A 256,870-nucleotide genomic window follows, 5' to 3' on the forward strand; every position below is an offset into this window, starting at 1 on the left:
AAAGAAAGAAATTTCCCTGGCGAGGAGGTATAGAGAGGTTCAAGAACTTGCCTGACATCATAGCAAATCAGGGCCAGAGCTCGGGCAATAATTCAGTGTTTCCAATTAGCAGGCCTCTGCTTAGAGTCAAGGCACATTGATTCCTAGGCTGCAAATATCACTTAATAATGTTTTCAATTACTCTGAAAGGCCCAGGAGGAAATAAAGAAATAGCACTTACCTTTGACAATTTGCTTTGCACACGCATTGTAAACCTGCTCTTGGGTCGTGCTGGGAGGCAGCACTCTATCGAAGACATATGGCTTCCCTTGCTAAAAAACACGAAAGGAAAGGGCAGAGAAAACACATTAGAAGTTTAGGTATAAAAAGCACTAATAGTAGTTAGACCACAGGCACTAAATCACAAACCCCATCCTTGAAGGCAGTTCCATACCAAGACTAGGGAATTATTGCAGTGCGAACACACATGTATGATGGGCATATATGTTTTGCATGTTGAGAATCTCAGAAAGAAAAAAAAGGTTTCTTTTGTTTTTACTTGAAACACTTTTTCTGATGAAAAGTAGGCTGCGGCTTCATCCATTCATTTATTTTTTGAGAGCTTCTGAACCAGAGACTAGACTAGAGGCTAAACAAATCAGAAAACAGTCCGGCCTATAAAGCATTCACTCAAGTGTGGCAGAAAGCTACTAAACAAGAAAGCAAACACCCGGGGAACTACAAAATGCCTAGGTATAAAATAATGAGACAGAGGGGATGATGGAGAGAGCAAAGCAGGCGTCCCTGAGGAAATGCCAGTTAAGTGGATCTTTAAAGGATCAGAAAGACTGAGGCAAGTGAAGAGCCATGGAAGAACACAGAAGACAGCGCAGAGGGTAGAGCACACAGGAAGAGGTCTGGAGTGTTTAAGGAACTAGAGGTGGCACAAAAGGAGGTGAGAAAGGAAATCAGGAGGCACTTAATGCAAGGCACTGTTAGCCAAGAGAATGTGCTTGGATTTTATTCAATGGGAAGATGCCATGATCAAATTTAAGAAGCTGCTCTTCACAGCAAGATATTACTGCTTTGAATCCTAGTGTTGTCTTCATATGTATAAGTGATGCCTTAACTGGATGGAGGCCTCCAAATCACAGAGGGCTCTTCTGAAGAATAAATCAAGTGATTGCCCCATGTGTAGGATCTTAGGGTTTGGTCTGACACTGGGCCATGTGCCATTCAAGGAAGTAACTGTCAGAAGGGAAGGGAAGAAGCTCTGCCCTGGTCTATATGAGCCCTGACCCCCAACCACTCAACGTTCACCAAGGAGCTACTGGGCATTTACGTGCCAGGCACAGTCCTGAGGACCATGGAAGGTGGTGGCTGAGACAGACACAGCCTCTTCCAAAGGAGAACCCACCCCACCAACAGTGCCTTCTTCCCACCATCACCACCCAGACAAGGGGTGGCCCTCCCCCTGCCCTTTCCCACAGCCCGATCCACCCAAGCAGCCCTTCATCTTCGTTTTCCCCTAGTGGTTAGAGGGGATGGCAGGAGAGGAAAGAGGAGAGCCCAGAGTCTCCTTCACCCCCATCCTGCACCTCCTACGTGTGGCTTGGACACCAGGACCCTTTACCCCAGGACAGTCCTGCCAATGCCTCAAAAAGATAACTGCTCATGAGGGACCCAAGGACAAGGCTTGTTACATCCTATAACTTTCACGCAAAAGTACCCAGCTGTCAGACTGGCGTGGCGTTGTACTCATTCATTACTGTGGGCAGTGCTGCACATAGGTAAGGTCCTATGCTTCAGGTGTTATGTTTGAGCTTTGAGTCTTTGAAAATGGGATTGAGCCAACCAGGTAAATGAGCTACTTCCACAGTTTGGTCTTAGAAGAAATGGAGAATTTTGAGGTACCATAAAAAAACTTTTTAAGTAGGCTCTACACCCAGCATGGAGCCCAACATGGGGCTTGAACTCACGACCCCAAGATCAAGACCTGAGTCAAAATCAAGAGTTGGATGCTTAACTGACTGAGCCACCCAGGCGCCCCAAGATTTTATTTCTATACAAAGCAGCAGAGTCAGTCATTTTGTTAAACTTATGGAAAGGGGTTATTTTCTGCTGTTTTGTTCCCAGCAGTCTCATTCAATTAGTGAACCAAGTATTTGGTTGAATAACCAAGAGAACATTTCTCACCACTATCTATTGCCAACTATCAGCCCACTACACTCTTATTAGCTTTATCTATTCATAAAATTAACTAAATGTCAATAAGGTAAAAGGTTAGAATAAACATTTACAGAGTTTGCATAAGTATTTGTCATCCATTGAACCTTCTTAAAAGAAACTGTAGCTTTGCTTAATTTCCAACAAATCCATTATTTCTCCAAACTTGGTAAGAATCACCAAAATAAACCATCTTGTTTCCAGAACAATCATGCTTTGGGTTTTGGAGAACATGCACCTAACTACAGCAGGAAAAATGGCCTATTATAGTAAATTGTACAAAAAAAAACAGAGGACTCCCCAACTTTGCCCTTCAACCTAAATTGTTTGTTGGAGTACATTATAGGTTCACTTGAAGAGAGGCAGAAAGCAAGAAATCTCTACTACTCATTTAAATAATATCATTTATCAAGTGACAAACAGATAATACAACAATTTTCCATAAGCTGAAGTTAACTCCCAAACAGAAACTGCCTTCAAGAAAAGATAAAATTTAGAAAATGATTTGTTTTGAAACTTCTCATCAGGACTGGACTATAAGCAAGTTAAAAAGTGTTTTTGTCTTTTCATACACTGAGTTGGCTATATAGGCTTTTATTTTAAGTGAACCTTCGACTCTTGAAATTAAAATTGAGAATTAAAATTTAGTTACAGATTATTTTCCAAGAACTGATTTGTGGCCTAGCCATGCGAGCTATATATACAATGGCCATTTAACAATGACAACAACAAATTACTCTTTGCTACTTTGGTAATGGTATGAAGATCTCACAAACCCTGAGAGACTTCGGCAAACCCCCCTCCCCTGGCCCCCAGGAGACAAGAGTCTCCCTGTTTCTGATCCCACTGTGGCTGAGGGTTTCTGTGGACAAGCATTGGGCCCAGCATGCTCTAGCTGTCACTAAATGTGCAGCTACGGAATACATCTTTCAACTAACATTTTAATACGGGTGCAGGGTGCTAACACTTGAAACTGAATGATGAGGGCACCAATTACTCCTGGAGACACTTTACTTTCCAGGCACCTATTCAACACATGGTTCTCTGATCTCTCTGGCTCCTCTCTGTCAGAGTCCTTTGCTGGTGTCTCTTTCCGACTTCTAAACGACGGTGTATCCCAGACTCAGACACCTCAGCCTCCTCTCTGTCTACATTCTTGACCTTCACATAATTTAAATGAACATTTCAGACTTCAAATCTCATCCAAGCTCCAGATTCAGATACTCAATCACCCGCTGGACATTGCCACTTGGATTCCATTAGCCATCTAAAACTTAACTGGCCAAAAATGAATCATCCAGTGCTCCATATCTGAGTAAGAGACGAAAATCATCAGGTATGTCCCATAAATTCCATATCCCAAACATATCCCAGACTGATCGTTTCTCATCATCTATACCACACCACCTTAGCCCACACCGCCATGGTTTCTCATCTGGACAACAGCTATAGTCTCCTCACTGGCCTCCTTGACACCATTCTTGCTCCTAACAATCCAGTTTCCACTTAGCAGCCAGAGTGAGCTTTCTAGAACTATAAATCAAATGATATCAAATCCTCCCTTAAAAACCTCCACTGGCTTCTGTTAGACTAGACCCTCTTCACCCCCACCTCCCTGCATTCTCCTCTGCCTCACTACAATGTAGCCCACTGGACTCCTTTATTCCTCAGCTTATTCCTCAGTGTATTCCATGGCTCGGGGCCTTTGCTCTTCACTTCCTTCCCCTTCAAATTCTCTCACTGCAGATCTTCGTTTGGTTCACCAGACATCTTCATTTGGCTGTCTCTTTATCACCCTTTAGATGTCAACTCCAATTTCTCCTCCTCTGAGGGCTTCCATGCTCCTAACTAAAGCAGCCCCACCCCCATCCTGGCATCACTCTCTATCACATTACCCTATTCGGTTTGCTCCATAGCAATTAGTGTGTGATGTATTCTCAACCAATCGAATGGACCACTACAATTAAAGCATTTATGCAGCTAAGACAGAAGCCATATAAATCCCAAGAGCTCACTGCATGGAGGCAAACCTGCTGCAGTTTATGAAAGGAATCTGGACGGGACCCGCACACTCCATATACATTACAACTGGAAACAAAATAGCCCAGCTTTGCCACAAAAGCCTCCACAGAGAGCAGCTAATTGCATAGGAGCAGTCTAACTAAATAACTTACCAGGATCACAGGCAAAAAATAACAGCAGATGTTTCTTACATTTTTATAGTTAAAATTAAAAAAAAAAAAAAATTCAAACCACTTCCTATCAAGTTGTTGAGAGCAAAGTGTCCATGAACCATACAACCTGCCTCTTAATTCATCTGATCTGACCCATTACCCAACAACCGTTCCCCAGCCTGGAAGGAATATTACTCTGGGAGATGGAGGAAAGCGAAAGACCCACTTCAACATTTAGAAGATGGGCACCAGGAGGGATGTTAAGGAAACTGAAATTAATTACCCAAGAAGAGGTCACGGAGAAGTAATCTAATAATAATCTCTAAGACCAACCAAGGGCTGGGACCAAAGGTGCCCAATTATTTGAATGATTTTTCTCTATCATTACTAAGAAAGAAAGACACAGGGGTAAAAAACAAAAACAAAAAAAACCCTTAAATTTCCACAGCAAGATTTAAACTCGCTCTGTGGAATTATCTTTAGACACTGAGGAGTATTAGGAAGAGGAACAGATTTCTGAGAACAATCATTCAGTCTCTGTGCCAGGTGTCCTGAAAGTACAAAAGATGACAAATTCTTTCAGGCTCTCCTGGCCACCTTCTCAGTGCCATCTACCCACACTGTCACCAACCACTACCCACACCGTCACCAACCACTACCCACACCGTCACCAACCATGATGATCCAAACCCTTTTCTGTTTTATCTCATTTCATTTTCACAGTAGCTCCATGAGGTACATGTCACTATTCCCACGCCACAGACTGGAAAACTGAGGCCCTTTGGGGAAATAACTTGAAGTCTCTGATTTCAAGTGTTCTTCCTTTACACCAGGCTGTTTCCCTAAGCAGCTTATGATTTACTGGAAAAGTAGGAGATACACCAACAGCAGATGCTTAGGACTAATATGATAGATTGAAGCGAAGTGATTCATGAGGTGACAAGAGTCAGAGACCCCTACTATAGCCTACAGTAGTCGAGGAAGTGTTGACCATGAAGGTGGGACTGACATGGAACCACCGAGGAAAGAAGGGCATGAGATCAGAGAAGGGCAAGACTGGCAAGAAAACTAGTGGGCACGCATGTGGCAACAGAAGAAATTAAAAACAGGAGCCCGTGAGAAACAGCAGTCATGGCTCTGTGCCACCCTACAGCTGTGGGTCTCAACAAGGGTCACAAGGTGACCACGAATGTGAACAAGCCAAGGCACAGCCACAGGGGCCTCACCAAGCACACAAAATTCATGCGAGACACAATCTGAGAGGTGTGCGGCTTCGCCCAATGCAAGCGGTGGGTCATGGCGCTACTCGAGGTCTCCAAGGACAAGCACGCCCTCAAGTTCATCAAGAAAAGGATGGGGACGCACATTTGTGCCAAGACGAAGAGAGACGAGCTGGGCAACGTCTTGCAGCCATGAGGAAAGCGGCAGCCAAGAAGGGCTGAACCCCTCCCCTCTGTATGTAATAAGCCTTTCGTGGAAGTTGGGGCTTTTGTGCTGGTCTTGGGAAAGAGGGAGACCCCCTCCTGCCAACATCCTTCCTGAGGCACAGTGGTGAGGGGCATGGTGGTGCACACAGAGACGCAAGCAACCAAGCAGTACTGGACGTGGTTTTCAATCATAATTAAATAGTTCATATATGCGAGGAAAAAACAAAACAAAACAGGCAAAGGACAAACAGAGCCTAGGAAAAGGCATGAGTGAGCATGTGTGAGACTTGGCTATGAAAAGTTGGAGGTTATTAAGAAAAATTCTAGAATTTTTCAGAGCCTAGAAGTCCTTCAAGGTCAGCCCAACCCAACATCGTGTTTTACAAATAAACAAACTTGAGGTCAGGAGAGGGTAGATGGCTTGCAGAAAGTCACCCAGCCAATTAGGTAGGTGCCTCGAATCCAGACCTCCTGGCTCCCTATCTAGTGTTCTAAAAGTTCTGGCTTTAGAATCAGTTTCTCTCCCTGAACATCAAAGAAACAACATGCATGAGCCTCTGGTCTTTGTTTTTCCTGCTTTCCTCCCAATCAATTCTAATTTCCAAGCACACAGTTGATTAGTTCGTTGCACAAAGGGTCATTGCTGTGAGAACCGGAGCAGTAAAGCAAGGGAACGAGAATCACGGCCTCTCGGAGTTAATATGGACCCTACAAGTCAGCCCTTCCAGCCTCCTCTCGATGCGCAACTCCCATCTCCACAAGCCCTCACCAGCGACGATGAGCTCTCGAAACTCAACTGGCTCCAACTGTTGGAATGCTGTGTCCTTATATTGATTTAAATCTGCCTCCCTGAAGCATTAGACCTGGCACCGTCCTCCAGAACCAGACAGACCCATGCCCAAGAGACCTGCCTGCGTCAACATCATAGCTTTGTTTCATTTTGGGAGCTGTGTTCATTGTCTAAATCTTTTTTCTCTCATCTCAGAGAGAAAGAGAAAGACAGAGGTGCTTCCTTCCTAAAAGTTGTGCGCATTTGTCCTGACTTGAAGGACTCCAAAGGTATCCAAGGTTAAGACATCACTAAAACATTATATTAGTTTGCACAAGGAGAAATTAAATAAACTCACGGACTCTGAAGGGCTTTGGTAACAACCTGAAAGAATGTTTCCAAAACATTAACTAAAAAGCAGGAAGTCCTTGGTTAATGTTGATACTCATTTTTTATCAACACAAATATCATGCCAAAACAAGTTTTGTTTTGTTTTATTATATTGAAATGTAATTCACATACCACAAAATTCACCCCTTTAATAAAAGGGTACGTACGTTCTGTGGTTGCTGGAATCTTCACAAGATCGGACAACCATCACCACTATCTAATTTCAGAACATGTTCATCACCCCAAAAAGAAACTCTGTACCCCTTAGCAGTCACTCCCCATCTTCCTAATCTACTTTGTCTTTATAGCTTTGCCTGTTTTAGACATTTCATATAAATAGAAGCATATAACATGTGGCTTTTGTGACTAACATTTTCTTTCACTTAGTATGTTTTTAAGGTTCATCCATATTGTAGCTTTCACTTTCATGACTGAATAATATTCCATTGCACAGATTAACCACATTTTATGTATCCATTCATCAGCAGGATGGACATTTGGGTTGTTTCCGCTTTTTGGCAATTATGAATGCTGCTATGAACATTCATATACAAGTTTTTATGTGGACATCTGTTCTCATTTCTCCTTTCATTTCATATACCCAGGAGTGGAATTTCTGGGTCATGTAGTAACTCTATAGGAATTAACTTTTTGAAGAACTGACTGTTTTCCAAAGCAGCTGCACCATTTTACATTCCCACCAGCACTGTAAGAGAGTTCCAACTTCTCCACATCCTTGTTACTGTCTTCATTATAACCATCCTAGTGAGTACGACGTGGCATTTTTTTGTGATGTTGATTTTTATCTCAGGAGAAGTTGGTTTTGTTTGTTTGTTTGTTTTGAGAGAGAGAGAGTGGGAGGGAAGGAGGGAAGAGGGAGAGAGAGAATCTTAAGCAGGCTCCATGCCCAGCGCTAAGCCTGACTTAGGGCTGGATCCCACAACCCTGAGATCATGACCTGAGCCAAAATCAAGAGTCGGACGCTTAGGGCGCCTAGGTGGCTCAGTCGTTAAGCGTCTGCCTTCGGCTCAGGTCATGATCCCAGGGTCCTGGGATCGAGCCCCACATCGGGCTCCCTGCTCAGCGGGAAGCCTGCTTCTCCCTCTCCCACTCCCCCTGCTTGTGTTCCCTCTCTCACTGTGTCTCTCTCTGTCAAATAAATAAATAAAATCTTTAAAAAAAAAAAAAAGAGAGTCAGATGCTTAACCGACTGAGCCACCCAGGCGCCCCTCATGAGTTTTTATAATTGACACTTAACACATCATAAAACTTATTTCAACATATATCATGGATACAGAGATGTTTCTAGGCATTGTAAGACACCATTGTACTGCTGTCTTAACATGTACAAAGTGGTCCAGATGAGGGAATAATCTCATGGAAACGATAAATTATACATACCCATGTGCTTTAGGAAAGGGAACGGTGGACTAGAAGGAAAGGACGTATAAAGGGATTTATGATAGGGTTTCTGTGCTCCTCACTCCAGTAGCTAATACTGAGTATTGTCCAGGAAGGCAGCATACCAACATATGGTGTAAATGAATTCACATAAACATGGGTGTAACTCCCACCTCTCTGAGGCTCAGTTTCCTCATCTGTAAAATGGAGCCAATAAGATCCACAATTCAGTATTGTGAAAATTAGGTATGTTCAGGCAAAAAAGGGATCTACTATAGTGCCCAGCATTCTAGAAGATGCTTAAGTCATGGTCAGTGTTATTCTGTAATAAAAAGTTTAGACCAATTTATACCAAGTTTACACCAAACTCAGCAAGCAGTGACCCCTTAAAGGAAAGGATACTAATAAGTGACAATCCCTCACAATGTGCCAGCTCAGAGACTTGGCATCCTGAAGCCCGTACAACACCCTAATGCCAAATCACACCTCAAGCATCTCCAGGGCCCTAGGTCTGCAACTCATAAGCTCAGCTCCATGAGGCCTTTAATTTCTGAGGGTCCTAGCAAAACTAACTGTTCCAAGGTTATCTTCTGTACTCTAAAAATAAATAAAATTTTAATGTGCAGCCATAAATAGTTTTTAAGAAAGGTGAGGAGCTATGTCTTGTGCAGGTACTCACTGACTCACCAACTCTGCTATTACAGCTTTGGAGCCTTCCAGAAACTGCTGTGATAACACCAACTGTAAACATGAAGCAGATGTCCTCTCAATCTTCACCATTTCCATGCAGGCTGGCCTGACCTCCAGCACCTGCATGCATCTCTTTGCCGGCGGGCTTCTCTGGCTGCGAGAGCCCTGTCACCTGATGCAGGCCAGAAGGACAGACATCCCAGGTGGGGGATGAGAATGGCCAGCAACAAGTCAAGTTTCGAGACACTGAAGAAATACAGTGAATAATGGTTTCCTTCCCCCCTCCCCCCGCCAGCCCCCAGCACTGTTTCATGGTGTCTTGCCACCCCAACCTCCTTGGTGCTCATCTGGCAGGCCTTAATCAGCAGCAGCAGCAGCAGACTCTGACTGAGCACCTACTCGGTACCATTATGTACAAGGCACTCTGCTCGGCCAGGGCCTTCAGGAGCCTGTAGCAGCCTCATGCAATGACTGATCAGAGTGGGGGTAAAAACCCTAGCTCCCTTTGAGGCATGTATTCCAAACTGGTTCCAGAGCTCCCCGCTGGGCTGAAACCCGGTTGCCCATGGTGGTAACTTTCATGAGGACACACGCTATATTGGTTTCCTGTACTTCCCTGCCTCATTTCTCCACTCTTCTTCAGTGTTTCTTGGATTCATCTCCCCGAGAAACCTGCACTTGAATCCTTGCCTCAGTGCCTGCTTCTGGCGAAGCCCAAAGTAAGACAAAATCCTAGACATTTTGCTCTTTCATTCAGTAGTTCCTTAGGGAGTCTGGATGTGTTGAATCACTGTCAAATACGGAGCCATCACACTTGGTTGATATCCAGACAAGGGGGTGAATGGAAATTGAAATCCTTGTTAAAAGTCCACAAGCTGGGGGTCTAGGACACTGATGTGGAAAAAAGAGTGCCTTTTTCTCCATAAAAGGGTGCTGATCACTTGCCAAGTCTTGGGCCCATGGGGCCACTTCTGCCCGGATGATTACCAATTTCCGATTTACACAAAGGAGCACTACAGCCTCCTGAAGGCCCTGACCGAGCAGAGTGCCTTGTACATAATGGTACCGAGTAGGTGCTCAGTCAAAGTCTGCTGCTGCTGATGATGATTAAGTCCTGCCAGATGAGCACCAAGGAGGTTAGGGTGGCAAGACACCATGAAACAGTGCTGGGGGCTGGGGGGAGAGGAAACCATTATTCACTGTATTTCTTCAGTGTCTCAGAAACTTTACTTGTTGCTGACCATTCTCATCCCCCACCTCCAAGATTTCAGCAGTCATGGAGTCGCATCGTGTCTTTCTGTGTCCCTTCACTCCTTTTTACCCCACCACCCACCTTCCCATTTATCTGAGGCTGGGCTGCAAATTCCCAAAGCAGAAAAAAACTCCACTGTGCACAACCCATACCTGGCAGTGACCATCCGTTTTTTCCCAACACTGTTATATCTTGTCCCGCGTCCATGAATCTGCCAATGTACAGATGTAGTCTCAGGATGAAGACCTCCACATTCTCCTCCCCGCTCTGCTGCCTGCCCTCACCTCTGCCGGGATGACTCTGTGACTGAGGATATAAACCCTAAGCCAGCGCCAGCCCCAGACATTCCCATCCCCCTCCCCACACTGGCTCTGTGCCCCAAGGAAGGCAGCTGGTGCCAGTTCTGGCCAAAGCCAAGGCTGCTCCCAGGAGAGGCTATAATGAAACCGACGAAGCAACGATTGGCTTCTACTGAGTTGCCATGGTGATGCCAACCATGTCTCAAGAATGAACAAAGGCAACACAAGAGAATGAATCTTGTAAGCCTTCTTCCTGCAGGAAACCAGGCTAAAATTCTTTCTTTTCTGCCAAATGTCCCGCTGCGTGGACACACAAGCACCATCAGGACCGCAGACAGCCATGAAAAAAACACTCTGGGAAAGCGAACTGCCCAAGTGATAATGAAGAAATTCAGAATTATTGCCTGGCTAACAGGCAAAATGAAGACAGAAGTGTTACTTCTGTTCAAGAAATTAATGGAATCTGTGTTGCAAAAATAAGGTGCTTATTTATAGGTGATTTTCATGTCATATCAAAATATAATGACCTCCCCCACCCCCCCAGTCTTCTCCATTTAACTGCTCTGTGTCCTAATTTGCCAAGATGCAGGGATTAGTAGATTGAGTCAGGGGAACTGGTTCTAGTCCAGCACCTCGCCCCTCACATACTTTGTCACCTTAAACAATTTGTCTATTTTTCTGGGCCTCCTCCTCTCTATAAAGTGAAAGACTGGATCTTTCCGGCTCTAACATGCAATAATAATGTTCTGAGATTTTCCCCATAAGAACAGCTCCAGCCTTGACCACATATCAAACAAGAGAAGGTAAACTTTAAACTGGCGTGAGCTCGATGTTTTACATACTTAGGAGAAATGAGTAAAAATTGCTGCTGTAGTTTTTTCAGCAGATCTGGTTTTCTGCCAAGTCAAGTCTGAAAAAAAAAATCAAACTTTCCTCACTAGAAAGAGAGTGTAAAGCCGTTCCACGGAAGGTAGAATGTAGGACTTAGTTTGCCAAGTGGAAGATAGCACAGAAAACTCCAAGCCCTCTTTCTGGGATGCATCGCCCTGGGGGCAGCTTCCTAGCACAGCCCTGTGTCATCCAGTCAAATTGTCATCCTGCCAACCTCTCCCAGTTAGGCCGAGACGCACAGTGGCATCTCCAAGATGGAAGCCACATGGTGGCACAGGCAAAGTGTCTTCCCTTTAGTTAAAAGGTGAAATATAAAACTTTTGCCCAGGCTTTCACTTGGCTAGGTATGGTGCATAAGAGGCTTCTGATAAACGTGCACTGCAAATATTTACTACAAATAGAACTAATATTCCATTAATTTTTTTTCCACTCTTCAGAAACAGCTTATAGAATTCTAATTTTCCCATGTATTAGACCACAGTTTTGCTCTTATGGTATGTCCAGACCCCTTGTCTCCATTTGTACCTCATGATTTTACAGGCTGGGTGGGAAAATTAGCTTCCCTTTCTGGGAATGGAGAATCACTTCCCATGAGCATGTAGAAGGCAACAATTTGAGCTGACAGTAGGATGCAGAATTTCTGGTTCCCAGCCAAGCCTTCTACCCATAACACCATATTGCATCTTGTCATTGATCCTCCAAGAACATATTTTAACTCTCAACCATAGATTTTCTAAGAATTCCATGCATTTGGGTTTAAAACCTGATGCGGTATAACCCAGAGTGCAATGGTGTGCTTTTACTTATTACTAATAAAATAACTCCCATAAAACACAGGACAAAAAATGTTCCATAGAGTAGAATAATTACATTAGTGCAAACCAGCAACAGTCATCAAGTTCAGTGCAAACCAGCAACAGTCATCAAGTTCAGCATAGCTATGTCACGTTTGGTGTTCAAAGTGTCACCCCCATTGCATGAGACTACACCAGCACCAAAAAGGGCTACCGATACAAACCCTAAATAGGCCTTCACCAGCCAGCTAAGTCTAGGATGGCTAGGCTGGAACTCGGAATACACAGACGCAAGCATCCCAGTCCAATGGGCCTCTGTCCTCATCCAGGAGAACCAAATTTTGGTCCACAGAGGCAGAGGCAGATCACTCAACTGATAGATGAAGTACTTGGGGCACCAAAAAACAATTTTTATTAAGATTTGTTGTTGTTGAATTCAGCCACAATTGTGTAATCAGAAAATCTAGAAGAAGCTTTCTTAAGTGTAGCTGGCATAGAAGCTTTGCATCTTTTAAAAGATTTTAAATTTTACTTGGAGGACCGGGCACCATATTTTTCAGTGCTTAAGGTACTAGAAGGGCTGGGTGGGCACAAACAAGGTAAGAGTGGACGAGCAAAATCTCCCCACACTTCTGCCTGCCCTGCCTGTCCTTCCTGACTTGAAGTTCCACCCTGTGAAACTTTAATGGCTAAGACAACAAAAGAGACTCTGGCTCTAGAAGGCTAACTGTCATCAGAAATAGCTCTTGTCTGTTGCCAGGAGCAGCACTTAGCTTATCAGATTCATTAGTTAATAGAACCCAGATAAACCAATTATTCATTTCAGTGAAGAGTGTGTGTGTGTGTGTGTGTGTGTGTGTGTGTGTGTGTGTGGTATGTGTGTTGGAGGAGTTCCCCGGGCCAGCAGGGAAAATCAGGGTGGCAGGGAGACGGCAGCAAAGCCAAATGCCACCTCCTTCACATCCAGCCTAGGAGGGACCAGCAAAAAAACTGTTTAAACCAATTACTCCAAACAGCTATTGCTCAACTATCCAGGGTAATAACTGTTTAATAGACACCCACAACTCAGTTAGCTGAAGGGCTGCTTCCTGATACCTTCTCCCTTGAGAAGGGAACCCTGTGTTCATCAATTCTCACTCTGTTTCCTTTCAATATCTCCCTCTTTATAAGCATGTTTTAGGAAAAGGAAGGAGCCTGTGTTTTCTTCTTCTATGAATTTTTTCCTGTGTCCTCCCTCAGACTATTGCCCCTCTCTGCCTTCTTTGTCAAACTACCCAGAAGTCGGTCTTGTCCCTACTTCCTCGCCCCTCCACCCCACATTCTGCCATGCCTAACTCATTCCTTTTGCTAAACTGGTGGCAGCAAAGACCCCACTGTGGTCCATCCAGCAATGCCAACAGCCCCCACCCCCCGTGCCCCCCCCTTCACTGCTATACTGTCCTCTCTACAGCATCCGCCCCTCCTGCCCGCCTCCCCCTTCCAGGAGGCTCTGTCCTACAGCTCTGCCTTCTCCTGGGGGCTGCTGCCGGCTCTTACTCTCTTCTTTCTGAACGCTGGCCTTCCCTGGGGAAAAGCTTTTGTTGCCTGTCGCTCTCTCAACCACTGCATCCCCACCACAATTTTTGCCATCACCCTGGACCGTCCACAAACTCTTGCTTTAGCATTTTTCTTTAAGTCAATTCATTTTTCCTTAAATATACTTTCAATAAAACTTCCGCATTACTATGATCGATGAAAAGTTAGCATCACATGCTCTAAGAGAAGGCACGAAAAATACATACAACAAAAACAAAGCAATAGGAATGCATTCTAGCTAGACACCACTGCCTGCCAAGGGCTCCAAACCTAAGACCCGCTCTTTCCTTTTGTTAAAAGGGAAATTCCAAAGTATTAGAGATTAAAGACTAGCACCAAATGGAGGCTTTCTCTGTGACAGAAAAAGAAGGACTGAAAAGGGAATAAAAAGGAAATAACTTGTCACTATGTAATTCAATGTCACCCAAGGCCATGTTTGTGTGCTGCCTAAAATTGTCAACAACCAAGACAATTTTCCAACTAAATAAAGGATTAGCTCTTACTCCTCTGTGGTTCTCTTCAGGCGACTCACAGTTACGACTTCTTCAATGGTTGACCATGTTTCTTAGCTCCATTCTACCTGTCCTTAGAAAATGAGATCATAGACGTTAAATTGAAACCAGGTAGACACAAAAACACCTGAAATGGCAGAATTAGTACAGAACGCAGCAATTCACAAAGGCTAGAGCCCAGATCCACCCTGGATAGGGCTACCCATCAGCGCTCGAGCCTGGAATGTGTCCAGAGACTGCCCATCAGTAACATCTAATCAATCAGTAATACACAATATGACAGCCAACACCTGAAAAGTTTACATGCCAAATGCTGCACTACATACCCCGTGTATATGCCCTGTGCTCTTCACAATACCCTCATGAGGTTGAGGCTGTTATTATTTCCGATGTGAGGAAACCAACGTTTAGAGAAGTTAAGGAACGGGCCACCAATTTCTAGTAAGCAGCAGATCCAGGATCTGCACCAAGTGTATCTGAGTCCAGAGCCCGTGCTCTTAACTCTTCTGTGCCCCCAATGCTGAGAACAAAAAGCAATTTTAAGCCTCACAGACCTCAAAATAATAGCCTGCTGCTCTTAAGCACAATTAAGACAATGGGTTGACACAACAGGAAAACTGTTCAATATGTAATCAAACATAATTACTAGTGTCCTCTAATTGTTTGGGAAAATAAGTTTCTCCCCCTTGACAAGCTATAATTCTGGTATGTGCTGAGAGAAGGTTCAAGTCTTTGCTTCAATCTGTGTATCTGTGGCACATGCATAGATTACTGGTCAAATTTCATGGTGGGTACTAGAGTCGTTTAAAAATATCTTCAATATGTAACTTAGAGTCAAATAAGCTAGGACTCAGAAGGATCTTAACCATCCTGCCCAACCCTTTATTTGGAGAAATCAGGGCCCAGAGAAGGAACTTCCCAATGACATGCAAGTTTCTGCCTTTTACTCAAGGGCTCAATGAACCTCACTAATTAGACAGGTTAAGGTCAGACTGCCAAGAGCTGAAAACCTGGCTTCACCACTTAGCAGCTGTGTGACCTTGGGCAAGATATTTAACCTCTCTGAGCTTGAGCCATGAAGACAATAACAGTAACCACTGCGCTGGGTTTGTGAGAATTAAATGAGCTAATATATGTAAACAGTTGGAACACTACCTGGATACGTAATCATTAAAACTGCTTTAAACAGTAAGCCACCTTTGTATAACAGGCCTTGGAAATACTCCAGTGTACTCATCAGGGCTGCTAAGAACAATAATAAAGATGTGTTCTCATTTGCTGAGGAGCCATCAGAGGAGATCTCCCACATCTACTGCACAGAGCTCGAACTATGAAGCAAAGAAGCTTAGCCAAGGTTCTTTTAAGGATGGAGAGAGCACAGAAATTAAACCTTAGTGCACTTCATTGTGCTATGTAAACTCTGCAACGTTTGGGGGGCACCTGGGTGGCTCAGTCATTAAGCGTCTGCCTTCGGCTCAGGTCATGGTCCCAGGGTCCTGGGATCAAGCCCCGCATCGGGCTCCCTGCTCAGTGGGGAGTCTGCTTCTCCCTCTCCCACTCCCCCTACTTGTGTTCCCTCTCTCACTGTGTCTCTCTCTGTCAAATAAATAAAATCTTTAAAAATATATATATAAATAAATAAATTCTGCAAAGTTTGGGACACCTGGGTGGCTCAGTCAGTTAAGCATCTGACTCTTGATTTCAGCTCAGGTCAGGTCTCTGGGTCCTGAGATCAAGCCCAATGTCGGGATCCAAGCTGATCATGGAGCCTGCTTAAGATTCTCTCTCTCCCTCTGCCTCTGCCCCTCCCCACCGTGCTCTCAAGCTCTCTCTCAAATAAATAAATAAATAAGCTCTGCAAAAATAAGCTGCAGTGCCAGTAGCCATACTCTTGTGGGTATACTTGTTTATTTGAATAATCATGTTTCCAGATGAGAAAGAGAGAGAGAGAAAGAAAGAAAGAAAGAAAAAGAAAAAAAAGTGCAACATGAGCAAATATTTATTGAGCATATACTTAGTTAAAAAGCACTCGGCACTATATGAGATACAAAGAAATTTAGAGTAGGGTTATCTAAGGCAAGTCTGGCAGCTATCTACCACCATGCCCCACTTCCTTCTCACACCCCGTGGCAGATATCACTAATGGATCACAACACACTTGCGCACACAGCCCAAGGACAGCTTAAATACGGCCTTAAAATTCTCAACACAGTGCTCCAAGGAGCTACTTCCAGTCTGTACGCACTGTGCTTCAGGGGATAACGGTATAAGCAGGCAACCCAAGAGGAAGGCATGGGATTCAAACTCAGCAGGAGCCAAGAATTATTTTTACTTAGGTTCTTTTGACAAGACATTTGCATTTAAACAGCTAAGAATATAATACAAAATACATCTTGTGTGTGTTGTAGGGGAGAGATTGAAAGCATGCAAGTAACAATACACGTAAGCAATGTGAGATGTTCCTTTTGTAAGGCTCTTTGCTGGAATACACAAGCACTCCGAAACCATTTTCATTCTCCCCAGACTCCCATAAAAAAATTTCGTAGCATATTCATTTGAAAGGTAAGAAATGTAAAGGGAAGAGGTAAGAAATGTGAAGGAACAGAGACTGCAAGGTACTTATTAAAGATGTCCTGCAGCTCGCAGCCATCTCAGCCTTGCTCCTTGTAAGACCAGTCAGAGGAGAACCCGGGACTCAGAGAAATGAAAAAACCTGAGGAGGAAGAGGAATCCAAGAAGACAAGCAGTGCTTCTGCTGGCCTACCAACCACGAAAGGCACTGCCCAGTCTGCATATAGAAAGGAGGCATTGAAATGAGGGGAAAGAGGGCCAGGATTTGTGTCATGCGCAATCCTGACTTTTAGAAAGCCCTGGTGAGTTCAGCGAAGAGGTCGTCTCCTTGCACAGCCCACCCCCAAGAGAGGCAAGAAGTAACAGATCCTACTTAATTCAAATCAGAAATGTTTACAAAGTATCCCTTGCTTACATTTGTTCCAAGTATTCTAGTCTCTAGAGAGGATGCTGACCCTTTAAGAAAAGGCTATAACTGAGGCCATTATCCAGATGGCATATGATGCTTCCTCTGAAGTACCGAAGAGATTGTTGGGGAGAGGTTTCCAGAAGCAAGGAGGTGGCAAGCCGGGAGGGAAGGAGAGCGATGCTGGCTGCCAGGAGCCTGCTATGGGTGTCCCCAGCATGGGGGTGTCTTAACCTAAAACCTCCTTAGTACTGTTTCAAAGTGTTGCCTTTTTACTTAATTTTTGAATAAGAAATATGTTTACATGGTTCAAACACCAAAAAGCATAAAAGGGTATACAGTGAGAAATCTCCCTCCCTGCCCTCCATTCCATTCCTCCCCAGCTCATAGGCCAACTACTGCTACCAGTTTCTCACCTGTCTTTCCAGAGTTCTCTGTACATACAGAAGCAGAGATTCTTAGTTTTCTCCCTTTATGCCATAAAAGATGACATGATATATACCTGTCTTCCACCTTGCTTTTTTCACTTAGTATATCTTGAAGATCTTTCCATATATTAGTACAAAGAGAGCTTTCTCACAATAAATCTTATTTTTTACTTGCACATAATAAATGCAATCTGAAGTATTCCTCTAGATGATTTTGACAATCATGTATCCTCATGTAACAGTCCCCTAAAACAAGCTAGAGGACATTTGCATGGTGTCCCTTTCCAAGCAACCCCACCTCAGCAACCATCACTTTTGGTTTCCACCATGACAGTGCCATGTTTTTTATATGTGCTATAGTGATATAAAGATATCCTGTTCTGTTAGACTGGTAACGAATTTCATGGGGTATTTCACCCCTCTGTGAAGCTTCCTCCAACACAGCTGCCCCACCCCATCTGCCCCATGTCTGCCAGATGTCCTCCCTCTGCTCCCACCCCGTACCTGCCCTCCCATAATGCACCATGATAGCCTCTGAAGTGATCTCTTTCTCCCCCTAGACTCTAAGCCTGGGCTCCATTCTTGGTCACCAATGTATCCATAGTATCTACTGACAAAGCAACAACTAAATAGCTGTTAAACCCTTTCTAAAAGTTTGTAATTAGAAAGTAAAAGTATCAATTCCCTGATTGATGTTGCCATAGAAGTGGCTAGGCACAAACTTCATTTCATGATTCAAGCAACTGTCAGAAAGGAGACGGGAAGCTTGCAAAGCAGCCGAGGCGGGCCAGCCCTGTGATGGGGAAGAGCTGTTCTCAGGATTCTCCTGGCAGACAGGGAGGGGCCTCTGTATCAGTTTCTGCCTTTGTTGATGGAAGAAAAGGATGAGGGCCGTTTTAAGTGTTGATTTCCAAGGCTCTTAAAACAGATCAGAGGACCGTCTTGCGCTTAGCTTGACACATTCACAGATAAGGCACTGCTGCCCACGTCACCAGATCACTGGACTGTAAGCTTTAAATAGAAAATGGCAAGACTGCGCAGGTTATCAGACAAAGGGTGTCCACAACGATGTGGGTTTAAGAATGAGGAGACATAAATTATCAGGAAAACCATCTCCTTTGCAGTCTGAGAAATACAAAGTATTGTCAAAATAAAAAAGACATCTTTGGGGAATGCTGAAAATTGAGCTGCAGAGAAGGCAAATGGGAAAAATCACAAAATCAGCAGAGTAGCTTTCCAAGGAACACTCAAATGAGGGACCCGAAGAGTAGGAAATGGCTCAATAAAGCCGACCAAGCAGCCAGATTCTGGGGCAGCTACCAACCTTAATTGTCTCTGTATTGGTTTGAGCCAAGCCTGAAGTAGGGCAGGATGAAGCCACTGTGCTCCCTCCCACTTGTTTTCCACAGGATCTGCAATCATTCTGCTGCCTCAATGCCCCAGGACCATCCTACATTCAGCCATGAAAGCAGGGGCTACGCACGGGGTACAGGGGCGAAGGGGAGACCCAAAATTCCCATTACTTGGTGTAGGAAATCTGTTGAACTCATTTTTAAGGAACCTATAGGTAAGTGAGGGGTATTAAGTATCCATTCTTTTTGGGCAAAATGCAAACATGTCTAGGATGTTCTCATTCAAGAGAATACAATAATCCCTTTAATTTATTTTACTGCCTCTGGTTTCCATTTTTGATTATCCAAAAGCTGAACCTGACACAGATTTCCAACAATAAAAGCAGCAACTAGTCTTGAAACATGAATAAAAGGGAACAGTGGGATATAACTGTATGTGCTTTGTCACTGAATCTTTATTTTAAAAGATTAAAAAGTCTTTTCTGCCAAAAGAATTATATAGGTCAAAAATTCTGAATTCTGAAAAAAATACTAAGCAAGCACCTAATTCTTTTATTTTAGAAGCAAGGACTATATACATAATGTCTCCATTTCATATAAAATTTTCATTTGAATTTTGGATATTTGGTTGTAAATGTGAAAATGAGCCCTTCAAACATTACTGTTTTTCTCATCCTATATTCATTTGCAGCAAATACATGTGTTTTTTCTTTGTAAAAAATTAAATAATACCCGGATACTTGCAATTATGTTCCATGTTGGGCATTCTGCTGCAAAACCATAAAAATGGGACACAGAAAAAAAAATTAAATAATAGTGGGATGATGTATTAGGTATTAGTTTCCTGTTGCTGCTATTAACAAATTACCATAAATTTAATGGCTTAAAACGACACAACTTTATTATCTTACAGCTCTGTGAGTCAGAGGTCTTCAGTGGGTCTCAGTGGGCTAAGGTCAAGGTGTTACCAGCACTGCATTTCTTTCCTGGAGTCTCTGGGGGGAATCGTTTTCTTGCCTTCACCAGCTTTTAGAGGCCAGGTTCCCTGGTTCATGTTCTCCTTCCACCCTCAAAGCAGCAGTGGACAGACATGTCTGGTTGAGTCTTTCTCAGGTCTGGTTCTGACTCTTCTGCCTCCTTCTTCCCCATTTAAGGGCGCTTGTGATTGCACTGGACCCAGGGGGATAATCCAGGATAATCTCCTTATTTTAAGGTCAACTGATTAACAACCTTAATTCCCTCTTGTCATATAACATATTCAGGTTCCAGGGATTAGGAAGTGGGCATCTTTCTGCCTACCACAGATGGGGTGGGAACTGTCTCATGGATATGCATTTGAGGGTCCTGTGACCTTGTGTATCTACTAAATGATTTAATGGTGAGCTTAACACTCATTGAAGTCACTGCAGAAATAGTCTGCCTATTCGACTGCAGGGGAGTTCGCAAATTTGGCTTTTTCCAACTGTAAAGAACTATTCAGTCTAGGATTTTCCACCCCCTAGATGCCTGAAGGTCTCCATTCCTACGTGGACTGAACAGGACATAGGGCAGAAGAGAGGTCTAGGAGAGAGGGAGGACTTCACACAATGGTCTACACGCAGAAGGTGCTGGGGATGGGTACAGTGTGCAGACTGCTTTGCAGATAGGATCTCATTTCATCTTCACTCTCACTCCACCAGCCAGTGCTTAGCCTCTCCATTTCATTGCAGACATGTTAAATTGGTTGACTTGCCTGGGATCATACCGTCAGGAGAGATAAAATCAGGGCCTGAGTCATCTCTACTGATCCAAACTACAGTCTCTCCCCACTAGTCCATGCCTCCCCCAGAGCACACAGGACAGAGAGCCTAGGACTGGGACTTCGGAGACACCAAAGATAAACATTCACATCATCGGAGTCAGTTGCGGGAAAAGAAGCAGAGTGCCAAACAGACTCTTTTGGACTAAGTAAGGGTAAGATTAAAAATACCAAATGTAAATTGTGTTCTATATACTTTTTAAAGATTTTACTATTTATTTATTTGAAAGAGAGAGCATGAGTTGGGGGTGGAGAGTGGGGAGAGGCAGAGGAAGAGGGAGAAGCAGACTCCCCACTGAGCAGGGAGACCGATGCAGGGCTCAATCCCAGGACCCTGGGATCATGACCTGAGCCGAAGGCAGATGCTTAACCGACTGAGCCACCCAGGCGTCCCATGTTCTGCATACTTTTAACATACATGCCACCAGTCTAGAAAATTTATTCACTAGTGCCTCTCACAGTATCTGGCATAGGGCTGGCGCTTTTGCACAAATAAACATCACATACTCTTATAGTATCTTTCGGGGGGAGTTTCGAGCTGACCAGAACATAAGAATGGTAAAGAGTGAGATTCTGGTGTCCTCCAGCTCTCCCTGAATTCATCACAGAGAATTCATTTTTCAAATGAACCCCCCCCAAAAAACCCTACTAGAGAAACACTAGTCTACTGTGTGCTGGTTCACAAATTAATTAGATCATAACTAGCATGTAAAAAAATAAAATGCGATTGAGTAGAATAGAAAATATCAGACTGTGGGGCACTTGAGTGGCTCAGTCATTTAAGTGTCCGACTCTTGATCTCAGCTCAGGTCTTGATCTCAGGGTTGTGAGTTTAAGCCCCATGTTGGGCTCCATGCTGGGTGTAGAGCCTACTTAATAAAAAAAATTAAAAATTTAAAAAAAATTTAAAAAAGAAAATATCAGAGCAAATCACACATATTTAAACATATTGTTTCATAAATCTATTATTTCAGAGTTATGATGTCAAGGGTATATCTTGGATTTCTTGGTAAAGTGCATCTTGGTGTCATAGTTAAAAAAAAAAATTTGAAAACTGCTGCTATAGTAAAAGCATTTCCGTCACAGAATTCTGGAATAGGCTAGCTTTCCATAGGGTGACAATTATCAATAATTCAGTCCCAAATGGTTGTTAATTTTTAGCTTCCTGGGTTCCTACTGTCTCTTCTCATGACTACGTACAAGAACTTGGAGTCCCTGACAGTTCCAACAAGACAAGATGACAATGATGCCAAGAGAATCACCTCGCAGTTCTCTCTTTGAGGACACTCTCAATCCCTTACCAAAACGTTTGTCTGGAATTCTCTTTCCTCTTTGACTGAAACAGGAGAGATGTCAGCACTGTGAGTTCCTAAAGGGGGGATGTCTATAAAAATGATCTGACTGCTGTAGATTTCTTTTATTCAGCCATCTACCCTATTGTTAACAACAGGGAAGCCACTTCTAATACTCAGGATTTAAACTCCAGGAGTGCCCCCCACAACCACCAACACAGGGGAAAGCTGACATGCCTCTTACCTGCCCCTCTACTCCCTGTTTTGAAGGCTCAGCTCCGCATGCTCACAAAGTTACTCTCTGGGAGGGCTCCCCAAGAGCTCTCTTCTGGGGAATCTTAGTCTTATTATCAGGAAAAAGCCAGGAAACCCACATGGGGTATAACCTCCAGAAGAAAGGTGTGAGTTTTATCATCTCTGAACTCTCTGCAGTGTATAGTGGACCTTGGTACAAACTACCTGTTACAGACTAAATCATGTCCCCACAAAATTCCTATGTTGAAGCCCTAACCTCCAATGACTGACTGTATTTGGACATAGGGCCTTTAAAGAGGTAAACAGAGTCAAATGAAGTCATGAGGATAGGGCCCTAATCCAGTAGGATTGGTGTCTTTCTTTGTAAGAAGAGGAGAGCCACCAGAGATTTCTCTGGATCTGAACAGGCTATTATTTTCTACCTTCAGAACTCACAGCAATTTAAAGTAGCTATTTTGAAACATAAATGTTAAGAGAAAAGATCAGGTCACAGGAAAATATACACAATATTTTTATAAATATTTCACTGATTCAATACGAAGCAAAATTAAGCAAACCAAAAAAATGTCTGCAGTAAAACCATAAAGAATACTACGTGGAAGACAAAAGCAAAATTTAAGAGGATGGTTTCTTCTAGAATGAGGGGACAGCAGCCGTGACCAAGGGAACTTTACACATTGGTAAAGTGCCATTAGGGGAATGGTGACCTCATGGGTGTTCATTTTATTAGAATGTCTCATCACCAATTTCGTTATATGCATTATTATATGTATTAAATATTTAACAATTAAATTTATAAAGATGTTGGAATAATATAACATCCATCAGTTAACAGTAGTTATTCTGGAGAGGGGATATGGTACATTTCTACTTCTCAATTTTTAACTCCCTGTATCTTTTTAATTGTCCTAAAGTGCTTATATAATATTTATATTTCAAATAAGAAGTCAAGAAAATTAAAGTAAAAAGCTATTGAACACTTGTGATTACTTTCTTTGTTTTATTTTCTTTCAAGATTTTATTTAAATTCTAGTTAGTTAACATATAGTGTAGTATTAGTTTCAGGGGTAGAATTTAGTGATTCATCACTTGCTTATAAGACCCAGTGCTCATCACAACAAGTGTCCTCCTTAATGCCCATCACCCATTTATCTCATTCCCCCCACCCACCTCCTCTCCAGCAACCCTCAGTTTCTCCCTATTGTTAAGAGTCTCTTATGGTTTGCCTCCCTCTCTGTTTTTATCTTATTTTATTTTTCCTTCCCTTCCCCTATGTTCATCTGTTCTGTTTCTTAAATTCCACATATGAGTGAAACCATCTGATATTTGTCTTTCTCTGACTGATTTATTTCGCTTAGCATAATACACTTTAGTTCCATCCACATTGTTGCAAATGGCAAGATTTCATTCTTTTGATGGCTGAGTAATATTCCATTGTACATATATACCACATCTTCTTTATCCATTCATCAGTCAATAGACATTTGGGCTCTTTCTATAATTTGGCTATTGTTGATAGTGCTGCTATAAACATTGAGGCGCATGTGCCCCTTCGAATCACTATTTCTGTATCCTTTGGATAAATACCTAGTAGTGCTATTGCTGGGTTGTAGGGTAGCTCTATTTTTAATTTTCTGAGGAAACTCCATACTGTTTTCCAGAGTGCATTCCCACCAACAGTGTAAAAGGGTTCCCCTTTCTCCACATCCTCACCAACATCTGTTGTTTCCAGATTGTGATTATTTTCATAGTTTCTTTTATCTTCCCTCCCCCTTCTATTTTCCTGAGTAATATGTTAGGATGAACAATTGACCATATTTAGGAAAAACAAACTGGTTGGTCTAAAATAATTTTGATCCTCAGACCCTATGGCTCAGTATTGATTTATTACATATATTACACAAAAACTCATTTGAAATATAAGCTTCAGCTGGAATTAACCCACATTCTTGAAATGAAAATAATAGCTATGGGGTTATAATAATAATTCAATCACTCTATAGCCAGGTTATTAGGAAAATGCCAGACATCCAAAAAAGAAATTCTCTTATTTCTTTTCCTTTCAAGACAATTTAGGTAAATTACAGATATTTCCCAGAGCTGAGGACCATCAATAGAATTTTAAGTGTGATTCATTTATTTTAATGTCTTCAATTTAAAATTTCTTGGACCTTCTTTCTTTATGATGCTAGTTGTCAGTTCAAATTAAAATAATTTTCTAACTCTAATAAGTTGCAAATCAAGAGAAGAGTGTTTTGTGTGTGGCTTCTATGTTTTAGTAGAAGAGGAAATCATTTGAAATCAATCATTTCTGTACTTAATGAATTTCTAATTTCTTTCCTTTTTGGCTCTGCCAACTGAAGAGCTGAATAGAACAAAACAGAGTTTGGAATTCAACACAAACATTTTTATTCTTTGGAAAATTGAACCATTTTGCAAAATCTGCCTCAAACCTTAAAGGTGTTTATTGCTCAATAAACCTTGAGTACTGGTCACTTGGTTGCATTGGCATTGTGTGTGTGTATGTGTGCACATGCACACTCATGTGTCTGTCTCTCTTACTAGACAGTGAGTTGGTGGAGGGTAGTGCCTGTACATAGTTTGGTCCAATTATGGTGTATTTCTCAAAAGAAACACATTAGCAGCTCCTTTCGTGGTCAGGAAGGACTTATGGGGGCAGGGAGAGAGGGACAATCAGACCAAATATAATCATAAAAATGAGATAATAAGTACCAGAAGAAATACTCCTTCAGTTAGTCATTTATTCATTCACTCATTATTTTAGATCATCCTGGAGGTCCTATCTGATGCAGTGAAACAAGAAAAAAGGAATAAAAAGTATGCTGTGGAAAGAAGGAAACGAAACTGTCATTCCTTGAAGATGAGAAAAGTTATCTTCATGATGCACCTTTTAAAAGACCCATTATGACTCATGTGCTGAGAATATGAAAATAAATCAAACCATGTTATTCAATTATACTTCTTTTTTAAAAAAGAAAGGAAATAAATCGAACAAACCCCAGTACTCTGAATGGGGTAATTCCAAGAAGGGAGGGACTAAAGAAACAAGGAAATGAATCCAGTGAGCTTGTGGGGTAAGAAAGAATTAAGAGGCACAGATATAAGGGAACCTCATGGACAAAGGCACAAAAGAGTGAAAGTGCAGACTGAGATGGGGCTATAGTGCATGGTTAGGTTTGAGAAAGGCAGAGTCCTGGAATGAAGTGGTCATGGCAAAAGGCTGAAGGAAACACATTGTGGAGGGTTTGCTGAATCACAGGAACCAAGGTGAGGAGTTCAAATTTACTTTAGTAAGCAAAGGAGTGTCTTAAATGTTTCCGAGCAGAGAGTTGACAAATTCTGAGCAGTACTTCAGAAAGAAGATTTTAGCTACAGTGTTCAAGAGACTAGAGGGAATGGACAGCAAGCAGGGAACTGGTTTCCAAGACTATTACAATCCAGGCAAAAAGCAATCAAGGTCTTTAAGACCTATTCATGATTATTGCCTATATATATATATATATATATATATATATATATATATATACACACACACACACACACACACACATACAAGTGTGTTTTATTTTATTCCCACTGCCTTAGTCTGAATCCTAGGTCCACAAATCACTTATACTTGTGTGACCCTGAGCAAGTGACTTAACCTCTCTGTGCTACAGATTCCTCATCTGTGGAATGCAGAGAGGGGTATGACAATAGTTACCTCTTAGGGTGGTACTGGGGATTAAAGTAAATGGATGAACATACGGTAAAGCGTTTACATAAGTGTGTGTTAAGTAAAACAGATTTTGCTATACCCTGTCACTACTCTGTTAGAATTAAAATCATTTGCAAGCAATTGGGGATGAGTATAACTTCATTTGTCTAAGAAGAAAATTACTCCATCAAATAGATGTGTAAAGGTCTGTGAGAAGAGCAGTAACACATATGTTGTCTGTAGTTCTGCTGATCGAGATACTCTATTAATAACCTCATATTTATATTGAACACACTGTTGTCTAGGGTTGTGTTTGGGATAGGGTGGAGTGAGGACAATGGAAGATAAAAAAAAGAGGCTATCCTTAACTTTAAAAATGTTGAGGAATTTTCTCTAAATACAGTCCTAAACATCCAAGTTGGAAAGCACATTCTCTCCAACATCCCATACTCACTTTCCAAATAAATTACATCTTCTGGAAGGAAATTTAGTGCTGAAGAAATTCTGCCAGAATTAAGCCACTTTAGAGGGTTGTTTTCCATCATCTCTTCCCTCAATATAGGCAAGACCAACATACAGGAGACGACTGTTGTACACTGAGGAGCCCTTGACATGTGCAATATCCCAAATTAAACAGTCCTCACCTACAATGCCAAAGTCTTCCCGGCAACTTCCATACCATCAGAAACACATTATGTTAAATATGGCTTCAGGTGTGTATACTTTCCATCAAAAATGAATTCATTGCCAAATAGGACACGCATATCCCTGGAAGCTGTAGGAATTGGTCTCTGCAGAAAGCAGTGGGATAATATTTAATAAGATCAAGTAAAGTGTTCACTGCATTGGGTCCAGTAAATCCACTTCTGGAGAATGCATCCTCTAGAAACAACTCAACAAAAGAAAACAGCTCTGTGCATAGGGATGTTCACTAAACCATCACCCAGAGTAAGGGGAAGCTTACAACACCAGAGGGGTTAGCAAACTGATCAGCCCAACGGGCACTTATATCGTCACTGAATATTACAACCCTGAAGACACTACATAATGTGGGAAATCATTTATGGAGTAGGCTCAGGTAAAAAGGAAAAAACAAAAGGCAGAACTGTATATCCAGGGTCGGAAGTACATTTTTTGAAATGTTAAGTGTCAGTGAGGAGAGGGAAAAGGAGGATATAAAACGTAAGCTGGATGATGCAGGGTGGTGAGATTATGGCTGGTGCTGTGTTATTGTGCTTTCAATTTACCATCATGGCGTCTCTGCCATTTACAAAGGAGGAAAAACTAATTGTGTCAACCCAGACAAAAAGGGACACGAGGCGGGTGGGAAAGAGAGATCTTCCCCACACAGAACCAGCTCCCTCTCCAAAGAGCTGTGTGGCCTTCACCTGCAAGGCGACCTCTCCTGCACAGATGCCAGGACAAAGACGCACCTGCGAGCGACCAGGGCGGCGTTTCCAGGTGTTCCCACAACAGAGCTTCCTCCCACCAGCGGGCCTCCTAATGCGTGCTTTTGTTCCGCAGGGTGGAAGGACCTCATTAGGAGGCGCCCGTGCTAAAGGGAAATGCATTTCCAGGACAAGAGGTTTCGTCATTCCTAGCATTAGCCACAGAATGCCGACCGAAGGTAAGTGGCAGATTTGCGGTGGACATAAAAAAACCTGCCTGCCTGGGAGGCCGACCCCAGTGGCGTGGTCCCCAGGACAGCTGCGGTGGGAGCTGGGCAGCAGAGCAGCATCCTCACATTCTTCAAAGACAATGCGCCGTGTCACCTCTTGGGTGTTCCCAACGTCACCCCCTGCAAGCGCATCACAGCCTGCTGTTGTTAATGGCCAGTACTTCATTATAGGACGCCGGGTGGGCAGTTCTTCCTGCAGCTCTGGGGGCACACTCAATGTCACAAGACTCGTGGGGGAGCGGGGAGCGATAGCAGAGAGATGGACTGGGCTACATCACACATTCCTTCTCAGATCTTTTCCCAACACTGTTCAAAACGGAAATCTCTAAAGCAGCTATGTAGAACTGCAAAATAACTCAAAGAAGCAAATTTTACATGTGCAAAGTAGATCCTGCCCCAGCGTCGAGGTAATGATCAATGAATGGTCCCTCTGCAGAGGTTTCCCTGAAAGCAACTGCATGTGCTTTCTCTCTTTTTAACTCCAGCAAGGCTGTTTCCTCTTCTCTTTGGACACTCCCAGCACAGCATACTAATCTTTTTTTTTTTAACTTGCCTTCTTTTCTTGGATTATAGATATGGTTATGGATGGCAGGAATCTTGACTTATTTAGCTTAGCACACAATAAGCCGTCAATACACCAAAGTGGAACTAAAATTAATAAATGCAGAAACAGTATGTCGGCAACAAAATGTTAGTGCAACGCTGTTAACAGAAATGCAATGCCAACAAAAAATGCAAGCCACATGCGTAACTTTAAATTTCCTACTAGTCATATTTCAAAAAGTAAAAATAAAAAGGGGAAAATCATGTTATTAATGTTATTTAACCTAATTTAACCATTTCAAAATGTAATGAATACACAAAAATGAGATATTTTACATTCCCTTTTTTTTTTGTACTGTCTTTAAAAGCCAGTGTAAATGTTACCTCTACTGCACACCCCAAGTTGGACCAGCCACCCTGAGAGAGCTCACTAGCTGCATGAGGCTAGCGGCTTCCATACTAGACAGCACAGTATTACAGTGAAGTCCAAAAACTTTACTTTTACTCTTTAGAAAAGGAAACACTTCATAGTAATAAAGAACTCACTTAATTTCAAGTTTTCCATGAATGTATATATTACCTCTTTATATTTGCTTTTTAATAGAACAAAAGAAGTATTAAATAGGTATATATTTTCCACTTTATAGGCTCTTTTGAATAAATGTCTAGACCAGAAAATACAGTTTAAAACAGATCCTCAAGCCAATCTTTATAAGAGCCATATTTATTAAGAAACATTTAACAAACAAATGAACAATCAAGTGTTGTTACTCTAGGATATAGTACTTTGGGTGTTCTTTTCCCACTTGTTTGAACACATAATTAGTAGGTTGTGTTGTTTAGTAATTATTACCAAAGAGCTAAACACTTCCTTTCTAAAGTCTACTTTCCACAAATTTTATATAAATAAACTATTAGTTAGGAAGTTTTGATGCTATAGGATGACAACAGTACAAAGGACCCAAAAAAGCCAGAATGCTCCCCTAACAGTCAGCCCCTCCTACCCGCTGGGTGGGTGAGTTTGCTAAAGTATCCAGGCACCACTTGGGTAGGGCACCGGTACCCATCATCCCAATACCAAACCTGGCCAAGCTACTTTCCTTACCTCGCCACCCCTCCATCCTGCAACCCAACCTCTTCCGGACCTTGAGACCAGCCCACCTGGGCCTGAATCTGTGGGCCCAGCCTAACTTACCCACTCAGCAGCATGCAGAGAGGAGACAGAAAAATAGCTCCTGGAAGCCAGCCCAGGAAGCCAGACCCCGCAGAAGGCAGCTCACCACAAAGGCCAGATACAGGAAAGAACTGACCGCCTCTCATGGGATCCTGCCTACCAGTGACCAGGACCAAGACAGGTCTGGACACTCACCAGGCAGAATGGAATTTGTTCCTCTCTATGAGGCAGGAGGCAGCTATGACAGAGGAGCGGAAGTCCCTTCCCCCAAGACTATCCAAAGTTTCTGATGTCACATGAGTTGTTATTTAACCAGGTTCCCAGATGAAAATCAATAATCTCTGAGGAGTGAGGTGCCAGACAGTTGCTCAGAAAAAAACTATGATATAACCTCCTCAAAGAATTGAAGCAGACTGCTCTTCGTTTCCTCATGAGGCAAAACGAAACCTGGAAATGGGAGAGATTGCTCTATGAGAGGGCCTGAGAAAGGACAAGTCCCCGAGATTTGTCAGTCCAGAACTGTGTTGCCAAGATCTTTAAATAAATAGCTTCTAAAACAGTATTATTGATTGGCAGCTCTTACAACCGTACACCACAGTCTAAGAAGTTAAAACATAAATTACTGGGATTTTTTTTTAAATTTGTACTTTTCCTCCAACTCCATCTCCCTTCAAAGCTTTTTTTTCTTTTTTTTTTTTTAATTTGACAGAGAGAGAGCACAAGCAGAGGGAGCAGCGGGCAGAGGGAGAGGCAGGCTCCCCGCTGAGCAAGGAGCCCGATGCAGGACTCAATCCCAGGACCCTGGGATCATGACCTGAGCTGAAGGCAGATGCTGCACCGACTGAGGCACCCAGGTGCCTCCAAAGCTTTTTTTTTAAAGTGAGAAAAGGAACAAGAAACAAAAAGACAACTTCAAACCTTTTTCCTCAAAATATTATGTTGCAGTGAATTCTGTCCTCACATAAATATTTTTTTCCCTTCAGCTCTGTTGGATTTATTTTCCAATATTCAATTCACATCAAGGACAGGTATTCATTGACTGAAAAGGTAATAAATACTAATACACCTAGAAACACCGAAAACAATTGCTGTGGATGTAGTTGGCAACAACCTGGTAAGGGTGGTACTAAGCTCCGAGGACAACTGCGTGATACATCAGCCTGCTTTCCTGATGTTTATACAAGCCAACTAAAGCCAGAGGGAAAGCAGCAGGGGGAAGCCATAACGCACAAAGCTCTTTAAATCGCTTTTCTGGGTGACCCTGCACTGCTGGCACTGGTTTATTAGAAAGGATAAGTGGGACGTGACCACTGTTAAGCGAGATAGGCTGGAAATCCTGATTAGCCTGATTGCCCTGTGTGTGTTTTCTACTGTCCCACATGACTCCATAGCAAAAGCCTCCTTCTCTTGCTTCAAGGTCGATTATGTATGAGCATTTCTTTTTCTCCTCACTTATAATCAATAGCACCTAGTATTCTGATTTGAGCAAACCAGCTGCAGAAGAAATTTATGAAGCAAGGGGGGAAATCTGAGTATTTGACATTAAGGAATTGCTCATATTTTAGTTGTGATAATATTATTGAGGTTTTAAAAGAGAACTGATCAAATATGTATGTGTATATATACACGTGTGTGTGTGTGTGTGTGTGTGTATGTGTATGATAGGTTAGGGATAAAATAATGTGAGATTTCACTTTAAAACAATCAGGTGACTCTGGGAGGAGGAAAGTTTAGGAGAGTATACAAAAAATAAAATTGGCCATTTGCTGATGGTTAAAACGGGTTGATAGGTTCGTGGGGGTACACTTTGTTATTCTTTCTACTTTGGTGCATGTTTGGAATTTTATACAATAAGTTTCTTTAAAAAGTACCTAATAATTAGAGGGGAAATGGGGGGGGGTGCTTTCTAGGGCTTTTTTGAAAGGGCTATGTTATCCCTTTTCAACTACCACTGCCCAGAAGGTATCACAGGCCGTTCAGTATTAGCACCAAGAAGAAAGGGCGCATCCACCCTATTTTTCTTTAAGACTACAATCTTGGCCTCTATCTTTCTCTGCCTCAAGAGAGTTAGCTTTTGACCACCTCCAAAAAATAACATCCTTTAGGATATTGAATCTGACAAGAGACAGCCTACAAAATCGTATGGTTTACATTAGAAGTCTGAAGGCATTGCCGTGTTCTGGATCTACGGCTTAACAGTGCATGACAGAGCACATACTCTTGGTAAGAATTTAATTTAGTTCAGGTATGAAGGGATGCCTTATGAGACAAACTGGCAGCAAATCCAGCTGGTAGGCAAAGAAGTGAGAGTATAAAACAGGACAATTTACCATCTCTGAATTGCTCTCTCTCAAAAACTATGGCTGCCTTAAAATCATCTCTACCCTGTTACGCAGCAATCCCAATTCTGGAGATGTATGCTGAAACAACAATCGGCCAAGTGAACAAAAAGATGTGTGCACCAATGTTTATCACACCTTTGTTTATAACAGAAAGAAAAACAAGCAGAAAAATCCAAATGTCTAATACTAGGAAATGATTAAAGTATTGATTAGATATATAATAGAATTATATGCAACCTTTAAAAATGCTGATGTCTGAAGTATACCATTAAGCAAAACAGTGGGTTTCAAAACAGATTTTTACAAAATCCTATCTTTGTTTGAAAACAAAGTATGGTGTTTTATAGAATGGAAAAGTGCTGGGATATACAATGAATGTTAACAATGGTATTTTCTGGTTCATAAAATTAAAAGTGTTTTTTATACCTTCTTCATGCTTTTCTGCATGGTCTGAGTATCTCTGCAATGAGCATGGAATATGTCAGGACACTGAAAAGGCTATTTCATTCGAGACAGTAACAATAAAACCATGAAGATGTCCAAAGTAGGAAAAACAAGTTACCAGAGCTGGAGAGAGGTCAAGGTAAAAATCCAAGCAAATAACTCCAGGCTCTAACATCTAACAGCTTAGGATGGTCAGCATTCTTCTATTTCTTTCAAAAGACATCTGGTCCTGAGCATCTACTCTGTTCCAGGCACTGTTCCAGGCCTTGGAGATGTTAAAAAAAAAAATCCTGTTAGGTCAGTTTACAAGAATTCCCCTCCCCTTGATGTCCTTTTAGTAGCGGTCCACTCACCCACCCACCCACCCCGGCAACCTGCTCCCCTTGTATTTGGAGTTGAGCCTCACTTCTCTCCCCTATTGTGATAGTATTGACACCTATCACAATCATCTTCCCTCCTATTTTTGCAAGTGTCAGAACAATTTTTTTCTTTTACACAACATGAGGGTACCAGGGAAGCTGTGAAGGGTCTGGGCCTTCCCAAGATTAGCCAGTCTGACAAGAGCAGGGAGAAATAACCCCTAGTGGGTCTTATAAAGTGGACAGTTTCCGAATGTCCGCTCTACTCCAGGCACTGTGCGCAGCACCCCGTGTGCATTCGCTCTTGTGATCATCACAATAACCCTACAAGGTGGAGGGTGATATTAGCCCTATTTCATAAGCCAGAGGCTGGAACTTTAGCAGTTTGTCCAAGTCCATGCAGCTAAGAAGGTGCAGAGCTGGGAGCTGGTCCTGGGCTGTCTGACTCATGCCAGGTCTGCTGCTGGGAAGTACTGTGAGGGATCTAAAACTCCACGTTCTCCCACGCTCTCTGCACTACTGGCAGATAACCACACATGCAACAAGTCAATCCCTCCTGAAAGGAACTTGGTTGGTGTGCAGCAAATGGGTTAAGGGAGGAGCTTTCTCAGCCATAAAAAGAGGACCTGGTAAAAAAAAAAAAAAAAAAAAAAAAACCCAAGATAAATAAGGTGAAATTGGATCTGTCAGTGGGGCTATTTTTTTCTTAACTCAAGAAAAACCATTAGGGAGCAGGTAGTTCTGTTTTTGCTTGTTTAATAAGTAGACACAGGTGAGAAATCTGAGGCAGGGAGTAAAGGGAACCCAAAGGTGGGGGAGGTTTCCTATTTTAAATGGGGGAGAAAAGCCAAGAATGGAAAACATTGTCATTAAATAGGGGAGCGGGCCAGACAAGCACAGGTGGAGCAGAGGGACATCCCCAGGGATACCCAAGTTATTTAAGGCAGTGCAGAAATTGGCATTTATGGAGACCTGATTCCACACAGGGAACAAGGGAAGAAGGAAGCCGCAATCAAGGTACACTTACTAAGCAACTAGACGACTATGGGGAAGGAGGCAGAGACCCGTAAAACACACACACACATACACACTCTCTTTCCTATATATGATCACTGCAAATAAAAGGATCAGCTGATATAGTCTATAAATAAACGGACCGTGAGCTCGGCCTTCACAGATGGTTAGGTATTTCACAAATAAGATGAAAAAAAGAGGCTCTTCCAAGCAGGAGAAGGGAGTGAGCAAATGCCTAAGAAACAGGCGTGCAAGAAGGGTTTTCAGGGGATAGAGTTAAGGGCAGTAATTTTGGGAGGCAAAGCTAATTCTCAAAATTGAGAAAATTACAAGGCAAATAGGAAACATGGGAAATAATTAGCATTTATTGAGCATTTTCTCTGTGCTAGATGTCCTTTTGACCACTTCATTTCATTTCATTCTAGCGGCCCTGTGAGATAATTATATCTCTGTTTTAAATATGATCAAACCGAGGCCCAAAAAAGCTAAGCGACTTGAAAAACAGCCCCATAGCTAGCTAGTGAAACTGCACGCAGTTCTGACTCTCCCTGCTGCCTCTACCAACCCCATTCATTTAAGAAGTACCGACTGCGTGCTCACCTTGAACAGAGAGTGGCCTCAGCGGCCCATGTGAGATTATAGCTACTCTCTTGTGTTCACTCATCCCAGGGTTTCAGAGGGTACGTTTACTGGAAGCCACTAATTCATTTTCAAGTAATGTAAACATCTCTGAATTTAGGGCACAGAAGAACGAAGGACTGATCTATCTCGACACTACTGAACACTACTGTTGGTGTCCACTTAGACAAAGTGACCGAATAAACTCTTAAAAATCCTGGCTTAAAATATTACTTTTAGGAAGGAATACAAAATGATAGAACCACTCTGAAAAACAGTTTGGCAGTTTCTTAGAGTTAAACATATAGTTAAATATGATTGATATAATCTTGGGTATTTATCCAAGAGAAATAAAAATCTACCCTCATACAAAAACCGAAATGCAAAGGCTTATAGCAGCTTTATTCATCATCATTCCAAACTGGAAACAACCCAAATGTCCTTCAATGGGAGGAATGGATAAACAAACTGTGTTATACCCATATAATGGACTACCACTAAGTAATAAAAAGGAATACACTGTTGATACATGCAACAACATAAATCTCAAAGAGTTCTTAAGTAAAAGAACCCAGGCTCAAATATATCCTTAATATGTGATTCTATTTTTATGACAGTCTGGAAAAAGCAAAATTATAGAGAGGAAGAGGAAGTGGTTGTCGGGGGTTAAGAGAGAGGAGAAGGTTTGACTACAAAGGGGTAGCATGAGGGCTTTTGGGGAGAGGGCGTAAACGAAACTGTTTTATATCTTGAGTATGCTGGTGTGTGGTAGGCAGAATAATGGCCTCAAAAGATGTTCACACTCTAATTCCTCGAATCTGTGAATACGTGAATGTTACAGGGTAAAAGGGACTTTGCAGATGTAATAAAGTTTGCTAATCAGCTGACCTTAAAATGGAGAGAGGGTGCCGGATTATCTAGGTGGGCTCACTATAACCAGATGGGCCCTTAAAAGGGGAAGGGGGAGGCAGAAGAGTCAGTAAGAGACATGCCATGGAAGTTGCAAGGGAGATATGAACCATGAGAGGGACCAGCCTACTGCTGGTTTTTAAGATGGAGAAGGGGGCCAGGTGACTAGGACCTGGGAGTGGGCTCTAGAAGCTGAGAACCGTCAGGCCTGACAGCCAGCAAGGAAACAGGACCTCACTCCTACAACCATAAGGATTCTGCCACCAACCTGAATGAGCAAAGAAATGGATTTTCCCCTGGAACAGAACATGGCCCTATCAATAGCTTGGTCTTGACCTTATGAGACTCTAGACAGAGAAACCAGCTGATCTGATGGATTTCTGACCTATGGAAACTGTGTGATAATTAACTTGTGTAGTTTTAAGCCTTTAATTTGTAGTTGTCTGTTACAGCAGCAAAAGAAAACTAATACAGCATTGCCACACAACTCTGTACTTGTCAAAGCTGCTAGGATAGAACTATATCCCCAAAAAAGTGATTTTACTGTATATAAATTTAAAATGAAAATTGTTTAACGTTCTTACTTTTAAAGACCATTACCAATGACAAAAAGAAAAATTTTAACCATATTTCTTCACTTCTTTAGTCCTTAATCTCCACAGTAACTCCAACTTGGAATTTGCTCTCTGTCCTGGTCCTTTCTTGCCCATCCACTGCCCACAACTAATCTAAGTTCCTGCAGAGTAAGGCCACTTTCTATGCCACTGACCAGCTCAGAGCTCATGGCTGATGTCAAATAGGTCAGAACTTACTGCTTTCCTAGGACTTTGAACAAGAGGAAAGCCCCAAATGAGGAAACTGAAATGTCAAAGTCCATTTCAAAGAACCTTACTGGGAATTCTCCAAGACAGAGAGTTTCTATCAATACAGATACATCAAAACCAATAGTCAGAGCCCAGAGTATTGGCTGACTCACCAGGCCTTTTAGCAGCTAATGGAGGAGTACTTCGAGAAATGCTATAAATCCAATATTTTTCCTCTGAAGCATTAATTTATGTGGAGTCCCTTTTCTAATCACTAGACCATCCCCACCCTCTACTTCCAGCTCACCACCACTGTCAACAGCTTTCCTAATTTTTAACAAAGCTGAAGGTAGTACTTTCCCAATTTTCTTATGGTATTCTGCTGTCTTACCAGGCCTGCTCAAAGGAATAGCATTTCTCTTTAAAACTGGTTTTTTAACTACTCTCTGCAGCCTACAGCCAATTAAGAGCCCACGAAGTAAGTTAAATATACCAAAGTGAAGATTTCTAAATTCAACAAAGAGATCAATAAATACTTATTAAGTGCTTTCTGTGGGCAAAGCCCTGGGAAGTATAAAGAAGCAAAACACAGATGGTCCTTATCTCTGCACATGGCTTACAATGTCATTAGACAATGATAAAACTAATAGCAATCTAAGACAACAAAGTTACAAGATCATATACAAAATAATGCTACAGGGGTTCAGGTGCCTGGGTGGCTCAGTCGTTAAGCGTCTGCCTTGGGCTCAGGTCATGATCCCAGGGTCCTGGGATGGAGTCCCACATCGGGCTCCCTGCTCGGTGGGAAGCCTGCTTCTCCCTCTCCTGCTCCCCCGCTTGTGTTCCTGCTCTCGCTATCTCTCTCTCTGTCAAATAAATAAATAAAATCTTTAAAAAAAAATAATAATGCTACAGGGGTTCAAAGTGGGGAGAGTGTGGCTGGGGTGCTCAGAGAAAGAAAGCTTTGCCAGGAGCTGGAAAAAAAATGCAAGAGTGGTGCAGAGGATTCCTCCAAGACAGGACATTTTCTTAAAAAGACAAATCTAGAAACCCCACCTGCAAAATCTCCCTGTTAGCATACATCTCCATAAAAATTGAACAGAACTTCAAAGAAAAAAAATGACCCCGGCTTCAAAAAAAAAAAAAAAGAATTTCGGGGTTCTGAATTATTTAGACTAATAGCTAACTTCACAGAAATTCATTTTTTACATGTATCTGTTGGGAGTGAAGATGACTGACATTTCTGGATGGTTCTGGCCTTCTTTGGTCATCCCTGCAATCTGCACCTCTACAAGCAAGGAAAGAAATGCCCACCTAAGGCAGTCTCCACCTGCAACGGAACCATATGGGCTCGTTGCAACTGAATTGACACGGGAGCCCTTCCGCTCAGTGTACAAAATATGATACAGGCTGCTAGAATGGTCATTTCCTTTAGTTACACATTATTAGTCAGAAATAGGAATGGTCCTAGCACATGCCAACCCCAGTCGCAACATCTTCAGCATCTGACAGTCTTCTGTTCTGTACGCACTCTCACCAAAAGATGTGTAGTGTAAAACAATGTTCACAGCAGCTCTGTCCATATTAACCCCAAAGTGGAAACTAACCAAAGGTCTGCCAGCAGTTGATGGATTAATAAATTGTGGTACATTCATACAATGGGATACTACAGAACAAAGAGGATGAACAAACTGCGGCTACACACTACAACGTGGGTGAATTTGACAAGCATGATGTTGACTGCAAGAAGCCACACACAAAAGCAAACATACTATAGGGTTTTATGTACATAAAGTTTATTTAAAAAAAAAATAAGCTAATCTATGGCATTAGAAGTCAGAAGAGTGGTTACTCTAAGGCAAAGGGAGCTAGTGACTGGGAGGGACCCTAATGGGACTTCTGGGGTCCCCAAAATGTCTGTTTCTTAGTCTGACAAGTGGTTATAAGGGAGTGGTTACTTAATAAAAGCTTTATTAAGCTGTACCCTATGATAACACTTTTCTATATGAATGCTTTATTTTAATTAAAAAAAAACTAATCTTAAAGAAAATTCAAAGCTGTTGTATTAGATTATAGTAAGATAATCAAAATTTTCAGTTACAGTTGAAGAGTTACATGCGTATTCACATCCACCATTTTTTTGTTTAAATTACTTATTTTATATAGTGACTTTGTTTTAATGTATACTTAGGTGGGAAATATAGTTCTTAGGATCTCTGCCTTGACACAGATCAAAGAGGATGATTTATTACTCTATTTCATTAGTCTTGGTGTATTACTCTTAGAAGACTGAGAAAGAATAGGAAGAGGAGGAGGAGAGAAAGGGGGAGGAGGAGGAAGAGGAAGAGGAAAGGAGGAGGAAGAGGACAAGGAAAAGGAGGAAGAAGGAGGAGGAGGGGAAGGGAAAGAAGGAGGGGGAGGGAAAGGGACAGCGGCAGGGGAAGGAGAAGGAGAGGAAGAAGAAAGAAGAAAGAAGAAGGAAGAAGGAAGAAGGAAGAAAGAAGAAGAAAAAGAAGAAGAAGAAGAAACAACCTCCCTAGTCTTTTCTTTAAAACCTCTGGAGGGGGAAAAAAAAATAGGGTCACCAGAACATGTTCTAGTGCTGCATAACTATTTGTTTAAAAAATTGTTACAAGGTAAGGGGCAGGGACTAGATGTCCCCAGTAACTCCCACTCTATCTAAACCACAGCCTGCCTCAGGAAATAGCAAATCAGACTGTAGGCTGATCCCAGCTGAGAGGTGTAACCCAAACAAGCTACTATCTGCCCCATGTGCTGGCTGCTGATCCCATATCTGCCATTAGGTAGAGAATTTTCCTCCTCATCAATAATTGTAGCATACATCTTCTCGTCAAATTAACACTAAGCAGAGAGAAAAGCCCTCTGCCCTGCCCTCATAGGTCAGCTCTTAGAATAAACACCAATCCACATAGCATTTGGAGGTCACGGTTTCCCCGATGACTGTGAAAATGGGGAGGGGAGAAGAGGTCGTCAAGGGGAGCTGCCTTTCTAAGGCGGGTACGAGATGAAGCCCCTGAGCAAAGGCCAGAGCCTTGCCTCTGTTACCCTTTCGCGGAGAGCACCCGCCTACCATTCTGCTAGCACCTGCTAGTCCCCCGGGCCCTTCGCAGAGACTGCGGCACAACCTTGGTGAAGGAAGATGCCGGGGGCTGCTTGGGCCGGCAAACGTCAGCCTCTGGCGCTTGGCAGACACCGGCAGAGACCCTCGATAAACTGTCACCTGTCAATCACTTGACCTAAATACTCTAGCCACTGGGGGAATCGGAGGGAGGGGGTTAGCCGGAGCATGCTCAGTAATCGGGATGACATCACTTAATCAATGCCGGGGACGGGAAGGCTGCATCAGCAGCCTCGAGCGGGCTGCCAGGAATATGTCAGCGGCGATCGGGAGGCTCCCATTAACTCGGTCCCTCCCCACGCGGCTCGCATACAAAGAGGGCACCGTCAGCTACACACGCTGGGGACAACGGAGGGTGAAAGGGCGGGGGGAAAGGCTGGTTTATTTCATTGACATACCGCTTTAAGAACTAAAACCCAATGGTATTCCCTGCCCCCACCGGCAGCCGGGCTGCAGAAAGGGAGCCAAGTGGGGGGGAGGGGAAGAAGGGTGGAGGGGAAAGGTAGGAAGGGAGGGGGGGGAAGCGAGGGGGGGGGACCGGGGGGGGGGGGGTTGACCCGACCACACAAAGTAACTTCTACTCCTGGCAGAGAGGGAGTATTTGGCTGCGCTCTGGGCCCTTAGCCCCACAGATGTGGGCACACATCTCCACCCAGGGCGAAGCACATCCGACGGTCTGTGGACACCAGGTGGGAGGTCGCTTCACTGGGGAGGGGTCAGACCCGGAGACCACAACCAGGGCAGCCTGGGTTGAGAGGAATCAGGAGACACACCAGGCCTTCCCGGGGACACCAAGGCCACCAGGGTTCCCCACACCCCCCGCCTTCTGCAAGCAGGGCAAGGTGAAACGCCGCGGGGAGCCGCGTCTACACGGGGTGGGAGCTCCCAGCCGAGGCTAGGATTTTTCCAGTACCTCTTTTTTTCTTTTCCTTTTGCTAAGGTCGTGAGAAGAACAGGTAAAGTGTTCGATAAATCGAACTGATGCCTGGAATCATTTGTGGGCTACAGAGATCATACTCTAAGGGGAGCCTGGGCACCCCGCTTGAGGGTAACGCGAGCACTCTACCCACGCGGCGTGGCCAAGGCGGGGAACAATAGGCCCACGACGGCCCCCACCCCGAGAACAATGGCGGCGCCGAACCCTTCCTCGCCCCCCACCTCTACTCTCGCCACCTGGGCCCGCCCCGCCGCCCCCAGTCGCCTCTCCACCGCCCGGGAGCGAACTATAGGGAGTGGGGGAGGGGGTTTCTCTTCTAGTCTACGCGAGAGGGCAGCCCTGTGGGGGATGTCCGAAGGGGCGGCCGAACACCCCTGCGGTCTGGGGCGTTCGGGCGCCCGGCTGTGGCGCGAAGCAGCAGGGGAAGCCACACGTCCCGGACACTTACCCCAATCACCACGGTCTCATCGCCTTTAAATTTGGGGATGAATTTGTCCCCTCGGAGAATCTCCGCTTCGTTGAGGGGCCGGAACCGGCACATCACTTTGATGCTGCATTCAGCTGGATCCGCCATCTCGGCCGGCGGCAGGGAGGGGGCGCGGGGATGGGTGGGGGGCCGGGGCTCAGCAGGACGAGGGAGGAGGCCACGAACCGCACCGCCTGCAGCGAGGCCGCCTCCTGCAGCCTCCGACGAAGCTTCTCAGCAGGTCATCGCGAACTCGGCGGGCTGGGCAGCTCGGGCCGCTCCCAGACCGGGTAGGTTTCTATCAGCCTCCGGCCCCTCCGGCTGCAGACCTGCCTTCCCTGGCCTTGCCCTGACCCGGCGCGGCGCTCCGGGCCCACCTGCCCGCGACCACGCGGCCGGCGGACGAGGCGATGCGCAGGGAGCGAGCCTCGCCCGGCTCAGACCTCCCGGGCTCCTGCGCGCTCAGCCATCCTGCATCAGCACCAGCGCGCTCGACCGCCTCCCCGGCCCGCCCCTTCGCCCCGCCCACCTCCGGCTCGCCCCGGGACGGTGACGTCACTGCGGAGATCCGCCCCGCCCTCGCCCCGGCTCGAGAGTGGAGCATCCCGGGACTTGTAGTCTCTGCCTGCCCGTGGAAGGACAAGGATACCACTTACAGTTGGCTTTTGGGGACAGCGGTGGTACCCCAGGTGCCACCTCCGAAAGCCTGCAGTTCTGGTCTAGCTGTCCAGGTCAAGAACAGGGTGGAGGTCATATCCAGCATTCCCAGTTAAAATCTCTATATAAACCAGATCTATATCATCTCTTTACAGCTTTTCATGATCTCCAAGGAGAAGCCCTTAAGACAATGTCCAGCAGAAACGTTATGGAGCATTTTCTCTGTGCTGAACGGTTTTGTAAGAGTTGTGAGGAAATCAAGGGGAAAATGAGATTTGCATGAATATTTGAAGCCATCATTCCCCAAAATGCCTGCACAAACCAGTTCACAACATATTTTAGGTCAGGGACTGCTTTAATATCTGATGAAAGCTGAGAACATTTTCCATAACAAAAACCAAAAACAAATAAACTATACACGCCCATAGATTTTTCACACTATTTCACTGGATTTGGGGACAACTGAAGCCTGCCTGTGGCTGCCAGGTTAGGAACCTCTTAATTACTATTAATAATAATGAGGTTTACAGAACCTCTGCCTAATGCCTACTTAGAACCTATAGAATGAACAGAATATATATAGGATCAAGTTCTAAAGTCCTTTGCATAATATAGGCCCCATGATCAGATTTTTGCCTACTTATTGGTCTCATTTCCTACACTTCTTGTCTTAATGTTTACACATTGACAAATACCAAACTACTTGTGGCTTCCTCCACCTCTTGCTCTGCTTGTTCTGATACTTTGTTTAAGCCATTTGCTCTCTAGGGGTCACCCATTCATGCCTATTACTAAGTAAGTATATTAAATAAGGCTCACAGAGTAAAAAGTAATAGAAACCCAACTGAAGCCACTGTGGCAAAAGGAGAATTTATCAGAAGAATCCAGATTATCTTGCTTATTCTAAAAAATGATTAAACAATGGAGTCAGGGAACAGGCAGGCTACCAAGACACTCTCTCTCTCTCTTGTCCCTGTTTCCTGTTTGTATTGGCCTCATTCTTTCTCACTCCAGATCATCCCTCCCAAATGTCAGGAAACCCAGCTGCCAAGAGTCCCTGGGATTCACCCTTCAATTTCTACCACTAGATAAGGTTAGATGTTTGCTTGGAGTTTTGGTTTGGAAAAAAAAAAAACAAAAACAACTAGTCTATGATTGGCATGGACTTAGGTGTCCAGCCCTAGACCACTCAATCAGAGTCAGGAACTTTGTAAGATCTTTGAGGAATACCATGGTGGGAAGGTTCCCAAAAGAAGAGGGATGCTATTCCCAGAAAAAGAACATGATGCTGGGCTGGCCAAACAATTAGATGTCCACTCTCCCTTTCCAGTGCTACATTTTCCTTTTTGACTCAACTCAACCCTCCCTCCTAGGAAGGCTTCCCTGACTTACTAAACATCCACAAAGGGTAGGTGTCCTCCTTGTGGTCCTCATAATCTTCTATGCACATCTCTATCACTACACTCTCATGGGCAATGATATCTGCCTCATCTTTATGTCTCTAGCATCTAGCGCATAGTAGGCAGCATGTTGAATAAGGAAGCCAACCTAGAAGGAAGCTCCACTTGAGTAAGAATCCCAGCCCTGCCACTTCCTAGATGTGGGAGCCACAGCAAGGTATTTAATTTCCTTAAGACTCAATTTTATCTCTGTCATTGGAATAATCATCATCTCATAGAGGTTTTGAGGAAATTAGAAGAAATAATACTTTTAAAGCACCTAGCATGGTACCTGACATGCTAGGCATGTTTAACATAGTCTAAACACTTGAATTTTAGTTGTTGTTGTTGTTGTTGTTCTGTGCTGAACAAATGGTGGTAAAACAAATGCAGTACTTAGTTAATTTAAGGAATACATCTGTTGCTTTAATGCAAGTGCACCTGGAAATACAGTTTTTCTGCCTAGCTAAGAAGACAGACCTACCAAAATAAACTTTCATAAGCCATTATAAGCAGCACCAATTTGATTTCCTGTCCTCAGATGCAGGGAAAGTAAGTTAAAAAAAAAAAAGGCCCAAGCACCACATTGCCATCATTTTAATAGTTCTCAGGCTCTGACTCAGACACCCACCATCTTTAGCGGTCACCTTCACAATATACTGGAGAGGTCAGCCCAATCTCCAGTTTCCCTGAGCCCACTGAAGATTACCAGAACCTCACACATACTGAGAAGATCTGAGAAAGTCAACACATGCATTACCTGGGGTGGAGAGACCTGTGTGTCCCAGGGTTCATTCTTCATTTATTCAGTCATCTATCAATTCATCGACTATTAACTGAGCAAATGACATTTGCTGCCACTATATGTATAAATTTAGGTTTATTAAATGAACTCTTTACCAGAGGGTTAACAAAGGGGGTGCCTGAGTAGCTCCGTTGGTTGAGCATCCAAACGCAGCTCTTGCTTTCAGTTCAGGTCATGACCTCAGGTATGTGAGATGGAGCCTGGCATCAGGCTCCACACTCAGCAGGGAGCCTGCTTGAGATTCTCTCTCTCCCTCTCCCTCTGCTCCTCCCCCTGCTCACTCTCTCTCTCTCTCAAAGTAAATTAATTAATTTTAAAAAAGAGGTTTAATAAAGACTTCCCCCCTTCCCTCCTGCCCACTTGCAACTTGAGGGGAAGTTACAAAATAAGTCATTACCCTCAAGAAACTTAGAAACAAGTTAGATACCCTGGGTAGGCTGCTCAATGGTGGCTAAGAAGGCTTAATCAAAGGGATGGAGGAAAAAAAAAAGGAGATGGACTAGGTAGGGTTGAAAAATCTTAGAGAAAGTTTACGATTGGCCTGGGCTTAAAAAAATTGAAGAGATGCCCACAGAAAACAAAAGAGAAAATAGACAAACTGAACCACATCAAAATGATACACTTTTGTGTATCAAAGGACACTATTAACAGAGTGAAAAGGCAACTCACAGAATGGAAGAAAATACTTGTAAATCACATATTGTAAATCATATTAAGCGGTATCTAGACTATATAAAGAACTACTACAAATCAACAATAAAAGAAAATCTGATTTTAAAATGGGCAAAGGACTTTAATAGGTATTTAATAGGTATTTCTCCAAAGAAGATTAGCCAATAAGCACAGGAAATGATGCTCAATATCACTAATCTTACAGAAATGTAAATCAAAACCACAATGAGATACCACGTCACATCCATTAGAAAGGTTGTTATAGAACACCACCAACAAAAACAGAAAATAAGTGTTAAAGACGATGTGGGGAAATTGAAACCCTTGTGCACTGTTGGTGGGAACATAAAATGGTGCAGACACTACGGAACACAGTTTAACAGCTCCTCAAAAAATTTAAAATAGGGGCACCTGGGTGGCTCAGTCGTTAAGCATCTGCCTTCGGCTCAGGTCATGATCCCAGGGTCCTGGGATCGAGCCCCGCATTGGGCTCCCTGCTCGGCGGGGAGCCTGCTTCTCCCTCTCCCGCTCCCCCTGCTTGTGTTCCCTCTCTCACTGTCTCTCTCTCTCTCTGTCAAATAAATAAATAAAATCTTTAAAAAAAAATTAAAAATAGATTAGCATATGATCCAGCAATTCTACTTCTGCATATATATATTCCAAAGAATTGAAATCAGGGACTCAGATATTTGTACACCCATGTTCATAGCAGTATTATTCTCAATAACTATTGGGGTATATTTTACCATAATTTTAAAAAGATAGAAACCCCTGTGTACTGTAGGTATGAAGGCAAACTGGTGCAACCACTATGGAAAACAGTATAGAGGTCCTTCAAAAAAAATTAAAAATAGAACTACCATATGATTCAGCAATCCCACTTCTGGGTATTTATCCGAAGGAAATGAAATCACTGTCTCAAAAAGATATATGTATTCCTATGCTCATTGCAGCATTATTTACAATAGCGAAGATATGGAAACAACTCAAGTGCCCATCAACAAATAAATGAGTAAAGAACACACACACACACACACACACACACACACACGCACGTGAATATTATTCAGCCATAAAAAGGAAATACTGCCATTTGCAACAACATGAATGGACCTTAATGGCATTATGTTAAGTGAGATAAGTGAGACAGAGAAAGATAGCTACTATATGATCTCACTTACATGTGGAATCTAAACAAACAAAAACGAACTCATTGACACAGTGAACAGGCTGGTGGTTGCCAGAGGCATGGGGTGGGGGTGGGGGAATCAGAAGAAGGGGATCAAAAGTACAAACTTCCAGTTATAAGATAAATAAGTCCTAGGGATGTAATGTACAACATGGTAATGAGAGTTAACAATACTGTATTGCCTATCTAAAAGTTGCTAAGAGAATAAAGCTCTCGTCACAAGAAAAAAAAATTGTCACTATGTATGGGGACAGATGTTAACTAAACTTATTGTGGTGATCACTTCACAATATGTACATATATCAAATCATTATGTTGTGTACCTGAAATTAATACAACGTGTCAATTGTATCTCAATTTCTAAAAATATATAACATCAAAGGAACAAGAAATTGACCTTTGAAAACCTTCCTGAACAGCTCTAGCCCACAGGGCTCTCTGCTTCGGCACCCGAGCACTTGCTGCCTTGCAATGACATTCCTATTATTGTCTGGTACCATTCTCTAGTGCTTTCCATTTCACAATTCTTTCTGTTAAATGTCTTGTGTGTGTCTTGCTCCTGCATCTATGTTGTGGGGATCATGCATTATTTACATGCTTGATAGGTATTTTCTGAATGATCAATCCATGTCCATCATGATCATGATAATGGCAAGGACAAATGAATAAATATATGAACCTGAAAATAAGTTGCATTGTAGATGAAGCCTTGGGCTCAGGACCTACATTTTTCATTCCTGTTCTTCTGCTAATGAGTTCTATAACTTTGGAAAATGTATTCAGCTTCTCTGAATGATTTTTTTTAACCCCATCTGTTGAAATGGCACTAAAAATATTATCTATTCTAGATAAGTGAGAATTAAAAGAGAGATCTGTGAGAAAATGGTTTGGAAGTAAAGTCTGGGAGAGATTGTGCAGAGATTGGGGGAATCACCCCTCCTGAGAAAATGTGAGAAAAAGAAAAAAAAAAAGAGATCTATTAATATAAAGTTAATTATTCCAAGGCTTGGCATGATGCCAGGCACAAAGTAGCAACTCAATAAATGTCTTTCACGCATTCATACATCATTCATTCATTCATTCAAAAATATGAATTTTCCATTACAGAAATGAATTCCCCAAGGACCCTAGTGGATGAATCATTTCCCTGAGGGAATGATTAAGTCCTGCTGCCCTGATGTTGGTTCCTGCTTAAATTAACAGGTGTGGTATGCTCTTCCAGGACAGTTACCCACTCCATTCCTCTCTTTCCTGCCCCGGCAAGGTCTTCCCCAAGCAGGGATTTACGGGTCCTTGGAAGGTAGTTAGCCAACTCACTGGGTAGCACAGGGTAAGGGCCTCAAACAGACTCAAAGTTCCCTAGCCACAATTTCATCCAACACCTCCACCAGCAACACCGGCATGACCCTCAAGCATCACTGCTGAGATGAAACAGAAAGTGGAGAATTATCTGGATCATTCAGGCAACGATGAACAGTCTCACTTTGACTTGCTTGAGCCCGGCAGAAATCAAGGCCAAAGACTTGAGTTCTCCCCCACACCCCCATTCTCTCCTGAGTTATCAGAATCATTTTGTGAGCACACTGCTTCTCTCTATTCAGCTCACTCCTAGAGAGCAGTTTCTGTCCCAGTCTCTACTGCCAGTAAGAAGTGTAAATTGAAGCAATTATCTGGATTGTTCAAGGAAAAAAAGCTTCAGAAATTCTGCCTGAGTGATCTAGGTAATCGCTTCAATTTTCACATCAGCTCCCTGTCTTCCGCAGTCACTGGGATGGCCATTTAACTCAGACCCTGGGGTCTGCAGGTCCCTGTGTGGGTTTCATCATTTCTGATTGCCCAGGCCCAGCTTCATTCCTATAAGTACAAAAAAAACCTGGCCGCAGTGAAGATTAAAACCCAAATGAACAGATAAAAATATTTTTAAAGATATTGGAAAAATCCCCTGAAAACCTGCAAAACTTGCCTATTGCCACGGAATAGAAAATTTGGATGTCTTTTAAGATACAGTGCCTCAGCTCAAGATGTCCAGGTAACCCAGCTCAGTGGGGAAGAAGCAGAGATCACCTCCCTTTAACATGACATTAGCTGATCTGAGGGAGAAAGCCTGTTCTCTGTCTAGCCGACACAGCAACTGAGATCCATTGTACTAGATGAGACCTTTAGTATTAATTCTTATAGAAAAAAATTCAGGGTTTTGGACGAATAAGAGGCAAAACCACTTACTGTAAGGAGGGAGAGGAGATGAGAGAGAAAAGCCAAACTCTGTGTCTCGGGGGTGGGAGTGGGGGCACCATGACTGGGCGCTGGCAATCCCAGGGCGGAATGCAGACAGCAGGCACCAAGCCCTGGTTAGGAGCCGAGCCTCAGGAGGTGAGGGGCAGGGACGTCCTGCCCTTTTGAGAGCCACCTCAGCACAATCCCAATGTGGCCTGTGGATTGGCAACTCCCTCATCTTCCAGCAACTGTGCTTAAGTCCATTCAGACCCCATCTGGAGAGAGAATTCCACATTGGAAGTTCCTCTCAAACATCCACTCCCAGGAAAGGATGAAGAAGTAATGTAAACTTTACTTAAAATGTCCCAGGAATCATAGATGAGGGATTTCTATTGCACACCCCACAGTGAACTACTTAAAAATCACTAGAAACTTCATATCTTCAAAATACCATCTCCACTGTGTACCACAGAAGGTCCCTTTCCCTCCTGACACCCACTTGACTCTTCTCTCCTGGTCCTGACTTCCCCTGCCCAGTTCATCCCCAATGCAGAGCCAATAATCCATGGTGTCCCAGCTCTGTCCCAGGCTTGTAACCCCAAACTCATCGCAATGTTCAGCAAAGTCCAGGGGGCTCCTCTAGTCAGCATCTCCATCCTCCTCAGACACTATGGGAAAGAGGAATAAATATAAACATGTTCTATGACCCACAATGAAGAAACACAGCAGCACCCTCAGCAATCAATGTCTTGGAAATATGTTAAAGACACCTGAGATTTCCAAGGTTGATGTGGTTCCCTATAGGGGTCCTCCTTTACTTTTTGAGTTAGTAAATGAGATGGGGGGGAGGGTCAATAAAAGTCAAAGAAAAAGTATCCAAAGAGAAGAAGCTTTTTTTTTCAACAATTGTGTTAGTTATCACTGTGTAACAAATTACCCCAACACACAGAAGCTTAAAACATTTGTTATTTCACAGTGAGTCAGGGATCTGGGCATCACTTAGCTGAGCTCTGTGGCCCAGGTTCTCTCTCTAATACAGCCAGGGCTATAACCATCTCAAGGCTCAACTAGGGAAGGATCCACTTCCAAGCTTGCTCTTGTGGTTTTTGGTAGGACTCCATTCCTTACTGACCATTGGCTACTCCTTGTCATGTAAACCTCCCAAGAGCAATATGCATCAACAGAACAAGTGAGAGAGAATAAACAAGACAGCTCTCAGTTTTTGTTTTTGTTTTTTTTAAGATCTACTTATCTATTTCAAAGAGAGAGTGTACTCCCTCCTGAGCAGGGGGAGGGGCAGAGGGAGAGGGGAGGCAGACTCCCCACTGAGTGCAGAGCCCTGCTCTGGGGCTGGATCCCACCACCTGGAGATCACGACCTGAGCTCCTGAGCTCCTGAGCTGAAACCAAGAGTGGGATGCTCAACCAACTACGCCACCCAGGCACCCCAAATATCACAGTTTTTTATAGCTTAATCTTATCCATTCTGTCACACTCCATTGATTAGATGCAAATCACTGGTCCAGCACACTTTCAAAAGGAGGGTATTCCACTTAGGTGTGAATATCAGGAGGCACAGATCACTGGGGCCATCTTAGAAGGCTTAACAACCAATAAATGAATTAACTGTCACTTACTGATCACATAAACTGAAATATGGCAGAGAGTAGAATTAAGCAATATAACTTTGGAAACAGACCCTTCTCTCAAAGAGTTTCAGTCTAGTTGGGAGATAAGATATACAGTGATAAAAGAAAAACAACAACCATTCTAAGCCAAAAATAAATAAATAAATAAAAACCCCACAAAAAAACACTTAAGATATCTATCATGAAAGGATAAAAGCAATATATTAAACTTCGCAAAAATACAAAATCCTAGGGGTACCTGGGTGGTTCAGTCAGTTAAGCGTCTGCCTTCAGCTCAGGTCATGATCCCAGGGTTCTGGGATCGAGCCCTGCCTCAGGTTTCCTGCTCAGGGGGAAGCCTCCTTCTCTCTCTCTCCCTGCTGCTCCCCCTGCTTGTGCTCACTTGCTCACTCTCACTCACTCTCTCTCTGTGTCAAATAAATAAATAAAATCTCTAAAAAAAAATACAAAATCCTATACATCAAAAGTCATACACAATAATAAAATAAAACAATCCACTAAGGAAGGTTTTTGCAACATATATGACAAAGAGTCAATATCGTTAATAAAGAATTCTCATATATCAATATGTCAGTTGTAATGCATAATAGAAAAACTAACCCAGAGCATAAAAACTCAATATACAAAAGAATTACAAATTATTCTTAAATGCATGAAAAACTATTCCACCTCATTAGTAACCAAAGTAATGTCTATTACATTGGCAAAGTTACAAAGAATAATAACCTGCAATATTGTACTATGTACAGGGAAGGCAACCTTCCCTTACCCTACTGGTATGAAGGTAGGTGTGTATAATTTTTCTGGGAGGTCAACATGAACCAAACTCTGAAAAGTGTACAGGTACAGACTTCCCACTAAAGTAACAGAAATACCAGACAGGCAAGCACTTGTACCTTCAGGGAACAGGAAGTGCAAAGTGGAATGGAGATATCTGGGGACTAAAATTGGAAAGTGAGTTTATGCCAAATCATTGAGAGCCTTGGACAACAGATCATGGTGTCTGGGTGGTGTTCAACTGGTAGTGGGAAGTCACTGGAAGTTTTTAAGTAGGAAAGTAATGTGATGAAAGAAGAGTTCTAAGCCCAGTTAGAAACATCAGTGAGATAGGAATCCAGGGATAGAGTTAGATAGACTCATCACCCTCTCCACAGGATCTCTGATCCTCCCCCTCTGGCTTCACTGTCCAGCAGATCCAAACAGATAGCCCTTTTTAATGAATGGAAACTTGGATGAATATCTCCAGCCTTTTAGGTTCCTTTGATCTCTGACATTTGAAGCCTATCAGCATGAGCCAGAGGGAGGGAGATATCACCTCCCATCAGGCATGGAACTGGACATACCACAAACGGTAGCAAAGAAAGTACATAATCCAGGGTGTGTCACTTAGGATTTCTTGGGTTGCAAGCAACAGAAGTCTACTTAAGCTAGCTCAAGCAAAAGCAGAAAGGGAGTTAATTGTAATTCTTGATGAAATAAGGCTGGACTGCTACTGGGCTCAGAAATAAACTAGAATCAAGGACTTGAATATTTCAAGTTTTGTCTTGTCTTTGCTTCTTTCTGGGCACAAGCTTTCTTCCTTTTCTCTTTGCCTGTTGGGTTCTTTGGCTTCTCTAGGCTATATCACAGAACAGTCAGCTCTGCCAGCTCAAAAGTTTGTATATCCAACAAGCTGGAGAATTACGAAAGCTCTGTCTCTCTCAGCCCCAATATCAGTCTCTGGGGAAGGACTCTGATGGGCTCAGCTCAGGTAAAGTTCCTCTGTTGGACAAATCAACTAAGCCGAAGGGCAACATCATGTTCAACAATCATGGTTGTCAGAAGTAATCCCTTAACCAAGTGGACTGTGGTGGGGGAGGGTGAGTGGGCAGGTCCCAGGAAGGGGGAAGCACTGGAAAAACACCATGGTGTTGGTATCAATGGAACTTGGAGAGTAACAGAGGCCATAAGAGAGTCATCATCTTTCCCCTACAGAATTCTTCCCCAAATTGTTGCTGATACAGCGGTATTCAATACTGTATGCCCTCCATAATACCCTTCATTTCAGATTCAATTCTACCAGCCAAACGTCCCCGCTTTCTGTTCCTCTCTGCCAACTTCTCTCTCTCTCTCTCTCTCTCTCTCTCACACACACACACACACACACACACACTCACAGAGGCAGAGACAGAGATTACCTAATGACAGTCAGTAAAATCCAGAGCTAACAGAGTCCTGATATGGCCACCAGTCAGCCTGCCACCATTAGCCTCTGCTTTGGGAAGCCAACTGACTCACTTGGTCCAACTGCCCTGTAGACAGCTTGAAGGTGACTCTATTTTTTCCTTAAGTGACCCATTTCCTTTTGAGAGAAGATAAATTGAACTATAAAGAATTAACTGGAGAAGATACTTTAAACTGACCCAGAAAAGATACGAATTTGATATAGTACTTAAAAAACCCAACCCTGAAAACACTTAGTGAAGCTTCCAGGCTCTGCTAGCTTGAACCCATTTGGCAAATGATTCCCCAGCCTCTACTCCTACAATACACATGTTGGCAATATTCAGCTTTTTAATTCTGATTAATGAAAATTAATTGAGTTTATGTTGTTTCTTTGTCCACTTTTACTGGTATTCATCTGTCCACCTCAGCAAAATACCAGCATCAAAATGTGAACTCTAGGGCCCATTTTTTTCTACTTAATCCATACTATAAGCACTCAGTTATATATGTGTATATTTATGTTCATACATACACGTATATATTACATATATGTGATGGAGATCTTTGTTCTAGTGTTTTGAAAAATTTATTCATTGACTCATTTATTCCCAGCTATCCACAGACATTCATTCACTCTGCAAATATTTATAAAATACTCACTAAATGCCAGATACTGTTCTGGGTGCTGGGGATGCAATAGTGACAGGATAGACATAATCCAAGCCCTCATCATCCTACATCCTACTGGAAGAGGTAGACGATAAACAAATAATAAGTACGTGCCATGATACATCACACAGTAATACAAGCACTGAAGAAAAAAGTAAAGGGTAAAAGCCTAGTGAAGAATGGTGGTTTCTATTCCAGTTCAGGTGATCAGGAATCACAAGAAATCTGGAGATATGCTTCAATCCTTAAACTCTAACACAAGAAGAAATGTAAGGGAAGACACACAAACAAGTACACAAAAAAAAACAAATACAAGAGAAAGAATGAAGGGAAGGATTTAGGAACAGAGGGATGATACTAGTTAGCTACTGCTGAGTAACAAACCACTCCAAAATGCAGTGGCATAAAACAAGAACCATTCATTATTTCTCAGCAGACTCAGGGCCCCTGACAGTTCTGCTAAACTAGGCTGGGCCCTGCTGACCTCGGCTGGGCTCCCTCATATTTCAGGGGATCAGCTGGTTGTCAGTGGGCTCTAAGATGCTCATGGCTCTTCTCCAAATGTCTCTCGCATCACTCAGGGAGGAGGCCAGGCATGGTGTCAGGGCAAGAGAGAGGTGTGAGAGTGAGCAGGCCCAATCATGTAAGGGATTAAGTGCAATTGTGCATGTATTTTTCAAGCCTCTGCTTGCCTCACATTCGCTAACATCAGTCACACCAAACCACATGGCTGAGACCAGAGACACAGTGAGAGGTGACTGCAAAGTTACAGGGCCAAGGGTGTAAATAAGGACTGCATTGTGTTCCCCTCAAATCCATACGTTGGAGTCCTAACCTCCAATGTGACTGGATCTGGAGATACAGGATCTTTAGGAAGGTAATTAAATTAAACGAGGTCATAAGAGTGGGGTTCTAATCTGATAGGACTGTGGCCTTCTAACAAGAGGGAGAAATCCCTTTCTCCTTCTCTACCATGTGAGGAACACAGTGAGAAGACAGCTATCAGAGGCCAGGAAGAAAGCTCTCACCAGAACCTGACCCTGCCGGCACTTGACCTTGGACTTCTCAGCCTCCAGAACTGTGAGAAAATCGATTTCTGTTGTTTAGACCCCAGGCTATGGTATTTTGTGATGGCTGCCCGAGCTGACTAGGACAGGTCTGGACACATCAAGGCCATTGACTACCACGAGGAGGGAAGAAGGTAGGCAGGGAGAAAGAGAGGTCTGCTTCTTTTAAAATGCGCGTCATTGAAAAGATGAACATATTTCACTCTCCTTCGGAAAGTGGGTCGTGTGCTCTGTGACCATCTGCAACCCCCATCTGTAAGCAGAAGGCAGTGAGAAGGTGAAGAGGATTGGGACCAGGCAGAGTGGGACCAGGACTGGCTCACTTAATTCCAAAACATTTAGAAATGGTTCGGGGATTTTCCATGCTTGGAACAAAGCAAAGTGTTGTGTGAAAGGTTTTCATTCCACCTGGACAGCTCTTATCACAGCCTATTCTCTTCCTATCTTCAAAATGTCAGGTAAGCCTTAGGATTAGATTTAAAAAACAAAAGATGTCTTCCTACTTAATAGACTTTGAGGACAACTATAGGCATCCCTACTTTAAAATATAAATATAAGGAGCCTGGGTGGCTCAGTCAGTTAAGTCTCCAACTTGGTTTCAGCTCAGGTCATGATCTCAAGGTCATGGGATCAAGCCCGGTGTCAGGCTCCACGCTGAGCTGGGAGTCTGCTGGAGATTCTCTCCCTCTCCCTCTGCTCCTCCTGCTTATGTTCTCTTGCTCTCTCTCTAAAATAAATAAATAAATCTTTAAAAAATATATATAAATATAACATTGCCTTTAGCTAGCAAACCCACCTTAATATACTTTGGGTTGAGTTACTGCAAAATCCTAATCAAAAGAGAATAAAAATTTATTCATTCATTTGATGAGATTGATCACAAGACTCTGTCCTAGGAGTTCTAAGGCCTCCTCTAACTCAAAAATGAAATGTATCTTCTTGCTAGCACAGGAGCTACGAAGAGAAGCAAGAGAAGCAAGACATGGTTCCTGTGTTCCCAGGGGAGGAACAAAAATGTGGAAAATAACCGTGTGAATGTTGGGCTTGCCTTCGTACATTTGGAAGAGTGGACCTGTGGCATTTACAGAGGAAAGCCATGTCCTTGTGGGAGAGATACAGGGTCTCCCCTGGGGGGAGGGGTGGGCAGATACGCCACTGTCACTACCCGAAGAGGGAGGCAGGCCTCAGGCAGATGGGAGACGGTTCTAGGTTCTCATGGGGACTCTCTGTTTGGAGCCTAGACATCAAGGGGTGCAGAGGTGGTGGGACCTGAGAGTGTGGGGCCACATCATTGCAAGCTCCTGTATATAACCCAAAGATGCCCCTTCCTCTGTTTTCAGGCATGAGGAGTGGGAGAAGAAAGTTGAAGGAGTGACTATTGCTTCTCTTCCACCAGGAGGGCCAACTCACCAAGTCACGCGCCTCAGTGACTCAGGGAAGGTCCTTTCCTGGCTTCTCATCTCTGGACATTGGCAGAATGGCCTCCATAAATACTGACTCTGTAGAGATCCCACCATACCTGCCAGCCTGCTGGGACCCCTGGCTCCAGGGTGCCTCCTTCCAGGCAGAGGAAGATTTCCTCTGGTGGAGAAGCTCTGTAGAGTGAAGAGAGCTGTGTAAGGTGGACAAAGCAGCTGTCTTGGGTTGAGCTTCCTAGAGGCAGAGCCTGAGATGGGCGTCCCCGGGGAAGCGGGTTCTGGAAGAGTGAGGGAAGCAGGGAGTGAGGCATAAGACAGCGGTTCCACAGGAGACTGGCTTCAGCCTGGTCCTACCAGAAAATTTTGGCATGCAAACTGTCCCACCTTGAGGCAAGGGGGTAGTGTTGTCAGTCACTGGCTGTGTACTGCACCCTCCTGGCTGGGAACTGTTCCCAGCTAACACTCCTGGAGGCCGCGGAGGGGAGCACAACTGGTAAGAGGGTCTGGCTGGGGCAAAGTGGTGTCCACAATGTGGGGACATACTCAGCAGAGAGAAGGACCCACGTGTGTAAAGAGCATATTGTGTTGGGAGATCAGTTCTGCGCGGGTGTAAATTATGACTGTGGAGGGGCGCCTGGGTGGCTCAGTCGGTTAAGCGTCTGCCTTCGGCTCAGGTCATGATCCCAGGGTCCTGGGATCGAGCCCTGCATCGGGCTTCCTGCTCCGCAGGAAGCCTGCTTCTCCCTCTCCCACTCTCCCTGCTTGTGTTCCCTCTCTCGCTGTGTCTCTCTCTGTCAAATAAATAAATAAAAATATTTAAAAAAAAAAAAATTATGACCGTGGAAACAAACACTGCATGAAATCATGCAGGTGAGAGGACAGGCTGCCTGTAAGGTGCCAGTAAAATGTCCCATATCTGTAGTTCTCACAGGCTTGCTGTGAAGACCAGTGGGACCCAACAGACAAAATGTTACTCCAGAAACTGGAAAAGCTCTAGACATGTGTCAATAATTTAAGATACATTTAATAAGCATTAGGATTGTGTCCCATATGCCAGGCACTGTGCTAGGCACTAGGGATACAGCAGGAACAAACACAGCCTTGGTTCATGGCCTCACAGAGCTGATGCGTTCGTGCGGGAAGCGGATATCACAGACCTACAAATACCTATTGAATCGCAACTGTGGCAAATACTTTGGAAAGAAAAAGTGCAGGATGCGTGGTGGTATGGGTTGGAGGACTGAGGTGATTGGGGGAGGGCTCACTGAGCAAATGCCATTTAAACTAAGGTGGTGGAAGAATAGGGAATAGAATGTGTGAAAAATGAGAGGGTAAGGATAATGGTGGTTTTGAGGGGAAAAAAGAAGCTTGTGGGTCTGGAGCAGACAGACAAGCAATGGGGCAGATAGTTCAAGGATCGAAGGTTGAACCACGGAGATTTGATTTTCAAAATTAGATCAATAGACAGGTCTATCCATAGATGGATAGATCCGTAGATATATAGATAGATGATGGATAGATATAGAATAGACTCTCTCTCTCTCATCTATCTATCTATCATCTATCTACCTGCTAAAGCTGTCATACACTGAGACTCGTGATTCATTTCCTTCCTCTTACCTCCTTTTATTTATTTTTCATTTTTTTAAACTAGGCTCCATACTGGGTATGGAGCCCAATGAGGGGCTTGAACTCATGACCCTGAGATGAAGACCTGAGCTGAGATCAAGAGTTGGATGCTTAACCTACTGAGCCACCAAGGCATCCCTCTCCTAGCTCCTTTTAGGTGTTTTCAGACATATGTTTTCAATAGATACTAACATCCGTTACAAATTGTCACCATCAGGTAGAGCACTAGACTTCAGGTAAGATGTATTTATTTACTGCTCACCCACATCACTAAATCCAGCAAATTCTTTATCTAAAATGTCTTTCCTATATATCCCTTCCTTTTATGTCCTTAACAATCATCCCAGACTAAGCCGTTATGACATCACACCAAAATTACTGCAGTAGCTTCCTCACTGCTCATTCTGCCCCTAGACACGCTGCTCTCATATTTATTCTTCCAATACCACTCTACAATGTAATCCCACTTGTATTAGTCCATAAACTATAGGCAGTGTGGTAAGGCAACAAACAGAAATGAGAGGTACAGCTGTAGAAAAACGGGAGGCAAAATTATACATAATTGCAGGAAAGATGATTATTCACCCCTCCCCCATTATAAGAGTTAGCTAAAAAGCTAATAGACCTAATATAAGAGTTCAATAAAGTGGCCAGAAGAAAAATAAATATATGCAATCACCCATTTTTCTATTCATCAGAAATATTCAGCTTCATAAGGGAGATGAAATGCCATTGATAAGAGCTCAGGGTTTCCCGTAGGGGTGGAGACAAATGGACACTTTCCTTCCGCGGAGAGTAAGGAGAGTAAGACCCAGGCTCTGGAACTAGATGGCATGGATTTCTATCATAACTCCACTTCTTCCTAGCTGAGTGATTTTGGGCAAGCTACCTAACCTCTCTGTGCCTCCATAGCCTCATCTGTAAAATGGGGATGATAATCATGTTACTTCAGAGGTTATTATGAAGATTAATGAGATAATGCACATTAAGCATTAGAGCACTGCCTGGCATAGAATAAGCCCAGTAAAAATGTTTACTATTATTATTTTTTAATTATTAACTCTCAGCCACACTTTGTCACCTGCCCTGAAATTTTGCATTAAGCCCAGAGTCCCACAAATTCTTCCATTAAAACAATTCTTTTATCTCTTAACCTCCATCCCTTTGATTAATATACAGAGATTCAGTGCAAGTCCAAGACCCAGGCACTGTCCTAGTTCTCCATCATTATTATTGCTCCCTCCTTAGTTAAGGGAATTCTCTCCAAAAGCAATGAAAGCATGTAGGAATACAACTCAGCATCCACAGGGACAAAATCTTATTATCTTAAATTCTAAGAAAGTTTAGCTCCTTGGAACTAGTCTCAAACAACTTCGTTTAGAAGAGGATACTTACATTACCAAAATTTCTACTTGAATGTAATTCTAGGTCCAAAAGAATTAACTCTATAAGTAAATGACTCATGCCTTTTAATGACAGAAGCTCTTTATTTTTTATCCTCTTAATTATCAAGGTTTCAAAAAATATTAGGAGCCAGGTCTCAGCTTGGACATGCCAGATACAGATGTGTACTACCTTCATATTCCAAAGGCTTTAAAATAATGTAATGGCTGCATCTGGATAGTTTTGCCTTTGGAATCTAAAGATGACAAGTCATCGAAGTGATGTCTATTTGGAGGCAACACAACACGCAATAGGGACCTCAAGCTAAAGATGAGTAAAACAGATTATCTAAAGTTATTTTGTTGTCTTTGTTTATTTCCCCTTTGTTACCCTGGGCGCTCAATAATCTTTAAAGAAATCTCCTAGCCTATTCTCAGCTGTGCCAAATGGACTTAAGGGAAGAGCTGTATGTTGCGTGTCCTCATACTTGGACTGAACCCTCAAAATGAAAGTAGAGACCCCTGAGACCAACCTATAGGTGGTAGGAGCAATTAGTGAGAGAGCCCCCGGAGAGAAGTGAATCTCGGAGCAGGAATGAGAGCTTTGAGGTCCAGCCAGCACTCCTCTCTTGGTGATTCCTCCCCCACAGTCAGCCTTGAAGAATCTGGGCTAGATTTTATTAGGCTAGCCATCTGGTTCCTTTCAGCATAAACCTAAATAATGTTATTACAAGGGGGGATGTTATATCATGTATCAATACCACAGGGAGTTAGAGGTAAGTGTTATGAGAATTAAAAAAAAAAAGAGAAAACATTTCTAGCTGTCAAGAAGTCAGACAAGACTTCAGAGGAAGTGACATTTGAGCAAAATAGTGGCTTAAACACACAAGGATTTATATTCTTTATAAGAAGGCAATCCAGGACTGATTTGGCAGTTCCAGGATATGACAAAGAACTCTGTCATCAAAGCAAAAAAGTTTTCTATGTTTCTACTATGTCATCCTCACCATGTAATTTCCACACGCAAGACTGCCTCATTGACCGAGATGACTCCCAGTGCACCAGCCATCAACACCATGTTCTAGTCAACAAGAAAAGGCAAAGGGTCACAATCCTGAATGAACAGCTTCTTACAGCAGCTTTTCTCAGACAGAGGCAACATTTCTACTTACGACTCATTGACCAGAACTCATTCACATGACCACACCTAACTGCTATAATCTTTTAGCTGGGTGCGTTGCTACCCCAAATAATGCTGGGGTTCTGTGCTTGAGGAGCAAGGGTGAAGGGATATTAAATCACTACTAGTCCCTGGCACTAGTTGTGAAATTTTGACAATTGCTAAACAAAGTAATGATATCAATCAAAATATTCCAAAGAAAATCACTTCATCAGCAGAGTATAAAATGGACTGGATGGGAATTTCACTGCCAGGGTGGTAGCCATGAGGAGCTGAGCAGAGTCATTCCCCAGCAAAACAAGCAAAGCTCTTGGAAACTATTTTTTATTTATTTTTTAAAGATTTTATTTATTCATTTTGACAGAAAGAGAGAGCACTCAAGTAGGCAGAGCAGCAGGTAGAGGGAGAGGAAGAAGCAGACTCCCCACTGAGCAGGGAGCCCAATGTGGGGCTCCATTCCAGGACCCTGGGATCATGACCTGAGCTGAAGGCAGACGCTTAACCAACTGAGCCACTCAGGCACCCCTGGAAACTATTTTTTAAAACAACCATTTGAATTCTGTGGAAATTGTCCTAAGGGTATACAACACATAAAGAAACATTTATTCAAGAAATCTATTAAACTTGATAAGAGCAGTGAGTGTGTGGCATTTGAGTCACAACTGTCTACCTCTCACTCCCTACCCCATCGCCCCTTAATGGAAGCCCCACTCCAAGTAGGTATGGTCAAGAAGACAGAGTTCTCTTTCCCCTCACCTCTCAATCAATGGTTACCATATCTCACCGAGGCAGGTAAGCCACCAGCATTTCTCATCCCTTCCAACTTCAAGTTAAAGAGGCTAAACTCCTCTCTTCTTTCATCCAGCCTTAACCCATAGGATGGAGATTCTCTAACAGGCCTAACAAACCAAGAACACTGGGGCCTCATCCCCATCTGAGCTTGCTCACTCGTAGGGTGGAGGCTAAGCCAAGAAGACCAGAGGCCACCACACCAACCAGGGCTTGGAGTAGTGGCTCAGAGATTTTGCCCAAGGGGAGAGGCAGTCCATAAGAAAAGAGAGGTATAGTGGCACCTGGGTGGCTCAGTTGGTTAAGCATCTGCCTTGCGCTCAGGTCACGATCACAGCATCCTGGGATCAAGCCCCACATCAGGCTCCCCACTTAGGAACCTACTTGTCCCTTTGCCCCTCCCCCTGCTCATGCTCTCTTTCAAATAAATACAATCTTTTTTTTTTTTAAAGGAACTGATTATTTGAAGTAGTGTGCAGTAGTTCAAGCTTAAGAGTGCTCTAGAAAACAATAGCTCCTTTTAATTAAGAGCAATAAAGCTAAACCATATGCTCACAAGTCCACCAGAGAGAACTAGGGAAAGAGACTGCTAAAAACAGCCCACCTGGCATCAGAACAAACCTCAATGACTGGCCTAAAAAACTAGCCTTGGGAGGATTCTGAGAAGAGGGCAGAGTAGGAAGCACTGGAAATCTTTCTCCCCACCTAGACAATTGCAGTGGCAGAAACAGTCTAGTGTAACTACTTTGGAATTGCAGTAATTTTAGTCAATTTCAGCACTTAGCACAATAGCAGTTACCCCCGCCCCCAGCCCCAGCCCCGTGGCATACAGCTGCGCATATGTTCCTGGAGCAGCTTGCATACTGCTTGCAAAAGCCAGGGTTGGCAAAAAGGACACTGCCCTCCAAATATCAGAGATCTGTTCTCTGATCACTGATTACTGCTTCTGATCACAGATGTACAGACAAAGAGTTGGTGGCCATTGTCATATTTCCCTACATTGTTGTAAGCCCCTCCCTCTCTGGGTAAAGTGACTGCTAGGTGATTTAAAGGACCAGTGATTTTCTTCCCCTTTCATTTTTCAGTTTTTCTCATTTTGGGAGCCAGACATTGAAGACTAGGACATTCAAAAGCAAACTCATATATGGGGGAAATTAGAAAGTCACTGTGCATAGCCAGGGAAAAGCATAGGCTCAGAAAAGACCTGAGAAGAACTAAAGTTTACACCTCAACCTGATCTTCAGCATGGAGAACAGCTAAAAAACAAAAACAAAACCAAAACCCAGAAAACTCTGAGAAAGGGGAAGAATTTGAGTTCCAGACTTACTACATTATTTTTTAAAATTTATTTTTTTTTAGGATTCTCTATACCCAACGTGGGGCTCAAACTTACAACCCTGAGATCAAGAGTTGCATGCTCTTCCAACCGAGCCAGTCAGGCACCCCAGACTTACTACATTATTAAATTCAAATGTCCAGTTTTCAACAACAACAACAAATCACAGTGCATACAAAAACAAGAAAGTATGGCCCATTCAAAGGGAAAATATAAACCAACAGAAATTGCTCCTAAAAGGCAGATCTATTAGAAAAAGACTTTAAAATAACTGTCCTAAAGATGCTCAAAAAACTAAAAGAAGTTATGGAGAAAGTCAAGAAAAACAATGTATGAACAAAATAGAAAACCTAAAAAGAAACCAAAAAGAAATTCTGGAGCTGGAAAATCACAATAATTGACATGAAAACTTCACTAGGGGGATTCAATGGCAGATTTGAACAGGCCAAAGAAAAAATCAGCAAACTCAGAGATAGGAAAATGGAAATTATTGAGTCTGAGGTATAGAAAGAAAAAAGGGTTAAAGAAAACTGAACAGAGCCTAAGGGAGGCTAAGGATCAAGCAGGCCAATATACACATTGTGGAAGTCTCAGATGGAGAAGATAAAGGGTAGAGAGAATTATTGAAGAAATAATGGCTGAAAATTACCCAAATTTATGAACTACATGAATATAAACATCCAAGAAGCTCAATAAGACACATTATAATCAAACTGCCAAATGACAAAGATAAAGAGAGAGCACCAAGAAGGAAGTGACTTGTCACATACAAAGGATCCATAATAAGACTATGAGCAGATTTCTCCCTAGAAACATTGGAGGTCAGCAGGCAGTGGGCTGATATATGTGAAGTGCTACAAGAAAAAAACCTATCAACCAAGAATCCTATACCCAGCAAAACTGTCCTTCAAAAGTGAGGGAGAAATTAAGTTGCCCCCAAATGAACAAAAGCTGAGGGAGTCTGTTGCCAACAGGTCTGCCCTGAAGGCGGTCCTGCAGCCTGAAATGAAAGGACACTAGACAGTAGCTTGAAGCTGTATGAAGGGCCTTAGTAAAGGTAAATACATGAGCAGTTATAAAAGCTATATTATTGTCACAATGGTCACTCCACTTCTTTTTTCTACACAATTTAAGAGACTAATGCATTTAAAAATATTATTAGTTTATCTATTTGGACATACAGTGTATAAAGATGTAACTCTGTAACATTGACAACTGAAAAGGGTAAGGGCTGAGCTATTAAAGGAGCAGAGTTGTTTTTTTTTATTAGTTTCAGAGGTGGAATTCAATGATTTATCAGTTACATATAACACCCAGCACTCATTACATCCAATGCTTTCCTTAATGCCCATCACCCTGTTACCCCTTCCCCCACCCAAGCACCTCCCCTCCAGCAACCCTCAGTTTGTTTCCTAGAGTTCAGCATCTCTTATGATTTGCCTCCCTCTCAATTTTCATCTTATTTTATTTTTCCTTCCCTTCCCCATGTTCATCTGTTTTGTTTCTTAAATTCCACATATGAGTGAAATCATATGGTATTTGTTTGTCTTTCTCTGACTGACTTATTTCGCTTAGCATAATACCCTCTAGTTCCAGGTCATTGCAAATGGCAAGATTTCATTCTTTTTGATGGCCGAGTAATATTCCTGTGTGTGTGTGTACCACATCTTCTTTCTCCATTCATCTGTCAATAGATATATGGCCTCTTCCCATATTTTGGCTATTGTGGACACTGCTGCCATAAACATTGGGATGCAAGTGCCCCTTCAAATCACTATGTTTATATCCTTTGGCTAAATACATAGTAGTGTAATTGCTGGGTCATAGGTAGCTCTATTTTTAACTTTTTGAGGAACCAAGGAGCAGAGTTTCTGTATGTTTTTGAAAATCAAGCTGATATAAATTCAAATTAGAGTGCAATCACCTTAGAATGTTAATGCAATCACCATGGTAATAACAAAGAAAATAGCTAAAGAATATACACAAAAGGAAAGGAGAAAGGAACTTAAATGTTTCACTCTGAAAAATAAACACAAAAGAAGATAGTAATGTTAAGTTATAAGGCACATAGGAAAAAAAATAGCAAAATGACAGAAGTCTCTCTTTATCAATAATTAGTTTAAATGTAGATGAGTTTCAATGTAAATGTCAATAATTAGTTTAAATGTCAATAATCAGCCAAAAGACAGAGATTGGCAGAATGGGTTTTTATTTTTATTTATTTATTTTTATTTTATTTATTTATTTTTTTTAAGATTTTATTTATTTGACAGAGAAAGACACAGTGAGAGAGGGATCACAAGCAGGGGGAGTGGGAGAGGGAGAAGCAGGCTCCTGACTGAGCAGGGAGCCCAATGCAGGGCTCGGTCCCAGGACCCTGGGATCATGACCTGAGCCAAAGGCAGACGCTTAATGACTGAGCCACCCAGGCGCCCCTTTATTTATTTTTTTAAAGTTCTATTTACCTAACTAATCTCTACACCCAACGTGGGGCTCAAACTTACAACCCCAAGAGTAAGAGTCATGTGCTGTTCTGACTGAGCCAGCCAGGTGCTCCAGCAGAATGGGTTTTTAAAAAATGATCTAACTATATACTGTCTGCAAGAGAATCACTTTAGATCCAAAGACACAAATAGATTGAAAGTGAAATTATGGAAAAGGGAATTCCATGGAAACAGTAACCAAAAGACAGCAGGGGTGGCTATGCTATGCTAGTATCAGACAAAATAAACATTAAATTAGAAGAGTTAGAAGAGACAAAGAAGGATATCATAGATAATAAAAAGTTCAATACAGCAAGAAGATATGAAAATTATAAACATTTATGCACCTATTAACAGACCAGCAAAATATATGAGGCAGAAATTGACAGAAGGTAAGGGAGAAATAGACAGCTCTGTAATACTAGATGGAGACTTTAATACCCTATTTTCATAATGGACAGAACAACCAGACAGAAGATGAGTATGGAAACAGATGTAAACAACAGAACACACCAACTGGAGCTAAGGGGCACATACAAAACATTCTACCCAACAGCAGAATACATTCTTCTGAAGTGCACATGAGACATTTTTCAGGATAGACCACATGTTGGTTCACAAAGTCTCAACAGACTTTAAAAGATAGATATCATATAAAGTATCTTCTCTGATTACGAAGGGATAAAGTTAGAAATCAGGAACAGAGGAAAATTGGAAAATTCACAAATCTATGAAAATGAACAGTACACTCTTAAACAACCAACGACAAGGGAAATTAGAAAATACTTTGACATGAAAGAACTTAAAGACACAACATACTAGAACTTATGGGATGCAGCCAATGCAGTGGTTCGAGGGAAATTTATACCCAAAAAAACTTATACCAAGAAAGAATAAAGATCTTCAATCAACAACCTAACCTTCCACCTTAAGACACTGGAAAAAAGAAGAGCAATTAAACTTAAAGATAGCAGAAGGAAGGAAATAATAAGGATTAGAGCAGAGATAAACAAAATAGAGAATAGAAAAATAAGAGAGAGATTCAGTAAAACCAATAGCTGGTTCTTCAAAAAGATCAACCAAATTGACAAAACTTTACCTAGACGGATCAAGAAAACCAAAGAGAAGACTCAAGTTGCTAAAATCAGAAATGAAAGAAGAGAAGCAAAAAGAATATAAAGGAATACCAAGAACCACATGCCAACAGATTAGATAACTTAGATGAAATGGACACATTTCTATAAAAACACAAACTACCTAATCTGACCCAAGAAGAAATTTTATTTTAAAAATTTTTTTAAAGATTTTATTTTTTTTAAGTAATCTCTACACCCAATGTGGGGCTTGAACTTACAAACCCAAGATCAAGAGTCACATGCTCTTCCAAATAAGCAGCAGGAACCCCAAAAAGAAATTTTTTAAAAATACATTGCACATCCACACAATGGAAAATTATTCAGCAACTAAAAGAAATGAAGTACTCACCAGTTGAGGCAGTGTTGGCTGAGCATCTGCCATGATCTGAGCCGAGTGGCTACCCTGAGAGTTGGAACACCAGCCGGAAGACAGGGTGGCTGGGGTGCAGTAAGCTGGGGCAGACAGCGTGCGGTCAGCAGGCCCGGGTCACACCTCAGGTTTTAGGCCATGGTAAGAAGTATTCAGTGAGAGTGTTGAGTTTATTTTCAGTAGAATGGGAAGCCGTGGGAAGATTTTAAACAAGGAAGTGACTCAATCTGATTGGTATTATAGAAAGATGTGTGGAAAACGAAGGGGTATTGGTAAATGTGGAAGCAGAATGTTATGAGATGAATTGTTGGATTTGCCCCCCCCCCGAAGATATGTAGACATCCCAACCTGCAATACTTGTGTCTATGACTTTATTTGGAAATAAGGTCATTGCAGATACAATGAAGTAAGATGAAGTCATGAGGGTGGGCCTCGATCCAACGTGACTCATGTCCTTGCAAAAAGAGGGAAATTTGTACATAGACAGAACACACACAGAGAAGATGCCAAGGGAAGACATCGGTGTGAAGACAGAGAGAGAGAATGGAATCATGCTGCCCGATCCACAATCCACATTCGGGGCTACCAGGAGCTGAACTTGACAAGGAAGGAACCTCCCCCAGACCTTTCAGAAGGAGCAGGGCTGATACCTAAGTTTTAGACTTCTAGCCTCGGGCCCGTGAGAGAATACATTTCTGTTGTTTAAGCTATTCAGTTTAGAAACTAAAGCACAGGTAAACCAATTAGGCAGTTACTGCAGGTGTCCAAACCAGAGAAGTAGGTCCTCAGACTGGGAGGTGTGGGAAGGGGTCTGATTCCTGACTTAATCTGAAAGCAGAGCTGACAGAAATTTGCTGATACGTTGTGTTTTGCGGACAGATGCAATATAAGAATTAGTTGGCCAGGAACGCATTTGAAGAGCACTTTGCCAGGAACTCCAAGACCAATAAGTTTTTAAATTCTGGATCTCAAAGGGAAGAGATCAATGAAATCTCTTGACAGTTACAGGGACTGGGGAATACACCCAAGAATAAACAAGTTAGGGGTCCCTGAGGCCACAAATGCTTTGCCTGTTTCTGTGAGGCAGCATTAAGAAATGGGTCAGGCTAGAGTATGTTTAAACCAAAGTGACATGTTAGCGTCAGATACATCACTGCATATGGTGTACCTACAAGTCTTGAGAGACTGGCGCAAGGAATGAGGCCCCTGCAAGGAGGAGGATGTTGCCCCATTTTAAAGATGAGGCTTACAGAAGTTAAGAAAGCTATTCAAGACTGCATAGGAACAGCACTGCACTTGGAACCCAGGGCCATTTGACGAGAAGCCTTGGGTCTTCTGGTTATATCACGCAACCTGATCTTCTTTTTTGCTACTCAAAGTGTAGCCCATGGACCAGCAGCAGCAGCATTACCTGGGAACTGAATTGTTCAAAATGTAGGCTCTCGGGCCCCACCGGGACCTACCGAACCAGACTCTGCATGTTAACAGGATCCACTGGTGAGCCATATGCACGTAAGAGCGTAAGAAGCACGGCTCTACATAGTCTTTAAAGGGCCTTTGATCAGGGGTGCCCAGCTGGCTCAGTCGGTGGAGCATGAGACTCTTGATCTCCTGGTTGTGAGTTGGAGGCCCTTGTTAGGTGTAGAGATTTCTTTAAAAAAAAATCTTAAAAAAAAAAAAAAGGCCTTTGATTAAAAAAAAAATGTCCACTCCAAATCCAACTGCCTCACTTTACAGATAAGGAAACTGAGGGTCTAGCAAGCGCCCAGTGTTCCTGACTCGATGCTTGTAACAACATTGTGGACCAATGGATTGTGCTCAATCCATGTTTGACGGTGTCACTTAAGACAGTGGGTAGGAAAGACACAAGGAATGAGACCCCAGCAAGAAGGGGTGAACTAGGACAAAGCCTGCACACTTGCCTGGGCAGCCCCACCAGTCCCCACTCCCCATTCACCTTCTTCTAATATTTATCACTAAGTCGTAAGCTGCTTCAGCAACTCTTAGGCTTTTCCACGTTCTTTAACGAGAGTGCCAGCACTTCACTTCTTGCATTGACCCCATTTCCTCCTCAATACCATTACTGCTGCTCAAACTGCCAAGGTGCTTGGGCTCTGAGCTCTAATGGACAGGGGCTGCTGAGTCCTAGGGGATCAGCAAAAACTCTGCACAGCTGGGCACGGGCGCCCAGCCCTCCGCAGCCCCTGACCCGCCGGCCCTGGCTCACCTGCTGCTCGCACCTCCCCCTGCCTCCTGACAACAGCGTGACCAGCAGACAGTGAGCCACCCAGAGGAGCTTCCCCGCCGCAGGGGGTTTGAGGAGTGGCGAAGAAGCCAAGAAGACCCAGAAGGCCTGCAGAGCCTCAGGCCCAGCCCACCGCCCCTCTGCTGGAGTCAAGAATGTCCCCGGGGCTCCTGGCCCTCCGGCTGCAGGCGCATGCGGGCCAGCCTTCCGTGCCCCTGCAGGGGAGGGCCGTGGCGAGGGGGTCCCCCGGGCCTGGGCCTGGGCCGCCAGCCGCCTTCCCTACCGGCTGGCGGTGGCTGCCTCTAGGCCTTCTGGATTCTGAATCCTGCTGCCGCTGCTCCCCGTGGTCCATTTCTGTCACCTCCTTCCTGAGCTCAGATTCTGGACTCAGCTCCGCGGACTCACAGAGATTCTACGGCATTCTCTAAGTATCTGGTTGTAAAGACTAAAGGAGATAATCTATGTAAAGCTCTGGGAAAAGAAACAAAGCGCCCGAGTAGCAGAGAAAAGCAGCCCCTGACCCCGGTGCTCTAGTCTGCCCCTCAGGGCAGGCCCCCTTGTTGTTAGAAGCTCTTCTGTCGCTCCCAGCTAGACTATGTTCTCCTGTTGGACGGAAATGATCTCAGAGAACATCGCCAGACCCTGGCCCTCTGATACTCTGATAGACTGAGACAAAAACACGGCCACTCGGCAACCCACGAAATACCAACACCCCGCCCCCTCCCCTCCACCCTCCCCCACTTTCTTTCTGTCTCTCTCTCTCTTCTAAAAGGATTGACTCCTGCTTTGTTACTGATTACAGCTTTAGCCTCACTCTAGCCTGCCTTCCCTATAGATAGTTTATTAAGATGATGCCCAATCATAGAATTGTCCCACTTCCCACAGCATCCAATCCAGAGCAAAGCCCCCATTCTTGACCGTCCCAGGAATAAACCCGTGAAAGCCTGCACCCTATCCTGGCTCTTTCTCACCGTCTTCCTGAGACGTCCCTGCCAGCAGAGCTGTGCCTGACAGCACAGGGAGGTGAGGCCAGGAGCCTGGTCCTCCCTGGTCCCAGACTCCTAGTTTAGCACCTGTTCAGCTATTGGCGTGCATGTATTGGCACCTCCCTTGTGGAGTACTGAGCAGTGGAGGGTGGTGCCGAGTGAGTGCAAACAGATCCATCTGAAAACATTGTCCCCTCACTGGAGGATTTTGTGACTTAATCGGGAGAAGAGAACACGCACTTGTAAGCAGGTGGGTCAGTCTGGGTAGTTTAAGGGGCATAGTTCCCCGCCCCCCAATCAGTCCGTTGCTGTTGTTCCTACTGTCTTTAACCAGGTCTGGTGGAGCCACAAAGCCTTTGTGACCACATCATACTTCATGGAATATTTGTAATTTAGTTTCTCTTATTTAAAAAAAAAAAAGACCCTACACACTGCTAAGAAACATGTTGATGACACAGAAACAGACACATAGGTCAATGGAACAGAATAGAGAACCCAGAAGTGGATCCACAACTCTATGGTCAGCTCGTCTTCAACAAAGCAGGAAAGAATATCCAATGGAAAAAAGTCTCTTCAACAAATGGTGCTGGGAAAACTGGACAGCCACATGCAGAATAATGAAACCGGACCACTTTCTTACATCATACACAAAAATAAATTCAAAATGGATGGAAGACCTAAATGTGGGACGGGAAACCATCAAAATCCTAGAGGAGAACATAGGCAGCAACCTCTTTGACCTTGGCCACAGCAACATTTTACTAGACACTGAGGGAGGCAAAGGAAACAAACGCAAACATGAACTATCGGGACCGCATCAAGATAAAAAGCTTCTGCACAGTGAAGGAATCAATCAACAAAACTAAAAGGCAGGGGCACCTGGGTGGCTCAGTAATTAAGCATCTGCCTTTGGCTCAGGTCATGATCCCAGGTGCTGGGATCGAGCCCCACCCACATCGGGCTCCCTGTTCCACAGAGAACCTGCTTCTCCCTCTCCCTCTGCTGCTCCCCCTGCTTCTGCCCTCTCTCTCTCTGTCAAATAAATAAATAAAATCTTAAAAAAAAAAAACTAAACTAAAAGGCAGCCTACAGAATGGGAGAAGATAATTGCAAACGACATATCTGATAAAGGGTTAGTATCCAAAATCTATAAAGAACTTACCCAACTCAACACCCAAAACCAAAAAAATCCAGATAAGAAATGGGCAGAAGACATGAATAGACATTTTCCCAAAGAAGACATCCAGATGGCTAACAGGCACATGAAAAGATGCTCAACATTGGGGCACCTGAGTGGCTCAGTCAGTTAAGCATCAGCCTTCGGCTCAGGTCATGCTCCCGGGTCCACTCTTGCTCAGGAGGAAGCCTGCTTCTCCCTCTCCCTCTGTCTGCCGCTCCCCCTCCTTGTGCTCTCTCTCCCTCTCTCAAATAAATAAATAAAATCTTAAAAAAAAAAGATGCTCAACATCACTCCTCATCAGGGAAATACAAATCAAAACCATAATGAGATGCTCCCTCACACCAGTCAGAATGGCTAAAATGAAAAACTCAGGAAACAATAGGTGTTGGTGAGGATGCAGAGAAAGGGGCACCCTCCTACCCTGTTGGTGGGAATGCAAGCTGGTGCAGCCACTCTGGAGAACAGTATGGAGGTTCCTCAAAAAGTTGAAAATAGAACTACCCCGTGACCCTGCAATTGCACTACTAGGTATTTACCCAAAGGATACAAAAATACAGACTTGAAGGGGCACATACACCCTGATGTTTATAGCAGCACTATCAACAATAGCCACACTATGGAAAGAGCCCAGGTGTCCATCACCTGATGAATGGATAAAGATGTGGCGCATATATATATATATATACACACACACACACACACACAGGAATATTACTCAGCCATCAAAAACAATGAAATCTTGCCATTTGCAATGACATGGATGGAGCTAGAGTGTACTATACTAGTGAAATAAGTCAGAGAAAGACAAATACCATCTGATTTCACTCATGTGGAATTTAAGAAGCAAAACAGGTGAACTTATGGGAAGGGGGAAAAAGAGAGAGAAAGAGAGAGGGAAATAACTCATGAGAGACTCTTAACTATAGAGAACAAACTGAGGGTTGATGGAGGGAGGTGGGTGGGGGATGAGCTAGATGGGTGATGGGTAGTAAGGAGAGCACTTGTGATGAGCACTGGGTGTTACATGCAAATGATGAATCACTAAATTCTACTCCTGAAGCCAATATTACACTATATGTTAACTAACTAGAATTTAAATAAATTAGAAAATAAAAAAATAAAAACATTGGAAAGAAAACACTACCAACAAAAATATGTTTAAGAGTCTCTCTGAAAATCTATTCTGGACAATTTTATCTGTTATAAAACACCTCTGATAATCAAGTTTGACATCATCAGTAGTAAATCATTCTGAAAGTTTAGACTCTGGGTGTGATGTGATAAGAATGTCACTGAACCTGTGATCTTCCTCTCAAAAGCCCATAATCCAGTCTAATCATGATAAATACATCAAACAAGCCCAAATTGAGGGATATTTTACCTAATATGTGATCAATACTCCTCAAAACTGTCAAGGCCAACAAGAACAAGGAGAGGCTGAGAAATTGTCACAGCCAAGAGGAGTCTATGGAAACATGATGACAAAATGTCTTGCAGTCTCCTGGATGGGTCCTGAAACAGGAAAAGGACTGGAGGTAAAAACTAAGGAAATCTGGATAAACTTTAGACTTTAGTTAATAATAGCTGAATTGGTTCATTAATCGTGAGGACTATACCACAGTAAGGTAAGATGTTGACAATAGAGGACACAGAAATTCTCACACTGTCTTTGCATCTTTTCTGTAAATCTAAAACTGTTGTAAAATAAAAAACTTTGTAACAATGAAACAAGCAAACCAATGAACTTCCAGTGTTGCATGTTCTATGTACTATTTCCCTAAAGATAAATTCTGATCAGGTTAGTCCTTCCTACCATATGAAAACATCGGAGTAGGGGCGCCTGGGTGGCTCAGTCGTTAAGCTTCCTTCGGCTTAGGTCATTATCTCAGGGTCCTGGGATCGAGCCCTCCATCGGGCTCCCTGCTTGGGTGGGAAGCCTGCTTCTCCCTCTCCCACTCCCCCTGCTTGTGTTCCCTCTCTCGCTGTGTCTCTGTCAAATAAATAAATAAAATCTTTAAAAAAAATTGGAGTATGTGTGCATTACATGTGTGTGTTTAAAGGGACAATTACTGCACTTTGATTTAAAAAAAAAAATCAGCCCAGCTATGGTGATGGTTTCACGGATATATACATATGTTAAAATGTACCAAACTGTACACTTGAAACATTTAAACAGTCTAAATTTTGATGCCAGAACAAACACACACCGGAGGGGTCAAACTCAATTACTTATGACCTGAGAATTTTTCTTTAAAGGGAAAAACAAACAAACAAACCTTAGCACCTTGTGGATCTTCCTCAAGACAACGCCAAATTGGCCATCTAAGGAGTATGAGCCTCAACTTCCAAATTACAGGTTTCAGCAAATCTCCATAATCTTAATTAATTCAACCACTGAAGGAATGATCCAGAGTCAGAAGAATTTTGATTCTTTGTGTCACTGAGAATCAGATACTGGTGATAAAGAAGGACGGGATGAAGGGAATTGTTCCTATGTTTTTCCAAAGCATTGACTCCACCTTGACACTCTAACCAGCCTCTGACGTTGCCCGAATGCTCTGAAGGGGTGTTCTTCCATGGCAAGTTTCTGGGGCTGGCAGGTGGGTGGCCTTCTCCTGACCTTGCCTTGAGGCTTCCAGACCTTCACTGTCTACAGGCTTTATTTAAAAGTCCTCACCAGGGGTGCCTGGGTGGCCGGTTGGTTGAGCGCCCGACTCTGGGTTTCAGCTCAGGTCATGATCTCATCAGGGTCGTGAGATCAAGCCCCGTGTGGGACTCCATGCTGGGCATGGAGCTTGCTTAAGAGTCTCTCTCTTCCTTTCTCTCTGCCCCTCCCCCAACACCCTCTTGCTCTTAAAAAAAATAAATACCTGTTGAACACCTACAAAGCTCCAGGCTGGGGCAGGAGTGGCAGGAGACACAAAAAGCCCCCCATCCAGCCACCTTTGCTGCTCCCTCATTCACACTAAGCCTTCTCCTCAGCCTCATCAGACTCAAGTTTCTCCAAGTGTGATCCCTGGACTACCTCCATGGAATCACCTGGGGTAGAGGTAAAAAGGTGGTACCTGGGCTCTGCCCCAGGAAATTGAGTTAGAAATTCAAGGCCAGGGGCGCCTGGGTGGCTTAGTAGGTGAAGCCTCTGCCTTCGGCTCCGGTCATGATCTCAGGATCCTGGGATTGAGCCTGGCATCGGGCTCCCTGCTCAGTGGGGAGCCCGCTTCTGCCTCTCCCACTCCCCCTGCTGCTCTCACTTCTTGTTCTCTCTCGCTCTCTGTTAAATAAATAAATAAAATCTTTAAAAAAAGGAAATTCAAGGCCTACCAGTCCCTATGTGTAGCTGAAATATGTCATCTCTTTTTGATATTTTAATAAAGTTCCCTAAACTAATACCTTTATATTAAAAATTCAAATAATATCAAGTAAATGAAATAAGATGAAACTCTGCCTTTATTCCCACTGAAATCCTGCTCCTCTCCTTGGAGTTATGAACCCAGGCTTCCATTTTACTTGCATTTACAAACAGTCTTCTTTACACAAATGGAATCACCTGGAATCAACTAGCCACAAGAAGGTTCTCTCACTGTGTTGTTCTTTTATTTCCCTCGGCCTCTTACTGGACTTTCAAGGATCTTATATCTTTTCCCTCCCTTAGTTATTTGAAAATTACTTATTTTATTTCTACTTATCTGATGTTACACTTACATTTTGACAAAGATATTTAAGCATTTTTTTCTATCAATGTTGAGACTTAATCAGCATCCATAACAACCATAATCAGGGGCGCCTGGGTGGCTCAGCTGGTTAAGCATCTGCCTTTGGCTCAGGTCATGATCCCAGGGTCCTGGGATCCCTGCATTGGGCTACCCGCTCAGTGGGGAACATGCTTCTCCCTCTGCCTCCCCCACTGCTCATTCTCTCTCTGTCTCTCTCTCAAACGAATAAATTAAATCCTTTAAAAAATCCATAATCAAAGAGGATAATGCTGTTACCAAAATTTTGTCCCAGTCTCCCTTTCTAAAAGCATGAATTATGGAAAATTTCAAATACAGACAAGAGTAGACCAAAGAGGATGAGTTCCTCTGTAAACGTAATCAGCTTAACCATGAAGAGTATGTACCCACCTGTGACCAATTTTATTTAATCTGTGTCCCATCCACTTGCTTTTCGCATATTATTTTAAAGCATATCCTAGGTGTCATTATTTCACCTGTGAAGTTTTCAGTATCTATTTCAAAAGGCACAGACTCTTTTTTTATTTATAACTATATTATCAGTATCACACCTAAGAATCGATCAATAATGTCATCAAAAATCTTAGTAAATATTCAGAATTCCAATTGCCTCTTAAATGTCAGTAATTTTTTTTTTATTGCTTGGTTGAGTTGAAAGCCACACATTGCAACTGGTTGATGCGTTTACACTGTCTTTTAATCTATAGGTTTCCTTTCCACCTTTTTTTCCTTACCTTTAATTTGTTGTAAAAAAAAAAAAAAAAATGCTTTGTCCTATAGTTTCCCGAGTCTGAATTTTGCTCACTGGATCCCACGGGTGCTGTTTAACAAGCTCCTCTGTTCTCTGTATTGGGAGTTACATCTATGGGCTTGATCAGATTCAGGATGGATATTTTTGGTAAGAACACTTGCTGGATGGTGGTGTGTGCTTCCATCAGGAGGCACATCATGTCTGGTTGTCTTTCTTTTTGCGATGTTAATAGCTAACAATCCTCCTACATCCAAAATTATGATATTCAAAATCTACTTTTCTTTCTTCATTTATTAGCTGGGATACTTCTGTAAAATAAATGTCTCCTTGTGTACTAATGCTTTACCAGATGGTACCATTAGTAAAGAGAAAGCAAGCTCCATGCTTAATTCTTTCCTTTCATTTACAGCTTTCAGAATAATGGTTCGGTTCCCCAGCATCTTCCAATGGTGACCAATTAGATTTACCTTTGTTGTCATCGCTGGCTTAATATTATTACACACTCATGCATTTGCGTGTCTGATATACTTCCGTTCACTGCAATCATCATCCTCAGCAATGTTCATACTGTCCCCTCTCCGGCCAGTTGGAACCTCTTCAGCTCTGCTCCTGAGCACTGGCTGGATTAAGACATCACACCACAATATCACATTCGGGGATTAGTCTCTGGTAAATATACAAGTTGAAAACCCACTTGGAATGGTTTTATTCTATCATAAGATTTTATGTGTACAAATCTCGGGGAATGCAAAGCTTCTCAACCTGGCAAGAGAACTACATGAGTAGAGAGAAGATGATACTCCTCTGCAGAGGGCACACATCCTTGATGAATATTCCATGTAAATCTGCTGTCCACCTCCTTTTAGGCACCGACACTTTCTCCGATCCTGGCAAAAACAGCTGGTGGTGAACTTGGCAGCCGCACACTGAGTCATCCTCCAGGATCTGTTCTTTCACCCACCACTTAGAATCTCTGCTGCGAGATTTTATTATCTATTTTCCCCAAACCTTTTCTTACTGAATTCATCCGATTACAATAAAATGCACAGGTTTAATTGTGAGGTTCGGTTTTGACAAATGCACACACTGTGTATCTATCATCTCTAACAAGAAATGGAACATTTCTATCTCCAAGAAAGTTTTCAGGCCTCTTTTGAGTCGATCTTGTCCACCCTTTGTTTTCTGTCACTGTTTTGTTTGCTGTCACTGTAGATTAGATTTGTTTTGAACTTCACTTGAACAGAATCACACAGATACGCTCTTCAGTGTCTGGCTTCTTTCTCACTATTTTTGAGGTTTATCTCTACTGTCGTATTAGCAGTTCATTCATTTCTAATGCTGAGTAACACACTCCAATTTGTTGATCTTTTCACCAATTGATGGGCATTTGGGTTGTTTCCAGTATTTGCCTATAAATGAAGCAACTGTAAACATTCATGTATAAGTCTTTCGTGGACATGTGTTCATTTCTTCTGGGCTGGGATTGTTTTGTATTGTAAATAGATGTTTAACTTTATGAGAAACTACCAAACAGATTTGCAAAAGAATCATACCATGTTATGCTCCTACCCACAATGTAGGAGCCTTCCAATTGATCCACATCCTCACCAACATTGAGTATTATCAATCTTTTGAATTCCAGCTATTGCAATGGATGTGAAGTGATCTCTCGTGGAGATTTTAATCTGCATTTCCCTAATGACTATATTGAACATATGTTTATGCATTTATGCATTTATTGGCCAATCTTTTATCTTCTTTTGTGAGGTGTCTGTTGAAGTCTTTTGCTCTTTTGTTATTGGGTTCTTTATCTTTTTATCACAGATTTGTAGGCATCTTTCTATATTCTGGGTACGAGTCCTTCATCATTTATTTGTGTATTGCGAATATTTTCTCCTAACCCTTGGCTTGCCATTTCATTTCCTTAGATTTTGTTTTTAATTTTATTTCTCACTTCATTTCTACATTTCAGGATCTTCCCTCAGTTGCCAACCTGAGCTCAAAATAGAATATAGCATTTATTGAGGACTTAGGGTAGACCTTTTGCTGCGCTAAGCTCTCGATACCCGTTGCCTGCCCCTGCTACTCAGCACAATCTGGGAAGTAAATAACATCCACCGCACTGAGTCAGCAGGGAACCCAAAGTTGAGCAACCTCCCAATATCACCCAGCCAGTAAGTGGCAGGCAGGCTTTAAGGCGGGGGTGTTCAATGCTGGCTGTGCACTGAGTGCACACTGAGTGGAGGAGGGGTAAAAATGACTGATGCCCTGGCCCCAACCTCAGAGATGCTGATTTCATTGGTCTGGGGAGGAGCTCAGGCGTGGGTATTTTTTAAAAGCTCCCCAAGTGCCTCCAGTGTTCAGAGCCTCTGATTCCAAACGTGCTCTGTGTTCCTTGCTGCCGCTCAGAGCTTGGCTCCTGAAGATTGGCCTGCCCACCAGTGCAAAAAGAGTTAAGTGACAGGGCTTCCCGGGGGCCATCTCTCCGCATCATTTATGGGCTGTGCAAAGAGAAAGCACGCCTGGCTGAAGCAGTTCTCACTGTGCAGACTGGAGAGGATTTGGGTTTCAATTTAAGGAGCTCTTTAAAATCTGTTCTCTCCTCCACCCCCTCCTCCCCAGGAGGCAGCATATCCAGACATCAGCTCACAAAACCGGGTCCAATTTTGGAGGCTGCAGCAATCTGGGGAACCTTCCAAGGTGTCCTCATAGACAGGCAGTCACAAGTCGGAAATGACGAGTGCATGGGGGTTTCAGTGTTGCATGCAAATCACCTCTCTCGCCGACAGTTTTCAACTTGCTGTCATTTAATGAGGCTTCCTGCTCTCCAAGGGAAGCTGGTACCAAGTGGGGGAGGATACGGCTTTTCTTTTCAGCATCCTACTTATGCTGCTATGGCTTTCGGAAGCTGAGCTGGGGTTCCTGAAAAGCCAACATCTTCGTTAAGTGGGAAAGGAGAGCGAGCCAGGAAGAGATAGGCTTCTCTAAAATAAGATCCATCTTGATTTTTCTCCCTGTGAGGTTTATAGCTCATAGCAACAAGCCCAGAAAATCCTTATTTGTTCTGGAATCAGAACCTCAGTGTCACTCAGCTGAGGGTGAATAAGAGGAGAAATTTAATGTAATACTTCTGTGGAGCTTTAAAAATTACTGTCATCACTTGGGTGTCAAAAACACACAGAGTGTGCAATACAATATTGGATATTTTTTCCTGGCCCACAAGTTTTCACAGAGAGAATATGTAAGACTTGCTGAAGGGAAACAAAATGATCCACCTCAGGACAGAATCTCTCCCCAGAGAGCTCAGATGCCATATTCTGCAAAACAGGGACACCTAAGTTTCAGGAGTGGAGACTAGGGTCACCACTTCAGGTGGTGGCTGATGCCTAAAGCACGACATGGAGAGCAGTGGTTTTCAAAGTGTGGTCCCAGGGCCAAAGGCGTCGACATCACCTGGGAACAACATGGTAGAAATGCAGATTCCTGGGTCCCATCCCAGACCTACTGCGCCAGAAACTCCAGGGCTGGAGCCCGTTGATCTGTGTTTTTCTGAGCCCTCCAGTGATCCTGATGGTCCTCAGTTTGGGAAAAAGTGATCTAGCCTAGACTCTCAGGAATCATGCTTGGAAACTTGAGCCCCACTGAATTACAGGCAGGAGGCAGGTGAGAAAGGGCCTGCTTCGCACCGTTGTCAGCATTTCCTCCCTGGTGTCAATGGGAGGCGGGTCGGGTGGGTGAAGGTGGGAACTCCGTCCAGAAGCAGAAGCCAAGTGACTGAGGAGGCAAAGGAGCATCTTTTCTGCCTTCGTACTGCTGCCCCAGGCAGCTCAGGCCACCTTCCTGCAGCCAGCCTTTGTTTGCGGCAGGAGGATACATTCCAGTGCAATAACAAAGCAGCTCCACAAGTAGGACCCCACCTTCTCTTTCAGGGGCACAAGGTCTGCAAACATATCAAGAAGGGCTCCGTGAAGGGTTGAAGTTAGGGAGGTGGGATGGTAGGAAGGAGGAACAGTTTTGCCAGCCCATGGAGAAAGGGGCTTCCTCCAGCCAACCCGGTGCAGGCTGGATATCAGCCCTAATTGGTTACTGTAGACAACCTGCCCAACCATACATGACGGGCCTGCTCAGGAAATAGGAGCTTCACCAAGCAGGAACCTCATTCGCAGAATGAAGAAAAGTTAAGAGGGAGGATGCCAGGGTTGGGCAGGAGGTTGCTGAAAGGGAAGATGAGCCCAGGAACAGCGTGGTTTAAGGATACCGGGGATTTGTTTAAAACGGCATGGTGAGACATGCAGACACGGAAATGACGGTCACGAAGGAAGAAGCTTGATGTACTCACGGTTTGTTAGAAACGGGCAGCACGCCACGCCGTGCAGGGTCCGCAGCCGGAAGCACTGGAGTTGGTCAGGAGGCCGAGGGTGGAGGAAACATGAACCGGAGCCTTTATTGTGGTTTCCACAAGAAGGAACAGGGAGGCCGGGTGAGCAGGCTTAGAATTGTCTAGTTAGAATCGTTTCAGTGGGCCCTGCGGCACTCCCCGGTTGTGTGGGCGGCGGCAGGTGATCACGGCAGGTGGGTAGTGGCCCCGGGGTTCGAGAGCCCCACACAGGCGGTCAGGTGTGGACTCTGGATTGCTGGGACTGTCTGTAAAACGCACACTTACAAGTGGGTTAGCTGTCTGCGCTCTTTGGGAATTGGGAGGGACAGTCCCTCCCAAAGAGGGAAAAGGAAAGATGTGGTTAATACACAGGGATACTGAAGTAAGAGCCTGAAAGCGTGCCTGCTGAATTGAGCTACCACTCGGTTCCCGACAGTCCACGCCTGCGCCGCCCCGCACGGCAGCCCCGGCTACACGTGGCCGTCACACCCTTGAAATGGGACCGGTGCAACTTAAGAACTGCATTTTACGTTTTTATTAAATTTTAATCAATATAAATATTAAGAACTGAAGCCGTATAAGATACCCTCCCATGAAACTTAGAGTGTAAAAGAACTCAATTATTTTTATATTGATTTCCTGTTAAAATTATAATATTTTGGATACTTTGGGTTAAGTTAAATATACTACTAAAATTCATTCCAGCTGTGTCTTTTTACATCTTTTAAACGTGGCTACTAGGAAATTTAAAATTACAGATGTGGTTTGCATTGCATTTTTGTTGGACAGTGCTGGCCCGTGCACTTACCAGTGACTGGAAGGGAAGTCCTAAACAGCAGGAGGAGACAGGGCTGCCCTGAGAGGCGGGTGCTGACAAGGTAAACACGGAGCATGCCTTCCTCTTGTTGGAGGATGCCGCTCTGCTTACCGGGGACTGGCACATGCTCATCGGGATCTAGGAGAGCGTGGTGGGGTAACCAGAGATGTTGACATGGCTGAAAAAAAATCATGCCCAGGCAATTTCTTGAGAGGGAGAAAATGACCTTAGAGACTGCAGCTCAGCAACAGCCATAAGACCCAGAAGCAATTTGTAATATTCCCAGCGGCCGCAGTCCATGAGGGCTGCCAAAGTCCTCCCAAGACCCCCGGCTCCTCTTTCCTGCTCTGGACTGACCATTCCCTGGATGGCCAGGTCTGGTGGAGACAAGGAACAGCAAAGAAGGGCAAGTGGAGGGGCCAGATGAAGGATTCCAAATGGCCTAGTGCCCCTGTGCTGACTGCCGGCTCCCAAGCAGCCCTCTACCCTGGGTGTTCTTGTGTGGCTGCCAGCCCTGGGAGGTGTGTATGACTCACAGACATCCTCAAGGTTAGAATTTTAGGGCACTGTGGTTATAAATTAGCACAAGAGGTTTCCTGGCACTGGATGGATCCAGGAGCCCTGGCCCTGTGTCAGCTGCAAGAGAGCTTCTCAGCGAACAGGGGAGGATGTTGGTTGGACGGTGGGGGCAGGATATAAAGGGCCAAGGCTCCCTGGGTCAAGGGCAGAGGCAAAGCTGCCACCAGGCTCACTAATGGGAACCCAGACAGTCTAGGCAGCAGGGGTGGGGCCATGTATAAAAGGGCAAACTGGCATAGCTCCAGAGGATGGAGCTTTAATTAATACCTGCCTAGACCAAAACCACAGCTGGTGGCCATCTGCACCCGCACCTTTTTGTTAAGGGGAGAGGAGTACTGGTTTCCATGCTTATGTCATCTGAAGTCCTGGGTCACATCCTCTAGTGAGCTGGGGGGGGGACCCCGTAGTGGAGGGCTCTCTTAAGACAGGAAAGAGAACACTCTACATGGTCCAGAAGAACTGTTTTGAAAAAGGGAACAGCTCTCTCTTCCCTTTGATGGAAGCAATCCGATTCATTCTGTCCAACAAGTTATATTTTGGTGCCTAGTATGCGCCAGGCCCTGCTTACAAGGCACTGAGGTCCCTCCCTGGCCTCAAAGAGCTTAGACGCAGATGAGTTTACTGATGAAAGTGCAAGTGTTGTGGGCGCCTGGCTGGCTCAGTCCGTAGAGCATGTGACTCTTGATCTCAGGGTCATGAGTTCAAGCCTGATGTTGGGCATAGAGCTTATTTAAAAAAAAAAATAGGGTTCCTTGCTGACTCAGTTAGAAAGAACATGCAACTCTTGATCTCATGGGTTGTGCTTTTGAGCCCCACATTGGTTATAGAGATTACTAAAAAAATAAAATAAACTTTAGGAAGGAAGGAAGGAAGGAAGGAAGGAAGGGGCTCGTCAGAGAAGGTCTCCTCGAGGAGTGTAAATGTTAGCAACCCAAGGAGGGGCTGAGGGCAGAGGACAGTTTTTCTAGCTGAGAAATTTGCACACACAAAGGCCTAGAGGCAAGAGAGAGCCTGGCCTGCCATGGATTCAACACATTCAGCTCTAATGTATGGTTTATTAGCCACACTAGTGCCAAATATGTTTTGGGCATAATTGTACAATCTTGACCTGTCCTAGAGGTTACAAAGACATTAACATGCAATAGTCGTCATTCATTTGGTCACATAGCATTCATGGGGCATCCACAGTGTATCAGGCATAGGATCTCATTGTTAGAAGGCAGCAAACAGCCAGAGAACCCAAGGGATGTTGGGACTGTCAATGCAGAACAGGGTGGAGTTGGAGAGCTGTGGGAAGGACAGGGAATTGAGGGAGACAGTGTTACCTTCTGAAGTGAGTTTTTGGCCTTCCTACCTTGAGAGCATGAAGTGGAAAGCAAAAGCCCTCTGGTACACAACCCCAAGAGTCTGAAGGAAGAGGAAAATCATAGTGCTTCTCCCTTCCTTGCTTCCTACGTTTCACCATTTGTCATGGGCTGGAAGTTCTCCTTCAATATTGTTTCATGTCTTGACCCCATCTCCACTGCCAGCTCAGGGTTCCATTAATACCTGCCTAGACCAAACCACAGCCTAAAACAGGGGCACTTATTAAAACATGAGGATCAGAAGAGACTGAAAAGTATAACCTTGGCCCTAAAAACAGATTGGTTAGTGTGAGGACTGGCCAGCATTGAGAGGGCGAGTGTTCATATGATGAGATATATGGTGCCTGTGGCATTTAGTGTGTGAGCTACACCGAGGGGACAGGGCATAGGTAACCACTTGGAGGTAAGTGCAGAGTGGAGCAAGGAGAGCAAGTGAAGGTCAGGGTATCTGTTGATGTTATGGAAAAAATACACAATAGATTAATGGAGAGATCATGGTTTTCTAAGTAATTTACAATAGCAACAAAAACCATACCTAGTGGTAAGACTAACAACAAATATGCAAAAATATATGTGGGTAGATTCCAGCCAATTTATCCAAGATTCAATACAATTCCAAGCAACTTGCCTACAGAGTTCTTAGAACCTAAGAAACTGATTCTAAAATTCGTATGGAAAGAAAATTTGCAAGAATAACTAAGGTTACTTAGAAAATGTTATCTTAAATCTACAAAATACTAAAAAGTATTAAAAAACTATAATAATTAAAACAAAGGTGGGAATAGAGGTTAATGTTATGCGTTCCAACAATGTTTAAATGATAAAACTAGCAAAAATGGGAGTTAAAGTGGGGAGTAAAATAAGCATAGTGACAGTCTCATGTGAAATAGCTGGGAACAAAGGACATCATTTATAGTAATGTAAGCTTAAGTATTTTTAGTATAAAAAGGTAAAAACAAAGAAATGTATTACTGATTAAACTGGGTGTTGGAGAAGAGAGGGTCAGCAGGGCAACGATGACACAAGCTAATTAAATTGTTATTCCTAGTAGGGAACCAAAAAGAAAGAACTAAGGGTATTACATAAAGATATGCATGCAGGGGCGCCTGGGTGGCTCAGCTGGTTAAGTAGCTGCCTTAGGCTCAGGTCATGATCCCGGGGTCGTGGGCTCGAGCCCCGCATCGGACTCCCTGCTCAGCGGAGAGCCTGCTTCTCCCTCTCCCTCTGCCTGCATCTCTGCCTACTTGTGCTCTATCTCTATCTCTCTGTCAAATAAATAAATAAAATCTTTAAAAAAAAAAAGATATGCATGCAAAGGGAACAAGATATGGAAGCCTTCCTAAACACAAAGAGAACCACCGCAACAAAATGAACAAAGAAAGCAGACCACATAATGAAATGAACATATACACAAATATGCATACACACACATAGGATTCATACAAACATTAAACATAAAGTAATATAAAATAACTGAGATAAAACAGATCTCTCATATCAAAACATGGAAATGGGCTCAAATGACTATTAAAAGCAACACACAACTCTATGCTGTGGCAAGAGTTGTACCCACAACAATGTGAATGATGAAGATTATATATAAAGAGGTGGGCAAAAGTATAGCTGCCACATGTCAGTGGAAATCGTGGACTAGGCAGCTCCAAGGACCCAGTGCTCCACAGAGACATCAGAAAATTAAGCAAAAAATTTTAGAATCAACTTTGTTAACTCTGGAAAGCAAAGATTTACAGGATCCAAGTGAACCTTATATCAAGAAAAAGGTAACCTCATGACAGATGCTGCTGCGTCCTTCGCCAAGGACTTCCTGGCAGGTGGAGTGGCCAAGGCCATCTCCAAGACGGCGGTAGCGCCCATCGAGCGGGTCAAGCTGCTGGTGCAGGTGCAGCATGCCAGCAAGCAAATCACCGCAGATAAGCAATACAAGGGCATTATAGACTGTGTGGTTTGCATCCTCAAGGAGCAGGGAGTCCCGTCCTTCTGGCGCGGTAACCTGGCCAATGTCATCAGATACTTCCCCACCCAGGCTCTCAACTTCTCCTTCAAAGATAAAGACAAGCAGATCTTCCTGGGTGGTGTGGACAAGAGAACCCAGTTTTGGCGCTACTTTGCTGGGAATCTGGCATCAGGTGGTGCCACTGGGGCCACGTCCTTGTGTTTTGTGTATCCTCTTGATTTTGCCCATACCCGGCTAGCAGCCGATGTGGGCAAAGCTGGAGCTGAAAGGGAATTCAGAGGCCTTGGTGATTGCCTGGTTAAGATCTACAAATCTCACGGGATTAAGGGCCTGTACCAAGGCTTTAATGTGTCTGTGCAGGGCATTATCATCTACCGAGCTGCCTACTTTGGTATCTATGACACCGCAAAGGGGATGCTTCCAGATCCCAAGAATACTCACATCTTCATCAGCTGGATGATCGCACAATCCGTCACAGCGGTTGCTGGGTTGATGTCCTACCCATTTGACACTGTTCGCTGCCGAATGATGATGCAGTCAGGGCGCAAAGGAACTGACATCACGTACACAGGCACAGTGGACTGCTGGAGGAAGATCGCTCGTGATGAAGGAGCCAAAGCGTTTTTCAAGGGGGCATGGTCCAGTGTTCTCAGGGTGTGGGTGGTGCTTTTGTGCTGGTCTTGTATGATGAAATCAAGAAGTTACCATAAGTTATTTCCTAGTCCCCCCCCCCCCCCCCCCCCCCCCCCCCCGTGAACAGGCATGTTGTATTATATAACATATCCTGAGCATTCTTGACAGACTGTTGGCTGTCTATTTATCAATGGCAACTATTCCACTGGTTGAAAACGGGAAGCAATAATATTCATCTGACCAGTTTTCTCTTAAAGCCATTTCCATGATGACGGGACTCAATTATCTTTTTTATTTCAGTCACTCCTGATAAATTTGAAGAAATAAAAAATATCTGAAATAAAAAAAAAGAAAAAGGTAACCTCAAATTGGTAGAAAAGATTTGTGATGTTTTCATTTGCCCTTGTCTCACCCACCTCTGTGGTATATCTATAGGCTTGAAGATTGTACGTCATGTTCCCAGTGTAGGACTCTAGTCCCTGGTTCCAGAAGGACTAAAACAAACCTTACTTGCAAAGAATTGTGTTTGTCTGGTCTAACCTGTCTGAAGGACTGACACAGGTTCTTTGTTTTTGTTTTGCCTAACCTGTAACTTGCTCAGGTTGGAAAAGTGGTGGACATTTCATCGAGGTGGGGCAAATGACTATGGTTGAAGTATACTATACAGGGCCAAAATCTGAAGTGGAAAACCTGGGGAGAGAGTTTCTTTGGGAAATTAAGGGCATTCAAAAGGACCCTTGCATACTGGGAATTTAGAAAGTCACGTACATGACCAGGGCAGAACACATGCCAGAAAAGACCTGAGAAGACTTTAAGCTTTTGTCTCTGGCTGATCTCTTGGTTAACACAAAGAAGAAGTGAAGGCTTAAAGCAGAGATGTAAATGGTCTGGCTAAACATTTAGGAAATGCCCCAACACAGAGTATATTGCAAAAACTGGGAGATAATTTTTTTCTTTTATTTGTTCGTTCTCTCCTCTTTCTGCTTTGTTTTGTTTTTCCCTGGGGGTGGGGGTAGGGCTCCTGGCATTCAAAGAAATCTCTGTTAAAACACTAATTGAACGCAAGATAAAGAAACAGACTTCAGACGCCATACATGACTAAGAATACAGACTTTACAAAAATAGCTTAGAAAAGTCACCAAACAGCTACATCCTATGGCAAGCAAGAAATGTTCCCAGAGTAGGACTCTAGTCCCTGGTTCCAGAAGGAGTAGAACAAACCTTACTTGCAAAGAATTTCTCCTCTCCGAGGAGAGCAAAAAAAATTCTGATTTCCAGAGTTACCACATTATAAAATTCAAAGTGTAGCTTTCAACAAAAAATGATGAAGCATGTAAAGGAACAAGAAAATATATCCCACTCATAGAATTAACAGAAACTCTCCCTGAAAAACAGAAAGAAAAAAGAATAAAAATAAACAAATAGAGCCTAAGAGATGTGGGGTACCATAAAGTATGCCAACATGCACTTAACGGGAATTGCAGGAGAGGAGAGAGAGAGAAAGAAACAGAAAGAATATTTGGATAAATAATGGCTGAAAACTTACCAAATTTGATAAAAGATACAAATCTACACATTCAGGAAGCTCAATGAACTACATGAAGGATACATGCAAAAAGTTCCATTACAAGAAACATCATAGTCAAGTTGTCAAAAGGCAAACACAAAGGGGGAATCTTGAGAATGGCAAGAGAAAAGTGACTTGTCACATACAAGGAATACTCAGTGAGTCAATAGCAGATGTATCACCAGAAATTGTGGAGGCCAGAGAAAAGTGCTGAAAGGAAAAAAATGTCAACCGAGACTTCCATATCTGACAAAATTATCCTTCAAAGATGGAGAAATTAAGACATTCCCAGATAAACAAAAGCTATGGGAATATGTTGTTAGCAGAGCTGCCCTACAAGAAATGCTAAAGAGAGTCCTTCCGGGCCGAAATGAAAAGACACTAGATAGTAACTCAAAGCCATACAAAGAAATAAAAAACTTCAGGTACCTACATGGGAAAATATAAAAGCTAGTCCTATGTCTTTTTTGTTGTAGTCTCTCTCTTTTTTTTTTTTTGTTTCCTACAGAATTTAAAAGACAAATGTATAAAACAATACTTACAAATCTATCTTAATGGGCACGCCACATATAAAGATGTCATTCATGGCAACAGAAGAGGGGAGGTTGGAGCTTATAGGAACAGAGTTCTTATATGCTGTTGGACCTAAGTTGGTACCAATTCAAACTAGACTGTTATAAATTTAGGATGTTAATTGTAGCCCCCACGGTAAACACTAAGACAATATTCAAAAATATATACACAAAAAATAAATGAAAAGGGAATCAAAATGGTATGCTACAAAAATATCTTATACACATAAGAAGTCAGTAATGGAAAAAATTGGAGGGGAAAAAGGTGTAAGACATACAGAAAACAAACAAAAAAATGGTGTAGGTTAGGCCTTCCTTATCAGTAACTACTGTGAATGTAAATAGATTAAGCTCTCTAATTGTTAGAAGGCGAAGAGAGTCGGTAATGTATCCTCCAGACCGAGAAGGCACTTTTACACTGAAAATTGCAGCAAGCCTCTCCATACCACTTGTACGGTTTTGTTCAGGGTGACTGCCTGCCAGGGGAGGTCTGGAGGGCAGACGCTCCAGGCAGTACCACGCAGCCATCCCTGGCCCATTTCCCCCTCCTTCTCTGGACCTTAATCTGCAGCTTTTATGGAGTAAGGGACATGGTGGTGAGGCCCCAGGGTAGTTACCTAAAGGGGCACCCGCTGTGCACCAGCGGGGAGAACACATGGAGGCCAGACATGAAGGCACGTTGGCAGCGCTTGTACACCAATCAAAAGGCAGAAATTGGCAGAATGCTTTAAAACATGTAATCTACTATATGCTATTTACAAAAGACTCACTTTAGATTCAAAGACACAAATTGGTTGAAAGTGAAAGGAAAAAAAAATATTTCAGCAAACGGTAGCCAAAAGAGAGCTGGCTGGCTATATCAGAAATATCTGAAAAATATCAGATAATATCAGAAAAAAAATGGACTTTAAGTCAAAAATTGTTACAAGAAATAAAGATGAGTATTTTTTTTTTTTTAAAGATTTTGTTTATTTACTTGACAGAGAGAGAGAGAGAGAGCACAAGTAGGCAGAGTGGCAGGCAGAGGAAGAAGCAGGCTCTCCGCTGAGCAGGGAGCCGGACGTGGGGCTTGATCCCAGGACCCCAGGATCATGACCTGAGCTGAAGGCAGCCGCTTAACCAACTGAGCCATCCAGGCGCCCCAAAGATGAGTATTATATACTGATAAGAGGGTCAATTCATAAAGAAAATATCACATTACAAACAGACACACCAAACAAGAGCACCCCAAAATGTATGAAACGAACATTGATAGAATTTATGGGAGAAACAGTCAGTTTTATAATAATAGTTGGAGACTTTGATAACCACTTTCAATAACAGATAGAACATCTAGAAAGAGTAAAGCAGTAAAGGACTGTAACAGTCTATAAACCAACTAGACTTAACAGACACCTGTAGAACACTCCACCCAGCAACAGCAGAATACACATTTTTCTCAAGTGCACAGGGAACATTCACCATAATAGACCATATGTTAAGCCACAAAACACATTTTAATAAATTTAAAAGAGTGAAATTATACAAAGTGTCTTCTCTAACCACAATTGAGTGAAAGTAGAAATCAATAACAGAAAGGAAAGTGAAAAACTAACAAATACTTGGAAATTGAACAACACACTTTGGAACAATCAATGGGTCAAAAAAGCAATCACCAGAGAGTTTAGAAAATACTTGTGATTAATGAAAATGAGAAAACAACACACCAAAACTTATGGGTATTATGAAAGTAGTGCTCACAGGGAAATTTATATCAGTAAATGTCTACATTAAAAGAGAATAAAGATCTCAAATCAATAACCTAACTTGGCATCTTAAGAAACTAGGGAAAGGGGCGCCTGGGTGGCTCAGTCGTTAAGCGTCTGCCTTCAGCACAGGTCATGGTCCCAGGGTCCTGGGATCGAGCCCCGCATCGGGCTCCCGGCTCAGCGGGAAGCCTGCTTCTCTCTCTCCCACTCCCCCTGCTTGTGTTCCCTGTCTCACTGTGTCTCTCTCTGTCAAATAAATAAATAAAATCTTTAAAAAAAAAAAAAGAAACTAGGGAAAGAAGACCAAACTAGGGGCTCCTGGGTGGCTCAGTAGGTTAAGTGGCTGCCTTTGGCCAGGTCATGATCTCATGGGTCCTGGAATTGAGCCTCACATCCAGCTCCTTGCTAGATGGGCAACTTGCTTATGCTCTCTTGCACGTGCTCTCTCTCTCTCTCAAATAAATAAATAAATAAAATATTTTTTAAAAAGTCAATCAACATAATAAACAACATTAATAAAATTACAGAAAAAAAACCCCAACATATGATCATCTCAGTTGACATAGAAAAGGCATTTGACAAAAGCCAACACATTTTCATGATAGAAACACTTGGAAAACTAGGAGTAAGAGGGAACTTCATCAATATCATAAAGGGCATTTATGGAAAATCTACAGTTAACACCATACTCAGTGCTGAAAGTCTGAAAGCTTTTCCTTTAAGATCAGGAACAAGACAAGGATGCCCACTTTCACCACTGTTATCCAACATTGCGCTGGAAGTTCCAGCAAGAGTAATTAGGTAAGGAAAAGGAGTACAAGGCGTCTTAACTGGAGAGAAAGTAAAACTATCTCTGTTCACAGAAGATAGGATCCTACATGTAGAAAATCTGAAAGAATCTACAAAAATGACTACTAGAGCTAATAAATATATTCAGCAAAGTTGCAGGATCCAAAATGAACCTGCAAAATCAGTTGTATTTCTGTACACCAGCAATGAACAACCCATAAAGGAAAGTAAGAGAATTCCTCTTATCACAGCATATTAAAGAATAAAATTTAAAGAAGAAATTTAACCAAGAAAGTGAAAGACTTGAATACTGAAAACTACAAAACAGTGTGAAAGAAATTAAATACCTAAATAAATGGAAAGACAATCCATGTTCACAGACTGGAAAACTTAATATTGTTAAGATTGTAGGGGCATCCGGGTGGCTCAGTCAGTTAAGCGTCTGCTTTCGGCTCAGGTCATGATCCCGGAGTCCTGGGATCGAGCCCTGGGTCGGGCTCCCTGCTCAGTGGGGAGTCTGCTTCTGCCTCTCCTCCTTGCTCTTGTTCTCTCTCTCAAATAAATAAACAAAATAAAATAAAAAAAGATTGTAATACTACCCACAAAAATCTCCAGGTTCAGTGCAGTTCTTATAAAAATTCCAATCAGTGTTTTTGCAGATTTGGAAATGCCAATCCTCAAATTTATATGGAATTGTAAGGACCCCAAATAGTCAAAACAGTCTTGAAAAAGAAAAAGAAAATTGGAAAGCTCATTTCCCAGTTTCAAACCATATTGCAAAGCAATGGTAATGACATTCTGGTAGTCGTACAAGGGTATATCTATATATAGATAGATAGATCAGTGGAATAGAATTAAGAATGCAGAAATTAACCCATACACCTATGGCCAGTTGATTTCTACAAGAGTGCCAAGACCACTCACCAGGGAAACAAGAGTCTTTTCAAGTAATGGGGCAGGGACAACTGGATATCACATACAGAAGAGTAAAGTTTGGCCCTGAACTCACAGCTTATATAAAAATCAATTCAAAATGGATCAATGATCTAAGTATAAGAGCTCAAAACCAAAAAAATCTTATAAAAAGGCACAGGAGTAAGTCTTCATGATCTTATCTTGAATTTGGCAATGGATTTTTAGATAATACTAAAAGCACAGGTAACAAAAGAAAAACTAGATAAATTGGACTTTGTCAAAATTAAAAGCTTTGTGCATCAAAGAACATTATCAAGAAAATGAAAAGATAAGCTATAGCATTGGAGAAAATCTTTGCAAATCCTATAAGGGTTTGCTATCCAAAATATATTAAGACCCTTGAAATTCAAAACAAAAAGGTGGACAACCCAATTTAAAAATGAGTAAAGGACTTGAATAGACCCTTCTCCAGAGAAGATATACAAATGGCCGACAAGCACACAAAGATGTTTAGCTTCATTAGTCATTAGGGAAAAGCAAAATCAAAATAATGAGATACCAATTCACAAAAACTAGGATGGATATCATTTAAAAAAAAGGGGGGGGAATAAAGTGTTGGTGAGGATGTGGAGAAACTGGAACTCTTGTACTCAAAAAGTTCAACACAGAATTACCGTATGATGCAGCAGTTCCTCTCCTGGCTATATACTCAAAAACATTGAAAATAGGTACTTAAACCAATAGAGGTACATATATGTTCATAGCAGTGTAAGTCCAGAGATAGGAAAAACCCAAAATAAACACATCGAAAAATGAATAGATAAGTAAATTGTGGTATATACATACAATGCAATATTATGCAGCTCTAAAAGGGAATGAAGTACTGGTATATACTACAACAGTAGATAACTTTAAAAACATTATGCTAGGGACGCCTGGGCAACTTTGGCTCAGGTCATGATCCTGGAGTCCTGGGCACCTGCTCAGTGGGGAGTCTGCTTTGACTCTGACCCTCTGACTCTCCCCCGCTGCTCGTGCTCTCTCTCTCTTTCTCTCAAATGAATTTAAAAAACAAAGAACAAAAAAACATTATGCTAAGTGAAAGAAGCCAGGCACAAAAGGTCATGTGTGGTTTTATTTATATAAAATATCCAGAATAAGAAAACCATAGCGACAGAAAACAGATTGATGGTTGTCAGGGGCTAGAGGGAGAAGGAAATGGATGAGTAACTGCTTAATGGCTAAGGGGTTTCTTTTAGGGGTGTTGAAATGGATCTCCTGGGATTTTTTCCAATAGAAAAATTGGTGAAGGGACATAAAAGTGGACCTTAAATATATGAAAAAATACCCAGTCTCTTTCATTATAAGAATTCTAAGCTAAACTTACACTGAGATACTATTTTTCACCTTTCAGATTAACAAAAATTCCAAAGTTTAAAAACACACTGTATTGGGGGGCACCTGGGTGGCACAGTCGGTTGGGTATCCAACTTTTGGTTTTGGCTCAGGTCATGATCTCAGGGTGGTGAGATCAAGCCCAGAGTTGGGCTCCACACTCAGAGCGCAGTCCCCTCGACTTTCTCTCTCTCTCTGCCCGCCCCCATCCCGCACTTGGCGTGCGAGTGCTCTCTCTCTAAAACAAATAAATCAATCTTTAAAACAAAACAAAACAAAAAAACACTGTACTGGTAAGACTGGGTGGGAATGGAAACTCAAATATTACTGGTGAGAGGGCAAAATCCTACAACCTCCATCCTGTTAATACATTCCATTTCTTGGATGTACTTTTAAATGAAAAAAGGTACAAAATAATGTATGTAGTTTGCTCCATTTTGTGTAAGAAAGAAGGAAGATAAGAATTTGAGTGGTTTTGTTTGTTTCCTTGTCTTTGCATTGAGAAACACTGAATGCACAAACCAAAAGCTAATAAATGTGGAAATACAGCTAACTATAGAGGTGGATTAGGCAGTGGGAGACTTCTTAGGGCAATGTTTAATTGCTGAATCCCTGCACCTCAACAACACTGGTATATGGTAGGTCTTTAATGAATATTGAATGAATGAATGAATGAATGAATGATGTGATATATGGCCTTCAAGAGTAGAGCTTGGACCAGTGGGTTGGGAAGTAGATGAAGATTCTATCTCAGCATCAGGAAGATCTCTCTATCTCTTCCTTCCTTCCTTCCTTCCTTCCTTCCTTCCTTCCTTCCTTCCTTCCTTCCTTCCTTCCTTCCTTCCTTTCAAGTAGGCTCTACACCCAACACAAGGCTCAAACTCATGACTCTGAGATCAAGAGCTGAGTGCTCTACCCACTGAGCCAACCAGGAGCCCCAGGAAGATCTTTCTAATAAAACAGTCAGGGAGGAAATAGGCTGCACTGGGAGGTGAAAGAACCCAAGGAATCACTTGGTGTTAGTACATTGGGTCCTAAAGCTGGGTATAAGTAAGAATTTTGGGTGGGGTGTGGGCAGAATTTAAAACCAGATTCTCAAGACTCATAGAATGAATCAGGATCCCTGGAGGTATAGCCCACAAATTTGTTTTTAAAGCTTCTCAAGAAATCCTGGTGTAATCAGACTAGCACCAATCATTCATTTATTTATTCAGGAACTACATACTGAGCCCTTACTACATTCCAGGCTGCTGTGCGAGGTGATGAGGATAGAGCCAGGAATAAGACAGACATTGTTTCAGCTCTAATGAGACTGACAGTCTAGAAGGAGGAGACACAGGCAACAAATAAATGGACAAATAAACCAGACAATTCAGGTAGTAACACATGCTATGACGAAGATGAAATAGGGTGAAGGGATAGAGAGTTTAGCTACAGAATGTAACAGGTGGTTGGTACTTCAGCTGGAAACTATGAAGAAGGAGCTATAGTCATGTGACGATGTGAACAAAGTGCTCTAGACAGAGGGAGCAGAGCGCAAAGGCTCTGTGGCCACCAGAGAGGACACTGATTAATCAGATCTAAGAGGTGGGCAGGGAGCAGGTCAGCAAGGGCCTGTAGACCAGGGGAGGGAGCTGGATTTTTATTTTAGGAGTGATGTGAAGTCTTGGAGCTTGGGAACCATGTCAGGGGGATTCAAACAGTCCAGGATTTGGAACCAAGACCCAGGTCAGCTAATTTCAGTTCCCATCCTCCTCCATTGGTACAGGTATGTGTCTTTCTCCAGAGGGCCAAGATTCTTAAAATTTTATATCCCCAACAGTGCCCAAGGGTGTCTTAAACACAGTGAGTGGTCAATGGTTGCTGAATAAGATGATAAATTCAGATATTCTGAAAAATCAGTAAATAAAATCAAAAGAAGGCATCTTGTCCAGATTTCCACACAATCTCTAATGGATTTCTTGAATGCCGTTAGTAGGAGCTCACTACCCCAGTAATTTACCACTTTCTAGTGAAATTGCTAGTTTGAAAGATATATCTAATTTAAATACATGCAAATAATTATCTTTAATCCAATAAAATTAGGCCAAATTAGTGAATATATGCAACACTTTTGAAAAGTTGGCTTGCAATTTTAAAAAACTTGTGTAATTTATTTTATTTTTTTAATATTTTATTTATTTATTTGAGAGAGAGAGAGAGAGAGAGAGCACAGGAGCGGGGGAGAGGGGCAGAGGGAGAGGGAGAAGCAGACTCCCTACTGAGCAGGGAGCTCCATCCGAGGACCCCTATATCATGACCTGAGCTGAAGGCAGATGCTTAACAGCTTGAGCCACCCAGGCACCCCAAAACTTGTGTAATTTAATGAACGTCTACTTGTCTGTAATACTCTTAAGTATTACCTTAAAGGCAAATGGACATTTTAAATACTAATTCCAAAGCATGCCATTTTTAAGGGTCCCTAACCTATACAATGTGTATGATAAACCATTTAAATGTTCATTAGTAACATGGCCATCTAACATTTTCAAACTTAGATCTAATTGCTGAAAACCACTGAAACAAGCATTTGTTGGACCAAGGTCATGAATGTTCAAAAGTACACAGGAATTGGCAAACTTGTAGGGTCAGTCCTAGATTGGGCACCACCTAGCTGTGGACAGGCTTCTTCACCTGTCTGTGTCCCCGTTTCTTCATATGTAAAATCATCAGTAGGGCTTTTTAGTGATAAAAAATCTATGCAGTATATTGCCTAAGACAAAATGGAAAAAAGTAAAGCCCTTGAAACAAGGGTTGTTCATCATTCATGAACATAGAAAGAAATTTCACCGGTGGTATTGGAAGTTGGGGAGAACGGCAACTTTCCAAAGCAGCCAGGACAGAATGGTTTACAGGTGAAAAATTAAGCCCAAGGCGAGCCACCTCTGGAGGAGAACGGGTGTCAAAGATCAACAGTTGGGTACGAGTGTTATTTGCATTTTTGGGCAAACATCTGATGTGGCTTTGGTGTGAGCAAGCATCCTCCCTCCAAAATAGCTTCAGTGGAAAGCTTTAATAATTCATTACATTCCTGGTAAGTGTGTTGAAATCTGATTTTTTGATAAAAATATACCCAGAAATCATAATGCATGAGGAAACATTGATTAGTCACAAAACCAAATATGAGTCTTACAGTAATCATTGATGAAGAAATATTTCTAGGTCACAAACACAATGATGAAACCAGCAGCTATCCAGTCTGTTCCCAGATTTTCTTATACTTGAGCATGACTGCTAATTCTGTATAAATATAAGTAGAAAAATAGCTTTTGGGACTCTTAAATCAAAGCCTATTTTCTGCCACTACCCACCTACAACCATCTGCTAGACTACGGATTAAAGAAGATGACAGCAACCCTCTAAGGATGCTTCACAAAGAAAACCAGTTTCAGAAGCCACAGGTCAAGCATATTAAGCATAATTAAACTATTTTAGACTTCAAGTCTGTTTGGCTAATAAGTCCAAGAGAAATGAAATTATATTTAGTGAACACCATGTTTCGGTTTAAAATAACCATAAAAAGAATAAAAAATAAGAAGGAAATCTCTTGATTCTTATTTGATGGCACTAATTGTTATTCATTCACTTATTTGTTCAACAAATATTTCAACAAATATCATGTACCAGGCTCTGTGCCAAGTGCAGGAGATAAAACAGAGAGCAAATCCCTGTCATCATGAGGCTCATGAGGCAGATGAAGGGACTAGTAAGAAGACAAATAATATAATTAAAAGTATTTCCGTTGTATCATTCATAGATAAGAAACTGGGACGGAGAACACCAGAGGATGGCCGAAGAGCATCTCTCTGAGGAGGGGACCCTCCAAGCCCAAAAGATGAGAAGAAGCTAATAGTCAGAGAGAAGTATTCTAGACAGGAGTGTCCATGTGCAAAGGCACTGAGGCAGGAAATCATTTGTTAAAGTCAGGATTGGATCTACCAGTGGGGGCTTGAGTGTGGTGCAGCAAAAAAGTAATTATGAGATGAGTTTGGAGAAGAAGGCAGAACAAGACACAGAAGATCTTAGAATCATGGTAAGTATTTGGATTTTGACTGTGTAGAGAGCAAAATGGAGGCTCTCATGTCAAGCAGTCTCTCATGTCAGCCTGGGTCAAGCAATGACGCAAGCAGTTCAGGTACCGCAGCTAGGAGATACCGCGGGACCAACGTCAGCTGACTCCCCAGAACTGATGACGAGGAGAACCAGAGGGGGTCTGCAGACACCCAAAACTGATGAATCCCTTAATACAAAGGGAAGGATTTTGGCAGCAAACTGTCACTCTTCAGACCTGACCCAGTGTCTGACCACTTAAAAAAAGGCAACCACCGCGGAAGGCTCTGCCCGATGGATCTCCCAACAGAACCGAGATCCTTCCCTGCTGGAACATCAGAAGCAGTGAGTGCTGAGAGCGGACCTGGACCAGACCGAGGCCTTACCTCAACTGCGCGCCCCCAGACTGATTTCGCGTTTGGTTCATTCATTGCCCGCAAGCTTCTGTTGTCTTGTTCGTTGTGTGGCTTGTCTTCTGTCCTGCTCTGTGTGCTGTGGAAGAAGCCAAGTTTAATCCCATGGTGAACTGTCATTGAGTTTGGAATCCTGAACCCGCTTTATCATTGTGATTTATCTTTGCTTTATGATTGGATAAAGCTGACATTGTGGAAAGACACAACTCCTGCGTGTGCCTTCATAGTGTGCTCCTGACAAACTGTAATGGAAGCAATGGGGAGCTTTTAGAAGACACCTGAGATCATATGATTTTTAAAGGATCATATTTGCTGCGAGTGAACTGATTGGAAATGAGCAAGAATCGAAGTGGGGAGAAGGGTCATAAGGCTGCTGCAGCGCAGGAGATGGTGGTGCTCTGGACAAGGTAGTGGCAATCTTAACAAGGAGAAAAATGGATGGACGCCATATGTATTGGGGAGCTCATGTCAAAAGACTTGTGGATGGATTCGAACAGGGGTGGGAGGAGGAAAGGGAGGAATCGAAATGGTTAGGTGCGTGGAGGTGCCATGGCTGAGAGGGTGGAGCCTGGGGGGTGTGGAGGTGACCTGCAGAGGTGGTGGTAGCTGATGTGGGAGTACACAGGCAAGACATGTTTGGGCATGTCTGTGAGACTTGCGAGTGCTGGTGTCAACAAAGCCTTGGATGTAGAAGAGTGGAATTCGCAGAGCAGAGTTCTGTGCTAAAGATTAACATTTTAAAGTCACTGGGATAAAAATGGTATTCAAATCATGGCAGAAAGGAGTACAGAGAAGCAAAGAAGTCCTGGGAAAGAGAAGCTCCAGTGCTGTGTAAATGTTATGCAAGCAAAATTCTCCTGAACAGCTTCTTGAAGACAGTAACTTTGTTCTTGTAGTCAAATACCTGAATAGTAGTATACAGTTGGAAAGGGGATACTGACAGCCGCGGTCTAGAAAGCCTGAAGACCTCTAACACTGGAGTGAATGAGCATTTGAAAAGAGGTTATTAGATCATCATGGGGGAATAATTGTCTTTGAGCACAGTGACGTTCTGGAGGTGATTAGATTAGAACTTAGATTGCTTGGAAGGGGAAACTGTGAGGCATATTTACGAATTGCTGTAGAGAATCTAAATAACCACAATTTTAATTCATGAACTAAACATGAATTATTTTTTTAAAGCATACAATCTCGAAACCTTAGAAGAGTGGGGGAATGGCATTTGTTACAAGGAATGCTTCATATTCAGCAGTATTTCTAGTGGCCATGGAGCTTGCTCAGTGAGAGGCATTCTTTGTATTAGGGACTAGGGAAATTATTAACCCCCGCCTCTTATTTGACAGCTAAGGAAATCCCTTCTGAGCTTTTTAGTAAACTTACTTGTCCATGGTTAAACTAGTAAACAGAAAGATTAGACCAGTCATCCCTAACTTCACCTCTAACCAACAGACACCATCTGTTGAACTTACAAACAAAAAAACCAGTCAACTAATCGATCACATGAACAGACAAAAGAACTAAAACAAAAAATACTGGTATCCCGACCCACATTTGGAGATCTTGATTCAACCAGCCTGGGATGAGACCCCACATGTATGTACTTCTCAAAGCTCTCTGAGGTGCTTGTGATGGCTAGATGTGCTGGAGGGGACTTGAACTCAGGCTTTCTCATCGTGTCATTACTTGACTTTTTATCCCCCTGCTAAACTCTCACCACCTCTATTTCCTTACCAACCACACCTCTCACATCTACCCTCTTGTACTCTATCTCTGCATGGTTCTTCCAAAGGAAATTAGACGCCCTTGGCTCACGGTTCCTCCTCCCTGATGGCTACCCCGTCTCTTCTGCCCCTCCCCACTCCTCTGCCACATGGGTGCTGAGGTTCGGCTGTTCACTCTTCTGCTATTCCTCCTCCTTTTCTACCTGATCTCATCCCCTCCAGTTCCCACAAGGCTTTCATGCCAATGATGGCCAGGCTTATGGCCAGACTGAACCTGACCTCCTGCCTAACACCCAGGACTGTGGAATTTATGATTTATAAAATAGCAAAATGTTTGCACTACAGAGTACCTTAAATGTTTATCTATTAAAAATATGTTGTTCTTTTGAAGTTAATCCAAAATACTGAGGTGGGGGAAGGCAGGGCGAGCAGTCAGTGGACCAGAGCTAATCCAATTACACAGATGTGACAGTTACACCTACGGGTGGCCCTGTAATTCCCATCTCCTAGTATCTATGTCTTTGTGTAACTCCCTCCCCTTGAGTGGGAGTGAGATCTGTGACTTGCTTCGAACAGAGTAGAGCAAATGAAAGGATTTTACAAATGTGATTAAGGTTAGCTAAGTTAAAGCTGACCAGGCTGCATGGGCCTGAGCTAATCAGATGAGCCTGTCAAGAAGGCCTAGGCTTCTCCGAAGCAGAGGCTTCACATAGCAGAAACACTCTTCCATTGCTACCTTCAAAGAAGCAAATTGCTAAGAGTGCTATAGCCACAAGGAAGTGAAATGTCTACAACCTGAGGGAGCTTAGAAGTGAACCCTCCCCTACTTGAGCCTCCAGATGTGAACACAGAGCAACTGCCACCTTGATTTCTAGCTTGGTGCTAGACTCTTAACCCACATATATGGTTTGTTTATAATAGTTTATTCCTCAGCAGATTGCACAGACACCATGTTGAAAGCAGAGATCCTGCATCTTGGTTACCCCTGATTTGGGCTCATGTGGTCACTGACCAAAAGCTACTTACGGCAGTGAGTGGGCCACATTTAACCCTTCACCAAGTTTGTTAAGCGGCCTCCTTTCTGGAGTTTTGGGAATTTGCTCATCTTACAGATGAGGAAACCAAGGTCCAGAAGGGGCTAAAACTCAGGCAAGTCCAGGCCCAGATCTAGGTCCCTGGCTCTGCGCTGACTGAGAACTGTAAGCACTTACTGGCTAGGTCTGGCCGACAGAGGAGGATGAACGGATTGGTTTGGGTTGCTTGGCGGATGGCTAGAAGCCAAAGTTAGATCTAATGCATTCAGTCTGGGAAGCACAAAACAAAACACTGATTGCCTGGTGGTGTGAGAGTGGGGGAGGTTGTTTTCTAAATAAGGTTGAGGCTCTGCTTGCTACAGATGCTGCGAAGAAGTGCACCGAGAAGTACAAGAAGTAATTCCTTGAAGATAACTTCTTCCACTTTAAAGATGGGAAGCAGTGGTTACAAGTGTGGTGACTACCTAAATTTAATTCCTGGCTCAGTAACTTACCAGCTATGTGACGTAGGGCAAGTACTCAGTTTCTCCAAGCTTCACTTCCCTGATCTGTAAAATGGGGATAATACTGGTACTTACATAATTGTTAGGACAAAATGAAAAAGTCACTAAGAGAACACTACATGTTCCATGATGTTAGACATGAGTATATTCCAATTAATAATGAAAAAAAACCTGTCTTACATGATATAATAGTGAATTACTTGAAATACACTTAACCTTTTGGAATTTAATAGTTTGCCTAGTTAAGGAATGAAACATTTCTGTCAAAAGTATATATTATTGATCAAGAAAATCTGTTCAAAATATAGCATTATATTCAAATATAGCAGTATATACTAGGGATAAGTTTCTAAAATGCTAGTCTTCTTTACTTCTCTCCTTCCCACAAAAAAACAACCTCGGTAATAAACACTAAGCACTAAGCACAGGTGCAAATACTGTATTCCCTATTTTTAAAAAAGAATGTATGTGTGTGTGTGGGGGTATGAGTGTGTGTGTGATGTAATTTTTTAATGTGCCCTCCAGATATTTTTATTTTTCCTTTGGTCTTTTACAAAAGAAAGATATGCAAAACATCCTCAAATATACTTAGAGCCACATCATAATAACTGGTCATGATGATGATCTTCAAAGTTTATATAAATATTTCTGTTTCGAATTACAAGATACCCCAGGACATGAGAGTTACTCTTTTGTTTAAAAACAAAAAAGCACCAAAAACCCAACCTACTCTTGATCCCATCGAAAACAAAAAACCCACATTCTCCAAGGTCTCTGGAAGGTTACTGAACTACAAGTACCAACATTAGTTTCCTCAGAAAACCAAGATATGGTGGTACTGCTCAGTGGAGGGCCAGTGCAAAGACAAAGGGTTCTTTTTAATAAAATGAAAGTATTTTGTCACTTAAAAGTTTTTGAAAAGCACTGGGAAAATGTGTGTGCAAGTAACTGAAATGCCATCTGTGAAAGTTACAACCACCAAAATAAGGAAGGCTTATTTTTCTATTTTACTTCAAAAGGAACAAATAAATTGGTCACCAGTCTTTGATAAGTTCTGGATTTGCCACATCTCCAGAAACCGTACAAATGGATAGTTCTTTTGTTTTACTTCAATTATTTATAACATGTATATCACATAAGGCAAATTCACTTCATGCTTTACTTAGTAAAATGGAAAAAAAAGCTTTCTCCAAAATTGGCACTAAAGTTGTTAAGTTCTTAATAGCAAGGAGATACATCCAACTAAACGCAGAATGAACACAGTCATAATACAAATCAAATCAAAATTATTTCCTTTATATCATCAGCAATGAGTAACTCCAGAGGTAGTATGGCAGAAACGAGCATGGATCCTATCAGGTCACAACCAATGAAGAAATTAAATTTATTTTTTTCTGTGGTTTTGACCATAAATTGCTTTACACATTTAGGACCTGAATAAAAACCACTCTCAGCAGAAACCTTGGCCCATTAATTCAACTGACATATCAATTTACAACTTTCAGGACTGCAGATATAAAAAATGTAAAGTATAAAATTATGTAAGTTTGAAATGGTTTTAATCATATTCATTAAAAATATTTACATTTCCCAGTACTTACTTGACAAAACCCCCTTGCAATATATTTCTACTCTAAACTTTTATTTATAAAATGAGGCTCATTTATGAGATTTCAATGAATGTTATACTGCAAATTGCTTACATTCCGTAAAATATTTTAAGAACTTTTCATATCAAAGGTAGTTTATATTGGATTATCTGAAACCCAATAGTGCCCACAGATGAGCTTCTTATAATTCTTTTCATTAATGCTTGGAAAGCACTGTGAAAATGAAAAGTGCTGTTAAGTGCTATCATCTCCCTTAAGTTTTCACTTACGCTGTGTGCACATTGTGAAATAAACACATATGCAGCATGTCCATGTTTTGATATGTATTTTTATTTCCCTGCAGTTTTCACTTATCAAGAACAAGTAACAGGGAAAGTTGTCTGAACTAGTGCATAAACAAACATTCTGAAACACCACTACACGTATCTAATTTACAAGAACCGTATAAAAAAAGTCACTAAAACACTACACTATGAAGGTGTCCAACGCTTACAGTCAGACTTTTTCCAACCCGTTACTTGCCTTGTAGCCACAGGAAAACTCTCCAAAATTGAAAAGACAATCTTGCCACAACCCTCCCCCCCTCCCAACACCTGGGATGGCTCGATATCTAGACTTCCAATAATTATTGCAATGATATGATGCAATATATACCTGGTAAAATATCCTTTATGTGGTGTGTTACAGTTTTAAAGCCAGTTAAAATATGCAGTCTTCAGATAAAATGTAATCCTTGAAAAATTTTCTTATCTGCACAGTTTAAATGTGCTAGATGCATAATTTTTCCTAGTCCGTTTTTCCTGTGTAATTATTTTTTATAAACTGGTATTATAAATAGAAATATACATTCAAAATATATGGAAAAGTGAGTTACTACATTAAATTTGCATGTATCGATCCATCCCTTTCCCCTGCACAGTAATAGAAAATACTATTTTGCCTTGAACTTCATATTTGACAGTGAAATGCCACTAGTATTTACCAAAAAGTCCATCTAGTCAAATTGTGAAACAAAATGAACCAAGTGAAAACTTTACAGTTCCTTTAGAAAAAAATTACAAGAATTTCATTTCCTAGCTATGAATCTTTAACTTTTTAGACACAAAGTTGGATTTATTTTTACAAGATACAAAATGTAAACATGGCAAAATAAATAGTTAAAACAAGTGATGCAGGATCCCATTTCATGCTCATGATCCCATTAAAGAATTATTTTTTAAAATCCATTCAGTTGCAAATTCAAGTGCAAAAGCATGATGATGAATATCTACTATTCAAGTAACAGAAATAATATTGATGATACAAATAAACTATTTTACAAGGTAGTGATTTTCCCAATTTTACAAAATATACATCATATACCGATTTAATATCCGATATACTGTAGTCCATTTAGGTCCATTGTTACGCTCCGTGATCCACAGAGTGTCGCCTTTTGCATTCAGCTGGAATATGAATGACTGCACACCATCAGCACAGGTCAAAAGCCACATGTTTTTAGGTTATGTCACCTCCATAGCTACTGTTGTCTCTGCTATTCCATTTAAGCCCAATCTTTCAGGTTCATGGTTCTCTCTAAAAAAAGGCAAAGAGTAAAAATAAACATTAATGCTCTCTAGAATATGATATTATCAGTATTTACAGACACTTTTTATGTAACTACAACACGTATTTCACAAGAATATTTCCCATTTTTATCATTTCTATACAGGAATGAGGACAAGTTTTTTCCAGGTAAGAAATCCTATTAATTCCTAATTACTTGATTATAACTGTTTACTTAGGAAACAGTAATTTGACATAATATTTCAGTAGAAAGAAGCCAATGACAAACTACTCATGAAATGTAACACAAGACCATCCAAGTTTTTTACAACAGATGAAGCATATAATGCTCAAAAAGAATAATCATTAGAAGCACAGTATTACCTACTTTCCACTATAGTTTAATTTTATAGGTTTAAGGTCATGTAGTTATTAATTCATGCACTTCAACTGTTTTCTGATTCACCGTTCTCATGTATTAGTATCACAGAAAGAAATATAAAAACATACCCTGAAATATATTATCACAGATTTAGCTAATCCCAGAATATTCTCAGTTTTAACATACACATAGAATAACTTACTTTCCCTTTGTGTATAATACTGAAGGGAACACAATAACTCCTCTAACCTTCCCAACTGTCTATGCTACAAAAAACTAACAGAAGACTGAAGCTTCTAAAATATTTTTTGATGTATTTTTGGGGGGGTCTGATGGTTTTCAATTTGATGTTTTTTCCCCCCGTTTTTTATACTTCTGGTTGGCATTTAAACATCCTACTAGTGACCTCAAGCAAAATAGTCTAAGTCATAGAGCTCTACATTAAGCAGATCTCAGTATGTGTTAAAAAAGCAAGTCAATAAAAGGACATCTATTGCCTGGGCAGTAAAAAAAAAAAAAAAGTCCTTTTCCTCCTACAGTAGAGCCAGCAGAGAGGGACGGGACGGTACAGGAAACACACACACACACACCTCGCTATGCTGCTGATGGCACTGCTAGGAGTAACCTTTGGCACTCTGTCCATACTGGCAGCAACTGTGGCAAGTTTTAAGGCTGTTGGCGATGGTGCTGAAGTCCGTGTATTGATATGCACATTGACTGGAGAAACAACACTGACATTATTGAGGTGCACTGCATTTGTCAGGCAGGAATTGTTCATGGGAAGTGTCTGAGGACTGCTTGTGCACAATGCTGGGATTAAGTGGTTTGTAGTGGTGTGGCCAACTGTCCTTACAAGTTGTACAGCGGAAATCCCTGGGCTGGATGATAAAGCCATATTGGTGGAGTATAACGTTTTAGAGGTTCCTGAAGGAGGAAAAGAAAATAATTCAATTCATATCATGAGACATTAATTAAACTCTCAAAAAATCAGGAGTTTAATAAAAAGTGCAAACACTGGTATACTAATTAAATACCAAGTTAATTTTCCACATATTGGCCTCTCCAAAGAGAGTTCCTGATCACAACATACTTACCTGTTACCACCCCAAAGATAGATCTTTCTATTGGCCTGCATAAAAGGGCTTTACAAAGTATTCTGCTGCATTCCTATTTGGAAAGTAGGAAATCGCGGGGCAGAGAGGTCCTCTCTGGAGGTTGAGAGCATGTGGAAATGATAGTTGAATTCTATCAGAATTTACACATGCAAGAAGAAATCAGTAAGGAGAGGCAATGAGGATCATACGTAGATCTAAAAGCAAGTGGAAAAGCCTAGGGTCTGAGTAGTAGTTGAAGACTGATAGGAACAGCAAGTCATTGAGGACTCGGGGTAGTAAGAAGCAGACAAGGTTCCAGAGTAATACTGTATTTCAAGGGGAGGAGTCAGAGGAAGCAGTCTGATGAGTATGTGCTAGTGGGATGGTAAACCCAATTTCAAACCCTGGATCAACCTGGATTGCATTTTGCCTTTTCATCACTGCATGGATTAATTCCATGGTGATGGTTAGCAATTAGCTCAATATGTTTCCTAAGATGTGAGGCAACTGATAGTACATGAATAAAACTAGGCAGGGTGGAAGTGCTACACAGGAATGTATCTAGTGGGTGCAGGAGGACAGGGAAGCAGGCTCTATGTGAATTCTAGAAAACATTCAGCTATTCCACGACACCTATCCATAGAAATTCTGAAGAGTCCTGACTGACTTCTTGTACAATGCTTTCCCTTTGCATTTAAATAATAAAAACCATATCTCAAATCAGTGAGTTACAATTTTGAGCTAATAAAGTACCACACGAAACCACAGGCTTACCTGAAGGCTGGACAACACCATTTATGTTGTTGTGGCCAGTGTTCTGTTCCTTGGCTACCTCACCGCGACTTGGAACAGGTGCGCTGACCACTGCGGATGCAGCAAAGTGGGCGCTGGCTGAGTCAAGTGTTTTAGACATACAGTCAGAGGTGCTTGAGCCCTGTAAGATAAACGAAATTAAACTCTCAATTTTTCAGATGTGATTTCATGAACGTGACTATTTAAAGAAATGGGCAAACCAAAAGGCAGTTGCCTTTTTCATCTTGAATAGTTAGAGGTGTTTAGATTAAGAGATCTAGGACTCCACAGACTATTTTTGGCATATGAAAGCAGGGAAATAAATGACTAAAAACTGGGAAGAAGCAACTATTTTGGAGAACTAGGGAATTAAAAACCTCAAACCTTTAATACTCTACTAATTTCTCCAGTAAGTGTTAATGAAAGCCTTTAAAAATACTTGACAATCTAGATACTATGGAAAACATGAAATCAAAGGAACTAACCATCATTTTTGTCACAATGTAAGAACATGTCTGGCCTAAACCTGCAGCAGGCTAGCGACCCAAGAGATTCAGAAAAAGCAAACAAAGTTTAATGGCCATTCCTCTTGATTCTGTATGAAACTGGTCAGCTGTTAATAACAGCCAATAGCTCTAAATTTGTGGGACAGTCCCAAATCTACCTGGATGCTAGAGGAGTGCTGAGGGGTCCTGATGTCACTGAGATTTTCATGTTGTTGGATTCAGGATTTCCAAGGTTAGCGTATTTAGTGATCCCCTGAGAATGAATTGAACTCCCATCAGCAGACGCTGGCCTAAGAGCTCTCACAGAATAAAACGAAGACTGAGCTCATCTCCGTTATTCCTTCAGAATTACTTTTGGAATTATGAAGCAACAAACCTTAAGACCTAAAACACGAGATGTCTTTCTTTCAGATGGCTCAAATTTGAAACATACTTTTCAATTAGTTTTGTTTTTAGTGGCTTAAACAATAGAACCTTATTCTCATACAGTTCTGGAGGCCACGAGTTCAAAGTAAGTCTTACAGGGCTCATATCAAGGTGTTTGCAGGGCTACTTTCTTTTGGCAATTACAGTATCATAAGGTATTTTTATTCTTATCCCTAGTGTATTCATTTAATCATGCCTATGGAAAACTTCACCTGGTGGCAATTTTTTTCTTCAGGGGAATGTGATTCAAAGAGACAAGGGGCTATGTTGTTTATTTACTGCACAATTCAAGGGAATTACCTCTTAGCCCACGGGGCACATCCATATGGCACTTAAACACACAGTTTAAGAAGGGGGTGGGAAAGTTATATTCTTGGGAAAAAAAAAAAAAAAATAGGGCGCCTGGGGGGCTCACTGGTTAAGCGTCTGCCTTCGGCTCAGGTAATGAACCCAGGGTCCTGGGATCGAGCCCCTGCACTAAGCTCCCTGCTCAGTGGGGAGTCTTCTTCTCCCTCTCCCTCTGCCCCTCCCCCCAACTCGTGCTTTCTAATAAATAAAAAAAGAAAAAACTAAGTTTTGGGGGCTGTAGGGGTGGGGATGATAGTTCTAAGAGTATATAACTCCTTCTACAAATTCTCAATAACCCTTTAAAACAACATAGTTTCTTTCCTAAATTACAAATACCATATTTGACTCTAGTACTTCCTTTATTTTATCAAGGTTATCCTCTGTGACTTGACTAAAATTGAACATAACTATGTAATTATGAAAGGAAAAAAAAAAAAAGAAACATAATCATGATGAAAAGACAAGCTTACCTGTGCTTTTGGATGTGTCTGTTGCGAGGAATGCTGAGACTGCTGTTTCTGCTGAAGCTGAGCAAGCTGCTGCCTTTGCATCTGAACTAACTGCTGTTGATGTGTCTGAAACTGCTCTTCTGTGATACCCCCTGTTACTGGTAAAGGACACTCATTTCAGAAATAAGTATGTTTTAAACTACTTTTAACAACACAAGTAGAATACAATATAAAGTGATTGCATAATTAAGATGAAAAGCAACTGCAAATCATGTATCTGCAAGAACCCAATAAAAAGCCAAAGTGGTTTATGCTAATATCCATGATCTTCTAATGTCACATGCTAAAAAAGTTCCTATATGTAGTGTTTACTGTATAACATGGTTCTAACATGAAGATTCTAACCATTTATTCAGACTTAGTGTCTCTGAGATCACTCTTCGTTCACTATATTGTGGTAACTATATAATGAGAAAAACTTTGCTTTTTATTACTACAAACAATAATAATGATTAAGTGATAGTCTTAAGTAAGAAAGCAGGACCATCTGGAAGACTATAAATGATCCTTATTGCTGGTTTCCATTTAGGACATTTTCTCTGATTACAAATCAGAGTAGAGGACAAAGATGTTCATCTAGTATAACCATTAACTGAGTTTTAAGCCAAAAGATTTGATGCTAAAATGCCTTAAGTTAAACCCAAAATATAAAAATAAAAATTTTAAGTTAAACCCAAATACAAATATGGGCTAGAAATCAGAGAACTGTTCAGAAAATTAAAGGCAGACTGTATCCTCCGATGTAATCAATTATGCTCTGTTAACAGAAGTTAGTAGATTTCAAGTAAAAATAAGACATCGAAAACTTTTGTTTACAAGATTAGCTAAGAAAAAGTTATACTAAGAAACATTTTTCTTCACTTTCATTCACTAATTTTCAAGTAGATCACTGATAAATTGACTTGAGGACGCAAAACTATTTCCAAAGAAGTTAGTACATTATCAAAATCAAGAAATATTAAGTCCCATCAGAATACATCTACTACTAGAGTAATTTTGCTCTATTTTTCTTCATTGCTTTCTTTGCTCTCTCCCAACTATTTCTTTCAGTCAGCAAGTATTTACTATATACGATGATGCAGAGTGCTACCTTAAGAGTTAAGAGAATACAGGGCAAAATAAACCAAAAGGGTCCCCGCTATAAAGTCCTGCTGTGTAGCTGGAAAGAAAAGATACATAAAAAGAAATACCAACTAATATGAGTCAACCTTTAAATGCAATTGAGCAATCAAATCAACAGGACCTAAAGGGGTTTGGCTAGAAGACTACACCCTCAACCTAGGTTACTTAACTAGCCCCCCACCCCCAAGTTTTCCATTTGGTACAATTACAAATCAGAAATTTTTAAAAATGTGATGGTAATACAGCCTATTTTCTATGAAAAGGGAGTTAGGCCCCAGAGATGGACAAAGCATTAGATATGTCTTCATTTCTGTTCTGCAACATTACCATTAAAATTTGTACTGGACTATGAAGGAAAAACAGTTCTTAGCAATTTTATTTTTAGAAGAGTAAAAGACCTGGGGCTACGACAGTGCTCACTCTAAAATTTTAATATTACCTGTATTTTTGAAGTACACATTAGTTATCTTACTGAATTACCAACAAAATCAAATGTTTTTCTTTGTTTGCACATGTTAAATTCACTGCAAGTGTTCTATTTTTAAATGAAAAAAATATTTTTAATTCTAAATTTACAATCTTCAAAATCAAATGAAAATGTGAAGTATTCATGAATTTCCAGCTGTTTGAAAACCTTGGGAAAGAGATGAAAAATAGTTTATTAGATAAAACGCAGGAAGGAAAAATCTTAAGCTAAACCCAAATAAATCTGTTTAAAGTCTTATGTGTATAGTGTGCCAATTCAAATGAAATGGACTTGGAATCTGGTGTTAGCATGGTCTACTCCCTCAAATCCAGCATTATGTTCATCTACAGCTAAGTTTTTTTGTTGTGGTGAAAAGGTGGGAGGTTACAGTGATTAAGTGAGGAATAAACCAAATTAAGTGAATATACTTTTAATGGCTATTTCAAAACTGAGAGAGAAATGAGAACATTGAGAATCTTCTTCTCCAAAATCTTTTAATTCAGAAAATCATGAGTGAGATAGAAATCTAATTCAGAATAACTATGTACCTAAATTAGTAGAAAGTTCAAAAGCACTTTTTAATTAAAAAAATTACTTTTGGTTGGTAATCCATGACTAACAAAGTATTGCCAACTATAGGTGTTCTACTTGCTTTTTATGAATGGATGATCATTTACATATAAATTAAAAAGGAATGCTGGTAAGATTGCCTCTTTTGGGGAGGAGAGGATATGTCTACTTATTGCCCTGTCCTGTTGAGACCATTAATTTGCTCAGGAACCCCATCCTTTTCCCCATAGAAAACTCATTAAAACCCCAACAAGACTCAATCCAAATTACTCAAATTAATGGTCAGTGTTTCCTAACCTTTTTAAACCTAGGCTAATTTTGATGCCAAAAATTTCATCCCTGATCCCATTACTGGTTGGGAATGACTGATATAAACTCAATTTAATTCTACAATATGGTAATGCTTTAAAAATGACATTTATTTTTTTTCTCTTCCCCTCAACTCAATCTTAGCATGTTATATTCATTCTTGACATCTAATTCTTTCTTTACTATTAAGTTTTGTGCTTGAAAAGAAGCTGATGCTCCTCATTCAGAATTTTCTAGAGCATTGTTTAGTATTATTTTAACTCTTTAGACAAAAAGAGCAATTAGTAATTGTGGCACAGAATTGGTACACATACAAAACACCCTTTCATTTTGTTAGGGTGAACAGAAAGTGGTAAGAACTGTACTATTTTAATGGCACAGGCACAGTAGTGAATTTTCATTCTTAGGGTTGACTTAATGGTAGGTAGGGGTAAGTAACTTGGTAGGTAATTTGACTGAAAGCTCTTTCTCTACTGATTATTCTTCCTTTCATAAATTACTCAAATACTTTCACAAGAAATTTATTTTGTACACTGACTTGCAGTCATCAAAAGGCAAACGTTAAAACACATCAGGAAAAGGTTGCAGTTATAGTGTGAAGAAATCTGTTTAGAAATGAGATAGAGAAGAGGGGGCCCAGCCTTGGGGGGGGCGGGGCTGTAGAGACAAAAAGGGTAATTGGGAACATACAAAACAGAAACCAATCTGCTTCTCCTGCTTAGGGCCAAGCCAAGTTCTTTCCACTAGTTGCTCCTAAGTTGCTAGCATAAAACTGAAATTTATGTTGGTCATAAATCTACGCTCTCCCACCCCTACAAGTCCTGTCAGTTTAAAAGTAGCCACAAATCCGACTGTTTTGTGAAGGGAGCAATAATTCACTAATCTAGATAGATGGGAAATGTCCTTTTACCGGAGTAAGAAGTTTTCCAAATCTCTGTGGTTAATACATGATAAAATATAGATACACATATTATAGAATTTTCCTCTTTATATATGCAAATACATCATTCTATACATTAGTGGTGTACTCGCATTTCTAAATATTTTGTGTATATAACCAATAGTCTGTTTTTCACTAAAGCCCCTAAACTTTCTGGCTTTTTTTTTTTTTTTTTGTATCTGGCTCATTACCCATCTTAGATTTATCAGCTGCTTTACTCACCAGATGAATCCATGTATTTTTTGTTAGAATACTTGTCACCATCCTTAGAATGTTGATTCTGATTTCAAAAGTCCTAGGCATTCCTCATTTCATCTTTCACCTTTCAGGTATGTGGTTCCTGTATGGTGGTCTGTTAGGCTGATTCCTTATTAGCTTTCCCTCTCATATTCTGACAGTGATCCATCAAAAATATACTCAAGGTATCTCCACTATATTTTACACTGGTTTAATAATTCTAAACCCCTAGATCACTGTTTCTTAAACTTGGGCCCACAGAAGTATTCTTGAGTATGTGGGAAATCTTTACATGTATTTGCTAACTTTTGTTTTGTTGATAAACTAAGAAGAAAAATCTAATAGAAACACATTCTGGATCTTCTGGATGACCATCTCACAATAGAGTATGAACATATGATTTTTTGTGCTTGTGTGTGCCTTTTTAAAATTATTTTTAATGCAGTGTTTCTCTAAGTGGGCTAGTACAATCTGTATTCTTGGGAAGCTATGGATTTTTTTAAACACTAGCCTAGACCAAGTTTTCATAGTTTAATGAAGAACATCTAATATGGTAGTAAAGATTATTTAAAAGTCAAAATGAATATATATTATCCAGTATATCTTCATCTACAGGGTAGGTCTTTGTTACAAAAGTCTTAATATATGCTTTATTGAAGCAAGGCTGACTATATGCATTTTTGTTTTAAAAGACAGATCTGGGGCTGATGGGGGTGGGGAAGACAGACAACCTATTTTAAACTTTGTAGGTCTTACAGAGGAGTCAGGTGAAAGTTCACATAAACCACTGGAGCTACTGTGAGGATAAATCTTTCAATCCTTGAAAGTTGACATTATTTGTCTAGGACTATACATATCCTATAATGTAACTCTCACAGTTAAAGGCAAACTAATGAATAGACTGCAAAACTGTGGGGGTACAAAGCGTGAAGATGGGAGGTGAAGTCAGGGATGAAGGGTGAGGGGATGAAGAATGAGGAACAAATGAAATGTGAAAATAAAGACCCATTTAGGGGGTGCCTGGCTGGCTCAGTTGGTAGAACATGTGATTCTTGATGTAGGGGTTATAGGTTCGAGCCCCACACTGGGTGTAGAGATTGCTTAAAAATAAAATCTTTAAAGACCCATTTAAACTTCTGATACCCAACCTAAATAGTTACAACTGAAATTTCAGTATTATTTCCTTTAGTAGTCAAACTAAAGTATTTTAATTCCTGAAATCTGAATCTATTTCTCACACCTCTGGAAGCAACCCTAAATCAAAAATGAATCCTTGTAAGTACCTTAGCCAGTTGTGAAAATGTAGTTTTACCTATTCAAAAATTTTCACACTTGCAAACATTTTATGGCAATTTAAGGAAGAATGGGAAAAGAAACTGAAAAAATTAAAAAATCAGGAATTTCTCTTGGAAAACTGTCCAAAATGCTGATGTTCTTACAAATTGGTAATGTTAAGATATTTGCAGCTGGTCAAAAAGGCTGCTGGTATCTATTCAATATATGAAGACAAATGAGGGGGAAAAAATGCTCATTGCAACCATGCATTAGTCAAAACCAAGGTTAAATGTAAATTAATCCAGCTCTTCAAGTCTGAACAAGCAAAGCTTCCTTCCTTCCTTCTTTTCTTCATATTAAAAGTAATCTCTACACCCAACGTTGGGCTTGAACTCACAACCCTGAGATCAACAGTCACATGCTCTACCAAACTGAGCCTGCCAGGTGCCCCAAGCAAAGCTACTTTTAGATGTGCAATACATTTTCTTAAGTTCTGGTTTTAAGAACAATAGCTCAAAAGAATAAATAAATCTGCAGTTTCAAATGACTAAAAACTTTATCATCTAGTTATATAAAGAATGTAATACTTGCCATGTGCTGTAAACTCCTTGAAAGGATTATTGTCTTGTAAAATTGCAACTCTTAAACACTTAACATAGTGCTTTGCATATAATAATTCCAAATAATTATGTGTGAAATTAGTTTTCCTTGGTTATTCACTTGCCACATTCAGCACAACTATCTTTCCTTTCTCTGCCCTGCTTCTATTCTTTGAGAAGACTATTCCAACTAAGAAAACAGATCTTACTTAATAGTTAATAAGACATGTGTCTTTGCTTTAAAATGAAGTCTTCAGTTTTAGTTCTTCTAATACCTAGGACATACATTTCAATTTAAGTCCTTTAAGTATGATATCAAAAGTAACCATTAGAATATATTTAGGACACAGGGATTATGACTTGAAAAATATTAACTAGGTTATTAACAACATAAAATTCTTTGCCACTAGCCCTCAAGTTCCCGTGTTTTTAAGAACTAAAAAACTTGTGATATAAATAAACATTACTGTCAAGTGTATCAGATTTCTATTTCTGATTAAACCCTTTCTTTGTTCCGATTTCCCAGCTGTGAAAGAGAAAATTCAGTACTTATAATTTGTCTAGCTCAGTGATATACTCTGTAAGGTAAAAATATGGTCCTGTGTCAGTCTTGTTACTCTTAAAGACAAACACACTCTCAACTCCACAAAGAATAAGCAGAAGGCAAGAGTACTAATAAAGGCATAAAGATTAAAAGAAATAAAACAGATGAGGGTTCAATTCTGTTATCTATGTCCATCAAACATAAAACTACCAACTTTCTAAAAACTCCTACATCCTTCTCTTTAAGTTGATGAAGGAATTCCTATCAATATTTACTGAACTGTAATGGAATTCACTGAAATTATCTAACCAGAACTAAAAGGACTATGTAATGAATAGAACTGGTACAAATGGGTACTTAAAATTGTCACAGCTTTTCAACTGTTTACAAAAATGCTGTTAAAAGACGTGTTCCATTATGCATTTATATACCTGTGCCTAGTATTTTGAAACAAAACAAATGTATTTAAAAAAAACAAAACAAAACCAAAAACCCTGTGGCCTCAATGATTAGAGGATCACAGCTGAGAAGGAAAATGTCAAACAAAATCCTTTAGCAACAGAATTAAACATATATTTGAAAATTTCTATTTAAAAACTGATTCTAGGGGTGCCTGGGTAACTCAGTCGATTAAGCACCTAGATGGCTCAGTCGGTTAAGTGACCTTCGACTCAGGTCATGAACCCAGGGTCCTGGGATTGAGCCCCACACATCAGGCTCCTTGCTCAGCGGGAAGCCTGCTTCTCCCTCTGCCTGCCGCTCCCCCTGCTTGTGCTGTCAAATAAGTAAATAAAATCTTTAAAAAAACAAAACACTGATTCTAATGTAGCTTAGTTGTTGCTTAAATCTTGAAATTTGTCAAAGAAAGAAGGAAATGGCACTATGTTGAGAATACTAAAAAACTGAGACAGGATATATTATACAGACCAAAAAGACTATTTTTTTTTATCTTAGGGGAAAGGTAAAAATTAAAAAACTTTACTGTCTATGATGTTAACATCACATATTTGTCACTTAAGTTACCTGAAAAGTGCCTGTGTGCCTAAGATACTTTAAATGCTTATTTTATGCTGATGTATTATGATAGTGTCAAAATTCTAGAGCTAATTATTATAGAATTATTTAAGTTATAGTAAGTTATATTCTGGATCAATACATCTAGAGTAATGATGACATAACAACATACACAACTTATGCATATTTTCTGGAAGAGTCAAGTCAAATCCTTTTGGAGTTTACTGGGAATGTACAATAGAAAGCTGGCCATGTTCAAGTTGAGATGAAATGTAAAATCATTTTTTTGGTATGGTACACATTGTTAGAGAAGTAATTCAATCTACTATCAAATCTAATTATAAATGCCTACACTGAGATGTTTTTAAACTCCCCTTTTGGCAAAAATTATTTTGAGTAATTTTTGATACAGAAATTCCAATTCAGCTAAGTAATTTGAACAGTGTCACGGGGTTGGCAGAAAAAAAAAATCTGACTTAATATTTGTCAACTTCCTACCTTTAGATTTCTAATAAGCTTGCCACCACAAATCATATTTGGTATTTATCTATTTCAGCTTCAAAAGCTCATTAAACTTCACAGATTCATGAACTTTATATAATGGGATATCATTTTCCTTATCTAAGTTTGCTCAGGAAAAAATTAACCAACTAATTTGGAGGAACAACATGTCAACTTCTAATCATTCAAACAAATCCAATTTTCTACTATAATCTTTAAACAGATAAATGTCTAGGTCAAGTTTAAAAATAAGCAGTCCAGTAACAAAAAAAGACTGAACATGACTAAGACCAAATTTCAAACTAAAATGATTTGAAACCACTTTAAAGATGTTTAACATAATTTTGCATAGTAAAATGCACCATTCAGGAAATAATTTAGAAATACTGATGTTTTCTAGAAAGGAAGGATATCAACAGTGTAAGTCAAGTCATATCTAGTTTTGTCTCTGGATACCATGCACTGCTTGTATATATCATAAGGATATTAAAAATTATACCTACTTGTATACATGTGATAGAGAGAAGACTATCCGCAGAGGAAAACAAATCAAAATTAGATTTTAGATTGTCTAGATATTATACATTATTTACAATGTACATGTCATAAAAATATTACATTAATTTGGGCACAGTGTTTCTTAAAGTGAAAAATGCTCTCCAATCTCAATCAGAGGTAAGCTACCAAACAAAATTACAACTATTCATGGGGAGCTTCTTAAAAAAATCATTTTTCAGAAAGAAAGCGTTCAATGGTACTCTTGAAGAGCCAATGCCTACATCTGAGCAAAGCTAATATACAAAAAAGGGAAACTTTGTTTAAGAAGTGCACACTATGGCCATGAAGATCTGGTAGCAGCTTATAACCACTTTGCCCATAGGGAACTCCCTATGCATTCTGCCTACACATTCACCATACCAGGCACACATATTCAAAATATAAGTCAGGTTTTAGAGGTATTAGGACATTGTTTAAAATGTGAACCACAATAATGGGGTTTAGGCTGGAAAAAAACTGTAGTAGGTTAAGGTAAAAAATTCCTTTCTTCAGTGGGATTATGAAAATAAACTTTCAAGGGGCACCTGGGTGGCTCGGTTAAGCATCTGCCTTCGGCTCAGGTCATGATCCCAGGGTCCTGGAATCGAGCCCCACGTCCGGCTCCCTGCTCAGTGGGGACCCTGCTTCTCCCTCTCCCTCCCGCTCTGCCTACTTGTGCTCTGTCAAATAAATAAATAAAATCTTTAAAAAAAATAAACTTTCAAAATTTACCCTGAGCACTTAGCACTTATTTAGTGGATAATGAAAATTAAGGAGAAAAAAAGAGCATGATATACTTTTAACAAAGTGACAGCTTACCTGATATGCCATTCTTGCTGGTGTTCAATAAAGCTACAGATGCTGCAGAAACTCTTTTATTGTTCACAGTCTGCCCTGATTTTCTTGAGGTACATTCTTCACTATCACTGTCCTGTAAATTTAGTAGCCTTGGCTGGAAACACTGTAGTCGACATGATCTGATATTGCTTAATATTTCAGAAAGGGACAGTCTATTTTCACAATGTTTACTGGAAGCATTGGTCCGAGTGAAATTAGAAGAAAAGTCTATAGTTTGGGAAGAGCTTGTAAAACCATTCAGCATTTCAGGGTCTATCTGTTTCAGGACTGGGTCATGTTCTGTGGATATTCGGTCCATTATGACCCTGAAAAAACAATATAAAACCAAATATTATCTGGAAGAACTTAGTAACATTTTCTTTATATCGTCCCCTCTAGTTTATAAACAAAAACCAGGCCAAAACAAATTGTTTACCTTCCACCTCTGCCAATTCGCCTCCTTGCAAATCCTATGCATCTTCTTGGGACTGTGAGCGTTGTAAGGCAATGCCTGTACCTCAACTTATCCAAATCTGCCAATTCTGAATTTTCAAATGAGTGGTTAGCTTGGTCCAAACGAGGCTGCAAAGAAAGAAATAAAATGAAAACTCATGGAGTAAATCTGAAATGAAGAGAAGTTACATCATGATAAAAATAAAGTACAGCATTAGCAGGGCAATTAAAATTTAGATATAAAACTGTAAAATTGGGGTTTAAATGACATTAACAAGATAAACTTTATAAAACTGAATCAAAAGTTCAACTCACCAAAATAACTGAAATTGAATTTAATATTTTAGGGTATAATATATATTAGAAGAAATGTATCTTTAAAGAAAAATATGTATGTAGAAACATCTATGTAGAAAAGTAGAGATAGTAAAGTTAGTAATGCATAGGCTTCCTATTGATATAAACCAGAAGGAAAATTGTTTTTGAACCAAAAATTATACTTTAAGCATGTATGTATGGGTCAGGCTGACACTTCTTTATTTCTCTGGGCCTTAACATTTCTCTACCTTTTTATAATAATTTTCTCTTTTTCTCATTAGCATAACTCGTAAATAAATAACTTTCTACCTCTTCTATGCTAAACACACACACACACAAACCCTGAAATGTTGGAAGTGTAGATGTTTACCATAATGCAGCAAGACAAATGGTCTCTGCAAGTTATATCTGAAAGCTATCCTCATAACTCTATAGCTATACCTTATCTGAAACCTGAGCATCTGGGAGTGAGGGTCACTCCTGATATAATGCTGCACCAGAACTTGACTTAATAGCACAAAGCAATTTCTAAGTGTGTCAAAAAGTTTGAGTATTATTATTATATAACATATCACCATGAAGAAAGTCTATGTTTGATCCTTACTTGGTATGTACGCACAAGATGGACTTCCCTAAATTTTAATAAGCAGCAACAATCAAAATTTTGGGGCACCTGGGTGGCTCAGTTGGTTAAGCGGCTAACTCTTGATTTCGGCTCAGATCATGATCTCAGGGTCATGGGATCGAGGCCCTCGTCGGGCTCCGTGCTGAGTGGGGAGTCTGCTTCAGGATTCTCTCTTCCTCTGCCCCTCCCCCACTGCCCGTGCGTGCACTCTCTCTCAAATAAATAAATAAATCTTTAAAAAAAAATTTCAATTAGAGATTCTGGGCTTACCTAACTCTAGCAGTGACAGTAATTTTCATAACTGCTAAACGAGGCTACAGTTAAAGCCCAAAGTACAACTAAATTTCTAAAATTTAGAATTTTAAATTATCAATTTCCAAGTAAAGGATTCTGATATCTTTTAATAATCTCTGAAAGGACTCAGTACCTTTGAGCATCTTTTACTGGTGTGTGTATAGGGGATAGTAACTAAAAAATGCCAGTGGACTTCCCATTTTTAGATTAAGACTAAGTTACCTTGACAAAAAATATCTATTAATTCCAGTTTACAAAAACACTATAAAAACCAAGTTCTTACAGCATAATACTGGCATCCTGCTCGCCTCCTGAAAGCACAGGGACCATCAGGATCATTTTCTTCTTCAGGTTCTGATACTGGGGATGGTACCTAGAAAAAAGAGGCACGGGACATTCCATTTAGGAGTTACCAAAAGCCAACAGATCAATCTTTGTAATGGTCTAAAATCAGAATCTGATCACAAACAGTACATCACTCCTATATTCCATACAGTAGGCAGTAAATTCCCCCAAAGAGTTAAAGACTAGCACAGATTTTCTACAGTTAAACATGATTATTTGGGATGGATTAGTTTCTTGCAGGAGAGTCAACAAGGTTTTGTCTAATTCCTTCTGAACATGTAAGTACCTAAGAATTAGTAGAGTTTTTATATATCCCACTTATATTTTGTAAATAATGTATGTGGCCATAAACACTTTTATTTTGATAGTTATGCTTCATCTACAGATGTATTTTTATGCAATAACTTTCTTTCTCTGTAATGAAGCCAAAAACTAGAAGTAAAAAAGGCATATGAAGAGTGCTCCCCCAAGTCATTATAGGTCATACATTTTTCTCAAAGGAGTTCCTTATTTCCCTACGCATTTTTAAAAAATCACTTTAAAAAAAAAGTTTTTATTTAAATTCCAGTTAGTTAATATACAGTGTAGTATTAGTTTCAGGCATACAGTTTAATAAAATCACTTTTTAAACTTAGCAGATCAGAAGCAGAAAATTAGAAGAGGAAAGAAGACTTGCAGACTGGCTGCAGAGAGAAGTGATAAGCCCACAACCTGACAGCAAAAGAAAAAATAAAGACTTTCAAAAAGCTGTTATTACATAATTAAAAAGTATTCTGCCTAGAACCATGTGATCTTAGATGAAACATCCCTATATAACGTGAGTGGACCCCTGGGGCAACACTGATCCATTAGAGCAAACTTTATAAATGTCATAAAAAATGGATTAAATGATATACAAATATACTCTGATACAGCAGAGAAATAATATGGTTTAGATAAATTTCTACCCATAATGGTTAAAATTAAAAAAAAAAAAAAAAAGTTTTGGTACTTAAGTTTCAGTAGTCTCGTAATTTCACTTTGGAGTACATCTCTTTTTCTGACAACGCTGGCTCAACCATATTTACTTGCAAATTTTGAACCTCACAAATCCCTCTCTTCCTATTTTGAGAGGAAAAATGTGTTCTCCACATTATTTCCAAACTGTGGTAATTACCACTGAGCAGGGTCATCCAGGGGAGAAAGGCATTTGTTTGAGGTTCCAATATACCTCCACCAACCCTATGGGGGAGACATAGAAACAGTAAGCTGGGGCTGATTCTTCTTCTCGGGGAACCAAGCCCCAAACCTGAAATTTGAAAGGAAATCCCAAATGTGAATTGTATACTTTGGTTCCTTTGCAAATCATCTACCTCTTCTAAAATACACACAGGGAAGTGTTACAAAGTCTTAGAAATTCTTTGCATAAAGTATACCACCCCTCTGTCCCGACCACCATTCCCCAGGAGTGGATTCCAGGATTTAGTATGAGACATAGGAAGAGAGAGTTGATATTAGGAGAATCAGAAGCATGATCAAGAAAAGACAGGGTTTTTAATTCTGCTCTGCTGCAAATCAGTTGGGTAAGTCTGAAGTTAAAATGTTTGTTCTCTTAAGGGTCCCTATTCCTTCGTTCCTTGTTTACTGGACAAAGAAGAAACATGTTATTTTAATGATCTTTTCAGCAAGAAAGTCCTGATTTCGTAAGAGCTACATCCTAAATTGCTGCCTCACTGAATGACGCCCAACTATATAGGTAAATACTTATTTTTTAGCAACAAGGGGATATCATTATAAAAATTAATGAGGGTTTTTAAAGACCTAGTAAAAGGACTCAGAGGAACCTAAAAGTTTCAAAATACAATTCGAAATTTTGAAATTTTCATGTGGGTTTATGGGCTGGGGACTATATGAATAAACACAAGAATTCAGAACAGAAACAAAGGTCCTTAATGCATGAGGGATGTATGATTAGCATGTGAGTGTGCCCTACCATCAAGGTGATGGACTGATTTCAGCAAGAAAGGAAAAGTTTCTACAGGTCATAATATCCCATGTGTCATTCTTAAAGGGCTGGGGGTGTAAAGCAAAACTTTGTAAGCTATTCTGAGTACTACCAACATAAGACTATTATTGATATATAATAAACCATGTCATATTCTTACTTAAAATTCTTTAATAATGTACCAGTATATATAATGTAGTAGAAGCCATTTGCCACCTGGCTACTACTCCAAGCATCATTCTGTTCAACCTCACTTCCCCTTTGCATTTTATGTTCCAGCAATGCCAAACTGCTAGCAGTTCTCCCTCATTTGCTGTTTCCTCTGCCTAGAGCCCCTCCCTACTCTTTCTATATGGAAAACTACTATTTGTTAGGACATTATTTCCTCATTCCTTCAAAATGGCCATGTCCCATGGCTCTTCAAAGCACTGAGTCTAACTGGATAATCCTTTGACAAAAACGTAATGAATTATTTCATTAAGTGCTTTTCAAGAGTGTATAAATTAAACATACCTTTGTGCATTTGTTATAACCCAGATAAATACTAAAATATTATCTATAAATTAGTGATAGAAGAGTAAAAAAAATAACATAATCTAGTCAAAGGGAACACATTTTACGCTTTTATGTAAACTCTAGATTTTAAACAGTTACAACCATAAACTGTTTTATAGACAGTCTTGCTTCTAGACATATCTGTAATGTTGGTTTAAAAAAGTTTTTTTCTTTTAAAGCAATGAAGCAAAAATGTTACAATATAATAATACATATTTGTTATATAGCATTCTCTTTAGGTTGCCTATACCATATAGAAAGGAAAAAAAAAAGGGTATTGCTAGACGAGTTACTAAACTATAAATATATCTTTTAAAATTGATCCTTTAATATACAAAGGTCTTATTTTAAAAATAGCACGTGTGAAAGTAAAATTAAGATTTTAAAATTGCAAACATTTTGCTATAAACTGTTGCAATATAAACCAAAGAACTGTCTTCACAATTTACAACTTGAATCAGTTCTTCTAAATCTTTAAAATTAAATGGTTATCACTGAACAAAGTAGCAAAATTTACATTAAAGTTATAAAATAAATGCTGGTGGAATATAGTAAAAAAAAAAAAAAAGGAATTATTATTGGGTGAATACTTACAATTATGTATTAACTATCTTAAAAGATTGATAATCCATTTCTAATAGTCTACTTTAAATACAGAGGGGAATAATAATAATGTTCATTTTTATAAAAGGGAAAACTGAAAACCACCTAAGTGCTCCACAGAGAATAAATTCTACCCAACTGATAGAAAATAATGGAAAGTAAATACCATTTCAGTGGCTACATAAATAATGTGGAAAATGTATATATGCTATATAACATTAGGTGAAGAGAGTCAGAATCAAAACTAAGAGGTCAATTATGTTTTAAAATATAGCAATATAAAAGACTAAAAGGAAATGTCTTCAAAATAGTTTTAAAATAAGCACCTGTGGAAATTCATCTTCATCTGAGCTGTGAAAGTCATATTGCTTAATATCACTCTTATTGATCACAGGCAATGTCTCAGGAGTGGGTTGCTGAGATGTTATCAAAGCCTCTGCTTTAGGCTTCTTTGGGTACTTCTTCTTTTGACGAACCACATCAGAAGCCTCTTCTTTCAAAGACAAATGATGAGGGTGCTGTTTACATGACGATTTTTCCCCCAAAAGGAAGAAATGAAAATCATTTTAGAAATCATGAAAAACTATACTGCTCTTTGAAAAACATACATTTTTACCCAGGAGGTGATTTTATTTACTGTTTTTAATATGCAAAAATTATGTGATCATAAATTGAAAGATGTTTTACTTTTTGTAAGTTATGATTAAAAATCATAATGGTACTTAATTTGCTTTTTATATTGTTATTTATACTTTAAGATGTTAGTGATTTTTAATAATTGCTCTATTATTATACAATCCAGCATTTAGAAGTACTTAAATTCAATTTTATTTAAATCCACTGTATTAATGATAACTTTATTTTTAAAATAACTTGAATTAGATTATAAATTCATTAGTGTTCCAATTTTTAAAAATTTCTACAGCTGGTAATTTTTTGAGAAAAATAAGTTTATTAACTAGAAAAAAACTTTTACTTTTTTAGAATGCATAATTACTGCCTCAACTGAACAATAATCAAACTGTTCTCAAGTACCCCAGAACTCTATGACAGCACTTGAGAGGCTACCTGGCAAGAGACTGACTGATGGGGTGGGTTTCCAGCCCCCCTTGCTCTCCACTCCTCAGTTGAGAAGCTCTGTTTCAACATAACAGTATTCCTTTTAGTAAGTAGGGATTTACTGCCTAAAAAGTTTGAAAATGATTGTTCTAAGCATCAAAGTACAAGCAATATGAAAGTGAAAATATATTTAGGAAGTTCTGTATTTTCCCATGTAGTCCACATTTTTGTTAAAACTACTGCAGCGTCAAAAATGGTACATACAATGAAAATGTTGCTTAAATGGCAAAGTATTTAGTGATATAGCTAGGTTTCATACAATGGATATAGCTATGACATCAAAAAGAAAACTCCTACCTCTTAGGAACTACCTATATTTTAAGGTGGGATGTGTGGCCAAGTAAATAAACTATGCATAATGGGGTAGAGCAACAATGGATGCAACCATATCTCTAAAACTAGTAAACAGGGTGAATGTTTATTCTTACAGATGATCAAAAATAAGAATATATAACAAAAGCTGATTCTACCAGTAATTTCAGGTTGAGATTTCATATTCTATGCCTACCAATCATATACTTGAAAAAAGCACTGGTTTATATAAAATGGATTTTAAAAAATAACTTAGAAAATTACATTTATTGCACTGGTAAATTTTTGGCTATAGAGGCAAGTGGGATTTAAAAAGAATCAGGTAGGTGGGCTAGATGCCTGTGATGAATAAGAAAGAACTTTGGTGTTTAAATTGACATCAGTTGAATAAAAGGAGGAGTCTTCCTGCTCCAAATTCTTCTTTGACCTTTAAGAGCAAACCCATGAAAAATAAGAATTGTGTACATTTTTAAAAGATGAATTTTCCACAAACACCCTATGTTGCTTTTTAAATCTTGCTACAGAGTAAAGCTCTACTATCTAAATACTCAGTCAATACCTATTTCTTATTTAAAACTAAGCTCCTTAAAGTTTTATTAATTTTTATTTCTCAATTGAATAATTAATGTACCACATGAATACTGAATAAACACAATTCCTTTAAGTCTAAGAGACTAAAATAATCATGGAGTCTAGCTCTTTCTATTAGGAAGAAAATAGGATCTGGAACTTATAGGACTTCTTCAAATCACTCCAAGTAGATAGCAGTTGATAAATGCTGGTTCTGGAAGTAATGATGAAAATAAGAATAACTTTCAATAGTCCCAATGAAGAAAGCTTTAATCTTAAGATTTTGATGCCTGCCACTACAACACAGGATGTGCTAAGGCTAGTGATAATAAGTAAACTTTAATTTACCCATATTCTTTAGAGAAGCAGATGTCATAGTGAAAAGCACATGGTTTTTGGTTGTTAGACCTGGACCTAAATCTTGAATCAGCCCCTTATCAGCTATATGATCTAGAAGTCATACAGGAGTAAAATCTATGTCAAAGGGCTGCTGTAAGGATTAATGAGTTAATATGTATGTAAAAATTCCTACCAAGTGCTTGGCAAATAGTAAAAACAATACATTAAATTACGTTTTTCCTTAACCAAACTATACTAAGATAACTGATGAAATTAGTAATTGTCTGATCAATATTACCATATGTGTTGCACCCCAGAGGATATTCACCTTAGTTTTACATTCTTGGACTTTGTGATGATTTCCATTATGAAGAGTTGCTGGAGTGGCATATAACTCTTTGTCTGATCTATTGATTTTCACTTCATTAAGGATTTCACCACCATAGTCTCCCAAATGATATCTTGGAAAAGTAATAAAATATAAGAAAATGTTTTATAGTTTAAAAAATAAAAACGATATTGCAATGAACTGGAATACAATTAATCAAACAGAATCAACAATTAATCAGATTATTCTTTAAAAATTTACAGGAATAAAGAAGTTCATATTTGGGATTTAGTAAAAACCAACCAACCAAAAAAAAAAAAAACCCCCAAAATCTCTAAGGGACACAGAAGACAAATTTCTCATATATTTAATATTTTCAAACACTGGGAAATGATGTTTAGAATGCTTACCTTAGGAATCACATAAAATTCTGTTAGGCTTAGTATAGTTTATTTAATTATACAGGAAAATGACTATTACATTAGAGAACACATTTTTAAAAAAATATTTATTTATCCATTCTAGAGACAGAGTCCATGCAGAAGGGGGTGCACAGAGGGACAGGGAGAGAGAGAATCTCCAGCAGACTTCCCATTGAGCATGAAGTCCTCTACTGAGGGGGGCTTGACCCCAGGACCCTGAGATTATGACCTGAGCTGAAATTAAGAGTTGGATGCTTAACTGCCTGAGCCACCCAGGTGCCCCATAGAGAACACATTGTTAAAATGCACTGAAACAAAAAAATGCTTTCTACCTAGTCAGAAAATAAAATCATTTAAATATTCATTTCCCTCAAATTTTAATGGAAACTTAAATAAAAAGAACAGTCAAAATGATCCCCAGGTTCTTTTCTAAATAAAATCCAATGATTCTGGAAAAAAAAAAAAAAAATTAAGTGTATTAGAGGATCTATACATATTACACACAAAAATATTCCCCAAATTTGCAATCCAAACTGATAACCTAATTTTTAAAAAAAAATAGTAACATAAGAATTCTTTAAAAAATGTAGATTTTGTTTGAGAATCTATTTCAGTTGTTTTAAAGCTAGGCAAAAAACAAAACAAAACATACCATTTGGTTATATTTTGCCCATCATTTGCCTAAAGCTGTGATTAGTACATAACAGTAGCAATGTTACCTTTTTTCCACAACTTCTAAGGTTAAGTGCAATAATTCTCGTTTTGTTTTCTCTCTTCTCTTAATCATTTCCAAAATTGTTATGGCTCTACTAAACTCCCGTCTCAATTTCAACATCTTTTCATAAGAGGCTTCATCATTCTTACGATTCTATTGAAAATAATTTTAGAATAAACAATTAATCTAATTATCCACATTTCCATTTTCATTCAACAAAATCTTTTGAGACCCAAGTATGTTCCATAAAAGCAAAATATTAAAAATGTTAAATGTAGAAAATCATCTTAAACAGCAACTACATAAGAGAACCTATGTATTTAACTCTGAAAATAGAAGTGAAAGGAAATAGCTCTCAAATAAAAAAAAAAAGTTGCCCATTATTGAAAAGATGGAATAACAGAAGGGATCATTCCAATGTAAACAAAATTTTAAAAGTCTGCCTGAAACAAAACCTAGTATACCAGAAAATGTAGTCCATTCAAATTGATGCAAGGTATTTTCCAGTGACAGAGAGAAACAGTTCTGTCAAATCAAGGTTACCTAAAAATAGCCAAAATGGGTCTCTATCCATCCATCCAGCTCTGTAATTGTGGGCTGGAAGGGTCAATACACCACAATGTAAACACATACAATGACAAGCAAAACTTCACTTCAGAAATTCAAGATGTAACACTGAAAGTGGGATATAAAGCATCTCAAGGAATGGAATTATTATGTTTCAAGGTAATTAGCACCTCATTGCAGGGTAGAAAACAAGTGAAAACTCTGAATTTCAGAGTATTGTTAAGAAGTTCCTACTTTGAAGCATAAGATTTATTAATTAGAACTCAGAGTGAAAGTCCTGCTTAGTAACTAGACAAGCTCAGTTGTAATTAGCAGCATCTATTTGCATATGAAAGTTACTGTTAATATATTTTATTTAATCAAATAACCACAGAATATTTATATTAGGCATGGAACTATTTGTTTAAAAACAGACCATTACCACCTCTCATTCTATGTATCCAGACAGACTGCACTTAAGCAATCTTTGCATCCTTGAGTTAATAACGCAATATGACATTATGACCCAGCAATTGCACTACTAGGGTATTTACCCAAAGGATACAAAAATAGTGATTTGAAGGGGCACATATACCTCAATGTTTATAAGCAGCACTATCCACGATAGCCAAAATATGGAAAAAGCCCAAATGTCCATAGAAGGATGAATGGATAAAGATGATGTGTGTGTGTGTGTACATATACTTTATAAAATGAATTATTACTTGGCCATAAAAAAGAATTAAATCTTGCCATTTGCAATGACATGGATGGAACTAGAGTGTATTATGCTAAGGGAAATAAGTCAGTGAGAGAAAAGCAAATACCCTATGATTTCACTCATCTGTTGAAGAAACAAAACAGATGAACATAGGGGAAGGGAAGGGAAAATAAAATAATAACAGAGAGGGAGTCAAACCATAAGAGACTCTTAACTATACAGAACAAACTGAGGTTTGCTGGAGGGGAGGTGGGTGGGGGGATGAGGTAAATGGGAGATGGGCATTAAGGAGGATGTTTGTTGTGATGAGCACTGGGTGTTACATGTAAGTGATGAATCACTAAATTCTACTCCTGAAACTAGTAATACACTATATGTTAACTAACTAGAAATTAAATAAAACCTTAAAAGAAAAAAAAAAACCCAATATATTAAAGAGATAAGTACTAAGGACACAAGCTCTGCAGGAATAAAAACTGTTGTCACCTCATCAAGCAAGGATCACAAATATTTGGTGTGCTTGCCGACAGCAAAACAGATATGGAATATACTCTGGAAGAAAGAATTTATAAATACCTGCTTTGACCATTTGAACAGTTTAAGAAATAAGGATTTATGAGCATATCCTAATTGATTTGATGTGAAAAATTACTTGTAAATATTAACCAAATCTTTTGTATTGTCCCTCTCTTTTATTGTCAAAATAAAGAATGCAATATCACATTAAAAGGAACCTGAAGCCAGGTTTCATACTGGAGGACTATAAAGGAGAAAATAAAACTTGAGAAAGATTCAAAGTTTTACTCTCTTTTATGTGTAGTTTCTTGTATTTGAAAATTAATCATCACCTATAAAACATAACCTAAACTAAGTCCTATTAAGGTACTGCATATTTACATTTTAAAATGTTATGTTAATCAGTCAGTCTTTTACCTTATCAAAAGGAAATTAATCTTCTCCCCCCTTCCAGTACTACGTGACAAAAGGCAAAATCTAAAGTATGGTTTTGAGCAAAAATTTTTGGCAAGCAGGCAGCAATAATACCTTCTAACTGAAAAAAAATTAACATCACCAAGAGCAAATATTAAAGTGTCCCCCTGTACAGAGTACTGCACAGGTCCCCTACCCTCAAAAGGCTTGAAGTCTAGTAAGAATGAGACATACAAAGATGAGTAATACTACAAGGCTACATGCCAGCTGAACAATATTTAAAAGTGCACCAGAACCTTTTAAGATTACCCCCCTCTTCACTAAGTGTTCCTTGTGGCCTATATGCTTCTGCCCTGTCTTAACCAGTCGTTTCTTGCTCTCTTTAGGCCCAAATAACTACCTTTTCTAACTTTTCCTTTCTCTAGTCCTGTCTTTTCTACTCTTTTTTTTAACCTTTTGTTTTGAAATAATTTCAGATTTACAGTTACAAAAACAGTATAAATTCCTATATATCTTCATCTAGATGGCCCAAATGTTATTTTACATTTACTTTATCTCTATGTATATATGTATATTATTTAATCTATACTACCATGGACTAAATGTTTGTGTCCCCTGAAAATTCATGTTGAAATTCCAAGCTTTCAATGTGATGTTATTTAAAGGAAGGGCCTTTGGGAGGTGATTAGGTCATGAGGGTGGAGTCCTCACAAATAGATCTGTACTCTTATAAAACAGATCCCAGAGATCCCAGAGAGCTTTCTTGCCCCTTCCACCATGTGAGGACACTGCAAGGTGACTTATGAACCAAGAAGTAAGCCCTCACCAGACACTGAATCTGCTGGTACCTGTATATCAGATCTCCTAGCCTCTAGACCTGTGACAAAGAAATGTTTGTTGTTTAAACCACTCAGTCTCTGGTATTTTTGTTACAATAGCCTAAATGGACTAAGACATATACGTGAATGTACATAAAAACATACACAAATATGTAAAATTAGCAGTCGTATTTAAAAAAAAGATGAGACTAGTTGAATATATACTGCCCCTTCATCCCTAAGCACTTTAATACAGGCTTTCTAGAAACAGTGATACTCTCTTATATAACCAGTACTAGTATGGAAATCAGGAAATTAACATTGACTTTATTCATATTTCACTAATTGTCCCACTAATGTCCTTTATGGCAACAAATATAATTGTTAAATATATTTTTATATATTTATGTAATCATTGCCATAATGGACATTAGTGGGACAATTCTTATTATTAAATTCACTCATAACAGCCGATTTTTTCCTGGTCTAGGATCTGATTCAGGATTACAACTGTTTTAGTTGTCATGTCTCTTTAATTTCCTATGATTTGGAATAGTTCCTTTGTCTTTCTACAGTGATCATGATCTTGACATTTTAAAAAAAGATTATTTATATGAGGGGGAGGAGTCTTAAGCAGACTCCACACTGAGCGCGGAGCCTGATGCAGGACTCCATCCCACGACCCTGAGATCACGACCTGAGCTGAAACCAAGTATCAGCTGTTTAACTGACTGTGCTATCCAGGCACCCGCCCATGATCTTGACATTTTTAAAGAACAGAGGCCACTCATTTTTGTAGGATGTTCCTCAGTTTGGGTTTCTTTGATGTTTTTCCACAATTAAATTCAGGTTATATATTCTTAATAGGACTATCACAGAAATGATTTTGTATCCCTCTCTTTTATCAGGAATTAAATGATACACCTTGTTTCTCATCAAATTTCCTCCCAATAGTTTATTATTATTATTACTATCATGGTGATTTTCAAACTTCTTCATTCCAGTGACACTTGGAAGTTAAAATTCTACTGTAACAAAAAGTGTTCTCTTTTATCAATTAATCTACCAAGCATCCACTCATCCATCTATCCATCCATTCATTTATATTAGTAAGGACTCATGGGTTACTTATATACTCTATGGGTTATTCATTACTCTATTTATTTTGACACTTCAAATTTTCCCACATCTGGTTAGTAGAGCCCCCCTTCAAGCTGGCTCTTCAGGCCTTCTGACATGGGTCCAACATTCTTTAATCTTTATCAACAGTCTTACTTTCTGGCATAGCAGAATGTTCCAAGCTTATCTTTACACTTTCCTAGCCCTAGACCTGGAAACACCATTTTACTAAGAAGCCCTGGTTCCTTTTAATGGAAAATGGTATTTAAAAATCAGGATCTACATGCTAGGCATGCTCACTGCTACTGAGCATCATTGCTTCTAGACCCTCTCAGCAAACAGAAGAAATACACCTGTAATATATGTATATACATATACATGCATAGATCTGTATCTATTTCTGACTGACTCTCTATAAAAACAGTGAGTTCATACTGAAACTTTTTCCATGCTTTTAAGATGGCCCTATCCCTGTTTTCAAATCCACTCACTTCCTTCCTCACAACAGTCTCTGCTCTGGACCAACTCTTTTCTTATTCCCAGTTACATATTATAGTTCTGACCTACTGCCAAATCTCTACGAAGCGGTTCTCAAACTGCTGCACTTTTTTTTTTTATTTTTTACTTTTTCAAATTGCTGCACTTTAGAATTAACTATAGATTTTTTTTTAACGAAGGATAATTCACAGGAGATTGTTTTCTGGAGCCAGACTGAGAACAACTACTCTCAGTTTCTTCTCCTGTCTGTCTCGTTTATTCTGGGCCACACAGGAGGAGGAGAGAAAGCACAGATGTCAACAATTGTATCTATGGGGTTAAACATATTAAACACACATGCTGATTCAAGACTTCCCAATCAGTGCTTTCAGACATGCTGGTGCCTTAAGACGGTCTCATTTAAGAACGTCCTTAAGTACTTAACCACTTGCAAATTAAATATTAGTGAATTAAAATTAAATTCTAGACTGCCAAGCAAATATTTCAGAAGTCCTTTATTTTAGCACCTTTGTATCTAGCTATACACGTGTTTTCAATTTTGTGGAAACAGAAAAGGAAGTAGAGAACCTTTGTTAGCTGTATTCATTTTTGTATATCCCAATGCTTGCCCACCTCTGGAATACCTAGGGGTATTTACTGTTTACTGCTTTCCCAACTTTCTCATTTTGAAACACAAACATTTCTAAGCAGTATTAGTTTGCATGAAGGGGTCTTTGGTCCCACAACTGAAAACAGGGAGGAATAAAAGACTACTAGAAAAGAAAATGTACCACTCTGCAGAGGAAGGTGAAAGTAACAGATAAGAGAAAGGGTAGAAATCGGTGTGTCAGGAAAAAGTGGTACTAGTTATTGCACAATGGTGAAGCACGTAAACATAGGAACCCATTCTAGCAATTCTCAATATACATTGGGTAGAAAACAGTGATTTAACCTATTTAAGAATTAAACCAATTTAAATATTCAGAATATTCTTTTACATGTCAATAAATACTGCTAATTTTAAGTACTTCTTACCCTTTCACTAAAGGAAGTCCAATGGTATTCTTCCTTCAAAAGACATTGCTAAAAGTCTATGTTTTGCAATATATCTGAATCAATTGCCTATATTTATAAACTTACCTCATTTTAGTCTTTTCTAAGCAAGACGTTAAATCTTCATAAAGTATCTTAGATTTCCTTAGCCAAATTGAAAACTTAGCCTGGGTTAGGGAATGTCATCTACACTTGGGAAATCCAAGAAAGACTTACAGAAAATGGTTGTTAACCAGCAGGAGAATTTCTCCTAAAATATACCACTCCTGGCAGCTGTTATGCTTCACAGCTGTTATACTAACAACTGACAAGAACAAGCTTTTAATGTTAGGAAAACAGGAATCCACAGAAAATGCTTTGCCTCCGAATCGTAATTCCTCATGGCTTTTACATTTATATGTTCTAATTTTTTACATGTTAGAGAATGTGTTACTATGTATGGTGTTTACTGTTAAATATGAGAAACGGAAGACAGTGAATACCCCCTCCGAAGTAATACCTTCCTCTATACCATATCATTCCACATGAGACCCTTTTTCTCTTAACTTAAAATTCCAGCTCACACTGCTTCAGAAAGGCAGATGGGGATAAGTTCATCAATTTGAAATTTGACACAATGGACAACTCAGAAAAGAAGAAAAACATTCCACTGTTACTTTTGACTATTGGCAGAACAGGCTTGAAAATGAACTTTTCCCTACTTCCCATGACCCCATATTAGCTAGAGGCAGTAAAGTCCATTTTTATTTGCAAGAATTAGAATGTGGTTTCAAAGGAGCTATAAGCTCTTAAGCTTCCTAAACAAGAGGATATGTATAGAATGTATATATAATTTACTGAAGAACTCAAATTTCTGAGATACATAAAGATACATAATTCCTTTTACTACTTCAATTGCAAGTCTGAAACAGTATAAGCAGTAGACTTATAAAGGGCATGGGTATTAGATATTATACCAATAGAAGCTGACCGATGGAAGCTACTGAAGAGCAGGATTTCTAACATAAGGTTTAACAATGTTATTAGCTCCCCTGTATGTTCAAGGTATTCAAAATTACTGAACTTATTAGAAAAAAAATCGGTCTTAAGTACTATTAAGGAACACTCAATTAAATCTAATTTGCACATTACCTTTCGAGTTTGCATTTTCTCTGTTCTCCTCCGAAAGGCAACATAAGGGTCATTGTTGGTAGAGCCGTCTCTTTTCTCTTGTTTTATCTGAGGAATGAGGGACGGCCCCCTGCAGTTTTTACGTTTTCTTACCCAGTAGTCATACACAGCTTTAATAAGGTAATCATCTTCGTTTAGCAGCAGTTTTGCTTCCTGAAGTGTTACAAGCTAAATGAAAAATACAAATTGTCATCAACTATAAGGTTTGAAAAAGAGAAATCAAAGTTAAGCTGTATATACCTATAGAAAAAATGTCTAAATTAGTCTAACAATTATGATCAGACATCATGATGGCAGAAAACGCAATTCAATTTTGAAATTTTACAAAGAATTTACTGATAAGGAGATTTATCTAAAAATTTGTATTTTGCTCTGAGAGGTAGAGTAAGTACCACAACTTAAAATATTTAAGAAGCCTAAATGAACAACAGTTGGAAAGACTGCAACAGATTTATGCCTCAGTTAAGTCTTGGACTAGAAGATATCTAAGGTCCATCAAAATTCTGACATTCTGTGATTCTACACATTTGAAGATCTAGAGGTTTTCAACAGTCTAATAGATTCTGTGCTTTTGTTTTTCAACAAAAACTAGAAGATACAGAGGTTTTTTTTCTATAGCCCTGTAAAATGAAAGATGAATATGCTCTACTATATTGCAAATAATATAACAAGTTTCTTTTAAGATTGTAAAAGAACAAACTTAGCATGTTTCCCGAAGTTTCAACACTATGCAATTTTGAATTTCTTGTACTAATTACATATAAAGGCAATTCCTCTGTCCAAACTGGTTAAGTACTAGAGAATCCTTGTTCTCAACACTCATTTTGCTAATGACATAGTTATATCTGGAACAGTGATCCTAGGATGGTTCCTCTAGGAACTCTCACACTGATATTTCAGGGATCTACTTCTTTATCAATGCAGTCAATATAACGTTGACATATCTCAAACTAAGGTTTGTAAAAATTTGTTTGGTCACGTCTGTTTCCTTACTGCTTGTGAAGATCAAATAGACTGATCAGCTTTAGCAGGATGGATTATGGGTTAACCATATCCATTTACAGTGAACTCTAGAAAAAGATAATGGAGTTTTAAGGCTGGAAAACCTCAGTGAAGTGCATCTCAATCTTTTTACTTTTATCATTTTGGAGATGAAGATTCATTTTCAAAACAAGTTGAGATATCTCCTAAGAAATGTTTTCCTAAAACCTGGAAATGGGGAAAATTTTCTCTCTGAAACTGTAAGATCAATATAGGAATCGATCTGAGGGTTGTATGAAGTCAACTGAAGATAGCATGACTAACCAAATAAATTTCTGAGATCTGATTTTTCATACTGGTATAACTTCACGGAATAAATGCAATGATCACTGGACTTTCTGTCCTATGATGGTGATTTCCAGGGCTAATTAGTTGGTTTCTTATTATTATCTGGCTGCCAAGACTGGCTGCAGGAAGAGAATACACTGACAATGACAACTCAAGTATTCTAGTCCATGTAATGATTACATTTAATGCAATAAAATTGTATGTGACCATAGTTTGGCTTATTCAATGTCTCAGTGAAGTCATCTTAAATGCATCTGAAAGGCTGAGTAACTTGGTCTCTAAAGTGGAGGGCCAGAGCCTGGAACAAGAGACCTAACCAAAAGAACCAGTATTTCCAAACATCAACTTTAAATGGGCATCTTTGTTAGCTGAAGGTCTCTGGAATAGTCCAGAGTCTACAATGCCAGTGGTAGAATAAGAACCAAGCTTTCTGGATCTAATAAAATTCGACCTCATGCTTACAGCATCGTAACATCACTGGCAGCTTTCGTGTGCTCCAGGGACCAAGGGAAACAATGCTGTGATATGCTACACATCTTCAGCTCTTTGGTCATTCTGCTTCTGACAAAATTTTGGAACCTTCACTAATTATATCAAGAACATATTCTAACTTTAGAGTGGGGAGGAGGATAGGTTTCTTCCTATGAAGGCACAGAGCAGTAGTGAGTTTCTTATATAATACTATCAGGATAACACTGCTTCCTATCCTCCTGCAGGAGATGTAAGGGGATTAACACAGCCTCAGATTTCCTTCTCTGGAGCTTCTTGCTCCTTTTACAAAGGTCCTTCTGCCTGGTTGATAAGTACCCTCTTTATATGTCAGGTAATAAGAATTCAATACACTGTTTATAATTAAACATCCTGACATTTCTTTCCAATGTTAACTATATTTCTCAGTTGACTGATGTTTTTATGTTGCTATAAATTTTTATTTTATTGGGTAATCTGAGTTTTAATCATTCTGTTAAAATTATCCTTAGCAGTATCACCTGCATCATTATCACAATGACAGCATCAATTTGAGTGGGCAAGAACTATTTGCAGATAAAGTAGTCCCAAACTATTAGGACACAGGATTAAAATTCCACAAAATCAGAATCCTACTACTTTTCTACCATAAGAAAAAAGTTCTGCCATTTAGCACTTTCTCTACTAGAAAGCAGTGGAAATCAGTATTTACTTGACAAAAAGGTCAGTGATAAAATTTATTATTTCTAGGATACCTCTGAGTTGTTTGATTTACTTACTTTGGGGGCTTGGAGATGAGATAAAAATGACTCCACTAGCTGGGCTTTTCTTCTAGATTGCCACTAGCTTCACGAGGACAAGGATCACTTAGTTTGTTTACATACAGATTCATGGGTCAGCAATTTCAAGAAATACATTTATAATACACAAATGAATAAATTATATATAAAAAGTAATGTTTTAAAAATATAGTCAGTTAAGCAATAAATAGTTAATAACTACTATCAGCCTATCACTGTGTTGTATAGGTTGTGTGTAAATTGGGAAAAAAATTTTCAAGATAAAACTACTACCAACAGAAACTTAAAATACGGCAATCAAGGCATGACAAATTTAAACAATAAGAGAACAATGTCAGAACTTTAAAACTCAGTATTAGTGCATTAAGATATAGGACAGAACCACAAAATACTCCATCTGGGAGTGCTTGTGTTGGTAGCTTAAGATACAAGTATAAATTCTGAGGACAGATACTGAAGAAAATAGCAACATGATGTAGAGGAAGACTTCGGAAATGAATTAAGAAGAAAAGATTTGAGAAATGTGGAGGTCAACAGCATCCAATACCATGGAGATATTTAGTAGGATACAGGCTGAAATGGATGGATGACAATGAGAAGGCCATTGGTGACGTGGGTTCAATCAGTATACCAAAATGCATTGGAGTAGGAGTAAAAGTTAAAAAATATGTCTAATCTTTTTAAAATGTGACTGACCAGAAAAAAAAAAAAGAGAGAGAGAGAGAGACAAAGGGTGGCAATTTATAGAGAAAGATGGGGTGAAATGAAAGGGTTCTCTTGGAAATAGGGACCCTTGGCACATTTTTGGGCAAAGAGAGAGAGACTGAAGAAATGAGAGAAGAGATAATTAAAGATGAAACATGCAAGGAATATACAGGTGCATTGAGGAAGAAATCAGAAATTTAGGGACTGATGGAAAAGGGATAAAAAACACATCATTTTGGGAGTCACTGGAGAGATAAGAAATATGATAAAGGATCATGTGTAGTTAAGAGAGTATGTCAGAAAAGTTACACTTGAGAGGTCTGTGGACCATCTAGGTGGAGATGCCAACAGGTAGCACGAAAAGAGTTTAGAGTCCTGGAGCTTGAGAAGGAGGTCAAGGGTAAGGATATATGTATTATTACGCTCACAAAAGTCCTCGCTAAGGTGATATTAACCCCAAACATATAGGATAAGAACACCAAGGACAGAATTTCAAGACTCTGATGTTTGTAGAAATTAATGAAAAGGACTCAGTAAAAGACAATTAGAAGGAATGATCACAGAAAATAACTTAAAAAATCAGAAAAGAATAAAGTATATTCCAAAGACCAAAGGTGATGAATTTGAAGACATAAGGAGAGCTCAATTAAAATAAATGAATGGGGACTGAAAATAATCACAGTATTTGGCAACAGGAATTTTCAATAATGACTTCATTGCAGAATGACGGGGGGAGAAGCTTTGTCTCAGTCTATCTTTTATGTCTTCTCTACCAACCTAATATTGCTTTAACCACAAACTGGATTCCTTGCTTTGAGATCTGCTACTATGTCAGCTGCCAAAAAGGAAAAATAAAGAAATCCATGAATCCACAATTCAGGCACCTGGAATGAGAACAGCCTTTGGTATCTTTAATCCTTAGTCCTAATAACAGGACCATTATCTTTCCCTAAGATGAACCTCCACCTTTGTCTACAACACTGCTGAAAGCACGTACTATCATGCTCTGAGCTTACCCAGTTTTAGGGTTTAAAAGCTTGTCACTGAGCAAAGAGAAGTAAAATAAGATATTTTACTGATTGTACGTGGATCGTTAAATATATTGTTCACACATGCTTTTTGTTTATCCTGTCCCCACTTAGATAATAAGCTCCCCAAGGGCAGAACTTGCTCACCTAAATACTAAATAACTATTATTGACAGAAATGAAATAAAGCAAATTACAGAACAGAGAGCTGAAGGCTTCACCACCAGTAATTTCTGAGCAATCATGGAAAATAGAAATACCAAATAACTTAGGGTTGCTAGAAAAGTCTGCATATTAAGAAGAAAAATGAAATCACACCTAATGCCAGTGATCAAAATCTTAGGAAAACTGTGGGCACTAATAAAAATATTTTTGATATTCAATCTGATAATTAAAACAAATTTCCAATAAAAAAAGTCAAGCTCTCAAAAAACCAACTAAGCTGAAATTTACAAAATTCAGTTTTCAATGTACTTCTTTCGATTGCACATCAAATATTACTTTCCATCCAAATGGGGGGAAAAGACTGGTAGAAAGGCTAAATATGCAGCAAAGTCCTTTCACAAAATGGAGAAGTTTTTAAAAATGTTCTGAAGAGCTGGTAATGCTTCAAGGACTTAAGTTGGGAGGTAAAGGAAAATAATGAATTTGTAATGGGTAAACTAGTGAAAAGTGTTTACAGTCTACTGTAAAACATTTATTTCTGTAACTTCTTACCACATTAATAACAATTAATATATTAATACACCACACAGGTACACCAAGAAATTATTTTTAAAAAGAGTTTATTTTTTAAATCCAATTACAATATCTATACATGTTCATAACAGTAAATTTGGAAAACAGAAAAACAATAAAGAACATAAAAATCACCAATAATTCTACCACCTAAATAGAACCATTACTGGTATTTTGTGGGGCTTTCATCTTTCATTAAATGCACACATATAAATGTAAATGCTTTAAATGAATCTCAGAGTTTTGTACTTAAACAAATCTGTATCCTTTTTTTGAACTCTAACATTATATAACGAGCAATTTCCATTGATATTCAAAATAGTTTTTAATGGCTGTGTGATATTCCACCCTACAGACAACTTATAAGTTATTCTGAACATCCTTGTTCAAAAATCTTTGACATTTTCACTAATTATTTTTTTTTTTGAGAATGATTCCTAGACGCAGGATTACTAAACCAAAAGGCAAAAACATTTTAAGGTTCCTGACATATGCTGCCTAATTGCTTTCCAAAAAGACCATACCACTTTCAGTTCTCTATACCATATTTAGAATGACCCACTAAAGAAAATTATTTCCTTGTGAATAATTTTTTCTTCACTTAAAATTTTAAATATGTAAGTAAAACTAAAATATATCTAAAATGATAATGGGTACCTTAATAAATTTGAGCAACTAAGAAGGATATGGTATGAGATATCTGCCTTAAAGACACAACCAAGCAAATTCAGCCTACGAAAAGGATCAAGAAGATGTTATATAGCATTGCAGCTAGTATTATTTTTATATACAAACAAGAAGAAAGGTCAGAATATACTCTATATACTCCTATTCAAAGAAATTATGCTTAAGTATTCAGTTCAAGGAATACTGTAAACAGAAATTCTAGGATGTCAGGAAAATTCAAAAGGCAGTATAATACAATATACTCAGATCTAAAGAAAATGTAAAATAAAGTTGCTAACTGGATTAACTGTAAGACAGGAGACATTTTTACAAGGTACAGTACCTGATTAGAACTGGCTTTTTCAAGTCTGTCAATCATAATTTCAAATTGCAAAGGCTTAATTTCCATCTTTCTGTTAAGTCTATTTAATAAGGTTTCATCTTCTGAATCCATATCATAATCTGGTTGTTCGTTGTCTAGATTAAAGGCTAGAAAAGAAAAGAAAAATTCTTCAAACTGAGGAGAAATTATGGAGTTATATAGTGTTTATATCTGACCACAGAATACTTCTAAATCACAATGCATTGACCAAGGAGGAACTCATGAACTGACATCTAAAAACTGGTTCCAGAGTACACCTGAAACTAATGTAACATACACTTTGTGGCAACTATTGTAAAAAAACAACAACAACAAAAAACAAATAAAAAGCAAATTAAATTGGTTTCAGAGACTAAAAACAGTGGAAGAAAAAATAAAATTTTAATTCATATATGACTTAAAGTTTAACAGAACAATAAAAACAATAAGATTAATTTATTTTAAAAATAAAGGATCACAACAACTACTAAACAGGAAAAAATATTTGCAAATGACATATTTGATAAAGGGTTAGTATCCAAAAATATATGAAGAACTTATCCAACTCAACACTAAAAAACCAAATAATCCAACTAAAAAACAGGCAGAAGACATGAACAGATATTTCTCGAAAGGCATACAGACAGCGAACAGACACAAGAAAAGATGCTCAACATCACTCATCACCAGGCAAATGCAAATCAAAACTACAAAGATATCACTTTACACCTGTCAGAATAGCTAAATAAAAAACTCAAGAAACAATAAGTGTTGGCGAGGATGTGGGAAAAAAGGAACCATTTTGCACTGTTGGTGGGAATGCAAACTGGTGCAGCCACTGTGGAAAACAGTATGGAGGGGAGGAGGAGCAAAATGGCAGAGGAGTAGGAGACCTAAATTTTGTCTGGTCCCAGGAATTCAGCTAGATAGCTATCAGACCATTCTGAACACCTACAAACTCAACAGAGATTGAAGAAAAGAATAGCAGCAACTCTCTGAACAGAAAAGTGACTACTTTCTGGAAGTTAGGACATGGAGAGAAGTGAATCCAAGGCGATATTCGGGAAGATAGACCGCAGGGGGAGGGAGCCTCTGTCAGACAGCTACCAGCAAGTGATAGAGCAGCGGGGCACAAAATCGGAACTTTCAGAAGTCTGCTCCACTGAGGGACGTCACTTCAGTGGCTAAGCGGGGGTGGAACACTCACTGGGACAGTGTGGTCTCAGGACCGTCAGGGTCATAGAAAGACCGGGGGTGCCTGAGTGCGGCAGAGATCCCAGGTATCGGAGCAGGGAAGCCGGCTGCAGAGACAGAGCCAAGGAGTGGGCTCTCAGCTTGGGGTTGCCATAAACCGTGATCCGCGGCACAGTCAGGCCACGGCTCCTCCAGCAGGGCCCTAACAAGCGGCAAATCCGGGGAGACTCCCCTTCCTCCCCTGGGCGGAGTGGCGCGGGAGCGTACAGCAGGCATCTGCTGGGTTTGGAAACTCCACACGGGGTCGTGTGCCAGAGATAGAAACGCTCGGTCACAGGCCGGGTGAGCACGGAGTGCGGCCGGAGACCGGGGAGAAGGGAGTGATTGACTGCTTTTCTCTGGGGGCTCACTGAGGAGTGGGGCCCCGGGTTCTCAGCTCCTCCGGGGCAGAGACTGGGAGGCCGCCATTTTAAATCTCATCCTCCAAAGCTGGACGGAGAGCTTGCAGGGAACAAAAGCTCCCGAGAGCAAACCCCAGCAGATTACCTAGCCCAGCCCCTGGCAGGGGAGGGGCAATTCTGCCTTGGGCAAAGACATTTGAGAATCACTGCGACAGGCCCCTCCCCCAGAAGATCAGCAAGAACAGCCAGCAAAGACCAAGTTTACCGATCAATGAGAATGGCAGAACTCCAGCACTAGGGGAATACAGCACATAGAATTCATGGCTTTTTTCCCATGATTCTTTAGTCTTTAAAAGTTAATTTTTTAATTTTATTTTCCTTTTTTTTACTTTTTCTTTTTCCCTTTTTCAACCAACATCTTATTAATCCCTTTTTTAAAGATCTTTTTTCTTTTCCATTTTTAGAGTCATATTCTATCCATTCATTGTAGTTAACCTTATTTTTGGTGTATATACACGTAAGTTGTTTTCTCTTTAAAATTTTGGGATACAGTTTCTTCTAACAGACCAAAATATACCCTAAATCTCTACTGTATGGCTTTGTTCTAGTCTCCTGCCTGATCACATTCTCCCCCCCCTTTTTTTAAATTTCTCTTCTTTTTTCAACCAACTTCTTATCTTATCAATTCATTTTATAAAATCTTTTATAATTTTCATTTTTACAGTCATATTCCATCCCTTCATTGTATTTACCCTTATTTTTATACATATGTAAGTTTTCCTTTCTTTAAAATTTTAGGAGGCAGTTTCTTCTAACAGACCAAAATACACCCAAAATCTAGTGTGTGGCACTGATCTATTCACCAGCCTGATCATATCCTTTTTTTCTTTTCTCTTTCTTTCGCTTGGTTTCGGGTCTCTTCTGATTTGTTTAGTGTATATTTTTCTGGGGTTGTTGTTACCCTGTTAGCATTTTGTTCTCTCATTCATCTATTCTCCTCTGGACAAAATGACAAGACGGAAAATATCACCTCAACAAAAAGAACAAGAGGCAGTACTGACTGCCAGGGACCTAATCAATACGGACATTAGTAAGATGTCAGAACTAGAGTTCAGAATGACGATTATAAAGATACTAGCTGGGCTTGAAAAAAGCATGGAAGATACTAGAGAAACCCTTTCTGGAGAAATAAAAGAACTAAAATCTAACCAAGTCGAAATCAAAAAGGCTATTAATGAGGTGCAATCAAAACTGGAGGCTCTAACTGCTAGGATAAATGAGGCAGAAGAAAGAATTAGTGATAGAGAAGATCAAATGATGGAGAATAAAGAAGCTGAGAAAAAGAAAGATAAACAACTACTGGGTCACGAGGGCAGAATTCGAGAGAGAAGTGATACCATAAGACGAAACAACATTAGAATAATTGGGATCCCAGAAGAAGAAGAAAGAGAGAGGGGGCAGAAGGTATACTGGAGCAAATTACAGCAGAGAACTTCCCTAATTCAGGGAAGGAAACAGGCATCAAAATCCAGGAGGTACACAGAACCCCCCTCAAAATCAATAAAAATAGGTCAACACCCTAATAGTAAAACTCCCAAGTCTCAGAGACAAAGGGAAAATCCTGAAAGCAGCTTGGGACAAGAGGTCTGTAACCTACAATGGTAGAAACATTAGATTGGTAACAGACGTATCCACAGAGACCTGGCAGGCCAGAAAGGACTGGCAGGATATATTCAGAGCACTAAATGAGAAAAATAATGCAGCCAAGAATACTATGTCCAGCTAGGCTATCATTGAAAATAGGAGAGATAAAAAGCTTCCAGGACAAACAAAAACTAAAAGAATTTGCAAACACAAAACCAGCCCTAAAGAAATATTGAAAGGGGTCCTCTAAGCAAAGAGAGAGCCTAAATGTAACATAGACCAGAAAGGAACAGAGACAATATACAGTAACAGTCACCTTACAGGCAATACAATTGCACTAAATTCATATGTTTCAATAGTTACCCGGAATGTAAATGGGCTAAATGTCCAATCGAAAGACAGAGGGTATCAGATTGGAAAAAAAACAAGACCATCGATATGCTGTCTGCAAGAGACTCATTTTAGACCCAAAGACACCTCCCGATTGAAAGTGAGGGGTTGGAAAACTATTTACCATGCTAATGGACATCAAAAGAAAGCTGGGGTGGCAATCCTCATATCAGACAAATTAGATTTTAAACCAAAGACTGTAATAAGAGATGAGGAAGGACACTATATCCTACTTAAAGGGTCTATCCAACAAGAAGATCTAACAATTGTAAATATCTATGCCCCTAACATGGGAGCAGCCAATTATATAAGCCAATTAATAACAAAATCAAAGAAATACATCGACAACAATACAGTAATAGTAGGGGACTTTAACACCCCCCTCACTGAAATGGACAGATCATCTAAGCAAAAGATCAACAAGGAAATAAAGACTTTAAATGACACACTGGACCAAATGGACTTCACAGATATATTAAGAACATTCCATCCCAAAGCAACAGAATACACATTCTTCTCTAGTGCCCATGGAACATTCTCCAGAATAAATCACATCCTAGGTCACAAATCAGGTCTCAACTGGTACCAAAAGACTGAGATCATTCCCTGCATATTTTCGGACCACAATGCTTTGAAACTAGAAATCAATCACAAGAGGAAAGTCAGAAAGAACTCAAATAGATGGAGGCTAAAGAGCATCCTACTAAAGAATGAATGGGTCAACCAGGAAATTAAAGAAAAATTTAAAAAATTCATGGAAACAAATGAAAATGAAAACACAACTGTTCAAAATCTTTGGGATGCAGCAAAGGCAGTCCTAAGAGGAATATATAGCAATACAAGCCTTTCTCAAAAAATAAGAAAGGTCTCAAATACACAACCTAACCCTACACCTAAAGGAGCTGGAGAAAGAACAGCAAATAAAGCCTAAACCCAGCAGGAGAAATAATAAAGATCAGAGCAGAAATCAATGAAATAGAAACCAAAAGAACAGTAGAACAGATCAACGAAACTAGGAGCTGGTTCTTTGAAAGAATTAGTAAGATTGATAAACCCCTGTCCAGACTTATCAAAAAGAAAAGAGAAAGGACCCAAATCAATAAAATCATGAATGAAAGAGGAGAGATCAAAACCAACACCAAAGAAATATAAACAATTGTAAGAACATATATGAGCAACTATACGCCTGCAAATTAGATAATCTGGAAGAAATGGATGCATTCCTAGAGACATATAAACTACCAAAACTGAACCAGGAAGAATTAGAAAATCTGAACAGACCCATAACCACTAAGGAAATTGAAGCAGTAATCAAAAATCTCCCAATAAACAAGAGCCCAGGGCCAGACGGCTTCCCAGGGGAATTCTAACCAAACATTTAAAGAAGAATTAATACCTACTCTTCTGAAGCTGTTTCAAAGAATAGAAATGGAAGGAAAACTTCCAAACTCATTTTACAAAGCCAGCATTACCTTGATCCCAAAACCAGGCAAAGATCCCATCAAAAAGGAGAACTACAGACAAATACCCCTGATGAACATGGATGCATGTTCAATATGCAAAAATTCTCACCAAAATCCTAGCCAACAGGATCCAACAGTACATTAAAAGGATTATTCACCACGACCAAGGGGATTTATTCCTGGGCTGCAAGCAACCTTCAACATCCACAAATTAATCAATGTGATACAATATATTAATAAAAGAAAGAACAAAAACCATATGATCCTCTCAATAGATGCAGAAAAAGCATTTGACAAAGTACAGCATCCTTTCTTGATCAAAACTCTTCAGAGTGTAGGGATAGAGGGTACACACCTCAATATCATAAAAGCCATCTATGTAAAACCCACAGCGAATATCATTCTCAATGGGGAAAAACTGAGAGCTTTCCCCCTAAGGTCAGGAACACGGCAAGGATGTCCAGTATCACCACTGCTCTTCAACATAGTACTAGAAGTCCTAGCCATAGCAATCAGTCAACAAAAAGAAATAAAAGGCATCTGAATCAGCAAAGAAGTCAAACTCTCACTCTTTGCAGATGATATGATACTTTATGTGGAAAACCCAAAAGACTCTACCCCAAAACTGCTAGAACTCATACAAGAATTCAGTCAAGTGGCAGGATATAAAATCAATGCACAGAAATCAGTGGCATTCCTATACACCAACAACAAGACAGAAGAAAGAGAAATTAAGGAGTCGATCCCATTTACAACTGTACCCAAAACCATAAGATACCTAGGAATAAATCTAACCAAAGAGGCAAAGAATCTGTACTCAGAAAACTATAAAATACTCATGAAAGAAACTGAGGAAGACACAAAGAAACGGAAAAACGTTCCATGCTCATGTATTGGAAGAACAAATATTGTGAAGATGTCAATGCTACCTAGAGCAATCTACACATTTAATGCAATCCCTATCAAAATACCATCTACTTTTTTCAAAGAACTGGAACAAATAATCCTAAAATTTGTATGGAACCAGAAAAGACCCCGAATAGTCAGAGGAATGTTGAAAAAGAAAAGCAAAGCTGGTGGCATCACAGTTCCGGACTGCAAGCTCTATTACAAAGCTGTCATCATCAAGACAGTATGGTACTGACACAAAAACAGACACATAGATCAATGGAACAGAATGAAAAGCCCAGAAATGGACCCTCAACTCTATGGTCAACTAATCTTTGACAAAGCAGGAAAGAATGTCCAATGGAGAAAAGACAGTCTGTTCAAAAAATGGTGTTGGGAAAACTGGGACAGCCACACGCAGAAGAAAGAAACTGGACCATTTCCTTACACCACACACAAAAATAGACTCAAAATGGATGAAAGACCTAAATGTAAGAAGGAGTCCATCAAAATCCTAGAGGAGAACACAGGCAGCAACCTCTTCGACCTCAGCCTCAGCAACTTCTTCCTAGAAGCATTGCCAAAGGCAAGGGAAGCAAGGGCAAAAATGAACTATTGGGACTGCATCAAGATAAAAAGCTTTTGCACGGCAGAGGACAGTCAACAAAACCAAAAGACAACCGACAGAATGGGAGAAGATATTTGCAAATGACATATCAGATAAAGGGCTAGTATCCAAAATCTATAAAGAACTTATCAAACTCAACACCCAAAGAATAAATAATCCAATCAAGAATTGGGCAAAAGACATGAACAGACATTTTTCCGAAGAAGACAGCCAAATGGCCAACAGACACATGAAACAGTGCTCAACATCGCTTGGCATCAGGGAAATCCAAATCAAAACCTCAATGAGATACCACCTCACACCAGTCAGAATGGCTAAAATTAACAAGTCAGGAAACAACAGATGTTGGCGAGGATGTGGAGAAAGGGGGACCCTCCTACACTGTTGGTAGGAATGCAAGCTGGTGCAGCCACTCTGGAAAACAGTGTGGAGGTTCCTCAAAAAATTGAAAATAGAGCTACCGTATGACCCAGCAAACACACTACTGGGTATTTACCCCAAAGATACAAATGTAGTGATCCGAAGGGGTATGTGCACCCCAATATTTATAGCAGCAATGTCCACAACAGCGAAACTATGGAAAGAGTGAAGATGTCCATCGACAGATGAATGGATAAAGATGTGTGTGTGTGTATACACACACACACACACACACACACACACACAGGAATATTATGCAGCCATCAAATAAAACCACACCGAAATCTTGCCATTTGCAACGACGTGGATGGAACTAGAGAGTATTATGCTAAGCGAAATAAGTCAATCAGAGAAAGACATGTATCATATGATCTCAGTGATATGAGGAATTCTTAATCTCAGGAAACAAACTGAGGGTTGCTGGAGTGGTGGGGGGTGGGAGGGATGGGGTGGCTGGGTGATAGAAATTGGGGAGGGTATGTGCTATAGTGTGTGCTGTGAACTGTCTAAGACTAATGAATCACAGACCTGTACCTCTGAAACAAATAATACATTATATGTTAAAAAAAAAAAAAAGAAGAAGATAGTAGGAAGGGAAAAATGAAGGGGGGGAAATCGGAGGGGGAGACGAACCATGAGAGACTATGGACGCTGAGAAACAAACTGAGGGTTCTAGAGGGGAGGGGGTGGGGGGATACGTTAGCCTGGTGATGGGTATTGAAGAGGGCACATACTGAATGGAGCACTGGGTGTTATACACAAACAATGAATCATGGAACACTACATCAAATAATTTAAATAGAAAAACAAACAACCAAACAAAAGGTCAAAAACAAACAAGATGTCAATTAAAGACATCTTTGTACTTCAAGAATGACCATTTTTCTTTGTGAATTTAGCTTTTCAGTACTCTAGTCTCATATCTCTACGAACAATTTGTGAAAATAAAAAACTGCCCCTCATCTTAAAAAAAAAAACAAAACACAAAACAGTATGGAGGTTTCTTAAAAAGTTAAAAATAGAACTACCCTATGATACTACCCACTACTGGGTATCTATCCAAAAAATACAAAAGCACTAATTCAACATGATATATGGGTCCCTATGTTTACTGCAGCATTATTTACAAAAGCCAAACTATGGAAGCAGCCCAAGTGTCCATTAAGAGATGAACGGATAAAGAAAATATGGTACACATACAATGGAATATTATTCAGCCATAAAAAGAACTGAAATCTTGTCATTTGTAATGACATGGATGGACCTAGAGAGTATAATGCTAAGTGCAATAAGCCAGTCAGAGAAAGAGGAATATCATATGATTTCACTCATATGCAGAATTTAAGAAACAAAACAAACAAAAAAAGGAGAAAAGAAAAGAGAAAGAGAAACCAGAAAACAGACTCTTAACTATAGAGAACAAAGAGATGGTTACCAGAGGGGCAGTGGGGGGAGGAAGAGGAGAGTTGTAATAGGTAAAGGGGATTAATAGTACACTTATTCTGATGAGCATTGAGGAATATACCGAATTGCTGAATCACTATAATGTGCACCTGAAACTAATATAATGCCTTATATTAACTACACTGGAATTAAAACAAAAAAATTAAAAATAAATAAATACTTTTCACTAATGGAAAAAAAAATAAAGCATCACAAAATATATGCCCAAATAGTAGCAATTATTTAAAAAAAAAAAAAAGATGGTATGTATTTATCACCATGGTAGTTTGGTAATATAATGAGAAGCTACAGAAGAAAATTAAGAATCTAGAAATAAGGGGCACCTGGCTGGTTCAGTCAGAAGAGCATGTGACTCTTGATCTTGGGGTCATGAGTTCTAGCTCCACACTGGTGTAGAGATTACTTAAATCAAAACTTAAAAAAAAAAAAAAGAAGAGTCTAGAAATAAACTCAAGTACAAAGATAAGAATGGCATTTCAAAACATTGAGGATAAAGCAGATTATTAATAAAAAAGGGTCATAGTAGTTACCTTTAAAAAACTTAAGTTGGAACTCTACCTTATTCCTAATACCAATAAATGATATATTTAACAAAATTTTATAGTAAAAAATAAAACAAAAAATGCTAGAAGAAAATGCAAGGGGAAAATGTATGGGTAGGTACAAGTTCAGAAGCCATAAAACTGATTAAATACATGCAAACACAAAAACAAGATACGTTTCACTTATCAAGTAGACTAAAATCTAAAACTTGATGATACACTATTTTGGAATGAATGAGAGAAGGAAGCTTCAAACACTGTGAGGAGGAAATTAAAGGTGGTATTTAGTTCAATTAAAAAAACAACACATACTCTTTGACTTGGCAATTCTATTTCTAGGAATTTATCCTATACACATACACATAGAGAAAAAGATAAATATACAAGAGTATTAGATGTGACACTGTAAGAAGTAAATATAAAACAAGCAATGTAGGTGGGAATAGAGAAACAAATGGTTTGTACATACATGCAATAGATGGAAGCGCTAAAAATGGATGACAATGATGTATGTATACTAATATGGAAAGAAACCAATCTTAACAAACAGGCGAGAAAAGCTAAGATACAGAATAGTGTACATGTGCATTTACACGTATTTTTAAAATATAAATAGAATATATATGTATACATTCTCTTACAAATACCCAGAATGTTTTTAGTATTTATTTATTTATTTGAGAGAGACAGCGAGCACGAGTGACAGACGCAGAGGGAGAGGGAGAGAAAATCTCAAGCAGACTCCATGCTGAGCGCAGAGCTTGATGCAGGGCTTGATCTCACAACCCTGAGATCACAACCCCAGCGGAAACCAAGAGTCTGATGCTCAACCAACTGCACCACCCAGGTGCTCCCAGAATATTTCTTTTAAAAGATTTTATTTATTTTTTTGAGAGAGAGAGAGAGAAAGCACAAGCAGGTTATAGCTTAGAGAATTTACAGAACACAGGTGGTCTAAAATTAGCTGATAAAGCACATATTACTTCTAGTTAAAAGTACCTTTCAGTGTTGAGTTTGAGAAGTTCTTTATAGATCTTGGATACCAGCCCTCAAGTTAAAAAATGGGGAGAAGACACGAACAGACACTTCTCCAAAGAAGACATACAAATGGCTAACAGACACATGAAAAAATGTTCATCATTAGCCATCAGGGAAATTCAAATCAAAACCACAGTGAGATACTACCTTACACCAGTTAGAATGGCAAAAATTGACAAGGCAAGAAACAACAAATGTTGGAGAGGTTGTGGAGAAAGGGGAACCCTCTTACACTGTTGGTGGGAATGCAAGTTGGTACAGCCACTTTGGAAAACAGTGTGGAGATTCCTCAAAAAATTAAAAATAGAGCTACCCTATGACCCAGCAATTGCACTACTGGGTATTTACCCCAAAGACACAGATGTAGTGAAAAGAAGGGCCATATGCACCCCAATGTTCATAGCAGCAATGTCCACAACAGCCAAACTACGGAAAGGGCTGAGATGCCCTTCAACAGATGAATGGATAAAGATGTATATACAATGGGATATTATTCAGCCATCAGAAAGGATGAATACCCAACTTCTACATCAACATGGATGGGACTGGAGAAATAAGTCAAGCAGAGAAAGTCAGTTATCATATGGTTTCACTTATTTGTGGAACATAAGGAATAGCATGGAGGACATTAGGTGAAGTATGGGAAAAATGAAGGGGGGGAAATCGGAAGGAGAGATGAACCATGAGAGCCTATGGACTCTGAGAAACAAACTGAGGGTTTTAGAGGGGAGGGGGATGGGGGTATGGGTTAGCCCAGTGATGGGTATTAAGGAGGGCATGTACTGCATGGAGCACTGGGGGTTGTATGAAAACAAGGAATCGTGGATCACTGCATCAAAAACTGGTGATGTATTGTATGGTGACTAACATAACACAGTAAAATAAAATTTAAAAAAATAAGTAAAGGTACCTTTCAAAGTCCCTTAGATTACCTTTTACTTGGATATATTCATATGCAAGTATCGAACAGGCATAGCTATGTAGTGGAATGAAAATACGAAGAACCCAGGAGAAGAAATAATACAAGAAAATTTCCCAGTGCCAAAAAATGATGAGAAGTTTTCAGATTAAAAGGGTTTACTGCTTATGGCAGCATTATAAACAATAGCCAAACTATGGAAAGAGCCCAAATGCCCCCCTTAACTGATGAACGGATAAAGATATATACATAACACATGTATGTGTATATATATACACATATATATGCATAATGAAATACTACTCAGCCATCAAAAAGAACAGTATCTTGCCATTTGCAATGACATGGATGGAGCTAGAGTGTATTATGCCAAGCAAAATAAGTCAATCAGAAAAAGAAAAATACCATATGATTTCACTCATATGTGAAATTAAAAAACAAAACTGATGAACAGAGAGTGAAAAAAAGAGAGAGAGGGAAACATATCATGAGAGACTCTTAACTATAAAGAACAAACTGAGGGCTGATGGAGGAAGGTGAGTAGGGGATGGGATAGATGGGTGATGGGTATTAAGGAGGGCACTTGTTATGATGAGCACTGGGTACTATATGTAAATGATGAACTGAATTCTACTCCTGAAACCAATACTGTAGGTCAACTAACTAGAATTTAAATTAGAAAAACAAAAAAGTTTACCGATCATGGTACAAAATGAGTGGTATGCAATTAAATGTGGCACAATGATGGGCTAGTTACTGCCCATTACTTCATATTATTATGAACATGAATATTATTACATAATATTATGCCTATTATATGCTGTCTGTTAAGGGGAAATATGTGATCCCCATATTTCCACTCAAATCTCCAGGAAGGAGAAGTAGAGGAAGAATACTTACTTTCAGCTTCTCTCCAATCCCTTCACTCTCTCCTCAGCCAAGGAAGGAGTGACTTAAACTGAATGGTGAACTTGGGAGGAGGACCTAATTAGTTCAATACCTTTGGATGCATTATCTTTTATGGTTTTTCCTTCTTTTGAAGAGATGCATTCTAATCAGCCCTCTACTACGTGGTAAACATAGGGGCTGATTCAGCCCTTGTTTGAGGAGACCTGCTTTGTCTCCAACCAGTGCCCAGCCAGTGGTGGGGTAAGCTTGTCTAATTCAGGGGTTAAGTATGAGAAAGTCCGCTGAGGTCACATATCTAGGTCTTGTCTTCCCACACCATTTTTATTAATAACAAAGCTGAAATTTTATGTGTCTATGTCTGTTTCCCAATTAGTTCCAAAGTAGAAAGGAAAAAAGAATGTTACTTCTTGCCCTCCTAAGCAAAATTTGCAGGCTACAGTCAACATTGTAGGCTACACTCAATAATTTATAAGTGGTTATGCTTTTTGTGACTTCAGAACATTCTACCTTCTATACTTCAGTCTCCATCATATGGCCCCTAAGATTATACATACGCTATGCTCAGAATTTATTCTACTCACCCTATTCTCACTGGTTGTTTACATAAGTAGGATGCAATAGCACATGTGGCATAAGTACTCTCTAACACAATGAATGTAAGCCAAACGAGAGGGTTTTAAATTCCAGGCTTTGTAAAAACAAAGTAAAACAAACATGGATAACTTCCCTACCTTAATTCTGAACTCTTCAGAACTCTTCACGTAAACCTATCATTGTAATAGATGTTAATCACTGTATCTACCTGTCTGTGATACCATGTGGCATTCCATTCCACAGGCAACCATACTATAGATGAGTAACTGACCCTTGAACACCCAACCATAGGTGATCAATGACTTATGAAATGAGAAGGGTTTAAAGCATACCTGGGCCAAATTTCCTCTAGCAGAAATGTGAACATAAAGACTGCTTCTGGTTAAATAAGGCAGAATGAACACATAAATTTGTGTCTCGAAATCCCAAAATAAAAGCAGAACAATTTTTTTTTAAATGGCATTTACCTTCAGATGTGATGAGAATGAGCAGGTAAGAATTATCAAATTTTCAGACTTAAAACGTGCAAGCTTAGCAGACAGGAGAACACTGAAACATAAAACAGTCTGGCTGGGGGAGGGAGGGGTGGAAGGAAAACAACCAGAAGCAGGAAAACTCCCCCTATCCATCTCAAGACTTATGGAGAGTTAAAATCAACAGTTACTCTCCGAAAGAGCAGGTAGGACACTTCTGAAAATAGGAAGAGTAATCAAAAATCTGTATATGAGTAATTAGATCTTTTCCTCATCCAGTATAGCTAAGCAACTACTTTTCTCCCCAAACGGCAGAAGACTTATGTCTTAATCTGCAAAGGCTGATTCAGAGAGCCTGTGGATTCTGGAGGGAAAGTATAAGGCTCCATACCAAAGGAAAAAGATTAAGCAAAAGTCTACATGTTGAATAGTGAATTCTCCTAGCACTCCCATCTCACCCTGCCATTCCTACCCTGCAACTCAGCTATAAAAACAAAAACAGTGTCAGCCACCCAAGAAAAAGCCTGAAGAATTCTTTCCTGGAAAAATTGATTAATCCCCTATAAAACACCATCAGATAAATGATCTCACTCAAATATAAATGGACAGTCAAGTAATGCAGATATCTGAGCAGAAAACATAATGAAAAAAAGGAACTTACGAAATGTATTAAGTACTTGTTTCAGCTGTTAATATTTGCAGAATAATACTGTATACCCTGAATACTGATTTAACAATCTTAACTACAGCCAAAAAATGGGACAGGGAAAGTGTGATGAGTAGAGAAGAGGAGTGAGAGAAGAAAATGTTAAACAGAAGACAAAATGTATCAAAAAAAACTTTTTAAAAGAAAGTTACATAAGCTCACTATTTAGAAATATAAAGGTAAATACCAAAAGAAACAAGTAAAGGATTTGAAGGTAGCTATCTCTCAGAATGGGGAAAAGACTGCCCTTATCCTTACAAGGAAAAAATTTTCAACTAAGCCTAATGATATGCGTATTAATCTGACAAAAATATGTGATTTAAAAAATTTAAACACCCAAGCCTCCCAAAACCACACAGACACAGTAAGAGTGTTAATGATGGGAGCAAAGAGGTGAAAAGGTACCATTTAGAATATGGGCCGTGGAAGACCAAAGCTGTGAGGTAACAGGAATGAGAAGGAAACAAGTAAAAGAATTCCAGTTCTAGTTTACAAGCATTAAGAATCCTTACCCTAATTCCCCCTTTTTCATACTTCAGCTGTTTGAATGATCATAACCAACCTTATAGTCAAAAGTGCCTATTTAATACACTTTAACCTTTGGTAAAAAATGTTTCCATGAGGGTCAATACAGTTTATTTCAAGGTTTTAAGTTTTAAGCAGAACTTTATTTTTCCTTTGTGTATAGCCCTAAACATTTCCAGTTAGTTTTCAGTAGCTTAATAAAACCCTAATTCAGTTGTTGCTTGTAAGTACTGTGAATTACAATTACTCATAACAATGATTACCACTGATGCAATTCCTATTATCTCTAAATGAATGCTTCAGATACATTTCCTCTAATGTTCACAAAACCCAGAAAGGTATGGTATTTGTAACTTCATTGCAAAATGAAATTAAGATTTTACAGGTGTTTTAATTAGTCTGTACCTTGTCAGAGAATTTGAACCCAAGTATGTTGGATTCAGAAGTACATGCTGTTTTCCGTTTACCAAAATTTGCCTAAAAGGAGTGCATTTATATGTTTTCCCTAGTCTGTGGGTTGTTCTTATGATTCTTTTGTTGTATAGAAATTTTGAATTTTAGGGGCACCTGGGTGGCTCAGTTGGTTGAGCATCTGCCTTTGGCTGGGGTCATTATCCTGGGGTCCTGGGATTGAGCCCCGTGCTGGGCTCCCCACTCAGCGGGGAGTCTGCTTCTCCCTCTCCCTCTACCCCTCCCCCCGCTCACGCTCTATCTCAAATAAATAAATGAGAACAAAAAAAGAAATTTTAAATTTTAATACACTACAATTTATCCATTTTTCCTTTATGGCTTCTGCTCTTTGCCTTAAGAATTTTGTATCTTTAGGTCATAAAGTTATCCTCCCTTTTTTTTCTAAAAATGCTAACATTTTGCTTTCCATATTTATTCCTTATTTTTATTTTTTTCTATATGGATAACCACTGTCCCAGCACTATTTATCAAATATTTTCATCCTTTCCCCCCTGATTTGTAATACCTCTTTGATCACACATCAAATTTCCACATATTGTGTTGATGGGTGTGTTTCTTTCTTTTTTCTTTTAAATTTTATTTATTTATTTGCCAGAGAGAGAAAGAGAGAGCACAAGCAGGGGGAGCAGCAGGCAGAGGGAGAAGGAGGCTCCCCGCTGAGTAAGGAGCCCCATGCAGGACTCGACCCCAGGACCCTAGGATCATGACCCGAGCCGAAGGCAGACGCTTAACCGACTGAGCCACCCAGGCGCCCCGATGGGTGGTTTCTTAACCTTTTTATCTTCCATGGGTCTACTTATCAGTCACTCAATAAAAGATTAATATCCCAAACCATAAAATTTTAAGAAAGCATTAACTATAAGAAGAAGGAAAGAATCAAATTGGAATAGGGGAAGCAGACGCAGGATAGCAGCAACTAGACTTCTTTGAATATGGCTTGTTTTATACATATGACTTTTAGAACCAATTTTACATAGTATGAAACAAAATAAAATCCCGGAACAAAATCCGTAAGAATAAAATTAAATGGAACAAATAAAGCCAACTTTATAGAACTCATTTGAGTTCTATTATAAGTATCTTTAAAATACAGTAAAGTTACATTTCTAGTGGGAAATACTCTTAAGACCAAAAGCAAAAATGAAGCAACCAACAAACCAAAAAACTTCAAACTATTTTCAATAATTATATTGTTGGTGCACATGCTGGCATTACTATTCTGAGACTATTGTGGTGTAAAGTGGAATAAAACATGGTAATTATGTAGACATCCTTAGATGTGAAAGTTGTAAGTGTGTAAAATTAAAACCCTGTAGTCTTGAATTAAAGAAATGTTAGTATAAACTCATGATGTATTTTGTTTCAAATTTTAAAAGTACCTATTTCCTTGTGAGGTCCACTAAAAAGTCTTAAGAGACAATGGCCAACCCAGTAGCCATGAACACCCCTAGTGCCTAGATGTAGTCTCCAAATACAATTTGCCACTAAAAAGAACATGGGATCCCTGGAGATATGGATTCTTTCAGATCTAAGCCAGGGAATACAAAGGTGAGCCTATAACATCTTAGTTTTCTCGCTTTCTGCTATGGTACAGCCATGTGAAAAGGACTTAAAAGCTAACCTGAATGTTTTTTCCTACTGGCCAAAAATGGATGAACATGAGTATCAATAAAGATAAAAATGCAATGAATTGAATCATAATAAAAATATGTTTAAGTCCATGATACATAATGATTCTGGAAACAAACATCCTCAGGGCGCCTGGGTGGCTCAGTGGTTAAGCGTCTGCCTTCTGCTCAGGTATCGAGCCCCACATTGGGCTCCCTGCTCGGTGGGAAGCCTGCTTCTCCCTCTCCCACTCCCCCTGCTTGTGTTCCCTCTCTCACTGTGTCTCTCTCTGTCAAATAAATAAATAAATAATCTTTAAAAAACAAAACAAAACAATAAACATCCTCACAGTCCCTTTTAAAAGGTACGAAGAAACCAACCACCACCAGAAGTATAGAATTTTTGGTTCTCTCTCTCCTTCTGTCTTGTTTTTAGGATCTAGAGACTCCACCCCCACCTCCCAGCACATGCATAGGGTTGTACATGCAGTGGAAGCCCATATTAAGCTGGAGGCACAGTGCTGGGTTAAGGGTGGTGAGTGGTGCCCCATCAGTTCCTGGAATTCAGCGTGAAGTGACTCCTTCCCAGGGTGGGGGGGGGGAAGGAGGTGGCAATTCAGAGGGAACAACATGGGGAGGAGAACTGAAATGTGATTGTCTTCATTGTTTGAGCCTCTTGTGACAAGCAAAGGCTGGCCACAGGTCTGACTCAGGCCTTTCCTCATACCTGCAAGTGATATGGACAAGTTGTTCTGCTGTGGAAGCCCATGCCAGGGCCTGGGAACTGCTTCATCCCAGAATATTTATGAGCACAGGGCCTATGCCAGAGACTTTTCCCTAAATGACTCCGACTGTGGAGGGAGATGCTCATTTTGGTGCCTCTGGAGACCAAGTAGAATATAGTCTGTTTTTTGTTTTACTTTTTTTTTCATATTGTATGATTTCATTTATGTGAAATGTTCAAAAAAGACACACAGAAAGATCAGTGTTTGCATAGGGCTGGGGGTGGGAAAAGGAAGTGACTGTAAATGGGCATGAGCTTTCTTTTTAGGGTGATGGAAATTAAATTACAACAGGAGGCAGGAGTAGCGGGGAACCCAGGAATCAGGATGTGATGAGTCAGGTTAGCAAGAGGGTAAGGAACTTTGGTCTGGGATCTAAAGGAGAGGATGAAGAGATGATACAGTTTTCAGTTTGGCCAATCACAGTGGAATAGCATCAACAGAAAATTTCTCACAAATAAGCGTGCTCTGCCCTTTCAAAACTAAACCTAGATACTCTGTTTCACTTATATGCTTTGTCAGTTTATTAGTGAGCTCAAATCAATTCACAAAAGACTTGTGCCCACTTAAAAGGGGAGCAGCTATTAGAGATCTGGGCCAATGAGTTTTTGTGTTTATGTTTCCTTCTTTTTCTTTTAACAACTTTATCAGGATATAATCTATATACCATAAAATTCACATCTTTAAGTAAATATTTAACATATTTTAAAGGATTTAGTGTATTATATCACCATCACACCTGTGTAATGTCTGTGTAATGTCTCTCCCCACTCTGTGATGTTGTCAACCATTATAGATCATTGCCTTGATCCATCAATTCCTTAGGGGCTGCAAAACAGTGATATTCTATCATTCCTTCTTGTTTGCGTTAGCTGGAATACTTCTATAAAGAGAAATATCCCCTCTTCAACTACTTAGAGATCCTGAGACACAGTTCATAGAAAAAGGCAAGATAAATGCTCAATTCCCAATTATATTCAGAAAATGCTGTTTCTCTTTTAAGGAGTGGTATGAGAAAGGTATTGTGCTGCTTATGTTTAAAAATTCCCAGATGAGGGGTGCCTGGTTAAGCGGCTGCCTTAAGCTCATGTCATGATCCCAGGGTCCTTCTCCCTCTCTCTCTGCCGCTTCCCCTGCTTGTGCTCTATGTCAAATAAATAAATAAAATCTTAAAAAAAAAAAAAAAAGAAAAAAAGAAGAGTAAAACTTGAGGACAAGGTCATTTAAAAAAAAATTCCCAGATGAAATGACATTGGATTGGCTATATAAAATCATGGGGTGGGGAGAAATGGTGTAGAAGAAAAATATTACAATGCTGAGTGATGAATTGATGGCAGTTCGTTGTGCTACTCTTTCTACTTTTGAGTATGTTGGAAACTTTCTCATAATAAAAGCTTTTCAAAAGATAAGTATCTAAAATGTATAAAGAATCTCTAAAAAAAAAAAAATCAGTAAATGACCCAGAGAAAAATGGAGCCAAAGACATGAACAGGTAATTCACATAGCAAAATGCTTAACATCACTGTAACTGGGGACAAGCAAATTTAAATCAACAAATACCACTTCGTATCCATCAGATTGGGAGAAATTATAAAGTTTAACAATAATAAGTGTTAGTAAAAATATGAAAAAACAAAAACTCCTATACACTACTGGTGAAAATATAAAATAGTATAACCAGTTTGGAGGGCAATTCTGCAATATCTAGTAAAGTTACACATGCACACTCTGTAAGACCTAGCAATTCCACTTTGTAGGTCTATATCCCACAGATATACTCATGAATATGGACAAGACATGTGTAAGGCCATTCAGTGCTGCATTTCATAAGTGCAAAAAATTAGAAAAAAACTAAATGTCCATCAATAGAACAGATAAGCTGATATATTTACACAAAATTATAAGATGAAAACCTATGTTGACAGGAAACATGCAAACGAATGTTCATAAGCAACTTTATTCATAATAGCCAAAAATTGGAAACAACCCAAATGACTTTCAATAGAAGGGTTAAACAAACTGTGGAACATCCATACCATGGAATTATATTCAGCAATAAACAGGATCAAACCAATGATACATCCAACAACTTGGATAAATCTCAAGGGAATTACGATGAGTGAAAAAAAGCCAATTCCAAAGGTTAAGTACTATAGATTCCATTTATATAACGTTCTTGAAATGACAAAATTATGGAGATGGAAAACAGATTAGTGGCAATAAAACAAGGCCAAGAAATGCACCTATCCATGAGATTCTTGTTAGGATTAAATGAAATAATTAGTGCATATCATAGTGCCCAGTACAGAGGAAAAGTGTTCAATAATGGTAGGCTGCTATTATTACTCAACTCTACTCCATTTGTAGGTAGATCAAGACTATCCCATAATTTAGCAGAAATGAAATTAAAGTACAACTTTACAGGTACGTCTTTTTAGTATTAATGTCCTTAATAATCAGGGCATACAGAAATCATGGCTTTTAAATACTTCAAAGAAGTCCCACTATGAATAACTGAAAACTGTAATAGTATATTGCAAAAAAGGTACTTTTTTCTGTTTCTCTGAAGGCTAAGACCTCCCGTGTAAGAGTCACTACTTCTATTTTTCTGGCTTATTTTCTTATTACTATGATTTATACCCAATGTGCTTTTGATTTATAAAACTTAAAGTCACAAATGCTTTGATAGAATCTGAAGAAAACTTTTCAAATTAACTTACAGTTTAACCATGTAACCAGTCATGGTTATACTTGGGAATAAGTTTTTTTTTTTCCTTATTTGTGAGCCCACACATATGAAATTCTAACTTAAAGCAAAGAAGAAATAATAAATTACCCAGGGGTGGGGGTTGGTTAAATGACTGACAAAGATGTCACAAATGATTTCTTCTCCAAAAGTTTTACCTTTCAGAGGCGGAAAAAAAAGTGGTTTTAGGCAAGTTACCAGATTTAATTAGTATTATGTATTAGTATTAAGTTATTAATTAGTATTAGTATTAAGTATTAATTAATTAATTAATTAGTATTAGTATTAAGTATTAAGTTAAGATAGTCTAAATCAAGGAATGGCAAACTATGACCTATGAGTTAAATCTGGCCAGCAGCTTGTTTTTGGTAAGGCTGTGAATATGTAAAAAGATTCTTACCTTTTTTTTTTTTTTTTGGTTGTGGGCAGCAAAGTTTATTGAATGATAGAGTACAAAGCTCCCCAAGAGGGAGGGGACCTGGAGGGTTACCTGATTCTTACATTTTTATAGAGTAATTTAAAAAAAATTTTTTAAGAGAAGAAAGGAAGAAGTAAACTATGTGGCAGAGACATATGTGACACCCAAAGCCCAAAACATTTACCATCTGGCCCTTTACAAAAAACAAAAAAACAAAAAAACTTGCTAATCATGGTCTAGATTAGTAAAGAAAAATTGTTTCTGAAACACTGGAGTATGAAAGATAAGCAAAGATTCGTTACGGAAGTAGTTTTCAAAATTTCACTCTTTGGAGTACAGTTTCTTCTCTCTTGGGTATCTCTCAGGCTCATCACCCATTAACAAAGAGAACAATCAATAATGGTAAGTTACGGGAGATACTCTCTGAAATGCTCTTAGGAATGTGAACTAACAGCAAAAAATCTGTTGTTTAAAAAATGAAATCATCCTTAAGGATTGTCTAGCTCTGAAAAGTTGAGATCTGAATTTGGCCAGAAACTTATTTCTGGGGCTGTGAAGTCACCTGCTTCTTTTTATGAACTTACGAAAGTCAGCAAGAGCTATTCACTAATATTCAGAGTGGGCCACTATAATTTGATTAATATTATGAAAAAGTATAGACATTTCTGCTATAACATATGTATTCCTTTAAAAAAATCTTCTATATGTAAAATTATACACTAAAAATGACAGGCTTACAGAAAAATCTATGTAACTTAATCAGAGACCAAACAAACTGTAACTGTTACATTAGATAGCATATATGCCATTCAGAGTGGCTGGCTACTATCTCAAGGGATACTAAAAATGCACAAAAATAATAGAATGGAATTGCTGGCTTGTGGGTGCTGAGAAAACACAGACTGTAATGGACTTCTATATTGGGGGTCCAGAAGGAAATGTAACCTGCCACTAGCTAAGAGCTATGCAAGGCTGGGATGTACCTTTCTTGGAAAAAGGAAGCCTAGGTACAGGCACTCATTTTTAATTTTCTTAATATGGAGTTGAAAGGGCCCTTGCACGTGGAACAGCCAAGCTAAAGCCTTTGTGCCTCCCTATTAAAGATTTTTAATTCTTTTCTTACTATCCCAGTCCCCTTTGGCAAGGAAAAATCAAAAAAGAATCTGGACAACTTCCATGTAGTATTGACATCATTCCCAGTGTGAGCATCATTGTTGAGCTAACTGGTATTAGAGAAACATGCACAGCATAAGAGACTGTACAACAAAACTGTATTACTGAAGACAAAAGAAATAATTTTATCTAGATCACCTGTCCTGATATTATTTTTCTTATAAGATTCTGATGATACAAATTCTCTGCCACAGCTTTTTGTAAATAAATATTATTTATGAATCTTACCAATCAATAAATGGAGAAATGTACATGAAAGTATTTCACAAGCACTAATCTACATAATTATTCAGATATCTATATTACTATTCATGTCCAATTTGCACCCAATGGGGATTTTTGGGGGGTGGGAGTTATAAAACAAATTTGATTTTATTTTTTAATATGGTAAAATACACATAACATAAATTTATCATCTTAACCATTTTTAAGTACAGTCTAGTGGTATTAAGTATTTTCACAATGCTGTGCAACCATCACCACCATCCAACACCAGAAGGACCCAAAGGGTTTTTTCCATAATTTCCTACTAGCATTCCTTGTTATGCTGCCAAAAATATGGAGATAATTAGTACTGTCTAGAAATAATACCTATTTATTACGTGTATCACAGGAACTGTTTGTAGAGTGAATCAAAAGATGTTGTAAAACATACAAAATTCCTGGTCTAGTACTAATTATATTTATTAAGTGCTTACTTAATGGATTAGGTAGAGACAAAGGTACAGTAGTCTTTGGGGCTTTGAAGTCCCTCATTTTAAGTATGATAGTACTGACTTTTACTTGCAAACACTCTTGGATAGGAAAAGAACTTTGTGTCCATCATGGTTTTCCTCATAAACACACTGTTCCTTATGGTCACTGGGCTCAGAACATTGTTCATTTTCCAACAAAGTATTACCCTGTATCGTTTGAATTACTTGATCATATCCAGTTTAAGTTTTTCTATCCTCTGATTCAGGCGAGCAGTTGGGCCACATGTCACCCTTCTTTCTTTCAGTTACTTGCAGTAAAGAGGTAAATTTAGGTACATATTTCTGAATTTTAGTTCTTTGGAAGGGACTTACACCACTGGTGGATACTATGTGGGATTGATGAAAATGATTCAATGTCCCTTCCAAAGGATCAAACCCCTTAAAATAAGTCTGTCAATAATCCCTCTTATTAGTCCTTTTCTATCAGGTCCAATGCAGTATGGTGCCAGCAGAGAGTGAGAGAGAGAGAGAGAGAGAGAAAGAAGCCATTCTGCTACCAAAAAGAGAGCTGACCAGAGAATATACTATTAATATTCACAAATACATCCACAGAACATGCACCTCACATACCAAGAGATCCAAATAAAAGTGCACCATGAAGGAGAAGGAAACACCAGATGTGTATACTACTAACAGGCTCAACAAAGCCATATGGATTAAAGGAACAGGAATGTACCCTACCATATTTGGGTATGTTTGTTCAGAAAATATCGTGAATATAAAGATTTGCCAAGAAAGCTCCATACGCTGGTCACCTATGTATGTATCCTCACTTTTTAAAACTTGAAGAGGGACAGGACAACAGTTTATAAGCAGTGGGGCTTTGCATTTCTTCTTTCCACCCAGCATACACTAATGAGCATCTTTCATAACAATGGGCAAACTAAGGTCATCTGGGTGGTCTACAATGCATTTAGTAATAAAATGGTGTGCACCAAGACCCAAGAGAAACTGCACTGTGCTCATCAACAGCACGTAATACCTAGCAATGCTACAATCCTCACTTGCACGGTCTCTGAACCACAAAGGGTAATGCTGACTCCTGAGGAAGAAGAAATTTTAAACAACAGCAGTAAAAAAAAAAAAAAAAAAAAAAAAATCAAAAAAATATGATTAAGAATAAAAATTTCTGAAGAAGTTTCTCCTCTAGAGTAGAAAAAGCTTCTTGAGGACATCATGTTAGGGTTTGGCCAATGTGGCCAAGTAGCTAAGCTGGTAATTATATTCTGAAGAGTAATAAGTTGGAGTTCCATCTAAGGAAGAGGAAGACCTCCTCCCTCCCATCTTAGTTTATATAATAAGGTAGTCTATTAAGGAAAAAATCTAACAAAAACTCAACAGACAATTAACGTGATTAAAAACTAAGTGTGCAAAATAACTACAAAGTTATAAAACAAGGGAGAAAAAAGGCTGTCAAATCCAGCTTGAATACTTTCTTAAGTCCGTATCTGTCTTATATACTTTCTTCTCTCACACCTCTAATAGTTTCTTTCATTTACTTTGAAATTAAAAAAAAAAGTTTTTGCCTAGAAATTCACTCATCCACACACATTTGATATAGCAGCAAAATGTAAGCAAAACTCAGATTTAAAACAGCATAAACGAGATGGCAATTCCGGATTTAAATTTTTTTTTTTTTTTGCATCAAAATTATTCCATTTCTATTATGGAACATTTTTAACCTAACGTTGCTTGTCTTCTGGAGAGGAATCAAAGAAAATAAATTCAAAAGGCTATAAACACTAAAAGCAGTGAGGATGGAGACAATATTTACCACTATTCTTTCAGAGTCCTTCCCTTACAAGCTGATTTTTCTCTGAATTGAATATGTATTTTTGAGGGTCGATACTTTGCTAGGTATTAACAACAGAAAAGAATATGGATGCCCAGATTAAGTGCTTCCTGAGTCTTAAATTTTTTTAAGTCTACGTGCAACTTGTCAAGTGGAAAACTAGAATAAAGAGAGATACGGTGGGAGATCCAGATTCCAATTAGCTTTACCCAAATTATATAGTAGTTACTCTTTTCTAGTAAACAGAAGTAAAAGTCTTAAAAATTAACAGTTCTTAAGGGTAGTCACAGACCAGAACCCAGTTGTTCAATTAATCACATAATTCCTTTTCCTCATGCTGGTGGAAAAACACCAGGTGTGGAGGAAAATTAATAACTAAATATGGTTACTCAAACAGTATTTTAATAAAGTAAAAATCTTACCGTCATAAAGTAAAATCTGGATAGTTTTCATTTCTAGAAAGTTTTTTCTTATTCATGAAATCTATTTTGAATTTTCTCCCTCTTTCAACTCTTCCTCTTTCCTCTTCCCTGTCACTATTTTCTCTTTCTAATACACTACTGCTGGAGCCATATTAAAAAAACAACACAAAACAAAAAAGTAAGTTGAAGATCAGACATAGCAGTTAATTTACATGTTAATACAAATTTTAAAAAGTTTCATAATTTAGAGCCAGAAACACCTTATCTTACAGATCAAAAAACTGAGAGGTTAAGAACCCTGGTGAGATGAGCACAGGTTTCAGGGTTTTGATTCACAGGACTCAGAATTTATCCCATTACACCACACAGACACTATTAAACCCTTCTAATCATAATAGCAGTAATGAAAAATTCTTTGAATTTCAAAGAGAGCAAAAAAATAGGTAAATCAAAAGACTGTTTTTGTTCCACTTTGGACTTAAATGTTTAAGTTTATAAATTACATTTAATAAGCAAAGGCAATGAACAAAAAACAAGCTGTTGTGAACCAAATGTATTAGGAACTCAGGATTGATAAAAAACAAATGTTAAAAATTAAAAACAACAAACTCTAATAGAATTTTTTACTTAAAGTTATTTCAAGACAAGAACATTTCCAACATTTACCTACCAATTATCAGTGGTAATTTTTATTTTAATATAAGGAGAAGCAATCTTCATCTGTATAAACTAAGCCCCTACTGTCATGTATCTTTAAGTTTCCCAACTGTTTAACTTCTGCAAATTATTTGCCAATATCCAATCCCTTTAATTCCGGCAACAAAGTAAGACTGAGATACAAGTACACCTTGTTTGTAAAGGCTCTTCTTTCAAGGTATTAACAACATCATTTTCTAAGAATGCCATTTACTTACAAACTCATTGGTGCTATCTCTTCTTCCAACTCTGCATTTCCTTTCTTATACAACTTTCCAAAATTATGTTTATGAATCCAATGAATCCAAAAACAACCAATACTGGCTGTACCTCAAGTACACATGTATGACAGGCTCCCTTCTAAATAAGAATAGATATCAATGCCATTCAGCATAAATAAAGTAGATGCAAGGGCATCCCAGACAGAGAGAGGACAAGAGTACAGACAGGGAATGTGATTAACTACAAGAAATATAAATTATCAATAATGAGTCTAGATAGATTTCAACTAGCAGAATAAGGATTCAGAACTATATATCCATGGAAGTTGTATGCACATAAAGTGTATATTATTTTTTAAAAAAGCAGAATCAAATAGTTTTACAAGTCTTATATCAGCAATGCTATTGTATATCTAAATCTCAGTTAAATGGGACCTAGTATACATTACAGTGGACTTTGACTAGGTAGACCTATGAACTAGGAAGCAGTTCAAATAAAACATCTTCCTAGAATCCCATATATACTTCTTAATCCTAAGGAAGTCCAGGGATCTGACAAGGGCTCAGAAGTCTCTCCTTTACATGAGTATCATCAAAGCGTTTAAACCAGTGTTTCTCAAACTTTCGCATTCACCAGAATCTTCTGGATAGCTTCTTAAAACACAGATTACTGAGCTTGACCACCAGTTTCTGACCCAGTAGATCTAGAGAAGGGCTTGTTAATTTGCATTTTGAACAAGTTCCCAAGTGGTGATGCGCAACATTTTGAAAACCTCTGATCTAAACCTAAATCTCTGCTCTTAAATATCATAAACTTTACTTATGCCTAATTTGAAATATGCTGAATTTTTCCAATTTGTAAATTTTTAGGGTCCTCAGGCTTTGAAAGGGAGCCGATGACAACTTAGTGTATCTAAAGTTCAGAAGCAACATCTCTGCCTCTGCTTGGAGCTCTCCAAGGTCCTGATAGCCTCCAAGCCTAGCAGTTCTCAATTGTGTACCCAGACATCATGAATGCAGATATAACTAGGACTCTTTTTTTTTCTTTAAAGATTTGTTTTATATATATATATAGAGAGAGAGCAAATGTGTGAGACTGGGGGGAGGGGCAGAGGGAGAGGAAGAGAAAGAGAAGCAGACTCCCTGCTGAGCACAGAGCCCAACGTAGGGACTCAAACTCAGGACCTGGAGATCATAACCTGAGCTGAAACCAGGAGTTGGAAGCCCAGTGGACTGAGCCACCCAGGCGCCCCTAGCCAGGACTCTTGACTTTCATCCTCCAAGATTTCCTACAATCATAAGACTTGGCCAGAGACCTTACTTATATTCCCTACCCAATGTACAAAAAAAGTGAAGTGCAGAAGAGTCCAAGACCACTTCTACAAGATCACATACTAATCCAAGTCTCTCTACCTACCAAAAAAAAAAAAAAAATCCAGGTTTATACTGTAATAAGGATTATTTTTAGTCTTTTGGCGGACTAGCCAACTAACTACATCCCTCTTCCACTCTGAAGAATTCACATTTTATGTAAATAACAAGTATTACTGGCCAAAATTAGTAGCAAAGATGACAACTATGGGAACCGCAAAACCATGAGAATGGGTAAGCGGATTCTTTGAATCCTTCAGGGAGAGATTTTCATCAATAGAGAGGGGCTACAGCCTAACAGTATTAGACAGGACCTAAAGGATTTAAAAAAAAAAAAAGTCAAGTGTATAAAGATAATGATCCTTTTATTCTACCTCTAATTATGTTTCTTTTTAGCCTTCTCTCTTCTCCATCAGACTATTCATTCCTCCCTTGTTTTCTAACAACTCAATAGGTAACTGGGCAAAGGTAACAATTCAGGAGATAAAAATGCTAATGGCTCCTAAAAGAGTAAAGACTTAACCTCATTCATAATAAGAAATCCAAATTAAAACTATACTAAGAGAAATTAAAGTCTGGGTTTTAATCAATAATGATGTACCAATATTGGTTTCTCAGGTTTGACAGTGTAATGTGTAATGGTAATTATTAGAGAAAACTGAAACCAGACAAGAGGTATAAAGGAACACTCTACTACCTTTGCAACTTCCGTATAAATCTAAAATTTTTCCAAAATAAAAGTTTTATTTAAAAGAATAATACACTGAGGAATGTGTATCATCTTTCACCTACCAGACTGGAAAAATTTAAAAATTCAAAAGGAGTCTTTTCATCAGGCTATGAGGAAATAAGCACTATCATACATTGTTAGTGGAAGTGTAAAATGGTGTAACTCCTATAGACAGCAATTTGGCAATTTCTGTAAGAAATAGATAGAATTCCACCTTTATGAAATTCTGTATGTGCACGGTTATTCACTTAAACCCTATTTGTAATAACAAAAGACTGGAAATAATCCAAGTTCCCTTCTATAGGAAACTGGTTAGTAATCTGGCACATCCAAACACAAAGGACTATTATGCACCAGTAAAAAAGAAATGAGACCACGTTCTACATGCTGGTATGGGATAATTTCCAGACTACACTCTTACCCCCAAAAAAAAAAAAAAAGACAAAGTGCCAAAAAGTACATATAGTATGTTAACTTTTGTGTAAAAGGGGGTATAAAAATATAAATTCCTATGTGTTTGAATTTGAACAACAAAACCCTAAAAGAACACATAGCCTAATAAAAGTGGTTTCTTATAAGGGAAGGGTGACCGAAGGCTCTTTTCCATATACTTTTTATTTTGAAATCATCTGAATGCATTACCTACTAAAAATAAAGTTATATTAATTTGTGAAAACAATTTTGTGTTTTAAAAAAATATTCTGGGTCAGTGATCTCTCTATGAGAATCTCACCTGAGATTCTTCTCTACTTTCTGTCCAGACCTCATATCTTTCTCATTCACTCTCAATGAATCATTCAATACAGAATGAGGTAAAAAGCCTCACTTAGACACCTGGGTGCAGGCAGTATCTGAGCTTAACCAGTACAAACTAATTCTACAATTATATATTTTATGTGCAAAAATACATATGCTATTAGTATCCAATAGTATAAAATTAATAAATAAGTCACAGAATGGGGCACTGGGTGGCTTAAGCTTCTGACTTGGGCTCAGGTCATGATCTCGGGGTCCTGGGATCAAGCCCTGCATCGGGCTCCCTGCAGGGAGTTTGCTTGTCCCTCTCCCTCTGCCCCTCCCCCAACCCTTCCTCATGCGCATGCTCTCCCTCTTAAATAAATAAAATCTTTGAAAATCATTATCTCCACAGCCCACTAAATGGTTGGAAACATGAGAAATTAAATAGCAGTATTTTTATAAACATTTGTTTTAATCAAAGCACTGAATGGACTAGGAAATAAATTCAGTACAGTTATCAGAAAGTTTTGAAATAGGAATTTAAATAGATCTAAATAATTCCAAACATATAAAACATAAATTGGAGGGCAATGAATAATCTCCTTTACTAGAAAGACTCTTTACTGAACACTTCACCAAATGTTCTTTTCAAAAACCAGCCCTACCGGAGATAAATCTCACTTAAAAACATACCTTTCAGATTTCAAAACATATTACAAAGCTATAATAATCTAATCAGTATATAGGCATAAAGACAGATATACAAACAAAAGGGAGCAGAGAGCCACAAAATAAACCCTACATAGATGATCAAAATGGGGGCCAAGAGAAAGGACAGTCTCTTCAACAAATGGGGCTGGGAAAACTGGAAATTCATATGCAAAAAAAAAAAAAATTAAGATGAAACTGTTTCTTACATTATATATAAATATTAACTCAAAATGAATTAAAGACCTAAACATAAGACTTCTAACTATAAAACTCCTAGAAAAAAAAACAAACAGGAAAGCCTTCATGACACTAGGTTTAGCTACAACTTCTTGCAGATGATACCAAAAGCAGGGGCAACAAAAGCAAAAATAGACAAATGGGACTACATCAAACTTAAAAATTTCTGTACAGCAAAGGAAACAATCAACAGAGTGAAAAAGCAACCAATGGAATGGGAGAAAATACCTGTAAACCATATATCTGGTAAGGAGTTAATAACCAGAATACATCAAGAACTCCTAAACTCAAGAACAAAAAAACAACCCAATAAAAAATGCAAAGGACCTGAAGAGACATTTTTCTGAAGAAGGTATACAAATAGCCAACAAGCATATGAAAAAATGCTCAATATCACTAGTCACTAGGGAATTACAAATCAAAACCACAATGAGATACCATCTCCACCATCATTAGGATGGCCACTAACCCCCCCACCCCAATCACACTTGTTGGTGTGAATGTGAAGAAATTGGAACCTTGTACATTGTTGGTAAGATAGCACAACAGTGCAGCTACTGTAGTGTGTGTGTGTGGGGGGGGGGGGGTCCTCAGAAATCAAAAATACAACTACAATGTGATCCAGCAATCACTCTTCCAGGTATATATCCAAAAAAAGTGAAAACAGGATCTCAAAGAGATATGTGAAGACCCATGTTCACTGCAATATTATTTACAACAGCCAGGAGGTTGAAGCAACCTAAATGTCCATCAACAGATGAACGGATAAACAAAATGTGATATATACATACAATGGGATGTTATTCAGTTTTAAAAAAGAATGAAATCTTGTCATATGCTACAACACTGATGAACCTTAAGGACATTATGCCAAGTGAAATAAGGCAGTCACAAAAAGACAAATACACGATTCCACTTACATGAGGTAACTAAAGTAGTCAAAGTCACAGAAACAAAAAGTGGAATGGTGGTTGCCAGGGGTTGAGGGGAGGGTGTAACAGGGAGTTAGTTGTTCAAAAGGTACAGTTTCAGCAAGGCAAAATGAAAAACTTCTACTAAAGATCTGTCGTACAATGTGCATATAGTTAATACTACAATACAGACTTACAAATTAATAGAGAACAGTTGTTATTTTTTTTTACCACAATAAAACAACAACAATAATAACACCCCATTTTGACTTGAATCAAGTCATGAGGAAACAGGTAAACCCAAACTGAGAAACATTCTACAAAATAACTGGCCTGTACTCAAAAATGTCAGTGGTAAGAGCACAAAAAGCCTTAGTATGACTAGCTTGAAGAGACGTGACAACTGAATGCAATGCACCACCTGAAGTAAATCAGGTTTTATCTAAAAAGAGTTCGCTGCACACTAGCTTTTGAAAAAATTATAATAACTATTACTCTTTTTAAAACCTAAAATCGTTTCTCCTTGAAATGAAAATTATATTTTACTAATGAAATTACTAATTTCCTAATATTTAAACACACAAATTCATATTTTACTAATAACAAAACCACAAATAATCTGGGTCTAAAACTCCTTGCTAATTAAAGTGTAAGTAGGGGTGCCTGGGTGGCTCAATTGGTTAAGCGGTTAAGCATCGGCCTTGGCTCAGGTCATGATCTGGGGTTCCTGGGGTCCCCGCTCCACTTTTCCTCTCCCTCTGCCTCCTCCCCCTTGCTCATGCTCTGTCTCTCTTTCAAATAAATAAAAAAAATCTTTTAAAAAAAGGTGTAAACAAAAACCTTCAGTACTGGCTTGCTTTCTTATGGGTTCCTGCTGACTACTGAAGGACACAAAACAAATTCCTTGTAATATTATATAGCTTTGAAAATTATTAAAGCTAGTTAATGACTTGGAAAAATGCTTATTAGTAGTAAGTAAAAAAGCAAAACCCACAAACACATACGTATATACACACACATAATAAAAGACAAATTTGGAAAAAAGGGAAGAAAAGATTTTTATCTCTGTTGCTTATCTCTGCAACATGGGATTCTTCTTCCTTTTCTTTTTTTTTTTTAAAGTAATCTCCATACCCACTGTGGGGCTCAAAGTCACTACCCCAAGATCAAGAGTCACACGCTCTACTGACTGAGCCAGCAAGGTGTCCTGGGATTATTACTCTTTTCTGCAATTAACATTTTATTTTTTATTATAGAAAGTAAACCTCAACTTATCAAACCCCCATTCTATTCCCTTAGTTTCTATCAGAGAAACAAAGGAGATTCTTCTTTAAAAAAAAAAAAAAAAGGTTTATTTCAAGAGAGGGGTGGGTGCCTGGGTGGCTCAGTTGGTTAAGCATCTGCCTTTGGCTGGAGTCATGAACCCGGGGTCCTGGGATCGAGCCCTATGTGGGCTCCCTGCTTAGTGGGGGTTCTGCTTCTCCTTCTCCCTCTGCCCCCTCCCCGCTCGTGCTCTCAAATAAATAAAATCTTTAAAAAAAAAAAAAAAGAACGAAAGAAAGATTTCTTTCAGAGAGAGGATGCAAGCATGAGCAGGGGTGGGGCAGAGGGCCAGGGAGAAAATCCCAAGCAGACTCCCTGCTGAGTACTGAGGCCAGATGTGGGGCTTGATCCCATGACCTGAGCCTAAACTAAGAATGGATGCTTAACCTACTGAGCTACCCAGGTGCCCCACAAAAGAGATTCTTAAGCCAGGGATGAGAAGCAAGTATTTTTGAACAAGGTCCAATTTAGGGTGAAAAGGGAGGATTTATTTAACCACCACAGGGGTGGGGGGGGGGTTCTTATATTCCTACAACTCTGATTATTTTATTAACTACTGAAGAATGTGAGAAAAAATTATTTTAACCACTAAAATATTATCTTGGGTTATTTAAAAGGTAACATCATCAAGGAGGCTGTTTTTATTCTTTCATCTTTTACATCACTTCTATTTTCCATTTTAGCCTCTTCTGAACAACCATGAGAAGTACTAGTAACTCTGATTTTTTCTTAAACAGATAGAAAAAATAAAGCCCACTTGACCAAGGTCCTATGAAGTCCAATTCATTCCACCCAAAGCAAATTTTATTGTTTGCCCACCACAGCGTTTAGCTGGAGGTTAAAATCAGTAACTGCCACACAGCCCTTTCCCAACTTGGACCTCCCTCCATGAAAATTGCAGGATTGTCTTCAGAGCTCCTCACTACCCTAAGCAAAACTGTAAAATGCGCTTTTATTACTTGTTTATATTACTCTCACGGTTCCCTTTTCTTCAAGCTTTTCTCTCTTCCTGGCATCTCCTTCATCCCCATGCACAGTGCTCTTCCATTCATCAATCAACCCTGCCAGGCCAAACCAGAAAAGTGTCATAACAGGTGTTTGTATCTGCCTTTCACATCCAGGATTTCCTTTTCTATCAGCAGACAACCTATCCTCTATCCTGCAATTTATCCATCACACACACACAAAACAAATGAAAAAAGGAATCCTTTACTCCCATTGTTGATTCTATCATCAACCACATCTGAATAGAACTGTATTTGTTTATAGTGTGTATCAGTATTTGCATCTTAGAATGATGAGCCATGACTGAAAAACAGTATATCAGAGTTAAATAGGTACACTCTGGAGCCAGAGGGCCTGGTTCAAATTCTGACTCTTCTACTTGCTAGCTGTATTACTTTGGGCTCTTTATGTAATATTTTTTTAAAAGGGGGATAAAAACACTAGCTGCCTTATAAGGTTCCTTTAAGGCATAACCGACTTAATACATGTGAAACACTAAAAGGACCTGGGCATGGCAATCAGTAAATGCTATTTTACTATGCTCTTTACCCATAACTGTAGAAAGAAAGTTTAGTCTTCTATTAAAACTGTCAGGAAATAAGCATATAAGAAAATATTTTTATAGGTAGGCAGCCCATTAAGTTGTATTATGGGGATAAGATGAGAAGGAAATTTAGTCTTTTATGGTAGACAGGGAGACACACAAAATGCTAAAGGTGCCAACTCTCAGGGCAGTGTGGTGTCACTGAAGAATCTTCCAAGGAAATGTTAGCTGCTAGGTGAATATGCTGAAAGCCTATTTCTGGTAACTCCTATTAACAAAATCAGGTGTGCTGGGTTACATCATGTTATCATCTTTGTGTGGCCCCGGAGGAGAGTTCTAAATGCTTCAGTGCCAGGAAACATGCACTGAAATATGCAGCACCTTAAAACCAGTCTTACTTTTTTGCTTTTGTCTATTAATTACATCATGCCTAAAATATGCACTATTATGCATCAAACTTACCTCTTACTGTAGTGTCTTTGTTTTCTCTTGAATTTCTTTAGCCATGGTCTTTAATTTGTGATGCTGTATTTTACTCAGGCACCCCAATTTTTAAATTTTTTAATAGTGGGCATAAATAAATGCATAAAGGCCCCAAAGGCACTCTCTTTGTACTATGACTTCTTTTTCATCTCTCTAGCCAGACTACCAAATGATTATTTTGCTTTTTCCCAAAACACCTGGCATTACTTTAATACTCTGAGTTTTGGGTTTCCTCCTTCCTGCATTAGTAACTACCCAGGTACTGCTCTACCATTTCAGCCTTCACACCCACACTCACAGCTTTACCCAAGAATAGGAGGCTCAGCATAATCCTGAGAACAGAGATCCTTACAGACAGTTGACCTGAATGTGGGTTGCCCTTAGGGTCTAGTCTGGCTCACTATTCCTGTTACCGTGACTCCAAATCACCCCAACGTGGGATCTAGCTTCACCTGGAATGTGTTCTCCACAAATCTGATACACTCTCCTTCTGTACTCATAGGATTGTTTTTTTCTAATATTTAAATGTGTGATTCATTTCACAACATCTGTGCTCAATTTAACTGCTTAATACACACCTAGTAACATTTTTACAAAAAGTGATGTTCCTAGAATGCATCCTTTTCACCAAGAGTTCTACTGTATAAACAAAGCAATGCTCTTCATTTGGGATCTTTTCCAACTCTTACCAATCAAACATGTTTGTCCCACCAGGGTAAAGGGTCAATTATCATCATTTTTGTTAATAAGAACAGCAAAGGGCACTGCAAGGATAATGAGACTGAAGTTAGATGTTAGGCCAGCATCTATCTCACTCCTGCTGAAAACCTAGTGGAATATACAGGTCCATTTTACATTGAATAAGTGGAATTTTTCCTCTTTTCCCAATGTTGACTTGACAATGGTCAGCTTTATGAGACTGAGAAGCCACCCTCACATGTACTGAAGTGCATACCAGCATAATGCAAAGACTGGCACTTTCCCAGGGCTTTATTATCTTTGCTGCAGATACAAATAGCAGAAGTCAATCTTCCTCTCCCTGCCTGGCAGGTAACAAGGAGGTGCTACTTCCCACCTATCCCGTCCTCCTGAACTCTCCTTTCTTTCAGCCAAGAAGCAGGTGAGAGGGTCTACTGATCTGTATTTGTGGGTGTAATGCAGTGAGACAAGGAAGAGACCTTTCCTTTCAAAACAACATAAGGAGTCCTATTTTCAAGAACCATTTAGCTGAGTTCAAAACTAGACACAAATTAGCTTCAGAACACTTATGAAACAATACTGAAACAGTATCTCAAGTTCCTTCATGTTCTAAAATTCTGAGATACTTAATGTTAACAGCAAAATTTTACCATATTAAATAAAAGGGGTAATGGAAGGTCAAAATAAAGAACTTATTACAATGTAAACAAAGTCATCTCCTCGAGGAGAAAAGTTTGGGTTCTCAATTTGATGAAATTCTTAAATTCCAAAAGGAAGGAAGGAATTACAACATCTGGGGTGAGATACCCAAAGTAAATTTGTTGTAACAGTAAGTAAAATGGAAACAGCATCTTATGCATGTGTCATCCAACTGACCAGTATGCAGAATTAGCCAAATGAGGTACAGTTTGAGTATCTTAGGTCATCAAAGACTATATGCCTCCAAGATGCTTCCAACCTGGAAAGAATACCCCAGTGTGTTCTGACTAAAGAAGTTCCTCAGACTACCAATACGGATGACTATGGAGAAATAGCACTGAAAGAGACAGGAAGGCACAATGTTCTCCCATCCATACCAAGACCGGAATCATTCCACTCCCAACTCTTTCTTGTCCTAAAATGACATTGTTGAAAATAACAGAGCTCACTTTTCATTTCCAACTTGGATCTACACAGGTCCTCAATTTCACTGTACATACCAATAATTTCATTGTTATATTTGGTTCTGTGTACAATTTTGAGTCCTACAAGATCAATGTCTCAAAAATGCCATGGTGTGTATACTTTTATCTTCAATACCCATTCATTCACTCATTTATTTATTCAGCAAATATTAAATTGCATACCTAACCATACGCTAGGTACTACTGGGCAGTGAAATTAAAAGGAAAAAAATGTCCCTGTTCTTAATTACTGGTATAGCCTAGTGAAACAACATAGGGCAAACAATCACAACTGAAGGTGGTTAATGCCACAGTGAGGGTGTGCACATGACACAGGAGGGCTTGAGATAAACAGTTTGCTTAGAGAAGGCTGCTAAATGTAATCCTGGAGACAAGACATAGAGAACAAGTTGTATTTTAACAAGTGGAGGACTGAAGTAAAGGGGTATGCAAAGGCGTGAAGGTTGTGAGAAAAGATAGCATATATCAGAGTGTTGTAAGGAGCTCATTATTTTGTAGCTGAAAGTGCAAAGGGTTAGAGGAATTGGAAAAAAAAATTGTATTGAGGCTGTATTCTGGGACTGTATGGTGAATGAGGTAAAATTCTGCTGCTAAGAAGCTTACCATCTAGAGAAAGAAACAGACCTTCACTTCCAACAGCTCATTTCAGTATGGTTGGTGTCCTAGTGAAGAACCCACAGGGAACTGTGGCTGGATAGGCACAAAGAAGGGCCTTAAAATTCAACACTAAAATTTTATCTGATAGACAAGAGACTCTTTGAACAACTCTAAATGGATAATAATCACATTAGTGGCAGTGTGGACCAATAAAGAAGCTTCTGCCAAAAGCCCAGGCAAACAATGTGAAGTAAGCCACCCTACTGTGGCAATTGTACAATGTCTTTTTCTAACCAAGCAAATGGGGGATACTTTCAAATCTATCACGTAAAGAACAAAATGAAAAAGCCAGAGCAATATTTTCTGGAATTCTTTACACTTAAGGACACAGAAAGAAGTTATGTCAAAAAATGTTTAAAAACCCTTCCTTGAGGGATGCCTCGCTGGCTCAGTCAGAAGAGCATGCGACTCTTGATCATGGGTTTGTGAGTTCAAGCCCCACACTGGGTGTAGAGATTACTAAAAATAAATAAATAAACTTTAGAAAAAAATCTCTTGCTTGAAAAAAAAAATCTCAATGATAACATGAATTTAAATTTTAGTACAGACAAGTTTAAGGCCAGTAATAGGCACAGTGGTAAGCAAATTGTGGAGTATCAATTTGATAGGATTAATAGGCACTGAAAATGACAATCACAGGCTATATTCAAATTTAAGAAATTTAAAATGTACATAGAAAAAACAATAAAAATTTGTATGTGCAGGAGGATATTGTATATAGTATGTAGAATACATATGTTAACAGACTAAAAGAAAAAAATGAAAGTTAAAATAATGTTCTATTATTTTTATTCCATCTTCTATGGTAATAGAATGAAGTGAAATTTAAAAGCCAACCCAAGATTCATATTTATTGTATCTAATGGGCCTAAACCAGATAGGCTACACCCAATTTCTTCATTCTTGGTTTTCTAGGATGGTTTTTACATATGGTCCTGATGTCCAGCTACACTGTTACTAAAATACAAAACAACAACAAACACATACTTTGGCTTGAAAAATCCTTATAATTCCTATTATGAATATGAACAGCTATCTCCTTCCCAATACAAAGGTGAGGCAAATTCAACAAGCTAAAGGGGTCAAAGTCCAAGAATACAGAGGAAACAAATCACATAAACAATTTCTGCATCATATTTCTCTTGAATGCTTCAGAGAAGAGTCTCTGGAAAATGGTTCTGATACCTAAGAGCCTTTTAAAAAGCCATTTAAAAATGATTCAGTCAACAAACATACTATTTATCGTGTATCTATAAGCCATGCACTTTACTCTAAAGATACAAAGAGAAAATAAAACATTGTCCCTGCCCCAGGAGCTCCTAGTTTAAAAGGAGAGAAAGAATGGTTACAAATAATTGCAATGAAGTATGATGAGTCCTCTAATAGAGGTATGTACGAAGATACTGAGATGAGTAAAACACAGAGGTGTTTCAAATGAGAAAAGTCAGGGTAAGCTTCTTAGGGGAGTCAGGTCTTAAATGAGTCACAGGAGGGGAAAGATGACTTGAATAGTATGTGCAAGGAAGTGTGAAACATGAAACAACCAGGCAAATGGGAGTAATTTTACATTAGTTCCTATGGTAAAGAGAGTGAGGGGAAGAACAACAGGAAATGAGGTTAATGGAGTAGACAGGGAAAAAAAATCAGACTCTTGTATTCAAACTAGAGAATTTGGCTATTACTGAATTCTGTCAAATCTAAACTGCCATCAGTTAAAAGGTGAACCATGACTTTATGTACTATAAGAAGAAAAAAAAAAAGCTTTCTGCTGGAGTCTATTATAAAGTTTAATAGAATACTCCTGCACAAAGATACACTAACAAGTGGCAACAACCTCAGTGTAAGGTAAAGAATTAAACCAGCTATGCAAAAAGGTACAGCAAGGAACTTCCATTTCTCAACTTGCCCTTAGGTGAAAGGAGGAGGGAAAATTCTCCCCATGAGAACTGAACTCTAGGGTCTGCAGCCTGAACTAAAGCTACCAGTGTGGTCTAAAAACAAACAAAATAAACAGCAAAGACTTTAAAGTGGTCTCCTGTTGAAGTGTCCCTACATGCCTGGCAGAAACAAATGCAGGTTTTCTTTAAATAAACTAGACCTGAATCCAGGACAACAACAATTTAATATGCAATCTCATTTCAAAAATGATCGATAAAAAAATGTGCATCTTAGAACTGATGGAAAACAGTCGATCTTATAGTCTTAAATCTGGAGAGGTTTCATAATTACCTGGGGAACTTTTTTATTACCAGGCCACATACCTCAGACAGGTAGGCCTAAAGCAGAGCCCCGGAATCTCTATTTTAACAAGCTACACAAGGCTTTTTCTTACACAATCAGACAAGATACCAAAACATCAGCATGTGTTTGAACCATCCCCTGAAAACCCCTACTGTAGACAATAAAGAATAGTATGATTTTAAGCCAGGGAATAATTAGATCAGACTGACACTCTAAGACCACTCTGGTGCCAGTGGACTTTGTGGAGAAGATACATTAGAAGAGGGTAAGGAAAGGCGATGGAGGAGTAGTAAATATAGTAAGAAATTACTGAAATAGTTTTAAGGCAAGATATCGTGATTAAATATAACAATGGGGAGAAAAATAAAGAGTATCAAGGAGGCAGAAATAGAACTTTATAAAAATTAGATGAAAGCAGAGGGGTATAATCTAATTCTAAAAACTTTCTGAAGATTCACCCCTAATCAGCATTATAGCCACTAGGCCTTTAAAAATAAATCTTAAATTTGAGTACAGTAATCCACGAACTTTTAGATGTATAATAATAAGGTGTAAGTGCTACACAAAATTCTGTACTAAATATCAAATGTTCCAAATGCAACTAATACTCAAAATGATTTCCAAGTTCAGATGTTAAGCAGAGAGATTTTATTCCTTAATGTTTTACATTTCTATGAATTAATGTATATGCACTAAAAAATTAAAATCTCTTTGGGCATAAAAGAGAGAAAGGATCTTCACTGGTTGATAAATTTAAATTACATACAGAAAACAATGAATCAACAAACTTACGTTGAATATGAATGAACTGTTTTGGCTGTTTAAACTCTCCTTTGTACAAGCGATTGTAATAGTTGACGTTGCTCTCTGCCTCAGGAACTGGAATGACCATGCTCTCTTTTTTTTCTCTAAACACTTGCTGTGCTGAAATAGCTCGCTGTAAGTGATGTTCCTGGAAAACATAAAATAGGCAACATAAGTCTTTTTAATAATATTAATTCAATGCATAATTCTATTTAAAATTTACTTTGTTTAGTAACTGCAAGGTGACTTAAGAATTATAAGGTTTCGGGTGCCTGGGTGGCTCAGTTGGTTAAGCGACTGCCTTCGGCTCAGGTCATGATCCTGGAGTCCTGGGATCGAGTCCCGCATCGGGCTCCCTGCTCAGCAGGGAGTCTGCTTCTCCCTCTGACCCTCCTCCCTCTCATGCTCTCTGTCTCTCATTCTCTCTCTCTCAAATAAATAAATAAAATCTTTAAAAAAAAAAAAAAAAAAAAGAATTATAAGGTTTCTTTGCCATAGAACTATAGAAAACATTGCCACTGACATCTCTTAATACTTGTGCTCATCCTAATATCACCTTAGATGTTTATAATTTTATTAAGTAGAATTTTCTTTAAAGATTATACACATATTCACAAACTAGAATTTAACATCTCAATTAAAAGAAAATTGATTCCTTGTTTGCTAAATTAACAGAGGTGTTTGTCACCAATACTAGAATATGGGAAAATATGCGAATGACAGGAAAAGATTTGTGTCACAGGTTTTAATTATCTTCTGTAAGTACAAACCTGAAACTCCAACAGTATAAAATACTGAATAACTCAAAAAAAGAAAAAATTATGTTCAACAGACTATATTACTATCACAGCAAGAAATATTTTTAAGCTCAGGTTAAACAAAAGTTCCTATAAAATAATACATCCTGATTCTAGTAACTTTCATTGTCTTCATCACTTAATACCTACTTTCTCCCTTGACCCACAAGGGACCATGCTCAACAAAGTAGTTTTACTTTGTAGAAGGCAAATTAGGTCATGTCACTCCCCAACAGATCCCCTTCATACTCAGATTAAAGATTAAAATTATCACTGACTTATAAGGCCTTATTTCTCTCTGACCTTATCTTCTACCTCTCCCTACCCATCCTTTATTGTAGCCACACTGCCTTTCCTTCAGGTTCCTAAATATCCAAAAGGACTGCTTTTGAAAATTCCTTCAAGTCTCATCTTATCAGAGAGGTCTTCTGTGATTTCTTTATCTAAAAGATAAAAAAGAGTACTGGCTAAGAATTTATCAGTCATTCTTTCAATACATTTCAGAGCACCTAGTAGACACCAGATACTAAGAGTGAGTGAGAGACTCTGCTATTAAGGAACTTAGCTAGTAGAAGAGAGATATCTAAGTATGCAATCATGTTTGGGCTTGATAAGCATGTCTCTTCTCAATTAGTCAAACCACTGTCTAAGGAGGATAGAGAAAGATATCCAAAGAAAGTAACATCGAAACTAAATCTTTCAGGATTGGGGCACCTAGGTGGCTCAGTCGGTTGAGCGTCTGCCTTCAGCTCAGGTCATGATTTCAAGGTCCTGGGATCGAGCCACACATCAGGCTCTCCACTCAGCAGCGAGTCTGCTTCTCCCTCTCCCTCTGTAATCGTTCACTCTCTCTCAAATAAATAAAAAAATCTTTAAAACTTTCAGGATCGATAGAGATTTAGATTTAACAAGGCAAAAGACAAAAAAAAAAAAAAAAAGAAAAAAGAAAAGAAGAAAGAATCCAGGCAGAGAAAACAAAATGTCCAAAATAGACAAAAGCTCAGAGACATTCAATAAAAGGCAACCAACTGAGATAGTGGGTGGGTGCTAGCTTAGATTTGAGTTTTTCCACTTTCAATACCAGAAGAAATGTTTTTCTTCATAGGATAAGATCCCAAGTTGGAGCACTAAATACACTTCCCCATACAAATATTACTATCAATTTAGTAAGAGCCTTCAGTAAAAAAACTTTTGAGTTAACTAAACAATTGTGAGAGGATCAAACACACCCACAAACAGCATCAAGGAATTAGGAAAGCCTGGCTCTGGGGCGCCTGGGTGGCTCAGTTGGTTAAGCGACTGCCTTCGGCTCAGGTCATGATCCTGGAGTCCCGGGATCGAGTCCCGCATCGGGCTCCCTGCTCAGCAGGGAGTCTGCTTCTCCCTCTCCCGCTCCCCCCTCTTGTGCTCTCTCTCTCTCAAATAAATAAATAAAATCTTTAAAAAAAAAAAAAAAAAAAAAAGGAAAGCCTGGCTCTGGAAAGAGCAATTTCTAGCATTATGTAAGTCTATATTTTCCTATTACCTTGCTGATATTTCACCTCTCCCGGTCAAATAAAGTGATGCAATATGAAACGCCACTTTGTATTTTTATAACGTTTTATAGTTCTCAAAGTACATCTACAATCAAAAGCTTATTAACCCCTCAAATTTGGGGACAAGGATAGATATTATACTACATCATATATGAGACTCAAGAAACAAATGATTTGGGGCGCCTGCGTGGCTCAGACGGTTAAGTGTCTGCCTTTGGCTCGGGTCATGGTCCCAGGGTCCTGGGATCAAGCCCCACATCGGGCTCCCTGCTGAGCGGGGAGCTTGCTTCTCCCTCTCCCTCTGCCTGCTGCTTCCCCTGCTCTGTCAAAAATAAATAAAATCTTTAAAAAAAGAAACAAAAAACAAATGATTTGCTCTTAGTTATGGTATAAATACATGAGTCAAATTTTAGGACTCTGACTTGAATGTTCTCTGACTATTCCATCTTTACTAGAATGGGCTGTTAAAAATAAAAAACCTGGTTGTCTTTTGTTCCCTGCAAGCTTTCCATACAGTGCCGTGAATTGTGTAAGACTGATGAATCACAGACCTATACCTCTGAAACAAATAATACATTATATGTTTAAAAAAAAAAAGAAGATAGTAGGAAGGGAAAAATGAAAGGGGGGAAATCAGAGGGGGAGACGAACCATGAGAGACTATGGACTCTGAGAAACAAAATGAGGGTTCTAGAGGGAAAGCGGGTGGGGGGATGGGTTAGCCTGGTGATGGGCATTAAAGAGGGCACATACTGAATGGAGCACTGGGTGTTATACGCAAACAATGAATCATGGAACACTACATCAAAAACTAATGATGTAATGTATGGTGATTAACATAATAAAGTAAAATTTAAAAAAATAAATAAATAAAAAGTAAAAGTCCTGGGGCACTTGGGTGGCTCAGCTGGTTAAGCATCTGCCTTCAGTTCAGGTCATGAACCCAGGGTCCTGGGATCCATGCCCGTATCAGGCTCCCTGCTCAATAAGGAGTCTGCTTTCCCTCTTCCTCTGTCCCTTCCCTCCACTTGTGCTCTCTCTCTCAAAAAATTAAATCTTTAAAAAATAAAAAAATAAAAAACCATGTTCTTGTAATGCTAATAATCTAGAAACATGGGTGATGACAGGAAACTGAGCTAACTGGTAGCACATTTTTGATTTGAAGAGATTCTTTTGATATATAATGGACTTTCTCCTAAGTACAAAACATTTTTAGGTACTATCCAATTATTGAAATACATCTTTAATAGATGAAGATTTAATATTATTTTAATTTTACATGTGAGGAAATTTAAAAATAGATCATAGATGACTCTCTTCTTGTTAACAAAGCTGGCAGATGACAGAGCTGCAGCCAGAAATTAAGGAGCCAGATCATGACACACTCCCCCATTTTAATTTACAGACCAAATTTAGCTCTAAAAATAAATTCTCAGCTATCATTTCCTTCCCCATATTATCAGACAGACTCTCAACCTAAAAACTCAGAAAAAAACAACAACAATAGAGCTTCTAGAGGCCTGTGTTTCATACAATAACCATAGCCAGTGACAAACATTACAAAGTCCTGGAAGTAGGTACCAACCAGAGTTTTCATTTGTCTTTATTGGGGCAAAGGGTTGGCAGGAATAATGGTGATTCCTTGTTACATGCCGCATTATGCATTGGTGAGGTTACTTGGTTTTTAAAAGGGCTACTTGCTTTCTTTTCCATTAAGAAGGCATTCTTTTGACCTACCAACTCCACTTAGGAAATTCAACAAAGGCAAAATACAAAGGGGCAACAATGACTAAATAAAATGCTTATCAGGCACTGTTTATAACACGAAAAAAAAAAACCCATAAAGTCTAAATGGCAACAGAGAATTAGTTATATAAAATTATGTTACAGATATAAAACGGAACTCTTGGGTAGTAGTAAAAACCAACATGATGCAGACCTCTACTAACCTGAAAAGATGCTAGGATACTTTGAGGCAAGAGACAGGTGGATGGGTGCTAGTTTAGATGTACAAATATAACATGTATAAATAGAAACGAGTATGTGTGTAGAGAAAATAGACTAAAATACAGAATAGAATACACCACAAAATATTTTTTAGGTGGGCCTTATATTCTTCTGTGTTTCTGCTCTCCCATATTTTCCAAATTTTCTGTAATAAATCTATATTACTTTCCTAAGTTTAAAAAGTGGTATAAAAGTTTTGCATCTTAAATGAAGGGACTCACCACCAAAATACACAAAGTCACTTCTTATGACTTTGACATTCTGAAATATCCTTTTGAAACTTATGTATTATACCTAAACATTTTTGTATTTTCCTAGATATTTACATTCTTTGTGCCTTCTGTTTTTCCTAGTAGTAAATGATAAACTGTTAAAAGCAAACTAAAAGGAACTAAATAACTCATGGCTTTTAGTCATATATAATAAGTACCAAGGACTATCCTACAAAATGCAGGCCAGAATTTTTTTTTTTTTCTTTTGGGGAGGAGTAAACTAAGGCTCTATGGCCACACTGGTAGAAATCAGCAGTGCTAAAATTTGAATCCTTGTTTGTATGACTCTTTTCCATCTTGCCAACCTCATGCCCCAACTTGTTGTGTACCAGAATCTATCAACTGAGGGCGCCTGGGTGGCTCAGTCATTAAGCGTCTGCCTTCGGCTCGGGTCATGATCCCAGGGTCCTGGGATCAAGCCCCGCATCGGGCTCCCTGCTCTGTGGGAAGCCTGCTTCTCCCTCTCCCACTCCCCCATCTTGTGTTCCCTCTCTCGCTGTGTCTCTGTCAAATAAATAAATAAAATCTTTAAAAAAAAAAAAAATCTATCAATTGAGATCGGCTGCATTAAAAAAGGAAAGAAAGAAAATCAAAGATTCTTCATTGGTATTTTAAAAATTCACATGCAAAACCCCCAGTTAAAGATAGCAGACTAAATGCCTACATTTATCTACTTCACTACCCTACAATAGTAAATTTACCAATAAAGGACTAAGAAACTTATAAAGCCACGATAACAAAGAGAATGAGAGATGAGCCATCAGCCCAAAACAGTGTTGCAAAATTCTGGGAGATCAAAATCAAAAGATGAAGTTTTGAGTCCTTGCAGAGAAGGAAAAGATAAAAACTGAGCCCATTTGTCCTATAGAAAACACGATAATGGGGATTTTGAAACACTAGTTAGAAACAGCTAAAGTGAGACAAGTACTTCTTTGCCTATTCCTCCAAAGTAGATCATTCTACACAGACAGAAGAGGGCACCATAGAACTAATAAAATTGTGAACCACCCTTAACCTACAGAAGTGAAGAAAACCTAGAAATCTATTATTATTAAAATTTTAAAAAGATTCAACTATACCTGTAATGAGAAACTCTCTCCACTCTGCAGGAGAGAGGAATAGAAAAAAACTTCAAGAAAAATGCACCGAACGAACTTAAATATGCCCCAAAGAAGCATTTAGAGATATGAAAAATATCTTTGAATCAGAAATTCAAAAACTAAGATCAGAGAAGGAGGAAAAAAATGAAAAGAGCTAACTCAGGAAAAAAGGAAAACAATTATCTCAGAGATGAAGACTGAAGTTACTAGGAGCCAAGTGCAAAATATACTCAAACAAAAAATTCTTACATAAAGGTTGTCAAATGACCAAGAGAATGAAAATGAGATAAAGAAAGTAAAACGAGTAAGGAAGACAGTAAGATGTAAAACAAAGAAGGTATGACATTCATATAATTGGAGTCCCTGAAGAAGAAAAACAAAACAATGCAACAGAATATTCAAAACAACAAACCCCCAAAACGTCTGGAAATAACAGATCTGAATATACATATCAAAAAAAGCTCACAAGGGAGCAAGATGACATACAAAAATCCTCACCACCACAGGCACAATCTGACAATGCTCAGTGCAGTCAAGAGAAAACACTCTTCTCACAGCTTCTCTCTTGGGAAGAAAAGAGAAAAGTAGAATGTACATCCAACATTCCAGCTTTTTGGGAAACTGCCCAAGGGACTAACTTCTGTCTCAGCTAACTCAGAGGGCTGACTGAACCAGCCAGCATTCTTTGAATGCCTGGGGGAACTGTAGAGAACAGGAGAGAACTCAGAATATTGCTGATGCACCAAAGAAGTTATAGTACTGCAGAGAGACACCAGAGGGAGCAAAAAATTACAAACTTCTGAAGAACTAACAATACTCAATTAAGGAAATTATGTGCACATGCCCAGAGAAGATGCATCTCCAGAAAAGGTTTGAGAGGCTTCCAGATTCCCTGCCTGGGCTGACTGGAAAAGGTCTTCCCGGTATGAAGCCAATTCACAGAACACTGGGAGGGGTGACTGTTTTTGAAAAATGCATAAATTAGGGGCACCTAGCTAGCTCAGTCGGAAGAGTGACTCTTGATCTTGGGAGTCGTGGGTTCAAGCCCCCCCTTGGGTGTAGAGATTACAAAAATAAAAAATAAAATAAAAGTAAATCAATAAATAAACTTAAAAAAATATTTAAAGTAAAAAAATAAAATGCACGGGGTGCCTGGGTGGCTCAGTCGATTAAGCATCTGCCTTTGGCTCAGGTCTGATCCCAGCATCCTGGGATCAGGCCCCACACTGGGGCTCCCTGCTCAGCAGGGAGCCTGCTTATCCCTCTGCCTCTACTCTTCCCCCTAACTCATGCTCACTCCCTCTGGTGCATGCACGCTCTCACTTTCTCTCTCTCTCTCAAAATAAAATCTTAAAAAAAAAAAGTTAAAAAAATAACATAATAAAATGCACAAATTACAGCAAAAAAATAACAAGGTGCATGAAGAAACAGGGAAATATATTCAATCAAAGAAACAAATCTTCCAAAGAAGACCCTAAAGAAATGGAGATGTGTGAATTATTTGACAACAAAGTTTAAAATAATTAATAAAGCTCAATGTGCTACAAAAAAACACAAATAGGCAGCTAAATGAAATCATGGAACCTGATGCATGAACAAAATGAGAATAGCAATGAAGAGATAGGAAATATCAAAAAGAACCAAACAAATTCTGGAGATGAAGATTACAGTAACCAAATTGAAAAATCCACCAGAGGGATTCAACAGCATATTTCATCAAGCAGAGGAAAGAATTAGTGAACTCAAAGAGAAATCATTTGAAATTATTTAGTCAGAGGAACAAAAAAGGTGGAAAGAAATGAAGAAAGCCTAAGAGATTTATATGACTCTACTGACAGACCAATATAAACATTATGGAAGCCCCAAAAAGAGAAAAGAGAAAGGAGCAGAGAACTTGTTTGAAAAAAACAATGACTGAAAATCAAATCAGAGGAAAGAAACGGACATCCAAATTCAAAAAGCTCAAATAACATCAACAAAGATGAACTCAAAGAAGCCCACACTAAGACACACTGTAATCAAACTGTCAAAAGTCAAAGACAAAGACAGAATCTTGAAGGCTTGAGCAAGGGAAAAGCAAACCATCATGTACAAGGGAACACCCATAAAATTATCAACAATTTCTCATCAGAAATATTACAAGCCAGAAAGGAGTGGGCTGATAAATTCAAAGCACTGGAAGAAAAAAACTGCCAACCAAGATACTCTATCTGGAAAAACTGTCCTTCAAAAATGACAAAGGACAAATGATAGAGACCTACCCATATAAACAAAAAATGAGGGAATTCATCTCTAGTAGACCTGTCTTATAAGAATTGCTAAAAGGAGTCCCTTCAAGTGGAAACAGAAAGACACTAGACAATAACACAAAAACATTCAAAAACATAAAACTCTGGTAAGGGTACACATATAGACAAATGCAGAATCTTGAGATACTGTAATGGTGGTGCATAGGTCACTTATGATTCTGGTATAGAACTTAAAAGATAAAAGCATAAGAGTAAGTATTAAGGGTGCCTGGGTGGCTCAGTTGGTTAAGCAGCTGCCTTCTGCTCAAGTCATGATCCTGGAGTCCCAGGATCAAGTCTGCATCAGGCTCCCTACTCAGTGGGGAATCTGCTTCTCCCTCTGACCCTCCCCCCTCTTGTGCTCTCTCTTTCTCACTCTCTCTCAAATAAATAAAATCCTTTAAAAAAAAGTATTAAATACAAAACTATGTTAATGACACAAAATGTAAAAAGATTTAATTTGTGACATTAATAGCATAAAAACAAGAGATGCAAACAATTTGAACTTTTCTATGCAACTGAGTTATCAGTTTAAAAAAGACTGTTATACTGTGTTTTCATTTGTCTCAGTATTTTCTAAATTCCCTTGTCATTTCTTTCTTGATCCCCTGATTGTTCAGAAGTGTGTTGTTCAGTTTCCACATATTTGTGACTTTTCCAGTTTTCCTTTGCTGTTGATTTCTAGTTTTATTCCATTGTGGTTGGAAAATATACTTGGTATGATTTCATCCTTCTTGATTTTGATAAGAGTTGTTTTGTGGCCTAATTTGATCTATCCTGGAGAATGTTCTGTGTGTGCTTTAGAAAAATACGTATTCTGCTGTTATTGGGTGGAGTGTTCCGTATATGTCAAGCTCTTACCAAATAATTGAGAAGGAAAAACTTCCAAATTCATTTAACAAGACCAGTATTACCCTGATACCAGGATCAGACAAATACTACAAGGGGGGGGGGGGGGGGGTGGGTGAAGGTAGTCAAAAGGTACAAACTTCCAGTTACAATTTTAGTAAGTTCTGGGCATGTAATGTACAGCATGGTGGCTACAGTTAAAAATACTATACTATATACTTGAAAATTGCTGAGAGTAACTCTTAAAAGTTCTCCAAAAATGTTCATGGACTGTAACACTTAGTAACAGAACTACCATAGGATCTGGAATCCCACTTTTATGTGTATATCCAAAAGAACTGACAACAGGATTTAGAAGAGATATTTGCATATCCATGTTCACTGCAATGTTATTCACAATAGCCAGTGGGGGAAGGAATCCAAATGTTTACTGACAGATGAAGGGATAAACAAAATGTGGTATATACATATAATGGAGTATTAGCCTTAAAAGGAAGGCAATTCTGACACATGCTATAACATGGATGAACCTTGAGAACATTATGCTAAGTGAAATAAGCTAGTCCTGGTCACAAAAAGACAAATCCTGTATCATTTCACTTACGTGTTACCTAAAGTCAAATTCTTTCCTTTTTTAAAGGTTTTACTTTTACGTAATCTGTACACCCAACGTGGGGCTTGAACTCACAACTGCGAGATCAAGAGTCTCATGCTCTACTGACTGAGCCAACCAGGCGCCCCTAAAGTAGTCAAATTCTTAAAAATAGCAAGTAGAACGGTGGTTGCTAGGGACTAGGAGAGGAGGAAAAAAGAAGCTGTTGTTCAATGGGTATAACTGCGATTTTCCAAGATGAAAAAGTGCCACGTATCTGTTGCATAACACTGTACATACAGTTAACACTATTGTATTATAGACTTAAAAACAGTTCAGACGGCAAACTTTAGGTTATGAGTTCTTCACACAACAATAAACAAAAAGCTTATTAAGTACCTGGCAAAAGTAATCCAAAACAACAACCAATTCTGACACATTTTTGAATAAAACTATTTCAAAAATAATGAAAAAACTGTCAAAGACTCCAAATAAACAATAATAGTAAAATAATAGTACTAATTATTATAAATACATTATTACAGTAAGTCAAAAAGCAAAAAAAAAAATCAAACTAAAATCAGACTTCAAAAACAACATAGCGCAACATATCAATGAAGCAACATTTTGAGAAACCTCAATGAATGAAAAGTATGAACCAAGGATTTTATATGCAGCTAAGCTGTTCTTCAAGTATCAAGGCTACAGAAGGAACTCACGGAATTCTATAGGGGACTTTGAACAAATCTACTAGACGAGCACTGTTCAACAGAAATATAATGCAAGCCACACATGTGAGCCATATATTTAAATTTTCTAGTAGCTGCACACTTAAAAAAGAACAGGTTAAATTAGTTTTAATAATATGTTTTATTTAAGTCAATATACACATCTACAATGTTATCATTTCAACACACAATCAATACAAAAATGTATGGAGATACTTTACATTTTTTTCTCCCGTAACAAGTCTACAAAATCTAGTGTGTATTTTACCTGTATGGAACATCTAAATTCAGACTAGCCATATTTCAAGTACTCAAAAGCCACAAGTGAATACTGGCTACATACTGGATACTACAGTCCATCTTCACCTTGGCTTCATCCAACCAAGATATAACTCATAAACTCTAGTAAAATTTTATGTGTATACACACACACACACTCCCTCTCTCTCTCTCTCTCTTCATCCAACCAAGAGATAACTGGTAAACTTTTAGTTTAGTAGTAAAATTTTACTTTCACACACACAAATCTCTCAAAGATGGGAAAAGGATGAAAGACTAATGTACAAACATCTGCACGCAAAGTGGAAATAATGCAACTAAAAATGGGAGAAGAAAAAAAATACAAACCTTCTTAAATACAAAATACAATCTTTTTAAATAAGAGCAAAAAGAGAGGGGCGCCTGGGTGGCTCAGCTGTTTAAGTGGCCGACTCTTGATTTGAGCTCATGATCTTGGGGTCCTGGGATTGAACCCCATTTGGGCTCTGCACTCACAGCAAGGAGTCTGCTTGAGGATTCTCTCTTCTTTTCCCTCTGCTCCTCCCCCCCACTTACATGCTCTCTCTAAAATAAATAAATCGTTTTTAAAAAGAGCAAAAAAAGAAGCATAGACAATTTAACAATACAAAAAATTATTAAATATTATAAAAGAACTGAAATCAAATACATTCAGTCATATCAATAAATATCAACGGACTTATTTCAACTTGTCTCATAACCCAAGACTCAACTATATGCTGTGTACAAGAAACACACCAAAAAAAAAAAAAAAAAATGTGGTTCAGAAAAAGAAAATTAAAGGAATCGATGGAAGTTTATCAGGTAATGGAAGACAGTAAGAAAGACAAGCAGATCCCAATTATCAGACAAGTAAAGTTCAAGTCAAAGAGCATTAAGCATGACCCAAAAACCACAATTCACAATAAAGGCTTTTAGTTTCTGCATATCATTCATGAATGTCTGTCTCTATAAGTTTTGGATATCCTATACATATTTAAGAATATCTATGCATCAAATAACACAGCAACCTTTTTATAAAGCAAAAGCTACAGTATATGTAAGGACTGATAAAGACACACTAATAGTATTAACTAACTTTAACACACCACTCTCAGCATAAGGCAAGTGGACAAAGAACAAGTATGAACCTAAGCACGGACCTAATTTAGTAAGGCAGATCTTATAGCTACATACAAAACTTTACACCCAATGTTCCTTCTTCTCAAACACACAAGCAAGTTCGATAAACGTGATCATTTATCAGTTAAGAATTACAAAAAGTACGGTATTATGAATGGAGTAGAATGGATAAAGAAAGAGACAATTCTCTGAGCATTATCTCTTTTGTATGGTTCTGAATTTTAAAACCATGTTAATGGTTTAACATTCTCTAAAAATAATTAAAATCAACAAGGATGTGGGGAGAAACCAAAATAGTACACAAGGAGAAACAACAAATAAACCTTAATTATTAGAAATGAATATTCATATATCCACAATGAAGAGAACAGAAAACAAAGAAATTTTAAGTTCCCTTGGAAAATAATGATTTGAAGCTCATGTGTAAAAATTAGATAACATATACTTCAAAGAATTGTGATGATAGAGTAAGTAGTTCATGGCACATTCTAAGAGATAAAAGTTTCTTGTTCTTATTAAAACATATCACAGAGGTGCAATATTCAAAATAGTGGAATTTTAAGAACAGGATAAAAAATATTTAGGAATTTTGACAATTAAAACCCTTTCTTTAACACCCATTATAACATAAAATACCCTGAAAGAAATGTCCCCAAGCTGATAAAGAGCAGGCACCCATGGAAAACCTATATCTAACCACCATACTTATGGTCAAAGACTGAATGCTTTCCTCCTGAGATGAAATTCAAGCCAAGGAAGCCTATTACCACTTCTAGCCCACATTTCACCTAAGATTCTAGTCAGTACAATGAGGGAAGAAAAACAAATACAGGCATGAAGACTGGGAAAGAAGACCAAAATTATTTGTACATGATATGCTCATGTAGGGAAAAAAATGCTAGGGAATCTCAACAGAGCTCCTAGAACGAAAGTGAATTTAACAAAGTCACAAGTCAATATTAAATAAAATCTTTAAAGAAACAAACAAAACAATTGTATTTCCATATGACGGCAACTAAAAAATGAAAATAAAAAGCAGTGTCATTTACAACAGCATCAAAACTACTAAATACTTAAGAGACAGGCTTAACAAATTATGTGTGAAACTTGCATAGCAACATAAATGGAAATTAACATGTTCAGGGATTGGAAGGCTCAATACTGTTCCAAAAAACACTTACTTGTGTAAGTTTTCCTCCAAATTATCTAAATTTCTAATAAATTCCAATCAAAACCCCAATAAGGGTTTTTTTAAAAAACAGAAATGGACAAGTTGATCCTAAAATTCATTTAGAAAGGTCAAAGAAAAATAGCCAAAATAACTTGAAAAAGTAAATTTGAAGGACATAAACAATCTGATTACAAACTAAATTATAAATCATAAAGCTAAAATTAATCAACAGTGGCACTAGCATAAGAACATGTAAAGCAACAGAAACCATAAAGATAATGAATTTTAGACAAAGGTGCCAATTAATGAGGGAATTAAATGAGGGTAAGGATAGACTTTTCCACAAATGGTCTCAACAGGAGTTTGGGAAAAAATAAGCCTATGCTCTTACCTCACTCTTTATATAAAAACTAACTCAAAATAGACCACAGACCTAAAAATAAAGCCTAAACTTATAAAAATATCCACAAGAAAATATAGGAGAAAAATTTTAGTGACCCTGGGTTTGGCAAAGATTTCTTAGGACACAAAATGCACAGATTATAAATGAAAGAACTGATAAACTAGGCTTCCTGAAAATTCAAAAATTATGCTATTCAAAACACATACTTTAGAAAATGAAAAGACATGCCAGACTGAGAAAAATGTTCACAATACATATGTGAGAGCCCTTCTATGCAGAATATATAAAGAACCCTTATATCTCAATAATAATAAACCAACCCAATTTTTTTTAACAAAATGAGTCAAAGATTTAAACAGACACTTCACAAAAGAAAATACAACAATAACCAATAAGCACTTGAAAAGATGCTCAACGACTTTATATCAGGAAAATGCAAAATAAACCCACAGAAAGTTTTGACTACACACTCACAAAATGACTAAATTAAGAAACTGACACCACCAACTGTTGGTGGGAGTGCCAAATGATATCACCTCTTTGGAAAACTACTGGGCAGTTTCTTATAAAGTAAATACATGCTTATTATGGGGCACCTGGGTGGGCTCAGTCAGTTGGTTAAGCACCCAACTCTTGATTTTGGCTCAGGTCATGATCTCAGGATCTTGAGATGGAGCCCCAAGTTGGGCTCCCTGTTCAGCAAGGAGTCTGCTTGAGATTCTCTCTCCCTCTGCCCCATCCCCACGCGTGCTCTCTCACAAGTGCGCACTCTCTCTCAAATAGTTTTAAAAAAATACATGCGTAACACATGACCCAGCAATCCTACTAAATATGTACCCAAGAAGTAAAATGCATGTCCACAAACAACTTGCACATGGATGTTAACTGTTATTTTACTTACAATAGCCAAAAATTGGAAACAATATAAATGTACATCAACAGGTAAATAGACAAAGTGGATAGATTCATTCATTGGAATACTACTCAGTTAAAAAAAAAAAAAAAAGAAGAGGGGTCAAACTGATGATATGCAGAACAATGATATACCTCAAAAGTATACTGAGGAGAAAGGGGAACCCTCTTACACTGCTGATGGGAATGCAAGCTGTTGCAGCCACTCTAGAAAAACAGTATGGAGGTTCCTCAAAAAGTTAAAAATAGAGCTCCCCACAACCCAGCAATTGCACTACTAGGGATTTACCCAAAAGATACAAACATAGTGATCCAAAGGGGTACCTGCACCCCAATGTTTATAGCAGCAATGTCCACAATAGCCAAACTGGAAAGTCCAGCTGTCCATCAACAGATGAACGGATAAAGAAGATGTGATGTGTGTGTGTACATGTACACACACACACACACACACACACACACACACACACGCTGGAATATTACTCAGCCATCAAAAAGCTGAAAACTTACCATCTGCAATGACATGGATGGAACTAGAAGATATTATGCTAATCGAAATAAGTCAATCACAGAAAGCCCATTATCATACAATTTCACTCATATGTGGAATTTAGGAAACGAAACGGAGGATCATGGGGGAAGGGAGGGAAAAACTGAATGGGACGAAATCAGAGAGGGAGATAAACCTTAAGAGACTCTTAACTGTAGGAAGCAGGGTTGCTGGAGGGGAGAGGGGTGGGGGATGGGATAACTGGGTGATGAGCATTAAGGAGGGCACGAGATGTGATAAGCGCTGGGTGTTGTGTGCAATGGATGAATCACTGAACTCTACCTCTGAAACTAAAAATACACTATGTATTAATTAACTGAATTTAAATAAAATAAAAAATTTTAAAAAATGAGTCCACTTTAGGGGAGGGAGCTGGGGGATGGGCAAACTAGGTGAAAGGGATTCGAGGTACAAACTTCCAGTTATAAAATAAGTCACAGAGATGAAAAGTACAGTGTGGGGAATATGATAATATTGTAATAACATTGTTTGGTGACTACACTTACCATGTTGCATACTGAGTAATGTATGGGATTGTGGAATCACTATGTTGTGCACCTGAAACTAATAGAACACTGTGTGTCAACTATACTTCAATAATAAAAATTATTTTTAAAGTCCGCAAAAAAAAGTATACTGAGAAATAACCAGATGCAAGTGGCTACGTACTGTTATGGTTCCCTTTATATGACATGTGAAAACAGAGAAAACTAATATATAGTGATCAGAATCAGATCATTAGCTGACTGAAATGGGGGTAGAGGATATGACTGCAAAAGGGTTAAAGGGGACTTTTGTGGGGAATGAAAATGTTCTTATTGTTTGGAATGGTGGTCATACAGGTACATTTGTTTATTAAAACAAAGAACCACACGTAAAATAAATGCTTTATACTGTATGTAAATTACACTTCCATAAAGTTGAGTTTTAAAATGAAGAAAAGGGGCGCCTGGCTGGCTCAGTTGATAGAACATGCCACTCTTGATCTCAGGGTCATGAATTCAAGCCCCATACTGGGCATGGAGCCTACTTAAAAAAAAAAAAGAAGAAGAAGAAGGAAAAATAACATGATGAAACAAAAAGTTAATTTAAGCAAAACATGCTGGCAAGACAATATTTACAATGCTGGTGAAATTGTGATGAGTAAAACAGACACTTTCAAGAATGAGTGCTAGTGAATGTGTTAAAGTGTAAATTGGTATAATCTGGAAAACAGTTTGATAAGATGTTTCTAAGCTTTAAATACACCGCCATGTAAGACTTCTTGAAAAATAATGACATCTGAAAATATTTATGCATTAAGTAGAAAAAGCAGGAAACAAAATCACATACTTAAGTTAATCCCAAATATAGTAAGGTAAACAGAATGTTAAGATGATAGCATGAATAAACGTAGAATTAAAAAAAAAAGCTGGTAAAAAATGTGCCAAAGTATTAACTAGTGAAATTATAGGTGGTCTCTATTTTCTCCTCTACATTTTCTACAATTTCCTCAAATAGTACATATTACAAAAAGCAACCAGTGTCAATCTTTAAAACTACTGATCTGGTATTCCTTCCATAACCTAAAGAAAGAAGAGATGGAGGAAGACAAAATAAAAAAAGGCTCTAGATAAATCCTTATCCTATTCTAATGCTACTTCTCTTCTAGTACTAACTTTCTAAATCTCATTCTCAGTCCCAGCAGCGTATTAGAATCGCCTGGAGAGGCCAAATATGGACTACATGGGAGAAAAAATAGTTAAAAGGATTCAGCAGCTGACTTCCACTCCAACAAAGATGACATACATACAGTGGAACATTATTCAGCCATAAAAAAGAATGAAATACTACAAAATGCATGAACCTTTAAAACATTATACAATGTGAAAGTCATCAGATACAAAAGGCCACATATTGTATGACTCCATTTACAGGAAATGTCCAGATATAGGCAAACCCACAGAGAAAGAAAGTGTATTAGTGGTTGTTGGGGAGTGGTAGGGGTCATAGGATGGAAAGTGACTAATGGGTATGGGATTTCTTTTTAGGGTGATGGAAGTGTTCTGGAACAAGATAGTTATGATGTACAACACTAAATATAGTAAAGGCCATTGAACTGCACACTTTAATATGGTGAATTATATTACATGAATTTTATTACCAAAAAAAAATTGCAGGGGCGCCTGGGTGGCTCAGCCGGGTAAGTGTCTGGCCTTTGGCTCAGGTCATGATCCCAGGGTCCTGGGATTGAGCCCTGCATCAAGCTCCCTGCTCAGCGAGGAGCCTGCTTCTCCCTCGCCCTCTCCCTCTGCTACTCCCCCTACTTGTGCACATGCACACTCTCTCTCTCAAATAAATAAAACTTTAAAATAAATTGCAAAAAAAAAAGGTGAAGTAACAGGAAATGAATTCACCCTTCTACCAGAAGCAAAAAAAAAAAAATCTGATGAGAGTTGAAACAATGGCTTTCCAGACACCGGACAATAGGCAATGAAGGACAATGATACTTAAAAGAAGTAAAACAAAACAGGGGCGTCTGGGTGGCTCAGTCGTTAAGCGTCTGCCTTCGGCTCAGGTCATGATCCCAGGATCCTGGGATTGAGGCCCACATCGGGCTCCCTGCTCAGCAGTGGGCCTGCCTCTCCCTCTCCCACTCCCCCTGCTTGTGTTCCCTCTCTCGTTGTGTCTCTGTCAAATAAATAAATAAAATCTTTAAAACAAACCAAAACAAAAAACAAACAGTCCTACAATTGCCTCAGCTTACTATCCTGGAAAAGTCCCTATGCTGTGGAGGATGAAAGTGAACTAAGACAGAGCTTAAAAGACTTCATGAGTTGAAGAGACAGAAACAAGAGTCTAAGAAGATGAAGGCACCTAAAGTTCAGAGACAGAGTACCAAAAAGGAAGGCATTACAGAGAGAGCCCAGGAGATCTGCAGAGAGTTCTCTGCAATGCTCAGCACAAGTCTGTGAATAAACTACATAGCATTGGAGAAAGAACTATCGCACAGAATTAGAAGGAAAAGTGCCTGTCAGGGCCAAGAAGAGCACCTGTTTCCACCAACTAGGCTGGAAAAAAAGACATGCTACACACAGAGGAACAAAGGATGACACTGAATTTCTCATCAGAAACAATGCAAGTGGGAGTGCCTGGATGGCTCAACCTGTTAAGCATCTGCCTTCAGTCACGTCATGATCTTGGGGACCTAGGATGGAGCCCCATATCGGGATCGAGTCTGCTTCTCCCTCTACCCCGCCCCCCCGTCCCCACTCGTATGCACTCTCTCTCAAATAAATAAATCTTAAAAAAAAAATAATAATAATGCAACTGAGAAGACTGGAGCACCACTGTTCAAATACTGGAAGAAAAAACTGTCAAGCTAGAATTCTATATCCAACAAAAATATTTTCAAAAACAAAAGTGACATTAGCGATCTGTTATACAATAATGCCCAAATAGTTAATACTGTAATTTACGTTTATAAATTATTAAAAGGATAAATTTGTTATGTGCTTCACCACACAAAAAATTGGGGAAATAACATTTTTAGACATGCAAAAGCTCAAGTATTAATCACCAGCAAACCCACACTACAAGAAATGTTAACAAAAATCCTTTGGAAAGAAGGAAAATGATACCTGATGGAAATCCGGATATAAAACAAACTGATGAGAAGGAGTAATAATCATTATGAAGATAACTACCTCCATCTTTCTCTTATCATTTAAAAGTATTTGAAAAATAATTGGTTATTTAAATAAAAATAATAAAGTGTTACAGGGTTTGTTACAAGTGTAAAATGTATGGAAACAATAGCATAAGGTCCGGGCAAGGATAAATGGAAATACACTATCATAAGGTTCTTACACTGTACATAAGTGGTATCACTTAAAGACAGACTGTGATAAACTAAAGACATACAGCTAGTCCCTAAGTTATGACGATCCAACCTACGATTTTTTCACTTTACAATGGTTTGAAAATGATACGCACTCAGTAGAAACCATACTTCAAAATTTGAATCTTCATCTTTTCCTGGGCTGGCAACATGTGGTACAATGCCCTCTTGTGATGCTGAGCAGTAGCAGTGAGCTGCAGCTCGCAGGCCACCACATAATCATGAGGGTAAACAACCCATACGTTTACAACCATTCTGTACCCATACAACCATTTTGTTGTTCATTTTCAGCATAGTACTCAATAAATTACATGAAATATTCAAAACTTTACTGTAAAAGACTTTCTGCTAGATGACTTCGCCCAACTCGAGGCTAATATAAGTGTTCTGAGTACGTTTAAAAGTAGGTTAGGCTAAGCCATGATGTTCAGTAGGTTAGGTACATTAAAGACATTTTGACTTATGACATATTCAACTTGCAATGACTTTAGTGGGACATAAGCTCATTGTAAGTCAAGAAAGATCTGCATATTATAAACCCCTAATCAGAATTTATTAACCTTGGCACTACTGACATTCTGGGCAAGGTTAGCCTTTTTGTGGGAGGTCTGTGCACTGGAAGATGTTTAGCACCATCCCTGACTTCTACCTATGAGATGATGGTAACACCCCCAGCCCTCGCAGTATGAAAATCAAAAATGTTTCCAGACGTTATCTGGGAAGTAAGTCAGACCTCTTTGATGACCATGTCCCCTATCAATCACTTAAAATAAAACAATAATTAAAAAAAAAAAGTTACAGCAAATAAGCCAAAAACAGATAAAATGGAATAAAAAAATAATTCCAAAGAAGGCAGAGTAAGAGAGAAAGAAAACCAACAGAAGAAACAGAAAATAGTGCTTGCTTCGGCAGCACATATACTAAAATTGGAATAATACAGAGAAGATTAGCATGGCCCCTGCACAAAGATGACACACAAATCCATTAAGTGTTCAATACTTTTTAGGGGCGCCTGGCTTCCTCAGTCGGGAGAGCATGCAACTCTTGATTTAGGGGTTGTTAAGTTCAAGCTGCACATTGGGCACAGAACCTACTAAAAAAGACAGGAAGGAAAGAAGGGAGGAAGGGGAAATGATAAGATGACAGAGTGAAACCTAACCATATCAAAAATCATATTAAATCTCAGTGAACTAGGAATACAGAGGAACTTCCTCAATTAGACAAAGACTATCTACAAAAATTCTATAGCTAACATCATAGTTAATGGTGGGAAACTTGAAGCTTTCCCACTAAGTTACAAAGCAAGAATGTCCCCTCATCACTTTGTTTCAACATCATACTGGAAGTTCTAGCTAGTGAAATAAGACAAGAAAAGGAAATGAAAGGTATACAGATAGGGAATTAAGACATAAAACTGTCTTTACAGATATTATGATCATCTATGTAGAAAATATGAAGGAAATGACAAAATACTCCTCAAACTAGTAAGTGATTATAACAGGGCTGCAGGATTCAAGATTAATATACAAAAGTAAATCACTTTCCTATATACCAACAACAAACAAGTAGAATTTGAAACTAAAAACACAATATTGTTTACCTAAACATCTCCCAAAATGAAATACTCAGGTGTAAATCTAACACGTCTGTACAATATCTATGAGGGAAAACCACAAAATTCTGACGAACGAAATCAGAGAAGAACTACATAAATAGATATTTTATGTTCATGGATAAGAAAACTCAGTAAAAAGTTTTCAACAAGGGGCGCCTGGGTGGCATAGTCAGTTAAGCATCTGACTCTTGGTTTCGGCTCAGGTCATGATCTCAGGATAGTCCAACTGAGTCCGTCTTGGGCTCTGCACTCAGCACAGAGTCTGCTTAGGTCTCTCCCCCTGCCCTCCCCCCACCCCCCCTTCTCTCTAAAATCAATCTTTTTTTTTTTTAAGTCTTCAACAAATGGTGCTGGAAAAACTGGACATCCACATGCAAAATAATAAATCCAGACACAGATCTTACACCTTCACAAAAATTAATACAAAAGGGATCACAGACCTAAATGTAAAATGCCAAGATTCCTATAAGGCAACATAGAAGAAAATCTAGATGACCTTGGGTATGGCAATGACTTTTTAAATACAACACCAGGGGGCGCCTGGGTGGCTCAGTCGTTAAGCGTCTGCCTTCGGCTCAGGTCATGATCCCAGGATCCTGGGATCAAGCCCCGCATCCAGCTCCCTGCTCGGCGGGAAGCCTGCTTCTCCCTCTCCCACTCCCCCTGCTTGTGTTCCCTCTCTAGCTGTCTCTCTCTGTCAAATAAATAAATAAAATCTTAAAAATAAAAATAATAAATAAATAAATAAATAAATAAATAAATACAACACCAAAGGCACTGGCCATGAAAGAAATTGATAAATTAGACTTCAACAAAATTAAAAACTTCTGTTCTGTGGGTAAAAACCACTCAATGTCAAAAAAAAGAAAAAGAAAAGATAAGCCACAGACTGAGGAAAAAAATCTGATAAAGGACTGTTATCCAAACTATGCAAAGAACTCTTAAAACTCAACAACAAGAAGCAATCTGATTTAAAAATTGGGCCAAGCCTTAACAGATACTTCACCAAGAAAGATATACACATGGCACATAAACATAAAAAATGCTTCACGTCGTATATCATGAGGGAAAAGCAAATTAAAAGGAGATACCACTGCACATCTGTTAAAATGGCCAAAATTCAGAACACTGACAACATTAAATGTTGGCGAGGATGTAGAGCAACAGGAATTCTCATTCACTACTGCTGGTAATGCAAAATGGTACAGTCACTTTAGAAGACAGTTTGGCAGTTTCTCACCAAATTAAACATTCTCTTACCATATACTCCAACGATTGTGTCCTTGATACTTATGCAAAGGAACTGAAAATCTGTGACCACACAGAAATCTGCCTATGGATATTTACAGCAGCTTTATTCATAATTATCAAAACTTAAAAGAATTAAGATGTCCTTAAGTTGGTGAATGGATAAACAGTGGCACATCCAGACAACAGAATATATTATGCGATGCTAAAAAGAAATGAGCTATCAAGCCATGAAAAGACATGGAGGAACCTTAAATGCATACTACTAAGTGAAAGAAGCCAATCTCAAAGGCTACATACTGTATGATTCCAACTAAATGATGTTTTGGAAAATACAAAACAATGGAGACAGTAAAAAAATCAGTAGCTATGGAGGGTTGGGGGGTAGTGATAAAGAGGTGGAGCACAGACGATTTTTAGGGCATTGAAAACACTGTATGTATCATACATACCATAATGATAGATAACATGTCATACATTTGTTCAAATCCACAGAATGCTAATGTAAACTATGGACTTTGGGTGATTATGATTTGTCAATATAGGTTCATGAATTTTAACACTCTGGTGGGGAATGCTGATGATGGGGGAGGCTATGCATGTGTGAGGACAGGGAATATATGGGAAATCTCTGTACGTTCCCCTCAATTTTGCTGTGAACCCAAAACTGTTCTAACAGTGTAAAATCTTCATTAGAAAATCATGTTAAATGTAAATGATGTCAACACCCTATTAAGACAGAAATTGTGAGACTAGATAAAAACAAGTTAAGACCCTATTATAAGCTGCCTTTGAAAAGCAGCTTGAATATGAAGAAACACACTTTGTTTGTTTTTTAAAGATTTTATTTACTTAACAGAGAGAGACATAGCGAAAGAGGGAACACAAGCAGGTGGGAGTGGGAGAGGGAGGAGCATGGTTCCCGCCAAGCAAGGAGCCTGATGTGGGGCTTGATCCCAGGACCCCAGGACCATGACCTGAGCCTAAGGCAGACACTTAACGACTGAGCCACCCAGGCGCCCCTGAAGAAACACACTTTGAATACAAAGATATAAATAGGTTATAAGTAAAAAAAAAAAAAAAAGATACACAATGCTAACACTAGTCAGAGAGACTTTGTATGACCATATTAGCATGCAACACAGATTTCAGAACAAAGAATATCACCAGGGATTAAGAAGTTTATTTCATTGGGGCACCTGGCTGACTTAGTTGGAAGAGCATACAGCTCTTGATCTAAGTCAGGGTCATGAGTTTGGGTGTAGAGATGACTAAAAATAATAAACGTTAAAAAAAATTATTTCATTATGCTTAAAGAGATGAATCGGTCAAAATGACATAACAACCCTACTCATTTATGCACCCAATAAAAACATGAAACAAACCTTCAAGGGTAAATAGACAAACCCACAGTTACAGAGGTTTTAATACCATATTCTCAATAATAGATAGAACAACTAGACAGAAAATCAGCAAAGATACTGCAAACTGTAACACTACCAGCTAACTTAACCTGACTTTTACAGAATGCTCCACCCAACAAAGGCAGCACACACCTTTTTTCCATGTTCACAGGAATCATTTACCAACACAGAACATATTCTGAAAAGCGTATTACAATTTCAAAAAAAGTTTACAAAAATTCAAACCATATGTTCTTAGACAACAATGGAATGAAGTTAGAAACTTATAACAGGAAAAAAAAAAAAAGAAATTCATAACAGAAAGATATCTGTGAAACCACTAAATAATTAGAAACTAAGTAACACATTTCTAAATAACCCCAGGGTCAAAGAAGAAATCAAAAGAGAAACTAGAAAGTATCTTAAAGTGAATGAAAGTTTAAACAAAAAGTTGCAAAATACTGCTAAAACAGCACTTATGAAGGAATGTATTGCACTCAATACCTATATTAAAATAAAGGTCTCAAATCAATGACCTTACATTCTACCCTAATAAGCTAGAAAAAGAGCAAATTAAATCCAAGTAAGCAGAAGAAAGGAAATGATCAAGATCAAAGTGGAAATCAATGAAACTGAAACAAAATCAACAGAGAAAAAAAAAAATCAATGAAACCAAACATTAATTCTTTAACAAAATCAATAGAATTGATAAGCTCCTAGCCAGACTGATGAGGAAAAAAGTGGGAAGACACAAATGACCAATGTCAGGAACAAGAGAGGAGACATCATCTTAGAGAGTATTATGAACCTCCTATCAATAAGCTTGTCATTTAAGTGAAAAGGACAAATTCCTTGAAAGAAACAAACTTTCACCAAAGCTCACTCAGGAAGAAATAGATAACATGAATGACCCTCTAATACAGAAACCGAACTACAGTCAAAAATCCTTCATACAAAACTCTAGGGACAGATGGCTTCATTGGTGAATTCTACAAAATATCCGAGGGGGAAATAATACAACAAACTCTACACAAATTTTTCCGTAATACTGAAGTGGAAGGAATACTTCCCAACTCATTCTATGAAGCCAGTATTACTCTGATACCAAAACCAGAAAAAGACATTACAGAAGAAGAAAACTACAAATATCCCTTGTGAACATAGATACAATCTTCCTAAATAAAAATTTAGCAAACAGAATCCAACAACACGTTAAAAGAATAAAACATAACCAAATGGGGTTTATCCCAGGAATGTAACATTGGTTTCAAAATCAATATAATTCACCATATTAATTTTTTTAAATGCCATGATCATTTCTATACACAGAAAAAACATTTACAAAACCCAACATCCTTTCTAAAAATTCTCAGAAAACTAAAAATACAGAAAGGAGTTTCTTCAATCTGATAAAGGGGATCTACCCAAACCAAAAATCACATCATACTTAAGTGAAATGCTTCTCTCTCAAAATTAGGAAGACAGGGATATCTGCTCTCACCATGCTACCCATCCATTCCTCTAATATTCTAAATACTGCCTTTGTAAGTAACATTGTATGTATTTCATTTATTTTGCCTCCCAAAGAAATACATCAGCTTTAGCTTTAAAAAAAAAATCAATAAAGTCACATTACTAAGGTTCTGCTTTTTTCTATAAAACTAAATTTAAAGACATTTATCAACTAAACAGATAAGTGCCCATATGCAATAAATTCCTTTTAGAATTTAGTAACACAGTAAAGATTTTTCTCTTCTGAAAAACAGCTGTGTTAAATTTTCAATGAATAAGAACTGAATCACCCACAGCTTCTCTATCTTAACTGCCTGTAGGGATATGAAAAAGAAAAGGGAGTGAGAGGACTTTAATGGCTGGAGTAACTGGTATCTTAAGCAGAAATGTAAAAGTGAAGGCAATCTTACTGTATAGAAACATTTTATCATACCCATTATAATTCTAAAATACCTGACTTACAAATCAACTTATGGAAAACAACTCAATTAGAAGTTATATAACACTAATTAGTTCCACTTCATAAAGTAACAAATGTTTAATCTTTTATTATCTAATTGTTGGTTTTCTGAAACCTTGTTTTAAATTGAGAATTTCCTAATGCTGATTAAGACCATGGCCTTCAACATCAACACTAAGTTTAGGAAGGTGACAGTAACATCAGTGGCTGGCTTGCTCTTAAATATCCAAGCAACAACAGAAATGAGTAGCAGAGAAAATTCAAAACAGTATGCAAAATAAATCATTGACACATGGCTTTAAAAGATATTATTTGATATTCAGTTAGCTTATCTACTGATTAACAAAGTCACTTCTGACATTATTTTGCATATATTAAATACTGAGAGAGAACTCTTATGGAAAATTTTAAGACACCTATATGTGACAACCAAGAATTAGATCACTGGTTATGCAAAGTAAAAATAAGAACATTTAAAAAAATAAAAAAGCTAGCAAATGGATTCACTCATCCAAGAAATTACACAAAAAGAAAATGAGTATCTCTCACCCACAAAAAAAAACTGTGCCAGCTCTATACTTGAAAAATGCTTGGGAAGCAATTCTTCTGGAAACTACCAAATTTGAAATGGGCAACAGACGAACACTTTACTGCCATAAGTAAAAATCAGTATAATGGAAGCAATCATTGGGGTGGGGGTGGGGCAGAATACTCTGCATTTATCAATATAATCTATCAGACTTTTAAAATCATCCAGCATCTCCCAGACCCATTTGAGAATTTCATAGAAATGTATCAAAACCCTCAGGTGTTAGAGAAAGGGGGGGGGAAGGTTGAGGACTACTGCTCTAAACCAGGGCTCCCCAAATTCTAACGTGCATTTGAACCACCTAGCGATCTTTTTAAAATGCACGTTCTTGATTCAAGAGGTGTAGGACAGGACTTGAAATTCAGCAATCTTAACGAACTCCCAGGTAATGCCATATCCACAGACCGAACTTTGAGTAGCAAGATTCTCAACTATGCATCTCACAAAAGGTATCTTTATGGTATAATCACTCTGCAAAATAGTTTAACAGCTTTTTAGAAAAGTTAAACAGTTTTAATATACCCACCATACAATCAAGCCATTTCATCCCCAGGTATTTACCCAAAACAAATGAAAACAGATGTACAAAAATGTTCATAGCAGCTTGATTTGTAATAGCCAAAAACCAAGCAACGGATGAGTGGATAAACTGGTATATCCATAAAATGGACTATTCTCAGCAATAAACAGACATGAATTATTGATACATGGTATAATATGTATGAATCTCAAACAATTATGCTGAGTGAAAGAAACCAAAGAAGGATATATGCTTTATGACCCCATTTATATAAGAAGCCTAGAAAATGCAAACCACTAATGTACAGTGACAGCAGATCAGTGTTTGCCTGCAGAAGCACAGGGGGCTTATAAAGGAGCATGAGGAAACAACTTTTGGAGGTGACAGATATGTTCATTAATCTTGACTATAGTAATAACATTTTTACAGGTGTATACATACAAACATCAACAAATTGTACAAGCACATGCAGTTTATTCAACAGTATACCTCAATAAATCTATTTTATTTATTTTTTTTTAATTTTATTTATTTATTTAAGAGAGAGAGCATGCACACCCAGGCACAGAGGGAGAGGGAGAAGCAGACCCCTAGCTGAGCAGAGAGCCTGACTCGGGACTTGATCCCAGGACCCTGAGATCATGATCTGAGCTGAAGGCAGACACTCAACCGACTGAGCCACCCAGGTGCCCCAATAAATCTATTTTAGAAAGATATCTTTCAAATATAAACTTCTGGCTAAACCAAATAATGTCACTCTAGATAAGTATATAAATTCTAACTTTTGAAGCTCCATGTAATCCTACGATAACAAGAAATATATACTCAGTCTTTGTCTCCATTCTTGGCACAGAGCTCCTAAAACTCTTGGAATTTCCTAAGTGGTAAGTGTGTCTTGATATTCCTAACAAATCCCTTTCAAACACATCTGAGTTTATGTTATGATGTCACTTTTGGAAAGCACCTAAGGATGGAGGCTGGTTGCCAGGAGAACCAATCGTGTGATTTAGAGGGTTGGAACTTTCAGTCCCACCCCCTAATCTCTGGGGAGAGGAGAAGGGCTACAGATTGCAGATCAATCACCAATGGCTAATGATCTAATCAATCACACCTATGTAATGAAGCCTCCATAAAAAATCCTGAAAGGACTGGGTTCGGAGAGCTTACAGGCTGATGGATACATGGAGGTGCTGGGAGAGGGGCATGCTTCGAGAGAGTATGGACACTCCGTGCCCATTTCCCTTACCTTGTCCTATGCATTTCCTTTTACCTGACTGTTCCTGAGTTTTATCCTTTTATAATAAACCAGTAACCATCAAGTAAAATGTGTCTCTGAGTTCTGTGAGCCAGTTTATTAGCAAATTAATTGAACCCAAGGAGGTGGTAATTGGATACTCCAATCTATAACCAGCTGGTCAGATGCACAGGTGACAACCTGAACTTGTGACTGGCATCTGAAGGTGGGGGAGGGGAGCAGTCTTATAGAATTGAGCCCTTATCTTGTGGGATCTGATGCTATCTCCAGATAGTGTCAGAATTGAGTTGAATTGGGGCACCTGGGTGGCTCAGTCGGTTAAGTGTCTGCCTTCGGCTCGGGTCATGGTCCCAGGGTCCTGGGATCGAGCCCCGTATCTGGCTCCCTGCTCAGAGGGGAGCCTGCTTCTCCCTCTCCCTCCGTTTGCGCTCTGTCAAATAAATAAATAAAATCTTCAAAAAAAAAAAAAAAAAAAGAATTGAGTTGAATTGTAGAACATTCCCCTGGTGTCAGAGAATTGCTTTGTGTGCAGAAAACAAAAACCCATACACTGGAATAAATGTCAGAATTGGATATACGCAACTGTATGCCTATACTAAAAATAAGAGCTTCCCCCTTGGGGTGGGGTGGGCAGTGGCAGTGGAAGGTGACTCAGAGGGCCCTTTAAGATCTTGCTTAACTCCAAGTAACCACTGAAAATATGTCCTGTAGAGTAGGTAAGAAAGCCAGTGGTGATCCAGTAATAGAATACAACTTAAGAAATCTTACTCTGTTCAGTAAAACCTGGAACTTTGCTAACTATGACTATAAACGTGGTATTGGCAAAATACAAAATTACAATTAGACACCTTTTGAGGGATCAGTCTCACTCCCACCGATGTCCACTCTCTCAACTACCATTCTCTCCCCAGGGGTGTGTTGCCGTCCACCAAATTGGTAAATCATCTCACCTTACCCCAAAGACAGTCAACTGAATCAGGCTAGATACCTTATCTGAATTAGGCCAATCATATTCCATCTCCAGGAAAGTTAGAAATGAGAGTGAACCACTACTGTCATCCAGAGTTGGCTGCTTAAATAGATATAAATTTAGATATGGAGTGGCCACCTTGGGCCAATGAGAGGCCAAAGCCTGTTAAGTCTTTTTACAAATAATGTAGTAAGACTAAAAACATTTTTAAAAAAGAATAATATTTCAGGGCGCCTGGGTGGCTCAGTCATTGAGTGTCTGCCTTCGGCTTGGGTCATGATCCCAGGGTCCTGGGATCGAGCCCCGCATTGGGCTCCCTGCTCAGCGGGAAGCCTGCTTCTCCCTCTCCCACTCTCCCTGCTTGTGTTCCTTCTCTCGCTGTGTCTCTGTCAAATAAATAAAATCTTTAAAAAAAAAAAAGAAAAAAATAATAATATTTCATTACTAAATGGGGTTCATTCCACAAATGCTGGGATGATATGGTATTATAATTCATCAATAATGAACAGATCTGAAGGGAAAATTTCCATAAATTCCAAGAAGGCATTGAAAAATATTCAAGACTCATTCATTATAGAAACACTGGAGATTTTACATATATTTTTATTAATCACATATATATTTATTATATTCTACTGTAAATGCCTACTGTGTTTTCTTTCTTTAATTTTCATTTATTTATTTATTTTGAGAGAGAGAGAGATGGCGGGAAAAAGCACATGTGTGTGGGGGGGGGTGGGTGCGCACGGAGCGAGAGAGAGAATCTAAAGCAGGCTCCACACCCAGCATGGAGCCTGACACAGGTCAGAGATCATGACCCGGGCTGAAATCAAGAGTCAAATGCTCAACCAATTGAGCCACCCAGGTGCCCCCCCCCCATTTTGTTTTCTACATCTATAATCCAGTCTATGCTAATCTATATCTTATTTAATGGAGAAACACTACAGGCAGTCACACCAAAGTAAGAAACAAAACAAAGATGCCTATTATCTTCACTATTCAACACGGAATGGACGTAATCTCCAACAGAAATTTTAAATAAGGGAAAGCAATTAGAAGCATTCTACTTGGAAAAGCAAAAGTAAACTACCTCTATAACCAAATGATATGGTATCTGTATAATAACCCAAGAGAATCAATGCAAAAACAAGTACAATCAGGTAACTTAAAGTCACAGGATATAAAGTTAACATATAAAAATCGTTTTTAAAATACAAACTATAACAAGTTATAAAGTATAATGGAAAAAAAGTGACATTTACAATATTAACCAAGTAGGTAAAATACCTAGAAATAAGTTTAACCAAAACAAGCTTAACCAAAAGCAAAGCAAATGGAAGAAAAATGCTCCTGAAAAATAAATATAAGTAGACTTCAACATATGAAAAGACAAACCATGTTCTTGGATAAGAAGTCAACATCACAAAGATGTCAATTCCCTATAAGTTAATTTATAAATGTATGGTAAATGCCAATAAAAACTCCAATATTTTTTCCCTTGAGTTAGACAAAATTATAAAGTTCATTTGGAAAAATAAACAAGCAACAACAGAAGGAAAACTCTGAAAAAGGAGAGCAATAGGAATCGGAGAAGTAACTAGCCTCACCATAAACTTTTAAAATTTATAAATATGTAATGATAAAACAATGAAATGATTAAAACAGTAAATCTTCTGCACAATGAAACAAAATAGGAAATTAAAAAATCCAAATGCCTAAGAAATTTCAAAGACGATGAAAGTGGCATCTCAAACCAGGAAGAAAAGATTTTTTAGAAAATGATGTTTGGACAACTGGACATCCATTTAGATGAAAAAAAAATGGATCTACAGAGCCATGTGAACTAGAACAAATTATAAAAGTTCTACAAGAAAACAAGGTTAATAACCTAAGAGAGAAGGCAAAACACCTTAACTTCAATTAAAAAAACTGAAGCATTTTTTTATTAAGAACTGAAAACTTTGGCTGCATAACAACCAATATTCATCAAAAGGGAACTGATTAAATTACCCTAAATATATATAATGGAATACAACCTAGTTATAGTATCAATAAATTAAAATCAATGTCTATCCCACCAGCATTTTTTAAACAATTGTATTTATGCTTTAAATCCTCTTGTTTTGGGGAATCACTATTCCTTCCTTCCAAACTCCCTTTACACCAATGATTAAAATGCAAACTGCCGTTCTCTTATACCAGCCACCTCTCAGGCTACAGTGACTAGGGCTAATCCAGTAATTGCCAAGATGACTCTGGCTGGGTCAGTCTTTCCACAGATTTTTCAATCTGAAAGGTACAGGTTAAAAAGCAAATCTTTCTCTCTTTCTCTCTCACTCACACACACACACACCCCTATATATATGTACCTATAAATATACAAGTACGGAGGGGGAAAAGCATGGAAGAAAGTACATCCACCCAAAGGTCAACCATGGATATCTCAGAATGGTAGGATTGCAAGCAATCTGTATTTTCTTCTTTATACTTTTTTGGTATATTCTGAATTTTTTACAAATAAGCATAAACAATACCGTTATAACGAAGAGGTGGGTATTTTCTTTTTTTTTTTTTTTTTTTAAAGATTTTTTATTTATTTATTTGAGAGAGAATGAGAGACAGAGAGCACGAGAGAGAAGAGGGTCAGAGGGAGAAGCAGACCCCCTGCTGAGCAGGGAGCCCGATGTGGGACTCGATCCCAGGACTCCAGGATCACGACCTGAGCTGAAGGCAGTCGCTTAACCAACTGAGCCACCCAGGCGCCCCGAGGTGGGTATTTTCAAAAACATAAAACAAGGTGGATGTTTTGGGGTTTTGCTTTTCCAATCTCCAGAGACACTAGCTACCTCAAGATATGCTCAAATGGCTGAGCACATCTCCAATAATCATTCTGTACTGCTTTACCACTCTACAGAATGAGTACCTTCCTGTGCTTCCTAACAGCAAATAACAAGTGAGGCAAATCTTAATTATGCCACTGTTTCTTTTTTTTTTTTTTTAATATTTTATTTATTTGACAGAGAGAGACACAGCGAGAGAGGGAACACAAACAGGGGGAGTGGGAGAGGGAGAAGCAGGCTTCCCACTGAGCAGGGAGCCCAATGTGGGGCTCGATCCCAGGACCCTGGGATCATGACCTGAGCCGAAGGCAGATGCTTAAACGACTGAGCCACTCAGGCGCCCCTATGCCACTGTTTCTAAACACAAATCGACTGTAATACAAGCAAACAATATCTAAATATTAATTTTGTGCTTAAAATAAAGAATTTTTCTTATATTCAATACATTTACATTCCTCAGGGACATGTTTCCATGTAAACAGTCTGCATTTCAAAACAGTATAAACTCAGTCTAAAGCTTTTTAAATGCCTTAGAATTCTCAGGAAACCTAGAACTTTGTGATTCAAATGCAATGAGGATTAATAATGAGAAAAGTAATCTGTATTATCTACTAAAATGTAATTCTTAACCTCCTCTAGGTCATTTACTTCATTAATAATCTGATGATGAGGGGAGTAATCAGGAGACATATATATAAAACTGTGGTTAAAAGAAAAAATCAGTAAGTTCACAGACCCCATTAAGTCTATCTAGGTACCAGAGACTTCAATTAAGAATCCCTGATATAAAATTAAGACTTAATTGAAATCTCCTAATCCACAAGGCATCCAAATCATCTTGTCACAAATCTGCTGAAAATACATAACTAGAAATCACATTTCCAGTTGCACTGGCTTTATAACCAGCCTAGTGTCTAGTCGCCACCTCTGCTGCTGTTGCCGCCGCCGCCACCACCACCTTCTGCCACCCGTGCAATGCCCTCCACAATCCAGCCATCAGGGATACTTTACAACGCAAACCCGAGGATGTACCCTCCAAAACCACAGCTCCCTATTTTCAAGATTAAACCCTATATTCTCGAAAGGGAGGAAATTACATACATATAGTTTAATATCACTTGCTACCTATCATTGCATAACTAGTAAATAATATATAACATATGTTGCTGAATCAAACAGTGTTTTTCAAACTGTGGGTTGAATCTCTAGTGAATCATAAAATCAATAAGTAGCTCATTTAACAAAATAGAAATGAAAAGGGGAAAAACATATGTACAGCCAATCCTCATTACTCACAAATTCTGTGTTTGCAAATTCACCTACTCCCAAAATTTGTGACCCCCAAATCACTATGTGCAGTATTTTCACAGTCATTCAAAGAATGTACAGAGCTGCATTTGAGTCACTCCAGTCATCTCTTCCCAGCTGAGGTCAAACAAGGTGACACTCTCCTTGTTTCAGCTCTCACACTGTAAACAAGTGTACTTCTAATGTTCTCTTTAGTGCCACTTTTTTGCGTTTTTGTGGTTTTTTGTTGATGTCATTGTTTACAGGCTCCCCAAGTGTAGTGCTGAAGTGCTGTCTAGTGTTCCTAAGACCAAGAAGGCTGTGATGCGCCTTACAGAGAAACTATGTGTGTTAAGACAAGCTTCACTCAGGCACAAGTTAGAGTGCTCCTGGCTCTGAGTTCAATGCCAAGAATCAACAATATACGTTAAATAAAGTATCTTTAAAACAGAAACATACATAAAACAGGAGTATGCGTTGATTTGGTTGATGAAAATGGTGTGACCAGAGGTTTACAGGATTCCAACCCTGTATTTCCTTTAGGAGCAATGGTTCAGTATTCGCTAATTCATTGTTCATGGCAACTTTACAGAACTATGGGGGGAACAAAATCAACTGTATATTTATTTGTGTGCGTGTGTGTTGTGTCAAGATGCACTTTATTTCGGTTACATATATACACAATGAATCAGTAAAAAAAGCTTAAAAGCCAAAGAACTAATTAGAGCAGAAAGAAATACCTCTGACAGGAGTAGTAAACTGGCAAGGCGGACAGGCAGGGTACATGGGCACACCTACTAACCTTTTTTCTACCTAGAATCAAAATCACCCATAAATTGTGATTCCATTGCAAACTCTAGGGTAAGGTCTACACATGTACTTTACAAAAGCATCCCAGACTATTATTCTATGTGGTCAAGATGAGAACTGCTATTCTCCCTTCTAAATTGGTATTTTCAAAGGGTGGTCACTGGACAGGCAGCATGAGGAACATGTTAAAAAAACACAAATTCCCAGGCCCCATTCCAGACCCATTAAAAACTACAATATCAGAATGGAGCCCAGGGATGAGTGTTTTAACAAGCCCCCCAGGTGATTCTGATGCATGACAAAGTCTGAGAATCACTGACCCAAATCTTTTGTATTTCTTTTGGAGGTATTCGGAAAGCCCTGACGAACTCTAAGATGGCTGAGCTGATATTTCATTCAGACAAAGCTGAAAAAGAACCACTACTGACTGAAGCACCTATAATGTACAGAAAATCATCTAAGTACTTTATGGAAAGTGTCTTCTGTGCTTTAAACCAAAATAAATAAAATGTGCACATTACTTGTATAATAATGAAGCAACACTATTTCTTTAGGTCATCCTCCAAATCACAAAGCTTCTTTTCCCAGAGCTCTTTAAACAGGAATTGTTTTTTTTTTTTTTTAAGAGAGGGGGGACAAGGAGGGGGAGACAGAGAGAATCTTAAGTAGGCTCCACGCTCAGCGCAGAGCCTGTTGGGGCGCTCCATCTCACAACCCTGAGGTCATGACCTGAGCCAAAACCAAGAGTCAGATGCTTAACCGACTGAGCCACCCAGGCGCCGCCAGGAATTGCTCTTAACACAAGTTTGCCTATCCTAAAAGGTGACTCTACACTAGATCACAATTCTTCAACCCTCTAACAACTCTGTGAGGCATCACACACTTTTCAACATGAAAAGCAATGACATGCATCTAAAAAAAACTCATGGCTTCCTGGCATATGAAATAACTTCAGAACTAATTTGTAAAAAATAATACAGTAGTATCTTATACTCAATTAGCTATTACATGAACTCAAATATACTCTAGTTCAAATCATGTCCCTTGCGACACAAATTTCCACAATATCACTTTTATCTTCTATGTAACACATTAAACCTTATACAGAGTCATCCATGTACAACTCTTTTCTATGGGACTATAAACTGCTTGAAGGCAGGTACCACATCTTATCCCTTTTTGTAATCTAAAGTACACAGCAGGTGTTTGCTCATTCCATCAGCAAATATTTACTGAACACCTACCGTATGTCATTCACTGTACCCGATAGATACAAAAGTACATACATGGTCCATGTATTCATGGAGATATTTACTGGATGAATAAACACATACTTCAGTGAAAGTTTGAGAGAGTGCAGTCTGTATGAAAGATCCAGCTTACCAACATGATAACCAGAAATAAGACTTTCTTCAAAACGGTAGCTCTTCTGACCAAAACTGCTATATAAGCCATAAATAACTCATAGAAAAAATACATTCACAAGCCACGTAATCAATAGTTATTCTGACTTCAAAATATTTACCTTGTATATAAGAAAATAAAAAAGTCCTATGCACAATGCAAGGCTTACAGACAGCCAAATTGCCACATGGGGATAAAAGATTAAGGTTTCATATCCAAGCTTTAAAACAATTCAACCAGAAAGCTACAATTTGCCAATTCTCAATTCTTCAGAGATTTTAAAAGAAAAAAAATTTAAAATCAAAATTACTTGACTTTATGACTCTAGATTAAGAAACGAACTCTAAGATCACGTTACTTATAAAATGAATACAGGAAATATTTGCCTTTATGTAGTAAAAAGCATTTGTTTAGAAGTTTTTTAGGATAGACATACAACAATAGCTGCCTCTGTGGAGTGTCTGGGGATTGTAAGGAAGGAAGGACACTTACTTTTCATGTATACCATTTTGTGCTAGTACGTTGTTATCTTTAAATCATCTGGTTCTATTATTTTTCAATTTAAAAAACCTAGAAAATGCCTTAAACATGAAGATAACATATTGTTTATAGTAGCAGCTCCTTTATAATAATGGAAATAAAATCTTTAGCCTGACTATATATATTTGGGACAAAGATGACACAGGAATAGGATTGCCACTCGGGCCAAAGAAAATCTTGAGGCGTTCTGAACCTTAAGTCACAGACCCTCAAAACATCCAAAGAAAGAACTGAAGGGTCCATGAACTTGGGCGAGAAAATAATCATTTCTTTAATTCCACTAACTTCTACCAAATTTAACATTTCCTTCAATTACTAATGTCAGCAAAAGGCAAAATAGTAGTACCGGTAATACTAGGACTAGCAATACAACAGAAATAACAGATCATTTCATTGTCATATTACAGTGGTTTCACTTGTCAAAATATTATTTATACTTATCACGACTTCAAAATTAAGATAATTAGACTCAACTCTAGATACTGTCAATGTGTTAATAAAGCATGTAAATTACAAATTGTTTTAATATTTTGATAACTTTCAATATAACTGGTTTATGTGATTTTATTTTATGCATTTAAAACATCATTCTGGTTCAGGCCCTCTGCCCATTTTTTGACTGATTCTTTTTGGTGTTGAGTTGTATAAGTTCTTTATATATTTTGGATACTAACCCTCTATTGGATATGTCATTTGGACTTACCTTCTCCCATTCCATAGGTTGTCTTTTCATTTTGTTGATGGTCTCCTGAGCTGTACAAAAGTTTTTTATTTTGGTGTAGTCCCAATAGTTTATTTTTGCTTTTGTTTCCCTTGCCTCAGGAGACATATCTAGAAAAATGTTTCTATTGCCCATGTCAGAGAAATTACTGCTTATGTTTTCTTCTGGGAGTTTTAAGTCTCACATTTAGGTCTTGAATCCATTCTGAGTTTATTTTTGTGTATGGTGTAAGGAAGTGGTCCAGTTTTCCCACTGTATATTCTTGCCTCCTTTGTCATGGATTAGTTGAACATACAGTAAGCACATGTTTATTTCTGGGGTCTCTATCCTATTCTATTGATCTATGTGTCTATTTTTATACCCGTACCATACTGTTTCAATTACTACAGCTTTGTAGTATGTATATCTTGAAGGCTGGGATTGTGCTGCCTCTACCTTTGTTCTTTCTCAAGACTTCTTTAGCTATTCAAGGTTTTTCTGGTTCCATACAAATGTTAGCATTATTTGTTCTAGTTCTGTGAAAAATGCTATTGGTATTTTAATAGGGATTGCATTAAATCTGCACATGGCTTTGGGTAGTGTTAACTTGTTTTTTTTTTTTTTTTTTTTTTTTTTTAAGTAGGCTCCACTTACACTGTGGAGCCCAACACAGGGCTTGAGCGCATGACCCTGAGATCAAGACCTGAGCTGAAATCAAGAGTCAGATGCTTAACCAACTGAGCCACCCAGACACCTCAGTAGTACATTTTAATGATATTGGTTCTTTCAACCCATAAGCATGGAATATCTTTCCATTTGTTTGTGTCATCTTCAATTTCTTTCATCACTGTTTTATAGTTTTCAGAGTATAGGTCTTTTACCTCCTTGGTTAAGTTTATTCCTAGGTATTTTATTCTTTTTGGCAAAACAGACATTTTTCCAAAGAAGACCTACAAATGGCCAAAGACACATGAAAAGATGCTCAACATCATTATTCATCAGGGAAATGCCAGTCAAAACCACAATGAGGTATTACCTTACATCCATCAGAATGGCTACAATCAAAAAGACAAGAAATAACAAGTGTTGGTGAGAGTATGGAGAAAAAAGGAACCCTTGTGCACCACTGGTGTGAATGTAAATTGGGGCGGTCACTGTGGAAAACATACGCAGATTCCTCAAAAAATTAAAAGTAGAATTACCATATGATTCAGTAATTCCCCTCCTGGGTTATTTACCCAAAGAAAATAAGACCACTAATTTAAAAAGATACATGCACCTCTATGTTTACTGCAGCTTTGTTTACAAGCCAATAGCTAAGATATGGAAGCAACCCAAGTGTCCATAAACAGATGAATGAATAGAGAAAATGTGGTGTGTGTACACACACACACACACACACACACACACACACACGGGAATATTATTCAGCCATAAAAAAAGAATGAGATCTTGCCATTTTTGCAACACCATTGACAGACTTAGTATACAGCTAAGTGAAATAAGACACAGACAAATAATATGTGATTTCACTCATGTGGAATTTAAGAAACAAATGAACAAAGAAAAAAAAGAGACAAACCAAAAAACCCCAAAACAAAAACAAAAAGACTCTTAAATACAGAGAACTGGTGGTTGCAGCGGGGAGGGGAAAAGTAGAAAGGGAAATAAAGGGGATTAAGAGTACACTTATCTTGATGAGCACAGAGGAATGTATATAATTGCTAAACCACTATACTGTATACCTGAAACTAATGTAACAATATATGTTAATTATACTTAAAAAAAAAAAAAATCATTTTGAGGAGTTTTACCAGACTGCAAAGAAGTCCAAGTCACAAAAGGTTAAGAAGCCTTGGAAAATGGTTCTTAAATCAGACGCCACAGCCCCCACTTGGAAATTGAAGGAGAAACATTTTGGGGTTATCCCAATTGGAATGCTACCAGAAATTAGCAGGCAGGGTATCAATAAACTTCCTGCTATGCCTGTGACAGTCTCATTCATCCAACAAATTGCCAAAAACGTGCCAGTCGAGAAACACCTCAAGGATCAAACAAATGGCAAGATTACCCTCTTCAGTACCATGCTTTCCAAAGTTTCCAAACTTAAATGTTCATCCCAGAGTGCACTGGTTTATTAGAACGTCTCTCTTCATTCAATTCTCTAGCGTACACCACCCACTGAACAGATTTTCATCACTAAAACTGATTTTCCCCCATGACCAACTAAATAATCCAAGAAAAAAAAAATCACTTCTAAAAACAAATACAATATTTAACTATCAATTATTCAGGAGTCAAGTATAACTGTGAGGATTAGCTAAAGATTCAGTTTTCTCTGTTGCTAATTTTCAGTCTTTAATTTTTTTTAATCATTTTGATTCTTAAATGCTCTGCCAGGAACAGAGATGGAAGGAGGAAAATATACATATCAATTTGCTAATGTTTGACAACTGTAAAAATATATGTAATTGACTGAAGAAAAAAATATGAAACTATACCACAAAATAATGTATGGAGATACTCTGTATATTTTACTTTTCCATATTCCCTCACACTTATTATCCTGTACAACTGAAAACTGTTATTAATAATAAAAAAATAGCAGTTGCCTGTATAAGGCACTGACTTAAGTCTACAAAAAAGTTAATCTTTAAGATTACCTTTTGAGATGCTCCTCATTAAACAGATGAAGCAAAGTGGCTTAATGAGATGAAGTAATTTATCTTGCCCAGCAGGAAAGTGACAAAGGCCACGAATGGAACCTAAGTCACAATTCTGAAGTACCAACTTCATCAAATTAGCACTACAAATAAGGGCTGCTTGTGGACTCCCCAACCAACCACCTCATATCCTTTGTCCACACTCCTCTCCAAAAAAGGGAAGTGAGAAAGCTGGAAGTAAAGATACGAGTTAGAGAGCTAGCAGAGAGGCTGACTCTTCCAAACTGCATTCTTCCGACTGCACAGTGATACTAGCTGGCAAGAAAAAAGAAACCAAAAATCATATATAAGAAAGTGGTGCTAAGGAGAGTCTGGAAGTGGCATCATCTTCCTCCACTATTAATCCCACAAAGAACAGTGCTGCATGGTAGACTAGACAAACCTAAAGTTCTGTTTCATTCAAGTGTAGACAAGGCAAAATATAAACAAGGATCGATTTTAAGATAAAATCAAATAATCATGACGTACGACTGCTATCTACATTGGTCTCCTTCATGGCTTATTCCTACCTATCATCCTCTCCTCCTCATGCTGTCCCCCATACATTCATTACTGTTTTTCTACCTCAACTTTACTTGTAATGAAATGAAGATGCAGAGCTGTATGTTTAATAATATAATCAAATTCAATCCCAGTGTCTAGTATACTGGTCAATGCCTGTATTATAAACTTTCTATCACCTAAGTGCCTGGATAGGTATTCAGCCTGGGCTGCGTAAAATGAAGACATTATACCTTGCTTAAGGTATCTGGTCTAATGGGAAAATAAGGATCTATTTTCTCACTCTTTCATGCATACATCCATATCCATCCATACACACACAAATGTACACACCCCTCAAGTGAGAATCATGAGATACTAGAAAATTAAAATAAACTTAAATGGTAAGGACTAAAAGTATACCAAAATTCAGAACATTTACAGCAATGAGTAAGATTAATAAAGACAGTGAAAGAAAACTTCATGAAAGCAAGGGAACTGATCATATCCAAAACATACAGAGTGGACTTCTCTATTTATCTCCAGGAAAAACCAGTATCAAACAGTAGGTAAATGTAACTAAACGTTTCAAAAAAAAAAGGACTCTAAACCAAATTAACAGCATTGCAATAAATAACTTTTTAAAGAATTAAAGCTTACCTACAATAGTATCTTCCTAACAGTCTCTCACTTGTTAGTTCTTTTCATCTACTTAATATTCTGGACAATATGCCTAGTAGGTAGAAATGTGGATTCACAGATGCAAGTAATTTTTAGACCCAAAGGTACTTTAAAGGTCACTCAATCCAATTCTATTTCACAAATGAGGAAACTAAAGGCCAGGAAGGTTAAATATCTTTGAGGTCACACAAAATGCACCCCTTACTACTCTAAAAATTAGTATGAAGGGTATGCTTTCTTTAAAAAGATTTTGGAGACTTATTTTATAGTCCTTAATTGAAATTTCCTTTAAAAATTGCAATACACACCCTACCATTTTATTGTAAAATATGTAAAACATTGTTATCTCATTAAAACAACTTACAAACTTAAGGTTTATAAAAACACCCTAAGTGTACAAATTCACCTTGGGTCAAACTATGGATTAAAACAATTTAACTCTGATTGTCAATCAGAGAAAGACATGTATCATATGATCTCACTGATACGAGGAATTCTTAATCTCAGAAAACAAACTGAGGGTTGCTGGAGAGGTGGGAGGTGGGAGGCATGGGGTGGCTGGGTGATAGACTTTGGGGAGGGTATGTGCTATGTTGAGCACTGTGAATTGTGTTAAGACTGTTGAATCACAGACCTGTACCTCTGAAACATAATACATTATATGCTAAAAAAAAGAAAATAGTAGGAAGGGAAAAATGAAGGCGGGGAATTGGAGAGGGAGACAAACCAAGAGAGACTGTGGACTCTGAGAAACAAACTGAGGGTTCTGGAGGGGAGGGGCATGGGGGGATGGGTTAGCCTGGTGATGGGTATTAAAGAGGGCAGTTATTGAATGGAGCACTGGGTGTTATACGCAAACAATGAATCATGGAACACTACATCAAAAAACTGATGATGTAATGTATGGTGATTAACATAATAAAATAAAAAAATAAAAATAAAAAATAAATAAAAAATAAAACAATTTAACTTCACAACTTTTGGTCATTCTGTTACATATACACCCGTAGTAAGTCTCTAAAGGGCAGCTACCTAACTAAAGCCTCATTCTCAAGGGCAGCCCTTAACAGCACATGTGTACTAATCACCACCCCGGTCCCCCGTCAGACTGTCAGACTTACAGGTACATAGATACCTGATGAAAGCCAAACCAATAATGCCCTTTAACACCAGGATCTGGGATTTTGAAATGAAAAAAAATGTAACAATGATGAGAATAATAGCTAATATTTACTGACTGCTTACTGAATGCCACAAATTGTCCCAAGTGCACCACAATTCATCCTCTCAACAATCCTATGAGATTTTATAAATCAAGTTAACCTGCCAGAGGACTCAAAACCATTCAGTCTGGCTCCAGAACATATGCACTTAACGACTACCCTATACTACCTCTCAAAAGATTGGCAATTGTTAGTTCAGTGATGTTAATAATCACTTGCTGCTAAAGGGCCCAAAGCTTGCCCTGGTTCCAGGCCTTCCCAAGCCTTGACTGGTCAAGCCTTCTTTGCAGTCTTCGAGACAACACTCAGGAATCTTAAAGAAACCAGATTTGGTTTCTGGTTTCTGTACATGAAACTAACCTAATGATCCCACCTGTTAAATATTTTTAGGCCTCATTTTTAGAGAACTGATACTGATGAAATCTAAACTTATACCATAGATAAATCATTCCTTTACATCTTTTTAAAAAAGAAGAGTTTACAAAAGGCATTCACTTTAAACCTTCCTTCATATCATTCCCTGAGGCAAAAAAGAAATTTTTTTAAGATTTTATTTGTGAGAGAGAGAGAGAGAGAGGAGAGCAAGCGCACAAGCAGGGGGAGCGGCAGGGAGAGGGAGAAGCAGGCTCCCTGCTGAGCAATGAGCCCGATGTGGGGACTTGATCCCAGGACCCCGGGATCATGACCTGAGCTGAGGCAGACACTTAACCCACTGAGCCACCCAGGTGCCCGAGGCAAAAACTTTTAATGACTCTTCCATGTTACAGAATAATAAATTGCAGAACAGTGGAAATGTAATAAACCTTAGGTATCACCTAGTTCTCAATCCACTCTTTTTATAGATGAAGCAATACAATGGTAAAGATCAGAGCCCTAGAGTCAATCACTCATAGGGTTTGAGTTCAAATACCGGCTTTACTATGTTCTAGTCCAGGTAGGGGTGACCTTGGGCAAGATACTTAAATCTCCAAAGCCTCAGTTTCTTCTGGAAAAGAGACAATAGCTACCTACTACACATCCTGCTGTTGTATGAATGAGTTCTAAACCATCTACTGAGTTTAACAAAGTGCCTGGCACATACTCCACATACTCCACATACTCACACACACTCAATAAATGGTAGCTGTGATGGTAGTGATGAATGACCTGATGCTCAGAGAAGGAAGGCAACTTTCCCAGATCATTTGGCCACTAAGAACAGAAACAAAACTAGAAACAGACTTCACATTTGCAAGTCAGTGCTCTTTTTTCTACACCATCCTATAAATTCCTGGGCCTAATGTTGGAAACTATCTATAATCTGGTATAATTCTACCCTTCTTTCAACCTTGTCTCCACCCCAACTTTTATTCATTCATTCGCCAAATATTTACTGAGTGCCTTCTTTGTTCTGAACAGTTTCTAGCGTTGAAGATATAGCACAGAACAAAGGAAGGGGAAGAAAAGTAAAAGCCATCTGTGTGTCCAAAAAAAAAAGGGAGAAAGAGCTAAGAGAATGACCTGCTCAGAAATGACATAGGGCTACCCTCCTGAAGTTTCTATCAGCAGAGGATGATGGGATTGAAAAGGACATAAAATACATGTAACATGGAAGAACCTTCCTTTAGTCTACTTAACATCCATAGAAATTGTTTTTTTTTTTAAAGATGTATTTATTTATCTGAGAGAGAGAGATAAAGAGAGAAAGAGGATGTGAGCAAGCGTGCAGTGGGGAGGGGCAGAGGGAGAAGAGACTCTTAGGTCAACTCTGCACAGAGCGCAGAGCCCCACAGAGCCCCACACAGGGCTTGATCTCAAGACCCTAAGATCACAACCTGAGCCTAAACGAAGAGCCTAAACCAAGAGACGGACGCTTAACCAACTGTGCCACCCAGGCACCCCAACATCCATAGAAATTGCTTTAAACATTCCTGCACTCAAGTATTTGCTTCAATACACACTGTACAACCAAACCTGAAAGCCCAAATTGTTAAATCTCTCTCCAACCCCTCTATACATTCCAATAACAGTTTTCTCTCTTAAGTATACTGACATTTAGCTTTTTCTAATGCTCTTTGGCAGGTCAACTTAACCTGGTAGTTTTTGCTAACTTTCCAAAAATGTTTTAGACCTCAATGACTCCTTTAAGTTCTCTGAAGTCAAGATCTGTATTCTATTCTTCTTTTAATTTTAATCCTAACACTCCAGCACACAGTCTTACAAATACTTTGACATACTTACCCCTTTAAAATAGCTTCCTAATGTCATATTTAAGTAGTATTTGGCACTCAGATGATACCTGGCTGGTATCTGCTTTTGTTGAAAGAATAAATGTTAAATGTTTTTACAAGATCAATTTACAAAACTGCATTTTATATCCTCTCTAGAACCCTATCATGAAACATGAAATGTATTAGTGCCAAAAATAACTTTGAAATGTGAGAAAGACTGAATATATTCCTACCCTATCTTTGAAAATGTCCCTTAAAATATTAAGATAATACCAAAATTAGGCAACTAAAACATAAAAGGAGAAAAGGCAATTCAAATCAGTCATGGTCTTTTTCTTTAAAAATAAGCAGAATCACATGCTTCACATAGATTTTGGTTAATGGTACATGTTACTACAAAAAATATCTTACATAAATCTACGTACACCTATAAGAATAATTAACACAAGATGAAAACTAATATTGCAGCCATACCTATGTATAAAAAAATTATGTATTTAAAGGAGCCTCTCACTCAAGAGGAAAATAAAAAGGCTTGGTATTTACGTATATGTCATACCAAAGTAAGAAACCAAAAAGAATTCCCAGAAGAATAATTTACCAAATTCTGTTAATGAATTTTACACACACACACACACACACACACACACAGTGTTTCACAAAAACATAGATCTTGGTATGAAGCCTCATTCAACACTTATCCAACACTTAGCAAGCATATATTATGTGCCAGGCACAGTTCTGGGGAACTCAGAATACATTAATGAACAAAATATGCAAAAATCCTTGCCCTTAGAAAGGCGACATTCTATTAGGATAAAATCTAAATAATAAAATAGGACAGGTTCCCACAAATTTCTTATATGCTAAGATAACATAAACATTCAGATAAACACAATGGTGCCAGGACAGGGAAGCAAAGCTAACAAACATCTAAGAAAAAAAAGAAAAAGAAACAAAATCTGAAAAGCCAAAAGCAAAAGTCAGACACAGTTAAGGGACGAAAAACTACACTTAATAATTTAATATTCCAATCAAATTATAAAAAGTAAAACATTATTTACAAAAACTATAATGAACTTGACAATAGTTCAGAAGCTAATTTGTGGTTCTGTAGGAAGTCAATATGAAGCTTAGTGATTTTAAGAATGGTTTTTGTAATCTTATAAAAGCAAGGGCATGAATTCTAGTCCTGCCAGTTACTAACAGTGAGACCCTCAGTTTCTTCATAAAACAAACAATAATACCCCACATGACTGTTACAAGGATTAAATGAAAACCAAAAACAGAAAGCAAATCAAATATCCAGATGGATGGATGAATATATTGTATCAACTCACTAGAATACTATTCAGTAATAAAAAGGAATGGACTGATACACCGTAACAAGGATGAATCTTTAATGAATCATGCTGAGCAAAAGAAGCCGAACACAAGAGTATATGAAATCCATTTAAATGAAATTCTAGAAAAGACAGTACTAGTCTAGAGGGAGAGAAAGCAAATGAGTAGTTGCTTAGAACTACTAGTGGAGAGGGACTGACTTGCAAAGAAGCACAAGGGAACTTCTTGGATGTTTGAAATGTTGCTTTATCTTGATTGTGGTGGCATTTCCTTGGGTGTACACATTTGTCAAAACTCATCAAACGCTATGCTTTAAATAAACACATTTTATTGTATGTAAATTATACCTCAAAAAAGTGGATTTTCAAAAAGGATTAAATGAAATAGTATGTAAAGTTCTTAACACATTATCTGCGACACAGAAGTATTCAAAAAATACCACTATATAACACTCAGGGGGAGGTGGCAGAATCACCAATCACCTGATCTCTCTGGTTGCTTAAATTCGAAATAAACATATGTTTACAGTATCTGACCTAAACCAAGTGCAATGAGGAGCACTACAGAGATCAAGTTTAGGAGGATGCCAACTGGCAGACCTTAGGCAAAAGACAAAGAAAATAAGGAAAGGGAAGAGAAGATGGCTGCACTTCCAAAAGAAAACAAAGAGCTAAGAGAATGATAGAGTGCTATCAATGCCAAAGAACACCTAAATTATCTAAGTATTACCAAAATGTAACTCAAAACTGAGTCAATGACTATATAAACAAAGTCTAATAACAATCCTATAGATACAGTCCTTAATTTTACTGGGGGGGCAGGAAGAGGGGTAAGATCCATGAAGGTGGTTCAAATGAAGTTAAAGGATTCTGTCAACCAAACAGGAAGGGAGGCCATACTGTGGACAGTTTAGAAATACAAAGCAACAATTATAAATCCACAAGCCAAGGTTGGTTTTATTTTCTTTTTACAAGTCTACATGATTAAAAAAAAATACTTACGAAAGTAATTAAAACATGTTGATAATGGAAGTTGAATTGAAATACAACTCAAGTGAAACACAAAACATTTATGAGATTTATATTTTATTGCTGCTTAGAACTGTTGATCAAGGAAGAGTATTTTTTTGAAGAACAAATAATTCTGCTGAATAACTGAAACCCTGTAAATAAGACCAGAAGAACTGAACTGGCTGTCACTTATGAAAGCACAAGTCTTCTGACTTCCGTGTTAACTTAAAAGATGAAAAGAAAAAACTAACACCCCAACTGGACATTCTGGGAAGCAAAAGACTTTAGACTATAAATCTCAACTGTCAGGGTTTGTTTAGTTTTGTTCTGATTTTAAGTACCTCCACTTATAACACTGAAGAGGTAGAAAGGACAGGACAAAGAGTCAGAAGTCCTGGGTTTCAACTCTAGTTCCACCAGAAGTTGGATTTCTTCTTCCCTAAAATTGGGCAGTTGAAGCAGGGTACTGAAAATAATCCAATATAATCTAATTTCCAATCTCTAGAGGGAAACCATAACTTCTACTGAAAAAGTTAACAGTGAAAGGGTTAAACATTTGTTTTTAATACATCATTAAAAAAATAACTAAACTGGAAGTCTTCTTCCTGAATTCAGATAAAATACCAAGATATATGTGGCAAACGAAGGACCTAAAGCAATAAGTATATTGCTGATCAACGTTCACAAAAAGCCATTTATCTTCCAGGGACTAACTGTTCATTCTAGAACAAGTTTCCTGATTTCAGTTCTTCCCAAACCAAAATAACTGGATCCAAGTAATTACATACACTATTGATACTCATAAGCTACCTCTCCTTTTGTATCAAAACCCATAAAATAATATTAACAGAAATTTAACTTTGTGGAATACAAAGTTGTGTTTTTTAAAGTTCAATTCAATTAATTCTCATACATACTATAACTTTCTTATCTTAATTATCGTTCCCGTGGAAAATTGAGCTAAGTTAGAAATAAACTTTACTTTAAAAACAAAAAGAATGTTCTCATATGACTTAGATCTAAATCCACTGCAAACGTTTTCTTTTTTGGGGGGGGGTTCATCTTATTATTTGAAAAGTTGAATACTGAATGTTCATCCCGATACTATTGCCATATTCATTTTCTACTTAAAGTGCAAGACTTTCAAATAACCAAAAACCAAAGAGAAATGTGATTAAATCACAGCAGAAAGTAGTAATAACAGGGTAATATATTGAGGTCAGAACTGGAGCAGCCAATCAAAGGCATAAAAGCATTTCCTGCAATATTAATAGTCAAAAGAGAAAACCAATCACAGAAACCTCGAGCCGCCTTCTGACAGTCACAGAAGCAAGAGAACCAATCCACGCACACCCAGGGTTGACAATAAGGCGGGACCGCAGGTTCATTGAAGAAATTCTTGAGGGTGCAGTTACTATGAAGTTCGCACGCAAGTAACACCACTCCAGAGTCATAAACACAGTCAGGCCAGATAAAATTTATCCGTATGCAAAATCCCATCAGGGAGACAAGCAGAATTTTTACAGAAAGCGCTGTATTATCAGAAAACGTAACTGTCAATTTAGATGCATTAAATCCTCAACTTCTAGAAGACCCTCCTCTTCGATGACAATTCTCATCGAAGGGGACGGGGCAACGCGGGGACGGGGCAACGCCAGCAGATCGTTGCTGAACATCCCTGTTTGCTTTCTAACGCTGAGCGCCGAGCGGGCGCCTTCCCGGCCAGGCGGGCAGCGCCGTCCCTTCTCGCGGCCGTGGAGCTAGCCGGTCAACGGCTCTCGACCGCTACACCCCACTGGGTAGTCGCGGCCCCCGCCCTCCCCCGCCGCAGTGCTGCACCGCCTCATCCCGCTGCACCACCGCCGGCTCGAGAGCGAGGGTTACCTTGCTAGGAGGAAGATGTTTGTTTTGAACGCGTTTTACTTTCCATAAGTCACTTCAAAGAGAACCCAACGCAAAACTAAATTTGAAAGTGGGGGAAAAAATCTTTCCTAGCCAAAGGATCCCTTGCCCATTAATTAACCCCGCGCCGGGGAGAGGTTGGGAGGAGCGGGGGAGGTAAACAGAGGCCGTACGCCAAGTGCGGCCAGAACATCCCCTGCGCCATTCCCGGCCGCCGCTTACGGCAAGGCCCCCTTACGGCAGCGTAAGCGGCGCTGCGAGCTAATCACAACACTGGGACGCAACAACATGGCGGCCGCGGGCGGGCGCTGCGCCGGCCGAGAGGGTTTACGCTACTCCGCCGGCGTAGGGTCCCATGCGTTGGAGCGGCAGAGGCGCCCTCCAGCGAGCGTAAAGCGCTCTGTGAATGGCGAGGCCCGACTGACAAAGGGGAGGGGGGAGGAGGGAAGGGGGGGTAATAAACACTCGAGTCCCTACCGATTCCTCCTCCTTCTCCATCCCGGTGGGCATCTGGGGCACGGCCCGGTTGATGGAGACGCAGTCGTTGAGATCAGGCATGTCCTTGCCGCGGTAGATAGGCAGCGGTTTGGCGGCGTCCAGCGCCCGCGCTCGGAAGGAGAGTTTACTCATTGTCTCCCCGCCTTACAGGAACAGCCCGGGCGGCGGCGGCGGGGCGGGCGGGGAGGGGGGGAGGACTCCCGCCGCCTCCTCCACCTCCTTCCTCAGTGCAGCGCGGCCGGCCCGCTCCTCCTCCTCCTCCTCACTGCCCCCGGCCACAGCATGGGCGCCCACCCCGCCCGAAAACAGCCCCCCGCCGCCCGCGGCCGCTTCCACACACTAGATCCGCCGCTCGCCCGCCCGATCCGCTCCCTGCGCCATGGCCAACATGGCGGACATTACCACAGCGGCGGCGAGCGATCCCGGCAGCCCGCGCGAGAGCGCGCCCCCGCCGCGGGGACGCGCCTCGCTCTCTCCCTCCCTCCCTCCTTCCTCTCCCTTCCCCTCCCTCGCCTGCCCACCCACTCTCTCCGCGGCGCGGCCGGCCCGCGGGAGCGTGCTCAGCCTCGGGCCGCTCAGGGGAGAGGGGGCGGCGGCGGCCCTCGGCTTGCCGGCCCGCTTCTAGCCTGTGGCAGGTGCCAGGTGCGCAAGTTAACCCGCGCCCCAGAGCGTGCGCCTCTGCCTTCGCGGCCCCGACCCGCCGCTCGCTGGGTGCCCAGAAGGAAAGCGCTGGGCAAAACACGGCAGCGCGGAACAGCGCGTGTCTGCAGAAGTCCGTGAGCGGGAAAGGAAGATGTCAACCAGGGCACAACAGCCACCACCGAGCCTGTACTTAGAAAGCGCTATCTCCACGGTGCCCCGAAAGCCGGCTAATTCGCATCCTCCAATTCGCACATCCCGGGGAGGTGCGAAAGGTCCATTCCGTCTGCCCACTCAGAGCGGCGCAGATCTGCCGGTCCCGCCCGCCCCGAAAACGGTCATGCAGCCCCAGCCCTCCACCCTGCATCCTCTCTCCAGTACCTGCCCCAAAGAGCTCTTCGTGGTAATGCATCTTCACTAATCGTCACCTTCTCCGGGAAGATGCTTATGGCAGCAGTGAGGGTTAATGTTTGAGGCTGCCAGGTGCAACAAGTGCCCTTGAACCTGTCACCCAAACTTCTTAGAGTTATTTAATGGATGGTAGATACTTCTCTGATTTCAAAAACAGAGTTCTTAAACTTATAAAAGTTAACCAAGGCAGCACACATTTCCGAAGTGGCAGGTGTGTGTAAAATATTGGGTATTGTGGAAGAGGCAAAGAAGTTTGAAATTAAGTTCCTGCCCTCATGGAGCTTTCACGTTAATGGGATGACAGGATGGTTGTAAAGATGAGTAACAATAAGAGACGTAAGTAGTTGAAGAACAGGAAAGATAAATGATGGGAAAAAATTAAAAAGTGTAAATACTCAAGGCACCTGGCTAGCTCCATAGGTTGAGCATGGGACTCTTGATTTTGGCTGAGGTCATGGTCTGAGGGTGGTGAGAGCCAGCCCCATCTTGGGCCCATCTTGGGCTCCCCCCACGCACACACCGAGCCCTCCTGGGATTCTCTCTCTCTCCCTCCCCCTGCTCCCCCACCCTGCTTGTACACACTCACTCTCTCTCTTTAAAAAAAAAAGTGTAAATACTTTATACAGGAGATGACACATGGCAGGAGAACATGATTCGTTACCAAATGAGCTGTACGGGCAATAACTGCCATAAGAGATCAGAGAAAAGAGACATTACCTTAGCTTGAACTGGTTAGAGAAAGTTCTAAAGAAGAGGAGAAATGAAGTAGACTCAAATTTAAAAAGTATCAAGACTATTGTTGACATCAACTTTGGTTAGCCAAGAGTTTCTTGGTTAGTCTTTAAGCATTACAGCTTTTGTACAAAATCCCTAGGAAAAGTGTAACACATTTTACCATTTTCTTTTTTTTTTCTAGGAAGTCTTTGTTACAAATAATTATTTTTGTGGTTATCCCAAATGATTTTATAAATTTCATAATTTTTATATGCCTGACTGGTATCCATGAAATATCAAAAGTACAATTCCCATAAAAAAAAAAAAAACCAAATGGATGTACTGAAAGGCTCTGATTAAATTGATTATTTTCAGGGGTGCCTGGGTGGCTCAGTCGTTAAGCGTCTGCCTTCGGCTCAGGTCATGATCCCAGGCTCCTGGGTTCGAGCCCCACATTAGGCTCTCTGCTCAGTGGGAAGCCCGCTTCTCCCCTTCCCATTCCCCCTGCTCGTGTTCCCTCTCTTGCTGTGTCTCTCTCTGTCAAATAAGTAAATAAAATCTTAAGAAAAAAAGAAAGAAATTGATTATTTTCAGGAATAAAAGTAACTATATCCTCTTTCATTAATGGTGGTTTGGTTTGGAAAAATTTTTATATTTTTAATGATTTTTCGTTTTCCATGATGTTTTCTTAGGCAACATTCCACCAAATTACAGCTTTCCAAAAGTTGTAGTTTTGTGTATAATACTTTAGTATGATATCATTTTAATTTTAAAACCAGAATCAGGCTGAATGTAGCTTTCTTTTTGAATCTAAAATTTATGCTAAATTTTAATCTAAAATTTAAGACACTGATACCCTAGTGTCCCATTATGTTTAATCAGAAGTAATAACACTCTTGTTGAAAAGTAAATTATCAAACAATGAAACTTAAGGTTGTAGTAAAAGTGAAAAAAAGGAAAGAAAAAAAACCCTTGTCTTTTTTATTAAGGCTTTATAGAATAGAATTTGTATTTAATCAGAATGACTAAAGACCCTTTTTTGGTAATGAAAGCAAAAGATGCAAGTCAAATTCTTAGAGCTCTTGTTTTTTTGTCATCTACTTATATTGCAACCACAACTACGTATATTGCATTAATATGAAATACTTTTGAGATACATAATTCTTTTTTTAAATGGAACCTATACAAAAATCACATACTCTTGGATAGGATGTTGAAATGACTGGTGTGTAATATTTTTTAAAACCTTCATTTTTGGTCAGCACAAATTTCCTTTAATTTTCATTTCCAGTAGGATTTCATTTTGAGGTTTAACATGTATGAAGCCAGTATAAAGTTTTACAGTGTAGTGATTCTGGATTCCAAGTCAATATTCTGTTTGGCTCAGAGAAAAATAGGTGGTTAGCTGAATTCCAGAGTGAAAGAATTGATACCTACAGTCATTTCTATATGGCATCAAAACTCTATTTCTTCCTCCATTACCTCCCCCTCATTTCTTTGTTCCCCTCTCCCTTTTTTCCTCTTCTTCTCCTCTCTTTTCTCCCCACCTCCCCCTTTGAAGGCAAAATGGTGGATATGGGCTTCATGACACTGTCTACATAGTCTAACACATTTGGTCCAGCAAGACTTCGAGCATTGTTTAGCAAAGCTTAAGTGTTTCCCATCCACTTTGTTGTTGGAAACAATGGAGGTGCTGTGACTCACTTCTTGTAGGCAATACCTTTCTCAAGCTAATGGGGATGTCCTGCTCTGAATACTACCCTCTGGAGCAGTTCTAGTTCTCTGCAAAGAACAAGATCTTGTTGGTAGGGGGTCAACACTGTATTCAAGCCTGAAAGGGGGTAAAGGGAGTCATCCAGAGCTCTTATCTGCGTGCCTAGCATTTCTCAAGTTCAGAAAGGATAACTGTTTTTTCTATATATTTATTGTTACTCTCTCTCAAGAAAGGAAGCATTGAGTATCTATAATATACCACGCACTTCAGTAGTACTCAATTAATTGCATTCCACTTAATTCTCATTATAACCCTATGAAGAAATGTTATAATTTTACTAATAAGGAAACAGGCTCAGACGGATAATTTGCCAAGTCTCAACACTAATAACTCACAAAACTGGGTTCAAAATCCAGGTCTAGCCTGACTCCAAAACTCTTGTTTTCTCATCAGTGCCACCCTGCTATCCAAGCTCAGTCAACATTCTAAAGTTGCTCTTCCAGATTACTGAGACCTTCCAACCAGTGGCTTATAGAGTCATAACCCAGAGCCTAAAGATGCAGTAGCCTTAAGGAGGGCAGGAACAGGGTACTTGGGTGGCTCAGTTGGTTAAGCGACTGCCTTCAGCTCAGGTCATGATCCTGGAGTCCCGGGATCGAGTCCCACATCAGGCTCCCTGCTCAGCAGGGAGTCTGCTTCTTCCTCTGCCCCTCCCCCCTCTCATGCTCTCTCTCTGTCTCATTCTTTCTCTCTCAAATAAATAAATAAAATCTTTAAAAAAAAAATGGAGGGCAGGAACAACATCTGCCCTGTTACTCACTATATCCCCAGTTCTGTACCTCACATATAGCAGGCTCCTAACATATATATGTTGACTGCTTTTCCCTGAAATTTAGTGATACTGACCCCATTCCAGTCCAGCTTGGAGTTCACATACCCTATTGGCCTGAAATGCGACCTAGCCATTGATGACAAGATTTGCTCTTATTGGGGCGCCTGGGTGGCTCAGTTGGTTAAGCGTCTGCCTTTGGCTCAGGTCATGATCCCAGGGTCCTGGGATCGAGGCCCACGTTGGGCTCCCTGTTCAGCAGGGAGCCTGCTTCTCCCTCTCCCTCTGCCTCTCCCCTGGCCTTGTGCTTTCTCTCTCAAATAAATAAATAAAATCTTAAAAAAAAAAAAAAAAAAAGATTTGCTCTTATTATGGCCTACCCTGAGTTTTAGGACCAATTAAAACAGTTCAAAGAAACTTTTTTGAAACCTGAAATGCTATTACAGTAACAGGTTTTTGGTCTAGTTGTTATTGTTTTATTGTTCTTTTTCTTTGACCATGTAATAGATTTCTTCCCCAAATCTCCACTCTCCTCTTGCCCTGTAGGCAATGATTATAGAGCTGGCAATAAAATAGTTTGAGGCAGATAACACAATATGCTTTTCAAGTGGGACATAGCTCTTGTATTCTTGGCTTCCAAGTGCCCAAAACAGAATGCCTCTGTTTCACATTTGGAAAATAGCTTTTATTTGTATACAAATACTATTTTTCATAAAGTTGATTTCTAATCTATTTGTTAAATACCCATATATTTGTTAGAGCTAGAAACAGAAAATACCTTTTCAACTTTTGAGGTAAATCCTGTTATAAAATGTTTTTATCAAAACCTGTTTCAAATGATTGTGCGGCCTAATAGCCTATTTTAATTTCCACATACAATGCACTGAGTACAGTTATCCTAAAATTGGTCCACTTATATATGCTCTGGACCAATTCTAAATGGCATACATTTAGCCAACCAAGTGTAATATATAAACCTCAAGAATTAGAAATAGTTTTAAAACTGCTTTCTAAATGTAGTCTATATTAGAATAAAGGTCAAATAATTGTAAGGATTGGGATTATATTCCAGTTTCCATTTCCCTGTACTACAGTCAGGGCAGGCAGCTTCCAAATAATGAACAAATTACTTTTTGAAAGAAACCTTAAAACTAGTAAACACAGTTGCTATTCAACTATTTCAGAGTTTTGTAAATGTCACGTTCTTTCTAATTGGCTCCCTATTTCAGCAAACCCAATTGAAAGTTAATTGGGTTGGTATGTGAACTGCATCCCTCCCCTCCCCTTATGTTCCCAGGAATGAGCCCAGTACCAATAAAGCTTCGTTGTTTTCCATATGTAATCTGAATGTGGGGTCTGCATTCATTACAATCAACCAGAATCAGCCCCCCGGTCCCAGTGCCCTTTACTGAGGCAACTCTGAATCTTTGAGACATAGGGACCGAGACTGCAACTCAGAGGTGACATGCCAAACATCTACTACCATCTTTATATTCGCCACAGCGAAAAAACAAGATGCTAAAAAAAAATTTATGCCTGTAGCTCAGTCTCTTAGCAGCATCGCTCCTCTCAGACCTGGTTGGAATCACAGGGTGCCACCTTGTGTATAAGCTGACGATGTACTTCCCAGTTCCACAAAGGATCCAGATAGACTCAAAAATAATCAGCCCCAAAGCTCTATATTTTATTAATCAAGGAAAAATGAAACAGATGTAATTAAAGGAAACAGATTTGAAAACATACAGCTCCAGACGATCCATGACCCTCACTTTTGAATCACACCAAAACCTGTCTCATTTGTTGCCCAACCCTGACCAATAAACACACCCAGTGTTCCACACATGGACTAGATTGCTGCTATTCCCTCAAACTCTTCGATGGGGGTACCAGAAATTCGTAAAGCTCTTGTGGCAAAGCTACTGAATTCAACTAGGACAACTATTTGTGTTCAAAGAGCAAGCAAGCTCCGTAGATTTAATTTCAAGACTTTTGATTTTTGAGAGGAACTGGGTTCCATCGCTGTGATGAATATGATCCTATTTACCTTAATAAAGTGCTGAGTTTGAAACAGGGACACACAATTGATAGAGCTAGGCCATGGAAGGTCAAATAGGATCCTTTCCAATTCAGCTAGCTACCTTGCCCTCGAGAAACTGCACACTTCTCTAAATTCAGTACAGCTGCCATTCAGCTGAAGCCACCATTACATTCATGGCACTGACTGGACCTTTCATATCATTTTCAGGGAGCCGTTGAAGAGCCTGGGGTTGGGGGGCTATAGGTACACCACTCGTGTCTGTGCGGGTCTCCTGCAACATCTCTTCTTCCCAGTTGCCTTCCCTGTCCTCTTCTATCATCTTTTTCTCCTCAAGCGTCTCTGAAAGGTAACTTGGAAGGTGGTTTCTCTCTCCCTTTGAAGGCAGTTTAGTCTCACTGGTGCGCTGGCACATCTCAGACAACCGAAGCAGGTTCAGAACACCAAGCTAGCTGGGGTCCAAAGTGTTAGCCGAGAGAAGTTCATTTTTGAGAAATCTGGGGTTGCTAACGTACATGTGGCTCCCCTCACCTATTTTTTTAATCTCTCCCACCACCGAAGGACTAGTGTTTATGAACTCAGATTTGTGAATGAAACATGCATTTGGAATCCTGAATTAAAGAAAATTGGTGAATTGATTTAGTAATAGCCACGCCTTATTGATCCTACCTTTGTTGTTCCCAAGAACAAAATGGCCTTTTTCCTTAGGAAAGGTTCTGGTATTAGCATATTGAGAGCCCCTCAACAAAAGCTTCTGGTGGTATTAGCATACTGAGAGTCCCCTAAGCTCCAGAGTGACTTGCTAGGAGGCAGAAAGGAAAGCAATTTTATGTCTCCCAAGTTAAAAAACAGGTCGGCTTGTCTTTCATCAGCTATTAAAAGGTAATTTGGGCAGAGGAAGAAACAGAAACCATTGAAATAAAATACACTAATTACCTAGACATTTACTGGTTTACCCTCACGCCTCACCTTATTTCAGAAAGGATTTCAGATGGCTTTTGAGAGTAGCTAAAATGTACAAGGATAGCATTTGGGCTCTCAACTTCCTGGTAACATGAAATTTCCTAGTCATGTGAAAATACGAAACCTTGTTGGCTTCACAGTTCACAATATCTATTAGATAAAATGATTGCTCCGGAGATTTACAATTGTTTCTGGTCCTAATCAGAATATCCAAGAGTTCATAAATAAAGCAACTAGGTGGCATGACAGACATCTCAACAGTATCCATACGAAAGACACAAAAGTGGCACCCCAGGGCTATTTCTTAGAGTGATTCTCCATATAAGCTGATGGCCTCATTTGCAATCCAACACAAACAATCCTGCAGGGGTTAGAATGTCTGATGCCACGAGCCCCACCCCGTGCAGATCTGGGAGTGTGAATGAACTCCAGGGCCTCCCAGCAATCCTCCCTGAAGAGTGTTTTTCTCTCAACTGTCTCCTGATAAACTATGTGGATAAGAGCTCAAAATTGTGTTCTATTACAATTACCTAAAGTGTGGCTCTTCTAAATGCCCACTTAAGGGTAGACCCATATGCCTTAAATGACTGTGTTGTACGGTATAGGGTTAATGTCCTTTTCTGGAAAGGAAGAGGCTTACCAAGGACCAGTGCCTGAAGAGAAAGTTGTGCCTCCTGCTCTTGCAGTGAGCTGAGGGTGTATCTATTCACTGGCAGGGCCAAGAGGTAATTTTGCCTTTGCATAAACAAGGTGTGCTTTGCTGTCTCAGGTTAGATGGTGTGCTGGGGTGGGGGTGGGGGGCATGGAGAAAGGGCATTCTTGCACAGTATATCCACAGAAGGCTGTCCTCTAGTTGGTGGCAATAGCTATTCTTTGCCAGTTTTATTTTCAAGCTCTGACTCTGCTTCCAGGGCTTATGTTGTTGTGCCTTTACTTTAGAGAGCAGCCCCACCTCTGCTACTCACCACAGGCAGCTTTTGTAGCCCCGCGGCTGTGCCAAGGCTGGTTTTGAAGGAAACGGAGCCTCAGACTATCCTCTTTTAAAGGAAGACATCAGCTCCTCAACTCACCGCCATACAGGGGACAATTATGTACTAAGTCCCTCATCTTCCACACTCACCCGCTCCGGCGATCCTTCACAGCACTAGCACTGGTACTCAGGCCCGTGCCTATGGACGACCCAGACCTGCCATTTTAGGTTATCGTAGCGGGACTCCATGGACAGAGGGATTCTGGAAGTGAGATGTTGGTTTGAAGGCCAATTCTTCCCCCCACGCTGATGTCTTTCACTAAGCTTGGGCCAGCTGTAGCTCAGCTACTCGAAGGCGCTACTGATTTTCTTCGTCCTTTCTCCTACTACTTCTCTATTTCATGGGGATAAAATGGCCTAAGTAGTATGTTTCAACCCATGTATGCAATAGCTGCAGCTATTTAAAATGTGCCAGAGTGGCTAACCAAAGAAAACAACATGTGAAACCTATTTTAAGCATAGAGATAATTCTGGAATATTCTACCAAAATATTCCCTCTAGTGAGGGAAATGAGATTGCAGGGAAAGGGGCGGTGATAAGGAGAAATCCTTACCTCTCACTTCGTAAAGCCCTTCTGTAGGGTTAAATAATAATAATTCTACATAGATAGTTGAAAAAAAATCATGAAAAAAATTAAGTCAGATAATGGAGCACACTTGGGGAGAGAGACAAAGCTTGTCTCTATGTATTTTATGACCTTTACTATATTGCTTAACCTCTGTGACTTTATTTGTAAAATGGAGATAATGTGCCTGTCTCATAGGCTCCTGATGAGAACAAATGAGATAACCTGGTACAAATTGACTAACCCGGTGCCTACAAATAGTAGAGGCCCAATCAACATTAAAGCTACAGTTTCTTTTCCCTTTGCTCTGCCTTTTTATTTACATACTTGAGATGATTCAAAATAGAACTGTAGCACATGTAAGATGAAACCTTGAGTTTCTACTCTGGTTTACGGTTTATTTTGAACTCTTTAATTTAAAACTAAACTAAATGGAACATTCCTCCCACCCCCTACCCGCACCCCCAATAACACCTCATTCCGTGGCCCTATTTCAGTTTCTTTTTTTTTTTTTTAAAGATTTTATTTATTTATTTGACAGAGAGAGAGATAGCGAGAGCAGGAACACAAGCAGGGGGAGTGGGAGAGGGAGAAGCAGGCTTCCCGCCGAGCAGGGAGCCCGATGTGGGACTCAATCCCAGGACTCTGGGATCATGACCTGAGCCAAAGGCAGACGCTTAACGACTGAGCCACCCAGGCGCCCCCTATTTCAGTTTCAAGCGTGGACTGGAACTATTATTCAAATCATCATGGTCATAGGGCCCTGCCAAAGAGGCAACGTTAGATCCTTCAAAAAGAGAAGGTCTTGTCTTTATTAAGGATGGACACGCTTATATCTAAATACCTAATCAGACTCTCTGAAAAGTCCAATTTATTTTTCATTTTCCAAAAGTTCTCTTCGATAACTATGATAAGATGAATCACATGACCTTAAAATCCAGATTTGAGGGGAAGGATCTGCTTTTCCTTCCTTATTTCTGTTCACCTCCTATCCTCCCTCCTTTTGTCCCTTGCTTCCATTCTCTTCTTATTTTAGGAAATTCTAAAGCTAATTTTTAGAAGTTAAAGTTTCTGTCTGAACAGCAACATGATTAGCTCCTGTTCAAAATCATAAAGAGATGGGCTACTTACCCGTGAAAAAATCCCATCATAATCCATGAGCTAGCTTGTCTCTGAGTCTATGTTCATCTGTAAAATAATGCTACTATGTTCACAAGTGAGATCATAAAGGTTATTAGCAGGAATAATAATATAATATACTGGAGGGCCTTCCAAAAAAATTTATAAGTGATGTTTGAAAATAATGTTTGATGTTTCCAACAAATCTGTCAGAATGTATCCACCCTATGTCTGCCCTTCTACACATCTACTTTACTTTTGTAAAGAGCCAGATATCTCTCAGAGTCAAACTGGTTTCTAAAACATGAGCCATTTGAATTTGGGGGGTGGGAGGTCCACAGAGGAAGAAGGAAGTAATCCTGGTTTGCTTGCATGATTTGTAAACTATCTCTGTGGGCCTTTCCAAAAGAAGAGTTCCACAAATACGGTAAGCTTATCCAACTTTCCACTTTGGAGGATCACTCTGATTTGGATGTTTGTATGTTGGTGTGCATATTAACCCAAGCCCATCGCCCACTGCCCTTCTCTTCTCTTTACTATCCGTTGATATAATTTAATTTAGAGGAAAATATTGGAGCGTAAGACTGGTGGTAGCCTTGGTTTTACCAACCTTTCCTGACTCCCGAGATATAAGAAAATTCTCCAGATAAGAGCTTAACTAAAAAAGAACAAACATCCTTCTCAGCGCTGTGTTGCCTGGCAAGATATTTCTTCTTTATTAATTTTACAAACTTACGAACAGCTCTAAAGGCATTCTATTTGAAAAAGATAGAGTACGCCAGCTTGATTTTATTTAATTTCTATATCGCCTTTAGTCTATACAAATTTTATCACTTTTAGAATCTTCTTGTCCTAATTTGAAATAATATGAAATAGCAAAAGAGGGAATAGCCCCCAAGATACTTAGAATGGAGAATGTCAACTTCATTTCCATCCACAAACGAAAGATTTGTTTCCCACCCTAGAAGGTGATGCTTACTCTCCGTAGTACAGCTAAAAGCCCAGAGCAGGCACAATTATTGACTTCTGTGCCCTGTTGCCTGATCTATAGCAATAAATTCCCAGGGTGGCCGCGCAATTACACACAATGTGATCACTATCACAGCAGGCCCAGCTACATAAGGATACACAACATGATCACTTACCCAGTAGGCACCGTTCAATACGGTTACACAACATGATCACTCCACAGCAGGCGCCTTTCAATATGGATTCCTAACATGGCCATGACTAATAAACCAGGCAATTTGACTGCATCCAGCATCCCCACAGAAACAGCTTGATGGGAACATGTCATATAATACCTAACTGCACATACACACTCAGGTATAGACACCCCACACAAGATTGTTTAGCACAGCAATTTCTGCCATATGGAAATTTGACCACGGACACGGTGGAAATAGATGTGGCCATGCAGACAACATGTGATAGGACTTTCCAATAGGACTGCTAAGATGGCAGGCAATATTCTGGCTTTAGCCAGGTGTCAATAAGCAAAAGCCTAATGAACAAAAGATCTGTAATTTAGAAAAATGTCATGACAAATGGGCCCAAAGGAAAAGGCAAGGATTATGCTGTGGAGTGTGGATTTTCCTGCACCCACACCATCAGGGTCTCTGGCAGAAGAGGATGCATTTGATATTATCCTGCTACTCTCATTAGAGTACATCCTTTTGATGGAAGGTGCTGTGTCTCTGAGCTGCTTTAATATATGTGAAAATACACCAACTTCTTTGTGTAAAGTAACATTATCAACAGTTGTGTAGAACAAAAAAGGAAAGCTTTTTAGGCAAATAAATGAAATACTTCTTTTTTTGCCAGCTTTAAAGAAGCAAATGAATTTGCAAATTTGAAATCAAAATAACAAAATTTGAAATCAAATTAAGAAAAAGGAGAGTAATTATTTTATCAAAAAGCTTTTCACTTTTAAATGATGCTATTCCCAAAGATTCCAATTTGGCTAATCTGGAATGTGGCCCAGAAATGTACATTTAACAGCTATGTCAGGTGATTCTGCCTCAGAGTATTTTATATAGCTTCATCCCACTGCTTCTCTTTCCTTCTTCATCTTTTCTCTAATTTTCATCTTCCTTTTGCTCTCCCTGTGTTTCCTCTCCCATTCTCTTCTTTCTTTCCTTGGCTCTATCCTCTTCCCTTAATTTTTTCTTTTTTCTTTTCTCTAGGTGTGGGCAGGGTTGGAGAGGTTAGTTGGAGGGTCATGAGGAAAAGAGAAGAAAGTAAATCCTGCCAATTTCATAAGCCTCAAACCATGTTCCAAAACAATAGGAGATACTGCTCTATTTCCTGTACCCCTTTAACTATAGTACAAAGATCATGCCACCCAATTTGCTACAGTCATGCTTCCTAGAGGGAGGTCACCAGGAGCCAACAGAGGATAGGCACAGATCTTGGATTGAGCCTGCAAGTTTCCACGTTTCGTTCCACCAACTAGAAGATGCTGCATTTAAAATACTTATAGCAAACTGGGTTTGGAGCAACTATTGTCTGAATTTCCCAATGGTCTCTGTAAATAATGAAGCTCCAGTTTTTGTGGTCATCCCTTTCCTCTGTCCTCCACCCCCATCCTCCACCTATTTACTTGTTGTCTTGTTTTGTTTGCTTCTGCCATGGACTATTTTATTGAACATACATGAAGCAATACAGTTTGAAGAGCCCCAATTTAGGACCCAGGAAACGGGTACACACATCTGGCCCTGGCATTTGCTACCCTGTGACCTTGGACAAGTCATGCACCCTCTCCAGTCTCATTGTCCTTGCTGTAAAGTGAGGGGTTATCAGCAATGCTCATTTGGTTCTAAAATTATACAGAATAAAAAGAAGTAAGATCTCTTCTATGATGCTTCAAGATAAATGAGGCTAGGTGTAGATTATAACAATGCTTTTAGCATCCAGAAGAAGTGATTGTTTTGTCCTTAAAAAAAAAAAAAAATTAAAACTAGCAGTATCTTATCTAGAGTCAAACTTAAATAGCTGCCAAATTTCCTACCGGTTTTATTAGAATATAATCAAAGGTAGTCTGAATGGTAAAATATAAACCTAAAAAGAGGTTAATGTTTTAAACTAAACTACTTGCTTGTTAAATTTCCTTATTATTCAGGATATATTTTTATTACAATATTTTTAAAGTAACTGCTAGAAATCTTTTTTAAAATTAAACAGTTTGAATGGATTAAGACAGTGGTGTTATTATTACCACACCCATATTTAGATGCCCCCTGAATAACATAAGGAAAAAATGGTTTTGATTTTTTTCTCAACACTTATAAAAAAGATAAGAATATGATATAGAATTAAGACAAATGGAGTTCTTAGGATAGAAAATCTTTCTTCTCGGACACAAGGTATCATCCTTTATGGTAATATTCCCCAGAAGAAGAGATGGGGAGCTGCAGGGAGGGAGGAGAGAGAGGGAGGACTAACGCTTGCCAAACAATATCATTTACCTGGAACTAAAAGTGCCAGGCAGTATACTAGGCACTTTTAGTTCATTTAATACATAAATATTGAATCCCTTCCACGCCTAACCTAGGAGCTGAGCATGGAATGGTGAGCAAGAAAGACATCACCATTGCCCCATTTAATTCCATAACAATCTTTAAAAGTCCATATTATTGGGGCACCTGGCTGGCTCAGTCGGTGAAGCATGCGACGTTTGATCTTGGGATTGTGAGTTGGAGCCCCACGTTGGGTGTAGAGATTACTTAAAAATAAAATCTTTTTTAAAAAGTAAATGAAGTCCATATTATTGACTCATGTTTTTTGCACTGCTCACCTTGCATTTTATTCCAATTCACAAAGCTTAAAATGTTTCCTCCCATCCCTTGCAGGACATAAATATACCTTTCCTTTTCTATCCTATACCTAGTATTGGTGATGAATTAAGTGTTATTGAGTAGAGAGCTATTCAGCATCTGTAAAGCACATATTACCTCCTTTTACTCAATTAACTACATTAATAAGAATATTAGCATCCAACTTTTACCATCTATCCAGACAGAGAAGTCAATCAGAAAAATTAACAACAGCCTGAAATTTCCTTGGGTCTCATAGAGATCTGTATTTTTTGTTTTAATTTTTAATTTTTTTTTAAAGATTTTATTTATTTATTTGACAGAGAGAGACATAGCAAGAGAGGGAACACAAGCAGGGGGAGCGGGAATGGGAGAAGCAGGCTTCCTGCGGAGCAGGGAGCCCCATGTGGGGCTCGAGCCCAGGACCCTGGGACCATGACCTCAGCTGAAGGCAGACGCTCAACGACTGAGCCACCCAGGTGCCCCATTAATTTTTAATTTTTAATTGTGATAAAATACACATAAAATTTATCATCTTAACCATTTTTAATTGTTCACTATATTCACATTGCTGTGCAACTAGTCTCCAGAACTTTTTCATCTTATAAAACTGAAACCCTATACCAGTCAAGCAACTCCCCCTTCTCCTTCCCCATTAGCCTTGGGCAACCACATTCTACTTTGTTTCTAAGAATTTGACTACTCTAGGTACCTCATATAAATGGAATCATGCAGTATTGTCTTCTTGTGACTGGCTTATTTCATTTAGCATGATGTCAAGGTTCATCCATGTTGTGGCGTGTGTCAGAATTTCTTTCCTTTTTAAGGCTAATCGCCCATTATATGCATGTACCACACTTGTACATTCATTCACCTGGCAATAAACACTTGGGTTGCTTCCACTTCTTGGCAACCATGAATAATGTTACCGTGAACATGAGTGTACAAATATTTCTTTGAGACCCCGATTTTAATTTTTTTGAGTACATACCCAGAAGTGGAACTGCTAGATCACATGGTAATTCTATATTTACTTTTCTGATGAACCTCCATACTCTTTTCCATAGCAGCTGCAACATTTTACATTCCTACCGATAGTGCACAAGGGTTTTAATTTCTCCATATCTTCGCTAACACTTTTTACCTTCTAGCTATTTTTTTTAATAGTAGCCATCTTGATGGGTGTAGGGTGATACCTCATTGTGGCTTTGATTTGCAATTCCCTAATGATTAGTGATGTTAAGCCTCTCTCATATGCTTGTTGGGCATTTGCATATCTTCTTTAGAGAAATGTCTATTCAAGTTCTGTGCCCATCTTTTAAAAAATATTTTATTTATTTATTTGACAGAGAGAGAGAGACAGCAAGAGAGGGAACACAAGCAGGGGGAGTGGGAGAGGAAGAAACAGACTCCCCACTGAGCAGGGAGCCCGATGCGGGGCTCGATCCCAGGACCCTGGGATCATGACCTGAGCCGAAGGCAGATGCTTAAGGACTGAGCCACCCAGGTGCCCCTTGGTGCCCATTTTTTAAGTGAATTATTTGATTAAAAATAAGTAACTTGATTGTATAGCTTTTTGAAGTTTATATAGCATTCACACATTTTGCTGTGTTTTTTTATTTACAATAACTCCATGGGGTTGGCGGGTAGATATTCTGCCATGTGCAACAATAAAAACTGAGAATGAGAGAAATAGTACTTTTACCAAATAACCATTAATAAGCAGGCCCAAGAGTTCTTGAGTTAAGTTCTATATTGTTTTTGCTTCAGCATTATAAAATACATATTGTCTACACCAATAGAAAAAACACAGAATGAATTTAGAGACCACCTATTAAAAATCATAGAGAATAAAATCAAGCTGTGAGTTAGAGATAAATTTTGCAGTGTTTTGCGGAGCCAATCCCAAATTCCATGCCCCACTACACTATGCACATTGTCTTTTTCCAGGTATTAGAGCTGGGAAGCCATTGTCAATGGGAATCTTTCTTTTCTTAAACTATGATGCAGACTTCTCCTGGTGGCCTTCCACCTGTGTGCTGAGGAAGGTGGAACTAGAAAGCAGTGGGAAAGAACCCTGGGAAAATCAGTGGCCGACTTTCCCTATCATGGACTAGGATCATTGTTCTTAGAGATAAGTTAAAAGTCCAAGACTCACAGGGGCACCTGGGTGGCTCAGTCAGTTAAGTGTCCGACTCTTTTTTTTTTTTTTAAAGATTTTATTTATTTGACAGAGAGAGATAGCGAGAGCAGGAGCACAAGCAGGGGAGTGGGAGAGGGAGAAGCAGGCTTCCCGCTGAGCAGGGAGCCCAATGTGGGACTCGATCCCAGGACCCTGGGATCATGACCTGAGCCGAAGGCAGACGCTTAACGACTGAGCCACCCAGGCGCCCAAGTGTCTGACTCTTGATCTTAGCTCAGGTCTTGATCTTAGGGTGGAGAGTTCAAGGCTGAACATGGCCTGGGGCCTATTTAAAAAAGTCTAAGACTCACAAACATTACACTGGTTTACCATATATCTCGACCTAAGTTTAATGCTCCATGCCTGATTAACTTTGTGTAAGTAATTGGGTGACCCCTCCATAAAAATTAAACAGAAGGTACACTGACTGAGAATCTTTGAAATTTTCTATAGTACGTTTCTGCTCTCAGCTCTGGAATAAAGAGGAGATATGCGGGAGGGAGGAAAGTACCAGAAACAGTTTCTTTTCCAAAGACCACATCCTTAGGACTTTCACCTTTCTCATTTCATTTATTCATTCAAATATTCAGTAATGCCGACTCTGCTTTCTACTTTCTTACTAACTAAGTAAGGCTTTCTACTAAGTAGAAAAGCTATGATGATTAAAGATGAGACAGTATCTGCTCCAGGTGCCTATTGCCTGGTGGAGGAGACAAGACTTGTACACAGTTAACTATGGTGCAACATAGAAAGTGATAGGTATCTTAGAGAAACCCACACAAAAAAGGCAATGGGAAGAGCAACCATGGAGAGATAACTTCTGGCTGATTGGCTTGGCTATATGTCAGAGAAAGCTTTAGGGGGAAATATTATCTGAGCTTTGAAAAATATGTGACCAGGTGAAAATGGGGCAAGAAATACATTCTTGGCAGAAAGAACTGCGTGAACAAAGGAATGAAGGAGTAAAGGATAGGATGCATTCCAGGATCAGGAACCTGAAGTATGTTGAGTGGAAAGATCTAGGAAACATCAGCACATCTTCCAGTCTTAGTCCTGACTATTAAAGGCTATTTGGTCAAAGTCCTCAGTTTCTCTCATCCTCAGTTTTTGTTGTTGCAGATGGCAAAACTGCCAACCCTACAAAGTTACTGTAAATGTAAAATATAGCAAAATGTGTGAAAGTGATATATAAAGCACGAAAGCTGCACAAGTGTAAGGAGTTCTTACTGGTAGGTTGGGGCCCAATGAAGGAAGGCTTAGGGAATTGCATGAGCCATGTGCATCACACCCAGAGGTTCTCCACTGAGAGTTCCCCTTGCTTCCCAGGGAAAGTCTCATTCTCTCTCTTACACAGTGAAACATAATCTGGTATACCAGCTCTCTATACACATTTGAAACTAGTATAGGTAACATACATGTAACTCTTGTTATTAAATTAACTTGCTACAGGATCAAAGTTTTAAGTACAGCCTTCTAGGTTTCCCTGTTTTCCTCTTCAATAGGCTGACAGGCTTGTCCTTTGGCCTGGACACTGGGGTCACCATTTTGGATTTTTTGTTCTCACAACCAAACCCTCTCAGGCACACACTAGGTCATTTTTCCCAACTCCACTGATTCCTAGACAATAAAACTCAATCCTGATCTGGGGCACAGAGTCCACTATTCACCCTACACTGAAAGGAATTCCTGCTTCACATAGCAGAAAACAATCTAAATTAATTAAGGGTGAGGATATTTGTATGCCATAATATTTCAAAGATCTGCAGAAGTTTAAATGTCACTGTCCCATTGGCTCTAAATTTCTGTTGGTTTTTATTTTATGCTTAACTTTTTTGTTGTCATTAACAATGTATTCTTTGCAAAAATAAAAACATTCAGGAGTGCCTGGGTGGCTCAGTCGGTTGAGCGTCCTACTCTTGATTTCAGCTCAGGTCATGATCTAGGGGTCGTGAGATCAAGCCCCATATCTGGCTCCCTACTCAGGGGGAGTCTGCTTGAGATTCTCTCTCGCTTTCCCTCTGCCCCTCCCCCCGTCTCTAATAAAAAAATAAAAATCTTCTTAAAAAGACTATTTTCAAGTGGTTTAGAGTAAAAAAAAAAAAATCTTCAAATCCATCAGCTATATTTCACTCTCTTGCCTGAATCAAGTTTTTGGTTATACATACACTTCGGAAAGAAATGTTTTTTTTCATATTCATTCTTACCCCTGCCTTATAAAAGAGAATTTTACCCAACAGAAGTAAAGACAGAAAATTCTAAAAAAGAAGTGATATCCAAACCAGTTTAAACTGGAAATTCAGTTCAATATTGAGCGCCTTCTCTGTGCCAAGCTAAGTGTGAGGTAGGTCTTTGCATATATTCTTCTCTCCGAGTGACATTTATCTACTTCAGGTTTCTCAACACTGGTAAAATTGGCAGTTTGGGCCAGATAAGTCTTTCTTTTGAGAGCTTTCTGGTGCATCTTGGGATATTGAGCAGGCATCCCTTGCCTCTCTACCCACTAGGTGCCAGCAGTACCCCTACCCCAAACGTGATAACCAAAAATGTCTCCAGGCATTGCCAGATGTCCCCTAGGGGGCAAAATGAGCCCTACTTGAGACTCACTAACATAACTGATTCCTGCTCATCCTTCACATTTTAGCTCATGTGTCTCTACCTCTAAGAAGCCTTCCTTGAACCCTCAGAGTGGATCAAATGACCCATTGCATATTAAAACATTGTACACCGTGGGCGCCTGGGTGGCTCAGTCGTTAAGCGTCTGCCTTCGGCTCAGGTCATGGTCCCAGGGTCCTGGGATCGAGTCCCACATCGAGCTCTCTGCTCGGCAGGAAGCCTGCTTCTCCCTCTCCCACTCCCCCTGCTTGTGTTCCTGCTCTCGCTATCTCTCTCTCTGTCAAATAAATAAATAAAATCTTAAAAAAAACCCCAAAAAACATTGTACACTGTTCCTTCGTAGTGCATATCAAGATTTGCAAGTATGCATTTATCAGTATGCTTGCTTGCTTATTCTTTTCCTATTAAGCTATAAGATCCATGAAAATGGAAACTGGGCCTTTTTTGCTCACTGTTGTACTTTGCACAGTGCCCGGTGCATAGTAGGCACTCCACCAACAGATGGTTTGTAAAAAATAGAGAATGGGATGCAGAGATTGAAGATGTAATCTCTGCCCTCAATAACAAAACTCAAAAAAAATTCAGAGGAAATATAGGTGTGAACCATTGGCCAGAAGTATCTAAGAAACAATGCAATTCAAGTGGATGAAAGCTTTTAAATAATAGTCTTTCTGTATGATTGAAAGACAGTGGAGCGTAGCTATGAAATGATGCAGCAGGAAAGTCTCTGCTGAGACACTGTGGGGGATTGAAGGGATGGGCATGGACAGGTGTGGAGTCATCTGCAAGAATGGTGCCATGGAGGGGCGCCTGGGTGGCTCAGTCGTTAGGCATCTGCCTTTGGCTCAGGTCACGAGCCCAGGGTCCTGGGATCAAGCCCCGCATCGGGCTCCCTGCTCAGCGGGGGGCCTGCTTCTCCCTCTCCCACTCTCCCTGCTTGTGTTCCCTCTCTCGCTATGTCTCTCTCTGTCAAATAAATAATAAATAAAATCTTAAAAAAAAAAAAAAAGAAGGGTGCCACGGAGCTGATGCCCAGAAGAAGCTGAGGCTCATGCAGTGGACGGCAGGAGGGACTTCGCAGTCCCACGTTCAGATGGCAGGAATCCACCTGCATGAAAAGCAACAGCAACAGCTATTAGCCCTTTAAGGGAACCCGGGACAGGGAGAAGCTAGGGGAGAATGTGTGGAATCATCACTCCCCGCTTCTGATACACTATGTATCCATGGCTAAATGTAAAACAAAATAAACATTTTTTCCCTTTCCTTTAATGAATGAATAAGAGACCATTCTCCTTCATGAAGATGTAAGCAAGAGAAGAACTGAACTATATCCTCTTATCTATCTGCTGTCAGCACCTTTTCTAAATGAGGGGTCTTAAACTGTTCTCATCTTTCTTTTGCTCTAAACTCTTCCCTTTGATTTGTTTGTTGTTTGTTTATTAGAGGGGTGTGAGAGGCAGGGTCTTGACAGGAAGAAGATGGACTTGATACACGAATTGTTTACAGGATGTATTGGGAAATCAAAGGATAGTGAGTGCCATGTCTGGAGCTAACAGTGAGTCACTCTTGTCACCTTTAGGCCTGAAGATGTATAGGAGGGGAGAGTGGTTACAGGAAGGGAAAGAGAGAGCTCTACAGATAGAAAGAGCTGTCTGCAGGACGCCTGGGCAGCTCAGGCAGCTAAGCCTCTGATTCTTGGTTTTGGCTCATGATCTCAGGGTCCTGGGATTGAGCCCTGCGTCCAGCCCCGCCTGGAGCCCCAGTGGGCAGTTGGCTTGAGGATTTATCTCCCTCTCCCTCTGCCCCTCCCCCTGTTCTCACTCTCTCTAAAATAGATGAATAAATCTTAAAAACAACAACAACAGCAATAACAACAAAAGAAGAAAAAGCCATCTGCCATGAACTGTGATCACAGAAGAGGATGCAGCCAACTTGCAGTGACCGGGCAGGGAGGGAGCACAGAGAATGAATTACTACCTACCCTTGCTTTCTTTTCCCTTTCTATCTCTCTGTCTCTCTTCTCTCTGTCTCTGTCTCCCTCTCACTTTCTCTCTCTCTCTCAACTACTGTCATGCCTTATTGATAACAATCAAGTAGGCAAGGTCACCGGCTGATTAAGTCCACAAGGGTGAACCTCCTTGGTCCCAGACAGGGAGGAGAAGGGTGCAAAGAGGATGTTGAGGGGTAGCAGAAAATATCCAGCATGGTGTATCATTACACACCATTCCCAAAGAGGGGATGATAACATTATTTCAGACTTAATACAAATGATTTGTAAAATAGCATTGATTTTGTGACATAGTTTTTTACTGGGAGATGGAATATATACACACTTGAAAGTAGATACAATGTAGAGAAATCCTACGTGACTTGATAATTTTCATAGTCATTGTACTGGCTCAGATTAAAAACTACGCTAACAATAGCTTCAAGCCCCCATTATACTCTTAAACATGGCTGTGTGAAAGAGTTGGGTAAAACTTAATCTACCTCTGCCTCTCTCTTTGAGGAGGATGATAGGACCACACAATGGAGCCTTCTTACCTTTCCCAATGAGGGAAGTAGAAGTGGCCGAAGTGAGAAGACCCATCATGGCCCTTTGAGGAATGCTGGGGGTGGGGAGAGAGCAGCTTTTGGGATGGGGAGGGACAATAGGTGGATAAAAAGGAATGTTAGGATGTCTGCTGGTGTGTCAAGCAATATTAGATCTCTCCCCTCGGAATTTTCTGAGAGACCTAAGTAAAGATTTAAATCACTTCCTAATTTTTTATTTGAGTAAGAAGCTGTTCAGATAAAGACCCCAAGTCATCCCAGCCTTCTGTAGGCTGCAGAAGCAAAGAACAGATGGCCATCTGGACAGGGGCCCTAGAGCCAGAAGGAAAATACAAAGAGCATGGGAACTCAGAGATGCCAGCCTCAACATGATACCTAGGTGAGCTCTCCCCTACCCTCACCCACATTTTCCAGGAGGAGAGAGCATTTTTATCAAGGGCAATATGAAAAGTTCATGGATGAAGAAAGTGGGGCCTTGCTCAGCATACTAACAGGCACAAATGTTTAATAACTGTGATCTTATTAGATCCCCTTTCAGGGTAATGAAGCCTGCTAGTGATGATTCTAGTTGCCGTCTGAGACCAAGCCTTGGCTTATGCCTGCCCCATCTCTTGAGTCCTGATCTGGGCTTGTCGCCCATGCTCCCATCTGTCCTGCTCACTGCTTGGCACGCTCTCCAGTTCATAACCCAGCCTCCACCTGTCTGTGCCTTTGATGAGCCCATTCTGTAAGCTGTAGCCCTAAGCATGCATGTGAATTAAGAGTTTTGATAACTGCTTTTCTCACCAATATATTTCTTCCAATCTTCTTTGGGATTCTTGGTACTGGCCTGGCTCGAGGTACACACCATTCCTATCTTATAACAAGGATCACCTGGGGCCTGATGCTAAACCAAGTCTATGATGTTGCCCTTAGGGCACTTCAGCCTGGCCTCGGCCAGCTACCTCAGTTCCTACAAACCAGTATTACGTCACTACTACTGTTTGATTTTTATTCCCCATGAGCCTAGCACTTTGCATGAATCATCTCATGAAATCCACAGGAAATGCTTATCTGCAAAAGCACACCACTTTCCCATTTTATAGATGGAAATACCGAAACACAGAAAGGCTGTATGTCAATTATACATCAGTAGAACACCCTCCCCTTGCCCACAGGCTGAGTAAATTCTCTGTCAGATAGCCAGCTGGTAGTCGAGCTGGGATTGGAACGCCGGCAATCAGACTTCTGATCCTATGCTCTCAGCCACTGTGCTACATGTGCCTGGAATGTTCCTGAGCCTCCAGAAAGTGGATGATCCAAGACCTTCCCAGAGCTGTGCCTTCCAGTCTGGAACACCCTCCCTCGTTCTGCACATGATGAGCTCTTTCTCAGCCTTCAGGTCTCAGTTGCCATGTTTCCTCCTCAGAGAGGCCTCCCTGCTCACCAGTCTAAAGATGGTCTCCCTTGCTTTTAGTCACCCATGCATCCTGTTTCTTCTCCCCTTTGGTGCATTTATCCCAATAAATATTCCTTTGCCTATTTACTCGTCTAATGCATCGTCTTGCTCTGCAAGAGCTAGGACTGGGTCTGGGGGCTCAGCACCATACCCCCAACACCCAGCTCAGCAACTGACCCACAGCAGTCAATATCTTTTGCATAAGGGAATAAATGACTAGACTTCCTTCTGGTACTCTTTTCACCCTGGAACCTTCCAAAATTCCATCTATCACCTATGTTGTTGAGCTTGTGACAAATGCTTTTTATTGTTCGTTTACTGCTGAGAGAGCAAACATTCATCCTTTGAAGGTAGATTTTATTTCCAGAGGTAGATATTCTTTTGAGGTCAAATTTGCAATGAGCAAGTTTTTCACAATTAGGTAACCTAATTTTTATTCAAAATGCCTTGTGATCGTAAAGTAGTAGGACTGTGTGTGCATGTCCTATAGAAGCTGCATAGGGGGCTTCTAACGGTTGCCCAATGACAGAGGTCCCAACCAGCATACAATCTACAGGCAACAGTTCAATTCGTTGCATAAATTCTAGCACATCTGTTCAAGATTAGCTTTAGTGCTCTCTAATTAGATTTCCAACATGCTAGTTTAGTCCAAGTATCCTCAAACTTTTTGGACTTAAGAACCTTTTATATTTTTAAAAAATATTGAGGCTCTCTAAAGAGCTTTTGTAATGAGAGTTATATATCTAGCAATATTTACCATACTGAAAATTAAAACTGAGACCTGTCAAAGACTTTAATTTATTACATCACTTAAAAATAATATTTCTTTTGATACGTTATTTTGGTTTAAGTGTATGAAAAAAAAATCCAGCATCACCCAGATATCTGGTTGAAAAAAGGAGAAGTATTTTAGTAGCCTTTTCAGATAATTATGGATATTCTTTGATATTATTCCAAAACTCAACAATTGGTAGTTTCTTTCTCTCCCTTTTTAAAAAAGATTTTTTTAATTTATTTATTTGAGAGAGAGGGAGAGAGAGAGAGAGAGGATGAGCAGGGGGAGGGGCAGAGGGAGAGGGAGAAGCAGACTCCCCACTGAGCAGGGACCCCGGACATGGGGCTCCATCCAAGGACCCTGAGAACATGATCTGAGCTGAAGTCAGACACTTAACCAACTGAGCCACCCAGGCACCCCAACGATCGGTAGTTTCTTAAAGATTAGTTCAGTGTGAAATATGAAACCATATCAATGAAATTTTTGTACTTTGGGTACATTCCCCTATCTTGCACTTTGGACCCCTGCATGATTTTGTAATATCAAATTATTTGGTTTCTTGAAAAGTAGTGGCTCACTGAATTATGCACATCTTCCACATGTTCATGAATTTTGTTATGCAATATCAAAAAAATAAATGTTCATTAATATCACTACTGCTATTGTCGGAAAATTCTTTCAGTATTGGGAAGCTGTCAAGTTCACGGTGGCAGATGCAATTTTCCCAAAATTAGTTATTTTAGTAATTTTTGTTTGAAGGTTTGAGTTTTATTACTGACAACAATATTGTCAGTTATTTTCTTCTACAATGACGGGCCCCCTTTGTTCATTTTCAAGAAAAGTTCTACAAAATAACCACGTAAAAGTGGTAGCTTAGCTGGCAATTCAAATCCTCACACAAGTGCTTTTCTTTGAGCTACAGCGTACTTCAGCACAGAGAGGTGCTTTATGCAGACATCCCATTGTATCAGACAGAATTTTAAAAAGACGTGAACTCAAGAATCAATAGTAAATGAAATTGATAATTTTTACAGCCCCACCAAGGAAATCCGTAACTGAAACTACCTTTCCTTTTTCTTTTCTTGTTCTTTTACTGTGAATGAATGTCTTTTTTCTTTCCCTTTCCTTTCTTTTCTTTTTTCCTCCCTGGTGCTACTATCTTGGTTTGTGCAAAGACACCAGCAAGTTTGACTGCCATTGCTTTTGCATCACCAGGGCAAATGTCAACGTGGCCGCAAGGGCAAATAACGTCTTAGTATTTTAATGAAAATAGTTTTGACCTTTGTAATCCCCCCAAAGGGGCTTGTGCACTCCCAGGAGTCTACAGGGCACTCGTCGAGAATGGCTGAATCAGTCTATCGGCTATAAAACTTTCCACAAGCCTTCTGCAGAGCTGTGGCATTATCTTCCAGCATAATGTGACCAGACAGCATACCTGTAAAACAGTGTAAGCCTGAAACTGGAAAATGGCTCTCAAATCACAAGAGGAAAAAGAAGTGGGAAATCAGAGAGTCAGTTATAGACAAGATAAGCAATTTTTGTTACAGTGTGTTTGGATACAAATGCATTATAGTGGAGCTGATTCTAAATCTGCTTTTCTCTGTGTATAATGTGCTTCAAGAAGAATCTCAGTGGTCACTGTGTCTTGCTGGCTTCTTCTAATTCCTAATTCTCAGAGTACACAAAAACATGAGTTTGCTTTTGAGGGAAAAAGAACAGGAATTCAGGGAGGAGATGTCTTACTTTGTAATCAGAATTTGCCTTCAGCACAAATTCCGTGGCTTCCTAGCAGTCTGATCTGAGTTCTCACCTGTGCCCGATTTCACTGCATCTTCTCTCTCTCTCTCTCTGCAGGGTGTTTAGTGGCTCATTGATAAATGCCTATGACATCTGGGAGAGGACAACTTTGTGAGTAAGACAATTATTTGTTTAGGGGAGTGAGCTTGACTCTTTAAATGCAGAGCTTAATCATTCTTGTAAAGAATGTTGCCACTGTAGAGTTGAGTGGAGCAAATGGGTTGTGTTCACAATCAAGGAGAGTGAATGGGGAGACCATCGCTTACACCCTTTTGTGTAACACTGAAAAGCTGGGATCCTGTTTAGGCACAGCTGGCCATAGGGGAAGGGACCTTGGAGAGGGTAATCCAGGTAGAATCTGGATGAAGTGCGAGAGAGAGGGGAAGAGAACAGGCCATATGTGTCACATCACTGCAGTTTGTAGTCAGGGAAAACAAAACTTTCTGTCCTCTTGGCGTCTTCCTGGCTCTGAGTGGTGCAGAGTTCTCCTGGGCAGAACTCAGGCCCTCCCTGGAGATTAGCCTCCACCCAAACTCCACATCAGCACCAGGCCAGCGGGGCAGGAGCAGGCTGGAAGAGGGTGCTGACCAGCAGGGCTTACCTTGAGACTGTGGAGGTAGAGCCCTGGGACAGACATGGCAGCGAAATCCCAGAAATGTGACAACAGCGGCTTCATGTCCCTGCCCCTATGGTGGAGGACCTGGACCCTGCTGGGAACACTGACCCATGAATTGGAACCAAGAGGATCTTCCAACCTGCTATGTCAGTAGGCAGGAGGGAAAACTTTATGAAATAAGAACCACTGGGAGAAGGGCAAGGGAGCCAGAATATTTTTCTTCGTACGAGGAAAGGCTCACTGACTGGAGAAAACTCAACCTGAGCCAAGGGTTTTGTTGAAACAAAAGCAGTGGTGCCCTCACGTATCAAAAGCACTTTACTGTGAGGGAACATTTTCACATTTCACACTGCCACACTTGCACCTCACTACGACCCAAGGAGGTAGGCAAAGGGAAAAGTGAGTGTCGCCACTCACAGAAAGCCTGGGGAGCTTTTCTATGGTAAGGAAATATACAAGTTCTAAGAGCTGCCCGTACATTCGAGCCACAAGGCTGTTCCTCCATATAAGGCTCCAGGTAGAAATGAATGCCAATGTGAGCTCGTTTAGAAAAATTTCTTTTTGATGTCATAAAAAACAAGAAGGACCTAACCTTTCTCTCAAATGTAGAACATGCACAATGAGAACAGAAGGTATTCTGTTTTGGATGTTTCTGATGAGATCGTTACATTTTTCTTTTCTTTTTTCTTTTCTTCAAAACAAGAATAAAGGCTTCTGGTGACTTTCACTTTGCCTTTGTCTTTACCACTCCAAGGGCATTAAGAGTTGACAGTGCACACAATTCTAGTAGTAAGTATTTATTTGGTATCAGGGTAAAATTGCCAGTGTCTGGAGCTTTCTCAGCCTTAAGTTCCCATGGGCCTCCTGTTGGGACCTATAGTCAGAAGAATTGGGAAAAGACTCAACTTCTTCGAGACCAAGCTTCCCATCTGTGAAATGTGATAATAATATCTACTTCACAGGGTATAAGTACTAGATTAAAGGTGAAATCAAACAGATAAAATTGTACAGCACAATAGCTTGGCACATTAGTATAGAGTAGATTCGTTTGGTGGCGTGCTAAAGATTTATATGAGTTCACAGGAGCTGTTTCTTATATTTTTGGGAAATTGGCGAGTCAGTCGCCGGACCATTGGCAGCTGGAAACCGACCATCGTAAGAGTAGTCATATCATGGAAAGCAGCAAACTATAAATCATGGTTCCACCCCAGCCAGTGGCTAAAGATTTACAAGCACACCGCTACTGCTCAAAACATAATAAATATGTTTTTCTCATGGTTTTCAATTTCCTATTCAATATTGTTCTAAAAAATAGGATGAACTAAATATTTTTTGTGTTATAAATGTCTTGAAAATGGAATAAATTTTCTTTCACTGGTATAAAGGCTCTGTCTGGTTAAAGCATCAGTGAGAAATAATGGGATCACAAGCATTAGCAAGATTAGCGGTCATGGTAGACACTGTTGGCGACCACGCCAACAACCCCTTTCCTTGCTCTAGCCCCTCTTCCTTCATCACAGAGCTAGATTCCTTGATTTCAGGCAAGGTAAGTCCTAGTGCTAATTTATAGCTCCAGAGATGGATCACCACTGCTCTAGTCAGTCATGGTAATGGGATTCTCCTTCACCGACGATTGGTTTAGCGGTGGGCATATAACTGAGTTTTGACTTCTCAGATTAAAAAAAAAAACAAAACAGACCCTGATTAGAAGAAAGCCCTTGAGTCCTTTGTCCATTCAGTCTGGTATGGGGCTGTGACGCCATGTGACTATAGGGCAACAGGCAAGCAGGAAAAATGTCGACTCGCCAAAGATGTCTGAGGGGAAGAGTGGAGGGTGTCTATTTCTGCGTCAGCATCACTGAGCCACTGACTGAACCCCGGACCCGTCTCTCACAATAACAGTGGTGTCAACCACAGTTATATGTTTCCATTACTTATAGCCAAAAGCATTCTAATCGAATATGGGGAGAGCAATATATTATAAAAGCAGCTGTCTTTTCAAAGTTCCCTAAATTACATTTTGTAGTTGGTATCTACCTATAAAGCCCATCCTGGCTCTAATCTCAAAGAGCACAGGGCTCAGAGTGAGGAGGGACCCTATTATGGTGAGGAGAAGACAGGGATGGAATGGGGAGGTCTAGGGCCTTTCCCTTGGGCCCACGTAGATTTGTTCAGCTACTATAATTGAATCAAGCATGGATGGACATCACTTTGAGGTCCTTAAAGGGACTTGGGCATCTTGAGATCCTGCTCGTGAGGTATTCCTCTAGGCACACTATCATTCAGATCTTTTTAGAATTATTTTATCCTGAGTTATTTTAAATGCTTACCAGAAAGGAATTCTGGAAAATTAACTCACTCACAGCTGCCAAATAAAGGAAAGGTTTTAAGGGAGTGGTAGAGATGGGGGTGCGGCTAAAAGCTGTACCTATTGCCCTTTCAAATTGAAAAGAACATGTCATTATACATGTGAGAAAATAAGAACCCCAAGAGGAGGCTTCTCTAGAAGAGGAAAGAGTGAACTAGCACAGAGTATAGTGGCCAGGTGTCAGGACCTGCTTATGACCCCCCGAAAGACTGGGGATTCTTGCAGCCGAGTCCGTGGAATGCGGAGGACATTCTAAAGAAGTAGGTGATATAGGTCTTGTTCCTGGAAGCAGCCCGGAGGCGGAGTTAGAGAAATCTCTGCCTGTCCGGATGGTTTCCCTGCGTGCCCCCACAGCAGGGTTTTTTCCAGACTGGTTGTAGGAGCACTGGGCACAGGAGACAGGAAGTGTGATTCAGGACGGTATGAAAATAGCCCTATGTGCTTCATCTCCCCCAGCGCCACAGTTCCGCCTCATCTCTTTCTCTACACGGGCTGTGATCGCGTCTGATGGCAACTTCTTCCCATACGGCAAAGGCTATAAGCTTCAGAATGCTCAGCTGCCAGGCTAGTGCCCAAGAGGGACAATGACGATAGTGAGAAGCCACACTCAGGGCCTTCAAGACTGGGAAATGGCAGAGAATGCTAGGAAGTCTATGAATGGCCTCCCAGGCTGCTTACAGCTTATAAAGTCCTCCTTTCTCCTTTGGCTGAAAACTCCCATGGAAGTGAAAGGAATCTCTGTCTGGTTTATTTCAAAGGGGGGTTTGTAGAAAAAAAAAATATTCAACATTATCCAAGTAGCTCCTTACTGGCTAATTTTCAGAGCTAAATATCTCAGCTGCTCCAAAACATTTCTTTTTCATATTAGTAAAAGGATTGGTGATGGGATCTGACATCAGATGCATTTTCCATTTATACATTCTAGTTCTCTCACTTTAGGGAGATAGCCAATACTTAAGCCTTCTCAGAAATGATTTCTAGGGAACAACTGCTCGCTGATAAGAGATCATCAGAATAAAATCAACTTCAGGAAGCTGGGGAGTAACTGCATAGTGTTCTTGTTCTTTGGGGTCAGTGAACTTCAAACCTCTTAAAGCTGTCACAGACCCAGGAAAGTAACCTGTCCCTCTGTAGAAGAGCAAGCAAGAACGTGCCAGGGCCACTCGAGAGTCATGGCCTTTATCTGGAGGGTGTGAGTGGAATTCTAGAAGACATGTCGGAGTGAGTGAGAATACGGCCACCTCCCTTTCCTCACATCCAGGAAGCAGGCCCAAAAAAGCTCTGTGTGTGCGTGCTTAATAAGCTTCAATCATACAATTACATCATTCAAAATAAGACTATAAATAGTTTTAGTGACAGAGACGCACTCAAGTTACCTCAACATATGTGTGTTGGGAGCAGTGCTTCTGCTGCTGGTGGTGGGAACCCAGAAAAAGCCATATACTCTCGTGGTAGGAAGAGCGGGAATTGGAATAGTGAGAGGGAGAGGAGGAATTTCTCCAGCTGCACACAGGTGACCTGCTGTTCGTACGCCATTCAGCAACTCATTGTAGGTCTGAGCCACCATCTTCTTCTTTTTGCTTTCTCAGAGCTTTGGCTTCCTCCTCTTGCTCACAGTTTCTGTTTCCCTCTAACTTCTCTGGTCGTGTGTGGATCCAGCCGTACCTCTCCGTTTCTCTCAAGGGACCATTTCAGCCCCCTGCCTCAGTCACCAAGTGTTGCCTCATTCCAGGTTCTGGGAGAGAATTTGGTGGCCCCGTTAGTCTTTGCCTATGTTTCTGGATATCCTGAAGATTGTTTGCCCTTGGGCACAGGCTGTTGGCCCTCAGGATCACGTGGTTCAAAACATAGCAGTCTTGGCCGTCTCTTGCTTGGGGACAGGAGATGAGGCAGGTAATAGGACGTTGTTAGGGGATTGCCAATAGTCCTATTAACGATGGTGGATACCATGACTGATATGTCTAATATAAATGTGTGAGTATGCATTTAAAGTGGCCTCTTAATTTAAACTTACGTTTACTTTTCATTTGATTTGTCTGACAGGACTAAAGTTCGTACGTGTGTATGTGTGTGTTTTATCCTGAATAAGAATTCTGAGGGAAAAAATACCATAGAACATGCACCTCAGTTAAAATGGTGCCTCCTCATAGACCCTTTCTTGACCACCCAGTCTGAAGGAACCAATAAACCACTTGCAGCCCAACTCCCTATCACTTTGTTTCCTCCTTGGTTCTTATTATCTGAAATTACATTGTTTTTTAAAAAATAACTTATTGTTTTTCTTTCCCTTGCCGCCTGGCTAAAAGTTCCTTGAGGCAAGCACTTGCCTGATCTTATTTATCTCTTTATTCCCAGCACCTAGAATAGTGACTGACACAAATAAATATTTGTTAAATAAATGAATAAATGGAGTGCCTAAGAGAAAAAATACCATGTAGGTTTTAGATCTCCAGCTTTAGTGAACATAGGACTCACTTGTTTCTTCTTAAAAATGCAGATTCTTTGCGGGTATTCTGATTGAGTATTTCTGGAGTTGAGCCCAGGATTTGTCTTTGTAAACAACTGGTCTGAGTGATTCTGATATGACTGGTGCAAGGACCACATTTTGATAAACACTGTTGTTGTTGAACCTGCAAGACCTTCAATTTGAAATTCCCCACCCAACTAATATAAGGACAAACATGAGATTACAGGGGGCCTCAGAGCTTACTCCCTTGGTTATCAAGGGCTGTCATGACCTATGTTCTATCAACTAGCCTGTTGCCCCCATTTAGATCACGGGCTGCTTTTACCAGAAGAAAGAGAAATGGATGCTGGGCAAGTATAAACTGATAGACGTCCACTCAAATATCTTGGCAAGACAGCATCACTCCCAAACTCCCTTGTGTCGTGTTGAGGCATGTCATGACCTGATTCCTGATGACCCACTCAGCCACACCTGTCACAAGGAACCAATCTCATTAGTAAGAGCAGACATGCCGTCCTTCTGGCAGTTTCCCCTAGACTACCTGGTCCGTAGTGTTTGCCACTTTCTGTGGTGTAAATACTCCCATCACGACTGATTTCGGGCTGTCAACGTGATGTCACTGAACGTGGAATTGGGAAGAGAGGCACACAGTCCCCTCTTCCAATATGTAGAAGCAGGATCCAGCACACCATTTCTCTGGATCTTCACACATTCTGTTCTTTTTGCGGGTCCTCCTGCAAAAGGTTCCTTCACACCACGCCTCTGCAACACTTTTTAGGCCAATTCCTACAGAGCTTTCACCTGTGGCCCAGCTGTAGCCACCTTGCCTGGGAGCAGTGTTCCTCCGACCTGCTTCCAAGCCCCTGGATTTACCTCCAGTACAGACGTTCGTGTGCGTTTCCATGAGACCACAAGCTCACGGCAACCACGTTTTGCACGTTTTGCACCTAGTTCACAGTAAGTACTTCAAAATGTTGATTGCCTGAATGAGTGAATGCACTCCTGTGGCTTGTGGAACCTCCTCCTGTGGGCAGCTGTCAACTTGATCTGGTACCAGACCACACAGAATATTTTTATTAAAGATGTAGGCAAGGGACCTGGGGAATAACTTTCCAAGGATGGGGCTGGTTGCCGGCTCCCTCTCACTTCATTAAGATACTTGCGCCCAAAGGACCAGTAATTCCCTTCTTGGTCCCCAGTCCTGTGTTTACCCTCACTCTCCGTGAAGCCTGAGGGAGGCATTCATTACTAAATGAGCACCTCATGCAAGGATGGAAGATGTCTATGTGAGCTGAGTGCCTTGCTTGTTTCTGTTTGTCAGAAATGCTCACCAGAGGGACAATGAAGCCATCAGGATGGGGTGTGTATGGTATGGCAGGGAATGCTGGGGCGACAGTGGGAGGGAGATGGGTTCAGGGGGCGCTCAGGAGGGAAATTTGAGAGATACGGATTCATTCTCAACATATTTTCTGAGCTTGGAAGGAGTGGAACATTCTATATTCAGAGGGATTTGAAGGTTGGTTTAATATTGTGCATTTTCCTGGCAAATTAAAGATAACAGAGCCTTCTGACTCTCGGCAATCAAAATCAGAGTAGCACCTCAAAGAGGGTTGGTGTCTCCTTGGATAGCAGCTAGGACATAAAGCTTTTCAGCCTTCTGGGTACCCTGTGGGAGAGACTCACACGCTCATGTCCCTGTGCTCCCCTGGGCCACCACCCCGAGGGACAGTGCTGGCCGGAGCGCACGCAGGGCACACTTGCACGGGCACAGAGACTGCGGCAGCGATGCAGCCACGGAGTAGGCGACCCACAGCTGCGGCCTCGTGGGTGTGCTCTTGAAGGCACGTGGGCTCTGTTGAAAGGGAAGGCGAATCCTTTCTTGAGCCTTTACTCCATAGCATCATTGTTATTGGAAAGGCTTTCTCCTCCTTCTCTGCCTCACTGACTCCTTACACAACCTCCAACAGTTTCTAACGCACTTTCACGGAAGAGCAAACATTTCCGTGTCTCTACTGTGCACCTGCCCTGTAGTTAGATGGAAGTAAGGAAATGGGGCCTCTATCTTTGTCTTTAAGAACTTTTCAGGCAAAAGAAGTGGTTCTTTATCTGGGTCCGTGATCCTCAAGGCAATCCAGGGATGGCCCTCAGAGGTCTGGCACATGCCTTGCCCTTGTATGCAAATTCCAGCCGTCTGGTGGGAGGATCCATAGCTTTCATCGTGTCTCAAAAAGTTTCCTGAAGCCCACACTGTGAAGAGATGGGCCTTAATAAAATAGATGTGACTTAATAGAATAAGGCTGCAGTCAAGGTGTCAGGAAAATGCTGTGCTCTCTTGACAACACCATGTGGGGGTCAGAGCTCAAGGATGATGCTCTGAAGGAGACAGCTGGTGGGCTTGGGCGTCAGCTAGGTGAGCTTTAAATCCTGGTTCTGCCACTGAGCCGGAGGGAGAGTTCGGGCAAGTTGTATAACCCTCCTGACCTCAGGTCTTCACTCGCCTTGAGAATTCAAAGAACAATGTGCAAGGTGTTTGAAATGTTGGGCCACATAACACAGATTTTTTTTTTTTTTTTTTTAGAAAGAGAGAGAGAGCACAGGGGAGGGGCAGAGGGAGAGGGAGAGAGAGAATCCTAAGCAAGCTCCACACCCAGGACGGAGCCTAACATGGGGCTCAAACTCACGACCCTGAGATCATGACCTGAGCCGAAATCAAGAGTCGGACGCTTAACTGACTGATCCACCCAGGCACCCCAACACAGATTATTTTTAAAGAGCATATCAATTATATTTTTCAATACTGTGCTCAATATGTTTTTCTTCAATCTCCAGACACCTTTACAGGTAAACAGCTTCTAAAGGTAAAACAACGAGGCCAATTGTTCACCTGGAAAATTGCAGTAAGTACTTATTTTCGCTGTATTTCCAGACTTTTTTTGAACGCTCTGTGGCTGAAATTTAGAAGAATTTTTACCTGAAAAGGTGACTGAGGTTGAGGAAAAAATAAGCATATCATTTAAATGCAGTAGGTACCCTGTTTATTTTTTTTTTCTGTTTTTTTTTTAATTTTTTTATTGTTATGTTAATCCCCATACATTACATCATTAGTTTTAGATATAGTGTTCCATGATTCATTGTTTGTGCATAACACCCAGTGCTCCATGCAGAACGTGCCCTCCTCAATACCCATCACCAGGCTAACCCATCCTCCCA

The 256,870-nt window shown here is 39.5% G+C and overlaps 3 protein-coding genes, 1 non-coding gene and 1 pseudogene across 8 annotated transcripts in view; 3 read left to right on the forward strand and 2 right to left on the reverse strand.

Moving 5' to 3' along the window:
* KIF5C (kinesin family member 5C) overlaps window positions 1-41,160 on the reverse strand; it is a 138,595-nt gene extending 97,435 nt beyond the window's left edge. For 2 of the 3 annotated variants that reach the window (XM_032410769.1, XM_032410779.1), the window contains exons 1-2: window positions 40,608-41,160; window positions 221-311 (exon numbers count right to left, since the gene is read on the reverse strand). In XM_032410769.1, coding sequence (XP_032266660.1) covers window positions 221-311; window positions 40,608-40,733 — 217 coding nt within the window. In that variant the 5' untranslated portion in view covers window positions 40,734-41,160. Of the gene's footprint in view, window positions 1-220; window positions 312-32,498; window positions 32,572-40,607 lie in introns of those variants that run through there. The other variant, XM_032410789.1, reaches the window with a different exon arrangement.
* On the forward strand, window positions 2,029-5,821 carry LOC116637550 (annotated as a pseudogene).
* Window positions 41,161-82,733: 41,573 nt separating the features above from the next.
* LOC116631834 (ADP/ATP translocase 2-like) lies at window positions 82,734-83,629 on the forward strand. Its single transcript, XM_032403427.1, is given in 2 exon segments — window positions 82,734-83,568; window positions 83,571-83,629. Coding segments are annotated over 2 exon segments (894 nt in total).
* Window positions 83,630-100,218: 16,589 nt separating this feature from the next.
* On the reverse strand, window positions 100,219-223,450 carry EPC2 (enhancer of polycomb homolog 2). 3 transcript variants are annotated; one of them, XM_032410811.1, is made up of 14 exons: window positions 222,997-223,450; window positions 175,279-175,438; window positions 136,354-136,499; window positions 130,239-130,445; window positions 123,448-123,596; window positions 122,307-122,439; window positions 119,965-120,156; window positions 116,435-116,524; window positions 114,898-115,043; window positions 114,444-114,787; window positions 105,472-105,602; window positions 103,704-103,863; window positions 102,426-102,759; window positions 100,219-101,483 (listed from the first exon to the last, which is right to left on the reverse strand). In XM_032410811.1, the coding sequence occupies exons 1-14, from the start codon at window positions 223,147-223,149 to the stop codon at window positions 101,411-101,413; spliced, it is 2,418 nt and encodes an 805-aa protein (XP_032266702.1). In that variant the 5' UTR covers window positions 223,150-223,450; the 3' UTR covers window positions 100,219-101,410. The 3 variants fall into 3 exon arrangements, with proteins under 3 accessions (XP_032266702.1, XP_032266692.1, XP_032266707.1); XM_032410801.1 differs by having other exon boundaries at window positions 105,472-105,608; XM_032410816.1 differs by lacking the exon at window positions 119,965-120,156 and having other exon boundaries at window positions 105,472-105,608.
* On the forward strand, window positions 194,690-194,796 carry LOC116637913. The gene has a single exon (XR_004300555.1). It is a non-coding gene; the product is annotated as a U6 spliceosomal RNA (small nuclear RNA).
* Window positions 223,451-256,870: the final 33,420 nt, after the last annotated feature.

The sequence above is a fragment of the Phoca vitulina genome, unplaced genomic scaffold, assembly GCF_004348235.1.
Source record: "Phoca vitulina isolate PV1807 unplaced genomic scaffold, GSC_HSeal_1.0 scaffold1, whole genome shotgun sequence".
Lineage (NCBI taxonomy): Eukaryota > Metazoa > Chordata > Mammalia > Carnivora > Phocidae > Phoca > Phoca vitulina.

What these genes read in the sequence shown, in the direction of transcription:
- EPC2 (XM_032410801.1), bottom strand. Translation starts at nt 223,149, where the DNA reads ATGAGTAAACTCTCCTTCCGAGCGCGGGCGCTGGACGCCGCCAAACCG. An exon ending in AAAAAGCCAGTTCTAATCAG is followed by an intron (nt 130,446 to 136,353) that starts GTACTGTACCTT and finishes TTTTTCATTTAG; the next exon opens with CTTGTAACACTTCAGGAAGC. An exon ending in CAGCAAGAATGGCATATCAG is followed by an intron (nt 105,609 to 114,443) that starts GTAAGCTGTCAC and finishes GTCCTTTACCAG; the next exon opens with TAACAGGGGGTATCACAGAA.